The sequence below is a fragment of the Ornithodoros turicata genome, chromosome 1, assembly GCF_037126465.1.
Source record: "Ornithodoros turicata isolate Travis chromosome 1, ASM3712646v1, whole genome shotgun sequence".
NCBI classification, from domain to species: domain Eukaryota; kingdom Metazoa; phylum Arthropoda; class Arachnida; order Ixodida; family Argasidae; genus Ornithodoros; species Ornithodoros turicata.
The window spans coordinates 144,504,507-144,792,864 of NC_088201.1; the positions used below are offsets into that span (position 1 = coordinate 144,504,507).

The following is a 288,358-nucleotide window of genomic DNA, read 5'->3' on the forward strand; positions in this document are numbered from 1 at the left end:
TGGCAATCGATATACCAATGTGCGTTAGGAATTCAGGGTTTTAAAGAAACAGAGTCGAATGACTGACTCCAATTGTGCTATCTCACATTTCCACGAATGCATCTAATTGAAACGTTAATTAAATTATATCTGCTAATTAGGTACCTCACTCATCAAGCAACTTTAAAATCCTAATCGCTGCCAAGTCGCGACAAAATGGAAAGTATTCTAATGCAGTTACTTTCTTCTTTTTTGAAAGTTTATTGGTCCAGCTACAAAAAGCACCCTGCAGACGACGAGCCACAGATCAAGGAGTTTGAGAGCCACTCAACCTTTGAGCAACCTGTGAATGGTTCCCTAAATATAACCGTGCAGCAAACGCCGCTGACGACACAAGAGGAGCACTACACCAGCGCTGACCAGCAAGTACAGGTTTATTAGAAAGAAGTATGCTTAAATACCAAGCCTGTGAAAGGCATGTGAAAAAAAAAAAAAAAAACACGTCGCACTCCGACACGTCACGGTCCCACGTCTCCTCTAGACTGTCAAATAATCGTGAGGTCGACATGGCGAATTTTGGAGATCACTTGGGAAACTTAAATTGCTGAGTCGTCATGGCAAAATCTCCCCCGAGATCATATAGCGTTCACTCCATATTGTTGAGGTAAGTAGATTTTCTAATACAACTTTTTTCACGTTAGGGAAAACATCCTTTATAAACTCACCAATCATAATCATAAAGCACAGTTGTTGCTGTTACTGGAATGTACGGTAAGGTGTCCCGAAGCCATGGCTTACGAATATACAAACTTCTACCTGAGTCAAGTATTCATACATCGTCCAGTCTGCCCTATACAGGGTGTCCCAAAAAACGTGTCATTGAATTATTATAATAAGAACAACTACGCCACCTAGAATCATGCGGTTTACGGCATTTGTTCTTATTAGGTTTTTGCTGCCTCCTGAAGTGAATATCGTGTATCGTAAGTTTAATTATCTAAATATTTGCGAACTGAACTCGGACATTTGCAAGTAAAGGTCACTTTTTTAGCACACCAATATGAAGGGCGTGCCGCATTCACTCAAATCCATGATAATTGACAGCGATATTCACGACCTATCCCATCGGAAAAAATAACCGGACATCATGGTTTTGGGAGCACCAGACCATAACTCGCAATGACTTTCTGAGCGCAACCGCGCTCAGTCCGACGAGGGAAGGTTCAAAACCCAGCCCACAGAGTGATAGTAGAAAAAGTAACAGTTTCTAAAATTGAGAGAGGGAAAGCATTACCCTAGCGAAAGTCGGACCGGATAAGCCATGCCTGTGGTTTCTCTTTCTGTGATGCCGGGGTGGGCTGGGTTTCCAACCTCCTTTCGTCGGACTGAAAAAGATCGCGCTGAAAAATTCATCGCGCGCTATCCTGTGGGAGCTCCGCAAAGCATGATGTCCGACTATTACGATGGGATCCCTCTCAATTATTGCTAATTTGAGTAAATTAGACACGCTCTTCACATTGGTGGGGTAAGAAGTGACCTTTACTTGGCAAATTTCCGACTTTAGTTTGCAAAAATTTACATAATTAAACTTACGTTACACGACATTAGTGAGTTTTATTATACCGTTGATAAGGTTATCGTGCCTATCGGAACCAATCGCAGTGGTGCGTGACTCAGAATCTTATCGACTGATTGGTTCCGGTTTATACGGTTCGACGCAAGCCACGTTATCAACGGTCTGCTAAAACTCTCTATTTACATCAGGAGGTGGCAAAAACCCAGTAAGTACAATGTCGTTGACCGCATGACTCTAGGCTGTATAGTTTTTTTATTATAATTCAATGACACCTTTTTCTGGGACACCCTGTATACAGGGTGTTTCACTTAAGAGTGACCCCTAATTATTTAAAAAAATTACTTGAGATAAAAATAAAAATCTTCTGCGTCATACTTGTCAAGGTTTCTGCCACCCAATCAGGTGGTTTCCATCAGTGTACCTCATTAATTTGTCTAATTAGCTTAATTAAACTAAAAAGTTCCCAAGGAAAGATAACGTTTTTTGCGCTAATTTCTTGTAATTGTGACTGAAATGGGTTGTTGTGGCCATGGGCTTTATAATTAGCGCAAAAAAAAACGTTACATTTCCTTGGGAATTTTTTCACAAGTTTTTTTCACAAGAAACATAACATAATTTTTATTGGAAGTACATTTATTTATTAACTAGTGCTCACTCTTAAGTGAAACACCCTGTATATATTGCCGCAGGTCATAGAAATCCCATACAAAACATTGCATTTACAGTCAATGAACTTCTTTTTGTGTTCACTGCTTTGTGCTTACAAATGCGTTTTGTGCTTGGTGGTGCGAAAACCTCAGTTACGTTCCCCTATGATACTAGATAAGGCCGCCACACGCGATACTAGAGAAATAATTGAGGCATACCTTATCAAGGAGTCTAGACTTCTATAAACCTGTTTGACGAGGAAGTCAATTTCTTCGAACACACTTGCCTCTAGGATCCAGGCTCTTAATCATACTACCTCTTAGTCGTTAGTCGTTGTCTGTGAGTCGTCGTCGTCTTAGTCTTAGTCGTTAGCATTGGTGTCGTGCTCGTCTTCACTCATCCCTGTTCTTTGCTTCGCGCTTGTCGCTCATGGTCGCGTTGTCTCGCGAAGTAAAGTCCCGCATTGTTATTGTTATGTTGCGTACCAACCCTTTCGGCTCAGTACCATTATGAAGTCTCAAATATTCCCCATTCGAAAATCTCACAATGGAAGGTACAGTATCAGTTTAGATAAAAGTCTGTTTAGGTTACGGCACAAGCTATTACTAGTGCAATACAGCATAGCTGCGATAACTCGTTTGGGACAGAAACATGCGAGCCACAGCCTCCTAATGGTGATAAAATATTTTATTTACCGACAGCAGTCAATATCGCACTAACGGAAGAATGTTGCACGATACCATCGTGCCATTGCCAACGCAACATCTGGGGTGTCCGGGATAAGGTCGTGCTCTCGAAAGCAACGCTGAAAGAAACAATCAGAAATAAGGAAACAATTAGGAATAGAAGAAATATTTACTGGCAAGTACATTTTTATGTGATGACACCCCTGTATCAACGTGAGTTTCTCCCCATCTCCCTTTTTTCGCAACTCTTCTCTCACGCAACTTTTCTCAACTTATGATCGGTGCAAATAATTCATAGCAAGAAGAAAGGTAGCAGATTTTCTAAGTTCTCACGACCCAAGGCGTCATTGGGCGTTTCGTCCCTCAGTCTGGGATGTTGTTAGTAAGAACCTCGGAAGCTAACAGCAGCGTGCCGCGTGCGCTAGACAAACAGGCATAATGCACGGTTCACACTGCAACATCTCCGCGTTGCACAGCGGGTTGTCTTACGACATACTGTTCAGACACGTGCGTTCTTGATACGGAAAACGAGTGTGTTTGACCGATAACGCCTCCTCCCCAGCACGCGCCATTCGACAGACCGCCATGAGCGGGCAGCAGTGATGAGGTCGGCATGCGAAACATATTGCGGGGCATGTTGAAGCGCATCTGCCGCATACAGAGCACTTGTTTCGCTACCATGCTTTCAACAAAGGCATCCATGATGGAAAAGCAACGGCGGCAGCCCAGCAGTGATGCGCTTGCGCTCGTTGGTCAACTGCATAGCCGGAGGCAACCCGTACCGTATAAAGTTCGGTTGAGCTCAACTTTTTTGGTGCGTGTGCTTTTTGGTTCGCAGTGCTTCGTTGCCATGACAACCGTGCCGCGCCTCATCCATAACGTATGAAAATGCAACAGCGTGAACCAGACATTATTGATCTACGGTAACGAACACCACTTCCACCAAAAGGTTCCTTAGGATACTGTGAATCACATATGTTGCGACCAGCTCCCGTGGCATATTGATTAGGATGATCGCTTTCCAGGGAGGAGGAGACTGGGAGGATGCGCGGGTTCGAATCCCCGCACCGAGTGTGCTGTCTGGGGTTTTTCGGCAGACGAATGTTGGCCCACGACGCATACTAACCCCCTGTCCCCCAGTCCTTCCTGCTGTCATCTGCCCATGGTTGTATCGCGCTCAGAGCCATATTTGCTTCACTGCGCTTATGCGGAATTAAAAAAAAAGATATGTTACGGAGGGTTGTTTACCGGGTTAGTGACGACCCGTTCTTCTGGGGCACCGCTCGCCAACGTGCGCTGAGAAATGAATAAGTGTGCTCCTTCTTCAGTTTTTCTTTTTGTGTGTGCGTGCGTGTACATGTATCTGTTCTGTTGTTGTTTCACTGGTCTTGGGCATGCGTTAAAAATAACGAATGATCATGTCAAGAGTCATCAGCCAAAAAAACTGACTTTGGTGACTGACTTTCAGGTGGACAATATTAAAGCTCAGCTACGCCGATTTTCGAGTGTTACAGAATGGAATGGTACTCACACGATGTGTTCATAAGGGAACACTGATTATGTATGCAAAATAGTTATCCCAAACTCCTCGTGGTTTTCCGAAAACGTGAATTTTTAGTTTCACTGACATCCCCTCTTGTGGCCCGCAAACCCTGTGTCGACGACACATTCGTGGTCTGCCCGCGCTCCGGCTTGGCATGACTTTTGGCTTGGTTTCTTCCGCCAAGCCGGCCAGTTTCTTCTGCCGAGCCGTCTGCTGCGCAGATTCACATTGGGGAAGTGATAAACAGTTCGCTATTAGGGAGTCAATATATTTCTGGACTTCACTAAACCCACGAGGAACGTGAGTTTTGCTTCCTTCGACTGCAAAGCATTTGCTAGGCCAGTACAGACTTCCTGGTGTCATTCGTGTTTTGCGCTGCGTGCCGAGAATGCGTGAGCGTTTTGCTGCCGTCTGCAAGAACACTTCAGCATGCAGTTCCAATGTTTCAAATCACAATTTTCCGAAAGGCGAAAGAGAAATCTATTGACTGCAACAATCGGTTACAACTCCGACTGGGTGTCACCTTCGAAAGCAGTGATTTGATCTGTTCATTTGGCTCATACGAATGTTACGGAAGCAATGCGCAACTTGTTTCACAAGAAGCTGAAGCTGAAGATGTATCGTCCGGGATGCTGTGCCAACCTTATCTGCAGCAGGAGATTGCAGGGGCAGGACTAGGCAGCAGATAACGGTAAGACGCGTAATGTTAGACAAGTCAGTCATGCGGTGTAAATTGCATCGCGTAGAAGAGAAAAATACGCTATCTGTCAGTTACTGCTTCATCCTTTACAGATTACGCCCCAGCGGGTGTATTCTCAGTACAGATTTGGAATTGCCTTATGCCTTATTTGTTAAATAATTTCGCAGGCATTCTGGCACCACCGAAAAGCTTGCACTCCACGTCTCAACTATCACCGTCTGGGTTTCAAGCTGAAGGCTTTCACCAGTGCCAGCCAGACGCCCCTTCAAAGTTCATATGTTTTTGTTGACGGAACAGTGACACCTGGTACTGAGACATTTCATTTTCTGATTAATCAAGTGCATTCCATCACTTGTGCTCGACTTCTTGTGTTCGTATACCCTTGCTATTGCTCGCTAGCTTAGAGCAACCATGCCTGAGGTGCCAGCGCTTTCAGAGTACATTTAAGCAGCATCATCGTATCATATGCACGGCAGCACATCTTGTGTATTTTGAGTAAGGTATAAATTCAATGTTGACTCAGCTGTTGTATTTTGGACACCAATAAGGTGTTCTTCCAGAGCGCTCAAGGGCAGTTCAAGCAGTTTCATGTGTGCAACAGCACATACTTTTTCTCAGTTTTGACTAAGGTAAATCGAAATCTTCCAGTTGATGTCTTTCGGTCATAAATTATGTGTTTCGAGACATTCAAACAGCATCATGTGTGCAACAGTACATACGTTTTCTCAGGTGAAGTAAGGTAAATCTGTCCGCCGTGGTGTTCTGGCAGTGCAGCAGAACCTTTTGTTGCATTCAAGTGGTATCATGTATACAAAAACTTGTTTTATGCCTTTCTGTAGCTGCTGTACTAATATTGTGAGTACAGAGACATTCCTGCAGAACATATCGGATCATCTTGTGTGCTATTGTTTGTATCATCTACAGCAGTATATTGATACTGTTAATTATTCAATGACTTCAGCTAACATTTACATTCTTACTTCCAGGTAAACCTGTCACGCAGATGCCCTACCCCTTGGTATGCATAGTTCAAGATTGTACCGAAACAATCCACCTGGAGCATTATTCTTCAATTGGCAGTGGCATTACTATCACAACACACCACATACTGCATGTCTATGGTGCGTGTACAATGCATCAAACCTATTTTCAGGTACAGGCCAGCTGGTACGCAATTACAACATGAAACAACTGACACAGAGACCGTAAAGTCATGCCTTTTCCTCCGCGCCTCGGGTTTCATGTTATTATCCTCACATGCAGCTCAATTCGCCTTGCTGTGCAGCATGAGCAAAAGCATATATTGTTTGTGGTCACATGACACGGAACATAAATACAGCGAAACCTTCCTATGTTGGACACCCGCGGTGCAGCCGAAGCGTCTCCTACTTATAGAGGTGTCCGAGTTACAGAATATGACGGCAACAAAAAATGGAAGAGATCACAGCTGTGAGAAATGTCCCCCTTCTTCAATTTAAGGTCCTTAGTGGTACCTGGTGGTGGTGCCTGGTGGTGGTGCCTGGTAGTGGTACCTCTACCCACTCTTCACTGATAATTATTACTGATTTTAGTATATTCAATTCTGTTCGGATTCTACTCAATGGCATTACCTCTGGAGCTTTTCGAGCAGCAAGGACTTGTCTCTGAAGCGTCAGCCCACTTCTCATAGCTTTGGTGCAGTGCTCGTTCAAAGGCTCTAGACAAACTGAAGACAAGTGCTCACATAAAGAATTACAATGTAGACTGACAGCACTTGTTTTTGGACTCTAAAAACTAAAGCAACAAAATGCTGAGACCAGTATAGGGGGAAAAAAGGGGAAAAAGTCAAGGCCACGGGCTCGTTTTGGGTCTTTTTGGTGCAAAGATGGGCCGATATTGAGGTAATTTGGTCAGGGTTTTGTCCGACTTTGCAGGGAAAACCCTATCCTACTTCCAAGATAGCGATGTGTCCGACCAAGAGAATTTCGTCCCCATGTAGTTTCAATAGGAGCCTGCCCGTGCAACGAAATCATGGGGAGTTGTCCGAGGTAGGGGGGTGTCCGACTTTGGAGGTTTTACTGTACTATAGAGCATTCTACATCATGTAATCTAACAGTTGTTCACGTTTGGATATTTTAACCATGGAATTTACCCTGCATGCACCATACCATGTCCAAACACAAACAACTGCTAGACAGCAGCATGTACTGTTGCCGTATAGCACTTATGGCTTGCGTCCTGTGATCGGAAACAGTGGTATCTTTTTCTGCTACAATCGGTAAACTACAGTAAAGATTTAGAAATGCTGTGTCATACCATAAAGCACTATGGGAAATGGCAGTTTGAAAAACTGTAGAAGACTGTCATTAGAATGGGGGACATAAATTTTTTGCAGTATGTGCTGTACCACATAATGCACTGCAGGCCCACCACAGTATGGTAACGCTCTGAATACTGATTTGCTCAAAAAAGGAACGTGTGCGTTTCTTGTACTAACTTCCCCGTATGCAAAGTAAAAGAAAAATGTTTTCAGCCAATGGGGAGGGAGAGGACATCTTTCTGGAGTCTCGTTGACCTACAGTGTGTCGTGTGTGAAGGTCATTTTGAAGAGTGTAGGTTGTACAAGACTGTGTTCCCACATTCTTGGCAGTGTTGACTAATAACCATAATAAAGTAGAGGGTACATTTGTTGCTTCATATATTTGTGTCATGGCAAAGTATGTAGAGATACATCTGTCTCAACATGCAGGTGCCAAAACTGCTTTTTGTGCCTAAAATATGACAAATCGTTGTCTGCTCAACACCACTAATCATGTGCCGGCCTCCATGACATGTCTGTGACATTGCAAAGTGATTAACATGTACCATAGATGTGTGCAATGCTGAAGATGACTGTGCACCTTCTATGGATTCTTGTTTCAAGAAAAGTACTGTGTGATTTGTACCTTCACAATTGTACATAAAAAGTTTCCGGAAGGAAACATCATGAAGGTCCATAGCGAAAAACCCTGAGACGAGGGATAGGAAGGGACATACACAATGTCTCAACATAGCGTGTTTATGTCCCTTCTTGTATCTCCTCGTCAGGTCTCGCCATCATGGACACTATCACCAGCTCGCGTGCTGTTGAACCGTTCTTTCAACGATAATGGTCACTTTCATGGACTGGATGGCAGCCAACATGCTGTCAATAAAAAGAATAATGGAAGGAGCTCAATATGATCCTTAGGCTGTGTGTGGTCATTGCTTTCTGACAAATGGTGACTTAGAATTTCAGGACAGTGCCTGCAGTTGATGGTGACTTAGAATTTCAGGACAGTGCCTGCAGTGGTAGTATTCTTGTGTTCTCACCCTTGACGCCCATTCTGTGTCATCGGTCACCTGTAATCTGCTAATATGCACATAGCTAACACAAAGTATATCTGTATTTCTTTGAATACAGTTGGTACAGCACATTGTTTTTTACATGTTCTTTGGAAAATATAAATAAAAAAAATATCTACTCTGCAAGTCTCCTGTCAGCTCTACTGAGCAGCTTCGAATTTCACTAGAAGCCACGTGTGAAACCAAACTAGTGGTGAAAGTCCATATAGGTCATAGATAGATACTATTATTATTATTAGATCATGGGTCAGGCTTAGGTCCTGGTTGGTAGCAACGCATTTGAATCTTATTAAAAATTGGTGCAGGAGGTGACCAACATAACTAAATACACCAACTGACCCTCACAAATTTTGTGGTGTTATACTTTTGAAACAACATTAATACGCTGCAGTGGTCTTTTCTCCTTTGTTCCTTTTAACCTAGAAATATTAGGTCTTCGGCATCACCAGCCTTAGTTGCTGAGCATGCAGTTATTTACGCTGAGCACTGCAGTTTCATATTTGTTTCTCTCGACAAGCAAGGCCGCTTCCCCATTTTGATAAGAGTCTTTCAGCTTTGACAGGGCATTTGTGAACAAGGAAAACATTTGGACTATTGCGTATTTTGCTATGAAGTGCACCGTACAAGGCAGAGGACACCATCAACCATTTCCACCAAGGTTATTAAATTTGTGATAAAGTACATATACCTTTTGTCACTGACTAATTTGGTGGCAAAGTTACTTGCGTGACAGTTGTGCAATTTTAAGCACATGTTTAAAAAAAATAGGATATGGGAAGTGCTGACTGGTTGAACATGTGGAGTACCCAATATAATAATTGGGGGTTTACGTCGCCAGACAACTGAGTGTGGAATACACAGCACAGTGTAATGTTCCTTATTCTGGCAATGTTAGCATGGTTCAAGAAGTGGGAAAATGTTGCACTACCCTTAATAACATCTGTTGGGCCCAGCAAACAGGATACACATACCCTGATCTGAAGACAGCATGCCTAACTCAAAAGCAATATGAGATCGACCCGTACGTGTTTATTTGCGAAACTATTATGGATGAAATATGACCTGTGTGGTATAGAACAATGCGCACACTCAAGTAAACATGCAAAAAATACGTATAAGGGCTCTCGACCTACATGCCGCGATGCGCTCTACGTGATAAACAACACACTACAAAACTACATCCAACACTTTTTGTGCGGGGCAACACTAATGAGCACTTTCATATAACCGACGAATGATTCAACGAATGCAGTTCGAGTGGTCACGATACATTCCTACGTCGTTCATTGCAGTCGCGCTATGATGCTGCACAATATATGTATCTCGTGTAACAAGCCTGGCAATCGCACGATGTGCATGGGCAAAAATACGGCCTTCTTTCTTTGAAGACCAGTCCTCTGCCCAGGTATATGCTCAAACAATCACCAAGTCTCACGTTGTTGCTCAATCGCTCCCATTCCTGCACTTGTAGTAAAAGCAGCAAACGGGTTGACGTGAATGGCAGCTGAACGGTTGAACTGCTAAGTGTACGAGCACATAATCACAATTTCACGCCGAAAATGATGTTGAGGTGAGTTCGCGGTTGTTGTTTCCATCGTTCAATAGTTCTCGGGATTACCTCGGACGAAACATTCATCGTAGCCGGCGGCCATAACTGGATTTCCTCGCAAACGGGAGAAGACGCCAGGGAAGTCAGAGAAAGCCTCAGCTTTCATCCAATCAGACGCACGATTCTCTATCTACGTAGATGGAGCAGGTTTATCCCATCTACGTCACAAAAATGGCTGCGCCCATGGCTTGTTTTGGTTTCTTTGATTAATTAATTTTCGTAATAGGAAGACAAAATTGACAAACGAAGGTGCGTTTCGGGGGCAGTTGGATGTGCTCGTTCTGAATATCACAACCGTTTCAACATATCGGGAAATCGGCGTAGCTGACCTTTAAGCTGATATATTTCTATCTTAAAGTATTTCATAGGAGGCATTAACGGTTCTCCGTTCCTGTCAGCCATACGAAGTTTCCACAGACAGTACAAGGCTATAAGCATGACAATGTCGTACCTGACTGTTTCCCTCGCGTGTAATGGGAGAAAACGTATGGTGTCTGGGTTAAGCCGAAGTCGAGTTTTGAAAACTTTATATTGGAGATCGACCCAGAAAAACTGGGCTTCTGTGCAGTCTAAGAAAAGGTGATCATGCGTTTCAGGAACTTTGCAGGATCTGCAGTCTGCAGACCAGGGCACGTATATGCCCTTCTGCACGAGGGATGCCTTGACAGGTAGTGTTGACGTATGAAGTTTGTAAAAGAATGCCTTCATGTTTGGTTTGATTGGCATCCTTTGGACTGGAGCCATACCATCCCTGCTGGCCAAGTGGGTAGAATATCTCGATAGACAGGCACAGGGAACAATGTATCGATCAAGTGGGCCACCAACGTTTTCTTGTTGACAGACAAGAGGTATTCAAGGGTAAACCTGGCTTTCAAAAACAGCATGCACTCAACGACCTCCTTGAAAAAGCCTGTTAACCGCATCGTTCCCTCTGTGAACGTGACGTGTAATTCCGGGATGTAATTATGTGTAAGAATGTGTTTTACTCCCTCGAGAACTGGATGCGGCTCCTCACGAATAAACCAGAGTCTCATGACCACTTGTTTTACAAAGAGGCGCTGTAGGCCGAGACATCCATCACGAAGTTTTCGAAAAAGATAACCGCGACGCATCCTCTCCAATGTAGAGCACCAGAATGTGGTGGCAAAAATCCTGTGACAGGCGTGCGCTACTTTGCGTGGGCATTGCAAGACTTGCAAAAGGTGAACCAGTTTAGCGGCTAGAAACACGTTGCATACAGTCGCTCGCTGAAAAATTGAAAGATCTTTCTTCCTCCAGATGAAAGCTTGTTTCCTTATGTTGTCGAGCCTCTGAGACCACATTCTACTCTGGTTCCTGATTTCTTGCAACGGGACACCAAGATAAGCCTCAAGTTGCCTAAGAAATTAACGATGGAAGATGAAAGCCACTGAAAATGTTAGCCAGCTGTAGGACTCGAACCCACATCTTCTGAATTACCGGTCCACTGCTCTACCAATTGAGCTAAGGTAACACACCTCCTCTGTGACTTCCAAGGGTGCGTCATCCGAAAGGGACAAACCAGCTATACTCTCTCACTCATCGTCCTTTCACTCTTACATTTTTGCTCACTCACACACACATTGAAACGACGGGATCGACACAAGCGCCGAGTGTTGAACATGAGAGAACTGATGTTCTGAGGCTGGACCAATATAGAAGGGACAAGTACATACAAAGTACTTGTATCTAACGTTACCTAAGAAATTAACGATGAAAGAAGAAAGCCACTGAAAGGGTTAGCCAGCTGCAGGACTCGAACCCACATCTTCTGGATTACCGGTCCAGTGCTCTACCAATTGAACTAAGTCACTGGGGAGGCGTGTTGGCTTAGCTCAATTGGTAGAGCACTGGACCGGTAATCCTGAAGATCCAGGGTTCGAGTCCTACAACTGGCTAACCTTTTCAGTGTCTTTAATCTTTCATCGTTAATTTCTTAGACAAAATCGTGCTTTGTATGTATTTGTCCCTTCTATATTGTTCCAGCCTCAGAACATCAGTTCTCTCACAGTTACCAATGTTTTGCGCAAAGACTCGACTAGTGAAATATTTAGTCAGATGGGATTCCTTCGACCAACTTTTAATTAAGGTGAGCCACACACTCCTTCAGAAGGACTTGCTGTCGTCTGGTTTATCACGTAGCTCGTCTGATTCATTCCAAGTGACTGGACGATGACATTCACGGCTTCTGCGTCGCTCTTGTACCATTCTAAATTGACTTCAGACGTAGAGATTTGTTGAGGAGATGTCGAGGAGGTTGTGGGTTGTTGAGGAGGATTATCCGTGAACACATGCCATAGCCATTTGGCCTTCAAGTATGCCGTAACGTTATATGGCCAAGTCGGATAATTATATTTCTCTAATTTCTCCAATTGACTTACTTCCTGCGTCATCATTTCTGATGCGTCGGACACTAAGGCCGCTAACTGGTAGATAATTCCCGTTACAGGGTTCCTCGGCCCATAACCATTGATAGCAGAGTCTCCGGAGCCAACATGGAATCGAGGAACGACTGCCCGTGTTGAACGGTCAGCACAAAGTGCCTCGTGAACGTTGCTTGACGGGTCCTTTATTTTCGTCAATACAGCAAAGCAAAATAGAACAAAGTGATGATCAGTAAAACTGTGAATTGATACAATGAATGCGTAGAACAAAACTCACTGATGACTTCTTAAATACGAATATGTGATGTGTTGACGTTCACCTACAAGACCCAAGCTGCCTTTTTTTTAGGATGACCTCAGGCGCTGTTCACCACGGCGAGCTCCTCTCCGTCATGCATATTGGTACACGCTGTCAATTACATGTAAACACGCAATTTATTGTCTGCATCCTTTCATATATATGCGTATATATATATACGTACTGTTTGAGTCTTCATGCAGTCATTTGCGTGGTGAGGGTGACGCACCTGAATGTTTTGTCAGAACTTATCAATCATCAGGAAATCAGGTATTCTATTATCTGATGGTTTCACTATTGTCTGTTATCAATTAATTCAGCCTATATTGACGTTTTGTCGCATTAGTGAAACATTGTTCTAGTTCCTAAATATAGCTTCATCGCAATACCGTGTCGTTTGTCGAATTATAGCATGAGCAGTTTCTCATATCACCGTTTATTGATCAATATTTATTTCAGTTTTCAAAACTGAAACGTCTTTGTCCTTGGTGGTGGTGGTGATGTTGAAAGGGCTTGCCGTTGTCGGCCTCACGTATGTGGGCAACGTCACGACTGACGCCCTGGGGAAATGTGCGTCCTGGGCCGACTTCTAGGGGAACTGTGCCGACATATGTCTGAAAGCGTCTGAGGAAAACCCAGGAAAAACCCCAGACAGCACAGCCGCTCTTTGTCCTTGCGTACCGCTTGGGGGCAGGATAGCCCAATCATAATGCTTCCACAACGTCTGGATGTTTAATAAAAAGGAAAAGGAAAGGCAACACCGGCAAACTTGGATAGCTAGCGTCGACTGTAGTGGCAATGGCCAGGTACCGAAGGCGTGATTGCGTTGATGTTTTCAGTAACATTCTATTCCTGACATGGAGTTGTTTATGATGTGATCAAGCTTGCACTTGTCCCATCCTACAGTTGGCAATACGAGGTTCTTTCCCTGCGCCGTAGATGCTAGACCACAGGTAGTTCTTCCTCATCTTTTGGACGGCATAAACGCAGTTCGTCGTATGCGTGGTGCGTTCTCTGATGCGGACATTTCGCTTTGGGACGTAAAGGGCTTCCAGACGGCACTTCGTGAAATTAGCAGAGCTCCCGGAGGACGAGTCATTTCTCAGAGTCCCTCTATGTCTCGCGGTCGGAGGATCACAGCCGTTCTCCAGTGGAAGTTCGTTCACGGCGTGCTTCCAGTGTGCTCGCGCTCATCGCGCTTTAACATCTGCCGCTCTGACCGCTGCCCGGCATGCCTTGCTTCTGAATCGGCGGCGCTTTTCTTTTTGCGATGTCGCACCCCACTACACATTTGGTGCAGGGTACGGGAACTGTATGGCCTGCCTTCCATTGACTGGACCACTGTGAAGCTCCTAGACCCTCTACCCATATCAAGTAACGAACGGAAGAAGTTCGCTTTACTAGTGACGGAAATTAACCACCAAGTGTAGATTAACCGGTGCCACTTAGCGTTCGGTGGCCCAGACTCCTGAAGCGCAGGGTGCCATCAACCTATTCATGCAGATTGAACGTAAGCGGGGCTTTTATGGCGCCCAGGAGTGTCCTCGACGGTGGTTGTCATCCACACGACATTTCCACCATATTCAAAGTGAGTGGGATGTTGTACTCTAGGTGCAGAGCTAGAACCGCATTAGCCACCGAAGCAGACTCTTATGAAGGCTTACGAGCTTTCGTCTTTCGTCGGGACTGTAGTTCGCAAAAGTGATCGCAATTCATAGGAAATTATCCATAACAGACACTAGAAATTACCGCCGTGTTTCTCTGTTAACGACCGTTAGCAAAATTATGAAACAGCTTATTCTGGTGAGGTTAGAAAGCTTCTTTGAGTCAAAAAGGGTTTTTAATGATCCTGAATTTGGTTTCCGGAAAAGTAAGTCTGGCACTTTCATGCTTGTTCACGCCACAGGAATAATTGCAGATTTCTCCGAAGCTTCTGACACGATTCATCTTGACATTCTTATCAGGAAACTGGAAAGATACGGTGTCGCGGGCGTCTCGCATTAATCAAGAGTTACTTGCTCGACAGGGAACAATTTGTATTGCTCCCGTTGTTGTTAACGAAGATACGTTTTGCAAAACACGTTTTTCAAAACGTATCTTCGTCAACCATGGAGGTTGGAAGCCCATTGTAGTATTGGCTAGCTGACGTTTTGTACGTTCTTCTAAAGCATTCTTTTACTCGGTCATGATCATCCCCAAGCAGCAAAATGCACTGAAAGTCGAGTGCAATAGGGGTGGACGGGTAGATGAAAGGCCTTGAACAGATTCATGAAACTAGAGAACATTGATAAGACACATACCGTCCACCCCTAATGCACTCGACTTCCAGTACATTGTGCTGCTTGGGTCGTTCACTATACTTTTGAAAATGTCGATAAACAGAAGGAGTAAATCGTTAGCCTTGGTTCATATTCTCCTGGCTGTTTCGTCGGTGTTTTGTTTGTTGAAAATCCGGATCATGCTAGCAAATGTGTAAGTTCGCGGCTTAAAGCATGACTAAAGTGCAAAAATTTATCTTTAGGTTTGAGAGATCCAGTCACCTTGACAGTAACGCGAAAGCAACTTGATTCATCCGTCACGTCGTTCATGATTTATAGGAGGATAAAACCGAAATTTACGCTTTCCTTTTTCTCTTCTTCTAAGAAGCATACGGGACATTGCCGGGCAGCGTCCTATTGGTCTCCTCAAACGACTTGTCCAGTCATCGCGGGAGATCATTTGAGGAAACAGTCGCTTCGCATTGCACAGATAACAGCTTCACGAAAGAATCCCGTTCTTTTTGTATTTCTGTTCAGATAATGCCATCTTATCTTCCACGAGGACAAATGCTTGCACTTCACTGCCCCTGAATCAACAGTTTCAAAATCCGAAACCTACTGGGTTCGATCAGTCCGAAATAGGCAATTGAGTCATAATCATCGACTACTGAAAGAGTTTAGATTGTTGGCCTGAGTGTCAGACGTAGAAGTCACGCATAGTACGCATTCGCCATGGATACAGAATAAAGTAGTCTAACAATACGCGAGCACTACTAAACAAACAAAAAAATCCCTACAACGTAATGCAATCTGTCTGTTCTCAAAATATTCATAAGTGAAACAAACGATTACATACTCGCTTGTCGAAAATTCGAATACCATCCATTGCGCAATCTCTGGGTACAAAGGGCATAAAGTTGCCTTCCAGCTTATCGTAATGCGGCGTACAGGTTATTAGTGCAACAAAACTGAAAATCTTCAATTGCAAACCATCCTTCATTTATGCAACTGTATGCAAAGACACAAATTACGCGTATCGTGTATTGTCCTCCAAGCAGGCAGATTACCACTACGGTTATCGTAGTCATGTGTGACGTTAAGCACCCCATCCAGTCGTAAACGCAGAGCATAGAACGACGAAATCTAGCCGGTGTCACAGTAACGAAAGTGACATCCCATTGAGTCTGATGTTCAACGGAACGACGAGAAAGCAGAAATGTGTTGACAGGAATTGAAGAGGAGAGGTCTGATTCAAAATTGGCCATGGTACTTTACTTGGACGAACGCAAAGTATCTTAGGGTGAGGTGTGGTGCGAGAGTACCCGGGACGCAGGGCCGACAGATGTACATCAGCAGTCAGACGGTCCGTTGCTGTGGCAGTGCTGGCGCACGTACGTTACAGGTGTGAGTTATTCACCGACTTGTTGTGGACTCCCGTACCGGTCAGCAAAGGAATTGACACCACTTCTTATTGCGTCATTAACTCACCTATAGCTCGAGTCGGAGTACATCTACCACCTGTCCTTACCGCAGATGCGCTGAGCGCAGCCCTTGATGTGCGCCTGTGGGTGTAACCTATTTGAAACCGTTAAAAATAAACGCTGAAGAATAGTCGCGTAAGTATCCACCGTTAAAAATAAAACGCCCAGAATATACGCTTATGAATCCACCATTAAAAATAAACCACGTAACTATTGACATGTAACAATAAATTCTCCAAAATATACGGTTAACAATATATCATTAAAAATGAACTGTTTTGTCGCTGTAGTCAAGTGGTATAGCAGCAAACGGAGGTGTCGTTGTCCGCTCTGAAGTGCTCAACTTCCATTCGTTGTGGCTTGGCCGAACCCGGATGACCCTTGTGACAGCGCCACACCCGCGGCAAATAATAGTTCCAAATGTCTTGTGAATTTTGTGTCGACGGAACAGACGCTTTTTGGTAGAAAATATGGTTCTTACCATGAAACAACTGCACGGATACGAAGTTATTTTGAGTGTGCTTGTCATCATGCAAGAAAGCTGATATGATGTTATTTGTGTGTGCGTCGATAAAGCCGTGTGCCACATTGTCAAATGTGTAGGTGTTTACCTGTTCTGTTATTGGTGAATCTCATCATATATCATCTTTCAAGGAAGGAGCAAGGTAGGCATCGCTGTGCCCGATCGGATTCGGATATCGTGTGATTGTGTACCTGCGCTGCTGCGTGAACCCGAAGTGTGCAACAGCACCTCGGAAAACGCCGAAGTTACGCGGAGATTTCATGTTATGCTGCCTGCGCTGGTGCCGGTTCAGGAGAGAGTTGGGTTACCGCGCCGCGATCTTTATTTTGAATGAGTATTTTCAAGAAGCAACAAACACATGCCGTTCACTTGTTTAGTCTCATGATCGGATTTGTGCAGAGTTTGATGCAGTGTGGTGTGTGGTCTGCTTAGTTACACAAACTGTAGCCGTTCTGACACGCAGACACAATGGCATTGGATGATCATATGCCATCATTCCCTGCTCCGAGCGCAGGTGGTGCACAACATCTGTCTGATTTCTTTTTGAGCGCTCCCAAGTCATTTTACACTTTGTAGAGGCTTTCAAAACGCATGGTTGTCGAGCGCCAAGACGTGGGCGCTTGCAATAAGTTCCTATATTAAAATATTAAACGTAGGTGGTCCACTTGTTGTTTGGAAAAAGCGGATGCAATACAAGGGAGTGAGCACTCTGGCACAATTTCAATCGCAAGTATTCCTGCACTATATCTGCATTACATCAGGTCACGCGATGCATTTGTGCTATGAGGCATCTTACTTGTTTTGCGCTCAACACTATGACATGTACACACAGTACGCAGCCACATCATGTGCAACAGTAGGAAGAGAGCAAAAATATAAAAAATGAACATGGAAAAATGCAAACGTTTAACCATACACACAGGCAATACATATATGAAGTTAAATAGCAGTAGAAATAGCAGACAGCAGCAGTGAAGGGAGAGACAGGTTTACTACAAAATACTCAAGAAATTTAAATCTTTGAAGCACAGAAAATTTTATGTTGAATTGACTGAGTCGTTTAATGATATAATTGTTTATTGTGTCCTGTAGAACATAAAAACTCAGTTGCGGTATATGTGGTAAATATGTGGTATACTGGTTACAGTATACAGGGTAGTCAATGGTGTTTACCACCGTGCAGCAATCTCTAGACTCGCTCGTTTGTGTTCGTTTGTTAAAGTGTTTGTTTATCAATCAACCTGTTCGACGGCACTGTCTGTCTGAGACTGATGCGTCTGCTAAATGGTTTCCGGATGCAGACGAGCTGTCGTCCAGTCTATAAGACTGTAGGTGGGATCCTTGTCACTGTTAGCACCGTCCGAACAGCTTCCTGGGCCTTCGGGGAGGTTCTGAATTATATGGAGACACGGTGCCTTCGTGCGCACTGACGCACCTGCGAAAAGTAACAACACCCGTTCCGCGTGTTAGTGACCCGTTCCAGCACGGTGGTTCCACCAGTTGACCACCCGTTTTTTTCAAGATGCACCAAAAGTCCGAGCTGGATCAGGCCCATAGCATATTCAACGGATCGTAGACATGTGATGAAAGAAATGAACGGTGTGCCACGAGATTCTTACCTCGTTTTCTGTAAGAAGATGACGACGAGAATGGAGCCCCCGCAATGACGCACTTCACAAAAACGAAGCAGCAGCTCTTGCGTCGCGCGCTCTGATGTAGCGACACCTTATGCCGACGCTAATGACTATTGCGAAGCAGCGAGCATGTGGTCGACGAACAGAACCACCATGCAGCAATGAGAAAAATAGTTTTCTGGGTGGTCAACTGGGTTGACCACCATGCTTGAAAGATTTAAAGGACACCTATGTGGGATGCAAGGTAATAGAATCGATGTGTTGAACTGATTGTTGCACGAAGCAGACACTTCTTCATGTTAATACGTATACTTCCCGCAAAGTGTTAAATACGGCATTCTATGGAATGCCCTCACCCCCAGGCATTTTATAAACTATTCTATTTATCAACTATTAGCCGGCAAAGTGTGAAGTGAAACGCATTTCGTACATTGTCTTGGCATTCTATAGATTATGTACAAATCGATCGACGGGTCGATAGACCAGAGATGGTCGTTCAGTCGGAGAGCGTCCTCTTGAAACTGCCGAGTGCCGTAATGACGGAGTCGCTGTGTCTGTAACCGACACGATGAGGCTGAAAGTGGTAGGAGACATTTATTGGAGGTGCTGTCCCGATGTGCCCGACGTGCTAAGGCGTCTGCGCGGGTGTTTCCGTGCAGGCCGGTGTGACTGGGTGCCCATTTGGAAACACAGGCTATGACCAAAGGATAGAAGTCGGTTGTATATTGATTCAAAGCTTAACCTTTACTTTGCCTTTCTCACCATGCAACACAGATATAGGTCGCGGTGCATCTATTTCTACGTCCTGCATGGGAAGATTTGGCACAAAACGTACACCCTCGCATGCGTTTTCTAGGTCGAATTATATCGGACTCTCTCTGGGACAAGCTCTCAGAAATAAGTAATATATAATAAGAAATAAGCAATAATAACGCGATCAACTTTGGATGCGATGGTTCTGTTGCTTTACAACTATGATTAGCGGTGTTGAAAGTGCTTCTGTTGAACTATATCTCTTGGTCATACACTTCCCTTCAAAGTAAAGGGAAAGAGTTCAAGACGTTTCAGCTAATATATACTTGCCGCGTAGTCCTCCTAGTGGGGGAGGGGGGATGTTTATATATAAAAGAGGCGACTAATCTGTTCGAATAAAATTTCCTGCGACTTACCTGTTCATTTTTACCCGTTTGTACTTGTACCTCATTTTGCGACAGCCACACGGCCTGAAGATACACCCTATAGAGAAAAACAAAAAAGTACCGGTTCAACTGGTTTGTTACCGGTAACCGCAAGGATTAAAACGTCGAACCTCGTAAATGACAGCGAAACCGCTTTCAGAGTTCTGACACCCCTTACAAAAATGAAAATTTACTTTGCATGGACAATAGACTCCCTTTTTATTGACCGTATTGACTTCCTACTTTCTTTGCTTTTTATTGACTTTAGTCAATCAAAAGCCAATTGACAAATAGTTGACACAAATTGACTGCATTTTAGTTGCCATGAGTCGAGTGGGAGCAAATTCAATTTGGCTTTATTTTTTTACCACAGGAAATGCAGCCGGTACACAGCGATAAGGGTTATCAAGCAGCAAGCACAGCGATCCCCATCGGCAAATTTCAGCAGGTTCGAAGCCATCACGTCGGTACGAAACGGCTTTGTGCCCGCTGAATAATATGTGTGCCTCCTGAACCGTGTACTCGTGTGCTTGTAGCAGCTGAATATGTGTGCCTTCGTTGGAGCCTACTACGCTCCTCCGCGCTCCGCCGGTGAGGAGTGACATGGTTCCGCGTATTCTTCCGCTGTGCATTCCTTCCCTTCCCGCTTCCCACGTTCTTGCTGGTTGTCTGCGCTGCAACCTCGCCTTTGAGAAGGATGACACCCTTGCTTTTTAAGTACAGGTTTAATGTTCGCTTAAGGTAAGTCAACCTAGCTGTGATGCGTCGTACGACACCTGCGTTTTACTCGTGTTTAACCATCGAAGTATACATTCAGTTGCAGACGGCCGGTGGACGTATTGCAAATTGCAGCAGGAGAGGATCGGCTACATCGGTGAAGGGACGATGTACGCTACAAGCGAAATTAATCGTATTCTTCCGTTATAGGTGACCGTAGGACTGTTGCATGGACGTGAGTTAGAAAATGGTGTACTATGCCAGCATTCACGTTGGAACAATACCAGCGTGATATTCGCTTCGGTTTCTTTACAGGTTGTTTCCTGTCTCAACGGTCACGCATACGCGTGCAAAATTGCAACTGCTTCTCACATCGAAGCGTGTCTGAGTGCCACTTGCCTGGACAATTGTTCGTGATCTTGATTGAGCTTTACAGTGCCAGCCAGTTGGAGTTTCGAGGATTGTGTGTTCGACGTTTGGAGGACTGCCTGGTGCATTGGATTGGTTGTGTGTCCGTGCAACGTGTGCTCCATGTGTGTGTGTTGGGATTAGTGAATCGTGTATGATTTCCATTTCGGCAAACCATGATGGGTATGTCCAGTAGGATGCAATTTAAAGGTACATGCAAGCCAATAAATTTTTGTGATTCATGTTCGATGTCATTGGATCATTTTCTTCCTTTCATTTTCTTTTTTGCGAAGCCTGGAGGTCATTTTTGTGTATTTTCTGTGCAGGAACTCGGGAGGTACAATGTATCTCGCGTATTAGTGGGTACAAGTAACCCTTCAATACATCCTGAACACTGTGGCTCCTGGCGTTCGCAGGGGTGTCGTACCAGTTGTTTCAGGGGCCACGGGGCACCTGCAGCTTTCGCAAACACCGCGGAACACAGTACCCATTCTCAATGAATACAGTGCCTAATCTCAATCGAAAATAGTCAATCACCAGTCAATATAAAGACACCGGCCAATTATCAATAAGAAAACAATAAGAATCTATCACCCATAGGTTAAATGTAAATTGACATTTCACTGGCATGCGATGACTTTAGTCAATTGAAAGGAGGCGTTTATTTTCGTACGGGACTGAACTGTAACCACGATCCCTTGACCGTAACCGAACTGATATTCGCTTCGGTTTCAGCCCTTGAGTGATGGAGGTGATGGACTATGGTCCGGTTTCAGCAACACCAATTCACATTCGAACCTAGACAGGAAGTTATTGTCACTGGAATATTCATCAGATCATCACGCAACCCTGGATATTAGTCCAAAGCTAGGCACCGTTGGTGAAAGCGTGCCATAGGCAAACAGCAGTTCTTCTTGCTCTTCCTGTGGCGATACGCTTCTATAAGCCCCCTATTTAAATTTAAAATGAATTTAAAGTTGGTGCCATCACTGAACCAGTGGGTCTGACTCGTCGTCACCAAAGTGGATTGTTGTTGAAAATATTTTCAACTTGCTCAAAACGAAAAGGAAATAAAGTTAACAATATTTTAAGGGGTAACATAAAAGTCACCGCAGTTGAACTGTAAGCTTTTAGAGAAATATCTCAGATGACATTATACTTATTCGCTTTTCGCGCGACGAGGCATCTTGCCTTGCAAAAAGGGCACTACGGAAGAAGCATGCCCATGTGAATGGACGGCCTTCGTGACAGCTTGGAGCGTAAAGATTACGACATGTTTGTCGAAAAAAGGGACAAATAGCTGCCCCCCCCCCCCTCGAGACAAAAGTCCTGTGAATATCCCAGAATTATTTACTGTCGTGAAGCGGTTTGTTCGGGACCTTTCTGTCGCCTTTTTGGATCTGTGGCCGTTTGTAATTACAGGATGACATTGGGTAGCACTTACGTGCGCCACCATTTTCAAAACACCACTACACCGCTAAAAACGTGCCATCCCCTGGATAGGCAGACCTCGCTCGCTTCACTACGTCACTCCACACGACACCGCTTTGCACGGGGGTAACATCGGAGAGCACTATGATGGCTTTGCAAAATGCTCGTGCTTTACAGGAAATCATGCTAGATTCGAGACTGATTTTTCAGTGCATGGTGCGGCTGCACGACTGCACAATCGTAAACTTTTCTGGTGGTGTCACTCCCTCCACTAATTCTAAGAGAGCCACTCCATTACTGGCAAGATGCTTTTTATCAGTTTTGCATCAGTCCATCTGGTTGCGCAGGGTTTTTATTAATGCCTGTTACATCATCTAATGACACGAAACTAAGCCCGATGAGGTTCAAGGGGTTTATTGCAAGTACGTACAGCGTTGGTGTACACTCTGGCTGCGGTAACATAGAGCGTACTTTTGCTTATTAAGATTTTGGTGAAATATTTGGTAATATTTTGGTGACAAGCCAAGGGATATGCACAGTCACGGCGCAACGGATAAACCGTTTATTGTTGAAATGAGGCAGCTATTCCAAAAGACAGCGGCAGACTTTTGACAATGGAAACCGTTTATGACAAGCGCACACATAGTGAGCTATATGTGGTAGTTGCTTCGAAACCGTTAAAATAAACGGTCAAGAAAACGATTTTGTTCCCGTACGTGACTAGCTACATTCATATTTCGGTGATCGACACAGGTGACCTACGAGGCACGTAAATTTCACTGAGTAGCACTAGGAAGAGCTCCGCTTCTACAGTTGACCCACTTCGGGTTTCAATACAATACTTCCACACCACTCTTTTCCTCCTCCAAGCGAAGCTATGAGGAAACTAGCACAGATGGAGGAACAAAAACAAGCGACGCAAACTAACGGCCATTAAACACAATACGGGTATCCCGTGACGATACGATGTAGCTATCATACTTATCCCCTCCGTAGCGGTACATTCCCGTATTAACCCGCCGCAGTGCTAGATTATGGGGGGATTTTGATACAGTTTATTTTTAATGCTATATTGTTAACCGGTGATATTTAGGCGGATATTTTAACCGGTTTATTCTTAAATGTTTTATTTTTAAGCTGTTTATTTTTAATGGTGGAGTTTAGGTACCTCCCCAATTCGCGCCGGGTTAGTGATGTGATGTGATGTGAATAAAGAAAAAAATGGGGATGTGAGTTAGATCAGGTTATGTTAGGTTAGTTTAATTCGATTTCGGTTAGTTTCAACTTCAACTTCAATTCTTCTTTATTGAAAGTCAGGAGATAGTGAAACATAGAAATCGGAACCGCAGGGCAAGCCCGTGAAGTGGTTCCCCTTCAATGATAACAAAGACTTAAGGGAGCGCCATAAAACAAACAATGTCACAAGCAGCGATAAATAACAGCAAGCGAAATAATAAAGTAAGTCTAAGAACGATAGTAAGATTAAAGCAACAGATCACCAACATAGTATTAAACAACATGTTGTGTAGCTCCAATGTACAGCTGTAGGGCAGGAGCATAGCTGCAAAAATGAAAAAAAAAAAACCATCCAAATTCACTTAAGATGTAAAATAATCTTATTTCGAAACACATAAAGCGATGGGGAGTCACGGACGTCATAGGGTAGACAATTCCAGAGCTTCCCAGAATAATAAGAAAATAAAAACATACCGTAGTTAGAACGAGGATTGGGAAGACCTACTGTTGGATTATCAGTTCTAAGATTACACACATTCCTATTGAACTGATCGAGAACTGAGCATGAGTAAACCATACCATGGATGATTTTGTAAAACAATATAAGGCACTTATATTTAACGAGGTCTCACAACGGTCTAACGCGCAAGAGTGTAAAAGCGAGTGAAACCGATTCTCGAAACACATAATCTAACACATACAAGTCATGGAGGCGAGTGCCATAAGAGATACCTCCACCACCATAAGGCTTCAAGCCTCCAAAGCTATAAGCCTCAAAGACGCCTCCAATGCGTAAGAGAGATGACTGGGGAACAATATACGTAGTAGACTGCTAGCAGCACCTTCAGAGGAAGGAGATACTTTAAACGAGAAATAGGGCATACAACCCTTTCTTAGCCTTTTTACTCACATGTTCTCTGTAAATTGACCAAGATAAATAAGAATCTATGTATACGCCAAGAAATTTCGTGTTGTCAACCAGCGGCAGCCGCATACCCCTAAATAATAATTCCCAGCTACCAACGTCATTATTTTGGGAGAGTTTAGGCTAGTTTGGTCCTGTGAGGTTAGTTTAAGCCCCTTGCTTGCGGTTTACCTTGATTTGGGCCATACCACATGACTCTAGCAACTGTAGGGTGGATTTGGGGGATTCTGAAACGATTTGTTTTTAACGATATATTCTTAACCGTGGATTCCTTACGGTTTTTATTTAAACAGGGATATTTCGGCGATTATTTTTGTGCGTTGATTTTTCAGAGTATATTCTGGGAGATATATTTTTGACAGTAGGTACTTACGCGTTTATTTTCGAAATATTATTTTTAATGGTTTCAAACGGGATACACCCATACCGGCTCACTGCAGTCACAACAAAAATTGATACAGGTCGACGGGTACCCCAATATGAACATCTTTCCTGATACATTCACAGCCTAGTGGCTCTTCTGCAGGGTACTGTTGTCACGCTGTATTCAGACTCAGTCGGACTCTCGCTGTGTGACCGAGTGGAAATCGGTAGCACCATCTGTTGACTGCGCACAAAATATTATTCGTGCTTCCTTTGCATGCGGACAGACGGTCAGAACAGAAATACATATTTTCTCGTGCATTACGTGGTGTACACCACAGCGCTGGAGTGAGAAGGCATTATTACCTATGAACTAAAATTTCCGCTTCACTGTGCTGCTTAAGAACATTCGAGTTTTCCCTGACTGTCACACAAGCGCATCCGTAATCTCTTAGAATAAAGAACATCGGGAACGTGGGCTTGTCACCGTCTAGGATTCGAATCTACGCCATTCAGATTGCGAGCCGGATACTTTACTGAGAGGACATATCATGCTATAGCATGGTTCATCATACTGTATGATGTACGGGAATATTAAACATTCTTCACTGCCTTGAGGCGACCCCTCGTAGGAAACACTGGCAGCGGCAGTAGCTCCACGGAACAGATTGTATGACCCCAACCCTGTGATACTAGGCGGGAGCCACACGTCGCACCAGGGTGAGACTTTTTGCCGGCTGTCGTCCTTCTCACCTGACTCTCCTCACGTTACCAGAAACTACCTTCCGCGCGTTTGGGTCGTTGCAACATCGCCGTGATAGTTCCGACTCGATCACTATCGGCATCGGTAGTTGGTATCGAGTCCACCCACTGGCCCACGTTATATGCTTGTCACTTTATGCATGACGTCATACGCTTGTAGAATCGGTCAATGATGTTTAGTCAATGCTCGAAGGGCACTATGCATTACAGAATATGTAACGGCGAGGCTCAGCCGGGGGTGAAGCGCCGGTGAAGGTCAATATGCCCCAAGAACTCGCGGAGGATGACATATTAAGAGTCTGGGATTGACTTGGAATCTCCTGCTGGATACCATAAAGCTTGCGGGGTCAAATACTCACGAGGCAATCAGTCACGTTGGGGACACCAAACGCTCTGTACTTCTGTCTGCCTCAAATAATCCAGCAGCAACGTGGAAGACTCGTGTGTAATCGAGCTGAAGAAATTCAGTCAACAACGAATTTGGATCAGTGGCGCTGCTGTGCTTGAAGGGAAATCCCCGCTGACTGTTTAGCTCGAGGCATGACCGTCAACGCCCTTCGGAATGCTATACTGTGTTGGGAAGGACCACCATGGCTGAGTTGGGAGGAATCAACCCACGCAGCACACAATAGTGGGCCCATATTGGCTGGGCGTTGGCGATACGGGTCCTACATGAGACCCGTGTTACAAGGATTATCCCCGTATTGGTTCAAACGTGGCAATATCGGACACCTGTTGCCAAGTTTGAGCCAGTGATGGGGAAAATGTCGGCAATATGGTCCCATATTGCAAAGTTTTAAATAATAAGGGGGAATGTCGTCAATTTGGGCCCCATATTGCCCATGTGCACCCCATATTGACTGAAAATGCGGAAAATTGTCCCATCCTACTGTTGGCAATACGTCTACCCGGGCACTATTCCTGTTCTTCGTTTTTAGGGTGAGGTAGTTTTGTTTTTGCAACGCGGTGCAACGTGGATCAATTAGAAGATCTAGAGAAAAAAACACTAAAAGAAAGACGAAATACGTAATCTCACTTCTAGTGGTGGATATGTATATATGTTTGTACCGAAGCAGCACGCCAATATTGGACCCATATGGGCTGCCAAGATTGTCAATATTGGTGCAATACGGGCTGCCCATATTAGCAAGCATTTTGCGCCAATATTGCGAATATTTCTGTGATAACACCAACGGGGAGTCCGTGTAATAATAAAACATCTGGTTTAATATCCACCACTGATATTACTCCTCTCTTCTTTTTGCTTTTTCATTTCTGCAGATCTCATTGATCCACGGTGCACACAATTACAAAAACAACATTGCATTGCCCCAAAAACGAACGGGTGCTACGCCCGTCTTGCTGAAGGACACAGGCAGTCCCACTGAACTGCGAATGCCAAACATCCCTCAGAAGCCTTCATTGTCATCGCAACACTCTATAAACCAAAAATTTGAAACCCGCTCCGAGAGTACAAAGGAGAGAAACACTTTCGTGACGGTGACGGACATACGCCAGAGCAACTCACACTGCTTTCAGTAACTTGAAAGCACCTAACTTTACCGTAAGAGATATCCCTTCCCATCAAATACTGCGTTTTTTACTTGACCTGCAGCAATTCCGTTATCATTAGAGGAACTAGCAACATTTTAGCCTGTATGAAACGTCCGATCCGACTGTCGCGCATGCGCATTAGTTGGAGGACGCGTGATTTCGCTCAAACGACCACGGTCCTGTCAGCCGGTGCCACCGAGTGGCATTGGCATCGCGAAGCAAGACCGCGGCTGCTTCCAGAAAGTCGAAAGTTGAGTTGTAGAGTTCCAGTGAATGTTACAATGGGATTGCCACGTACGTTGACAGTTTCGAACAATGTGTATCATCTGCGGGAATTTGTTGGATGTAACGACGTACTGAATTGGGTATTTCACACGCTTCACCAATCTTGCCGTGCTGCTTGGGCATTCGTGCAACACGTGTACGTATCATTTTCACTATTTTCAGTAAATATGGGGTGTCCACGGGCAATATGGGGCCCATATTGCCAGGATTTTCCCCATATTGGCTCAAACTGGGCAATATGGGGCCCATATTCCCCAGTTTCAGCCAATATGGGAGAAATCTTGGCGAAACGGGCCCCATATTGGAGCCGTACGGCCAATGACCAGCCAATATTGGCCCAATATTGTGTGCTGCTTGGGTATGTATTAATGTATGTAGGCATGTACATGCATTATTCATGTATGTATGCATGCATGCATTCCTTTATTTCATTTCCATTGGAAACGAGGATCAGGTGCAAAAGAGAGAAACCCAGTATGCTTAATAAGTCGGGTATTGATACATCTAACACAACTTTATTTTGTGATTGCGATAGGGGATTCCATTATAATGGATCTATTCCTTTCTCTATGTTTTTTTTTTCACATGTTACTGGAATGCTATACACAACACCCACGGCATTCAGTGGCTTTTATTTGTTGTCGAATGTAACATGTTTCCACTTTTTCGTTGCCTATTCATTAGCCGGCTCTCGAAGAGTGCGCCTTGTCCGGCTGATCTGCACAGTGACCCCAGTCATCCGGAGACTTACCGCTCATTGTAGCACTTCGTTTCCTCGCCCTCACTCACCCCTCGGTAAGCCCTCAGATTGCTTACTCATGCTCCTTCATTCCATGCTCAGCGCTCCGGTTGCTCACTCATGCTGAGCTCATTCACCAAACTGAGCATGAGGGAACACGAGTGAGCGTGCTCATGAGCGAGTTTGTCGAGTTCGACGAGTGGGTACCATCTCACCAATGTATTTTTTTTTTCAATTACGTAGGCGTAATTATTTCAAAACATCTCAATCAGGGGTGCCGAAGTGGCCTGGTGTTATCACGCGGTCCGTGTTGCCCCTCAGCAAAAAATAAATAAGAAATATTCGGCCGAAGCTTCATGAACGGTCATTCATAAGTTAAAGTTACGCTCACAACTAACAAACGAACACCTCGGCGCAGTCATTAAGATTGCAATTGCGCAATCATTCACACGATGTTAACGCGATAGTTAAAAACAAGAGGTGCCAAGTTTCCCCATGACACAGCAAATAAAAAGGATAGCTGAACCTGCGATTGATGGACGCTATGTAATACGTTTTATGTCGTTTTAAGTTATGTGTTGTGTCGTCTGCATCAGAAACAGGCTACTCCAAGCCCTAGTATGTGGCCCGCGTGGTTTCACCATGGCTGAATGCGGCAGGCGGACGGAATGTGTTCGGCACCCCTGATTTAAATGAACCGTTTTTGCTATTTTGCTGTATGGGAAGTTTTGCGCCCTTCTCAATCTTCGTTCGATTTCGAAACTTTGATTGCATGAATCGTAGCGACAGGACACAGGAAAAGCAGCCGCATGTGTATATGTAGATATGTAGCAGCCAGCCCAACACCTGTTATTGTTAATCGTAGTGACAACACGCATTTTTGGAGCCTTGAATTTCTTTTTTTTTTATTAATAGATTTAAGCTGCTTGCAGATGATATAGGTAATCTCTAACTGCACTGCGACAAGTGAGCCGCATGGCTGCAAAAACCATCCTGTGTCCAGCACACTAAGAGCTCAACGTCATTACACATGGAACTCCTAAAAGGGTGCCCCTTCGCTTTAACCTTTGTTACCATTAAGAACATCATAGGAAGAGAGCGTAGAAGACATTATCGTGTTCTGCAGTAACACAAATATTTCGTGATTATATGGGTTACATGATGCTGCCTAGAAAATTTGGCCCATAAAGCTACAGGCGAAGCCTCCGACAACAGCCTTTCGTGATAAACACATTTTGCTATAACAGATATTCCGATGTTCTAAGTGTGATTTGGCAGCTCATATGTTAGTTTATGCCGAGCGATTGATATTGCCTATAGCACAGTATGTGTATAATTCAAGCACCTGTCAGTTCTACGTCAACTACAGTAGCGGCTTTTTTTTTTTTTCAAAGATGAACGGAGAAAATTCAATTTCTCGGGAATTAGTTCGATAAAAGTGCTCGGAAGTCATCGCAAAATCTCCCCAGTCATAAACAGCGCACACACCATAGTGTTCTGACAAGTAGATTTTTTTTAAACGATTTGTTTTCCCGTTAGGTGAAACACCCCGTATGCTGCGGGTTGATTATTTACATGACTGCTAATGATTTGCAGCTATCAAAGGAAACCATAACGAGAAATCTGAGAGATACAGGGTGGGTGCACCGGAGTTAACTGAGGGCGGCTTTCCCTTCACGTAATGCATGTAGCTTTAAGTCCCGTATGCATGCAAGACTCAATGTCCCAGTCTCCAATGTCAAATACACAGAGTTATACAGCAGCAGGATACCTAACGCCACGCACACGAGCAATAGGTGTAGCAGTGACACACATTCGTTTTGTGTCTTAGTTTGCTGTCTGTTAGGAAAGCATTCTCTATTCAGACTATGGCGGCGGTTGAGCCGAAAGAGAATCCGAAGTCGAAATTCCCATTTTCCCACAGTGATGCCTATAATAATGTGAAACAGAAGCCATAGTGAACCCATTTAATAGAAGCTTTAGTCAAACATTTTCCTGTAGGTCATGCTGTGCTAGCGACAGAGAAAGTGCGACGAGAGTTAAAACAGAGAATGTGCGCCGCAATATTTCACTCAATTTTAATTAGGAAAACAACAAGAATGAAAAACAACGGCACAAAGCTTGCAGGTCGTACGTACTTACATTGCAGCTCGCAATTGTACAAAGAAAGAAAATGGAGGTACCGAATAAAAGTGGCTTTACTACGATGCATTATTCACGTGACTGTGGAGATGGCGTCTAAGGCTGCCCTTGTTGCAAAGTGTTGTTGAACAGTAACCGCACCTGTAAGGGCGTTCACCTGTGTGTTGCATCATGTGTTCCACTAGATAATTATACCTCGAGAACGACCGAAAACAAATCACACAACGAGTGTCTCCACGGTGAACAGCCTTGTGCCGGTACAGTGCCGTCGTGCAGTTGAATGCCTTGCCACAGATACTGCACGCATGAGGTTTAATGTTGCCGTGTGTATTCATGTGGTTTAACATTTCCTCTTTTCGCGTGAACGACCTTGAGCAGTGCTGACACTTGTGAGGTTTCTCTCCTGTGTGACGACGTAAGTGAATAACGAGGTTGTACTTCTCTACAAAGCCTCTCTTGCAGACGTCACATGTAAACGGCTTGGCTCCTGTGTGCGTCTTTTCGTGTCTACGCAGATTGGACATCCGCCTCGAAGCATAAGGACAGAAGGAACAGTTGAATTCCCCATTCAATCTTGATATTGGATGCATCGTTCCTGGACCAGAATTACAAAATAACTACACGTTACCAGTCACACATACGTAGTTCACGTTAGACACATAAGACCCTTACTAGAAATACATAGAGAAATACAAGGTGTCCCAGCTAAATGCGAACATATTTTTTTAAAACTATATAAATCATTTTTTCCGAGATGAAATCAATTGCAATATAGCATACGCTGAAGGGCACTCCCTAGGGGGGCATTAGCAGACTCCCAAGGCAATGCCTTCATTAACTTTCAATAATTCACTTTTTAATTATAAAAGCTACGAAGTTGTTCCAATGAGAACATCTGATCTCTTCGGTCACCTGATACCGGAGCCGTTTTCAGAACAAAAATCCGTCCGATAGATCGTCCGCAAAAATTCGTGAAGCAACACCAGTGTTTTCTTTATTCTGTTCATTGCGCATCTTCGGAGACGCGTCTTTCCTTCTCCCCCAATGTGAGAGGGTGAAGGAGCACAGTGCCGCCTCATGCGTCGAAGATGAGCTTAAACTTGCGGAAACAAAACAAAAACAAATGGACCGGGTGACTCTATCGGAACTGCCCTTATCTTGGGTTGCATTTTCTGTTTTCTTTTAATCTTTTTCCACGACGCAAGAGGCGACAGTGTGCCCTTTCATCCTCTTATATTGGGGGTGAAGGAAACAGCGTCTCTAGAGGCGCGCAATGAACAAAATAAACAAAAAAATAGTTTTCTTCCACGAATTTTTTGCGGACGATCTATCGAACGCTTTCTTTTTTTTTCTGATAACTGACTCCGGTAACAGGTGACCGAAGAGATTAGATGTTCTCATTGGAACAACTTCGTACCATTTATAATTATAAAGTTAATTATTGAAAGTTAATTACGACATTGCCTTAGGAGACTGCTAATGCCTTTCGCCGTGTTGTATCCGGGCACCGTGAAACCTATCTGCAACCGAGGGACTGGACTAATAATAATTCAGGGCTTTACGTCGCGAGACGACTGCGATCATGAGCGATGCCACAGTGGTCGGGTCGGTGGATTAATTTTGCCCACCTGAGGGTTCTTTAACGTGCGCCGAAATCTCGACAGACGGCACGCCACATATAACGTCCCTCGCCGAGGGACGGCGTGCCTGACCGACTTGTACCTTTCCACCAAGTTGCCACTGTTCTCGACCGGGTTTGAACCCGCTATCATAGGATCAGCAGGCGGACACGCTACCGACTGAACCACCGAGGGCGGCCCAGGGGCTAGACCAGCGATTGCAGAGTATAATAATGAACTGAGTGAATAATGGCAATTTCGAGATATAATGTACAGTAAATAAACACGTGCAGCGTATCCCCATTGCCTGTAGAAACTTGCTTTCTTGTGCCTGGAATAAAATATTTCCAATTAATCCAAAGCTCTCTTAATTCGTTCGATTAATTGTGAGTTCTTATTGAGCCGCGATTGATGACCCATATATAGGAATCGCTTAAGATGGCATTAGGAACAAACATATTAATCCATCGTCTGGAACCTATCTAAATGTACAAAAATCGAGTGTTTTAACCTGCGGCAATCATTTGTTTGTTTCGAGTTCAAACACAGAGTATACAAACTATACGAGAGGCAAAAGCACGCGGACAGGCAGCTAAAATAAGTTACTCTATAAAGGTGAAATGTGACAGCTATTGGCAAAGCCGTAATTATTTCACTCAAATGTCTATGCTATCAAGATGTCACAGTCACTGGATATCATTATAGGGGTGTTTTCTGTCAGGGGTGGAAGACAGCGAAAAAAGCCACTTGATTCTTATACTTTAAAATTCTAGTTCCGTCATTCCCAGGATTCTCGAAAACTTGACAAGTCCAGGGAGTACATGCAAAATGAAATGAAATGCAATGAAGTACAACACATTCATTTGCAGCCCCTGGACGAATATATCCGTAAATTCGATGGTACGATATACCCTTGCATAACGAGAAGAAAATGAAAGCATTAGGTGGCCGAATATGGAACAAACAAGCACAAATGCCTTGAATGTAAACACTGAGAAGACAGCAGCCGACATCCTCCTGGTTTCTTCTGGAGATGATACAATATACAACCCCGAGGGCCGGCACAATGAAGTCACACCATTAGTCAATGCGGATCATAATGAGCAACGACAAGAAATGACGCCTGCTGCACTGATGGGCATATTCGCAACTCGAAGTAGGACTTCATTCGTGACAGGACATTCACCAAGCAGTTGTTTCACTTTGTTGACGGGCATTCTCTGAAACACAAAACACAACAATGAGCACGACGCATTAGGTGGGATTACAGTGCCTAGCGGCGGTAGACAACCTAAAATTATGTGAGTCAACGAATGTATGTGGAACATGCAGAAATGATGCCCGCAACATAAATTAGAATACATATTCCATAACACTCTGCAGACAGCATGCCACCAAAGCCTACATTTTTTACACTTTCGTGCAGATATACAACGATTGTCCTTCTTTAATAATTGAGAGGCGGTTCTGGAGCAGGTGTTGAAGAGGACAAGCACCTACAGCTCCATTTCCTTTTGTGGTGGCCATGAACACTGGTCCGTTTCAACATGCATGGGGCGATCTGTCATAGATCTGTCTTTAGCCTCGTAAAAGATCCAGTCAGGGGTGGATCCAGGATTTATTTGAGGGGGTCCAGCCATGAACAGCACGCTAGGTACGCGACCTATGGTCAAATAAACACTATGTGAAAACACAAAATGAGGAGGGAGTAAGGACATCCGGAACCCCCCCCCCCCCTCTGCAGCCGCCTGTGGGTCCAGTTAGGGACATCCGAGAAAACAAAAAGGCAACCGACGTAACAGGGACAGTGTGCGTACCATTTCATATTCAAATTCCCCAAAGCAACAAATGAAGCACATAATCCAAGCGAGAAATCATTAATCATCCCGTTGTAGTGGACAAACACAAACTAGCAATATCCCAGCACAAACAAGGATCCTATAATGTTGACGGTTTGTGAGCTGCTCTTCTACGTAAGCTAGCCATTGGTGGCTGGTTTCCATTATATATGCGCAGAATACAACACAATTTGATAATTCCATTATTCGTGGTTTTACGTCCCGGGACAACAATCATCGTAAGCTACGCAACAATAGTCGGTGACCGGATTAATTCTGTAGAACTGAACGATCTTTCACGTACATCGAAATCTCAGCACACCGTATTCAACATCCCTCGCGGAAGACTGCATGTCTAACTAATTAGTACTGTGCCACCAAGTCGCTGAGTCATTTCCGAGCTTGAAACACAACATTGGAATACAATTAATCGTGCACATATGTGAACTCGCACTCATGTGAACGAAAACAGCACTGAATCACACTAGGTAAGTATCGGAATACGCATGACAAAAAGATAACATAAATCCACGAAGACAACACACTAGCGTTCCGAAAACATTCCAGGGACAAAAGAAGCAACTACACTAACGTTCGACACATGTAAGTTAGAGACGTCCAGTATATATCACCACAGCCTAGCTCAGTTCATCTGCAACAGTTCCCCGCTGTAACACACACAGTATTCCAACTCGGAAGAAGCCAGAAGGAAAATATAAAACATTCAAACGAAAACGAGGTCCCGCCAGTGTTGCCACACCCATCGGAGGAACAGTATGGACATCACTGGTTAAAAAGTATGGAGATTTCCGTAAAAATCTGCAGATTGCAATAAAGCATACAATTTGCTTAATTTTTTTTTAGATAGATATTATTTTATTCAGGTTCTCATTTACACAGTGCCCAAATTTTACATGGGATATGGTCAAGAGCAATAAACCTCTATCCGAGAAACGTCATGACGTTGGTAGACAGACTGAAACCGAAACAGATAGGAAGGGGGGACAAATCCTGGTGCCGGTTGTACTGTCTGGGAAGAACTGAGCAACAAGCTATCATAAAAACCGCTCTGAATTAGCACATCACAACCACCTGATTGTCGGTGCCATGGTCGGTGTATCAAGAATAAGAAAAAATCAAGTATCATCATCACACAAATCAATACATAAGCGACCTAACCATGCTGATTAGTAGCTACATCGTATAATTGAGTGCTAACAGCCTCCGTGCCACGAGTGATACGAAATATCAAAGATTACATACTGACGCACCACAAAGCAAGCAATAAATTAAAAATTCGTTGTATATATATATATATATATATATATATATATATATATTTTTTTCACCCGAGAGTGGAGCATCGTGAATCGGGTTCTCGTCACAACTTTTTTTAACGATTGTTCGAAGATCTGACAACATAGCGCAAACGCAGGCTGGCTGGTGCATCAAATCCATGAAGCAAGTCTGAGCATGGTAACAAACTTTGTGTATGTTCGTGTATTTTGTGTATCCCATCCTCAGGCTTGTTTCATCATGGAGTCAAAAAATCAGTATATTTCAGAAATAATTTGTAGATCTGTAGATGTTGCCAGAAATCTGTAGATCTCCATACAAATCTGTAGATGTGGCAACACTGGGTCCCGCAAGGCACATGAGGTGTGCGCCGTGGGCATTTTTTTCGGCGGCGGCGTAGGGCAGGTTGAAGGCCCGGCGGCGGCGGCGTCAGCGGCGTCACGCCGATGCTGTCATATCGGCGTGCGCCCCGTGGGATGTCAATATGTTCTCTTGGGTGTTGTTTCCAATGCAGCCCCCAATAGACGGATTATCTCCGATGAATAGAAGGATTAGCCATTGTGTAGGGTACACCACTAGAGGGCGCTACGATCAACGCCTCACCACTAGGGGCCGCTGCTGTCGCATTCCGCGGATGACGTCATTGCTCCTTCGGGGAGCATGGTGAGAGATAGCGGAAGGCATTGGATGGCGATGCGAAATAGAGCGCCCCCTTGTGCAAGGCTGTGGTGGCGCTGCGGGCGACATGACAGACGCTCTCGGTGGCGGCTCTCCACGGCGGTGTCATGGTCTCGTGACCGCGATACGCGGCGTCGGCGGCAAAGGGGTTTTGGGTCCAGCGTTGTGTACGAGTCTTTGAGCGAGTTTATATTAATCTCACTCCGTTTATTGTTCAACTGATGGTTGTTGTTTGAGAGCTCAATTGCTATGCTGTGAGATTGGGGTGTACGGCACGCATACGGCATACGACAATATAAATAAATAAATATAAACAAAAGGACGTGCACGATAAATTACGCCACATTATTATGGCTTCCCGTGTTGCTACACTTTGCATTATAAAGGCGCTTTCGCTAACCAGTCCGTTCACAAACAGCCGTGTGCATCCCTTGGTGTATTTATTAGACTTGGATACTTTCCTTTTAATTGCCTAATAACGCTTTTGTGACTCGAGCGCGTATATTAGAAGGCTCCAGACTCGCGCAATATTATTTTGGTGATGGCGCATATGTTCAGACAAGAGCGGAGGAAAGTTGTTCCCCCCCATTTGCTTTATGTATTTATTCACCTCAGTATGTCATTCTCACATACTAGTTTAAATTTAATTAGCGATTAGTAATACTGCAGTATATGCAATTTAGCACACTACAGTGCTGTAAGATATATTGTACAAGCGCCTTGGCTGCAGAATCACTGGGTGGATATCTGTAAAATTTTAGTGCCTTCTTTTCTGTGGTGGTCACTGTCACTAATAGGGATTCAGTTAAGTGTTGTGGCAATTCCAATGTAAACAGTCATCTGCTATATTGGAAAGTGAGTGATTATGGTCAAACAAGTCAATTAACATGATACCTTCTACAATACCATCTGTGATTCCTAAATGTCAGTATACAACAAGTCAGTATATGACAAGGTATGAAGAAATGTTAACGTAGTGCATGCTATTCAAAGCAAGTTCTTCCACCCCCCCCCATCTACAAACACCCAGAAAACAAAAACAAAAAAAACTGGTCTTGGGTTTGCCTCTGGAAACATAATTTAACTACACAAATGCAGATATGTGCAGCCAAACACATTTGCCATAAGGAAAGCGTGAAGATTATTGCAGTTGCAACGGTCATGTCAGTAGGTCATGTACATCTTGGTATTTTCGAAATTTCCCAAACGTTTCCATGTCTTTTATATTCAACATGCTGGACATCTAGTGTGCAACACCTGATATCGAATCAAAATCTGAGCCAGTATTCTCTATTGGGTCATGAACACACCGGTGTAACATGAGCAACAAAAAGGCAGACCACATGTCAACAAGTTGCAAACCGTGGTTTCATCTTGCACATTTGTCATGCTCATCTAGGTATTTTTGAAATTTCTCAAACATTTCCATATCTTTTATATTCAACGTGCTGGGCATCTAGTGTGCAACACCTGATATCGAATCAAAATCTGAGCCAGTATGGGGTCATGAACACACCGGTGTATCCTGAGCAACAATAAGGTAGACGGCATGTCAACAAGTTGCAAACCGCTGTTCCATGTTGCACATTTGTCATGCTCATCTAGGTATAAAAGATACGGAAATGTTTGAGAAATTTTAAAAATACCTAGATGAGCATGACAAATGTGCAACATGGAACAGCGGTTTGCAACTTGTTGACATGCCGTCTACCTTATTGTTGCTCAGGATACACCGGTGTGTTCATGACCCCATACTGGCTCAGATTTTGATTCGATATCAGGTGTAGCACACTAGATGTCCAGCACGTTGAATATAAAAGATATGGAAATGTATGAGAAATTTTAAAAATACCTAGATGAGCATGACAAATGTGCAACATGGAACAGCGGTTTGCAACTTGTTGACATGTGGTCTGCCTTTTTGTTGCTCATGTTACACCGGTGTGTTCATGACCCAATACTGGCTCAGATTTTGATTCGATATCAGGTGTTGCACACTAGATGTCCAGCACGTTGAATATAAAAGATATGGAAATGTTTGAGAAATTTCAAAAATACCTAGATGAGCATGACAAATGTGCAAGATGAAACCACGGTTTGCAACTTGTTGACATGTGGTCTGCCTTTTTGTTGCTCATGTTACACCAGTGTGTTCATGACCCAATAGAGAATACTGGCTCAGATTTTGATTCGATATCAGGTGTTGCACACTAGATGTCCAGCATGTTGAATATAAAAGACATGGAAACGTTTGGGAAATTTCGAAAATACCAAGATGTACATGACCTACTGACATGACCGTTGCAACTGCAATAATCTTCACGCTTTCCTTATGGCAAATGTGTTTGGCTGCACATATCTGCATTTGTGTAGTTAAATTATGTTTCCAGAGGCAAACCCAAGACCAGTTTTTTTGTTTTTGTTTTCTGGGTGTTTGTAGATGGGGGGGGGGGTGGAAGAACTTGCTTTGAATAGCATGCACTACGTTAACATTTCTTCATACCTTGTCATATACTGACTTGTTGTATACTGACATTTAGGAATCACAGATGGTATTGTAGAAGGTATCATGTTAATTGACTTGTTTGACCATAATCACTCACTTTCCAATATAGCAGATGACTGTTTACATTGGAATTGCCACAACACTTAACTGAATCCCTATTAGTGACAGTGACCACCACAGAAAAGAAGGCACTAAAATTTTACAGATATCCACCCAGTGATTCTGCAGCCAAGGCGCTTGTACAATATATCTTACAGCACTGTAGTGTGCTAAATTGCATATACTGCAGTATTACTAATCGCTAATTAAATTTAAACTAGTATGTGAGAATGACATACTGAGGTGAATAAATACATAAAGCAAATGGGGGGGAACAACTTTCCTCCGCTCTTGTCTGAACATATGCGCCATCACCAAAATAATATTGCGCGAGTCTGGAGCCTTCTAATATACGCGCTCGAGTCACAAAAGCGTTATTAGGCAATTAAAAGGAAAGTATCCAAGTCTAATAAATACACCAAGGGATGCACACGGCTGTTTGTGAACGGACTGGTTAGCGAAAGCGCCTTTATAATGCAAAGTGTAGCAACACGGGAAGCCATAATAATGTGGCGTAATTTATCGTGCACGTCCTTTTGTTTATATTTATTTATTTATATTGTCGTATGCCGTATGCGTGCCGTACACCCCAATCTCACAGCATAGCAATTGAGCTCTCAAACAACAACCATCAGTTGAACAATAAACGGAGTGAGATTAATATAAACTCGCTCAAAGACTCGTACACAACGCTGGACCCAAAACCCTTTTGCCGCCGACGCCGCGTATCGCGGTCACGAGACCATGACACCGCCGTGGAGAGCCGCCACCGAGAGCGTCTGTCATGTCGCCCGCAGCGCCACCACAGCCTTGCACAAGGGGGCGCTCTATTTCGCATCGCCATCCAATGCCTCCCGCTATCTCTCACCATGCTCCCCGAAGGAGCAATGACGTCATCCGCGGAATGCGACAGCAGCGGCCCCTAGTGGTGAGGCGTTGATCGTAGCGCCCTCTAGTGGTGTACCCTACACAATGGCTAATCCTTCTATTCATCGGAGATAATCCGTCTATTGGGGGCTGCATTGGAAACAACACCCGTTCTCTTCTCCAACGGGGACGCACGAACACCTCAGAACGAGGGTATTTTCTCCATCATAGACACCGCGACGGTGGCAGTATTTACTGTACCTTGCACCAAACAAGTGCATCAGCACTGATTAGTATTATGAAAGAAACCCGAACACACAAAGGAACATTAGGAGAAGTAAAGCACTTCAAGAAGGTCGTCGCCCAAGAACTTCGACTGGGCGCGTTAAGCGCTGGAGAGAACGACATAGCTAGATAATCAGAACGACGAGCCATCGCTTTAATGGCAACTACACATAACAGTTATAGCGAGTGCCGAACGTCCAAAGGACGGCGACGCGTGAAAGCTCTGTCCACTGATCCAGTGGCTTTTTTTTTTTTTTGGAAACCATATAAATATGCGAACGTTAGCAAACGATATGACATAAGGCGCACCCACAACGTCATTGAACAGTATTTTGCAGAGGCTGTAGTTATCATGAATAAATACTGTAAAATCAATTACTTTCGCAGCCCTAAATTTTCGCGAATCGAGTAGGGATATATTCGCAACAACTAAATTTCGCCCGCTCCTCGAGTTCCTCGAATTTTCTCGATTCGCAAAATTCGCGAAAATTAAGGTCTCGCGAAATTAAATAGTTTTACAGTATAAACTTGTCCAGAACGAGTGGGTTGGGTCTGCCATGCTTCGCGCGCATTATAAGCCCCGCAATTCCGCGATTGAAAACACCCTCTCTGACTGGGTGCTTTTCGTCGGCACACACAAAATGCACTATTTGCTACGCACTTTTCGAGCGCAGAAAGAGCGACGGTCAATCCACGTGAGAAGACCAAGTGCTTTGGAGCGATCGAGCGGATTGGTGTAGGCGCTAATCTGTTGGCCAGATAGATCGCTTTCCAATCCAGATAAGGCGAAGCTCGCGTCATTTCTGCGCTCGGAAATTGCGTACTTCTTGTTTCGGCTCATTTGCAATAGCGACATTCAGCGTCGGATATTTCAACACACGTGCGCGTTAAGAATTTCCTAAACATGGAATGGCTTTCAACGATGAATATCTTCCGTTCTGCTATCCCGTTTTTACGCGAAATCCCTTAATTAAAAAATTAATGTATTTGAGGTAATTAATGATCTTATAGTTACATACTTTCTTCGAGATAATATTCGCCTGACCAACTCAAAAGCGGCATCTATTTCGTTCCGCTATTTTTTAAACAAAAATTATGTGACGAATAAAAAACAAAACACCCTGTATATGGGTAATGACCCGTGCTATGGTGTTGGTGGATGACTGACAAACAACCTGCAAGAATTGAATGACAAGTTTTCCTGGAGTTGTGCCTCCAGGGTCGGCTGTGAAACAAAACTCTAAAGCATAAACAGCATATCAGGAGATGAAATTGTTACTGCTAAAAACATCACAAATGAAGCCTGGAACCTAAGATAAAAGAAAAACAAACAAAATATTTGGTATGGGAAATATTCGTTTATAGAAAGTGGATCAAAATGGGCACATTACAAAGCCGCGCCGATTTTTCAACATCGGCGGCGGCGGCGGCGGCGCGCCGACAGTTTTGGTACGGCGGCGACGGCGAGGCCCCGACCTCCGGCGGCGGCGCTTCGGCGCGGCGGCGCACACCTCTAACATCATGCGTTCCGCCATCTTGGCCGATGCTGTCGATGTCACTCCGATTTTCTCAGCCGGATTAGCGAGGCAGCGAAAACCAAAACTAACTGGTGTGCAGATCTCGCCTTGATAACTCCTGGCTGTTTGGTGCACTGATCTGTACGTATAAAGGCTGGATAGCGGATGGGTGAGGGTACCGCGGGAAAGGGTACGCCAACCAGCCGCCATATTGCGGTGCTCAAAAGAGCCATTACAGCCCATTGGAATGCATGTAAGCTGTGACAAGTTTTGCTGTTTGTGAGCTCTTCCCTTGCTGCTTCGCTAAAATTTTGCCACGGATCGCTGCAGAAATCCCTCATGATTGGATTCCTTACGCTTTTTGTGTGAAATCCCGTCACATACATGTTATTTCCTGTCTATTTTGTACTCGTGTGAGGTCGTGTCGTTCCAATTTTGTACTTTGAACTTCGATTGTGTGATTTGCTGGTTTTGTGTGGTGTTGTATTTGTTGTGTTACGTTTCCTTTGTCGTCTGTCAGCGTGTGCAGCGTGTTGCTTCTCGTGTTTCTCCCATTTCCTTTCTGCTCGGGGGTGTGGAATGCCAAGGAATGTTTAGCACGTTTGTTTATGTAACCACCTTAATATGCTTGTGTATAAACATGATGCTTTGCACAGGAAGTTTGGATATGACTAGTTATGACACGAAATGCCGTACGGCACTAAAGCACTTCCAAAAGACTAGAATGATATTACGTGATATAAAGGCTATATGACGGTAAGAACATACCGACTAGAAATGTGTGCACTGGGGAAGTAAATGGCGGTAAAGACAGGTCAAAATGACTAGAGGTAGAGTGAATAAGTCATAAAAAGGCTAAGTAGCAAGGTCTTGTGGTGAAAGCTCCAACATCAAAGTATCACAAGTCCAGTTGCAACAGCAAGTTTGAAGCAGTCAACCAGGTAAGTGGGCAGAGTGCATTAATGGTTGTTGAATATGATCAACCTTGACAATTTCTTTCGCAGTGAGGCCTGGCTGTCACCTTCTCTGTATATTCCTTGGCAAGGTGGTACAGTCCGATACTGCTGTAGCACTGGGAAACTTCTTTGATCAGACGGATCACATTGTTTTCATTTGGGCTGCATTCAAACATATATTGTCGCAAACTTAAGCAGGGAGAATAAAGAGTAGACATTCGAGGTTGAGAAATTATTTATTGTCTCTAAGTAAAGTAAACATGCTGGAACGCACCAAAGAGACATGTGGCTGGTGTGTTTGTATGTCCCACTAATACGAGTTTGTACGTTAGGCAAAATTTTCTTGCAATACTTTTTTCTTTATATGCTTTTGCCCATCTTAGTATTGTCCTATCCAATATGGAGTGCCTTTTACTGCATATGAGTGCATAATTCAGGAGTGTTTTCATATATTGGACTAGCTGCAGCTTTAAGGTTCCCTTCGTGCAGTACTGATTCCAATCATCAGCCATCGCTTGAAACTCTTAACTAGGGAACATGATTCTAGAGGCTAGATTTTCATGCAAATACACACTTTCAACCAGAGTTCGAGGTAACTCGTTACTGTTTCTTTTCTTGGTAACTATATAACTTAACTCGCTACTTTTGCACCGTGGTAACTTTCAGAGGAACTCCTTTTTCAGGTAACTTTGCCAAAGTAACTCAAGCTAAGTTCCAAGTTACTTTTAATTCGCTTTTCACTCACGTCCACTTATTTCCTTGCTTTCTCTATGGTTCTTCCACGGCATTTTATGTCATAAAACGTGATGTCCAATCAATGACAGTATTCTGTTCAGGAAGTAAGAACTGCTGCTATTGAAATGAAGCTGAACCATCGTGTGCCCACAGGGAATAAGATGTAAATCGTTCGAATTGTTGGACATAAACGAAAACTCAACGCAGGCACCTCAGGGTCGAACTCAACTGCACCTGTGTAATGCTATTTTGTGTCCGAACTAACTTGGGAGTAACTCGTTCTTTTTTTAAGTAACTCTGTAACTGCGAAGTAGTGGTATATATAAGATCTTATAACAATGGGCCGCTCAGGTTACATGCGACACGCACACGCACGATAAGATATATCAGAAAACAATGGAAATCATGTATCGATAGTGTGAACAATGGGCTCCCAGGTTTCAATAACATGCGCCGCCAGGATAAGGTAACGGTTAACTGAGGTAAACAATGGGAACTCACGTGTCGATAGTGTTTGATGGGCACCTGGATGCACGTTTAATGACATTTAATAACACACAATGACATGTAATAACGCGCAATGACATGTAATAACACGCAAATGACATGTAATAACACACAAATGACATTTAATAACAAGCAATAACATCCGATGACATTTAATAGTATTTTTCCGATCGGGTTGACGTCAGTCCGTCACCTGGTTTGGTTGCCGCGTCAGAGCGCCAGGTAGTTTCGGTGCCCACCAAGCGCCCTCTAGTTTTCAAGCTTTGGCCGTCTGTAGTTTCGGTTTCGGGTTTAAATGAATGGACGCCAAGCTTGGTTGCTCCACGTGTAGTTCTGGTTTCAGTTTCGAATTCCTAGGTGTTGCCAGATGCCCTCTGGTTTCAAGCTATTGACCGACTGTAATTTCGGTTTCAAACCGCAGCACGCTAGTTTCGCTGTGACAACGTCAACGCAGGTTTTTGAATGGTTACCAGATGTCCCTCTAGTTTCAAGCTTTTGACCGCCTGTACTTTCGGTTTCATTTGACAAAAAATAAATGCCGCGTCACAGCATGATTTTCCCCCATTTGATAAGTACCCTCAAATAAATGTATATCAGAGACCAGACAACACTGTATATATTCCTTTTTTATTTCAGCACATTATTTTACTACTCTTTTATTCAACTAACGAAAGATATGTTACAAATTACCAGTCTTGCTTGACTTCATCCTTGTACAGAAGCAATCTGCAAAAACAAAGGGAAAACGAAACATCCTGTGAATGCTCTTCTCAATCAGGACAAAGTCTAGGATGACTCAAATCTCCATCAGGTGTCACGCAACAACAACAAGCAGCATTATCAAAGAATCGGTTAACGTTTTCCACTTTCCGATATGTCTCTGATACTGTGTCATGCATTTGCATTGGAGTACGACGTTTGGAAGTAAATAACCAGTGACAACAATCACAATAAAATAGAGGTGTTCTATACACACGCATTTCCAAACTTGTATTGCGCATTGCGGCAACAGCATACAACGAATCGAGAAGGATTGCATGACTACGTATTGCGGTTACCAGCTGTGATGGTTTCGAAATAAAAATAACAAAAAAAAAAGGCATAAAGACAAGAGGTATACTCACATCCTTTCAAAGTTGCGTCGTCGATGAAGGTCTGATCGGTCTCAGTCGTCGACAGCTAGCTTATAAGACCCTTCATTTTTGTTTTATTTCAAGGGAAGGAAGGATCACGTGAACGCATCGTGGACAGCTTCTCCTTTCGCAGGAGCAGCATGTGAAATGCGATACCTCTTGCCGACGCGCTCTTTTTTCTTCTTCTTTTGGTATGATAACACAACCGCGAAACACCCGTCTGGCTTTTTCCAAACGCTCTTTGGGAACACCAACCACACACACACAAAAAAGAAACCGTTATCGCCCTCGCAAGATGCATTTTCGACTGGTGGTATACGCTGTCTGCCACGTACGAGCTTCCAGCAGTGAGTGTGGCACGTAAGAGCCAAGTGATGTGAGTATTTCAAACCATTCTTGTGTTACAGTGTATCTTATAGCTAAATGAAATGCGGGCATGTATTTGTTTTAAATTCTGTTTATTGTTTCGCTCAGATGAGACAGCAGAGACATGGTAGCCGATTTCGAAAGAGTGATACCGTAACCGCTGTGCTTTCCATTCCCAATGAGTCTTGCAATATTGTACACATTGCCGGGACATCGTTCTATTACTTGCCTGGGTTCAAAGCTTATTTCACATAGCTTCGAGCACTCGAAGTTATAATAATTGTGCGCGACATTTGCTTCTTTCAAGCAATGCCATAGTTGACGTGTATCATTTTGCGACAGATTTACTCCGTATCTCGTCGGATGACCATTGCTGAGCCAAAGGCGTACGGCAGTTACTGCAGCTGGACATCGATGGACGTAGATGTTATGGTCAATCTGAGTCACGGTAGTGCATTTTCCCTGTTTCAGTGTTGGTTTTGTAAATTCTGTTGTAGCTACGAAAACGAACAGGGAAACAGCACTCAGAAAGGACAAGGTGTAGCAGAACATCTCCGGACATCTATTTACCATGACGACCTACAGTAAAATGAGACAACTCGTCATGGATTTCAATATTTATTGGTAAGCGTCTTTGGGTGACAACCTATTTTGCAACAGGTCAATTGTCATGTCGTTTATGTACACAGCCAGGTAATGGTAGCCGGTCTTCATTGCGTAGTACATGATACATAGACTTTCGGCCACCAGTTGCATTACGTCGACGTCACGATCACCGTAATAGCTGAATATGGAGCTAATCTGTTTTCCCCATTCGGAGACCAGGTCGAACGGGTGGTCGGATAGGTGCTCACACTTCCTGTGTACCCTGGCATACATTGTTTTTGAAGACTCCCACACAGTCTTTTTCGCGGGAAGGTTCAGAGGCAGGGACTGGAACAGGAAAATGTCTCTGGTTATCTTAAATGCTGCGACAAGCACTGTGTCGTCCGTTGACTTCGATGAACCACATTCTAACATGTCATTCCAACAGGTATGAGGACGGCGACATTTTCCTTGGAGTTGATGATCCTGGGTAACGTCCCGCATGCCGCACACATCATCACCCGATTGGGACCAGGAATCGCCAGCTTTGGCTGGCTGTTCGACATCGGACCAGTGATCGCCAGTCATTTCGTCGTCGGTGGTGGCAGGTAGTTCTCCGGAACCCAAGTCCTTCTACGACTTCCAGAGGGTTGCAACAGGTACTGCACCTTTCCGTTCCGAACGCGTCTTTTTATAATGCGGTGGCCCTTTCCAGGCTGCACACGTGTTAATTCGCTTGCATAAAATCGACCTTCAATAGGTTCTTCCTGCTGGTCACGTAAGAGATAGGTATTCGGGTAACTAATCTTGACTGCTCTCACCACAAAAATTTCACGCGTAAACGAACCAAGATAACTTTTGACTAACTGGTGTCTAGACTTTGCTATTCTGACAAGCTGGCCAACGCGAAAACGTGGCTTCTCTGGGGGTTTGCTCGGAGTAGGATAGAGCTTTTGCCTAAATAAATGTTCATTTTCTTTGTTGACATCCACAGGTCGTGCCGACAGAGTTCTATGAACACGATGATTATATGCTTTGACCAGAGGTTGTAAAATTTTCAAGTACGATTTATGTCCCTGATATTCAAAAGCACGATAAAGTGGCGTCATAAGACTTCGAATAGATCGTTCTGCAATACTTGCTTTCGTATTTGAATTAGAGTGGAAGAGAGATATCCCTTTTGATTTTAAAAATGCTCGGACTGACTTATTGGTGAACTCTGTACCCCTGTCTGAATGAATCAGTCTCGGAGTCCCAATACGTCTAAAAGTGAGTCTCAGTCCACGTATAATTTCCGCTGCTCGTTTATTCTGCACAGGCACTACAGCAAGCATACGAGAAAATGCGTCGATACAAAACAAAAGATAGCGAAAACCCTTGTTGTATCTCGACAGTTTCTGAAGGTCTTTCAAATCTATTTGGAATACATCCTTCACACCCAAAACGATGGTCTTCCGGAACTGACGTGGTCGCTTAAGTTCTCTGAAGAGAGAGTACACATCACTGGTTTCCAGGAACTTGGCAACCTTCGCCGGCTTTTCACCGATCGCTCGTGCGAGTCGTTGAACACCACCTAGAGCACCAGGATGGTATACGTCCACGTAAGCAGCCATTAGCACAATTTTCTTCCACGAACACGAAGTCCGTCGAATGATAAGTAGGCATTTATAACGGCTGCAACGTCACCTTTGTACCAAGAGGGCGATCGATTGTGCAGTTCGTATTTTATAAGCTCGATGACGGAACTACTTGGAACAACACGAGAATGACAGATAATCCTTCCCTCTTCATCTATCGCAAATACGGTCTTTAGCATCTGCAGAATGGCGAGGGCCTTCTTCCTGTGTCGTGCGGGAAAATGCGCCAGAATGTTTTCGTCCCGAAGGTAACCACAGTATTCCTGTTGCGGTTCCAACGTGCTCGATACTGGTTCCATTCTCGAAGTCTCTTAGCCGCTCTTGTGATAACCGGAGAAATGCGGCGACGAGGTGTCTCAGGTGTGAACGTAGGACTACTGGCTGATGGCTCTGCAGTCTCCTTTTCAAGTCGAGATGGATGGTTGGTTGGTTGGTGGTGGTGATAGGGCTTGCCGTTGTCGGCCTCACGTATGTGGGCAACGTCACGACTCACGCCCTGGGGGAATGTGCGTCCTGGGCCGACTTCTAAGGGAACTGTGCCGACATATGTCTGAAAGCGTCTGAGGAAAACTCAGGAAAAACCCCAGACAGCACAGCCGGCACCGGGATTCGAACCCGGGTACCTCCCAGTCTCGACGTGACATGGAGATGGATGTACGATAAGTGTCGGTATATTTAGCTTGACCAATAGTGGTAGGATCCTCTCGAGATACGCGGGTCGCCACACATTTCGCGCTCTTGTGACCAAATAATAAACAAGGTCTACAACGTTGGTATTTGGTATTTGTTGACCATTGACAATGAGCTCAAACGTTTTACTATTCCAGCTGAGCATGGGTTTTAGTAAACGCAGTAATTGGCTTGCTCTCATCTTGTAGCCGCCGCTCATAAAATTAACGATGGCATCTTCCTCCTCGTCCGCTTGAATCTGTGTCTGCTCTCTTGTCGACGCCACAGGATTTGTCTCCTCACCTGCTGCACTAGACTGCCTTAATGTGTTCGCGGGAGGATGCAATAGCTTGTGCAAGTACTGGATGATCTCCTTGGCCTTGATATCATCAGGCTCCTGTTTATTCAATATCGACGGAATAGTGCTCTCCCGATAGGGAACAAGCTCGTATTTCTGCATTATTTAAATGCCGATTGCTTTTGCGATGCTTTTGCCCGCTAAACTTGAAACGAGACCTAACAAGGGTGGCAACAAAAATTGCAAAAACCCGCCGGACTGATGAAGAATCTGTTTAACTTTCTTCACATCTGCATGGTCTTGCCTGGAAGCCAGTGTCCTAATGGGTGTTGCAAAAGGCTGCAATTGCTTTTTAACTTTCGGCGGTACGTCGATGTTTCCTTTGCAGAGGTTCATACAAATCTCCCTGATTGTTCGTAGCTGTTCCCTGCTGGCATGTTGAATCAGGTTGAATCAGGTTGAATCAATGTTGTCAGGTAGTAACGATCTTCCCCTGTCTTTGCTTCAGCGATCATACGAAGGAAACGAATGTGTTTATTAAGCCTTTTCATGACCTGTATACGATCTGTCTGTGATCATCCGGGAAAATGTTGGTCCACACCTTATAGTGATCGTTGCTCTGTTGGGACAAGTCGATAACTAAGTATGAGTATGGTTTCTGACAGGCATCTTTATATATCGTGGGCAACAAATCATTTCGCCCGAAAATCTGCCTGGACAGCATACGCAGCTGGTCTGTATAGTGCGTGGTGAACGAAATAAAACGAGAGCCGTGCTATTGAATTGTATTGTGCGATACAAAGGGTCGTTGACGAACAGGTATTGCGAGATGAACACAGCCGTGATTGACAGGTGGTGACACCCAGCGATATAAAATTTGCAGATTTCTTTGAGTCTTTGCCGGTCGGCTAAACAGTCGTCAAATATAAATAATGAGTGGCTATAATTCTCCGGATCTGCAGGGATGTCTTGACTGAAATTTACTTCAGGAAGGGTATCGAATACCGGCTGCTTATAAAGATAGATATACCATATTTGCTTGAACGGTTTGTCAAAGAGGACAGCTCTGTGTTTAATTAGTCGTGCCACGAAGGTGGATTTCCCACTTTGACTAGCCCCTGAAATTGACACCGAGGCGGGCGTCACGAACCTAAAAGGTGCTATCACTGTCATTTCGTGCAAGGGAATGAAGTCTGGTCAAGATACGTTTCGTTAGATAAACAAGTCCGTGCTTGCAAAGTGCAGGAAAAAAAGCAAACTGCAAAGGTAGGTTCGACTGCAGAGTTGACGATGTAAAAAAAAGAAGACTCCTCAAGGTTGCCATGCTGGCAACTTCTTATATAAGAACTGTCTGACGCTCAGCTCCTTCACTCTCGAACCTCCTTCTGAGGAGGTATGGTGTTCAGAATGATGAAATATTTTGCAGTGTTCTAACATGTGCTCCTTTTGTTTTCAGTCGGTCCAACGTGTCCGAAGGATCATCGTCGTCATCATTGCATCAGTGTACAAGTAAGCATCATGTCTTCGTCGATCTTGCATAAACTTGACAAGCTAAAGAAATGTGGAGAGTTTCAAAAAATGGCGACAATTCCTAAAAACATCAAGTATGATGTGGTTGATGTTAACAAAATTGAAACGAGGTATGGCGAGGCGGTCTACGTAGAAATTATGAAGGATCACGAGCACGTAAAGGTGTTCCTTCCAGCTTGGTTTCATAAACTAAGCACTCAAGACATCGAAGACATGAGGAACACGAGCGGACTCTGGATGGAGAAGAAAGAGAGAGTTGGAAAAGATGGGAAACGTCTTCTTTCGCCAGACATCGTGTTCGGTCAATCCGAGTAAAAAATAAAAAGAAATGGTGACATGCCACCTTTGTCCTCCGGCCGATCGGCAGCACTACACAACAGCGCTGGGACTTCAAATTCATCTGGCTAACGTTCATAACCTTGCAACACCATGTATCCTATTTTGTGAGACACTCTGTACGCTCCGCAACTATACCAACCGCTATGAGCTTCATCTACATGACAGAGACGACGACGGGCAGGATGTCAGCACATTCTTTCATGAAAACGGACGCTACCTTGCCAGTGTACTTCGACATTTCGGATTTCCGTTACGCTTTTATGTTTTGCTGAAGGCGGAACTCGGTCGACATACGCCTGAGGATGAGATCATATTTGTCACTCAATTTATTCCTTCGAGTGTGCATACGCTGTGGTCGGAACGAGACGTAGAACGTGCTGTCATTGAAGTAGGCACTGAAGTCACCAACAATTTAGAAAAGCTTGAAATGCAAGGATCGGGATTTTTCTTATTTCGAATTCACGCCTGCATTCTTCATGTCGGTCGTCTCGCACCACAGCTCATTGGATGTACCGACTTTGAATTGCCAAACGAATTGAAAAAAAAGTGTTGGTGTCTTCTGAGTGTCGACCTTCGCGAGAATAGTGAACAGAACATGTGTTTCGCATTTTGCGTACTTGCCGGTCTACATCCTGCAAAGGGTTCTTACAGACGCAGGGCTTCATCCTACAGGTCATACCTGTCTCAATATGTATTTCCAGAGACATTTCCTGTAGTGTTCCCGAAAGATGTAGAAATGTTTGAGAAGCAGAACGACGTGAGCATTAACGTGTACGGTTATGACAAAGATGAAAAATATGTTTACCCGATTAAGGTTGTCGACGACCAGTGCAAGAAGCATGTCGACCTACTGCTGATTGACTTCCATTTTGTACTCATTACTAATTTCAATGCTTTGTTCACACCACCTGGTTATTTTCACTGCAAACGGTGTACGATGGGTTTCAGCACCCCGTGTGTACTCGCCGATCATCTACTAATGTGTAAACAACAAAAAGTGTCCAAGACTATTTTTCCAAAGAAGGGTGAGACACTGTCGTTTGCCGGAGAGCATTTGATGTCGGAAGTTCCCTTCTACTGTGTATACGACTTTGAGAGTGTACTATCACCGTGTTCGGGAGGCGGGAATGTCTACGAGGAACACATCCCTTCATCCTTCTGTCTCCTCGTCATACGCTCGTGCGATTCGTATGTCTTGAAGAAACATATTTACCGTGGTGCAGACTGCGTTTCCGTTTTCATGGAACTATTGCGTAATTTGCATGATGAGCTGTATGCGATGTTGCACAAGACTGTGCCCTTGCAAATGACCCCAGGAGACGAACTCGAACATTCTGAAGCCACTCACTGTAACATCTGTAAAGAACCATTCACTAAGAAGCAGAAAGTGCGAGACCATGATCACGTAAGTGGAGAATTTCGCCAATCATTGTGTCAGGGATGTAATCTGAAACTGCGGATACCACGGAAAGTGCCCATCATTGCGCATAATGCCAATTATGACCTCGGATTCATAGTAGCTCATCTGCACCTGCTTCGGAAGACAGACATCAGAGTGATAGCCTCCAGTTGTCAAAAGTTTAAGGCTATAGACATTGGTGTGTTCCGCTTCATAGACTCGTTAAGCTTCCTCAATGCTAGCCTCGACACGTTGACGAAAAATCTATGCGACAAAGGTGAATCTAACTTCAGGTGTCTGCGTCAGTTTTTCGCAGAGGAGGACTACTTCAAGTTAGTTGTACGTAAAGGGGTTTTCTGTTATAACTACGTTACCTCTTTTGAACGTTATGACGAGCCCTGTTTGCCATCCCGTGACCAGTTCTTTAACCAACTGAACGGATCAGAAGTGAGCGAGGAAGATTACCGCCATGCGCAAAACGTGTTTGAAAAATTTCAACTGAAGAGCCTGGGCGAGTACTCAGATTTGTACCTTCTGACGGACGCATTGCTTCTGGCAGACGTGTTTCAAAACTTCCGAATATGGGCGTTGGAGACACACAAAATTGAACCACTTCATTTCATGTCACTCCCGGGACTAAGCATGTCTTGCGCACTAAAAATGAGCCGGATTAATCTGGATTTAATCCACGATCCCGATGCCTATCTGTTAATTGAACGGGGTCTGCGTGGTGGTATGACCCAGTGTTCAACGCGAATGGCCACTGCAAATGTCCCAGGGACAGAGCAGTACGATCCCGAAAAACCAAAGACCATAATTCATTACATGGACATAAATGGACTCTATGGCACAGTGATGCGTGAACCACTCCCATTCGGAGGCTTTGAATGGCTGTCACCCGAAGAGGTTGCAGGTTTAGATGTAACCCTTGTTGCAGATTATGCAGACGTTGGTTATTTTTTAGTGGTAGACCTGGCCTACGTACAAGAGCTCCACGAACGACATAAAGATTTACCGCTCGCGCCCGAAAAAATGAGCGTCCCGTACGAGTTGCTTTCGGAGTATCAGAAAGACCTGATGAAAAAATTTGACCTCCCACGGCATGATATAGAACCGAAATTACTCCTTACACTACTTGACAAGAAGAAGTATTTTCTTCATTATCGCAGTCTAAAGTTGTACCTACAGTTGGGTCTTCGGCTCGAGAACATTCACCGGGTGCTCAGGTTCAAACAAAAACCATTCCTGCGATCCTATGTTGACTTCCATCATGAACTACGCAAGCAGGCAACCAATACCTTCGAACGTAACCTGTACAAGTGTTTAATTAACTCCGTATATGGGAAAACATGTATGAATGTACGAAAGTTCGTCGACTGCCGCTTAGCAACTTCCGAGGAGCAAGTGTTGAGATTCTTGCGTAAACCGAACCTCAAACAATTCAGGGCTCTAAGCTCTAACGTAGTCTTGTTTCAGTTCGCTCAATCGATAGTCCGTATGCGACAGCCTCTGTACCTGGGGTTCATTATTCTCGAGCTGTCTAAAGTCATGATGTATGACTTTTATTATAACAACTTGCTTCGGGTAGCCCCGGATACAAGGCTCTTGTATATGGACACAGATTCTTATATCGTGATGCTGAGCGATGAGAAGGCCCTTGCGGAGCTCGCCGATACCCACCTTGATACATCTGGTCATTCTTGTGATGACTCGATGTACTCTACGAAAAACAAGATGGTGCTAGGAAAATTTAAGAACGAAATGCCCCACGACCACATCCTAGGGTTCTGTTGCCTGAAACCAAAGCTCTATGCACTAGACCTCCATAGTAAAAGACGATACAATCGTGCTAAGGGGGTGAAACAATGTGAAGCCCAGAAGTTGCATTATTCAATGTACATAGACTCTCTTAAGCTTGGTGAAGTGTACAAAGTTTGTCAGAACCTCATTGTGCGCAAGGAAAATATAAATAAAAGTGTATGTGTTACGAAAGTAGCTTTAAATCCCCTAGACACAAAGCGTTTCATTTGTGAGGATGGTATCCACACGTTACCCTTTGGGTACGCATCCAATGGAAAGATGTAGACAGTTTTTATGCATATGTTGCCCTACCTGGCTGTTGTTGTTGTAATGCTGTTTTTTTATATATATATAAGATTGTGCCTGTAACGACATGGAAATAAATACAATTTTATTGTGTCAAAGTACACTGCAACATGACATGTTGTCTGTCTTTCTTGGGAATTGCTTCCGTACAAGGACGGGTACCAGCTTGTCGTTCAGTGTGAAGTTTGTTGACGAAAATCTCTGAGTGCACTCTCGGAGCGAGAATCCACAAGCCAGCATGCTGCCTACATACAGGCAGTAGAGGCCACATGTAGCTGATCCATAGCCCTGAAGTCTTTTCTTGTTATAGTAAAATGACCTGGTAGGATGAATGAATTGGTAGAATTCTTTGTAGACGGGCTGAATGCCGTAACTATCAAAATACGTAACCACATTGTCACCGGAAACATAAGTCATGGTCCAGTGTTCACCGTTACTGCTCCTTGGAGCTGTGTTAATCACATAAATCCCGGGTATGGCTTCCTGTCTTGCGATTTCATTGCAAGCAAAGGTTCCCCAAAACAGTTCTCTGGTGCAGTAGTGTCTACTGAATGCTGCATAGAACTGCCACTCCTCCATGTTTATTTTTCAGACAAATTTCACTCGTCTGTCTTTGTTGATTTCTAGCACACGAGGTGTTTCGGATACAAACAACACCGTAACTGCTTCTGTTAGATTGGCAGCAAACGTTAGGGTCAGACGAACGTTGGCTTGAACAACCGGACAAAGAGCATTCACTTCTGCATCTGGAGTCAGATGGTAATAAAGCATAAATCTCTTTTGCATACGCAGCTGGAGCTATTGGTATATCCTTGCGTTTTAGTTTGTGAAGCAGGTGTATATAGGCTTTGGAATAGATGTCTCGTTGGAAGTCGAACTCATCCGTGTACTGTTGTCCACCAACGTCCAGTAGTGCTCGTTTTAGTTTGAAGTTCTCAAGCTTGAATGGGTTTCGTGGTCTGCTACCTTGGTAGGCATCGCTCCTGACCATCAATACTGTTAACTTGGAGGGAACTCGCTCGCTGTACAAGTCGTCAAATATCACCTGAGATTGGTTAGGGGCGATGGTTCTGTACTTAATTTCCAGTCCTCGTAGAAGGTATACTGCAGGTGTTGTTTGAAGTCTTCGTTCTATACCAACAAGTATACTCGGCGATAACTGAACACGTCGGAGATAGAGCACGATACGTGAAAATTCCACAGTGTGCTTTTCTGTTGAACCATCAGCTTGCAAGAGACGAAAATCATCCGACGCCTGACGTAGCACAACTCTTATGTCGGTTCCGTTAAGAATGAGCTTCTGTTGTTGACATATGTCGCTGAAGATTGGGCTGTACATGCCACACAGTGCCGATCCTTTGGTTCGCTTGTAACGAGCGAAAACTCCTTTTGAATCAGATGTGGGAGCATATACCTCACTCGTACCTAAAGGGTCTGGCTCGTATAACATTGCTGAAAGGGTGTGTGTCTGAGTTACATTGTTGGCATTCGTAATGATGTCCAAGTACGAACGGTAACCATAATGTTCGAAACTCGAAACCAAGGTTGAATTCAGGTAGATATGTACGTGTTGAAACAACGATGAACCAAACGCTTGGACAGGTATGACTGCATCAGGTGTTGTTGAAGTGCTTGTTGTAGTTACCGCTGGATCTCCATTCTTTCGAATGATCTTGTACTGAATATGCAAAAAGCTGGATTGAAGATCGAAGAAGCCCCCACCGAGTCCCGGAACATTGTACTCTGCTTGATGTCGGAGCAGATGCTGGGAAAAACTCGACGTATTCAGACTTCTCCAAAGCAAAGTTTGTAGGTGGAAGAGAGAAGAGTTCCAGCTGGTTTGTAGTACACAGACAGGAATCTTTATACACTACTGCAATAGACTTTTCTTTTTTTTTTTTTCGGTCAAGTAAAGAAGTCAGATTTCCTCCGCTTCTCCGCAGGTCGAGCTTTTTTAACGGCCTTGCGTTTTCTTCCTTTCCCTGTGAGTCTCTGAAGTAACTCGTCACGAGTTTTATGCACTGTGCGGTCTACTCCTTTCTTGACGGCTTCTCGAAATGATGCTCCTTGCTGGACTTCCTCGGCTATATGTCTTCCAGTATCAAGGAGCTTTCTTCCAACGTATGGCGCTACCTTCTTGGTCAGTATGGGCAAGAAACCCCTCAATACGTCACCAAATATGCCTCCTCCAATCTGATAAAGCTCGGGAGCAGTATAGTGTGGTAGATGCTCTCGCTTTCCTGCACCAAAATGTGCTATGCAACATGGTGGGTTTGTTATATACATTTACGTAGGTGGATCGTCAACCCGACACGTCCAGAGCCAGAAATGAATGAAATGAAATCACCTATCTCGTTTGCCAACTCGATTTGAATGGTTGTCAATTCCTTCGCAGATACATATTTATAGTAGAGGTTTGTGAATAAATAAGACATCACATCATTCCTACCCTGGACTCTGAACGGTATCGATCGAAGAAGTGGTGCTGTCACGTCACCCACAAATTCGTTCTCGATGACATCGCAGTATATGAAAATATAGTTTTGAGCAGGGAATAGACAAACGTCTCGTTCGGCGACTGCATAACTTGAGAAAGTTGTCCTCTTTCCGAAGCCCAACATCAAAGCCAAATAAGGATGAAAGGTCACATAGCCATCGTTCATGCGTTCCAGGTGACAAATTCCGTTGTATGGGTTACATACGAGGAGACGAGCATCTTGCGACAAATGAAGTTTTGTTCGATAGGCATGGTTAATGGAATTAACGAGGTCCTTCCCCGATTCATAGTAGCCTTCTGGAACTTCATACTTTACCGTTCGTGAACGATAGGTAACTATGTTAATTGTTTCTTCCGTATCCACCTGGTATTTGAGTAGCTTCACGGGTGACCCTCTGTCCAACTCTCCACAGCCGATTATCTTTTCAGCCATGCCAAGCTTATCGGCAAGAGTTGCGCTAATTTCCAACCCATAGTTCAGAGGAAGTTGTATCTCATAATGACCGGTACCACGTATAATTCTTGTCTTATACTGCAAATGTTTTGCTAAAAATTGTCTCAAAGGCAAGAGAATGTTTTCATTAGCGTTGAACTTAACCTTCTCTGTTGCTTCAATCGTAGAACCAAGGAATGTCGTTTCCGATATACTATTGACTATGTCAGTTACATTTTTAATCGCAAAAGGGATGTTGATTTCTGTTAAAGCGGCCTCCCACCTACCCTCCAACGTCTGTGGATGGGCTAGCTTTACTCGGAACTTGCTCATTGTGTTGTCGGGAAACACATCCAAAGATCCATTTGAGAGCAGGTTCACATAGAACTGGTCAACCATGTTTTTTTTTTCTTTTTCTGATGAAATTTCTACGCGTACGCTTAATTTATATCGCCAGAAAATGCGTTGACGTTGTCACAGCGAAACTAGCGTGCTGCGGTTTGAAACCGAAATTACAGTCGGTCAATAGCTTGAAACCAGAGGGCATCTGGCAACACCTAGGAATTCGAAACTGAAACCAGAACTACACGTGGAGCAACCAAGCTTGGCGTTCATTCATTTAAAACCGAAACCGAAACTACAGACGGCCAAAGCTTGAAAACTAGAGGGCGCTTGGTGGGAACCGAAACTACCTGGCGCTCTGACGCGGCAACCAAACCAGGTGACGGACTGACGTCAACCCGATCGGAAAAATACTATTAAATGTCATCGGATGTTATTGCTTGCTATTAAATGTCATTTGTGTGTTATTACATGTCATTTGCGTGTTATTACATGTCATTGCGCGTTATTACATGTCATTGCGTGTTATTAAATGTCATTAAACGTGCATCCAAGTGCCCATCAAACACTATCGACACGTGAGTTCCCATTGTTTACCTCAGTTAACCGTTACCTTATCCTGGCGGCGCATGTTATTGAAACCTGGGAGCCCATTGTTCACACTATCGATACATGATTTCCATTGTTTTCTGATATATCTTATCGTGCGTGTGCGTGTCGCATGTAACCTGAGCGGCCCATTGTTATAAGATCTTATATATACCACTACTCTGCGAGCTACGTTTCGGGCTGAATAACTTAGTTATTAACTTAGTTACATTTTTCACACAATAACTTTGTAACGAGTTCCTTTTGACAGGCAACTTCTCGATCTATGCTTTCAACTGTGCATGCTTTTTGTACACTACATAAAGTAAGATACTTTTGCCCCTGTGAATTTGTTGCGTGTTTTAAATGCATGCAAGTGAATTCCTAGAGGTGCATATTTTGAGCAAGATTAATGAATTTTTCATGCATGTGTGTTCAACCAGCTTTTAGTGCATACAAATACGGCCTCTACATATGACGCATGCATTATGGTATGGTATGACGCATGGAGGTGTTCTGGGAAGTCGAACTTGTTGGGCACAGCGTCAGGCCTCAGTCGAACGGTTTGGCCCGTTCTGTCGAAGCATTTGTTTTTAAAATGTTTGCTGCAGACCAGTGATGTCGTCGACGGCGTCCAGTCAACCTGCATTGAACAATTTATGCCATCAATTACGGAAGGGATGACAAGGCTAATCCAAGCACGCAATCGTCGATACCGTGACCAACAAACTGAGCCGTAGATACCACACCTGACAACCGCACTTCAACGCCTGCTGCGTGCCGAGACCATACCCGTGAACTGCAGGAAGTCTAGACTATCACAATGACTCTATCCAGATAACTAGATAAACGTACGGCTTAAAGTTTAACGTTTAGATCTTGAGATACGATTCACAAAGTGCCGCGCACATGCTTCAACAGCAACGTTTTGTCACCCCGCTCATGAACTAATAAATCACATTAATTTGTAAAACCAAGTCACTTGTGAAATGTCGTCCCCGGTGCCTTGCCAGTACGGTCAGCACACCCATAACCGCAGCAGGCGGGCATGACACCACAAAAATGCTACGCAACGGCGCATGTAGATAATGCAGCTGAATCGCGGACGGCAATGTTTTGAGCTTCCCAAGATGGCGGCCGGTGACCGTACGGTTGCACCCTCAATCCGCTATCCAGCCTATTACTATAGAGATCAGTGGTTTGGTGTAATCTTGCTACGGATTTGACTGCCACTGTAGATGTCTGACTTTTTACTTATCCGACATACCCTGTTTATGAGCTGAAGTACTTGCCAAAGGAAACGGAATGGCACCTCCACAATTGGCATGAAGGGAGACTTGACACAAATTCAGTATTTTTTATATCTCAATCAACCAATCACTCCAGTATTTAAAAAAGACAATTGATTTCCCCAATCCGATTTCATGGCAGTCACGTGGAAATAATCTATCAGGGCTAACTGCTAGGTACATATAACCTTGTTGAACCTTTAATCCGCTTCTGAGACAGGGAATGTTTTCGTGTTTTGTCTGTATTTCTGCAATGTGTTGGTTTTCCTCTTGCGGCATCTTCATTTTCGGTTCCCCAGCTACAGCATCTGGGAACGCCTTTCTTTCAAGCAGCTTATCTGTGGGGTTTGCAAATTTTCTTTGACAATGTTTTGTGCTGACAAAATACAGGTGCCGCAGTACAAGATGGAACTACGACGCAGCCCATTGGAGCATCCCAACTAACGCGTCCCGTAGGCGATCGATGGATGTTCAGACTAGGCTGCCGATGCCCGGGCCCTTGTTGGCTGTCCCCGGGCAATGGTTGTGTGGGGTAGTTAAGCTTTAACGTTGCTCAAACCAGTGCAGGCACTTCCTCTTGTGTACACATGTGTGTGCGCAAAAAGTTGTTGACACTTTCTAGCGCATTTTGCTTAGCAAGTCTAGGGTAGTTAGCTTTAGCTTGTTGTACAGTCTTCATTTCACCCTGCCTTGCAAAGGAACAAACTTCGTTGCAACATGCATAGCATTTCTGGGAGTATATGAGGTATTGCTGGAACTTTTTAATCCACAGAGTCAGTCGACTCGCTGTTGTCTTGTGAATACCCGGGATAGCTAATGAGGACAGACGCGTCCGAAGAAACCTGTTGTAATGAGTATACACTCTAAAAAATAAGGGAGCCAGCGTGACTCCCCTTGGAGGAGTCAAACCCTGCCACATATATAACCCCCTTCCTGGAGTCACTATGACACCATCAAGGCAGGAAGGTCAGTTGATGCCATCGAGATGAGTTATTTGACTCCCACTGGCATGGATCTGTTTTGACTCCTACCGGGATCAAGTGACCCCATGGGGGAGTCACTTGATAGCCTCGGTACTGGGGGGGGTCCTACCACCCCCACACAAAGAATGCGCCAAAACGAGTTGCAACAAATTCTGTTTTCGTGCAGTACTCGCTCAATGCACCAGCTCTTGACCAGAACGTACAAGTATGAATTCCGTTCGGTCACTTACATCAAGGTGTACTGGCAGTTAGAACATACAGCAGAAAGACATAATTTGTTGCAAACGGTATTCTTCATTTTTGACAAGGTACTGAATGACTCCAGACTATAGGCTTAAGATGAGAGATTTTTATTGCTTTGACAATTCGAACTCCTTTGAGACAAGATACCAGCAATAGGCTGCATTGACTAGGTTACGCACCCATTGCTCATTAAATTTAAATACCTGAACCACCCGCTCAACTTTGACGTTGTTCACAGCCATGCACAAATCTGATGATCCACATCGATTAAGAACTAGCACTTGCGGAGCGTAGTGGCTATTGACTGTCCTACACTTCTTAAAACCAGTTTCATCCAGTTTGAGTGAACAACTGGATTATTAAATTTTTGACCAGGATGAATGTTTTTGTTATTGTTTTGTCATCATTTTGTCACAAAATGTCATCTACATGGTGGTGCCTTGAAAAACCCACCAGTCTGATAGTTCCTGCACTGCAGATACGGAAATGGTACCTGTGGGTTTCCGAACTGACAGAAAACAAATTCTCATTACGAGAGAGAACAATTGCAACGTGATTCGATATAAAAAGCTGCCTAAAAAATGCGCAAAATGGAATGAAAAAGGTTTCTGGCAACAGCACAAACGTCTTGCTGATGATGCCGCCACCCAGAATTCAAGTAACACTTGCATACTTTCCGTTGATGCTGTCATTGTTACTGTATAAGAAGTTTGCTAGTAACACTTACGCGCTGTCTTCAAAATCTTCCTGTATACTGTTTCATACATTCGAGTAACGTTTTGCTGCTATTCCAAATTAATTCCCAGTTTCCCCCCCCCCCCCCCGATAACAAGAATAGGTGATGTGTACTGGCCACCTCAGAGGCTTTTGTCACACAGCTGTAGCACGCAAAATACTGAATAGGGGCAGGCTTTCCGAGGCAACCCCCTCTACGATGGAGCATTACATGGAAATTAATGAAGCACAGCAACTAGTTATGGCAACTAGTAGTACTTAATCGATGTACATTATGAGATTTGTACAAAGCTTCAATATTGTATAAGCTCCCAACAGATATTCCACCGTTAATGTAACAGTTAATTAGTTAAGCTCCAGGACTGTACACAACGTTAACGGTAAAGAAGGTAGCGACCAGCAATGCCGATGCAGGATGCCGGACCATGAACCCTTCGGTCAAAACAGAGAATGATGCAGAAATCTGCTGTGCGATGGATGATGGTAGGATACACATGGTCCTCTCCCGGCTTCTGCAAGTAAAGTATTTTAAGAGTGAAATTATGAAGAGTGCCACGAAAACAATACCACATTATCAGATAATAATATAATTTCATAAGTTCTATCTCTTCCGCGGAAAATGCACACGATAATTCAGGGGTTAAAATTGAGTTGTATTTGCTGTTGGTATATGAATGAAATACGGTAAGATGAGGATGTTTCTCATCAGCACTGCAGTGATATGATTGACCCAAGCCATTTCAGAGAAAATTCTGCAGCAGCAGAAAAAAAGAAAAAAAAAAGAAAAAGACCCTTTTCAAGCAAAAAACGGTGTTTTTGAGCAATATGCTACATCATCACGCGCACACTATATACTTAATTTGTACTTTCTAAAGAGAGACGTACATGTGGTCATCGAACCCGAAGCCCATCTCCTTGTAGCGATTGTCATGTACTGGACTCAGTTGAAGTAGGTTACCTGTAATGACAAAAATTAGCCCAGTGTTCGTAACAGTGGCAGAGCGGTGTCAAAATTCGAAAATTCCAGGTGAAGTACAGTAAACAATAGAATATAGATAACTGCCAATAATTTCTCATTAGTCATTTTCTGCCGATATGCTGCAGCCACAATGCCAAATATAAACGAAACAGTCAAAGAAAAATGCTAAAGCTAGCTTACTGGTGAAAAAGTACTATGTGTGCTTTACACACTATGACATCTTTTTTAGTTATTTTCGCATTCAATTTGTGCAGTGTGCTTTCACGTAGGGCTAGAATCACATAGGCTGAACATGACCAATTTTTATTTCAAGCTTCTCGTACCACAACACCAATTAATTGATCGCCTATTACAAGCGTTCTCGCAAATCTTTTGCGTTATCGCGTTAGAGACGCCATGTGACATCTGCGATAAGTTGTGGAAACACAGCACGCAAACAGCAATGACATCAAAAATGAAAGAAAGGGTGATGGTGCTCTTATATCTATCAGTTTACTATTGCCTGGCCCAAACAGGTAGGAGACAAGCTCCTACGCAGTTTTTCCCTTTAAACAACATGTGTCAGGAAAGGGTTTCCTACCGGCAGGATACCGGACTACCGTCTGCAAAACAGAAGCGAAACTGTACAAATAGGACACGCGACTTCTGTGCCGCGATGACTTACGCTACCTGGTGATAGGTACGCGCTAAACAAGCAGTGGGCCTCAGCAGGAGGCTTCCCTTCGCTTTTAACAGCGCAAGTGGATGTTTGGGCAGGTCTTGCGCGGATTCCTGATATTGTGCGACAATGTAGTAGGATGTAGTAGGATTGGCTGTAAGGCGCAATTGGTGGAGCAATCACATCACTGGGCTGCAGCCCGCCGCAGCCACGTAGTCGCCGGATGATTGTGCTAATTTCATAAATTACCTTCTGGAAACCTCTGCCACCATTCAGGAAGGCTTTGAAAAATGTGTAGTTGTGGGAAACTTTGAACTTTCAATTGAACTTTGAGAATTGCCAAGCCAATCTCACTGTTTTTATTTGTACAACAGTATTGCAACAGAACTAGCCCCCCCCCCCCCCGTAATTTTTAAGTTAATTTTTAGCGTAAGCGTAATTTTTAGTTGTTTTTGACGATTTTGAGTTGTGATACTGTGCATAGTTTTTGTTGGGTCTGTTGGGCGCTTATCCGTGGAGGACTTCGTATTTCTGTAAAAAAGAAAGTGAGGCTCGTGTGGCAATTTTCGAAGTTCACTTGACTAAAAATAAATTTCCTGCAATTAAAAATTGACCAAAGCCTTCCTCTATGGTGGCAAAAGTTTCCAGAACTGGTAATTACTGAAAGTCCCGCAACACCCTGTAGTGCTCTGAATATTAAAACATGAATGTGTACTGTCGCACAAACAAGCTTGTTACATCCCAAAGGGCATGTTAACTGCAGTGAGCCCAGTTGGGCGCTCCAACTCTAGCCCAACATTAGCTACTTATGAATAATTCAAACATTTAGCTAATTGGCTAACTCCGATATCGTACAGCTCCAGTTGTAGGGTCCAGTGCCCGTAACCTAGGGGCAGTGATAGAATCAATCTAGAATAAATAATTTTAACTGTATCTTTATCTGCAAATAAATACGTATCTGTATTCAGTAAAAACCCTCTATATTAACCTAATGTATGCATGTTTGCGCATAATCTTTGTGTGCGCCTTCATGTTCATTATGACACAGATTGCGCAATGGCTCAGATAGGTGTATAAATATTCCACATATCTTGGAGACCCACCCACCCCTACTCAACAAAATAGACTCTACAGCACAAAGAACACTGCTTACCAACTTCTTGATGTATCCATCTGTCTTCTCTCTTAGCAGTGGTGGCAGGAGGCGGAATATAGCACTGACCAGGGCACCTAATGCGATGGGCAAATTATAATGGCCAATAAATATTCTGAAGTTACACACCTGTAATTTACACAATAAACTGAGATTGTGCAGTGTCATACCTTCAACACAGAACCACTGCATTCTGACCAGCAAACAACTTCATAAATAACCACAGCAGAAGGTGTACCACTGGGGAGAAGCAGGCATTCACATGGTTCTGGTGTACCGAAGAATTATCTTAACAGCTTGAGTAGAAGGGTGATAAGGTGAGGATTACATATGCATCAAAGTTCTTCAAAGTGAGTGTAAAGGTCAACAGCAACGAAACCATGGCTCCAGCTCCCTCCTCCCATGTATGGGTGTTGGCACACGCTAGCTGCGCTTCCATTCCAATGGCATGGAGCTGGAAAAAGACAGAGATGCTTAATGCATGAAGATATAATACGCAATCTCAGCTGATGCGGTGTTCTGAAATACAGCTCACATGAAGCTGTATACTGAACAGACATGCATGCTTCACACACAAAAAAGAAACTTTCCATAAGAACAAAACGTGCACAAAATCATAACATAGCTGTATCCACTGCCATGAGGGTGTGACGCCACATTATGCAAAGGCCAAATACAATAATAAAAAACATAACACAGTCAAAAAAAAAAAGAACGACAGGAATTCCTGTCGTACAACATAAATTCCTGTCGTACGACACGCGGTGCTGTCGTCGCAACAGAAATTCTGTCGTACAACACGCGGTTCTGTCGTGAACTCTTGTTGTACAAGAGTAGCTCTCTTGTCGCAACAGAAATTCCTGACGTTTCCACGCTGTTCTGTAGCAGCAACAGACGGTTCTATCGTCGACTCTTGTTGTACAAGCACTCTGTTGTAGCACAGAAATTCCTATTGCGGACATACAATACGCGTGGGTGTTGTGGCGTTCATTCTTGTAATATGAACACCGGTGCAACATAAATTCATTTAGTACAACACGCAGTTCTGTTGTGATCAAAAGGGGATCTTAATTGTTGCACAACGTGAGGGCGACGAAACATGAATTCGGCTCTCGTACAAACGCGCGGTAATTCTTTTGTGATCAACGGGGATGCATAGTGTTCTGTCGCAGTGTTCTCCTAGATCTACAGCGCAACTAAGAAATGAAAAAAAAAATCACCGATATAAGATTCGAACGTTCACTTTACCGCGAACCTTCCCTGCACAAAGAGCTGTGCGTTGTGCCACCAGGCCAGCAGCACGACACGTAACAGGGTGCGGATGAAGTGGGAGTGAAGAAGAGTTGCTAAAAGTGTAATTTCGGTCAAGTCTTTGCACTGTGGTTGCTTTAGCCGCATCCCGGAATGCCCGCGGTCATACGCTGCATTAAATTCTGCTCGTATATAACGTGGCATTCAGTACGACGGGCGTTAACAGCAAGGACCGTCCGCTGGCCAGAATCGCAACATATTCAAGCCGCGCTGCAGAGCGCTAGAGATATTTCCTTGGGAAAATTGTACTTCTTTGTCTCTCATCTCGAGGGAAGAATGACCGATGCATTTACCTTATATTCTAAAGTAGTACCTCAAATAGATGACAAATCAGCAGAGTTTTGTTTCCCTTGTGTTATAAGTACGGAACAAATCGTGAATCGGATTACGCCTCTTTTCACATGCCACATATGCCGCCGATTATGCGCCATGCATTTTGTTCTGCTTTTGCCATTTTCGGAGGTATCATCCATGTAAACTGTTCAATTTGGAATAGCGGCAGCCGTCTGCGACGGTCAACCCACCGTGGTTGAAACGGCATGTCAACAAACACCCTTGCGGCACGGAAAAAAACGTTTTGTTAAACAAACACACACGTTTAGTGTCACTGCATCTGTTGTGCGATAATGACAAGAGTTGTGACGACATGGTGGTCAGTGCTTACTACTCATGATAGCTGCTGTAAAGCAGCTCCCAAGGTATGAGAAGGCATGTTTTGCTCATACACTTTGCTTATCAAACTCTGATGCCCTTGCAGGAATGCAAAGTGTGACTGCAGTGTGCAGGAATGTCAAGTGCGATTATGGGACGCTATAAAGTCTAGCTGTAACGTCAGTCTCACAAGCTGTGTTTCCAGATAGTTGTGGTCAGTGCTTACTACTCTTATGTAGGGGCCACTGTCAGTAATCAGAGTGTCGAACTGAACTGAAAACTGAAACCGGAAAAAGCGCTATTTTTAAGTGAACCGAACCCGAACCGAACCATAGTTGTGGTTGTCGTGCTGGCACTGAACTTGGTGCGAACCGAAAAATGAGGACACGGTTACCGGTTCAAATAACGGTTCACAAACATTGGAGTGCTCTGCCGCTGTGTGCAAAATTCAGTGTATAACAACTTTTCTTTCACAACTTTGGGAATGTTCGGCAACCTCTAGTGAGCGACAAAAAAGCCAGAAAGGTACACTTCTTGCTCCTTGCTTCTCTTTGCAGAAGAGATCTCGCAAAATTGATGAAGAAGCGCACACTCTAGTCTATAGTTTCACTTTATCATCGGGATCCCATTGTGGCATCGTTGGTGCAGTAGTAGTTCTCCGTGCTACTTCTGTAAGTGACCTTTCGTACACTGTGATGAGTCATGAGGGCACTGGTATTGTGAAGCAGGCAACACTTCCTTGAGCATACGAGACAAACAAACGAGGTGGACTGCGGGAAAACACCAACACTCTTGTCCGTTCCCCCCTCAAACTAAAGAAATGTCCGCTTCAAGTACCCACCAGCCCACTTCTTTTGTTCTGTTCTTTGACAGCGCTTGTGTTGCTCTGATGCGTATCATAAGAGGTCAACGTATGCAAAGTGTATTTTAATTTGCCTGTCGGTAGTGTAGGGCAGTGTGACGAGCGCTGTAGTTTCCCATATTGGGCGTCGCACAACCACTTACACTTGAGCCAAAAGTTTCAGTCATCCAAAATATAAAAAATTTTTCTCGTCATGTCAAAACGGATCTACCCAAATGCGCTTTCAAGTTTCAACTATATTCAGCCCCACCGTAGGAGACGAGGAAGATAATATAATTTCATAAATTACTGCACTTAAAATTTCTGTTATGTCACTGCAGGTACAAAGGAGATGCGAAGACATGAAAAAAATCCAGTTCGGAATTTCTTCAACTACAATAGCACAGCGCGTCGGTCAACATGCCAGTTAGGCAGTTGTGGTTTCTCCCACGCTAGTGATCACGCAGCGAACCTCGAACGACATGTACAGAGGCACCATAAAAAACAGTACCACAACCAGGAACAAAAGCGTTTGAATGATCAGCGCACCGAAGACGATGCTCCTGGTAACCCACTGAATAAGCGAGCTGGTCAGATGATGCTCAAGCAAATGCTGCTGCGACCAGCTGTTTCTATGCGAATAGATGATAAAACAGTCTTGGAAGCCTGTATAGAAATTGTCACAAAAAATGGAGGGCCATCATAGCCGTTGAGGACTAGGGCTTTCGAAAAATTCTGGACCCTATACTTGACAGGATTTCTGGCAAGCTGAAATGCAGAAAAGATCGTGCGCTGCGTCAATGAGAAAGCAAGTGCCACAAGGATAATGATCTCTGGCATTTTGTGCAATCGTTTGATACCACTAAAAGTAGACTGCGCAGGTTGCATGGACCGTGTGGTATTGGGTGTGAACGTTCCGTATATCTAAGATAAGAAGCTGGTACTGCAGACCTTGCCCCGCAGGGAGCTTTATCAGTGTTGTACTGGTGAATACCTGAAGTCTTGAGATTTTGAGTGTGCTCTCTATGTACGAGGTTCGTGTCGATTCAGATCTACAGCGTAATGACTGAAAACTGGGCCAACATGCTCAAGGCAGTGGAACTTATGAAGGAACAAGTGAGTGAAGCAACAGATGAAGACGACTCCGGTTTTCCATACAAGGTGGATATCAGCCTTTGATGATCTCCTAGCTGGCTGGAGGAAACAACAAATAGCCTAGAAAATGGAAAGTCACTCGTGCAAGGCTTCCAGTGTGCAGCGCACACGCTGCAGCTTGCTGTGCATAATGCAATGAGAGATAATGACGTCCAGGAAATAATAGCAAAGTGCCGCGCCTTAACCAAGAAGCTCCGGACACGACAATGATGTCTTTAATCAGAAAGCTGAAGCTCAAGAAGCTGCTCATCGATACGTCAACTAGATGGATGTCATCCTCGCGGATGATACGGCAGCTTCTTCACTTGAGGGATTTATGTGATGACGTGTTCTCTGATGACAGCAGTATTGGTTTTTCGCGAGAAGATTGGAGCAATGCAGAAAACATCGTGATTACGTTGTGTCCAGCTGAAGAAGCAAAAAAACGACTTCAGAGTGAGCAACTGCTTATGGGCGATTTTCTTAGTGTATGGCTCAGATGCCGCTTGGAGACAGAAAACGTGGGAACTTCGTTTTCCAGCACGCAGGTACGTTCGATGGACAGCCGTCAGAAAGCTCTGTTCGAGAACAACATCTTCTGCGCTGCCATCTCCTTGACCCTAGATTTCGTGTTCTTCTGTCCGACGAGGATAAAATATGTGATGAGCAGCACCTACAAACGCATGGATCAAACTCGCACAGATGAAGAACGATCAAGAGAATCCTTTCGATGCTCCTGTGGACATGCCCGCGCAGGAAATGCAGTCGCACATGAATGTCGAAGAAAATGATCTCGACGTCCTTTCAAATGAGCGAGACTAGTCAAGCAGTGCTAATCTGCCTTCGCAACCAGACGACACTGAAAGAGTATCACAAGCCCTCGAGTTGTATGGCTATGAGCTGCGGCTTAAAAAAAAACATTGATCTTCTCGAGTACTGGAACACAAAACAGATATGGAGGCCAGAACCTTTCGAGCTGTCGCGAATAGCGCTAGCAGTGCCAGCCACACAGGTGAGAGTGGAACGTGCCTCTTCTGGACTGAGGTACATCCTCTCACCCCAAAGGGCCTACATGAGCCCAGACATGCTAGAAAATGTCATGCTGTTGTGCTCATTCTCCAAGTAGTCATAAGTCAGCAAATAGATTTTACGGCTTGTTGCATTGCCTGTATTCAAAACTTTGAAATTGTTCATAAGCATTGAGAAAGTTTAGAAATAAAAGCTGTATTCATTCCAACTTGTGCTTGTGAGGTTTGTGGTATACTAATGAATTTACTTGGGCAACTGAAGTGCATCAAACCGATTTACTAACTGGTTTATGTTAATTCGAACTGGTTTGAACCGATAAAAATGTAAGCTGGAGCTGTACCGGAACGAAACCTTTATCTGCAAATGTTCGTGAACCTGAACCAAACCGATAAACATTTCGGTTCGACACTCTGTCAGTAACAATGTACACTGTTACGGTTTCTGGCACGCTCCACTCTCTGTGAAGTTCATCAAGTGTGGTTGCTGTGTTTGAGGCAGTGTGGCTCTCTCAGCAGCATCGTTTTCAAATTGAAGGAAGATGGTAGAAAATGACATGTCGAACTTACAAAACTGCGGTTGCTCGCAACGTCGACATGTCGGCCGTAAATGCTACTGCGCTGGTCTCATCATCACATGCCTTCTTCAACTCGCCCTCGACTTGCTCTCTTGTGTCATGGTAGAGGCACTGCACGACCCTTCTTGAACAACGTCCTGGATGGCAATTCATAGCCTGGAGCAGCATCTTTCATAAGGCCCTGGAATCCTTCGTCTTCAACAATGCTGAATGGATGCAAGTCGAGCACTACTCTATCAGCAATCTTCGTTGTGAAAGCCGCGGCTCTCGCACGCGGCACATGTTGTTTTCATTTTATGATGTCGGAAAACGTCAGCTGCAACGCCCGCCTCTGAAAGTTGTTACTTTTAAGGAACTCCCTTAACTGCGATGCAGTTTCAGGTCGTCATGTGGTGTCGCCGTAGTACTTCCTGTTGTTTGTAGCACCCGATTACAAGCGTTGTGTTCTGCAGTAGCCACACTGGCAGCACATGATAGCCATCCCAATCTGTTCCAACCTAAGACTTTAGGGATCAACCTAAATGTAGACATTTAATAGACATCTATAATTCTTGCCATTATTTATATGTAACAAAATGGTGACCTACAAGACGCCTGGCAGACTTCTGAAAATAGACGTCTAATTTTAGGCGTTGTGTAGATGGCCTGAAGTTCAATTGCACCAAATACCTGCAGGAAACTGAATTAAATGACGGCAGACTATGAAATAGTATTGCATAAAGGTATTACTCAAGTCTTCCATGTTCAATAAGGTATCCACTAGAGTCACCATAAGGAAACTGAAATATGTAGGCAAAGGGAGAAAGTGGAATAAAATAATGAGGGTCATCTAATAAGCAAGTTTCCCCATTTTTGTTCCTCAAAAGAAATAGCACCAGGAGGAACTCAAGGGTTGGGGTAATTTGGTGTGATACTTTGGCACCACAGGCAATGGTTAATGCAGTAATGTTCACTTCTGTGTCAAGACGCAGCATTCAAACATGAGTGTACTATTTCCTATCATGTCCGACTGTGAGGTAAGAGCTGTGGTACATTTTGTTACAGTAAAAACCTAAACTGCTGTGAGTACTCATGAACACTTAACGTGTGATTATGGAAAATACTTTATGAGCATGGAAATCGTGTGTCCTTCATACAGGGTCGTGAAAATGTGCATAATGAACAGTGCAGCGCAGTGGGAGATCAGCTATGGTATCAAGACACAATGCTTTTTCTGCAATTCCGAGAATTGTTAACGGAGACAGGGTCATTGAGGGTCGTCTGATGGTGTTAGTCTTTCCAAGATCATTTAAATAATGTCCATACATATGTATTGAATCCACAACTAAAAAACATTGACACCTACCTCAGTTATAACTGAGGGAGTGTGTTACACAGGTAGTACTGAGGTAGTATGTGTTATGTAGCGTGTTACGTCACATATATGTTTACATGCGGGTGATAGAGGGGGTGCCTGGCTTATGTCAGATACTCACTCCTGGGCAGGTATCGATGAACGCCTTACATGCAGAGTACAAGGCGTTATCCGTGATAAGCTGGTTCGGGAATCCAAACCGAGGAAAGCCATCCAGCAGTCGGTCCCAGGTCAGAACTGACACCAACTTCAGCTCAGGATAGAGCTCGACCCACTTTGATATCGACCCACAACAGATATCAGTTACTGCCGGGGCTTCTGGGTGGTTCTCCACCCCTTGGTTTCGCCTTCTGAAACACTGAACACCTGCTCGCAAACCGCAAAACATCCTCTCTATGCCTGGCCAAGTAGCAATACGACAGAAGTTTGTATAAGTCTTGCTGTCACTACCGCAACCTGCCAAGGCAGAGACATGGAAATACCTGGAAATACCATAGAAAGTTACTTACATAACTTTTAACACAAAGGTGTTCTGGTTGTCAGACAAGGTAGACTGTTCTTTCGAGAGCCCAGAATGACAACATGTACAGCTCTCCAAGGTGAAAGTTGCAAGACAAGAAAGAGGACATGGGAGATAGCATTCTGACATAGCCGTGAGGAAGAGGTGAGGCCCTAGAAGCTGACCTGCAGAGCGTCCAGCCACTAGAAACACACCTAGGAAGAAGCCTGAGGGCGTCTGATGACCTGGACCCAGGACTGTGGGCCATCACAGAGGAGATGGAGCTCAGAGGCCGCAAGATTAAGATTGGGATAACACATACAGACACATACAGCTCCCCAAGGTGAAAGTAGCGTAACAGGAAAGAGGCTAGGGGAGATAGCATCTGAACGCAGCCCTGAGGAACAGGTGCGACGCAGGAGGCCTTAGAGGCTCACTTCTAGAATGGCCAGACACAGGACACTGTCCCACGCAGGAGCCTGAAGGCTTCATACTGCCTGGAGGCAGTACTGAAGGGACATCAGCAGCTGGTGCTCAGAGGCTACAATTAAGATTAGAAAAACACATACAGCTTACCAATCTGAAAGTTGCATGGGAAGAAAAAGGCTAGAGAAGATATTATTCGAAAGCTGCCGCGAGGAAGAGGTGCGACCCAGAAGGCCTTAGAAGCTGTCCTGTGGAGGGGGCCTGCCAAGAGAAAGGGCCGAGGGAGGAGCTTGAGAGCATCGGACACCCTGGAACCAGGATCCAGGAGATGTCATGGAGGAGATGGAGCTCGTAGTCTGCAAGGTTAAAATTAGGATTATACATACAGCTCTCCAAGGTTAAAGTTCCATGACAAGAAAGAGGCTAAAGGAGACAGCAGTCAAACACAGCTGCGAGGAAGTCGTGCGACCCAAGACGCCTTAGAAGCTGACCTGTGGACGGGCCAGCCACGGCAAACAAACCCAGAGAGGAGCATGAGGGCGCTAACGCCCTGGGACGAGGACTATGCGGCTGACACAGAGAAGCTGAAGCTGGGAGGCTGCAAGATTAAAATTAGGATGGCATGTATAGTGATCTGTTAAGCACCATCTGTATGACAGCGGGCGTATCTTGTGTAATTAGTAGGGGTGTGTGAATCCGAATATTTTAAGTCGAATGGAATGTCGAATTGAATGGGGAAAAAATTCTGAATACCAAACGGAATATCGAATATTCGTGCTAAATTTACACTACAAGACTTTCGCACTAAAAGTTTCCATTTTGTGGCCCATGGCTTTAGTGTAATTTTTCTGGCATTAACTGTCACAAGAGAGACATGCAATTCTTCTGTTTAAAGCCCCTACTCTTTAATTTTACATCAGAGTGCTTCCTGCTTTTCAGGTGAGCATACACTTATTGGAGTACTGGAGTGGTTACCTTCATTTCAAAATTTTATGTCAGGCAATAGCATGTTATATGGATGAGGCTGTAGTTGTTTTAGACAACCACAGGCCATTTGTGAAACAAACGAATTGGCATCCTGCCTCAGCTTTGCCATGAACACCCTTTAGTTTCTTGGCTCTCACTCGAGGAAGTTGCACTGCCGAAATTTTAGACATAAGTGTCATGGACATGGTGAAGCCCACTTTCGAGTTGTGTAGTTCATATCATAGAATAGTCGAATATTCGAAAAATCGAATAGTGGATATTCGATTCGCAAATCGAATAGTTCGAGCGTTTGATATTCGATTCGAATTCGAGAACTCGAATATTCGCACACCCCTAGTAATTAGACATGCTGTCGATATGCAGCTGTGCCGCAATACCTGAGCTCGAGCTCACTGGATTTTTTGGCTCTGCAGTTTGGCACGAGAATAAACGTAACTTATGCTCTAGTTGGTCACACCAGCTAGACGGTTCTTTTGAGTGCGCGACATGGTGTAACAAGTGCGATACATTCTTTGAGGCCCGCTATGTCAAGTGAAAACACGAAGCCTTCATGGAACTCTGGTGGCTCTGGTCTTCAAGCCCTCCCAAAGTTCTACTTCTAGGTCCCTAGATCGTGGAAAGAATAGCTATTGCAATTCGATGAATACCGCTTTCTGTCCGGCCTGTTGCAAGCGCCAGGGAACATGCAAGTCAGGATGCTCTTGTACTCCGTGGGTTCACCGAGAAGCTCTTCAGGTCTTCGACACCTTGGCCTTAACGACAGAAGATTGGTCCTTGTTGGAGGCGGTGAAGAAGAAGCTGATCAATGACTTCATTCCTCCACCAACGGGGTCTACGAACACGTTCGATTCTACCGGCGCATGCAAGAAGCGGCCGAGACTTTTGATGCTTTCTACATGACACTTCGAACACTGGTTAAGAAATGCAACTATGCATTGGCTGACGTCGAAGAAGGCATGGTCCATGACAGGTTTGTTGTCGGACTCTTGGATACTGTTCTGGTGGACAAGTTGTGTCGCACACCCAAGCTGTCTCTTGAATTCGCGAACCTGCTGTTAAAGCACGTGCCGGAGTTCTGCAGATGGATCGTATCCTGCTCAAGTTATTGCGGAAGCCGAAGTTTCCAAGCAGTCAATTAAGCCGCGGAGTGCCCAAAGTTCATCCCGTTGGTTTGCGAAGGCCGCATCCAAGACACAAACCATCAGGACACAGAAAAACTGCAGGTACTGCGGACGGTCCAGTGACATACGTACTGATTGCCCGGCAAAGCAAGCAAGTTGCAACTCGTGCAAAAAGGTAGTGCAGTTTGAAAAGGTATGCGAACGGAAAACCACAGGCTCTTTGCATCTTCACTTAATCGCCTCAAGTGCCCGAGCAAAGTTTACAAGAGTGAATATCAATGAATATGACATAAATTTCAAGATAGACTTCGGAGCAGAGGTCACCGTAGTCAAAAGTACATTTCTGGGAATATCGAAATGTCTTCAGAAGCTAGAGGGAGCACTCACGGGTCCGGGGAACTGCCCATTAAAAGTCTTTGGTACGTTTCGAGCAACCCTCCTCTGGAAAGCAGCACAGCAAACGGTGTATGCTATGCCGGTACAAGACCCACCTCTTTTCGGCTTCCCAGCCATCCAAGAACTCGGCATCATACACTGTGTCAACAGCCTGTTGGAATCAAAGGTAGCTCTGACAGAAAAGCTCTTCGATGGCCTTGGAGAGATGGAGCAGTATGTTATCCGCCTTCAGTTATATGTTCTGTTATATGTTATCGCTCTTCTCGAAACTTGATGCTACAGCAGGTTTTCATACAGTTACAGAGCTTACGACCTTCATAAACCCTAGGGGAAGGTGTTGCTTTAAAAGACTCCCTTTCGGCATATGCTCAGCACTAGAGTTCTTCGAGCGTCAGATGAGGAGTGTGCTGGAAGGGCTGGATGAAGTCGTCAGTATGATCGACGACATCCTTGTATTTCGAGCTTTTTGTGTATTTGGAGCTTCTCAGGACGAATGTGATCAGCGCCTTCAACAAGTTCTGTCGCGCCTTGAGCAGGAAGGCGTAAAGCTCAATAAGGAGAAATGCATCTGTGTGTCTCAAGTCATGTTCCTTGGCGGCGGCGTGGGCGAGCGCAGAATAAGTCCAGATCCAGACAAAATTGCAGCATTAGCGAACTTGGCGGCCCCTGGGGATATCAGCAGAGTACGGCGCCTGCTGGGAATGGCAAATCACGTAGAGCGTTCCATCGCTCACCTTTCCGACCTAACAGCACCCATTAGAGGTCTCTTACAAAAGAAAAACGTCTGGGTGTGGGGCCCTCACCAGCAAGCTGCTTTCAACAAACTCAACAGCCTACTCAGCTCTGAAGTCAAAAATGGCAAAATACCACCCTTGCTACCACACTATAGACTCGGCCGATGCAAGCTCTTACAGCCTACGAGCGGTACAGCTTCAAGATCAGCCGTCTGAAGGGTGGCAGGTTACCGTTTATGCATCTAGGTCTCTTACTGCCATGGAAGGTCGCTCTAGCCAAACGGAAAATGAAACCCTCTGTTCCACTTGGGCTATCGAAAGATTTGACCAGCTCGTCATAGGCATCGGATTTGGAGTTGAGACTGATCATCGCCCTCTAGCCGCCTTGCTGGGATCTATGAAGCTTCACAGGATCCCCCACCCCGTATTCAACGTTTCAGGATCTGTTCGATGCACTACCAGTTCAAGGTCCTCTACGTCCCTGGTAAATTGTTGGCAACCGCCGACGCCCTTTCGAGGGCACCACTCTAGTGTCCCGACCAAGACTTTCACGACCAACGTGCACATTCTGTTGAGCTGTTTGTGGGCCAAGTAGTGTTACCAACCAGGGAAATGACCTTGACCACACTAGAGAAGCTTTGGACATACCAGGTTGAAGATGGAGTATGTTCCGGTCTGTTTCGCTCCTGACAGACATGATGGCCCGAGAAAGACACAAAGGTATCTCTCCATCTGAAAGAATTCTGGAAGGAACGGGGCAACATTACTGTGTGCGATGGTATTCCCGCTTAACGGCCGAAGAATAATAGTTCTGAGCATCATGCGACAGTAAATGCTTACGAGCTCATTCATGAGGGCCATCAAGGAATCGGAAGATGTAAAGCAAGAGGCAATGATGCGGTTTGGCGGCCCACTCTAAACAAAGAGATCGAGCAACTCGCTACCAGCTGTGAGAGATGTGCACAGAGTGCAGCGTCACAAAGCCCTCATCAGTACTTAGAGCCTTATGTTTTAGGGTTGAACGAGATTCTTCCCCGAATGTGCACCCCACTGACTCGTTAGGGTAAAAAACGATTTTTACCTTGCAAATTACCCTCACTGAAACACCTGCATGAACGCACCCCAACTTGTTTGACAGCAAATGCAGTCACATCACCGTTGGTGTACCTAACCAGTACAGTTAGTTTGAGTAACGGAGCCTGATTTCTCTTCAAATTTAGCGTACTGGAAGTTTTTCCACCCAAATTCGCTTGAATTTAGAGCACACGTTTATTTACCCGATTTTCACCTCCTGAATTTCGAAATAAATATTTCTGGAAAACTTCAGGCTTTATAAATACTCCTACTCCAAGTTCTCCATGGCAGCATGTGGCTTGCTCAAGCTGGAAGGAACATTACGTCCTGATTGTAGACTACTACTCTCGTTTCCGGGAAGTTCTCAGGATAACGACGACGATGGCAGCGATGAGTGTACAAGCCATCAAGAGCATGTTCGCTAGGTTTGGCACTCCTGATGTGCTCGTTTGTGACAACGGTATGCAATTCTCATCCTGGTTATTCGCAGAGTTTGTTCAGTAACAGGGCTTTTCCTATATCGCGAGCAGTCCCGCATACCCTCGAGCAAACGGCGACGCCGAACGCATGGTGTGGACGATCAAAGATATCTTCTTCAAGTCAAGGCGCCCGCATTTAGTACTTCTCGCTTACCGAGACACTCCCTGAGGTAAGCAGATTCAGTCCATCACAACTGCCCATGGGTTGTCGCCTTTAAATGAAGTTGCCAAAAATAGAAGAATATGTGCAACCGGAATGACCATCGACACACGACTGCCGGAAAAGAGACGCCGCTGCTCGTGCCCAACAACGTAAAGACTACAACATTAGACATGCAACACTGCACCTTCGCCCACAACTCCAGGGGGAAGGCGTGAGGGTGCAGGACATCCCCTGCAAAGAAAAAGTATTGAGTCCAGCAAAAACACCGCACACATACGTTACCGAGACTCAGACAGGCATCATTCAGTGAAATTGTAGACACCTGGTACCATTCGATGCCCTTCCAGACTGAAACTTCCAGGAGTCTAGTGGTGATTCCTCTGGGCAGTATACAACGTTGTCGAGTCCCGGATCATCACAACGACAAGGAGAATCTGCCTGAACTACCTCAACACTCTTAAGGCCGGGTCATCACATGGCCTAGTCAGAAGATTCAGCAGTGTCGGAGTAGACTTCCACGGCAGAGTCTGTGCCCTCAAGAGTGAGTGAGACACACGATCCACACATGCTCGAGTTGGCCGACATGTGAAGCCAGACTAGTTTTGCAACTTCAATCCCGTTTGAAGAGAGATGTAGTGATTGGTTAAGCACCATCTGCATGACAGAGCGTATCTTGTGTAATTATTAGTCATGCCATCGATATGCGGGGCTTTTTGGCTGTGTGGTTTGGCATGAGAATAAAGGTCACTTGTGTTCTGGTTATCAGACGAGCTAGATGGTTCTTTCGAGCGCCAAGCACGACAACGTGTACAGCTCTGCAAGATGAAAGTTGCAAGGCAATAAAGAGGGCATGGGAGATAGCATTCTAACATAGCTGTGAGGAAGAGGTGCGACCAAGGAGGCCTTAGAGGCTTACCTGTAGAGGGGCCAACAATGGGAAACAGGAGCCTGAGGCCTGAACACAAGAAGCCTAAAGGCACTGTATTCCCTGAAGCCAGGACCCAGGAGATATCATGGAGGCTCGGAGGCTGCAAGATTAAAATTATGATGACCATACCGCTCTCCAAAGTGAAAGTTACATGACAAGAAAGAGGCTATGGGAGATAAGATTTAAACGCAATTGCAAGGAAGAGGTGCAATGCAGGAGGCCCTAGAGGCTCACCTGTGGAGGGGCCACCCACAGGAAACAGAGCCAGGGAGAAGACTGGCGCCACCCGACTCCCTGGAGCCAGGACCAGAGGTGGGCACCCTCACGAGGGCATGCGAGGGTGAGGGTTTCCTCACCCTCACCTCATCGTTACCTCACGATATTTGAGGTGAGGTGAGGGCCAATTTTTCTGGTGATGTTTGAGGTGAGGAAAATTTTCAAGAAACATTTTGAGGTGAGGTGAGGAAAATTCTCAACAAAAAATTGAGGTGAGGTGAGGTGAGGAAAATTCTCAAAAAAACCTTTGAGGTGAGGTGAGGAAAAATTTCAAAACGTTTTTTGAGGTGAAGTCAGGAAAAATTTTCAAAAAACTTTTGAGGTGAGGTGAGGAAAATTTTTTCCAAAATTTTTTTAGGTGAGGTGGGGAAAATTTTTCTCCCAGAAAATTGAGGTGAGGGCGAGGCTCGTGAGGACAAACGCTCAGCTCTGGCCAGGACTGAGGGGCTGCCATCAAGGAGCTCGAGCTCGAGGTCTGCAACATTAAAATTATGATAAAAAATACAGCTGAAATATAGTGAAAGCTACATGACAAAAAGAGGCTATGGCATATAGCATCCGAACGCAGCCGTGAGAAGGTGGTGTGACACAGGAGGCCTTAGAAGTTCACATGTGGAGGGCCCGGCCACGGAAAACAGACCAATGTAAGAGCATGAAAGCTTCGCAGTCCCTGGACGCAAGGCTGAGGGGGTATCATGGAACAGCTCCAGCTCGGAGGCTGGAAATTAAAATTAGGATGACACATACAGGTCGCCAATGTGAAAGTTAACCAGAAAGATAACCAGAAAGGAGCTAGGGAGGCAGAATGCGAAGGCTGCTTCAAGGAAGAGGTGCACCATGGCAGGCCTTACAAGCTAATCTGTGGAGAGGCCAACCACGGGACACACACCAAGGGAGGAGCCTCAGGTTGTCGGACTCCCTGGAGTCACAACAGAGGCATGGAGCAGCTGGAGCTCGGAGTCTGCAAGATTAAAATTAGGATCACACAAACCTCTCCCATGTGAAAGTTGCATGACGAGAAAGAGGCTAGGAGATAACATTTGAACGCAGCTGCTAGGAAGAGTTGCGATGCAGGAGGCTTTAGAAGCTAACCTGCAGAGTGGCCAGGCTCGGGGAACAGACCCAGGGAGTAGCCTGAGGGCGTCAGACTCCCTGGACCCTAGACTGAGGGGCTCTCACATGCTGGACCTTGGAGGCTGCAAGATTAAAATTAGGATGTCATATACAGATTGCCAAGGTGAGGTTTGCATGACAATATGTAGGGCATGGGAGAATAGCATTCGAGGATAGCCGTGAGAAAGAGGTACGGCGAAAGGGGCCTTAGAGGCTCACCTCATGAAAGGACGGCCCAGGAAACTGTCCCACCGAGGAGCCTGAAGGCTTCATACTCTCTCGAGGCTGAACTGAGGGGATATCATGGAGCAGCTGGAGCACAGAGGCTGCAAGATTAAGATTGAACTTACACCTACAGCTCACCAAGGTGAAAGCTTACGAGAAGAAAGAGGCTAAGGGAGATAGCATTTGAACACTGCTGCGAGGAAGAGGTGAAGCCTTAGAAGCTGTCCTGTGGAGGAGCCAACCACGAGTAAGGAACTCGGGGAGGAGCCTGAGGGCATCGGACTCCCTGGAGACAGGACCCAGGGGATGTCACGGAGGAGGTAGAGCTTGGCGTCTGCAAAATTAAAATTAGGATCACATGTACAGCTGTTCAAGGTTAAGGTTGCATGACACGAGGCTAGGGGAGATATCACTCGAATACAGCCGTGAGTAAGAGACGTGACTCGGGAGGCCTTAGAGGCTCACCTGTGCAGGGGCCAGCCACAGGAAACAAACCCACAGAGGAACCTGAAGCTTCGTATTCCTTGGAGGCAGGACCCAGGGGATATCATGAAACAGCTTTAGCACAGAGGCTGCAAGATTAAAACTAGAATTGCACATACGGCTCTCCAAAGTGAAAGTTGCTGGAGAAGAAAGAGGCCAGGGGAGATAACATCTGAACGCAGCTGCTAGGAAGAGATGCGATGATGGAGGCCTTGGAAGCTGACCTGTAGATGGGCAAGCCTCAGGAAACCGACCCACGGAGAAGCCTGAGGGCATCGGACTCCTTGGACAGAGGGGCTGTTACGGAGGAGCTGGAGCTTCGAGGCTGCAACCTTAAAATTAGGATGACATATGCAGCTCTCCAAGGTGAAGGTTTCATGACAATACAGAGGGCATGGAAGATAGCATTCAAACATAGCCGTGAGTAAGAGGTGAGACACAGTAGGTCTTAGAGGCTTACGTCTGGAATGGTCAGCCCCAGGAAACCGTCCCCCGGAAGAGCCTGAAGGCTTCGTACTCCTTGGAAGCAGGACCCAGGGGTATCATGAAGCAGCTTTAGCCCGGAGGCTGCAAGGTTAAAAGTAGGATTACACATACAGCTCACCAAGGTGAAAGTTGCATGAGAATAAAGTTACTAATGGAAACAGCATTCCAACGCAGCCGCGACGAGGTGTATCCGAAGAGCTGTATCCCAAGGTGCATCCCAATTGCGAGGAAGAGGTGCAATGCAGGAGGCCTTATAAGCTGAGCCGTGGAGGGGCTACCCACGGGCATCAGAGCAAGGGAGAAGCATAAGGGTGTGGGACTCCCTGGAGGCTGGAATGAGGTGATATCACGAAGCAGCTGGAGCTCGAAGCCTGCAAGATTAAAATTAGAATGACACATACGGTTCACCAATGCCAAAGTTGCATAACAAGAAAGAGACTAGGGAGGGAGCATGTCAACGCTGCCACGAGGAAGTGGTGCACCGTGGGAGGCCTTACAAGGTCACCTGTTGAGGCGCCAGCCAAAGGGAACGTACCTAGGGAGGAGCCTCAGGTTGTCTGACTCCCTGGAGCCAGAACAGAGGTGTGGAGCAGCTGGAGCTCGGAGGGTACAAGATTAAACTTAGGGTCACACATACAGCTCTCCAAGGTGAACGTTGCATGAGAACAATGATGTTACGGGGCATAGCATTCAAACGCAGCTGCTGGGAAGAGGTGCGACCCAGGGGGCCTTAGAAGCTGTTCTATGGAGGGGCGTGCCACGAGAAAGGACTCAGGGAGGAGCCTGAGAGCATCAGACTCCCTGGATCCAGGATTCAGGAGATGTCACGGAGGAAGTGGAGCTCGAAGTCTGCAAGGTTAAAATTAGGATCACACATGCAGCTCTCCAAGGTTAAACTGGCGTAACAAGAAGGAGGCTAGGTGAGATAGCAGTTGAACACAGCTGCGAGGAAGTAGTGCAATCCAGGAGGCCAAGCAACAGACCAAGGTTAGGCCAAGCTTGGCAATAGTTGAGCTGGCCTACCTGGCCGTGGTTGATACATGATTGGCCAACACGCATGTTTATTGATATGGATCTGTACCCTGGCCAATGACCTGCCAAGCACTGGTCAGCCTACATTTTTATTTATTTATATACCTCAAATTACAAGAGACATTACATGAGGGGGGGTTAACAGACAAAAGAGGGAACAAATAGTAACAGAAAGGAACATGAGACAAATAGCACGCAAACAGTTAAGAAACAAATCATAACAAATACAACATTTCGCACTGCTTCACAAAATGTTCATGAGATGCTGGAGCTACAACATTCGCAGGGAGGGCATTCCACTCACGAATGGATGTTTGCATTGGGGAGTAATAAAAGTAATTAGTGTAACCAAAAGCTGCTTGCAGTTTACATAAATGATCAACTCGGCTTGAGGAGTGATGAGCCATTTGCAAATAATGAGAACCATGATGGAAAAGTTTATACATGAATGACATTGTGACAAGACACAGACCAAAGCATTCCTGCGGCATCGATCATATGCATACTCCATTGTCCCACCGTGTAATGGTAATCATTTATCACTCTTTGTTTGTTGCTCGTATTTCCCACAACGCATAGTGAGGACAGCCTTTCAAAGCAAAAATAAAAAGAAATTAAAATTGAGAGGCAGAATCATAAAAGCTTGCATGACCGAGACAACTAGGCCCAAACACCCAACAAAGAAAAGCAACTGCATTTCTTTCCGGAGGAAGAACAGATACCATACATAGGTTGTCTCAGGAGCTTCCACAAATTTGAGAGTCCTGTTTGCCTGTTAGTCACACTGAAGGGTGAGGTGTCTATGTTTAATTCGATGCATGCACAAGCAACACTGAAATGATGAATTGCTTGTCGTATTAACTGACCATGAAGATAACCTCTGGTTCTTACTGCTTTTGGTTTTAGACATTCACTTGGTCCATCGAAAGTCGAACTTATGCACTGCTACACCATTGCGCGTGACCCTCTTCCCAAGGCAACATACCGAGGTTAGACCAAGCTTGGCAAGTGCTCGGAGGGGCAAGGAGGAGCCTGAAGGCTCTGTATTCCCTGGAGCCAGGACCCAGAAGATATCATGGAGCAGCTGGAGCTCTGAGGCTTCAAGATTAAAATTAGGATCACACATACAGCTTTCCAAAGTAAAACTTACATGACAAGAAAGAAGCTAGGGGAGATAACACTCTAACGAAATTGCGAAAAACAGGTGCAATGCAGCAGGCCTTGCGTGCTGACCTGTGGGGGGCTTGCCACGGGTAACAGACCCAGGGAGAAGCGTGAGGGCGTGGGGCTCTCTGGAGGCGCGAATCAGGGAATATCACGGAGCAGCTGGAGCTCAAGATTAAAATTAGGATGACATAGACAACTCTCCAAGGTGAAGGCTGCATTACAAGAAAGAGGAGATGGAAGATATCTAGGGCCTTTCGTTTTCCGCAATTCCGCGAAATGTCATGGAATTCGGAATTTATCGTGGAATCATTCATTTGGCACAGAATTTCACAGAATCCTTTATTTTTAGGGGTGTGCGGATATTTCAGTTCGCGAATTCGAATCGAATATCAATCACTCGAAGTATTCTATTCGCGAATCGAATACCCAATAATAGGGTTTCCGGATATTCACCTATTCTCTGAATACGCACGACACCCCTCAAAAGTGGGCTTCACCTGACGCTTCCCTACATGAGGTGAAGAAGGCTGCTTTACGAAATTGTTTATGCTGCAGGACAAACACAGACAGATTGTAGTTTAGCTTAAGATAATTTTAGCCCAAGTTTATTGTGTATGCTTCGCCTGAGGAAGGGGTGGCGTCCCTCCTGTATTGAGTTTAGCAGTGGCAGTGGGGATTTTGATTTGATATCTGGGAGGTTGCCTTCAAAAAGTTGACTTTTAAATAATGCCTACAGCCCAGGAAAAAAAACGGATGTTATAAAGATGTAACTTCCCCAGGGCATGTATTGTAAACTCCTTCATGTAAAGTTCCTATAAACTCTGTAGATGCTGAAAGATCTTTCAGCAAGTATAAAACGATTGCAGGCGACAGACCGCACCAGATGAAGACACAGGATATCATGTGTGTAATGCAGAGCCACAACATTGCTTTGAATCTGTAATTTTATAACATATTTTTTGTCCTCACATGACCCAAGAAAATAAGGTGTTTCCCATTTCACGCAACCGTTGACTGCTCGCTGCGGAAATCACAGAATTTACAAGTCAGTGCCGCGGAATTTCGAATTTGCTGCAGCAGTAAACCGAGGTCCCTAGAGTTTGAATACATTTGAATACGACAGCGAGGAAGAGGTGCGACCCGGGAGGCATTAGGAGCTCACCTGTGGACGGGCCAGCCACAGGAAACACAACCAGAGAGGAGTATAAAGGCTTCATAGTCCCCGAAGGCAGGATAGAGCGTACATCATGGAGCACCTGGCACTGGGAATCTGCAAATAAAAATTAGGATGACACGTACAGCTCTCCAATCTGAAAGCTGCATGACAAGACAGAAGCTATGGGTGATAGCATTCCAACACATCTTCTAGGAAGAGGTGTGACCAAGCAGGCCTTAGAAGCTCACCTGTGGAGGGTCCAGCCACGAGGAGCAGACCCAGGGAGCCTGAAGACATCGAACTCCCTGAAACCAGGACCTAGGGGACATCACGGAGGAGCTGGAGCTTGGAGGCTGCAAGTTTAAAATTAGGACCACGTATAAATTAGGACACATAGTCATCCAAGGTCAAGGCTGTATGGCAATAAAGAGATAATCGGAGAGAGCATTTGAATACAGCCACGAGGAAGCGGTCTTAGACGCTCGAAGGAACACTAGACGAGGAAGAGGAGGCCTTAGACGCTCACCTCTGGAACGGTCAGGCACAGGAAACAGTCTCACAGAGGAGCGTGAAGGCTTCATACTTCGTTGAGGCAGGACTGAGGGGATATGAAGCAGCTGGAGCTCAGAGGCTGCGAGATTAAGATTAGTATAACACACAGTGCTCGCCAAGGTGAAAGTTGCATGACAAGAAAGAGATAACTTCTGAACACAGCTGGTAGGAAGAGATGCGATGCAGCAGGCTCACCAAGATGTAACAGCTTACCAAGATGAAAGTTGCATAAGAAAAAAGAGGCTAGGGGAGGTACGACATAGGAGGCCTTAGAAGCTGTCCTGCTGAGGTGTCAGCCACTAGAAACTGACCCAGAGAGGAGCCTGACGGCGTCGAACTCGCTGGAGCCACGACTGAGGAGATATCATGAAGCAGCTGGAGCTCGGAGGCTGATAGATTAAGTTTATGATCACACGTACAGCTCCCCAAGGAGAGAGCTGCAAGAGAAGGAAGAGGCTAGGGGTGAGAGCATTCAAACGCAGGTGCGAAGAAGAGATGTGACACAGGAGTCCTTAGAAGGTCACCTGAGGAGGGGCCAGCCATGGGAGACAGACGTTAGGAGGGGCGTGACAGCATCGGACTCCCTGAAGCCAGGACCCACGGCATGTCGCGAAGTAGCCGGAGGTCGGAGTCTGCAAGATGAAATTAGGATCACACATACAGCTCTCCAAGGTGAAAGTTGCATGACAAGAAGCTAGATGAGATAACATTCGAACATTCAAACGCAGCTGCCAAGAAGAGATGCGAGGCGGGAGGTCTTAGAAGCTGGCCTGTGGAGAGGCCAGCCAAGGGAAACATATCTGTTGGTTGCCAGCCAGGTTGGAGGCCAGGCAAGGGCTACATGTTGGTTCGTGGCATCAAAATAAGACAGTAGGACGGACACACCTTCAGCTGCATTTGCAACCTGGTACTTCATTCAAATTCTGAATTCACAAAATTCCAATTCCTTCGAGCGTTTTTATGATTATTATTATTTTACATTCATCGCTGATCGTACACGAATGTGCATTTAGTGCAACAGACTACAGACTACACAACTAAAATATTCGGCAAACATATCAATACAAGAGGAGGTACGTAGATCTGACTCACCTTACGTGTAAATCTACTCTTAATTATATTATAATTAGGACAATACATAAAAAATAGAACCATACATAGCTGAACCAACGCAGGTACAAATGCTGCTACACAAAAATTGTCTATATATTCATGTGACGTAATGAAACATCGACATTATTACACTGTGCATGGTAGTAAGACAGTCAGGGGCTTCGTTTTCCAGACAAATAGCTAGACACGGTCTGTTGAAATTCTTGTCAGTCTTGAAGTCAGATAATGTAGTGTGGGTGATCATTCGAATGCTTAGCCACGCGACAGAAAATTGAATAAAGAAAACAATCGTGACTCCAGTGATTTAGATGGACTTTACAACTATTGTCGAGCCTTGGAAAAAGTAAATGCGACTGTTGTTGACATATCTCTTAACATTAAAAGAGCATTGTCATGTGACAGACTAGAGACCTTCCTATACAAATCCAAATGAGCAAAGGAAAGGTGGTCTTTCATGGCGGAGATACATCAATCGGTACTACATTGTTTCGGATATAGCGGGCACTCGATTCTTAAGTACTTCTAAAGCCAGTTACAAGGTGACTGGGTTGTGATCCACCATCGAGGAGCCATATTCCAGTTTCGGCCTAATGAGCGTAATATATAAGCCACTTTTTTAATTTGATCGAACAATTACGAAGTTTACGACTCAGGAAACCAAGGGTACGGTTTGCACTGCAGATAACGTGGGAAATATGTTTACTCCACGACATACTCGAATGGTGTAATTCAAGATACTTGTAAGAAAAGATATATTGAAAGTCACAGGGTCCAAGATGATGTGTGCTCCAATGTGTGAACGCATGTGAAGGGCATGACCTTGCTCTTGTTGATGTGAACTCGCAAATGACATGTTGTGCACCATGCGGAAATCTTATCTAGATCAGTCTGAAGTGCCAGGCAATCCAAATTACTTTGTGCCGTGCAGTAGACGACACAACCGTCGGCAAATACACGAACGCGGGAAGCTAGGCCAGTGGTAAGTTAAGAACGGGGCAAGCCTCTCAAGCAGGGAAGGGTAACGGACGTACTTTCGTTACTGTTTCCATTTTCGTTACTGCTATATTTTCGTTTCTGTTAACCGTTTCTGACACCAGCCTTTCAATTTCGTTTCCGTTACGTTTCTGTTACTGTTTCCGGTAATGGAACGACTGTTACACAGCTGCGGGAGGGCACCCCGTCCTGCTTTCTCAGCACCCTGTTTTGTCCAAGTGCTACTTCAGTGTGACGCGCACATCTTGCAGGATTTAAAAAATGTAGGAACATGTCTTCAGTATTAAATCAACCTTCTGTCTTCAGTCACTCTGAGTACAGCAACTCAAGATGGGCAAGATGAGCAACTCAACCTTCATCCAATGTGGCATTCTTAGGCGGACGCTCTCGGTAGTCAACAATACTGCCATAGCCACGGTGAAATGAAAAAACAAAAGGAAAAACGAACAAATAAAAAATCGCAGGCTTTCATCCTCGTGCTGTGGTGGCGTAGAGTGCGTGGAGTCTATGTTGTGTAAGTCCCATGTGTTGATGTCATGCAGTTATGAGGACTGGGACGAGTAGGTAAGCGAGCGATGCACCCTCGAGATCTAATAATGCGCTTTGTTTCCATGCTTTCGTGTAGTATTTAGAGCATTACAGGGAATGGAGCCATCAAAACACAAAAATACAATGAAAAGTCACTCATGTCATCGCACAACAGTAATAGTCATTACTCGAATTCAATACCGGACTATCATTTTCGTTTCCATTTCTGTTTCCGGTAATGGAGGACCGTGGTATGAGTATTCGTTGTTACCATCTCCAATTTCGGTAATATACTGTTTCTGTTTCCGTTACTATCAGTACCGTTCCCTGCTCTAAAGGATCCCTGAGAGCACAGCCGGCCCGAGGCGAATCAATGCCTAGGGGCAGGACAAGTGTGAAGCGCACCTCCCCCCTCCGCTATCCAGGGTCGCGTTCTAAAAATCTTGCAACAGTACCCCCACAAAGAAGTTCTCTTCAGGGCTCTAAAAATCCATTGGAGCTTACTGTATTGTCCACCTTGGTACCTGGGATAGGGGGTCCAGCGTCCCCTCTGGGGGAGGCGCCCGGGGCAGCTGCCCTCTCGCCCCTCCCTCGGAACGGCTCTGCATAAGGAGTTCCATGCTGATGGGAACTATGGGAGCTGATGTGTTGTCCATCCTTCAAAACTGCATTGAAACGTTTCAACCAGTTACAGAAGAGGAAGCAGGGGCACGAAACTTTTTTCCTAAGTATCGAGCATCTCCCGATATCGCAGCTGGATGTTCACCTTCGGAGTTGCTGAATAAGCGGAGGTTACGAACAGAACTGGATTTAGTACGTCCGCAACGCATACAAGCACCAGTAAATGAGGAGGGTTTTACAAAATCCTCAAGGAATTTTGCTACTGCCGACAATGTGTGGACTAAGGATCCTACACGAAAGCAACATTGGGTAAAAGGTGTTGCGCGGGGAAGGATTGGTAGAGTTATTTACGATGTGGAGCTGGAAGACGGGAAAGATCGTCGCGTCCACGCAGGTCACTTGAAGGCAAGGGTGTCCTCACCGCCTGTTCCTAATTTTTCCAGACAGCAGTTGCAAGTAAAGACGCGACCATGCCACTATAGGTCCCTGTGATCAAACGTCATGCCACCATCGAACCATCGCAGGAACCATCGCTGCCAGCTTCCGCCATCGAACCATCCCGATACCCTCAACGACGTAGGCGGCCTCCCGTACGGTATCCACAACGTGAGGTGGATAAGTGTAGTAGCTGAAGGATGAAAATCATACCCTGAGCGTGGGAGCGAGCTTCACTGAGCGAGCGTCAGAACTGACGTTCTACTATCAAGATACTAGTGCCACTGAACATTATCTCGAAATAGTAGCACTCTCCATCAAATGATCTGACCACCACTGGTGTACTGCTCGAGTGTTTCTGCAGGAACTGTTGGCGCTACGAAACAATTGGGAGAGAATGCTGACGTCGGCCGAGGCACTGACTAACAGTTGGGGCGTCAACTGCGAGGTTCGTGCCCTTAAAAGGATCTCATACGTCAAGAAGTTCCATGATGAGCTAGCACGGGATTCCAGATTAGAGACTGCTGAAAAACACCACGAAGTCCAAGTGTTCAACACAGTAATCGATTTCGCAACCCGCCCATTGAAAACCCGTTTTCTGTCACTGCAAGAGACTGACGCACTATTCGTGTGTATGAAACTAACAATTATACTCGAAAAGGGGGGGGGGGGGGAAGATGAATTGCTGCAGATGTCAACGAGTCTCACAAAAGAGTATTCCGAGGGCATTACTGATGATTTTTCCGGCCAGCTAAAGCTGTTAAAACGTCCACTTAGGGTGAAGCTCACCAGTGTCAAATCCATCAGAACGTTAGCGGAATTTCTTTTGGTTCGGCATCCTGAGCTATCTTCCGCTTTTCATAAGCCTTCTGAAGATGATGATTACAGCATTCCTGCAGTATTTGGCCCTTCCCGTTACAGCTGCAAGTGCAGAAAGAAGTTTCTCAGAGCTAAACTTGATTAAGATCTTCTTGCACAGCATGATGTCCCAGGTTCGGCTCAGTACTCTAGCAATTTTATCAATCGAGAGCCAGCGCCTGAATAACCTAGATACAGATCCAATCACTGATGCATTTGCGAACGCAAAGACCCATAGAAAGCATTTTTTAGTTTTAACTGAGTCTCAATTTATCATATGGCCCTAGGCATGAGAATTTTGACCTGGACCATGTGCAAGCCACGGGTACTAGTTCATGGTATTGAGGCATTAAAGGATGCGAATGTTCAGAACCAAATACGAAATAAAAAGGAATGATGTGTGGGGTGGTAGTTACAGCTTACCTCTGGGTGTGCGCAACATTTACATCTTGTCTTGGGTGGGGCCATTTACATCTCGCTGACCGGGTGCTGCAGGTGAAGTTACGCCACTGGTCAGAAATATTACATATAGCTCGATTTCTTTTGTGGGGGCCTTCGACGGTAGTCAGGTTCACATGGCGTTGTACCAGATACCGAAATGCGGTATCGTGATACGGATACTCGGTACTTGAGTAAAAAGTAACGAAATACCGATATCGACATATCTTTTTAACCGATAACGTGGTAAGGCACTACCGCTACCAGAAACGCTACAGTTGCCGTTACTAAGAAACACTAATGTGATACTCTGCCGGATACCTTTTGTGAAAGTACGAAGTTGCAGGAAATCCACAAGCTCAAGACCTCGCCTACGTGAGAACTCCAGTTGTATAATGGCGAATTAGGCAAAGACAGTTTTGCACCAAGAAAGTAGAATGCCTTATTTATACAGCTTACACACTTTGGTTGACTTAAGCAGTAGCTGGCGCTCAAATTTTTCATCTGTACGGGCTACGCTGACCAGTCACCATGAGCAAAAATAAGCGATATGACCCGAAAACCCGGGGACACAACAGAAGTACCGGTATCGATACATAAATCGCGTTACCATAAATCTGTAACAGAAATCCATTCCCAATCCCGATGTATAAAAGTATCGCGATCCACGCTTCGAAACGGCAAAAAGTGTCGCATACACAATCTCTCATGCAGCTCGTAAAACGTCCTTGTGGGAGCGTCCAAGCCGTCGAAAGGCAAGCGACATAATAGGGTAGTATACGTATAACTTCAGATTAAATTTCCCGAAATTAACCAATGAAGAATATAAAATCCAAGGGCACAATAATTGATTTACTTTGTAGTTGACAGCGATAAAGTTGTAATATAATAACTTTGTAGTTGACTGCACGAAAAGGGCCCAGATCTCTGAGGAGCACGCACTAGTAAGTGAGCTAGCGTGTTGACAACTAGATTATAGTCACGATATACGAGCGTTGGACACAACACACTGTTGATAATTCGAGCATTCGTGGTATTACATTGCGGTACAAATGTGAGCGCGAGCGACGCCGCAACGCTCGGTGTGTGAATTAATTCTTCCCAGCTGAAGGATCTTAAAACGTGTGTCGACACCTCAGGACATTGCGCACCGTATTTAACGTCCCTCGCGCAAGACTGCGTGTCTGAGCAGCTTGTACCCTACCACCAAGTTGCTGGCGTCCTCGGCCGGGCTTGAATCGCACCCTCTTGATATACCACATTGTGCACATACCATATTTGCTCTCCTCATGTAAACGAAAATGGCACTACACCACACTGTGCATGTACGTGAATTAGAATGACAAGCAGACAAAACAAACCTACGAAGACATAACGCACTATCGTTCCGAAAACATTCCAAGGACAAAAGGAGCACCTGCACTACGATTCGACACACGCAAGGTCTGCACGTCCAGTATACCTGACCGTAGCCTTTCTCACCTGTAGCAGGTCGAGGTCGTAACGCGCACAGTATTCCAACTCGGAAGAGCCAGAAGCAAAATATAAAACATTCTAATAACGGAAACGAAGCCACGCTAAGCAAACTGCACATTCCGCCATCTTGATCGATGCTGTCGATGCCACTCCGCCTCTCTTACGGCGAATTCGGGTGGTTATTTCATGGCAAAACGGCCTAGCGCTCAGAAATTGCCCGCTCAGGGTCAAGTGACCGTTGTCACCTCAACATGAGTGCCAGGAAACTAGGGGTTTTAGCAGCGTAGATCACGCGAGGGGTATCGCGGTCGCTCGATCGAATTCGGATTTCGTTGTCTGCTGACCCATGGCGACGTGCGCACTAATGCGGGACTGGCGAAAAAGTGCCAGCTGGCAAATTCCGGGTGCTCGGAAACATGACTGCGGTGCGAACATGACTGCTCGGGATGGAGAAAAGTTGCCACGAAATGACCACACGAATTCTCCATTCGTGCAGCGCAGCCTGGTTCGGGTGCTATCCACGTTAGCTGCGGAATCAGAAACCACCTGACGCAAAGATGGTGACATGACAATCTCCCCGCATATCCGAGTGAGTCTCCCACAGACGTGGATGGTGCTGGATATGTCAGACTTTTTTAAGGGCACATATCCTTTCTATGAGCAGAAGTACGTGTCAAATGAAACAGAATGGTATGTAGAGTGACACGACGGATCCAGGAGACAAATCCAGCTGTTACTACTACGCCGAAGATACTTCCTGCGCGTCATGTGCAACATGTCGACTCACATATGTAGGCTAACTCACCCTACATTTAAATTTACACGAAATTAAGTTAAACCGTGCGGACGCAAGTTTATTCATAGGGCAACGATTACTCATGACCAAACGATGAAACCATTTCAGCCGAAATTTCATTTTCGACATGCAAGCAGTTTTTTTCCGGGAGATATTTTAAACGGAGCAATGAAGACAATACACTTGGCGCCACACCGTGGCAAGCTGCAGAGCGGAGAAACTGCGAGCAACTTTGCGTAACTGGGATACAGGAACGATAGACGTCATTCGTGACGTCTTGTCTTCGTGACGGAAATCTCCATGTCGTCATTGCCGTGCCAGGTCGTGTCGTATAGTCCATGCAAACCTGGCGAATCCATCAAATGCGGTTGCGGTTCTTCATGGTGCGGTGCCCTTTATTGCGGTCACTTTGGATGGCCGTGGTATAGATGAAAGTATTTTTTCTCAATGTTTAATCAACTCGGCCTTTTGCATAACCTCGGCTTCTGCTGGCCTGCGCATGACTGCGGTCCGAGGGTAACCACGACTCTTGCCGGGTTCTGTCGGCCTGGACTCAGATCACGAAGAAGCTTCCGGAACAGCTAAGCTTTTCTTTTTTCGCTAGCCTGGTTCAGCCAGCTTAGTCACTTCGTTTGCTTGGTGCAGCGGTTTCGTGGTCTGTATCGTGGCTTATCGTACTTGTGGTTCTGTGTGTGCCTTTCGCCGACATGTCGGGGGGATGTTGGGTGGTTGGTTGCTCCGATTGAAATCAGTATTCGCGGGGCATCCAACGTCATGTGCTTCCGAACAAGGAAACAAACCGTTTTCGGTGGTACGAAGCAACCGGACTGCCGAAATGGAAAGGTGGTGCTGTGCCATCGACTGATCGTGTTTTTGTGTATCGTCGACATTTCTAGGCAAGGGTGGATCTAGTGGGGGGTCAGGATGTCCTAACCGCCTCCTTAATTTCTGTTTTCACACAGTGTTTAATTCACCTATATCGTGTATCTGATATGATTGCCAAAGTTATTGGATCCCCCCTTTTTCTAGGTATCATGTCTAAACTAGCGACTATTTAGGGGGCCGTGAAAATCTTCAGCTTGCCAGATACAGAGCTCCGCGTCCTGTAAAGATCAGCTCTACCGATTTCTCAGTGCGCTCAAACGGCTGTGATATGCTGAAAGCCCACATCGAACTGTCCCCAAATCGTACGTGCCTTCACTTCCCCGGTGCCGCTTTGTTTCCCAGGAAAGAATTGATCATTCAAACCGAAACACATGGGCTCAGCCAATTTCATGACTTAGATACGTAAGGGCATTAGTTATGGAATTGACACTCCTTTGTACTTCCCAGGGGTTGCGCCTTGGGCGTTCCGTGGCTTCGCGTTTTCGTGACAAACTCAAGTCGAAGTCCAGCCTCCCAGCTAACAGCAATTCGCCCAGAAAACAGGTTATTATCGCGAACTTCAATAGCTCTAAACTCGCTCGTGGTTCGGGTTTCCTGTAAGACAGTTTTTGACGAAATGGGCAACAAGTGCCGGCACCGACTTCGTTGCACCGTGTGGGTGAAAAAGTGTATGCGTCGTATGTGAGATGTGAACATCGACGATATTGTGGAGGGTAAAGGTTTCTGTGAAGACACACGATCCAATGTCGTGTGGTTGTGTATCCTGTCTCTACGTGCGTACAGGTGTGATAAAGGATGATTATGTCTACGAACCATGAAGACAAAAGAAAGAATACCAGTGCACTTATTCCCAGTTGAAATGCTTACATATGAATATTCGAGCAGGGCCTTGGAATGCAATAAGGGGATAAGTCGACTTATCCCCTTTTTGCTGCACTGACATCTACATACCTGGCATGTACCTGCCAAAGAAAATTTAGGACCATATTGCAATTTATTGGCCTGCCACAGGAGGGTAAGAAATGGGAAATGCATATGTGTCAATGGGACGGACAATCAGATCAGGCCTCTTTTCTCGATTTGGGATTTTTCAGCTTATTGCATTATTCCCTTGCATTGCTTATTCCCTTATTTCATACAGAGGTTCAACTGGACGTGACGAAAAAGTTTGCTCGCGTGTAAATGACACCGCGCTCTGTTTGGTGAGCCTATATGTAATGATGAGGGTCCCAACAGTACCTATTTTATGCCACAGCACGTCTGCAACCATAGGTCACAGCGATGTTCTATTCGTTAATTTTGTTTGTGTGGCTGACAAAACTTACCTAGTAACCCGTGTCTGCGAACCTAAGTAATTTTATAGACACAACCTGATCCAATGTCATCAATTCCATGTGAACCTTGGGCTTGATATGAGATGTGATAGACCACTTCAAATTCTAATCAGCATTTGTTGTGACCCATCTGCGGGTCTTGTTACCTCATTGCCGACGTACTTTCCACACACTGATACTCATCGTATGACGAGGAATTAAAAGCTACTTAAATCTGCAGAACAAAATTATTCGTTTGATATGCGCTGTACTTTTCTTGCTGTGTATAACCATGCCATCATACACAGATATAACTGTGCACGCAGCACAAATGTGCCATGCTGCACAATCCAGGTATAGCCTCGCATTATAGTTTAGTTGTTTCAACATTCAGTACTATGGAGAAACTGGTTTCGCGACGTAATGTCCCGAATTATGATCTTAGGAAAACTGTACTCACTGTACAAAATACAGTAATATGAAATGTGCAACTTAGATTTCAGCGAACAAACATGAGGCACAGATACATGAAGGACCCCAGTACATGGTGGTACATGGGACATATAATTTAACTGTGACTGAAAAACTTCTCTTGTAGTTTAGCAACAGAGGTGTCACAATATGGCAGTTTCTTTTCTCTCCTTGCTTCATGGACCAGTCATGCAAGCCTAAACAGGTGCTCCATAGTGTGATTTTCCATGATATTGCATATACGTTTATTGTGAAGAACCCGGTTATTGTAAATAATAATTATTCGTTGCTTTACGCCGCGACACAACTGTCCTGATATAGTAAACCACAATAACTGAAGATACCGGTTCTAGTAAAAATTATTTGAGTCGTGGTCGCTGCCATAAGAGATATGGGAGCGCGAGAAAGAGACCAAAAAGAGTCGTGGGGACTTGTGATATCAAGCAAACTTCTATAACAGAAAGGCAACCAGTCGAGACGAGATCCATCTAGGGATAAACACAACACATAGTACCTCCAAGGGCCTGAAGGACAAGGGCCTGAACGGGGTGAACTACAAGTTCAACAAGTAGTTCACGCACGCACGCGCGCGCACATGCACACACAACGAACTGGTACTATTGCTTTTTTTTCATTAGTCTACAACCATCTTTTTAGTCCCATATAAGTGATATTTCCAGCATTGCTGTTCTTGTTCAACGCTTTCAATAATTTTATATGCATTTAGTACCCTTTATGTCGATTTTGAATTATCTTTAGGATGCTCCTGATTTAACAGAACTCCTGATATAGTAAATATATGACTTCATCCTGAGCAGTTTATTATAAATGTGTACTACTATATTTGCAGAGCAAACTCAAGCATTTCATATTTGTACATTGTTCATTCGTTCTGGTTTCCTTAGTGAACTAAAGAAAAATACCTAATACAGATAATATCTATTGCACTGCAAACATATTATGTCATTTCACTTATATAGACAGTGACATTGAGGTGGATTGCCAGCTGGGCTAATAATGCTGGCTGACTAGAGTATGACCAAGATATGGTCACATACAGATTGGCGGTTCCGAAACTTAACTCGGGTTATAATCACAAGTACTCCGCACTCACAACCTCAGAAGTTTCATACAGAGGCGGAAGCCTTTCCTAATAAAATAAAATAAATAAATACAGAAAGATAAATGCTATATACTCTGCTAGCAGACAATGGAAGTTATTAGCATGATTATGCTCCGATTGGTTTCAAAGGGACGTGCGACTTGACCGACGTCAATTTCACCGGGGCAATGGAATGCCGCCACCGCTTTAGGGCCATGGTAGGCATTTTGCTGCGTTTAATCGGAGTTTTATGCGTCTACGCAAAAATAGGTGCAAGCGCCAGAATAGGCATTTATGGGCACTATCAAATCTGTACAGGAGGTTTCTCGGCCCCCAGTTCGTGCTCCTGTACTGAAGATGCACTATTAGAACCACACGAAAAAATAGGCACTTGCCTAGGAATCCGGAGTCTAGTAATCAGAAATTGGAGGGATCGGATTATTTGACTACAGACGTCGGCTTTCTTATGAACTAAGGCATGTGCTGAGGCCTATGTGCATGAAATGTGAGGCTCTCCAGTCTTTTAATGCTAACGACACTGAATTTTTGACGTGGCTGACCACTCGCATCGAGCAATCTAGCACAGCTGGGCAACAATGATCATGTTCAGAAGAAACAGAAGCTGTGATCCCAGCAAACGCATCTTGTATCTCAGTTTGCTGTTTGTGGGCAAAGCATGTGGTACTGAAATTATCGCACTGGTTTCGCCCCCCAAGACGAAATTGCCGCTTCTCATGGTGGTCCCTACTAAGACGAACAATGTGTATAAAAACACTATAACGACCACAGTTAATAGAAACCTTGATCAAAAGATTTCCCGTGTGTCACTCTGTACGGTGGAGCGGTGGTCACACAACGTTAGGAACAATTTTGAATTGGAATGTAATTAGGAAAATAAGAAGGATACACAGCCCATAGGCCGCAATGTTACATTGCAGCTCATAGGAAAAAAATCAACATGGAGAGGAGAAGTAGCATAACTATGATGCATTCTTCACGCGACGGTGGAAATGATTTCTCAGGTTGGCTTTTCTGCAAAATGTTTTCGAACAGACACCACACTTGTAAGGGCGTTCACCTGTGTGTTGCATCATATGTTCCACCAGACAAATGAAGCTCGAGAACGGCCGAGAACAAATCACAGAACGAGTGTCCCCACTGTGAACAACCTTGTGCAGGGAGAGTGCCGTCGTAGCATTGAATGATTTCCCACAGATGTGGTTTGATACTGCCCTGTGTCATGTGGTCTAACATTGTCACTTTTCGTGTGAGCGACCTTGAGCAGAGGGGACACTTGTAAGGCTTCTCTCCAGCATGACTATGTAAGTGCCTCACGAGGCTGCTCTTTTGGAAAAAGTCTTTCTTGCAGATGTCACATGTAAACGGCTTGTCCCCTGTGTGCGTCCTTTCATGTCGACGCACACGTGATATCTTCTTCGAAGCATAAAGACACAAGGAACAGACGAACTCCCCATTCCGTCTTCATATAGGGTGCATAGTTCCTGCACCAGAATCACAAAACAGCTGCACGTTACTACGCTATCAGTCACAACAGCAGACGTTAGACACATCAGTGGGACCTCTTTCTATAACTACACAAGGAAGGGGGTAAGGGATAGGGATCGCTGGGACCTGCGTGATTTCAGTGATCTTCCGCAACTTAGTATTAGAACTATATCCGATTACAGGGGGCTACACATCTGTGGGCGATTGTATTTGGACAGAGTGAACTGGACGGCTGCTGGAACTGAGGAACCGAAGCAGCGATAGCAGACTATGATAATGAACTGAGGCAATTTTTTGAGAGAATGCACAGCGAGTAAACACGAGCAGCGCCTTCCTTTCGCCTGTAGAAACTTGTTGCCCTCTTGTTTCTCGAAGGAAAAAGAATTCAGTTAATCAGACTCTGTAATTCATTCACTTAATTATGAGTACAAATCAAGGCGCGACTGATGATCCCATATATAGGAATTACTTGTGCTCGTATTAAGAACAAAACTGCTAATGAACACTCTAGAGCCTATGAGCACATATGCACCTATTTGCTACATTGCGGACACTTTATGCACGAACAATGCGAGAGGGCAAGACACACGTCAAGGCAGCTCAAATAAGTTATAGTTATTAAGGTAAAATATAACGTCCGCTGAAAAAGATGGTAATTCTTCCACTCGAATGCCCATGTCATCAAGATACCACAGTCACTGAAGATCATTCCAGGGGTAATAATGTTTTCCTTAGAATACAGAAAAAATAGGCCACGTCATTCTTCGAGCCGACGTTGTACTTCCACCCTTGGAAATCTTCTCGAAGACATGAAAGTCCAGCGAGTACATGCAAAATGAAATCAACATGGTTTACTTTGAATTGAGGAAATGCATCTTAAAAGAACAGTGAGGAAGAGCATGGTGCGAGGAAAAGCAAGCTGTACACAGAATACGTTGTACAATGTGTATACAATATGTGTTGTATACAAAGTATACAACACAGTCGTGGGATGAATATATCCGTAAATTTCGATGGTGCGAAGTACCCGTGGGTAGCGAAAGGAAAAAAAATGCATTACGTCACCAGATAGGGAACAAACAAGTACAAAGGCCTTGAATATTAACAACGACAAGATGAGAGCCGAAATTCTCCTGCTTCCTCCTCGCGATAAGTACAATCAGCGTTTCACGCAGAATTTTCGACTTAGCTAATGCTGGAACACGATAGGGGAACGATATAACACACACACACACACACACACACATATACATGTTGCTACTGCCGTGCACATTGACACAAATGACAAGTTTGGGAAGCGTTGTACTAACATTCGTGTAATATTAGGGGTTACGGTAGTGCTGGGAAAATGTCTACAGAATCATCATTTCCTCGAAGGAATTTGAATTTGTAACATGCAAGACACACACGCATCTGTATGATAGGGAAACAATGTCTATTCTGCACTCGCACACTTCTCACGAAGGAAAGCAGGAGAGTATAAGAAACAAAGCTAGGGTGCAAATGTTGCCGCACGCGTATAGCGCCGGTCAACCTTAATAATAACATGGGGAAAAATGTGGTCTTGTTCCCGAGCGCGATTACAGTAACCCTTGGGAGGGTGTGGAAATCTTAATTGAACAAAATTATTCTGCTAGTTTGACACAAAGACTTTGTTCGCTTAACATTATCCCAGTGCCCCACGCTGGGAAGTGAGACCGATTCTTTTCCAGTGTTATTATTAAGGTTGACCGGAGCTGTACGGAACGTTCCTCATTAATGGGGAGGGGGCGTGATCTTCAGCTCGTTCGTTTCTAAGAGAGGGGCGACACGTCATCGCTGTGTAACCTTTCATTATTTATTTATTTATTTATTTCATTATTTCATTACCCGCATCGCCACCAGCAATGGGGTAGAGTATCGCCCCCGGCGATGAAATTCCCCAGCCATCATCCCGTAATAAAGTTGTTGTTGTTCAACGATGATAGCCGGCATGAAGGCACACCATTAGTCGATGTGGAGCATGACGAGAAACGACAAAAGTTACGCATTACGTCTGCAGCCTTAATTTTCGTGAAGATGGGAAAATTCCTAACTCGAGGCGCGACGTCGTTAGTCACGGACACCATTCGAGCAATTGCTCGATACTTGGATAGCGGACATCCTCCGAAACAAAAAAGATTTAAAAAGAAACGCAACAGTGAGCACGGCACATTTGATAACAGCCCTACTGGAAAATTCTGGTATGACTGCGCCAGTATAGCTTCATCTCGTAAATTGGTACTGGTATGTCTCGCCATACCTGCTACACTGGCACACCTGCTACACCGGCATACCTGCTACACCGGCACACCTGCTACACCGGCACACCTGCTACACCGGCATACCTGCTACACCAGCATACCTGCTACACCAGCACACCTGCTACAGCAGAATGTGTGCCATACATGAATGCTGTATACCAGCTAAAAAGGGATTGATACTGACGTGTCTGAATTGAATATGTCTGTATGTATCTTATTTTCAGTCCCCTTGATGTGTAGAGCCATGCACATAGAATCACAAAATCACATCTGGACCATTTTCCTACTTTATTTTTTCCTGTTGATGTCAGAGAGGAGGTTACGCAGATGCGTTGTCATTGTGCCGAAGCGTTCTTCACCTGACTGATCAGTGTCCCGATTTCTTTTCAAGTATTCCCAGTAGGCATCTGAAACACATTGCAAGATTGTAGAACGGCACAACAAAAAGAAGGGTGCTCAATTACGAACCAACGTGCAGTTGTTATGGTATCTTATTTGAAAGTGATTAAAATGAGACTGGCCCGATGTTCAACTTGGCGTTAAATGCATCACTTCGCCCACACAGCGAGCCTACCACAGCGGCTTTGGAGCGCGCCAAATTTAAATATAATGATAGTCCAGCCTCAGGGCCATGTTGTGCAGGTACAAGGAGAAACCTGAGGGTTTGTGCAAACGGCTGACCAGCGTATTGTGAAGTAGGCTTATAATTCTGCTCTTTGTATTGTATTCCTTCAGTGTGCATTCCCGATATCCCATCTTCCCGACGCACCATATCGTAACTCCCTAAACATACATGTGTGAGCCTGTACAACTTCTCCTGCACGTGACGAAGTGTGGTCCACCGCGTGAAAGCTTGTACAGTAGACTTCCGATAATTCGTTTTTTCGCTTAGTTCGATCGAATTCGGACGTCCCGTCAAATGCCTATATGTTTCTATTGATAAAAGAGTGTATTATTTCAAACGTGAAAGCAGTGCACATCATATAATTCAATCCATGCATCCACGAACCAGGCACCTGCTTCGCCCTCACCACACATAGCAACAGAAAGTTTGCCCTAAAGCTCAGGTGGCAGATGGCGACTGAACAGTACCGATGCATTCTGATAAACGCAAGATTTTGTGCACCATACGCTATTGTATTTGCGTACGTAAGCGACAGTGTTTGTGGTTGGCAGAACATAGAGCTTCGCGCACTGTGCAGAACCATCACGCATCCCTTGTGTACGCATCCGATGGCGCACGATGCAATAAAACTCAATCCATTTGGTGGTGGTTCGCAGTTCTGACGAGTGCCAGGTGACGAGGAAACATCTTTCTCATTTTTCTCTCAATTTTTTGTTGCACGTTTCACCGGGCTTTTGTTCGGAAACTGTTGGTTCAACAAAAGTCCGATACACAACGTGCGCTTGGTGAGTTTCGATGATTCTGTGGAGGTGGACAACATCGTTGTCGGACGTGTCCTGCTTGGACGAGATAGTGGAAGCGAAACTGAAGACGATTCGCCGAGAGCATTCACTGTGTGCGTGCGTGCATGCACACTGCGAGGTCCCCGTGAAATCATCTTCAGTTTTGTTTCCGCCGTATTGCACAGGCAGGACACATCCGACAACGATGTTGTAGCGCGCGCGTAAGCTCTATGTTCAATGTTTCCACCGTTTCAAGTGCGAGCAACAGCAGAGGAATGCACAAAGGTGTCATTGACCTCTATAATTTTTCCGCCTATTCTTTAATTCAACCTTCAGATAATTCGATCAAATTTCGTGTTCCCGTCAGGGTAGAATTAACTGACGTTTACTGTACATATTAAACCGAAACACGCACAGTATTGTTTTGGAATGTTCTGTATTTCAAGTAAAAGCTCAACTCTCCTTGTACATTAACATCTGATACCAGTAAAGAGAACGAAGTAAGAGAACATACACTCACTTCCCAGAGCATCTACCTTCTTTGGTGTCAGGCGCTTCTTCCCCTGTACTCCGTCCTTCGCCAAGCGCCTGCAAGCCTCGCCGGTCACGCTCCGCTCTGATAGTTCTTCTGTGCTCCACAATGTCCTCGCCATATCACGGCAAAAGAGAGAATCCTTTGTCGCACCAAGAACCCACTCCAGCTTTTCTGTTCTAATGGTGATGCCATCCTCGAGAGTCACCTATCAAAAGAGAGCGGAACATAGAAATCACTCCTGAGAAGCATCAGGAAAGCAGCGCAGTGGAGAAGCAAGAGGGAGCTTCAACTGAATATCGATGAATGTCCCAATTTTCTTCCAATTTTCCTCTGTGAACTGCATTTCAAATATAACTGAGGCTTCAGAAACAAAAACAAACAAGAGAAGCAAAGCACACAGCAAAATAAAAATGTTTGCGTACCTCACTGCCAGCAATATCTAAGTTTGGCCGAGTTGGGGTACTCTTGGCACAGGACCGCCCCAAAAATGGTCGCGGGGTGCGACTATTGACCTTGGCACGCCTTGCCTGTAAACACAAAGATGCAGAATGTTTTGGTTGACAGGTACCACGTTAAAGTAATGCAAAGGCACACAAAGAAGACCGAGAGACACGGACACAGAAGACGACACACGTAAGTTCTGTTTCAATAAATCAGCTGCTTCTGTAATGCACCCATGTGTATCTGTTCTCTTCCCTTCGTGTTACTTTCACGTGGTGCCTTACATGTATTTTGGGGCTATCCTTTCATTTCTTGACAAAGAGCGAGGGGGACTCCGCCTCCTGGATGCGGAGGGCGGGCACATCCCCGGCCTCTGCTCTTGCCTATGAGATCGAGCTCCAGCGTTAATGCTTTAGGTGTGCGTGTGTGACCAGCAGTCAACTTCTTGTGGCGGCGCCTCCGGATATCACACAAATTCAACATTGAACATGCTCACTGGGAACGAGCCTTAGACAAAAGTGCAGCTACCATTGTTTTGCCTGCTACAGGGCTTCTGCCATGCCGCACCAATCTAACCTACGGCTTTGCCGTCCGTTAACCTGGGAACGAGGCCAACTGGAAGGAACGTGCGTACTCTGGTTAATAGAGTGCGAAGCAGCTGGTTACACTGGTGCCCCATGGCAGAAGCCTTACAGCAGGCAAAACAACGGTAGCTGCACTTGTGTCACACACCGGCAAAGCCGTTAGTTACGTTGGTGAGCCATGCAGAAGCCTTGCCGCACGAAAAGCAGTGCCAGCTGCACTTCTGTCACGCACACCCCAAGTACTAACGCTGCGGCATTTCAGGCAAGAGCAGAGGTTGGGAAGTGCCTGCCCTCCATGTCCTCCTATTGGCCCGCATCCAGGAGGCAGAGCCTCCCTCGCTCTTGGTCAACAAACAAAAGGATAGTCGATAAATGGAAGGAAATATCTCAATGAAACAGCAATATTAATATGTACAAGGACCAGGGTGTGGAACCGGAATTGAAGCAATGTTCTACTGACATTTTGGAATTGAACATACAGTAATGAAAAGTACTGTTCCAAAGCAGCTCTGCAAATGGTTCAGCATTTTTGTGCTTTTGGTGAGGCACTTAGACAAGGATGATATGGGCGGTGTGAAGGCGGACACCTTATACCAGGGCTACCAGTGCGCAAACGTAGCAAGGGGTATGGTAAGAGGAAAAATGGGGCGAGGTTTTCTACACGGCTTCAGAAAACCACCAGGTGGCCACCATTTTCCAACTGGGGGGGGGGGGGGGGGGGGTTCTAAGGCTAACACACTGATAGGGCTAAGATTTTGTGCAAAAGTTTCTCAAACAGGTCCCTTTTGGTCTCATAAATTTGTCGGTTCGACACCCTGCCCAGGAATGACTAATTATGATGAAATCCCTATACCTCACGATTGACAGGCCGCGATTGGTGCTCTGTCGAACAGCCTTGAGCACCCTCATCTGGTACTTGCCCAGCAGTGTTATCAGTCCTGGTCACCTGCATTGAAAGCCAGATATTTATTTATGTATTGTCAATACTGTTAGTCCCTACGGGACTGTTTTAGGGGGGTTAGTAATACAGAAGTTGAAAGTAACACAACGCATGTGAACCTAGGCATCAAAATATTTTTTTGCAGAGGCCACGTTTTACAAAGTATGTTCAACGGATTCCACAATAAGAATAAAAAGTAGAAATGTCATCTCTACTTACTACTGACTGGGTCAATGAGTTCCAAATTCTAGCAATGTGCGGAAAATACAAATATTTAAACACATCTACTGTAGCATCATATGGCTTTTCAGGCTTACTATGCAATCCTTAAAGTGACCACGATAACAGAGGTTGTATACAGGGCGCCTTTTTTTTTTCGATACAGATTTTTCATTAAAAAAAACAATAAGGGCTATGACATCCTGTTTTCACTTCTATCATCTCTGGACCATCTGTTGCTCAACGATTGAATGACTAATTACCAAAAATCGTTAGTTAAGTTGTTAATTACAAAAGCTATGAAGTTGTCCCAATGAGAACATTTCTTCCTTCCGGTCACCTGATATCCTTGCCATTTTCAGAACAAAAATCAGTTTGGTATAGATCGTCCACAAAAAATTCATGAAGGAACACGTTTTCCTTCATTTTGTTGACTGTGCATCTTCAGACACAAGTCTTTCCTTCTCCCCTAATGTGAGACAGTGAAGGAGCACAGTGCCGCCTCATGCGTTGAAGAAACGAAACAAAGACATGTATTGGGTGACGCTATCGGAACTGCCCTTATCTTGGGTTGGGTTTTCTGTTTTCTTTTAATCTTTTTCCAGGGTGCAAGAGGCGATAGTGTGCTCTTTCATCCGCTCACATTGGGGGTGAAGGAAAGATGGGTCTCCGAAAATGCGCAATGAAGAAGATAAAGAAAAAAAAAAATTTTCACGCTGGTCTGCCATGCTTCACGTATTTTTTGTGCATGATCTACGATTGGATTTTCGTTCTAAGAACGGCTACGATATCAGGTGACCGAAAGGATCAGATGTTCTCATTGGGACAACTTCGTAGCTTTTATGATTAAAAATTTAATTAGCGATTCCAGTTAATTAGTCACTGGACGGTTGAGCAAGAGATGGTCAACATGTTGCCCGGTAACATATTGCAGTGCGATAGAGAAAAGGTTTTTAACTTCACCATTCTCCATCTGTGTGCAAGGCTTTTAGTACCAAGACTTCTAGAATGCGAGTCACAAAAGCAGTTCTTTTTGAAATTACCCACTATAAAAGGAGCTGCCATTCTCTGAATCTGTTCAATTTGACTTATCAATTGTAAATGGGTCCCACACAATACTGCTGCATTCTTATAGGGCGAACCATAGTTTTGTATGCCGTTAGTGACCGCCTCTAGTAGACAAGTTCAATTTCTTTTCGCCTTGGAACACACTTTGCCAATATGGCTGTCCCACATTTAAGGTAGATGCTACAGTGATGCCTAAATATTTAGGAGTCCACCTTCTTTAATATGTGACATTGTACAGAGTGATAAAAAAATGCAATGTATAATACAGCTAGGTATGATTTCCAGTAGTGAGTCGGAAGCATGATAAGCACCACTAACTATAAAGTAGAGCAATACAGCTACCTGACTATTCAAAACTGAGTGTGGTACACTTAAAAGGCGTGGTTCAATAGGCCCCTGGCAGCTCCCAGGGTCAGCAGTGGGATGTGAAGATGCCCGAAGAAGCCCGTCTGAAGTGCCCGTGCTCTGAGAGTGCGCAGCCAGCTGTTCCTGAAGAATGTGTAACATATGCAACTGCAGTGAAGACTGAAAGCAACAAATCAACGTAGCTATACACAAAGCAAACTGTTAATGATGGTATGAGCGTCCCTCAAACTACTAAGAATACCAGTAATAGCAGTCACCCAATCCTGTATACAACATGCCTCATGCTCTTCCCTCGAGACTATTCAAAGACTGCACGTGAGGAGACATAGAGCGGAGTTGAATTCTATCATACCTGCAATGTTATGCTGGTCATATGCACAGGTGATGTAAGCGGCTGCTCTGGCTCTTGACTCTGTTCAACAGAGTGGCTAACTGTTCCAGGACTAGGTTCCCTATACTAAAAAATCAGTTCAGCATTTTAAAAGATGATGAAACTAATCACGACTGCTGCATAACTTACCATTAACTCACAGTCTTCGTAAGGTAACGAGTATGATGAGGATGCGCCACTTGGTGCACTCTCGATCCTGGCTACTGAAAGAAATAATTGAGCAGCATCTCATGCATACAGTAGTGTAGGTAGCACATGAGACAACTACCAGACGAGGTGCCTGCAGTAAGCACGGTCGAATATGACACATCACGCTTTTCCAGCAGTGCCTCTTGGAGCTTCCTGCAGAGCTTTCGCTCTGCGTCAAGTTCCTTTCTGAGAGCTCTGTTGTCTTCTTCCAGCTGTTTCCTCTTCTCCTTCTCGAGAAGCAGCTTCTTCCTTGGTACAAGATCGTTGTGTTCATCACTGCTTTCAGACGAGTCTTTCAGGGTCTGCCTTTTCTTCACTAATTCCTTCAGCTGTCTCTTTTGTGCTTCTTTTTTGTTCTCCTTTTGAAGCTTGGGGTCTTTCGAAGGCATCTGCATTGTTATAGAGTTCAAAACGCAATAGAGACTGTTAAAAGCTTGAACGCTGACATGTTGCAGACACAGAATGTTCCAAGTGCTCGAAACATGGGACAAGATGACACGTTGCTCTCAAAGGGACGGTCTATAACACCCTGCCCCTCTCAGAAAGTGTACCATTTGATTGCCCTTTCTTAAAAATAGAATACCACAAATTTACCCGACGATAAGCACGTCACGGTTATTAAATAACCGAATTAAATTGAGAAAGATTGCAGAGTATGCTGCGATCTGTGTTGGCAACAATAAGAATGGCTACGTCGCCCTGCGGGAAAGTCCGTGATAGGATATAGAGAAATTGTCAGCTTTTGCACGCGCTAGTGCACCAGCGTGAGCAGACAACTTTCAGCAGTGGCCGGGGACTGTGGCAACTCTCGTACATTTTCTTTCAGTTCTCAAGTGAAAGACGCACATTCTAAGACATGGCCCACATGGTGGTTTAGAACAACTGTGATGGTCCTCCGAGACAAGTTAAAAGTCGCAGGACAACCCCACCCACAATTATAAATCTGAAGTTGCCAGCCATTGCCGTGCTGTCGAATTACGGCTCCAAAAACATATTATGCGCGCTTCCATTAGACTTGTAGTAGAGTAGCAAAAAAAAAAAAGACACAGAAGAACACAAACTAGCGCCTTCTTTAAACATTTTTTTAAGTGTCCATGTTTTTCGTGCTACTCACCTACAAGCATGTTCCACCACGCCTAACATCTCACCTAGTTTAAGTCCATTACACACCCTGTTGTTTCATGTCGAGGACGTACATGGAGAAGTGCGTGTTTTGTATAAAAACGGTATTAAATACTCGCGGAAAGAAAACATGTGAGCTAGCTTCCATGTGTCTAATTGCGCGCCACATTATCAGAGACCCCACGGTCAATGCACAGCATACATTCTTCGCTCGCGGAGATGAATGTGAGTGGTTAAGGAAGCAGCCTCGGGGGAGTATCGCATGAGGATATGTTACATATGTCCAATACAGCATACATTGGTTCAGCCCCATCGGGATTATCAAGAGCGTGTGCGCTCGTTCGATGTTCTTGTTCTGTTCCCCAGGAATAAACGACGTTGGCATAGTCCTATGTCTCCATGTTGCCCTCGAGGTCTACGGCGACTTAACACAATATATATTCGCCACATGCAGAGAGAGGCTTGATACGACTTGGTCATGTGCAACAGGAAATCGCATAAATGTTACAATGCCTCAACCTCAAGCTACATGTGTACTGTTATAACTTAAAAAAATCGCTGTATTATACGAGGAAGGGCATGCAGTGGTGCCATGATTTGTCTGCCACGTGATTTAATAAGGACACCCATTTGTTGCGTTTAAAAGCAATGTTCTGCGTGCACATTGTGTTTCATGCTGTCCGCGTCTTTTGAGCATTCACCTTCACTAACCGCTGCTTGCCCGTACAGTATTGCCGACAAACAAACTCTAACACGAAAGGCAAAAACATACTTCTTTAATGGGTGACATGAGAGAGGAACAGCCTACATACCTCTGCAACCACTTCGTCATTTGTAGTCGGCTCCGAACTTTCTATGATATCAGGAATAGCCATCCTCTTACTTGCCATCTCCACTATGAGGTCATTCTTGCATTCTGTGACAAAAGAGTAAGCAATGTGAGAACACGCTTCATTGAGAAGCTGCGTACTGCAGGAACGCTTGCTGCAACCTGCTGCCCCGTCGTGTCCGCCATGCTGATCCAAACATCCGATCAAATGTGGCTTTCGTTCACGAATTCGATTTGAGCAGACATCCAATACACGTGAACTTGAGCGACTGTCGCGTTTTAGGATGGGCAGTGTTTGAACCGAGATGACATACGAAGAATAGAGGAAACGTACGGCGTCTGTACCGACGCGTCGGCTACCTAGTTTCGTTTGGCAAAGTAAATGTACTGACATTCCATTGACAGACACAAATCGTGCAGGGCTACTGTGTACATTGAAGATACTACTTACTTCCAAGCAGTAGAACCTTGGCATCGTAATAGTTCATGACGTCGCCGTTCTTCGATCGCCAGAACGCCTTTCTGACGGTTGATCTGTCATAATCTTCACAACTTTTGGGGTTAAAACTCCTGATGAGAGACACGGGCAAAATTGCCTTCACCTCGTCCTCTATGTATCGCACGTATGCGTACATGTCGCTTTGATGATGCTGCAGAAGCAACAATTCACCGCGTTCAACGAAACGAAACGCAATTCAGCAGACAAAAAACGCAGTGGCTAACGTTACATCAACGGTAACGGCAACAGCCAGTTAGAGTTACATCAACGGTAACGGCAACAACCAGTTAGAGTTACATCAACGGTAACGGCAACAGCCAGTTAGAGTTACATCAACGGTAACGCCCAACAGCCAGTTAGAGTTACATCAACGGTAATGCCAATAGCCAGTTAGATTTACAACAGCCGTGACGGTACAGTTTGTAGAGGTATAGCAAGTTGCAACAGTAGCTGATCAACAACACGCTCAACAAGAAACGGACAATATTACAGAGTACAACATACGAAAGTATATGCTATTTTGCTGTTTTCTGCCCTGTTAGTGTCTAAACAAAGATAATATTCTTAAAATGTAATTCAAAATACAACGGTATACGGTACCCCTAACGACAGAAGTTGCAACAACGTGTTTTGGATGTCTACCACCCATCAATGGATATCTACCACCAGCTCGCTTGCTTTCCAACCCTTCTGTCAGTAATATCTAGCTGAGGAGTTGCTCACAGATGTTAACAAACTCGCGGGTCGATTAGGTCACATGACAGAGTTGTACTACCACGTGACCTCTTTCTAGGGTAAACATGGCGGTGGTCAGTCGGGTCGTGGTGTTTGGGCGCTGCAGCTCTTTGACAGTAATAATGATCACTGGGTGTTGTCCCATGAATATGTAATATATGAAAGTCGCTAGGTTTGATTCCAGTACTCGCACTTTTTTTTTGTTCTGTTTCATTTATTTTTGTTAACTTCATTTTAGTTTTCGTGTGGGTGAGGATAAGTTGGGTTAGGTGTGTTAACATTTCTCATTCGAGTGAGCGTAAGTAGTGATAATAATATGTAAAGTAATTTGTTGTTGTTGACCCTCTGTGTCTCTCGGTACCCCTTCATTACGAGAGTATGCTTCACGCTAGGCAGAGGTTGAAAGAGGAGTTGCAAAATGGCATAAATGCAGACAAGCTGGAGGATCATACCCATGATAGGTAAAGTCTGAGCTTGGGCAAACAAAAGTTTTAAATCTCGTCCTTGATGTACATGACAGTTATGGTACAGCTGTCATCAGCTGCATCAACAGTCATGTACCACGGGGTAACTTCCATAGCGCAACCCTGAAACTGCGGCACGAAAAGATGCTGCAGATATAAATCTCGTGGTCCGCTACAAATGTTCATTTCCACCAGCTCGCCTGTTTACTCGCTATTCTGTCCATAGCTACCACATTGATAGCCTGCATTTAGAAAAACTAGACGTCCCTTCAGTGTCACCACAACATTTCTGTTCTGGCAGCCCATATCTTCTAGCTCTGATACACAATGAAAGCAGAATAAGTGTGCTCAAACAAGTGTTTAATATTCACACATCACAATGATTATCACAGTGCACAAGAAACTCGCGTTAGTCATGCATTTATTATGTACACCTACTTGTAACAAGCTACTTTTTTTTTATTTAGAAAATACTGCCAGCAGACTGCAAAGACAGAGAAATGCGAACAGCAAGAACCAAATATACAACTATATACAGCTATACAACACCTGAAATTGCTATGTACACACATAATGACAATGAGAACTTAAGTTCAACAGCACTTTTTGCAGAACCATGGGGTTTTGCTTGAGCGCCTTGACTTTGGCACACGTGCACAGATGATGTCATACCAAAGAAGACACCCTTCACAGGCCACAGACTCATCTCCTAAAATTTCCCTGCATGAATTACCATTTCCAAGTCATATTTTCCTTCTTTGTTTGAACTACACTGCATACCGCAGCCCATGCATCAGGTGTGAAGAACTCAGAGATAATTTTGAGGTCTATGGTGTTGTCTAGTGCTGCCTCAGAGACCCTGCAGGGAAACACCTCGACATCAGCCTCCTCTGAAAAAGACGGTAAAAAAGAAAGATTATGGGAGTATAAACTTTACTAATATGATATAGTGCTTTGATTTTCAAAACCCTAATCTTTTCTGGTATTGTTCACATGCACTCAACAGGATTGAAGAAAGCATGTACTAACCCAACAAAGTATTTTCAAATAATGCCAGTCTTGCCTTAGATTCTGAGACAAACCATTTCAGCATTTTCAACTGTTTCGCTGTTGTCGTCAAGTCAACAAATCTTGCAGGAGAGGGCTTCTTCCTTTTTGGTTCACTGCCATCTCTTCCATTAGTCGTCATTTGGTGATCTGACACTGCCACTGCATCGGTCCCTGAAAATGAAAAAGGAGCCTTGTCATGGCATTTCCGTCTTTTTGCTGGGATTCCGATGACCGTCTTCGAAGCCCCTTTTGGCCGGCCTCGGACTTTAATTGTTTGGGGCATCTTTATCCGCTGAAGGTTCATCAAACTGAAATCCTCTGCGGTGGTCCCGTCCTGGTGGCTTCCGTGAGGTCTGCAATGGACAATCGAAACTGATTACACACCCGTTGGCAGCAGCCTACACCTTGCTGTTGAAAATGTTACTTACCCTGGTGCTTCCTCTGGTGCGGGCACCTCTGTGTCCTCCGCGGTGGTCCTGTCCTGGTGGCTTCCGTGAGGTCTGCAATGGACAATCGAAACTGATTACACACCCGTTGGCAGCAGCCTACACCTTGCTGTTGAAAATGTTACTTACCCTGGTGCTTCCTCTGGTGCGGGCACCTCTGTGTCCTCCGCGGTGGTCCTGTCCTGGTGGCTTCCGTGAGGTCTGCAATTGACAATCGAAACTGATTACACACCCGTTGGCAGCAGCATACACCTTGCTGTTGAAAATGTTACTTACCCTGGTGCGGGCACCTCTGTGTCCTCTGCGGTGGTCCTGTCCTGGTGGCTTCCGTGAGGTCTGCAATGGACAATCGAAACTGATTACACACCCGTTGGCAGCAGCATACACCTTGCTGTTGAAAATGTTACTTACCCTGGTGCGGGCACCTCTGTGTCCTCTGCGGTGGTCCTGTCCTGGTGGCTTCCGTGAGGTCTGCAATGGACAATCGAAACTGATTACACACCCGTTGGCAGCAGCATACAGCTTGCTGTTGAAAATGTTACTTACCCTGGTGCTTCCTCTGGTGCGGGCACCTCTGTGTCCTCTGCGGTGGTCCTGTCCTGGTGGCTTCCGTGAGGTCTGCAATGGACAATCGAAACTGATTACACACCCGTTGGCAGCAGGATACACCTTGCTGTTGAAAATGTTACTTACCCTGGTGCGGGCACCTCTGTGTCCTCTGCGGTGGTCCTGTCCTGGTGGCTTCCGTGAGGTCTGCAATGGACAATCGAAACTGATTACACACCCGTTGGCAGCAGCATACAGCTTGCTGTTGAAAATGTTACTTACCCTGGTGCTTCCTCTGGTGCGGGCACCTCTGTGTCCTCCGCGGTGGTCCTGTCCTGGTGGCTTCCGTGAGGTCTGCAATGGACAATCGAAACTGATTACACACCCGTTGGCAGCAGCATACACCTTGCTGTTGAAAATGTTACTTACCCTGGTGCGGGCACCTCTGTGTCCTCTGCGGTGGTCCTGTCCTGGTGGCTTCCGTGAGGTCTGCAATGGACAATCGAAACTGATTACACACCCGTTGGCAGCAGCATACAGCTTGCTGTTGAAAATGTTACTTACCCTGGTGCTTCCTCTGGTGCGGGCACCTCTGTGTCCTCTGCGGTGGTCCTGTCCTGGTGGCTTCCGTGAGGTCTGCAATGGACAATCGAAACTGATTACACACCCGTTGGCAGCAGCATACACCTTGCTGTTGAAAATTTTGCTTACCCTGGTGGTAAAACTTCAACGAGCTCCACCTTTTGATGCCTTTCCCAGAGGTTGATCAATGATGTCAACACATAAAGACGATCTAGAAAGTTCTCTCCTGTCTCATCTGAGGCTAATTCTGCGAGGCGCTTGCTGTAGTGGAATGCCTTGCGGTACTTTTCTTGTTGCGACATCACTCTCTTCTTATTTCGGACCTTGGAGACAGTGAGTGGTGGATGTTCTGCATCATCATTTTCAGTGCTTGAATGCCCAAGCTGCTCTAAGTAGTAGTCACGTGTCCATCTTTGCGGTACTAAGCACGGGTTATATAAATCCAGCTCTTGATCACGGCGGACAGCGAAAATGTGTTTGCATGGGAGGTGCATGGAGAGGTAGTCCGTACACTGGCAGACTTCAGGGGACACGAGGAGACTTGATCCTGTGCTACTCTCATAGGTGTATATGCCACCTGTTGGCTTTGGAAGCTCAACATCTTCTGAGAGCCTGTGTTGCTTCTCAAGGTGACCGAATGCAAAAGGTGTAACTGTCTCGTGGTACATTTGAAGGCAAGCATCCCATTCTTTCAAATTAGTGGGTCGCTTGGACAGTGCATAATAGTACTTGTGTTTGTGCTCTTGCTTGAGACCACCAATCAACTTGAAGATGTGGACGAAGAAATCCTTTAAGCAGTTCTTCGTCCCCATGATGTTCTTGACCTGCCCCTTGAGGTTCTCGAGTCTGTTGTTTGTAGTATTATTGAACGTACCCTCCATAAATCGAGGTCCTCTGAACCATTCGTGCTTGATTGGACTCCAGTTTTTACTGTAGTAGTCCCTCACTTTGCAGGGAGCAAGAGCAAAGAAGCTCTCCTCTAGGTCGTCAAACCTCTCTTCGGACTTGGCCATCACCATACCCTGTAGTACTTCCAAGAGGTCCTCTCTTAGCTTGCTGGTGATTCCCATCTTTTGAGTGGTGATCTCCCTGTTGAAGGTGCGTAGGGTATGGTAGGTGCAGATAAGGACATTTGCTTCTTGGAAGTGCTCTTTAAGTAGTTGTCTTTCTAGCAAATCTTTATCTGCCATGACACACCGTGTCTTACAGGCAGCGGGGTTGATCTCCTTGAATTTGGACAGCATCCAGTTCATCGTCTCTGCGTCTTCATGTACAACAAGGGCGATGCACACCGTTTCCGTGTTGCCGTTACCGTCGACATTATGTATTATGAACAGTGGTGTACGTATATCCAACAACTTGTAGGTCCCGTCAATGCCAATATATTCAGGATAATATTCCATGGACTGCCTCATGCCAGGTGTTGAAATCAGGAGGCCGCGGAACTCCTCTCCGTCAGTCAAGAGGTGGCAGTCTGACTCTAAAAAAAATTTAAACAGTGCTTTAGGTGGTGCTCAGCAAACTGTCTCACTAACGTGCACATTGAAATTGCAATACTTACTGTATGTCGACTGAAGAAAATCTACCGTGGCCTTCAGGTCATGCCTTTCTGGGTTTTTGCTTGCTGTGACAAGGTTTGATAGGTCTTTTGACAGTACTACCTGACCAGTTTGCTCTTGGAGTGCATGGGCAACGCGCTTTTTATTCGACCCAAGGTCGAGAAGCCTCCTCGCATCCTTTTGCACTTCTTCCGTGAGTTTTCTGTTGTGTGGCAGGTGAGAGAAGAGATCCTGAAATGCAATGATCAGCAAGACCGTCAAATTGTGCACGCCACGACTCTAGTAAGTGCATCTTACCTCAGAGATTTCGTGGTTGATATGACTACCCATGGCTGCAACTTCCAGATACTCTCCATCACTCGACACGCGGCAGTCAATGTAGAATTCACATTCCTTGACGTATGTGCTGTAACGAGATATCAGGAGTTACTCATTTTTGTGGATACATCCTCGACACACCATGGTGATCAAGAGCGCACAAAGCTCCGCACGGCTACGAATTCGTGCGAACGACGGATTATGCTAACAGATTCATCTGATGTAATGCGTTTGAACTATACAAGGAAAATTGTCCTACCTTGTTGTGCGACTCCTTTTCCACGGGTCTTGTGTTTTCTCCCACCGTGGATACAGCAATATTTCACTTGATACTGTGATATGTTTTCGCTCACATGCCTTTTTAGTCCCTTTTTACGGGCAGCCTGTACCGAGGTGGAACTCCGGATGTAAAGCTGCATGAACGTCCGCTTCGAGTACGCTTTTACGGAGTCGTTCAGCTCTTCAAAGGTCCTAAACTTGTCACCGGGTTTCATCACGGTGGGTAACACAACACGTCTCACGCAGACGGCAGATGTAAACACAGCACGTGGTGCGCCACGCGGAGACAACCGACCGGAAGTACTGTGTGCGAACTAGTCGAGCAAGGTCGAGCCAAACAGCCAAACCAATGGCCAAACGGAACAACCAGCCAGTAGATGGCGCTAACGGCCAGGTGCTTTTTTAACTTTTGTCTCTGACATCGCGGTATATTTATATTTTTCTATATATATATTTATATTATTTCGGTATATTTATTATTTATATGTATATTTATCGCGGGTTACCGTTGATGTAACTCTAACTGGCTGTTGCCGTTACCGTTGATGTAACGCTAGCCACTGCGGACAAAAAAAGCGCGCACATGCAGAGCAAAAACTGCAAGTGAATCACGGCTAGAGTGTACTAGAAAGGGAGAGTGCGCCGACCGAGGCCGTCAGCCGACGCGCTGGATGTGGACGGGGCAGGGGGCGCTGCGCACGAAGTGGATTGGACCAACCCAACGGAGTCCAGTGCGCTTTCTGCAGATAGTTCGTCGGATTGCAGCAACAGGTTTGAGTTGAGCGATCGCGCAAGCAGAATTGCAAACAGCAGTACGTTACTATCAAAAGAGCACGTTAAAAAAAAGAAAAGAAATAGCAGGAGCGTGGAGGATTCCGTGAACGACGCATTCGCGCGTGATTACGCTTTGATCAACTGAATGGACGAATATCGTTGATTGATATCGTATCGATATCGAATTGATTGACGTAAGTAACGTCCGGCTAGTTACGCAGGAAATGTGTAAACACAGGCCATCTTGTGCGTTCTGGCACACAACACAGATCGCAGGATACTCGCTCATTTTTTTAATTGAACAATGATTTCTTTACATATTAACACAAACGATGCCTATATACATTTATACACTACAATTATATACAGTTTGGTACATATACGAGGTGCACAATTATGTGCATCTACGGACTTTCAAGTGCTGCAGCATTTTACGCCTTTCTTGTTTGTCTTTGTTTAAAGCTTTCACCAAGAAGTGAAGACGTGTGAGGACATAGAACTTCAATATGTATGACCTCACTTCATCTTTGTGGTCGATGCAGCCGAGCGTCCGGCCTTCAACCCTGACTAGTGACAGTACATCCAGGATACTGTTCACATGCAACTGATTTGTGCTGAAACATCCTGTAAACACACCCTCTAAGTAGTTCACAAAGTCAAACAGTTCTTTCGAAGGGTACATGAGACCACCTCTGTCAGAGAAAACCGTAAAAGCAGAGCACGCATCAGTCTTCCCTTCAGTGGCAGGAACAAGCAGTAGGGCACGACATGTGTGGCATGCAGACTTTTGCAGGCATTTTCTAGCAACATACCCAGCCATGTAGTAAACTAGACGAGCATCACTGTTTCTCTTGACAAGGCTAGAATGCTCTTCAGTGCAGCACGCGGTTTCAGTGCTGACAGCATCCTCCAAAGCATCAAGATTACCTTTCGAAATACACTTATCAATGGTGAGCTGTAATTTTGCAGACTGAGTTAAGTCTGCATCTCCTGTGTCAAGTAGGGCAGTAAGCACTAGCGGTTCAACACTGCTGCCACGGACTGGTTTTGCAAGGCTATAATAACTCAAACAGTTGACAGTTATTAAGAACTGTTCTGGAGTCGGGTGATCATTACAACCTGATGACTGGCGTACAATTCCAAAGAGGTTTTCAATAGGGTCTTGACTTAGCCGAGATGTCATGAGGTACTGGTAGCCAAGCTCTTTGGTGATGTAGCTAAGCAAGGAAAGCACGCTGCTAATCGTGACTCTGAATCCAGTTGCAGTTGACTTGCTTAGGAAGCCCATACCATTCTTTGCATGATGTTCCCATTTTGTGAGATAGTCAAGAAACCCTGTGAGTGCAGCAGTGCCACTCGAGTTGGGACGCAATGCTTCCGACTTGTAGCGGGATGTCATTACTTTGATGAGCTGATTGATCATTCTGCAATAACAAAAAAGATGGCGCAATCAGTGGCAGTCCCAGAGCACTGTCGCTCCTCAATCAAAATAATGAACGCTACCTGAAAAATGACTCCGTGCCATCGATTGCTCCCACTTTGTATCTCGACTCGATGATGTCCTTGTAGTGGTTCAAGCCACGCAGCACACGGTCGCCAAAGAGCTGGAATGCGAGGGAAACTCGCATTTTTTCAAAGCCATTGGGTTCCAGATGGCTAAGCGTTAGCCCAGGCATTGCTTTTAAGGTGATGTTGTCCTTGTCAAGGTTGAAGGCCTCGCGAACAAAATATGTCGAGACCTGAAAGAGTGCAAGTAACTGGTAAGAAGCTGCACAAATTTGTAGCATGGCAGTGTGCAGTAGAAAAATTCATACTCGTCCATCTGGCGTGTCGAAGCCACTCTTCAAAAGGGAGTTTCGTAGGCACTTGACCAAATGCGGGAAATCCGACAGAAAGTGAAGCTTGCGCTTGCAGTCAACAGGATGAGCTACGCAGCACGTAATTTTGCTTGCTGTTCCCTGAACACCCATCAAGCTCCACATTCTCCTGTTCCAGGAAGCACCATCACATGTCAAGAAGTCCACAAAGAGTCCGGATTTCTCTGCCAGAATTGTAGCCTCAACTAGTATTCTGCACAACAGTTCTCCTTTAACATTTCCATGAGTGGCAAACACTCCGATTATCTGCGAAAATGACCCACTGAATGGGATGAACATGACGACCATCCCATGGTCACATGGTAGGCTAGCGTCTTCTGGTTGTGTGAAAGGACCCAGGTCCACAAATCCGCGCAAGCTTCCACAGGCTTCAACCGACATGTGTTCAGAGAGCTTCATTTCGTCAACAAGAAGTCCCCCATGCCGCATGAAAGTGTCCATTCCTTGTGCCTTCTCCTTCAGGGTCTCGAGCATTTTATTGTTGAATCCAAAACTGCCCTTGTACGCAGCTGTGTACTTCTTCAGAGTCGTGTTGCTAGGAAGAACAAGAATTCTGTGCTTCCTGATATGCCTGTAAAGCTTCGGACTCTTCATCTTCATTAGGATGCATTCAAGCATCCACTCATCTGTGAACCGCATGCCCCTGGTGCTTTTCCTTTTTGATGCGGCAAAGCAGTGACGAACGCTTTCTTGTTGCTTTGGCGGCAGCATTGCAATTTTTTCCTTGAGAGTGTCTTCATTCACGGCAGCATTCCGAGCCTGCATTGCTTCAATATGCCCTTTCAAGCTCACAAACCGTTTGCAGAGGCGCCTGTGCTTCTGAAGCGTCGTCCTTAGCTTTTGGGAAGCAGTCAACATCCGTTTCCGATGACGACACTTCACTCTGGACGCTCTTGTAAGAAGTGCTCTGCGTAGGTATCGGCAGGAAACACACGGAGTGGCTACAAATGAAGAAACGAGAAAACATGTAAGGTTAGGAAAGAAAATGAAGCTGGTGTCTACAAATGCTAGTGGTGTTATACTCACCATTTGTTGTCAGTACTCCCAGGCATCTCTTGCTGTAGACAGAGCTTCGATTGATTTGTATTTGACCCCGCAGACTGTCTGTTAGGTCATTCGTCAATATGGCAGGTAAGGACATAGCACCGGGACATTTCTGCAATTCAGAGGCAGTCGCAAGCACCGCCTCTGCTTCTGACACAGTGCAAACATTTCCCTCGGTCACAAGTTTCTCATTCACAAACGTCCTGAAGGTGACCTTTCCAGGTGCATGGAGACTGAACAGCACTGCTCTTTCTGAAGTTATCGTTCCTGTACATTCTTGGAGTTCAGAAACTGCATAGACAGTCCCCTGAAATGTTGGAAACTGATGTTTCACCCAACAGTTTGATGGTGTTGTGAGCTCTTAATTGTAGCCTCCTTGTAGTTAGTTCAATGAATTCACGGCTTTCCTTTTCATTTTCAACGTTTCTTGCAACGTCCAGGTTGCCGCTGAAGGTGTTCTCGTCGTTCGCGAGTCTTCTCCTTTTGGGGTCCTGGGTGTTCAACTTTTCTGATAGGACCCGCTTTCGTGGCGCACGTCGTGACGGGGCTTTTGTAGTCAGGTATTTAGGTGTATTAGGAAGGATAGTAGGCACTGCGTCATGCGCAAGGGCCGGCACTCCACGTGCTATTCTTATCTCCTGGCCGTTCACGACATGCACATAATCACGAAGAATGTACCTATCTTCAAAGTGCAGCTCACAAACTGCGCAGCTATCGTCAAGCGGCATGTCGCTGCGGTGAAGGTTTCTTTCCCACAGCTTTCTTCGTACTTCGTCTTTGGGTACACTGAACAACGACAGTTTCTGTCCGGTCGACACACCTGCATATCCAGTACGGCACCCTGGAGCGTAACAGTGTCGATTTCGCCGCTTGGTCATGGTGGTTTATGAGTCGGGACACTATATTATTTCATAGTAAACTCACACCTGGCTGAAATGACAAGGAAACCGCACGAGCACGACAAAAACTCGGTGTGACTCACTACAGCCAGCGAAACCTCCCCAATCCACCTCGATCACAGCGCCCTCACTCCAACTTTCCACACTTTGCGCTTCACGGGAAAGCACGGGAGGATACAGCCGGTCGGCGCACTCTCCCTTTCTAGTACACTCTATCACGGCGGGGCTGGCGGTGTTGCCAGTGTTGCTAAACGCGGATGCTATACAAACGTAACGGCACCCATCGTGTCGATAACATAGTGTCTGCCGCTGACGATAAGAAAAATAAGCACTAATTATTTTTATGACAAAATATTTTGCCCTGAAACTTTACAAAGACAGTAATTATTCCCGTCCCGTACATACGTATTTAGTTGGAGGAGTATGACATGTGCTACGTTGCCTGGTTTCCGTGTCAATAGCAAACCGACACGAAAATCAAGCAACATTGTGGTCACTGTTCCCTCGCAAAATGCAGACGACGCAGATGTTATGAAAGTCGTGTTATTAGTTATTACTGCTTACACTCGCATTTTGCTAAGTTATCTTTCCGGATGACTGCGTGAAGCGGCTGTTGTTAGTGGTTGTGAGTATGCCTCCAAGGCGCCGTAGCAAGCAATATTTGCACAAAGATGCTGAGTTTAAGGTTCCGAGACTGACACGCTACAACAGGCGAAGGCAGACCAACGATAATGCTTCGGACGACTCAGTAAATCATGAAGCCTCTTCGATGCATCCCGGCGGCGCTACAAGTTCAACACATGAATCCTTCCGGGCTGAATCTGTGCCAACATATGATGAAAACGACGTGTGCTTTCAAGCTGTTAGTGACAGGGATCAGGCAGTTACAAAAAGCAATGCAGAGAGCGAAGCGTACGGCACAACACAGGTCGTTGCTGAACTCCCTCAAAATAGTCATGATAATAGTCTGGATGGGACTGCACGAAATGTAACCTGCGAACCTGCCACATTCACCCCTTGCGAGCTCGATGACGGTGTCATATTAGACGACGAGAATGAAATGATGGGCGCCGCAACGTCAACACTACAAGCTGCAACATCAGATAATGACACCGATAGTGCATCCACTGCGGAAGATGACCCGATTTGGTTTCTGTCGAGTGACAGTGACGATGATATTGATGTGAGCAGTACTGACGGCGCTCAACCAGGATCTGCACGTCCATCCGATGAAACTAATTGTACGACAGATGAGGACCCACACTCTGAACTTCCAAACTCCAAACTACCAGGACCGCATACCACTGTAGCAGCAGCTGTTATAATGGTGATGGCATTTGTCATTGGACATGGCTTGACTTGGGTAGCTCTGCAGGACTTATTGACTATGATCAATACAATGTTTGGCTCAACTGTGCTCCCACCAACATTGTACTTGTTCCGAAAACTGTGGTCTAAGAAAAATGCAGCACTGGTAACTTACCATTATTACTGCGATTCTTGTGAAGCAACCCTTGGCGTACACCTACAGTGTGACACTTGCGGAGTTACATATGACGTTCGACAACTCAGGGCTAATGGGTGCTTCTTTGTAATCACTAAAATAGCCAGTCAAATCAAACACCAGATTGAAGTGTCAAAGACTGACTTAGTGAACAACTTGCAAAAGTTGTCATCTGGGTTTCAAGCTCGAAATGATACCTCCGACATCACAAGCGCTGCTGCATATTGCAAACTGAGACAGAGTGGAACTCTAAGCAACACTAACCTTACAATAACATTCAACACAGATGGTAGTCCGCTTTATAAATCATCCAAAACGTCCATCTGGCCTATTCAGTTCATCATAAATGAACTGTCACCTAAAACTCGTCTGAAGAATCCCATCCTAGCTGGCCTGTGGTTTGGGAAGAAACACCCAAACATGACCCTCTTCCTGAGTAAATTTGTGGACGAGCTCAACAGCATGCAACCAGTGACATGGACCTGTGGTGTAAACATCTATGTCTCCAAAGTTTACGCACTTTGCTGCTGTGTTGACGCTCCTGCACGAGCAGCAGTCCAGAACTATGTTCTGTTTAACGGCTACTTTGGATGCCCATGGTGCCTTACACGGGGAACATATAACCAAGGTGAGTGGACTTAATGTCATGTAGCATGAACTCACATAAATGTAACAATGATTCGTTTCTCAGGAGTCACCTCCCTGCATTGCTGTTTTACATGGAGTAATGCCTGTGACAACTTGTTTGAATTCTAGGGAGCATGCGGTACTTGTACGAGGACACTGGACCTGAAAGAACAGCAGAGGGAGTAGCGAGAGACATGGAGCTTGCTCTCCAAATTGAAACTCCAATAAACGGCATCAAGGGACTTTCACCGCTGCTTGGCTTACGCACCTTTGATCTGGTGTGGGGGTTCACAGTCGATTATATGCATTGTGTCCTCCAGGGTGTCACTAAGCAGTTTGCAGAGCTGTGGTTCGCATCATGTCACTCGGAAGAGCGATTTTACATAGGTAGGCATATATTGTCACTTTGTACTCTGACCGCTGCAGTCCAAAGCTGAGGTCTCTGGTTCACTGAAGGCTTAAGGTGACAGCCTTGTTCAGATTAACTCACCTCCCGTTAAGTTATCTTTAGTGGTTCTGAACTTCAGAAGGAAAAGGAATCTAGTCTATCAGGAATGTGATTCATCAGCTCTCAAAATATGACAGTGCTGCGGATAGGATGGCTGCACACAAAGAGTTAATGCTCCCTCCTTCAACATATGCCGCTGAAGATGAGATGCAAAAGCATGTCAGGAAAAATACTAAATACCATGCGCCTTCAGTATAGGAGAGTGGCAGGGAGAGCTCATGTAATGTCATGCAGCCAGGCTTAACAGCCAGTACAGAAGCAGAGCAAATGTGGTGGATTGCCTTTTCTATGAAAGGGGGAGCATTACCTCTGTGTACCGCCATCCTATCCGCCGCACAGCCACATTTTGGGAGCTCACAGACCACATTTCTTTTACTTCATAAATTGAACACTACTATAGATACTGTGCTATTTCGTCAACCAGCACAAGGACATATTTCACTTCGTGGGATTTTCATTAATATTCTTGTTTGACATGTGCCAATGTGTGTCTCAGGAAAATCCCAAAGAATATCATTGACTAATCCTGTCTTGTGTCCATATGCTTCAAAAAGTTCATAGCAACATGGCAAAACAGTAGGGATAAAGATGTCTAGCTTTGTTGCTCATGCTTATGACTAGGATTTTTGTTTTTTTCCGATAAGCACACACACTCGCCCGTCGGATGAGTGCAACGAAGCACAGGAAGTAGATCAAGGCACTTTGGGCGTGCTGAAGAGTATTGCTGAAATAATTTGGTGCAAATGATAGAGATTTTCCCATGTCCCCCATATAAACACAACTTTCTTTGACAGCTCATGCTCCAAAGTCTCACTTACCTGAATTCCCCACTATCCAGACATTTTCGTTTGGCCAGAGGGATAGACTGTGCTTTTTTTAACAACTACCATACGTCGCAGCTGGATCATTCCATGCCAAATGTCCCAGAGGCGATGCGCGACCCTCCTCGATTTTGTTACAAAAATTCATATAGATTCATTACTTGGAAAACCATTAAAACAAATGTTTTTGCTGCCACCGAATTATAGCTGTCCCTAAGAGTCTGTTTAAGGTTACGGGGCTAACCCTTGACCACCACTGCAGTTTGCGCATTTCGCTGCCAAAATTATGAAGTATTGCAACTGTTTTTGTGCCGCAGTAAGGGAGAAGTGTTCATCTACCTATCTGAGGGTCGCAAATATTCTGGCTACTCGCCATATCTATCCCAAAAGGAGGTGCGAAAAATGGTTCGAGAAGCAAAGTTTCACATTTTTTGTACATTACATCACTAGAAGTGAAGAGACAAAACCATTTTTAACATTGAAATACGTAAGGGTACTACAAGTAAAAAAAAGTTTCGTTGAGAGACTAAACACAATAATATGATGAAAAAGTATGCAAAGATACGACTCTGGCAAAAATACAGCAACTTTAACCTGAAATAATATTTTTTAACATTGTCTAATTTATACATATATATATATATAATATTAGTGGTTTTCTCCAAGTAATAATTTCGTATGAATTCCTATAACAAAACTGACCAGGCTCGAGCATCACATATGGGACGTTTGGGATGGAATCACCCAGCTGTGAAAGCCCAATTTAGAATAAAGGAAAATGTTTTGCAGCTAATTTTCATGGTGGGAATCATTCCACAGGAAGCCCAGCCACCTTGAGCGTGGTAAACAGACGCCTTCTCAGCATCAGGCCACCTCACTGCTTCACTCGTCTGCCCAGATCCACCACAGAGCGTAGCTTTTGGAAGGCCAGCGAGTGGCGCCTGTGGGTGTTGTTTTACGGTCTACCTTGCACTCTTGGCCTGCTGCCAGACAAGTATTGGAAGCATTTTTCCAAGCTGTCAGATGCACTCCACATCTTGCTCTCAGAAACACTGACTGCTCGAATGATCGACCAAGCTGGTAAGAAGAATACTGCTGTGGTTCCATGTTACGAATAATACAATTCACCCCATTTTTCTGGTCATCACGTATCTGGATCCTTCGGTATCTGGACAAAAATCGTGGGGAGAAATTTCAGTTCATGCATTTTAAATTTTTTTTTAAATTTAGATCCGTTTCGATCTACAAAAGATCGCGATGGCCACGAATACAAAGCTGCTACTTTGCAGCATTGATGAATGCAGCAAATGAAGCATTTAGCTTCATTTATCCAGGCTTCAGCTTCCAGAGCTGGACAATAATTTTCAGTAACCACTTTAGGAAAGTATCTAATTACATGCTTTACTTATCCGGTTTTGGGTGAGAGCCAGTGTGCGACCTACATTTTCTCCAGCGGGGGCAATAACTTTGAGGGGAGAGGGAACTACCCTATGCTCTGCCTCAATGGTTTCTCCCTGTCCCATTTGCCCATGAGGGATTTCCATTCCACTCATTTGAAGTAGTCGAAGCTGTAGATGAAGGAGGAAGGTCCTAACGTCCGTCAGAAAATCATCCACGAAATCTGGAGTAGCTCGATGTGGGTGGACATGCGTGGACGCACACGGAAACGTGTGCCATCGTTGCTGATGAAGACGTCGTGATATTGCTTGTCTGTTGCTATGACGACAGTCCTGAATCGGACGCCAATGCTGAAGAACGATGTGTGGCGACACTTCAAGGGTCTCGAAATGCACTCAGAACTACTTTGATGTTGTTTTCGAATAATTTTCTCCAAGTTAGTGACAGAAGCAAGAGCTCAGGAGAATTCGGTCCTTATAGCAATCTCAACACAAATGAATATGGACAGTTCCCTAGCATTACAAACTAAATACAGGCCCTTTTGACAGCTCTAAATATATTATTATGTTTCAATTATCGCAATGACCTGCTATGTGGACATTTTTGCTGGGAACGTTCAAGTCCATATAAGCAGGGGTTGGCTCTATCTTTATATATATGAATATACTATTACACTGTATTGCTGTTACTTTTATGCAACATATGTCGATTTCTCAACTGAATAATTTAGAAATAGTTGACGGAGTCAGAGGGTTTTTGTTTGTACATGGGTCTCTAAAACATCTATTATTAGACAATATCTTACGTTACCTTCCTTACTTCCGTCTACATCTTATTTCTTTCAGAGCTGTACGTGTAACGTTGTACTATAATATGGCTTCTTTCCTTATCATGCAGGGCATCTTCTGGAGCAGTTCGTATCAAGTGCGGCATCCCTGTATGGAGAAAGCTGTATGAAATTTAATGTACACCAGCTCATCCACCTCCCTAAAGCTGCGCAACAGATGGGACCCCTGTGGGCCCATTCCGCATTTATATTTGAAAGTGGTAATGGCTCATTAGTTAAACTGGTGACAGCGTCAAAAGGCATTCCTCAACAAATAGTTGAGAGAGTTGCTCTCTCTCAGAAGCTGAACTTCTTTCTGGCAGCAGATCTGGTTTCTGGGCGTACGAAGGTCCTTTGCTTGGGTATGCTGGGTGAGAAGAGGCTACAGAGTGCATGCTACGTTGGGAACATTTGCATGTTGGGCAAAGCGAAAACTATATGCTCCACGCCCTCAGAAAGAAGTGAAGTAGCGAAAGTTTGTGGTGCCTGCCCAAATGTTAGTAGCGAGTACACTAGGGCTGTGCATCAAGACCAAGTGTATCACAGTCAAGCTTATTCACGTGCCACGAAGCGCAACTCCTCTGCAGTAAGGACAGCGGCAGGGCGGTACTACATTGTATGACGCATAATTGTTGTGAATGTAAACAATGAAGGACAGAGGTGCTTGCTGTTGTGCAAGGAAATGGTAACAGTGGACAGTGCCCTGCCTGCACACATAAAAGAGTGTTTTGTTTACCCAGTATCAACAGTCTCTGCTATTGATATGCTGGATGTCGAAAGCCCATGTCTGTTTATCAGGTTTGATTCTGAAGAGAAGTGTTATATTTGTGACCTCCCTAATGTGATTGAGCGTGATTGATGCCACCTGTGGTGTATATATAAGGTTGTTCGTTTTCGGGTTAACCCTGATTTTTCATGATAGTCCCCCCCTATGATAGACATGTTTTCAAGAATTTGGGTAAAACCCTATATCTACTCGAAATCCTCGTGGTCCTTCAACTTGTCATTCTAGGTAAACCGTCGGAAAAGTGAATCATAATATCAGCAAAGAGAGCTATGTGTCACAACCTATTTTTCCTGCCTTTATAATCTTCTCTGCAGGAGAACAAAGAGAATTTTTTTTGGAGCTTGGGTAAGTGTTTTAATACCGCAGTCATTCACTGCCCCAGTTCTGAGCAGAAATATAAAGATTCTTGTTTCTCATCCCAGTGGCTTGTTTCATGTGACTTTGGTTCCACCCGATTTCTCCCAGAGTTCCCGCGTGTACATAGCACCTGATTCCTCCCCCTAAACCGCAAATTTAAAAAATCATAAAACCCCAAAACCAAGAACCCTATGTATATAAAGTCTACTCATATTTATCCGGACTGGACTCCGTTCCCTGCAAAAATGTTTGGATATAGCAGGGCATCCGGACAATATTTTGAGTCTGTCCATTGCACCTATACATATTTTGTAAAATATATGAAATTCTTCATGCTCATTTGTGCAAAATCACTATAAGCATCAGGTTCCTTGAGCTCTTAGTTGATTGAATCTTAAACATTAGTATTTCCATGTGAATGTATTTTATTCTGCTTTTTGTAATATGACTCTATCTGATTAATTCATTGTTTTTATTCCCTGTTTCTTCACTGTTTTGCGAACTGTTCCATATTGATCTTTACATACATGCATGTACAGTGTCTGACAAAAGTTTACGGAACACGCTCCAGCACATTTCTTCCTCAGAATGACACATTAATAGCGAATGAGTCCATATGGACTTACCCTAAGTACCCCAGCCACCTGTTTGGAAGTCCTTACAGTACCATTCGGCGCTATAGTGTGTCACGCTGAGGAAGGAATACGCCAGAGCGCATTCCGTACATTTTTGTCCAGCACTGTACCTTGTGTATGTGCACATAAGTACAGTGGTGTACATTTTTACCCAACACTTTATAAACTAAAGTAGAAGCAAACTGAATAAACAGTGATAAAATAACTGAACAAAAATTCTTCAGCTGTATGCCTGACCTGAAGCCACGCAATTGAATTTCTCACGAACACACATTTCGTTTTGTCAGTTTTTCTTCTTACTGTGATTACTCATTCGCAGTACAGTCACAAATTACACTTGAATACAGCTGAATACACCCTGGAACAATTGTTTGACTTCCTCATTTTTAAGGTTATTGAGTGATAATCACGAAGTATTGTGGTGGCAATAGGATATTATTTGCAAAATATAACTTTATTAATCGGTGAGGGAATAGAGCATATGACCAGTTAAATGATAAATTGGCAGACATATCTTCAGTTGTAGTTTCTATATGACAAAACAGTATTCCTGACATTGTGAATTGCCGTGCACAAATCACATGTGATACCACAACTTATATAAAATAATCTCGTATGAAGTACTGGTATGGCCCTTGTACTGTCTATACCAGCTACTCCATTCCAAAAAGGGCCAGTATGTGAAGCAGCCATGTGCGCCATCAGTCATACCTGGAAATATCTACCCCTATACTAGCCATATATGTAACAAGTATGTTTCATGTCTGCTACACTAGGTACCGGTATATTTGTATTAGGACCTGATATGCTGCATATAAGGCCAGTATGTGGAGCAGGCATGTGCGCCACTAGTCATACCTGGAAACATCTACCCCTATACTAGCCATATATGTAACGAGTATGTTTCATGCCTGCTACACTAGGTACTGGTATATTTGTATTAGGACCTGAAATGCTGCATATCAGGCATACATGCTTCTGGAGGAAATTCATATCGGATTTTCCAGTAGGGAGTACATTGTCTAGCGGCGAGAAACACCCCAAAATTATGTGCGTCAACTAGGGCACGTAGAACATGCAGTAATTTTACCAACAACATAAAATAGAACACAGATTTCAAAACACTGGGCAAGAATGCATGAATCCGGAGAATATTTTTTACAGTTTCATGCAGAGATATACGCTTGTCCCTCTTAATAATTCAGGCGCGTTTCGTTGGTAGGTGTTAGACAGGACGAGCACCTACAGCTCCATTTCTTCCGTGGCGGTCATGCACGGTATTCAGGTTCATAATGCATGACCGCTCTGTCATGCAGTCTCGTAAAACGTCCAGTCGGGGGCATCCGAACCGACGCAAAAGGTAAGCGACGTAACAGGGGTAGTGTGCGTACCCTTCAAATTCCCAAAAGCAACAAATTGCGCATAGAATCCAAGCGAGAAATCATTCATCATCGCTTTGTAGTAGACAACCAGAAACTAGAAACGCTCCGACAAAGAAACCGCCCCCCCCCCCCCCAGAACCGGGTTGTCAAAAGAGAAGGCTATAGTTGTCCCGTATTATTTGCGTTTGATCAACCGCATGTTGTGAAAGTAAATTTCACGTTTACCGGTTGCGAGGCCGAAATAGCAAGCAGCGAGTGTCCTGCGCTGCAGGAATGTGAGAGACATGCAAGCACACGCTGAAGTTCTCTTACAGCTAACATCTAAGCCGGTAGCGCGTGTACGAATGTAGTTTATAAGTTACACGGTAACGTTGCGACATCCGTGTGTCACTGGTGCACATGCTTTTGAGAAACCTTAACGAAACGTCGCATCCTTTCTGCATTCTTTCCCAAGTTATTTGACAAGCTGATTCAAATGCAGAGTTACAAAACTGACTTTTGGTATACGTTTTCACGCTATGTCTTGCGCTTTCTTACACATAATGGCTATTCAAGTTTGAAACAAACTTGTTCTGTTTTGTCCAGACACATTTTGCTTCCCTTCCTGACGTGAGTTGCGCAGAAGTGTGCCTCAGAAGAAAAAAAAAGAAAAGAAAAGAAGGAGCGTTCATCAGATATGTAGGCAGTACAGCTCCAAGAGCTCTCCCAGACACAGACAGGCATTGCTGATGTAACAGATTTGCTGATTTTGAGTCGCTCAACATTTCTTACGAGGAAGTGTCGAAGTAGGCGGTATTCTATGTGTGGAAAGAAGAAAACGCCGAAAGACAAACTGGCTATCCCCTCGGCGCGCAGAGTCGCATTGTGACAGAGAACAAAACTAGTTTGGTTTAGTTTGCTGGTCGTTGTCTGCAATGTTTACTTCATCCATGATTGATCCAACAGCAAAATACGGGTGCAGGTCAGAGATTCATGCGAAAAGCAGCAACTTCTCCGCAAGTTTACGCTGGGTCGGCTGGCTGTGCCTGGTTTGGCTTGTCCTGAGTCTCACCGCTGTGCGGCGCCGATTTGGTGAAAAACGCGAATAATGTTGACGCTCTGTCAGCAGCACTTCTGCGTGAGTAGCCATCTGTCACTGGTTTCCTCACTACGATATACGTACCGTACATGATACAGCACAATTCGATAATTACTGGCGTTACGTCGCGGCACAACTATGGTTGTGGGCAACGCCACGAATGCCGGTGTGGGCAAAATTAATTCAGTTATTCAAATCTCAACGCGCGGCACACCGTATTTACCGTCCTACGCGGAAGACTGCGTGTCTCAGCAACTTCTACTCTGCCCCGAGGCGCGGCCAGCCTTGGCCGGTCTTGAAATGCAACCTTGGAATACAATACACCGTGCTCATACCATATGTGCACTTATGTGAACGAAAATAGCATTACGTCACATAGACTAAGTACGAGAACACGCATGATAAAAAGATAACACAAATCTACGACGTTAACACGCTAGCGCTCCGAAGCCATTCAAGGGACAAAAGAACCAACTACAGGAACGTTCAACACATGTAAGTTGCAGATATCCAATATTTGTGACCACAGCCTTTCGCTCACTTCATCTGTTGCACTTTCCGGTCGTAACACATACAGTATTGCAACTCAGAAGAAGTTGCCAAACAAAGGCATTCCTTTGATAGGCGTCACCATTTGAAAGTTGGCTTCACCTAACACTGCCGTGTATTGCGGGCAAGCCCACTTCAACGAATGCTCAGCGTTGCTGAGCTCTTTGTTTCCTTGCTGTTTACCGTGGTTTTGCTGATTTTTTCTCCATTTCTGGTACTAACCAAGTTGATGATGTCTTGGGTTAGTTTAGTGAAGTTAGGTTAGATTAATAAGGCCATGGCAGCTTGCTTTGCCCCCAAATCCGCTTCGATAATGAAGTCGGCAGGACGAGGCAAGCTGCCATAGCCGCACTAATCTAACCTAACTGATCACTAAACAAAATCTATGTTGAGAGGATAGAGAGGTTGCAAGCGAGCTGGTGGTATAGATCCATAACTTAAAAACCCGAGACTAGGGGACAAAAAAACGACAATACAGACAAGGTCTCAATTGAGACCCTGTCTGTATTGTCATTGTCAAACTGATCAAGTCTCAATTGAGACCTTGTCTGTGTTCTCGGCTATTTGTCCCCTAGTCTCGGGTTTTTAAGTTATGAATGTCCATGATGTCTTAGGTTAGTTTAGTGGAGTTAGGTTAGATTAATAGGGCCATGGCTGCTTGCTTTGCCCCCAAAGCCGCTTCGATAATGCAGTTGGGAGGGCGAGGCAAGCTGCCATAGCCGCAGTAATCTAACCTAGCTGGTCACTGAACAAAGTCCATGAAATCTTAGGCTAGTTTAGTGAAGTTAGGTTAGATTAATAGGGCCATGGCAGCTTGCTTTGCCCCCAAAGTTGCTTCAATAATGAGGTTGAGAGGGAGATTCAATCTGCCACTGCCGCGCTAATCTGACCTAATTTATTACTAAACAGTGTCTATGATGCCAGGTTGAAGTTGGCTTTCCCGCAGCACAAGTAAATGAATCGAAACGTTCCGCAAAATTTACAAACCTACTGCTTGCGACATACTTGTTTGATATCTCCAGCCCCCGTAAAAGCGGGTTACCGAACCAAGTTGCTGTGCTACCGTCGCCTTCACCACACTTCCGTTCCCCTGGTGGCGACGGGGCTGCGCAGCGCCACCAGACGGGAGAGATGGCGATCCGATAACCGCTCGTCGTCTGCTAGCTCCAAATGCGTCGACGAAAACGAGGTCACTCCAGGTACATCATGCGGATGCGTTCTGCCATCTTGGTCGATGTTGTCGATGTCGCTCCGCTTCTCTCGGTCGGATCAGCGTGGCGCTATCTGCGGAAACCGAAACAGACGTGTGTAATGATATCGGCTTGACGACATCCTCATTCTTTTGAGTGATCTAGGTTTAGATGTGATTGGTGCTGGGCATGTTGGACGTTTTGACATATCCTGTGTATCAGCTGAAGTAATCGCCAGATAAAACAGAATGGTGTCTGCAAGGTATATATAGACAGATAGCGAAACTCCCATAGGGGCCTGCGTCTTCAGATGACGCCATGATAGAGAGTGTCAGCGCCGTCCATCCTTTGCGCGGGCTACTACTTTTGTAAATAAATAACCAAAGAGTGATATTAAACGGTAGGAACAACTTATTTATTTACACATGGTAAACAAGACTTTCGTGCACGAGTCTGTACTTCTTCAGGTTACAAAAATATATGGTATTTAAAAAAAGATATATTTTTGTAACCTGAAGAAGTGCAGACTCGTGCACGAAAGTCTTGTTTACCATGTGTAAATGAATAAGTTGTTCCTACCGTTTAATATCACTCTTTGATTTTCTCACCACCGGCAACTTGACATCGCCTATTTTTTCTGCCTTCGTATCTAAATAAATAACGTCAGATATGACGTCAGCAGCATGAATAATAAGCAGTGCATAATGAGCCATGGCGCGTTTGCATTCGCGTACTTCGTTTCCGTTGTATTCCCTTCCCCTTTTCCTGACCGAACCATGCTAATCACCCAGGGCAGCAATACCCGACGTGAACAGAGAAAAATAAATCTTATCAAGTTTAATGATACATATCAGTTCGAAATGCATAAAGCTATCACATGCTTTGACGAAGTGTTCGTGATAACTACAAATAAACAGGAAGTTTCACTTAATGTACATTCCTCACATACACCTAAACGTACACGTAGCAATTAGGCGTTTGTATTTCATCAGTAGTGGTCATATTGAGTCCGTTGCAAAAAACATGGCATAGTTGGTGCACAGCTGATACGCTAACACTCACGCTATCATGGCCGGTCTTGATATGACGAAACCTTTGTTTTTTTTTCGCGGGGCCAGCAACACGGGATGCATAGCACTCATCTGTTCACTCGTGTTTATCTTGGTCTATGGCTTCGAGATGTGAACTTTGCTTCTTGTTTAATCCAAAAAAATGTACGAACTCCGCGTTACAATTCACGAGCACACGGCACGGATACAATAATGCACGTACAAACGAGCCTCTGCTACAGATGAGCAGTGGAGCAGGATACGGAAACGTACTCAGGTGGTAGATGATTTCGTATGTGTGTACTAGTGAGGCAACCGATATCTTTTCCTATACTTGAATTATGAATAAACTATTAGTATATAAAAGACTCATGTACGCGTCGTAAACATTTTTTGTTTACAACCGTACCTGTGCTACCAACACCCAGGATCGCTCGCGTCACGGAGATGACAGTGTTTCCGGATCAGATTTGTTTTTTTTTTTTCGCTGTTATGAGCACACCCGTCATGACGTCATTGCTGGTCGCTACCTTCTTTACCATTAACGTCGTGTACAGCCCTGGAGCTTAACTGACTGACTGTTACATTAACGTGGAATCACCGTATATATTCTACAGATTGAAACTTTGCACAAATCTCATAATGTACATCGATTAAGAACTACTAGTTGCCATAACTGGTTGCTGTGCTTCATTAACTTCCAGGTAATGCACCATCGTAGAGGGGGTTGCCTCGGAAAGCCCGCCCCCCTTCGGTTTTTTGCGTGCTACAGCTGTGTGACGGACACCTCTGAGGTTGCAAGAACACGGCATCTATTCTTGTTATCAGGGAGGGTGGGGGAGGACTGGGAATTCATTTGGAATAGCAGCAAAATGTTACTGGAAGACATGAAACAGCATACAGAAGACAGCGCGTAAGTGTTATTGGTAAACTTCTTATATAGTAACAATGGCAGCATCAACGGAAACTATGCAAGTGTTACTTGAATTCTGCAGCAGCATCACCAACCAGCACATCAGCAAGGCGTTCATGCTGTTGTCAGAAACCTTTTTCATTTGTTAGAAAGCTTTTCATATCGAATCACATTCCAATTTTTCTCCCCGGTAATGAAAATTCGTTCTCTGCCAGTTCGGATATTCACAGGTACCATTCCGTATCTGCGGTACATGAAATATCAGACGGGTGGGTTTTTTAAGGCACCACCTTGTAGATGACATTTCGTCTGACCGCAAAGGAAAAAAAACAAAACAAAAACATTCACCCTGGTCAAAAATTCAATAAGTCAGCTGTTCACTCGAACTGGATGAAACTGGTTTCAAGAAGTATAGGACAGCAATAGCCACTACGCTCAGAGTTCCTAATCGGTGTGGATCATCAGATTAGTGCAGGGCTGTGAACAACGTCAAAGTTGAGCAGGTGGTTCAAGTGTTTGAATTTGAGGCAGGCAACGCGGAGGGAGAAGGAAGGACTACCGCAGCCTGTGAAGGTTTGGAAACAACTGAAGGTTTATTGTCGCTCCTCGCGCTCGCCTTAGCTGAGCGCTCGTCGTCATCTTTTGATAGCTGCGCTACAGGGCTCCCCCCCTAGACACTGGTGCGTGACCAGTGGAGAGCGCCAGGAGACAGCGTTTTGTCGAGGACGGTTAGGCGGACGGCCCTTGTGTCGTGTCGGCAGAACGGGGAGCTGCGCCGGATAGGTGATAGCTTCGACATATGCGGGTTTGAGCCGGTCCTGGGAAACAGTTGTACGATGGCCGTTGATGTCGACCGTGACAGTCTTGTCGTTGCGGGAGAGGACCTGATACGGGCCTGTGTAGACTGGAGTAAGCGGGGGCTTCACGTGGTCCGCATGGATGAAAACGTGGGAAGACTTGTTCAGGTCGGGGTGGACGAATATCTTTCTGTACAAAGGTTGCCGAGGCGGAGCCGGTTGGATGATGCGGAAGTGATCCCTGAGTTGTCTGGCGAAGTCGTCACCTGCGGGAGGGTGCCTGGAAGGGTGCTCAAGGAATCGCCAGGTAACCGTAATGGACAGCCGAAGACTAATTCAGCGGAGCTGCACTTAAGGTCCTGCTTGAGGGAGGACCTGAGGCCAAGGAGGACCCAAGGGAGGTGGTCGACCCAGTTGGTGGGGTCGGGGCGCGCGCAGATGGCGGCTTTCAGTTGCCTGTGTAGCCGCTCAACCATCCCATTTGCCGCAGGGTGGTAAGCGGTGGTCGTGATGTGCTGTGCACCAATAGCAGCAAGGAGGGATGAGAAGCTGCGTGAGGTGAATTGCCTGCCGTTGTCGGTAGTGACGATTGCAGGGCAGCCGAAACGAGCGACCCAGGCAAGAAGGGAGGCGCGACCGACGGTGTCAGCGGTTATGTCGGGGATGGGGACGACCTCTGGCCAGCGCGTAAATGTGTTGATTCCCGGCCAAACGTAACGATCGGCGATGGCCTTATGCGTCGCGCGCACGCCGGGATGAGCAATGTCGTGGTATTCGGTGAATATCTTGCGTCGCAAAGGCTCGGGTACGAATGGTCGAGGTCGGGGCGTGGACACATCACACAAAAGGGGATCGTCCAAGCCGGGTAGGTAGACGAGCTTGAGCTGCAGAGACGATGCGCCGGCTAGGTGGTCCTTTACTTCTGCGTCCTGTGCTTGGGCTTTCAAAAGCTGGGCGGCATTCCCAGGAGAGGGCAGAAACGGGATGGCGTGGATGCGCGAAAGGGCATCAGCTGCCGAATTGTCGACACCTGGAATGTGGCGAACGTCCGTGGAGTACTCAGAGATGAACGCCAGCTGGAGGGTTTCGCGTTCGGAGTAGCCGGAATGGTTGCCGATGAATGCGAACGTCAGCGGCTTGTGATCAGTGAGTACATGGAATGCACATCCAGCCAGTAGGTAACGGTAGTGCTTCACAGCAGCGTAGACGGCAAGAAACTCGCGGCCGAACGTGCTGTAGGGTGCCTCAGCGGGCTTGAGGCGGCGGGAGAAGAAACCGAGCGGCCGCCACTCGCCGTCAGCAAACTGTTGCAGAACAGCACCAACGGCTGTGGTCGAAGCGTCCGTCATCAGGCGTATTGGGGCAGATGGAATCGGATGAACGAGCAAAGTTGCGCTCACCAAAGCTTGTTTTGCCGCCTGAAAGGAACTCTCTGCTTCCGGAGACCAGGATAACGGGGAAGTGAATGGTGTCGGTGCCCTTAGGAGGTCGGTGAGGGGATGTAGGACGAATGCGCAGCGGGGAACGAAACGACGGTGGAAATTGAGCAAGCCCAAGAACTGGCGGAGCTGTCGGACTGTTTGCGGGCGCGGGAATTCGCGGATGGCTTGAACTTTCGACTCCAGCGGGCGTATGCCGTGCTGGTCGATGTGATGGCCAAGGAACTGGGCTTCGCTTAGTCCGAAACTACACTTCGTTATGTTGATCACTATGCCATGCTCTTGAAGGCGTGTGAACACTTGGCGGAGATGAGAGACGTGTTCTTGCTGGGAGGGGCTTGCAATAAGGAGATCGTCTTTGGACGATAGACTGCGCTGCAGCGCACATACACGTTTGTGAAGTTACATTCAATTAAAAAATATTATTTGAGTTTAACAAAAAGTGCCTCTGAGATTTTTTTGCTACGTCGTGCTAGGAAGCCGGTGCATTGCATGAGAGCTTGATCACGCTTCCAAACCCGTACTAAGTGAGAGACCATGGGGATAGGGGTCCATTCAGGCTTCAAATTTTGAAGACGAAAATATAAAATTTTATATTGCAAAAAGATTGGTAAACTTGCACAAACTTTGCAAATTTCGTGCACACCACAAGCGTAAAGCCCGTCGAGTGCGATGGTGAAAACTGCTTACATACAGTGAAATGAACACTTTTTAACATGCTCCGTGTCTTACGTGAGCCATAGTACCTGCTTAAAATGACTTAGATTCTCGACAAGCACTGCATCTTTGAGGGGCATTGCACCCTATTAATTTCAATTTCGCTAGAAAATACCAATGATCTGTTGCTTTTGGAGGCATAAAGAACCACCAGAAAAGTTCACATAAAATTCTGGCGGGGGGGGGGGGGTCGAGCAGCACCTCTGGATCACTTAGCGTGGAATGGCCCTATTGCACATTTGAATTGCTAATTGTGATGCGTGGAACCCACTACAGTGACAGCATATGGCTACATAATGCACCACATAATCCAATTCCATGCATGAAACAGTGTGTACTCAGTTACAAAGGTCATTGATAGAGTGTGTGTGCAAAAAAACGTGGCCCGCATTTTTATATGTAACTCGTCTACTTACCTGAGGAAGTTCAGGAGGTGCACGATTGCATTGCGTATTTATGCGTGCGAAAGCTAGAAAAAAATCCTGGAAGCCGTACTCAGCGTAAAAGAATAAACAGAGCACGAAAACATCCGCTTCCATGCTTTAGAATAGGGCGGTCATGACAGTACACCTGCAGGCACCGCTGCGGGCACTACCGATGAGCATCCATGTGGGAATGTGGGACATCGTTTCGACTTCTGTATCGATAGCACCCTAGCGGTACCTGAACACAACTCTCCTGCGCCCGCCATGTTGCCCTATTCTGATGAACGGATGCCAACGTTTTCGTTGCTCTGCTGTTTTTTTAGGCTAAGTATGGCATCCATAATTTTTCTGCACGTTTCGCACGCATAAATGCGCCATCGTGCACCACCGGAAGTTCGTTAGTTGGGTAGACAACGAGCTAAGTGCCTAAATGTGGGTCACGTTTTTCTGCACACATGCTGTAGAATGGCATACATGCAGACTACCTGGTGAATAAACTCCATGATATGCAAGCCTGAGCGATGGGCAAGACATGTAAATAACATAACACGAAGGCTCAAAAAAGCCTTCGTGTGGTGTTGTTTGTGTGTCTTGCCCATCGCTTAGATTTGCCTATCATGGAGTTTGTAAAAGTCATATCTGCAACAAACTACGTTCAGTGAGATTGTCGCCCACAACAGAATTTGCAAACTTGGAAATGCATAAACATATCTAGATTGCTTTGGCCTCAGCTACTGAGTAGCATGATGCTTTCCACATTGATATTCCTACTATCTATTTCAATATATTCCATTCTAGAACTCCAACTAGAAAGTTTTACTCGAAAGTGGTGTCCATGTTTCTCCAACAGTATCCCTTTCTCGCAGGTATAATTGGATCAGGAGACGTAAGTATTTCAGCTCAAGAGCTAAATTTAATAAGCAAATGTTATAATGCTGCATGTCACATTTATGTTATGTCTTGCAATAAGGATATCGTCGGCTTTGCGCTGCATTGCGCAGGCCAAATGGCATTCTCACGAATTCATATAGCCCAAAGGGTGTAATAACGGCGGTCTTCCGGATGTCGGGCGGGTGCACAGGGATCTGGTGATAAGCCTTAACCAAATCCAGGGTGGTAAATACTGTGCAGCCCGCAGCCGTGAGATCGTGAATATGGGGCAGCGGGTACCAGTCCGGTATTGTCTTGGTGTTAAGGGCTCTATAATCCCCGCACGGCCTCCAGTCACCTGGGTCTTTCTTCGGTACCATGTGTAATGGTGATGCCCAACTACTGGAGGACGGGCGGATGATGCCCAGGTCCAACATATGCTCAAACTCTCGTTTTGCTATGGCGAGACGATCACCGTGGAGCCGACGGTAGCGAGAAGAGACGGGAGGGCCGGTGGTAGCGATGTGGTGTGTGACGTTGTGTTTGACTTGGGCCTTCACATTACAGGGCTTCGTAATGTCCGGGAACTCGTCCAGGAGCGCGGCGTATGGCGAAGGAGGACGAAGCGCGCGGATACCGGTCGGAGCTTGCGGGGACGAGGCACCTGTCACCTGAAGCGTAGTGGTGCTGTCACATAAGCGGCTATAGCGGACATTAACGGCAAGGTTGAAGAATGCCAAGAAATCGGCGCGTAGTATGGGTTGCGTGACGTCGGCGATAACGAACACCCTGCGGAAAGTTCGCCTCAGTCCAAGGTCGAGCGTTAAGGAGCGTAGCCCATACGTCCTGATCGCTGTGCCGTTTGCGGCTTGAAGGTTGGAGCCGGAGTGGGAACGGCGACGATCAGCAGCAGACGCTGGAATTACACTAAACTCAGCGCCAGTGTCAACCAGAAGACGATAGCCCGCGATGCGGTCGCGTACAGTGAAGGCCGGGATCGCCTGCCGCCATCAGTGAACGGCCCGTTGGTTTTCCTGCCAAGCGCAGGGTGGGACGCAACGTTGAGCTCTGTGCCGAAAACGATGATGGTACCAGCAAAGCCGGTTGCGGCCTGGGGTTCTTGAGAAGGAGTCGGTGATGAGCGGCGGCGGGATCGGGGAGCGGAACGGCTACGGCTCCGAGGACCGGCAGCCGTAAGAGACTGCAAGGCATCAGTGAGCTGTTGAAGCTGGAGCTCAATGCGGTCCAAGCGCGGAGACTGCTCCGAGGTTGCTGCGGCCATGATGGACGGCTTAGGGGGCTCTGAGTGATCCGCAATCCGGTCAGCCAACGTGGCCAGTCGGTCGAGGGATAAATCTTCCGACCCTGCCAAAACCACACGCACCGCTTGCGGAAGTCTTTGAAAGAACAGCTCTCTCAAGATGGGTTGCTGCGCTTCGGTAGCGGAATCGCAGAGGAGTTGTTTCATGCGATGGAGCATCTGCGATGGCTTTCGGTCGCCGAAGTCCTCGTCAGACAGTAGCTGCTGGAGTTTAGCGCGTGCGGAAACTTCCATTCTATCCAAGATGGCGGTCTCCAGAACGTCGTATGCCTGATCGAGCTGAACTGCGGCCAGGATGTCGCCCAGTTCTGCCTCAACTTCCGCAGGAAGACCAGCCAGAACGTGAAATGACTTTTGGGACTGGATATGTCGAAGCTGAAATTGGGCCTCGACCCGTCTGAACCAAGACCGCGGGTTCTGGCGCCAAAAGGGGGGCAACCGCAGCGTAGTGGACGTCGAAATAGGCGGATCATCGACGCTGGAGGAATGATTGCCTGAGGGTGATGCCATCGACACAGGCAAAGGCTGCGTATGTTCGACGCGGGTCACCAAATGAGGCAGGCAACGCGGAGGGAGAAGGAAGGACTACCGCAGTCTGCGAAGGTTTGGAAACAACTGAAGGTTTATTGTCGCTCCTCGCGCTCGCCTTAGCTGAGCGCTCGTCGTCATCTTTTGATAGCTGCGCTACAAATTTAAAGAGCAAAGCGTCTGTAACCTAGTCGCCGCAGCCTATTGCTGCTATCTTGTCTCAAAGGAGTGCTAAGTGTCAAAGCAATAAAAATCTCTTATCTTAAGCCTATAGTCTAGAACCATTCAGTAACTTGTCAAAAAGCAAACTACCATCGCAGTAAATTATGTCTCTCTGCTGTATGTACTAACTCCCAGTACACCTTAAAGGAACTGTAACCCAGAGTTATTTTATGATTTTATGTAAGCCTTGGAAGAGTACATCTCCGTTACGAAATATTTCTTTTTGAATCCCTTTTTTCTTTGAATAATAGAATTTCAAAGATTGCATTCGAGCGCAAAGCTCAGTACTCCCTCAGCAACAACACCGGGTTGGCTCGTGTCGGCTAAGGCTAATGTCGCCTTTCTAATCCGCCTCCCGGTCTGTGTCGAAGGCGTAATGTTGCTTTGAGGTCCACATCGTGTGATGTCGATTTTTCCAAACTTGAATGCCCTGGAGCTTGCGATAGTCCAGCAGTCACGCCCGCAAAACTATTGTTCTTACGAGTGCACGCGGGAGACGCAGCATGACACGATACCATCCGCAGAATCGTCGACGGAGGATGAATTACCGTCATTGCCGTCAACTGGCCGCCGTGGGAAGCACTCTTCATGTGTAATGAAAATGTTAAGAACCTCGCAGCGGAAATATGGCATTGCTCTTTCGGTTCAGGTGTCCTTGCGGCAAATGCGTGCCGATGCAGACACAGAAGAATGCCTTTGTTGCCGCGAAATGAGACGTTACTGAAGCAGCGCAACAGTTGCATTTCAAAAAATCTGTACTTTGAAGTACTGTGGCTGAAGACTGAGTTGCTCCAGGTACCCTACTGCTACGTGAGAGAAAGCGACGAGTACGCTATTACCAGGACAGCAAAGTGAACAAGTGAGTTCATTCATGTGTGCCTTCGGTTTGTTATTAGTAAAGTTACATATCATAATTTTACGCTGCCCATGGTACATGCAGGAAGTTTCGTTACGTTGCCTACAAACAGTTTACCAGGTGGCTCTGGGGACCATTAGGAAAGCACTGCAGAAAAGTCCTCAAAGCATGTGCTGTACATGCCATAAGGGAAAACTTTCCTTCTGAAGCATACAAAGGTTTTTGCCTTTTTGACGTGTGATGCTGTAGGTGCTGTCTGACCATGTGTATGTTAATTCGCTTTCACTGAGATGAAGCTCTCACTTTTCTTTTAGGTGCTTGTAGGCAGCGTTGAATGCCCTCATCTTGACAGGGGTACACTGGAGGGTTTGGTCGTGAACACTGCTTGATCACAACAGCATCCCTTTCATGCACAATAGAGGTCTCTCATATACCCTTCTGTAATAACCTGACAGTCAGACGTTTTCTGTGCACATCCATCTTCGTAACCCTTTCTAAATTTCTCATTGTAAATTTTTCATGTTTTCCGTCATACCAGTCCAATTGCAGTCATTGGTACGGGCTCAGGCCTTTTACAGACCGCTACTATTTCCCTGTAGCTCACATCTTTGCAAGTTGTTGGTGTTTCACTCCGGAGATGATCTACATCCTCTGCCAAGAAAAGATATATGGTCATGGCTAAGTGTCTCCCCTATGTTCTTTATATCGAAACATGGTCCCGCATGGCTGTCATGGATGTTGAAAGTGTTCCGCGTCAAATCTAGACACATTATCTGGAAGCTTGTGTACATTGTTTCCTGAATGACAGCTCATTTGTATATGTAAGCTCATACTTGTCCACATACTAAGCAGAAGCCCTGCATTTCCCTCAGAATTGGAACTACACCTGTAAAGGTGGTTTCAAGTATGCTGCGTCCACGGGTTTAGCTCAGCACATGCTGGGACCGCAGCTTCAAGCATTTGCTTAACCCTGTGTTACAAGATCATCTTGTGGACTACATGGGCACTAAGCATTCCCAAGCATGCGTGGCAATTGCATATTGCAATTGTACAAGCTTGTTCTTTTTACCTTTTACTACATGTACCTTTTATGCCCGGAAAGCTTGTGTGCCTTGCTTTGTATTATTTTTTCGTGAATTCAATGCTTTCTACCAAGAATTTGGATTACCTCCTCTGTACCATTTAGGTTCCCTTTCTCTAATGTACATCAGTATAAATATCCGTACCATGTGTGTCTGTATCATGCCTAAAGATGGACGGACTCTATTCGAAAGCTTGTGTTTCAGTAAGATTATTGAAATGTTTCAGTCTCTTATGGCCGTGAGTTCTCATAATCCTACCTGTGTCGCGAAAGGGAGCCTGCAACCGTTCTGGTAGGTTTTGTAGGTGAGGTCTGTTTGAGGTGACTTTAATATTAATCAGCTCGACTAACCAGGGGCAATAGCAAATACTACAAGGTGTCATTTGAATAGGCGCTATGAATTCAGACCTTGGCTGCACTGGCCCCATTGAAAAGGATTGTGCCAGACAGCAAGACGTTCCCCGCAGCGACCTTGTTCACTTCTGGCTGACGTTTCCAACGTAAATTGTGTTCACTTGGGCACTCGGCTTTTGTGGTGAGAAGCGTGACGCGAACATCAGTGCCCACTTTGTTAGATGCACGGGAAGTTCTGAATTTGATGCACATTTGATGTACGTCTTCTGGTCTGGTGGAGCAGATGGCACAACACTGCAAAGTAGAAGAGCGTTTAGTATCTGCAAACTTTCAAACTTTTCAGCAGGCCGTTCAAAACGGTTGTCTTTAGATTTCCAGAATGACTCAACAGCTGACTCAACAGAGGTGCAGATGTTGTCATATCATGCACCAACAAGGAATGCAGAAGTTAAAATGTTAAACAGAACAGGAGATTGACCCACCTGTGAGCATGAGGGTGTATGGACAATAGGTGTTGAATTCATCACTGGATAAAGGTTGAGAGGTGTTGACGATAAATCATGCCTTTGCACGCTTTTGCTTCCGAGTTTCACATTTTTGTCAGTCACGATGGAAGCCTGTGTCGCTGATATAAATGAGGAATACGGTCAGTATCTATAGCGCATAATTTATTTAACACTCATGTTCTCCTGCGAGAGCTCAGGACTCCCCAGGGGAAGGGGGATATTGCGTTTGGTACATTACGCAGCGTAGGCATCGCACAAATCGATTTGAACTTGAAGTGAACCACATATATGTATTATTCCTGTGTATCGGTAAGTACATACCTCGTGTGCAGTGGTGTTCGCATAGTCAGACGTCACGAGGAGAAACACTAGTGTCGGCACTGCAGTCCGTTTGAGAAGGTTTCACCCGTCCTCTGCTACCATTTCGTACGACTCGTCAGAGAAATGGGTTGAGCAAATACGGCGTGGCTCACGAATGTCTTGACCAAGCGCTTACAACAAATTTCGGTCCGTGCATTTTCCGTTGGAATCTTGTTGTACACAACGTCCCTCGTCGAAAGAGCACACTTGGTGTATCCCCGAACATTACAGTAGATACCCGGCATCGCTGTCAGGTGAAGCTCTTTTCAATTTCGGCAGGAAATGAACTTTTCTGCGTACACAAACCTCGCAAGGCCGTGTGATATGGTTGGGAGGAGAGCAAACAGAGGGCGCTGACCGCGCTGACAGTATTTTGGGATACTGTTTCTTCGATATTTTGAAGAACTGTCCCAGTAATTCCTGTGATTCTAAAAGTAGTGTTTATTGGAGATTAGTTGCTGGTCATAAGTTGATTGTGTATTACTTAGGTATTACGTGACGGGAGTACTCCCATCATGACTTTTTTAGCTGTTGCGGGGCGCAACCTACCGTCCGATTTATTTTTTCTAATTTATGCTGTGTAATAACTAACGCGCTTTGAGTGCTTAGGCTCTATGTGAGGCATAACACAGGCAAACACTACCAGGTCACACATAGAAACAGGGGGGTCAACTTTCGCTTTACAGTTCCTTTAACCTAAGTGATCAAACGGAATTTATATTTGTACGTTCTGGTCAAGAACTGGTGCAGTTAGCGAGTACTGCAGGGAAACATAATTTATTGCAACGGTGCTTCGTTTTGGTGCATTTTTGGTGTGGGGGTGGAAGGTCCCCTCACTCCCTGGGGCATCAAGTGACTCCCTCCATGGGGTCACTTGATGCCGAACCTGTCGCCTTGCAGATGTGACCCTTGCGTCATTCTGGTAGAGCACGAGATCGTTGTACAAGTACTCTTTAGGTACAACAACAATCTTGCCCATATTTCCTGCGTAGGGTTGATGTATTGATGGTAACACAGGGATTCCAGCCTCCATATCCATAACCTGTTGGGCAAGCAGGCGTATCTCGCTAACGACTGCATTAGGATTGACCTGCCAGAAGGAGTAGTGACTAGATGCTGGCCGAAACAATACGGGAACACCACCGGCTCGGTTCGTTCTCTAGGTGACAGTGGTGAACGGGTCATAAAGGAGAAGTGGCACTGTTGGCGCCGTTCATCTCATCTGTCTGTTGGGGAGTTGCCGGTACCGAAGTGTCCATGACGTTATCAGTCTGAACATTCACGTCTTGTCTATAACAAGCACCTATCGTAGGAATAGCCCTTGGAACAACTTTGAAAGAAATAGGTATGCCAGATTTCTACAGCTTTCTTTTCTGTGCAACTTATTTGTCATGATTATCAAAACATGATATTTTAAGCCATGCAATAATAGCAATTTGTGGTTCTTGTTGGACCAAAAAAGCATGAGGCCACGTGGGCCGCATGACAGCTGCCGGAGGGCAACACGCAGCCCGCTGGCCGCCACTTCGGTACCCCTGCTACACATAGTACACGTGCTACACGAGGACCCATACAAGCGAGACACCGGAACACATGTTTCAGAGCCCGCACACTTCCACAGAAAGTGTTTGTCTGCATAAATAAAAGCGTTAAAACCCACAGTGCCGGGGGGCTAAAATAAACGACACAACCACATACCACTGTTCTTGTGTCGCTTATTTTAGCTCCCCGGCACTGGGTGTTTTCGTGATTTTTGTTATGGACTACCGAACCGCCTAAGTTTTAACCCTCTTTGAAAGCATTCGTTCGTAGGTCTTGAAGCGATGAAACTCCCCAGCATCATCATTAAATAGTCGGTTTGGGTCTTGAGCTTTCCTTCGCCCTGAAAATAAAATTGTAGCCGTGCAATGTAATTTAATTTGGCGTACATTTACACGTAATGTCAGTCAGCCTGCATGTGTGTGGCGACATGCTGCACGTGCCGCACAGGCATTAGCAACGTTTCTTGGGAGTACTAGTAACACCTAGATTTGTCTGTGTTCGTGTTTATATGTCAGTTTTACAGGAACCATTCTGTTTCATTTGGCGATTACTTCAGCTCATAAACAGGACATGTCCGATATATGAAACTCCGATATGCCCAGCACCGATCCTATCTGACGCGAGCATACGAAGGTCGTCAAGCCGAGATCACTACAGCAGTTAGTTTCGGTTCTCTAGGCTAACGCCACGCTGATCCGAGTCAGAGAGACAGTGTGACATCGACAGCATCGGCTAAAATGGCGGAACCCATGTAGTTTGCTTGGAGTGGCCTCGTTTTCGTTGGAATATTTTTTGCTTCGTGGCTTCTTCGGAGTTGGAATACTGTGTGTGTTACAACTGCAAACTGCTAGAGATGAAGTGTGAAGGGCCGTAGTAACAACCACTGTACATCTGTACCTTACGTGTGTTGAACGACTGTGCAGTTGCTGCTTTTGACCCCATGAAAGTTTTCGGAGCACTAACGTGTTTACTTTGTACATTTGTGCTATCTTTTTGTCAGGCGTGCTCCCCTGTGATGTAGTGCTAGTTTCGTTTGTGAGTGCAATGATATGTGCACGACGTGTTGTATTCAAAAGTTGTGTTTCAAGGCCTGCCGAGGACGCCGGCGACTTGGAGGCAGGGTACACGTTGATTAGGCCCGGTTTCACCGGCGCCGATTAACATTTGAACCGAGATCAACGGCCCCTTAACTTGAATTTAACGCTTAACTCTGCTTCACAAAAGGGAGTTATTGTTACTGAAACATTCATCACGTCACCAACTAACGTTTACAAAAAAGAATTGAGCGTTAAATTCAAGTTTTAACAACGCTTGATCTCGGTTCAAAGTTAACCAGATTTGGTGAAACCGGGCCTTAGACACGCAGTCGTCAACGAGGGACGTTAAGTGCGGTGTTCAGTTGTTCAGATCTGGATGCACGTTACAGATCCTCTAGCTGGACATAATTAATCCACACCAATCACTAGGCGTTGCTCACGAGTCACGACCAAAATGTTCCGTGTCGTAAACGCACCAATCATGGAGTTATCAAATTGTATTGCATCCTACGCACGTATAACTTGAATAGGAAACCCGTCACCAGTGTCTGGCTAGAGTAGAAGTGATGCGGACAGAGGGTCAACATTATATGGGTCTTGTTTGTGCAGTGATATTGATAGTTTCTGGTTTTCTACTACAACGGCATGATCAGCCATTCTTCACTATTGCGATGATGTACTTCATTTCCTGTTTTCGGAAATTTGAATTTGAAGTGGCACGCACACTATCCGTGTCACGTCACTTGCTGTTCCGGGACGTCACCGTACGTTGTCAACCGTACGTACGCTGTCACCGGACATTTTACGGGACTACGTGACAGATCGCACCATGCATTGTGAATCTGACCTTCACCACCACAAAATAAATGCCCGTCCTGCTAGACAATGTACTGTTATCTAATGCGTTGCTGCTCACTGTTTCGTTTCACATTTCAGAGGACATCCGCGTTACAGGTTCCAAGCAACTGCTCAAATAGTGTCTGACGAAGTCGTGCTTCCAGCTGCAAATATTCCCATCTTCAGAGACAAGATCCCTGCCTCATGCCGTTGTACACATGATTTTATGGAAGCACTTATGTAGAACAGAATCGTTTCTCATACCATTAATGATTGTACAGAGAAGTTTGAAACGGTGTTGCGTTGAGAAAGAGTTATTTTTGTCTTCTAATTTGGAAATATTCTTGAAGAATTCCTTCAATTTTGAACACGCGTTAGGATAGAGGCAACATGTGGCCTGCTCCATACAAACGCACGATCCGAAGGTTATACTCCCCCTAAGGTGACTGGAATGCCGCGTAGACGTGGGGCAACATTTCCACACTAGCATCGTTTTTTAATATCTCCTGCCCTCCTTTGTGATTGAACGAAAGAAGTGTGCGAGTGCAGCATACACATTAGTGAGTGTTAGTATACCGCCGATAAGGTTATCGTGCCTATTGGAACCAATCGCAGTGGTGCGTGACTCAGAATCTTATCCACTGATTGGTTCCGGTTGATACGGTTCGATGCAAGCCACATTATCAATGGTCTGCTAAAAGTCTCTATTGTTTGCCTATCATACATTTGCGTTTTGCGTGCGTCTTCATGTTACAAATACAAATTCCTGCGAAGAAAGGATTCTGTGCAGACATTTCACCAGAACTACATCAGACCCGCTAATGCTACATGATCGCTGTTGCAAGACTTCCTTAGAATTTCAGAGATGAATGTATTTTATATGAATATGTACGGCAGGTAGCCATATCATACGAGTGTCATACAGCCGTCCCGTTCCTGAGTTCGATCATCAGCTAAGACGGAAATCCTGCTTGAAACCCTGAATCGTTAAGACGAACCATGAGGCTTTCGGCTGTCATTTTGTCTGTGTTTACGTCCACGACATTAGTGTTTCAATTTCACTATCCACTATCCAGTAGCTTGCTTTCAATTTCTTCTGGCTACCCAAACGTAGCTTGCACCATGGAATATACAGACATCTTCCTCCCAGGATGCAACGCAAATCATGTTGTATTTCACTTTGCATGTACTCGCTTGGCGTATGAAGTCTTCGAGCTCATTTCCAAGGATTGAACCAGAAGTCTGGATAGAAGCGTGAAGTGGCCGACTTCCCTGCATCTTGTAGAAAACATGACTACCCTTCGAATCACCTTCAGCAACTTGTGATATATTGATACAGACATTTGCGTGGAATAATTGTATTTTTCAGCAGGACATCATGTTTTACCTTGTAATCTATTTTGGCTGCCTTGATGTGTGTTGGCCTCTCATATAGTTTGTGTACTCTGTGTCTGTCCTCTAAACAAAAAAAATATTGCGGAAGGTGAGAACGCTCCGTTTTGTAGGCTTAGTAAGAGCGCTTCGTTGCCAGTTATGTTGTTAATACGAACGTAAGTGGAAACATAAATGGGATCACCAACTTCGCCCCAATTACAACACCTAATTAAACGAACGAATTGCACAGATTCGGATTAATTGGAAATATTTTGTTCAAGAAACAAGAGAGGCAACAAGTTTCATCAGGCGGTGGAATTACTCTTCTCGTGTTTACTCGCTGGGCATTCACTCTCGAAATTGCCCAGTTCAATATCATAATCTTCTATCGTTGGCTCGGTCCCTCGGTTCAAGCTGTCTGTGTTTAACGCTGCCCAAATACAACACGTTGACAAGTGGGTACGTTAGGTTGCGGTGGATCAATGAAACGACAGATGCCTCGCGCTTAATGTGTTTCTAGAAAGAGATCCCAGTGTCGTGTCTAACGTCAACTGTTCTGACTGATAACATGGTAACGTGTAGTCATTTTGTAATTCTGCTGCAGGAACTATGAAGCCAATATCAAGACGAATTGGTGTATTCGAGTGTTCGTTCTGTCCTTATGCTTCGAAGTGGATGTCATGTATTCGTAGACCATGAAAGGACGCACACAGGGTCCAGGCCATTCACGTGTGACATCTGCAAGAAAGGGTTTTCCCGAAAGTGCAGCCTCGTTATTCACTTACGTCGTCATACAGGAGAGAAGCCTCACAAGTGTCAGCTCTTCTCAAGGTCATTCACGCACAAAGGGGCAATGTTATACCATATGAATACACATAGCAACATCAAACCACATGCTTGTAGTATCTGTGGCAAGGCATTCAACGCCACGACGTCACTGTACCGGCACAAGGCTGTTCACCGTGGAGATACTCGTTGTGTGATTTGTTCTCGGTCGTTCTCAAGCTATAATCTTCTCGTGGAAAACATGATGCAAAATACAGATGAACGTCCTTACAAGTGTGGCCTCTGTTTGATAAAATTTTTCAGAAAGGGCAGCCATCTTCACCGTCACGCGAAGAATGCATCATAATTACGCTACTCTTCAGCATCTTCAATTTACTTCTTGTACGCTGCGAGTTGCAATGAAAGTTATTACGATCTATACGTTTTGTGTTCTTGTCATCTTCCTAATTAAAATTGAACGAAAAAGTGCACGGGACTTTCTCTGTTCTAACCATCACTTGCACAGCATGACCTGCAGGAAAACGTTTCTATAACGCTTGCATTAAATGAGGCCGGTTTGGCTTCGGCTTTCACACTATTGTTGACATATCATTAATTCTGTCTTCGAATTCTCTACTGACAGTCTCCAGTGCCATAGTTTCAAACGCGAATGCTCTCCTGACTGGCAGCAAACTGCGAAACAGAAAGAAGGGTGTGCTGCTATTACAACTTCCATAACTTCTATGCATGAGGTTAGGCGGGCGGCTGCTGTAAAACCCAATGTGTTTGGCATTGTAGGCTGGGACAAATGGCCTTCCATACGTACAGGCCTTAAAGCTACATGACTTAGTTGAAAGGAAAGTCGACGTCTCTACGCTCCGGTGCTCAAATCCGTATATATATAACTCAGGTTTCTCGTTATGGCTTTCTTTTCATTGTTGCATATATGGAGCTGTCGTGTAAGTCACCCACCCGCAATAGATAAGAAACATTAAGTTTCCAAGGTCCCTTATCATTTGCAGCTTTTTGTTGATTTCTTTATATATTTATTCGTACTTTTATTTAGTATTATCACAAAGTGGTGGTGTCAGGGACAGAAAGCTCTCGTAGAGCTCGGCAAAGGCCCCTGGCATATACAGTAGTGAAGGCATACACAATTCACAAAGCACTGTGAGGAATACCTACTGGTATTTCTAGCTACTCACAAAAGAGAAATAAGAGAAATTCATCTTGTAAAATATCGGACATTAGAAATGTGCAAATCTGGCTGAAAAGCATGATAAGAAAAACAGTAAATTAGCGGCCTTTTTCCGACTATCTATTTCTGTGGTTACCAAAATTCCATTCTAAGGCTCTAGGCCTAAGGTCATTCGGCGGTACATGGGCATTAGCGAGCAATGCAAATTCATTTAGAAAGCAGGGAATTAGCACATAAATGCTTTGTTCACTGTACCACGTTGGCATTGGGCAATACCACATAGCGTCTTTTGTATATAGATGAAACAGAAAACAGAACAGTACATTTATCGAAACACAGGATTATGACACACTAACATCATTCACAGTCATGGAACGGCAACAAATACCCGCCTTTGTCATTGAAGCATGCTGCATATGTGTCACGAACCTCTGCAGCCGACTTTGCGTGGAGACGTCTGACAATGTTTCAGGAAGGCCTCCTGCTCGCCCTCTCTCGGCATTGATGTTACCAGCTTTACTAAGGTTGTCCACAAATAGACTAGGGCAATAACCGCCTTGCAAGTGTCCGTCTTGTATCGCGCAGTTGCGAAGGCAACAGCAGATTACTAACAAAGGCTCTGCGTTATCTGGCAGCAACATCATTCGCTCATGTATACTCCGCCTTGCATACATGATGTTAGGTATGACCGCTATCGTAGATTTTCCTACCCCCCAAAAAAAGCGATGAACTCCCGAATGATTTCCCGCTAGCGAGGGACCTACAAATGACAGGAACCATATTCAGTTACCGTCTGCACATTATCAGTTATGAGTTCGCCAACGCCGGTAAATATGATCTTACCTGAGACAAATAGCAACTCGTTCAGCTGGAGAGATGGCCTTCCTCATGCGATTGTCTTGCTTGCGCAGATGTGGTTCGACTACTTGTACGAGAAAGTCGAACCGCTGTGGTGACAGCTTGGTGAAATTCCTGAACAGAGTGACATTTCCAAGCCGTCAATGTGACGGTCTCTGTGAATTTGCTAGACCCACGTGCGCCGCTTTCGTCGTTCGAGTCGCCTTTGATGCAAACATACAGTGATATAAGCTCTTTTTCGGCTTCCAAGAGTCGAATCTCACGAAAATTTTGCATCAGGCGGCTAGACGCTATCTTTTTTCAACGACATGCCCAGACTGAATGCCGTTAGTGCTGATTGGTGCTCATTACCTGGCGTTCACGGCGTTCAATTTACAGTGTAGACGAGAGGGTAGCCAAAGCCGTGGAAGCCACGAGCGCGTTCCTGGCATTCACGCCTTTGAAGGCGTAGTGTTGACATAACATTAGGTATCTGCTGGCCTCGGTATTATCTAAACACAACGGCATCATTTGAATAGAAATGATATCGATGCTAGTATTTCAAACGCTGGTATGTATAGCAGCCGTTGTTCACTTTTAAAGGCCTCGCGAATGTTGTCACGGATAATGCCTGTACTCACCGGTTCTTCTTCCTGCACGGGTACTCGAATTTTACGACCCTGTAGATCCGCCATCATCGTCAACGCCACTACGCCTGTCTCGCGGAGAATAAACTGTGTCGCGCAAGCCCTTCATCAGTCTCCATTGGCTGTCACGGTAAATTGTTGTCTCTGTCACTTGCTTACCCATTAGCCGCATTCTGGTGACCCGAACGTCTCCTCAAACGCTCCGACCGCTCTCGGCTTCAACAACTTCTCTCAGACGAGGAACTCGGAGACCGACGCCACCCAGCTGTTACGCCGCATGAAGCAGCTTCTTGGCGACATTTTTTCCTTCCTGGCGACACACTCCTCCGGGAACTCTTTCTACAACGCCTTCCCCGACATGTACAAATGGTTTTGGCCACTGCTTCAAACCTCTTCAAGGACGAGCTAGCTGGTCTTGCCTATGCCGTAATAAAGGTTGCGGCACCTACATCCTTGGCTTTGGACGCCGTTCATACCACTGTGGATGCTACTCCAGACCGCGTACCTCATGAAGACCCTCCCTCCCCCAGCCATCGATGCTCTGACGCTGCGCGTCTCTCAGCTCACAGAAGTTGTTGCCGCGCTCGCTACCCGAAGTCGTCCACGTTAATCCCGCCCACGCCCAAGCTCCCGTCACTCCACTCGGCAACCACGTTCCCGCAGTGTGCAGTGTGATGGGGTCTGCTGGTACCACAGTCGCGTCGGCCCGACGCGGTGAAAAATTGAGCAGTTCGTTGCAGTAATTCTATCAATTTATTTTTAGCATTCTGGGAAATACATAGTGATGGCATTAACCAGCGTTATACTGCCTGACCATCTGTTAGGTTATTACCCTGTTCCTTCTAACGTGAAAGACGTTCGAAGCTTTCTTGGCCGTTGCGCCTACTACCGACGGTTCATTCCGAACTTTTCAAGAATTGCATCACCCCTGAATGCCCTCACGAAGGACGGATCCACGTTTATCTGAAGTGAAGCCCAGCAACAGGCGTTTGATGAATTGAAGACGCGTTTACAGACCACACCCGTGCTTGCCCACTTCGATCCAAACGCCGAAACAGAAATACACACCGACGCAAGCAACGATGGTCTAGGAGCGGTGCTCGTTCAACTTCACGACGACGTCGAACATGTCATCGCTTACGCAAGCAGAACGCTAACCAAGGCAGAGAAGAACTACTCGACGACCGAAAAAGAGTGCCTTGTACTCATATGGGCCATCACAAAGTTGCGTCCCTACCTGTACGGACGGCCGTTCAAGGTGGTAACGGACCACCATTCTCTGCTGGCTGGCTGGTTTAAAGGACTCCTCAGGACGCCTAGCGAGATGGAGCCTCCGATTACAGGAGTATGACGTAACCATCACTTACAAGTCAGGAAGAAAACACAACGCCGCCGACTGCCTCTCCCGAGCACCGCTCCAGCGACAGGACAACGGTCTCGAGGACGACGACGCCTTCCTCGGTCTAATGAGCGCGACTACCAAGTCTATCAAGCAGCACAACGACCCCGAATTGAAGACACTCGTCGACTATCTGCAGGGCCGCGCCGATAATGTTCCTTCCATCTTCAGAAGATCACTCCCAAGTTTTTCCCTACGTAATGGCGTCGTCTACAAAGAAAATCACGCACCACAATGCGCTACGTGGCTTCTCGTTGTGCCTGGAGACATGCGCCTCGAGATTCTTGAATCCTGCCACGACGAACCGTCATCAGGTCACTTGGGATGCAGCCGGACACTTGCCCGTATAAGGGGAAAGTACTACAAGCCAAAACTGGCCAAGACCGTCCACCACTACGTAAGGACGTGCCGGGAATGCCAACGACGAAAAACGCCGCAGGTACGACCTTCTGGGTACCTTCAGCCAATCGCACCGCCGTCGACGCCGTGCGAGCAGATTGGGATGCATCTACTCGGGCCCCTCCCACGTTCGTCTTCCGGAAATCGTTGGATAATATAGCCACCGACTACCTGACACGCTATGCCGAGACTAAGGCACTTCCACAGGGCACAGCAACAGAAGTGGCGAAGTTCTTCATCGAGAACATCGTACTACAGCACGGAGCTCCGACGGCCTCAATTACCGATAGGGGAACGGCATTTACAAGCAGGCTAACACAAGAAATCCTTCGACTCGGGCTTCGACTTCAGACTTTGACTCGACCGCCAGGGCAGGCCAAGCTGTCTTCTGCTTTGTCGCAGTTGGTCTTCCAGGCCCTTGAACAAGGGATGCCCCGCACCTCCACCAGAAATGTCACGAGGCGAACTGGGCCGGCGAGTCGCCGAATAAACACCGAACGGTTTATTAGACTACTTGGTAGCAAAGACACAAGAGTGATAGCTCTCTGAACACAACTGAGTCCAAAGAATGAATGATCTGGCCTGGAGCGCACAAGCATTTAAGCGTCGCGCCGAAAAGTCTAGAAACTGCACGTGCGTTTGCCAGAGAGCATGCGATGTGTGTGGAATCTTCATGCTCTTCTTCAGCACGCGCCGGGATGAGATGTACAGTTTCGTGCCTGCCCTGGAAGTTTCTCGAAGATGATTCGTGACAATATTTATTATGCAGGTCTTGTGCCTGTGAGTTCCTGCAAATTGCTCTGCAGTGATCATACTGGACAGAGAGTTATGCCTGTAACAGTAACTGATGTTCTTCTGCCCATAAAACGTGACTGTCACTGAGCAAGCAGAGGGCAGCATACAGGGGGTTGCTGAAGAGAGCTCAAGTGAATTTTGAACTCGAATAAAAGAACTTCATGATAAAAGAACGAAATCTCTGAAAAGGTTAGCCAGCTGTAGGACTCGAGCCCACTTCTTCTGGATAACAGATCCAGGGCTTTTACCAAATGAGCTAAGCTAACACGCCTCTCGAGTGACTTCCAAGGCTGCGTCATCTGAAGGCGATGTCATCCTTCAGATGACACACCCTTGGAAGCCACTGGAGTTTTAGCTCTTATTGGTAAGAGCCCTGGACCGGTAATCCAGAAGATGTGGGTTCGAGTCCTACAGATGGCTATCCTTTTCAGTGGCTTCCTTCTTTCATCATTCATATATGCACTTGGGACTTTGTATGCATTTGTCCTTTCTATGTGTTCCAGCCTCAGAACATCAATTGCCATCCTGTTCAAAAGAACTTCGTCATGCTTTCATAGTTGGAGCATTTTTTATGCATATTATTCTAAAACAATTCAAGTTTATTTAGGTTAGGTTAGGTTTATTCAGGTTGTTATAGCGTTTATATAATAAACCTGAAGAGGACCCAGATGGCTGCGAAAAACGTGTCAGACACAGTTACCAAAGCTGTCGTCTGTCTCAGGTGAAACATGATTTTTCCCAGAAGCCTAATAATGTATGACGCTGCGTCACATATGCTATTTTGGAACAATCTCTGCAGACATATTACGAAGATATTATCTGAGTGCCACCATAAACTATATGAAACATCATCTTTGACTACAACATTCATATTTGAGTATTTGAGCAGCCCAAGATACAAAGCTTGGTTCCTCAAGGTCTACATGTTACTCGCACTGAGCGCACATTTTGCGCATACAAGGAATAAGGTTTTGGATAGTTAACTTGTGTAGTGAGCACTTCTGGAGGACTGAGAGCGGGAACCGTAGGTCATACACAGGGTAACCTGACAGTCTGATTTACTTGCACATAACGATAATTGAAAAACTTGAGGTGTTTAAACAATACTATTTAGGTGCCATCAGACAGTAGGAGTTTGAACAACACTTACGACGTGCTGAGTGAATTGGTGGACAAAAGGATGCGTCAGAACAGGATTGGATTTGTGTGGGCGGTGGAACTGGGAGCCCGATGTAACTCTTACCAGGCGGAGCAGGCTGATGAGATGATGCTTTGTCTCATGGATCAGCAGCGATGAGTTGCACAACACATAGTACATTCGACCCTTGGTGACAGACAGTTTCACACTCCCTTGACCTGATCTCAACAAACATCTATTTTCTTGATCTACTTGTTTCCACTCCCCCTGGTGTCTGCAGTCTTCCTGCAATTTTCCGTTTGCCGCACTTCCCAATTCTGAGAAACATTGTCATAAACAATTCACAACACGCTTCTTACTAAGAAATGGAGCATCCCTAAAACCAATTAATGTGCACACCCAGTGACACAACTAGGGTATGCTTCATCCGGTGCGGGAGCTCCGTCACCCCCGGCAATAATGTGTCCCTTTCTATCAGAGGCGATACACGATAAATAACAGTATCATATCGTGCGTAGAAAAGAATCGCATGCTCGCCGAGGGCTTCTAGGCGTCACCTCGCTACAGAAAAAGACAGGACGTGGCGATACTGGGGCAGCACGTCACCCCCTTCGGTCGCATCACCCGGTGCGCACCGCACCCCCCTAGTGATGATACTGTGCACACCGGGCAACATCCTGAGGCTACAGCTGTGCTCCTGTTCGCCCATTGCCTCTCGAAGGAGGCCACGCACAGAAGCAGTTCTATAAAGGGACACTGATTGTAAAAAAAGAGAAAAAAAAGTCTTCTACCTATAAGTACTGAGGTCATCTTTGTCTGTGAACCATACATGAGCTGTGGGACAATGTTAGTAATGCATGTTTGACCAAATACGTACAGGGCTAGACAAAAGTTTGAAAAACACCAAAGCAATACCTTATACAGCACTGAACAGGAGTGAGTACACCTAATGTGAGGTGCCTATACACAGTCAGGGGTGGATTTAAGGGGTCAGTCCATATTCTGACCCCTTCCTCAATTTCAGTCGTTACACAGAGTTTCAATTGACTTTGGTGGTGTAATAGCGTGCTGTTACAGGACTGCCGTAAATAGTGGATTCTAGTGGATTCCGTCTAGTGGATTCCTTCTCACAAAGGAACTCGGGCAAAGAGGGAGCCAACCGTGTCGCCAACAGCTGGCATAATCCTTCCCCAGACATACCTTCACTCAACGGTCCGGAACACAAGTGGAAACAGTTTTCCGGGTTCGTTCGTGAAATTCATCTTGCTGCATATCTAGAATTGCTTCATTTCACATAATCTTACCATGTCAACGACCTCAGCCACAACCAGGCTACCCTGCTTCACAGACTGAGATGCAAGGCTGTACTAATACCTGTCTTAGGTTACAAGATTGGCCTCACTCCATCCCCTGCTGCGAGCCTTATTCCACCCACATCGTTATGAACTGCCCTGAGCAACAGGTTGCATAAGAAGAAGCGATGGCGCAGCAGGGAGCTCGTCCGATTCCCTGTGTCACATTGGAAGACATCCTGTATTTGCAAGGTCCTGCTCACATCCGTTGGAGAGCACGGGATGCGTTGCTTGCCTTCGCCTCGTCCATAGCACACCTCCCATATAGAAGCGCGTTTTGTTCCGCAAAAAGCAGTGAAATTCCATTCAGTTAAGGGAAAAAATTATGATACTCCTACCGAAGAAGAGCATGTAAAGCGAGCACAAGCGAGGAAATAAATTTTATCGATTCCATAGAGCCAATGACAACGAAAACAATCACATATTTCATGCCGCCTCTCGATATCTTCAGTCTTTCCCGCGATAGTTCTTATGGCAATTGCCTCCATAACATCCGCCAGGATATGCCGTAGCCGGGTCCTGAAATATCAAAGAATATCCATATGTTGTCGCATTAGTGCCTATATATACAGGGTGTCCACGCTAAGTGTGAACAGATTTGTCAAAAATATATCAATCACTTTTTCCGAGATGAAATCAATTGCAATATAGCATATGCTGAAGGGCACTCCGTAGGGGGGCATTAACAGACTCCTAAGGCAATGTCTTAATTAACTTTCAATAATTAACTTTTTAATTATAAAAGATACGAAGTTGTCCCAGTGAGAACATCTGGTCTCCTCGGTCACCTGAGACCGGAGCCGTTTTCAGAACAAAAATCCGTTCGACAGATCGTCCGCAAAAATTAGTGAAGGAACACCGTTGCTTTCTTTATTTTGTTCATGGCGCATCTTCGGAGACGCGACACAGGGAACCAGATGTACTCATTGGGACAACTTCGTAGCTGTTATAATTAAAAGTTAATTATTGAAAGTTAACTAAGACATTGCCTTAGGGGTTTGCTAAAATCCTCCTAAGGAGTGCCCTTCAGCATATGCTATCTTGCAATTGATTTCATCTCGGAAAAAGTGATACATATATTTTGTTTAAATATATTCGCATGTAGTTGGGTCTCAGTTAAACGCCCGCGAACGGGTGCACCAATAGAAGAACTTTCTTTTTTACAAGTATCTGTCCGGTACCACCTACAGGCTGCGCAGTGTGTGAATGTGTGGGGGTCGCTCATTATTTAAATAAAAATTCAAATGAGTTTACTGAAAAACCAGAAAAAATCCAGAAGATGTGGGTTCGATCCCTACAGCTGGCTAACCTTTTCAGTGACTTTCATCCTTCATCGTAATTTTTAAAGCAGGGCGCCGTCAGCGTTAAAATGGGTACTACGCCTTTTTGGGACCTCCAGTGGACACCTTTTGAGAAAAATCTGCCACCGAAGCGGGTCATTTGTTGGAGTAATTAATTGGTTTCGGTTTAGATAATTTTGTCGCGTCTGGTACCGGTGAAGCACAAAAACACGCTCCTCCACATCGGTATCCACCAATGAATTACGTGTTCTTGAGCTTACTTTGCAACGGGGAGTGCTGAAGAAAAAGTAACAGCGTCAGACAGGCTACGCCAGTCCCCACCCGGCTTCTCTGACTGATATGCGCCCTTTCTCTGTTATGATCGCACGGACGAAACACAGTTAATCACACAGTGCCTTGATATCACATGCTTTCCATTTTTTCTTCAGCACTTCACAGTGCGAAGTGAGCTCGAGCACACGCAATTCATTGGTGGATAAGGTTGTGGAAGAGCGTCCTTTTGCGCTTAACCGCGACCAGCCGCTACAAAAATTTGTAAATCGAAACCAGTTGGTTACTGGAACAAATGACCCGCTTCGGAGGGAGGTTTTCCTTTAAAAGGTGTCCACCGATGGTCCCAAAAGGGGTAGTACCCATTTTAATGCCGACGGCACCCTGCTTTAGAAGTCATGTTTTTCACAAAACTTATTTGATTTTTTTTTAAATAACGATCCCCTCGCACTCATTTACACAGTATGCGGCCTGTAGGTGGTATCTGACATATACTTGTAAAAAAGAAAGTTATTCGATTGGTATGCCCGGCGATTTAACTGAGACACCCGGTATATGCATTGTCATGTAGTTCTTGCAAACTTTTTGAACACGTATTAGGCAATTTCATTGTTAACTTTCTCGACGAAAACAGCGTCTTATCATCATGACAACATCGTTTTCGTAAAGGGATCTCCCCAGTCACCTCAACTGCTTAGTGTTGTCCATGACTTTGCTTCAGTTATTGATAAGATCGCTTCAGGCTTGATTTAAGCAAGGCGTTTAATAGGGTACCCTATAACAAACTGATTGCTGAGTTTCTTAATATAGGTTTACTTCAGTAGCTTGTTAACGGGATTCATGCCTTCTTGTCAAACCGGTCCCAGATAGTATAGGTATTTATGGCATCCGCTCTCATAGTTTATCTGTTACTTCGGTACTTCCACAAGGCAGTCCTGTTGGAACTTTATTATTTTTTATTTATAGCAATGATATTCTTGATGTTGTCAGCACCGGAGTACAAATGCGTTTGTTTCCAGATGACTGTGTTATATTTTCCTGTTCTTCATATTGTTTCTCAACACTAGCTGATGACATCTAAAGCACGGACAATACATTGAACGGAAATATTTAGGCATCGGTTATACTGAGGTCTAATTTCGTGTCCTTGCACTGAAGAAACATTGATTTTTCTGAGTTTCTATTCCACTGCTTATGGGCGCATTTGGACTATCTAAGCTTTTGTGTCTTCCCTAAATTGAGTCCTCAGCTTTCTGTCGCTCGCTACAAACATCGTTTAATGGCAAAAATGGTTTAGAAAACCAAAATGGTTTTGGAGTTTCTGACGAGGCTGTGATGAGTCATCGAACATGCAAGAAAATGCAACGTCCAATGTATTTTGACACCACATTATCATCAAGTTTATTAACTAAACAACAAATGTTTTCCCACTCGCTCTTGATTTGGTTTGCTTTGGCGGTGAGGAAGGGTGGGTGACATGGAGAAAATTAAACAAGAAGGTGCCTATATTTCATGTAAATATATGATGCAGGTTAGGGCATAACAGTGTTGATGTTCCGGAATTTGCGAATCGTGACGAGTTCGAGTAGAGGGCGCTCACGCCGAGCTCTGGTATATTAGACGCGTGCTGTTTTTTCTAGTGTATATTACTTTCAGTCATGTTCGAATGATTGTGTCTATTGTGTTGAGGGAAATAATTTAGATGGCGCTTTTTAGAAACACAATCAGTAAACCAATTGCTTTTCGTACGACGTCTCTCAGGAATCCAGCCCCTTCGCACTCCTTCGAGCGTAGCGGTGTCGCGATCGATGATTTCAAGGTCAGCTAATATAAATTATTTGAAATGAAAATGTAAACGTGCGGTGAAGTTACAATTGTATACAGACTACGGTTTTGCGGTAAGATAAACCAACCAAACATAGTTTACCTAATTGTGTCTTCATCACGTGCCTCAGCGGTAATACGCATGGAAAGTGAGAAACCAAAGGCACCATTTTTTGTTTTTTCGGGTGTTCCGATATGGCGTTATGTTCAGCTTTTCAAATATCGGTATATGTGCATATATCAATAATTTATCGATATAAATATAGATATTTTTATCGATTTCATCGACCTTTTTACGATATTGATGTTTATTGATATATGTCATCGACTTCACCAACGGAGTAATTTCCTTAGAGACGCCAGAAGGGGAAGACGACGATAATGCGTGGCTGACGCGTATAAGCCCGGAGAAGCGCACAAATACGCATGTGGCAACTATAGCAAGTCAGCGGGTCAACCTTCCAGTAGTAGTTACTGGACACAGACTGTCCGCAACTCTACAAGGCTTCTGGACACGTTTAATTAGCAATTAGAGCTAATTGGGACCCCCCACATTAATCAGGACCCACCAGGGAGTCATCACACTAATTGGGGAGACCACCCATCACCAGACCACCCTGTGCGTTGCGGACAATCTGTGTCCATAAAAATAAAAAATAGGTAGAAAATAAAATAAAAAGATCGAAATAAAGTGGAGAGAAACAATTTATTCGAAAATCAACGATGCCGCGGCGAAGAAGCCGCTCCGCAACACCCGAGTGACCAGCGCCCGCCATGTTGGTAGTTGGCACCCAACAGTTGCAGAGATCGACGACAGGTGGCCACTTAGTTGCAAGGCATCACACCAGATGGCGTCACCATCATAGCTCTAGACGAGAAAGACAGAACAAGATAAAAAAACACGGCAAACATACGAGGAAAAAGGCTTACGGGGGCGATCGCTTAGGCCTAACCACAACGTCACAACACCACGCAGCTAACACAAGGCGGGAACCACTGGGCACACATCGCTAAACATCCGTCAACACGAACAAAAGGCTTGCTCACCGCAAAACAAGTCTAAACATGCGAGAAAAGGCTTAACACGAGCGCGGTCAAATCACTCCTTGGTCACCGCTAAACACGGCAAACATACGAGAAAAGGAGCGTGTCAAATCATTCACCTTTTCCCCCGCGGCGACTGCTCATCAGCCAGGCAGAAACTCAGCGAGCGCGGGGAACACACGTCTGCTCTCTACGGCAGCCAGCCAGAAACTGAGCGAGCGCGGGGAGCGCACGTCTGGTTTCCACGACAGCCAGAGAGAAACTGACTGAGGCGACGTGCAGCGGCAGCTATGGATGTGCGCGCGCCCTCTGCTCCACCCGTCCGCGCATGCGCGCGCGCGCGCTCCTAGCGCCCTCTGCGCTGCCCGCGGGTGTTTTCGGTTTCGACTCTCTGCTGCGCGCGCGCGCGCTCCTAGCGGCGACGGGTGGCTTCTGAGTTTCGGTTTCACTCTCCTTGCTTTGCGCGCGCGTTTATCTGTATAAAGGCAGCGCGCACCACGCTCGCGTCATCACTATGTGAAGATGTTCAGCTACCACTCTTTACAAAATTGTTCCCGCACCCATGCTTCTTGGGAAGAAGTGGAGAAGGAATGTTTCAACAGCGAAAGTCCCCGCAACGAACTCGTCATCACTGCTTTTCGCTACGTGATAGACATGGTAGGCTTTGGCAATATAGGAGAGATCTCGCCGGGGCCGCTGCACGAGATGGTGCGTCGGATCTACGCCCGTTAGAAGCACGTCAGCATAACGGTTCCGGATGGACCCCTGGGACTGACGAGCGAATTTGTGAGCTTGGCCAACGCAGAATTCAACTACATCGCTGCAGACATCGTGGACCTTCTCGCTCGTGCCATCGCTCATATTAAGCACGCCGTACGGAAGCAGCGACATTTGCAAGCAGTTTACATCGCCAACCTTGTCATTGATTTATTGAAATACCGATTGGTTATTGACATGCAACGCATTAAACAACAACGCATTAAACAAAGGAGTTGGACGATAGATGCCTGCGCCCTCCCTGATTTGTCTGATCTAACGAACAGAACGAGATGATCAGACGTGCCAGAAAAGGGGAATCTTCATCGCAGCGTCGTCATTGTGCGGGTCACGGTACCAGCACGAGGACGGTATGGTCATTCTTTTCGTACACCCATTCCGCTGCCACACTGCCACGATGACCCCTGCTTCTCCTGTCTGCGAGAGAGAGAGAGAGAAGCATATCTCAACTACAACTTTTATTCTCGATTACATGCGCGTGCAGCTCTTTGTTCCGCGGTTACTCGATCCCTGACGACGACGCTCTCGGGCTCTCTTCCGGGTTTTCCGATGCTGCACAAAGAGAGAGCACTATCGTAATCCTATACGCGTCAAAACACTAGGAAAGCTTACCGTATTTGCAGCTTCCATAAGGGAAGGAGTGTACGGCATCCCCGAGATAGCGCTTGCCGTCGTAGGGGACCAAGCTCTTCTTGAGTCTCGAAATGGTGTACATTGTTTGCTTTATACTCTGGATGGTGCACTGCTTCTGAGAGACTGTCTTTTCATTGAACAGAGAATCTCGGTACACTTCGTGCAATAAATGTTTCCTCACCACGTCTTTCTTAACTCCTTTCGCTCTCGCGATCTGTTTGTGTGACCCAGCCAAGAGAATGCTGTACATTTTCGCTCGGATGGCTACGACTTCCTGAATAACACCACCTCCCGTCTCGTCTTTGAAGTACCCCATCTGATTCGCGTGTTCGTCGTTGAAAAGTGGGTGGTCCGGCGGATAGGAAGACAGATCTAACTCACTCTCAATCTTCATCAGCTGCTCTTCCAGGCTTTCACACGTGAGAGAAAAAATTATGCTGTCCGTGTCACTATAGATCAATTGCACTGGACAGGTCAAGCGAGAAAAGAGCGACTCGTAGATGAAGCTGTACATTCGGACTTTGGATATCTCTAGAATGGCAAAGCCCACGTAAAGGGGGTGCGTGCATTTGACCCTCCTATTCTGCATCTCGTATAAGATGCACTTGTCACTCAGAATGTGAAAATGCTGACTGCTGACGGAGCTAGCTTTTCGGAGCGCGCTTTCTTTGTCGTAGGCTATAGCGTACCTTTTCATGCGTCTCACATTTTGTATCGACTTACCGAACGTACTGTTGGACATGGTTTTGTACAAAAGTAGCTCGAATTTCGTGGTGGCGGCATTCCTCAACGTGACGTTTCTGTGCACGAAGGCTCGCAAAAAATTGTCTTGGCGGAACGAAAGAATGCTGTGAACACGCTTTATTTTCCTGCCCAACCTCACGTACAGAGCAAGCAATGCATAATGAACGACGTAGCGTTCTTTATCGTAGCACGTCAGCAAGAGTTTCTTTGTGGGAGGGGCGTTCAGCGCCAACGCGTCTTTCAAGTGTCGCTGGTAGGGGGAGAGTTCGTTCTCGTTCACACAGCTGTGTTCGGGTGCCAGGGGAAAACCCCTGGTGAGTGCGTGCAGTTCTTCGGGATATGTCAAGTTTACCACGTAGACGTAACCCACTTCCGAATCGTGAGGAATGTTGAGAAAATCGATCTCGCTCCACCTCGAAGGATCGACCCACTCAAAACCACCTGTCGGGAGATGGAAAGTCATCGCGTACGGGTACAAACTATTCACGTCAAGGTATTGGATAAAAGTCTTTTCTTGCTGTGGATCGTAATCATCGCACTCCTCGTGATTAGCCCGACAGTATCTAAGGAAGGTGTTACAAATGCCTCCCCTGATTCCTTTCTCGATCGTTTCGTACATCGACTTTAGTGAACTTCAGAGCGCTGCTCCACGCGTAACTGGCAAGGGACACGGTGCGTAAGATATCTATCCTATCCGTTTCTTGCGCAATTCTCCTGAAATATAGCACGACGTGACACAGCTGACAAGTGTCGAGCGTAACGTAGAGACGCGTGTAATCGCCCAGGTCCACACATTCGAACAATTCGAAAATCTCGAGGGCGTACTGATAGTCCTCGTCCGTGATATCTTGGTCGTTCAGGTCGCTTTTGAAAGCTTCCTTTGGCGGTAGCGCGGGCAAATTGTACGCTTCGAAACTGTCGACGAAGGTGTACGGGGAAATGCCCTTCCTGAGGAGGCGTCGGAAACGGTCACCAAACATTTGACGGGTACAATGAAACGCTCTCTCGCCTCTGCTGGCGAGCAGAGTTTCCACCAGGTTTGACAAGAAGAGGTTGAAAAGCTGCGTGGTATCGCGGAAATAGAGATCTCCAATATTGAACCCTCTTATCTTTTCCGAACTCGAAGCTGAGATCCACGGTTCACCCATATTTAGAACGTGCATGTATCGGAGAAGGGAGCTCAAATCGTATTGCAGGTTGTGCACGCACACGACGAGTTCTTTGGTATTACGACACCTAAGGTTACACGTATCACACAGCGTCGCGACAAAATTCGAGGACCCGGGCTCTACGAAGTGGGTGTGGTCGTGTGTGTCGGTTAAATTCGATTCCACAAAATTCGCAGTGCGTCGCGCACTGGTGTCGAAAGCGGTCTTCCACACTCATGACCAACGGTGAGGGAAGACAGTTCAGCCTATGGATTTGTTCGCTAAATCCCTTGAGCGCAAACAAGCATTTTTCTGCCGCGTTGGGTACCAAATAGCCATCTACGCCCATTATTTTCCCGTCACAACTCCGCACTACAACGATGCTGTACGAACTCATCCTGTGCACACTCACGGCGTCCTTAACAAGTGCATCCTTTTCCAAGACGCTCTCCGTGTCTAACACCGCGAAATAGGGGTAGGGATGCATGTACTGTATTTTGTTGAAGGAGACACTCTCCCTCGCTTTTGGCATTTCGAGGATCACTTCGTCTACGTCTCGACACAGACGTTCGTGCTGCTCCAACGCCTGTCTTGTCCCATAGCCGCTCGTACACTTCTCACAATAAAAGTAGTCACCACGACCCATGAAAGTGCTAAATTGTTTAATGCCATAGGAATGCTCCCTAACCTCGAGCAGATAGACTTTATCCTTATAGAGCGTACAGGGAACTCGTCCGGTAGATATCGAACTCGTCTGCTCGTCGAACACGTAGATGTACACGGAGATTTTGTTTTTTCTCTCCCACAGGGTAAGGTCTTCGTAAGTGACTGGGAAGCAGGGGGGCCAGTACGTCACGCGCGTCTCCGGGTTCCGCGGATTCATATATTTGTGATATCTGACATTATGGTTTGCATTCCTCTTTAAAAAGGGACAGTCCGGGAAAACCGGAAGTTGATTTTTTCCAACTGCCACGAAGGCTTACATGCTGGGTGGAAAGTTTCAGCTCACAAAATGGCGTGGTTTTCGAGAAATCGAATAAAAAATACTCCTCTGAAGACATCCGGTTTCGTTTTTCTCCCTCGCATACTCCTTGCCCCAAGGATCCTCTATGTACGTCAGCCGTCACGTGAGCATGACGTTCCCAATGGACAAAGTGGAGCGGAGGACTGCGCTGTTGCTGGGAATGCAGAGAGGTGTTTTTTCTATGAGTGCACTGAACAGAAGGCTACGTCGTGATACCTGTGTTTACATTGACGCTACTGTGCATTTTGGTCTACATAACGCGTGATTGCTACTCAAAGACATCATAATGGACAAATGCTAGCACGCAACAATCAACTATCGCTCAAACAGGCATGCGCAAGTCACGTGCGGCATTGCTCTTATGCACGTCACGCGAGAGCTCGCTGCGGCCTTTACTCAGGACCAACTGCAGCATAGAAAAAAGTCGATTATAAATCGTGCGATACGATTTCTTCTCAAATATTTTGCACAGTTGTTGTGAGGAGTATTAGAAATCATAAGGCGGTGTTTCCCAGACATATGTTTTCGACCGGACTGTCACTTTAACGGATGCAAGAGTGCCAGCACGCTATACTTGAAACACTTGTTTTCGTGATTCGGTGGTAGCTTGACGTTTGTGAGAGTCTTTCGTTTTCTTTTCAGCAGCTCGGGAAGCTCGATCGTGCACCCAATCCGCTTCGGTTTTAAGCGCGTTAGTTTTAAGTCGACACATTGGACGTCGTTCGAGGTGAAACCAGACCCTTCTCTCGAATAGTTTTCTACGCGTTGCGAGGATTCTGCGATGGCAGCATTTATAGCGCCTTCGATTTCTTGGTGGTTATGAACCACTCTCATGTGAAGGTTCACGTGAAGGAGATGAGAAGTCAACCCGTCGGCTCCGTCCTTAATCATGAGCGCTTTCGAGCACAGACAAAATTTGAAAGGCATGGGGTACGCTTCGAGGACGCGCGCGATTACTGGAGCTATGCTCGGTAGATAAAGTCGCAAATCGTCGACGTTGTCGTCGTGCGGGGAGCAGAGAAGCGTGTACCTAGTAGCCGTTCCATCGAATGCCTCGTCTGCGACAAAAAAAGGAAGGAATCGTCTCTCCGTGATGGAGGGATGATTCTCTACGACGTGTTCTCGCAATTCAACGATTCTATGACCCTGGACAGGCTCAGCTTCGTTTTGAAATTCTGGACTTGCATCTGGTGATTCATCTCTAGCCCTACCAGACAGAGGAATGAAATCTGCATACGACTGTTCCCCTTCCCACATGAGCAATTCGTCAGCACTGTCGTGCCCATCTAGGGGTTCGTCGTCGTCATCGTCCGTTTCAGGTATTACAAAAGGCGGACTACTGACTCTGTTGTCGTCATCTGAAAGGACGACTGGGCTGTTACCGAGATTCTCTATTCTAGCTTCGTGCTCTCTTTCTATGGCCACGAGCATGGCATCGATAGGATCGTACTGACATACGAGACAGCGTGGCACTGCGGTCAAACAAAATCAGTACAAGATTCCCCCTCACGAAACAATGCTCACTTTTCCCTTCAGTTGAGGAACGCTTGAGATTGATGATGAGAAAGGATGGGATGAGTCCCTGCGTGTGTTCAGTGTCATGCGGAGACAGCGTCTATTGGTTCCTGAAAAACAATGTCATACATAGAATACACTCTCACAGCAGAGACGGTCAACTTACATTTTGCTCCACGAAACGCCTCGCGTCGTGGATGGATGCCCCTCGTAGGCTTTCGATCAATCGTCGTAGAACCAGCGCACCTTTTATAGTCGCTACACCGCTCTCCTCCTCCTCGCATTGCGACGGTGTCGTCTGTACTTTGACCACCCCGCCTTCCGTCTTTCGCGCCTTTTTGCGATGTCGCATATGACAATGATACCATCGACGTTGAATAAAACATTACACTAATTTCTAGCTAACACTCTGGGCCGACTCGTATACGACGACGAGAAGACCCAGTGTGGCATTTGAACCCAGGATCCTTCTACACTGGGCGCGACACACTAACCACCAGTCTAATTTGTACTGCGTGACGTTTTTCGTATTGCGGGGTTCGTGTCTACACACGTCACAACATGTTCAAACACGTCCAAACATGTTCAGACATGTTCAGTGACGTCACAGCACGTCCAAACATGTTCAAACGCGTGCAATGTCGTCATAGAGAGGGTGAGAGGAACGAGTGTGTCCAGGGACGACTTCGACGGTGCGCCGCCCGTGTCCGAACATGTTCAAACACGTCTTAACATGTCCAAACACGTTCAGTGACGTCATAGAGAGGGAGAGGAAAAGCTTTACTATAAATGACGAAGCGAACGTTCGATTGTCATTCCATCATGATCAGCTTGGTAGATCCTCGTAAGTAATACCCATGACGTCATCATCGTCGAAATGTTTGAAGAGTTTCGTTTCCAGTGTACAACACTTTTGCTGCGCGTGAAGTTTAGTTTTTTCCCGCCTCACATATTTCGGGAGATTGGCAGCGCCCGCTTCTTCTGCACCAATTGCGGTGGATTGTGGTCCAAAGGTACGCTTCCTCGTTATTTTTTTAATGCGTTCTATAATCGTTCACATTTTTTTCAGAGCAAAAGCATTGGACGGACCGATTTATTCGCCCGTTTCTCGGCTGTCGGACGGTACTGTTCGACGTACGTTGCGAAGGACTTCGACTATTGAAGGAAGATGGAGAAGATGGACCATCAGTGTCACTCTGTGACTGAAGAAGATTGTACATGTGATGATATAAAATGATACCAAATATACATGATAGAATACAGATACATGATATAAAAACACGTGTTTCTCACGCTCCTTTCGTTGCAGATTACGAATGGCTACTGACGGGAGATCTACCCCTGGTCCTAACCTTCAAGCCTCCTCCAAAGACCTTCTTTTTGCGAATCGGCGATCAACTGACTACCTGTCGCTGCGGTGGACTCTGGTCGAGAAACCCCAGCCATTGGTTAGACTCGAGCCTTCGTCCGTATTTGGGCTGCCTTCCCGGCTACGAAACCAAAGCTGGAGCCTGATTCATGTGTAACGAGAAATAAAAAAGGTTGTCTGCTCTCATTCCGTCTCAGTCATGACGCCCGAGCAGAGGTTCGCAACCTTTGTGCAAACGCGAATATATCGGGACTTGCTGCGATTACGCGATTATATTCACGGCGATAGCTGCGAGGGAGACTTTCGCTCGATTCTCAAGGCAATACCCTTACGTCTGTTCACCGTCAGTGGGAAGATTGAAAAGAAAATGAAGCGTTTCGTAGATTACAAGCTCGAGCTGTTGGAGAAGTATAGACGAGGAGAGACAGTCGACCCGTGTCTCATCAACGCGGGTTTCAACCGTCCTATCGTCCGTCGCTACTGGCTTCTCCACACATCCCTCGACGTCACGGTGAAGACCGGCGACGACGAGCGTCGGGTCAGCACGTTGGAAGATCGTCTCGCAAGCGTCTTGTGTATGTCGTGAATAAATAGACTATTTTTACGAAACGAGTTCGCTCACGAGGAGACGTTTTATTGTTTCGTCATTCTCTTCGAGGTTACAGGAAAACATGGATACACAACTTTTCAAGCTGTAGCGTTTCGACATGCGCGTGGCTACGTAGATACAAAAAAGCCTGCAGTAAGGCGAAAAAGGCGATTGACTACACTTGTCGTTATACTCGTCCACTACAGGTAAAGTCCTTCGAAGGTTTGCTTCGATGGGGGGAAGTCCGTAGCTGTCGAAAAACACGGCAGACCCGTCGTAGTTTTTCAGGTAGAGCACCCAGTGCTGCCCGCACTTTCTTCACTCTTCCGTATTGATGATTAAATAGCCGGGCTCGCGTAAAACGAAGGCTTCGTCGGAAGCGCAAATGCCTCTCAGCATGGAGGAAGCGAGGGGGTTCAGGGACACGAGTTCCAAGATGTCGCTCTCATACATCTTCTCTTATGGGAAGGTGACCGTACGGTCCTTGTCGACGTACATGAGCTTGGGACACTCGGAAATCAAGAGGACGGTGACCGCTTGTGGAAGGGCTTTAGCGAAGCGTAATTGCAGGCGAACGTTTCCTTTTCGCCACTCGTTCAAATGCGAAGGAGAAGAACACTTGTCCACGTCCAAGTTGAAGTAGAGAAGGAACCTGTTCGTTCGTTTTAAATCGCTCGTAGCTATACTTGGAATGTTTCTCTCCCAGTTCTTGCAAGAAGTTAAAGTAGGGAATTTTGACGAGGTCGTTCTGAAAGTCGTACTCGGCTCGCACTTGCTGGCCGTCCACAGAGAGCATCCAATGAGACAGGTCGTAATGGCGGAATTTGTAGGGGTTCGATTGGATGTCGCCGAGAAAGTCGGGCGTGGCGAGCAGGGCGACGCATAATTTGGAAGGCACCCTTTCGGGGTAAACGTTTTCAAAGTGAGCGTCCAAGCCCCCGGCACTCAAGCTCCGCACCTTGGTTTCCAATCTGCGTAGCCAATAACACGTAGATGGCTGGCGTGGTCTGAAGCCGCCGCTCGTATTCCAAAAATAGGAAAGGTGCCAGCGTCACCTTTTTCAAGTGTAACGTCATTTCTTTAATGTCCACCTCGTAATTGTACGTTTTCTTGTCTTTGGGGACCGATATGTGTTTAAATTCGTTGTTGTTTAATAGGAAAACGACGCGAATTTCGACGGCAGGTACCATCAGGCGCGGCTGTTGAAACAGGTCGGTATTGATCTGACCGACCAGGTTAAAGTATTTTCCACCCTTCGTCGCTTCGTAACGTTGTTTCGGACCGCGAGACGAGACGTCGTAATCGTCCTTTAAATGTTCATCGTCCTCGACATAAAGTCCAGCCGCGTGCACTGTTTCTTGAGCCATGGGCGTGGAATGAAGCACGACGTCCAAAATACTCCTGTAGGCGTACAACTCGTTGGAACTGACAAGCTTGTTGTTCGCATAAACGGTGACCGTCTTAAACATGCCACTCAACAGATGGTTTATTGGGAAAACGACATCTTTCTCGTCCATTTCCTCCCCGTCGTCGCGAACAATGTGCACGGTCAAAGACACGAAACTGCCGTAGAGATCCAAGTGTGCCCTTTGTTAATTTTGAATACAAAACTCGATCACGGAATTATTTACTCCGTTGACAGGATAACAGAGTTGGTACGAAGTATCTTCCACGCCGTATTGAATGGAAGGGGGTTCGAATATCATCACATCACTCGTTAGGCAGATCGGCGTCTGTATTTTTCCTTTCGTTGACGTCATGACGGAGCGCGCGCAGCGGATGTGTGACGTTCACGGCATACCAAAGATATCTGCAGGTGCGTCGTGTGTCGGCGCCTTTTGTTGTCGTTTGCGGCGTTTCTTCCCATTGTTGTTTCCAGAGCCCACCATGGAATCCAGCACGTCTCTCCCCGTTGCTATGGCCGTCTTTTTTACTGCGCGCGATATTCCTTCGCCATTGGCCAAATTCCGCGCCAAGCGCTTCAACGTTCTCTTGGCGATCGGTTTTATTTGCTGCCAGATGGGAACGATAAACTTGGATATGTTGATCAACACACCGCCCCCTCGTTGGAAAAGGGGTCCCGTGTACACGAGAATTATTTTGGGGGAATTACGGTACATATTTGAAATGCAACGTTAGATTGGTTCTGCCTTTGGACCGCAACGGCAAACGTCTTCCCGTTTCGTCCGCGAGAACGATCGTCACTGAGGGAATTTCGAATTGAGACAGGTTAAAATACTGGATGTTATCTAACGTGTAGGTGACGACGTGCTTGTCGTAATAAAAGGGTAGTATTTTTAATATCGTTTTTTTCCTCCTCCCCCGTGAACACGGTACGCGATTCGAAGCCCAAAAACACGGCCAGGTACTCGGAAAGTCTTTGGGTAGAGGTGCCCTCGGAAAGCCGAATTTTACATTTCTGTTCGGTTCCGTCGAAGCTGAAGCGCGCGCGTTCGCCTACGCGCTGATTAATCGCATCCAGAAGTGTTTGCGGCGTCGCATAATAGCCGGGAGGCAGATGTACTTGCAAAGATCGAGGAATTTTCGTCTTGATCGTGAAAGAAAATCGGCGCGCTACGGGGAAAGAGACGAGTAGCGTTTTTCCGTGTCCCTCGATGGGTGTGAGATGTAGCAGCTTGACAAAGGGTTCCGGTACGTGCAACCCTTTCGGCGTTTTCAGAGAGTAGACGTTATCCGCGAATTCTAGCGAGGCGTCCAGCTTGTGCGTCTGGAAATACTTGTTGAGTGTGTTCCGTAGGGACGTGATTTCCGAATTCAGAGTGACGTCGCCGAAAGCGACGGGTGCGGCGTGCTCCAATAAGATGGAGGTGGCTTCGCGTTCGCTCAATTTGGGAGGTTTCACCGCACGACCTGCTTCGCGGGACGCTAGCGAGGCGTCGAGCGACTGCGCGAGCCGAGGGTCCAATCCCACGGCTTTCACGTCCACGGGTAAGACGAAGTCGTATCGCGATTTATTGTACGCGAAAGAAGCGTTAAATTCCGAAAGGGCTTTTCCCAAATCCCTCTCGAGATCCGAGATGACACGAAAAGTTCTCCTGGCTTCCACCGTGTCCTCGAAAGAAACCTCGATTTTCGCATCTTGCCTTTCGTACCCGATAAATCGTTACTTATGCTGAGATCCATCAGACCGACTTGATGCCGATTCGAGAGCTGAAGCGGACTATCGAAAGCTACCGTGAAGGCGTTGAGTTTATTCAAGGGAAACTTATCCATGCTGGCGTTCGAGAGCAGGTGGACGTAGATGTCTGACGTCATTTCCCAATATTGACCACGTCGCTGCTCGGAACCCAACTGCCGTGTTCTTTGTCGTAACCGAACCAGTGAACCAAGGAAAAGCTCTGACCGTTCACTTGCTTCTTTCTCAGCACTTTCGTTACTGGCCAAGGCGAAAAAGTCTTATCATGGCCCTTTTCATTTCGGCGGGGCGCTTCGTCTTTAGCGGGAGGGTGCGCAGAAAGCGGGAGAGGGAATGGATTGCCACGAGAATGTAGCGGTAGCCACCGTTGAATCTCTTGTATTTTGAAAAGTCGGCGAGATCCATTTGCCACACGTCGTTGATCTTGAGCGCGATGATGCGCCTCCTATTAAACTTTCTTCTGACCGGATGGTGTAGCGTGTAGGCATCCAGCTTTCTGAGAATGGCGAGAGCCTTCTTTTTGCTCAAGTGATGCGCTTTTCTATAGCGTTCCACACCCCCCAAACCACCCTCTGGTTTCTCATATCCCTCGATAAGTCGTCCACGCAATGGAGGCCTGCTGCTGCTGCTGCTGTTGAGGCTCGCGAGATTTGGGCAGAGAAATCAGACGCAATAGTTTCGAGACTTTGGGGAACCAGGAAGGTTTCTTTCCCGTCTTACGTTGCAACAAATAATTGACGAGTTCGTAGACGGAGGAGTGTCTGATGGGCTTCCCGACACGGAGACACAACCCTCGCGATCCCAGGAAAGAACCTTCTTTAATTGTGAGACGACCCTTTCCGCTTCCTCTTCGTCCACCTCTGGAGAGAGGAGCGAATAGTCAAAGTCATTTGTAGCGTCGGACGCCTTGTTTTTATTGTCGTGGGGGTCAAATCCGTACTGCTTGAGTATGCGATACAGTGCTTGCACTATGAGTTTCACTTTGACGTCGTCACTCTCCTTCGAGGAAAGAATGTTTCCGATGGAGGAGGAGGTGGTCACTTCAATTCTCTTGGCCATTGGCGAAAAGGTTCAACACAGCGGAAAGCAGGAGAGGAACCACCGACGAAAGAACGCCCTGTCCTCGCTGCTGAGACAGATAGCGCTTCAAACGTTGCGGATTCTTGTGAATCTTTTTGTAGGCGAGCCGTCGTAAAAAGCGTTTGTGCTTCTTCAAACGCGCGAACGTATCTGGAGCTAGAGCCACCTTTCCGTTAATACATTGAGGCAAATTTCGGAGAGGTGTTTCATGTCGGACGAGGACGAATGTCTCAAGACGTCGCGACGGCGCGGAGGGGGTAGAGTGGAGAGTACTTTGAGTAAAGTGAGGTGAGGGCGGAGATTCATTTCGGAGCGTAGATATATTGACGTTCTCCGGGAAAGATATTGCTACGCAACCTGTGATTCTCGTGCGTATAGTTGTGAAGATCCACGAGTAAATATGCGTGGGGCGACGACATTGCTTGTTTATATGCGTCCAGAAAATACTCCAATCTTTTTCTGCCAAATAGCTGTTGGCCGAAATGTTCCATCTGGTGCACGCTGCGCACGGTGCGCCACAGGACGACGTAACTGGCGTTGTAGGATATTGTTCTAAAATGGCTACTGTCGAAAAAGATGTTTTCAACGAGTAAGAAGATCGACGCGTTGGCGTGGTGAGAACCCCGAATGAAAAGGTCGGTCACCTCCTTCAAGGAACCGGCGTCGGTCATGTGATCGTCGACGATGATCAGCGTAGCGCGCGACGTGTCCCACTCTCGCGGTAGCTCCTTGGTAAATTTTACGGAGTCCCCGAATTCGTCCTGCATGCTCGGCGAAGCATATTTCTGCACGTAGAATATTTGTGACGGAGGCTTGTCCACCACGTCATTCAGGTTCCTCAGCACGTTAGCAACGAAAGTAGATTTGCCGCACATGGAGGGGCCGCTTAAGATACAGCGAAAGGGATGACGGAAACGAAAAGGTTCGGGGGAAGACATGTTGCGAGCGTACACGTTGCACGAAGAGAAATGCATCGCTTTTATTTACACGTTGTCGTCGTCGTCCTCTACATCGGAACTGCGTTCCCAATACAGATTATCCAGGCTAAAGTTGGACTTCTTTTTCGCCAGTCTGTCCGCCGCTAAGATGCGGTCGAGCGTCTTCATCTTGTCCTGACACATTTCTTGACGCGCTTGCAACCATTCCAGGCGGTGGACTTGAAAGGCTTCCTCCACGATGCCGCATATAAATTCGCGAAGTTCTTCGTTTTTTGTCTTTTCCTTGCGACGACGAGAAACGCGGGAGAATAAACCACACATGGCGAGCGCGGTGCGCGCTGCCTTTATACAGATAAACGCGCGCGCAAAGAAACGAGAGTGAAACCGAAACTCAGAAGCCACCCGTCGCCGCTAGGAGCGCGCGCGCGCAGCAGAGAGCCGAAACGGAAAACACCCGCGGGCGGCGCAGAGGGCGCTAGGAGCGCGCGCGCATGCGTAGCTGCCGCGGCGCGTCGCCTCAGTCAGTCCAGCTCAGGCTCTCATAGGGAGAAGACGTGCGGCCGGTCGCTCCGTCGCAGCGGGGAAAAAGGTGAGTGATTTACCGATGTTTGCGCGTTGTTTTACCGTGCTCGTGTTAAGCCTTTTCTTGCCGTACGCGAATGTTTAGACTTGTTTAGCGGTGTCCAAGCCTGTTGACGCACGTTTACCATCGTGTGGCTAGTGGTTTCCGCCATGTATTAGCCGCGTAGTGTTGTGACGCTGTGGTTAGGCCTTGTCGATTGCCTTAAGCCTTTTCCCCCGATGTGTAGTGTTTTTCCGTGCTGTTTAGCAGTAGCGGTTATGCCTTTTCCCCGCGCTCTGGCATGGTTAGACTTGTCGAGCAGTGTTGCCATTTTTACGTGTCGCTAGTACTTTCTTGTTCTCTGTCTTTCTCGTATAGAGCTACGATGCTGGCGCCATCTGGTGTGATGCCTTGGAACTAGCGTGCCACCTGCCTCTGCAACCGTCGTGCTCCAGTCGCTCGCACCGGCGTGATGTCTTCAAGATGGCGTCGTTGATTTTCAAATAAATCATTTCTCACTGTCTGCTTCCTTTCTATTTAGTTTTTTATTTCCTACAACCCGAGTTTTACATAGAAAATCCACGACAAGTATTGCACTGAGTCAGATTTTGCCCGATTTAAAAATTTTAAAAATTTACATTTTTTAAAAATTTTAAAATAATTTAAAGTAAAAAGTGCAATACTTGCCGTGGATTTTCTGTGTAAATCTTGGGTTGTAACATTACTACTCCTTCCTCCGTTGTCATCTCGTATTATTACTGCTGTGAGTGACAGAGCCCCGAATGGCTCTCTGTTGGCCGAAGGAAACATTCATCTCCTCCTACAACGCGGCATCCGGATAGCAAGAGGAATTGTGCCTGTCAGAGACGAAAAAATGCAGCTACTGATTACGAACTTTAGCCAGGAACCACACCACCTCACAAGTGGCACAAAAATAGCTGTCCTTGCGGACGATTATATCACCACAAGTATTTGTTTCCTGGACAATGCACGCACCGACTGCGCCACAGAACACCACGACCGCCCGTTCAACGTAAACCCTCAACTAACTGCGGCGCAGAAGCACACCCTTCTGCAAGTACTACAGGCTTTCAGTGACTGTTTTGCCACTTCGTGCAAAGTGCGACAGACGACGGTAGGAAAGCATCGCATCATAGTCGACGAAGACGTCCGGCCGATTCATTGTATGCAGTATCGGGTGTCACCTAAAGAGCGAGAAGCCGTCCAAGGACAACTAGAAGAAATGTTGGACGACGACATTATCCAGCCGTCGATTAGTCCGTGGGCGTCGCCGGTAGTACTCGTGAAGAAAAAAGACGGAACACCCAGGTTCTGCGTCGACTACCGAAAACTCAACGAGGTCACGAAGAAGGACGTTTACCCGTTACCACGCATCGACGACACACTCGATCGTCTCCAAAATGCGAAGTTGTTCTCCTCCATGAACCTCAAGACGGGGTACTGGCAAGTGGAACTCGACGAACGCGATCGTGAGAAAACGGCCTTCGTTACTGTGGATGGGCTTTACGAATTCAAGGTTATGCCATTCGGCTTCTGCACAGCTCCAGCTACGTTTCAACGAGTAATAGACGCCGTACTGGATGGGTTAAAATGGCGAACCTGCCTTGTGTACCTCGACGACGTCGTCGTCTTCGCAAGAACCTTCGAGGAACACATAGAACGACTGAAACAAGTTCTCGAGGCCATCAGAACTGCGGGATTATCACTAAAACCTGAAAAATGTCGGTTCGCCTACCAAGAACTCATGTTTCTCGGCCATCTCGTAAGCGGCGACGGCATACGCCCGGATCCCGAAAAGACAGCGGCTATCGCCAATTACCCTGTTCCTTGTAACGTTAAAGACGTACGAAGCTTCCTTGGTCTCTGCGTCTACTATCGCCGCTTCATCCCAGATTTCTTAAAAACCGCGTCACCGCTCAACGCACTAACAAAGGATTGAGCTTCTTTTGAGTGGCTCGAAGCGCAACAACGGGCCTTCCACGAATTCAAGACACGCCACCAGACTGCACCTGTGCTGGCACACTTCGACCCCAACGCCGAAACGGAAATACACACCGATGCAAGCAATGAAGGTCTCTGGGCAGTGCTGGTTCAACTACAAGACGGCCTCGAACGTGTCATCGATTACGCGAGCAGAACGCTATCCAGGGCCGAGAAAAACTACTCGACTACAGAGAAGGAGTTCCTTGTACTTATATGGGCCATCACGAAGCTGCGTCCCTATTTATACGGACGCCCGTTCAAAGTAGTGACAGACCATCATGCTCTATGCTGGCTCGCCGGCCTGAGAGATCCGTCGGGTCGATTAGCACGGTGGAGTCTTCGGCTACAGGAGTACGGCGTCACCATCACCTACAAGTCGGGAAGAAAGCACAACGACGTAGACTGCTTGTCGAGGGCACCACTCCAGAGAACAGACAGCGGCGACGACATCGACGACAGTTTCCTGGGTCTCGTCAATGCGATCACTATGGCTTCAGAACAGCACAGAGACCCAGAACTACGGCCTCTCTCCATACGTAACGGTGTCCTCTACAAGCAGAATCACGAGCCACAAGGCGCTACATGGCTTCTAGTTGTACCTTCAGGGATGCGTCCGGAAATCCTCGCATCCTGTCATGACGAGCCATCTTCGGGTCACCTCGGGTACAGCAGAACACTGGCAGGCATAAAAGAAAAATACTACTGGCCAAAGCTAGCCAAAGCTATTCAACAGTACGTGAGAACGTATAGGGAATGTCAACGCCGAAAAACGCCACCAGTCCGTCTGTCTGGACACCTTCAGCCGATTCCACCGCCGTCGGCACCGTTTGAGCAGATGGGGATGAACCTACTCGGACCCTTCCTGCGATCGTCTTCCGGATATCGTTGGATAATCGTGGCGACGGACTACCTAACACGCTACGCCGAGACAAAAGCCCTCCCTCAAGGGACTGCCGCTGAAGTGGCGAAGTTCTTCGTTGAATGGATTGTACTTCGGCACGGAGCTCCCACAACCATAGTCACCGACAGAGGAACAGCATTCAGAGCAGACTTACCCAAGAAATTATCCGCCTCAGCCATACCGTCCACCGCAGAACGACGGCGTATCATCCACAAAGAAACAGTCTCACCGAGCAGGTGAACAAAACTCTTGCCGACATGATTTCGATGTACGTCGACGTGCACAAGACGTGGGACGAAATACTGCCGTACATCACGTTCGCTTACAACACGGCAGTCCAAGAAACAACCGGTTTGAAACAACCGAAACAACCAAGTTTCACCTTGTGCACGGACGTGATGCAGCAATGATGCTCGACGCGATACTGCCTCACGAGCCCAGTGAAGAAGAAAGCGATGCCCTGGACTTCACCCAACGAGCCGAAGGAGCTCGTCAGCTCGCTAGGCTACGGATCGGAGAGCAACAACGCGAGGATACGAGAAGGTACAATCTACGTCGACGAAACACACAGTTTAGCCCAGGAGACGTGGTATGGATGTGGACTCCGATCCGACGACGAGGGTTAAGCGAGAAACTTCTCAAACGCTATTTCACCCCTGACAAAATACTCCGACGCATAGGAGAGGTGGACTACGAAGTAGTACCTCAAGACAGCACAGCTTCTCGGCGAACCCTCACCCCTGAAATAGTTCACGTCGTTCGCCTCATGCCGTACTACTCCAGGTAGTTTGGACGATTCCCGGACCCAGAAGAAAATTGGCTATTTCTTTACCTCGAGTACTTCGAGAGCCCGGAACGCCCGCCGAAACTGCTCTAGCGCCCTCGATACAAGTTCCGGGATCGGGACGATGCCACGTCTACGGAGGGGGCAATGCCACGTATCGTCTTTGGGGCGACCACACGCAACAACAACAACAGGCAACGAGGCGTCGAACGACGGGCTGGGGCCCGCGACACGTCGCGCTACATGGCAAGCGATCCTTCTGGAAGCATCTGCTCCTTCGCTCGCATCAGTCTCAAGGACGGACCGACGACCTTGGAGAGGCTTCTGTATTTCCTTCTCTCCACCGACGCGTGTTTTCTACAATGTTCACCGCTGTGTATAAAAGCTTGTGAGCTCCCAGTCGGAGCATTCTTTTACCTTAGTTCTGTCTAAGAGCTACCGCTCTTGTGCTAGCGAGCTAAGCAGCTAGAATAAAGCGTTCGCCGATTATTCGCAGTTTCGCTCGGCTGTTTTCATCCGTGACAATATGAAGATGCTAATGTCTTTTTCTCCAAGCCCATTCAAATGCAGCTTCTTCGAAATGCCCCGACGTATGAAAGTACACAGGATTCCTCCATCTGTCATCATTCGAACCAATACCCTGTCTCGCTCTCCTTCTGCCCATGCCTGTGCCGTCTGTAGCATGATTCGTTGGCTACGCAGGTCGTTCGCTGTTACTTTGAGCGAAGATTGTAACATTGCGCCGCTCGTTAGGCTACCTGCAACTTCTCCGCGAACAGACTAGTCTGATTCGGGTCACACATGGCCGTAACACGCTTGCCGCCGCAGTTTCCGCATCTAATCCACTTGGACTTCCTGAAGAAGCCAGAAGTATGGTTCCGCATCCTGCAGCGAAAACACCGATTTTCTGTTTTCGGAATGTCTTTCTTTTTTCAATTCATAATCATCACGATCATGATCATCATGATCATCAATGATGAGGTCTTTATTGCCAAATATCTGCTTGAGAATATCTACGGCAATGCTGAAATTCTCCTCAGTTATTTGAAGCCCCTCTATGGCTACTTCAGCCTTACCCGTGAAGTAGCTCTTCAAGTATCTAAACTTGTGAATGTTCGATAGACCCATATTTCTATTGATTGTAGAATCAGATTAATTCCAGAACCTTTGCCATGAACGGATCTCGCCGTTGAATTTAGAAATCTCTAGCTTCGGCAGCTTCACTCCGATGGCGCCATGCCATACAGTAGTGACATGTCCACGCGCTGGCGGCATCGCTATATTTCCGACCAGTGATGCCGTAGAACGTAGCTTTCGCATTACCTTCGTCTTCGTTATGCTGGTTCGCTCTTCATACGCTTAAAAGGGCTCTAACTCTGCCTCGAGCGCATCAACTTCAATCATATTCTCAATGGCCCCATCCAGCTTCTGAAACGTTATTTCCTTGAGCGCCAAAAGTTGAAGCTCCTCTTCCAGCTCACCGACTTTTATGATCTCCGTGGCTAGCAGGCTTGCAACCTCGTTCATAATCTTCGTCGCTCATGACCGTACTACGGCTCTTCTCCTCTTCAGTCGATCTACGTTGGCCATAGAACTGGATGCTGCCACTTCGTTTCAAGCCTCCAGTGACATCGTTGCTTTTTTCAGTGTTGCAGCTCAACTCAGAATAGCTTTTTTCCGGGTTTTCCGCAACAAATTATGTTGGAAAAAGCCAAAACTTTACTGACTCCTCAGCATAAAAACGAAGCCCTACCCGTTCAATACTATGGAATACTGTCACGCTTCACGAGTCCTTTTTCTAATCTTCCGTTATCCTCACAACCTCGTTTTTCTTGCTGTGTCCATTGCAAAGGAAATCTAGCACATACATATTCACACACATGGAAATGTTCCAACACACGGCGTACCTACCAACACGTCTCCGCGGCAGAATATATCGCGCATTAAATGGGTCCCCTCCCCCAGGATAACACCCACCCAAACGGTGTAGAAGAGAGAACTGTCTGAACGGTGCATCTCGGTGGAAAGAATTAGTGCTCCAGCTTTTCTATTTTGTCAACAGACGCCGCTGAGCGGAAGGGGGCCGATCAAAGAGGTTACATAGTAAAACTCCTGGAGTGGAAGAGGCGACCGAGCGGTGACACCGGCGCGTCGCCATCTTAGAAGAGTCGAATAGGCGAAAAAAAGCGAATCAATAAAACCATGCTGACTCAGGTAGCTTTAGGATGTGCGCTTTTATGCTAACATGCAAAATAATCACTTTAAAATGCCTTAGAGCTATCTGCCCCATTTAAATGAACAGTGAAATACAATGCCTGCCAAATCTATGTTTAGTGCTGATAGAGACATACGTCAGACGAACTGATTCTTTGTATCGGCTTTCCCGCAAGACGCAACTGCTAAAAAGGGTAAACTTTGCCGGCAACCATACTGGCGTGTCAGTTTTTGCCTCTTCCAATATGGCCGTCGGCTCCACCCGCTCGCAGTCGCTGGGGAACGCCTCTCCAGAGGTTCTGGTGTAAAACCTCCTTTGGGCCGAAGAAACCCGCGAACGCCGCGAAAGTGTTGAAAGCCGCAACACGAGAGTAGAGATTGTTTCTACTTTTTCCGGAAGCGCCGGGAAAGACGCGGGTGTGGACCAATCAGCGCGCTCCGCGAGCGATAATGCTAGGAAGGGAAAGCAGCGGCGTGGGCAACAAACATAGCGGATGCGTAACCTGGTCTACGAAATTATAATGAGGACGCTAAGGTAGCGCGAAATGTTGTACGACAGCAGACGCAAGAGGCGCAGAAACGTAGATACACGTAAACGTGGTAAAGTTCGCATCATAGCAGCTGCTGAGAGAAGACGAGGAAGTAAGTGTGTCATCTGTGGTAAGAAGTGTGTAGATGCATGGCGTGTGCTCCTCGCAGCGGGCGTCGCTAAACGTTGATGTATAAAACGCAATAAATACGCGTTCTGCATCTGTTATCTTGATTTATTACAACGACGTTATACGTATTACAGGTCTGAAACTTGACTACAGTTCGAAGAATCGTCGAACTCAGGCTCATCCGCACCTTTGGTAGTGGATGTCTTAAGGGCTTCCCATCTGGTCTATGAGGCAGGGCACAGGCTGGGTCTCATATGGGTTCCAGACCATTGCGGTGTCGAAGGGACTGAACAGACCGACAGCGCGGCAGAAGGAGCTCTCTCGTCTCGAAGACGGACGCGTATTGCGCTGCTGAGATGAGATCGTCGTTCCGTACTTCGACGACTCGTGACTCCTCTGGCTTCCCGCCACCGAACCGTTGACATTCTCCCCCCAGGCATGCTGAGCAGAGTTGATCCAGCGCTCGCTTTCCGCATGCCTTGTCACACCTCTCGTAAAAATACCGCATTACTTCATGCGCCCCTATGTGGCTTTTACAGCGCAGTGGCTTTACCGCATGAGACAAGTTGACTCTCCCCAATGCAGTCACTACGGTGCTGTAGCAGATCTAGAGCACATTTTTCTCCATTGTCCACACTACCAACCTTCCCGAACCATACTCTCCGGATCCCTTAAAGGTCAGATATGCCGATTTTGAAGTGCCGCAGAACTGACCGATACTCGCGCTGTGTGTTCATTACCGAACACTGAATATGTGTGCGAAATATCTTGCTCCAACTGTTCGTTGTTTTTTAGAAAACAGTTTTTTTAGTTTCCACGCCCGGCCGTCAGACCGTCGGCAAACCCTGCGCACGGGCGCACCGACGTCACTGCTCTCGGTTTATCTGTCTTTGGCTTGGCATGGACTCTTGGCTTGGCCGCTTGGCTTCTTTCGTTTCGTCCTCTGTGCATCGTACATAAGCGAACAGCTGTTATGTTGTTGCTAAGCCGGAAACAAAGCATGTGAATATTTTTTTTTGGCACGGCGTCGTTTGGAAAGTGCCCCAAGCAGCACAATGTACTGGAAGTCGAGTGCATTAAGGGTGGACGGTATGTGTCTTATCAATGTTCTCTAGTTTCATGAATCTGTTCAAGGCCATTCATCTACCCGTCCACCCCTATTGCACTCGACTTTCAGTGCATTTTGCTGCTTGGGGCACTTCCTTGTTCTGACCTTGCCTTTTATGGGCTGGAGCGATATGATACGTGATATGCCACGGCGAAGTTGTCGAAGGTGCGACGGTGCTACACTGTTAGAACAATTCATCGGAGAATTCAAGTGTTACCTATTATAAGCTGCCAAAAGACCAAGCAGTGCAAAGCTCTTGGCTGACAGCGACAGCGGTGCCTGCTAATTTCCACTGCAAGGATTTCGTCCACGAATGTTATCATAGGTTACGCGCGACTCCAGAGGCAATTTGGAATCTCGGCACGAAATCGTCTGATGAAAATCTGAGGTGCCCGACACACAACATTTTGAACGTGCCAAGGAGGATCAAGGCAAAAAACGAGAGCAAAAAAGGTAAGTCGAGGTTGAGATATAAAAAATAGCAAGCATAATGAATCGATTGTGCAGCTGTCCTGCTGCGCTTACTCTGATATAACCACGATTAACAACACAATAGTATTGATAATCTAACTTCTGAATTATCACAGGTGCACGCTGAAGGCGGAAATGAAGCAGGATCTGGCTTGCATCTGGTGCATGAAGAAATTGCTGACACGTTAGTTGCAGTCTACCTCCACCAACAGGTATAACAATGTGATGTTATAATTTGAGTATTCACCTATGTTCAACTTTTCATGTGCGCTCGCATGCAGACATCTTGACACCACTTTTAAATCTGCCCTCAAAGTTACAACCTGTGCTTTCAGGGTGGAAAACAAAGGTCGCCATTCCGATTAGCTGCTATCTCCCAGTTCAAGCACTTTTGCTGTCTGGACACTGGTTCCTGTGGATGGGGTGTTACAAGCTTCACTGTCTGATATAGAATGTACGTTACACTAGTTCAGTTAATTTGTCTTTTGCACATTTTTGTTACTGTTAGCTGGATTACTGTTTGACATACAATTCTTTGACACACAGAAGCTGATGTCGCCTCTGATAACGATTTAGAATTTTCAGTGTCATCAACGTCCATTGAGGAAGGTGCCTTTACTATCTGTGAATCTTTAATTGAAGAATAGCCCAGAATTCGTGTTAACATTGTCTACTCTTATTGATTCACTGTCTGTGTTCTGAGAGCTAAGAAAAATGGAAACTATTTATTTGTCACAACTTGACACTGGATGTGGTACTGGGTTGACATGTAAGCCAAAATACCTGGATTCTACAATAATTGTGTTGAACTTGGTGCATTACCGTGGGCAATGCCACATTCATTACATTTTTAGTGGGTCCGGTGCACAAATACCGTGTGCATACTGCATACATACATACTGTTCGATAGGCAAAAATACCTGAGCAGTGCTGTGTAGTCTTTTTACCCAAAGTCCATACTCTTACTGCAGAGTCACAGTACGTAGAACAGCAATGTGCAGGTATGTCGCGATACAGATTCACAACAGAAAGAAGACTGTTGAGAGCATCTAAATTTTAATGAGACGAGACTTTCGTGCACAAGGCTGCTCTTGACATAAGACATGCTGTAATGTAGATAGCGAGGGTTGGTACAGACATAAAAATAATTATATAATCATATATAATAAAATAAAAAGGGGGTACAACTCCCCCCTCAACTCAACTTGACAACTCAGTAACTCTACTTGTTCTCTACCTTACAACATGTCTTATATATTCTGGAATTTTGTAACTTGATGTTAGACCTCAAGAAGTACAGCCTTCTGTGCGAAAGTCTTCTTTCTGTTGTGCACAATCATTATACAGTAAATACGACTATCCATTTCTTGTCATTAAATGCTTTTTCTTTTCTTTTTTTTTCTGCAGTGATGAGCATCCATAAGGGCACATGCCAGAAAGGGAGTCTCTTTGGGATGACAAACCCTCATCACCTCATGAGGATACAATGGCTGTCGAATGGTTCTCAAGCACATCGAAACTTCAACAAATAATTCATGAAAAAGCCAGTCAGTGCCAGCACCAGGAATTGAACGTGGACCGTCCTGCTACCAGTCAGAGATGTTACATTTCAGGCGCCCATTGACTTTTGGTGAATTACTTGTTGACTTTGTCCCAAGGTGGAGATCGCCACAGCTCATTTGCCTATCTGTTAATGTTATGGCGTGTGTTGCGTTTTTCTCTTTGTGTGTTCCAGACTCAGAACGGTTAATTTCGATCAGGTCAGGTACGTTTCATTTAGACATGGCAAACATAAAGTGGTGCTTCTCAACACAACATAGCAGTTGCCTTCATGCATTACTGCTACGGCCATTAAGCGTGAATGGAAAGCTGCACATTATGCATGATGTAAAACCCCAAGACTAGGGAACACGAAAGGACAGACACAAACACGTCACTTTGTGTTCCCTAGTCTTGGGGGTTTTACATCATCTTCACCAGCTCGCTTGCTTCCTAGCCATTTTTTCTGCACATTATGTTCACTCTACTTTTATCGTGTGCTATATAATCTTGTTCAAGTTCTGTCAAACGACGTGTAATGCTATAAAAACATTCAGTACAGTGTTTATGTGGGTTGAATGGTAGCACATGAATGCAGGAAGGAAACTGTCATGTTATGGCAAGTGTTTACGTATTGTACATTTAACTACTAATTTTATTGGTTAGGTTTCACCGGCGTATCATGTCAAGCCATGTTATATTAATTTGGAACATGTTCTCCTTAGTAGCCAGAGCAGCTGATACACAGTGAGAATATAGCCCGTGTGTGTTTGTCTTTTCCACCGCAGCCCTTGGGTTTCCTCCCTGATGGCTACACATGTCAGGGATAGGTTTCAGAACCGGTAGTTCCGGCCAAGTGTGAATTACTTTTCAGGGGATCATCACGCTGCCAGATGAAACATATGGTTTAAATTGTTTGCAGGACAGGAATTGTGTAGCTTCACGCAAATACTACTACTACGACGTAAGAGTGGTTTCAAATCTAGCATTTTTGTATCCCTGACATTATCGCACAAGATGTAGGATCCACTACGATCCTTTATATGGGGTGTATGTACAGTGCAATCAACAGATGCTATTTACAAATATGTGTTCTCTACTGTGTTGAAATGGGGTAGTTTGTATCTGAGAGCCATAGTGAAACACAGGCAGCCAAGGACAGACTTTTGACGCCCTCGAGAAACATGGCAACACATTGCAGGGACTCTGGATGCTGCCTAAATTTCCAGAACACACAGCTCTAGGCAGCGGTTAAATAACAAGTGGTTAGAGAAATCCAAGACAGTTGCATGCGTAAGCAGTCCGCTGTTGGATTTGCTTCTGTCCGAGATACGTTATCTCAAAGGGAACGCACGGACACACTCAGAATGATACTAGGGCTGTCTGTGAAATAGAATGAGGAGCGGGGAAGATATATAACCCTTTTTTCTTGTCTGTTATTCTATTGGTTAAATTGTCATTTGCTTAGCAGCATATATGTGTATATTCCAGAGTCTGCTAATAAATATATCAGTTTAGAGCTAGCAGTCGCATTGTAGATGTCTGATCCTGTCCTTGGCTGCTTGTGTTTCACTATGGCCATGCTTGCTATGGCAAAAACAGAAAACAAAAAAAAGACAATAGAAAAACATGAAAAGAGCGACCTAAAAAGCTGCCTGTTCTAGTGCTTACATGGAGGCAATGCAATGAGGTAACATGTTCCATTCATGAACTGTGCATAGTAGTACATATTACAACGGCACCCGATTATTCAGATTTTTCTTGAAGTACTTTGTTTTTTGGAGCTTTGTTTGCACAGTCTATTATTGGAGCTTTATGTGATTCCCCTCTTGAGATACTTTAAGATTGCTGATGCTGTGCAGTTTGTTAATTTTGAAACTGTACTGTGCTGAGGTACAAAAAGAGAATTGTCATATCTGCATTTGAGTACATAGGAATAATTTGTAAGTACTTTCCTTGTTAACATTAATATTTGCACCAGGTCACAACATTGTCGATTGATGGAAAATGTAAATAAATATATTTATTTGCTTGCAAAACAATGCACAAATGTCTTCTTTTCTAGTGAGACATTCCCTGTTCACCAGACATAAATGTGGAAAAGTTAAAGGGGCACAATGATGGTAGAGTCAAGCGTTGCTTTTTGCCACTTCACATATATTGTGTTTCACTGTTATATACACTGTTATTCGTGTCCACATGTAGGAATAGGAAGGTAAATGTAGAGCATGCGCATAAAAAATTTCGTATGCAGCCACACATATGGTTCAGAAGATTAATTAGATGATGTCCAAGCTTATATAATTGTGCTTCATGTGCAATGGGTATGCTAACGGATTGCTTCCATGAAGCCTTTTTATTTATTTATTTATAAATTCTTTTTATAAATGTTATTTTTTATTTTATATCAATTTCATATTACATATTGTATACTTATATTTTTATAAATTTTATAAATTAAAAACTCCACGGCCACTGTAAGAGTGCCTTTTGCAAATGGTTTGGTAACGTGTCTCTAACTGTAAAGGTAAGAGGCAATCGAGAATGCTGCAGACAAGGTTGCAACTTACATATTGCTTATCATGTCCTACATACAAAGTGATTTATACAATAATTCCTGAGCACGGAATTAATTCCGAGGCTGGCCAGTGATGTCACCCAGGACGACAAGTCACATAATTGCCTCTAACACTTTTACACCCCATGGACTGAGTTGTGAATTGAAGGAGCACTCTACAGAAGGATAAGGTGCACCTGATTTCTAGGATCTATGCTATGCCCTAACTCTTCAGACACCACATTTCTAAAAACACCATTTCTAAGTGGCAATATATGGTCTGGTACTTCTTTTGCGTCTGCATAGTGTGCAACCACATGGCTACTGGAGCTTTCGTGTGCATGTTTTTGTGCGACGGTGCTCATTACGAAGAATATCCAGATGTTAGACATAAAATGCAGTAGTTTGTAGCGTGCCACACAACGCAGCGTGACATGGGAGTGTGTGATTCAAAGAAAGCTTCTGCAAAATGCACAAAATCCCACAAAAAGTTTAAAATGTGATTTGTATTTCGTTATACGTCTCTCGTCGTTACATACCATCGTCGACGCTGTTGCACATTGATAAATCGTAAGTAAAACTTGTCCCATAGCAGCATGCGGTTTCTCAAATACATAGCACAATTTTTTCCTGCACGAATAAAACGCTGTCGGCATTTTCTTGCTAACACGGCTGTCGAAACGTCAGCCTTTACAATGGGCAAGTGCTGTAAAGGGGCTAACGCAGACGCGACTTGATACAAATTGTACGTTCTCACAAAACACAAACGACGAATTCCAGTCAAAACATCGCACAGAGGTTGGTTCGCGAATGAGTTAGCAGCTGCTGCACTGTTTACTTATCGCGGAACGGTGGAACCCGGCTGGCCGCCATCTTCAAGCACAGATACGTGAAGCCGCGAGAAGCCGTAGCTGAAATCCACTGACAAGTACGAAGGCGCGTACACGTCACAATGCCCGTTCGGGTTCATCTACGTCATAAAAATGGCTGCGCCCATGTGTGTTTCGGAATGAATTGTCTATTTTTTTGACATGGTACTGTACCGAAGTGAGAGAATGAAGGTGCATTTTGAGGAGAGCTGGATGTGGGCTTTCAGAATATCACAACCGTTTCGACTATTTGGGATATCGGCATAGCTGACCTTTAATGAGCTGGACTCTCGACCCCTCTCTCTCACAATACTGTTGGGTCCTTGGCCATATCCAGCCCGCCAACGCTCTGCCCTCAAAGCTCTCTTCACCTTTCAGGATACCAAGGACATCGATCCATATTGTGAAGGGGTTCATTCTTTCATTCCCAGCATCTCCATCAGCAATGGGGTAGAGTATCGCCTCTGGCGATGAAACTCCCCATTCATCATCTCGCAATAAAGTTGTTGTTTGTCGTTGTTGTTCGAAGAACGTAACGGATCAGTTTTTGAAGTGGAGGACGGTAGTGCTGGCATTCCCGGCGTTCGGAGCACAGTGTGAACGAGAGGGTCGCGAAAGCCGTAAAAGCGATGAATGTGTTCCCCTCCTTCGTATCTTTCGATCATGTAATGTGAACGTAGCATAAGGCGAAACGAGAAAAAAATAAATTGGATAATGCCTATTACGCGGGAGAAGCTGATGGTGCTGCGGAGCTAAATCCGGTGACTCCACAGAGGAGGCAGAGAAATAAGTGATGGTCTCCTTTCCTGGTCTACCGCCCTTCTGTAGTCGGTCGGTCGGGCGGTCCGTCCATCGTTCCTTCGTTCGTTCGTTCGGTCGGTCGGTCGTTTATGTATTTATATATGTATTTTTGATTTATTAATTTATTTTCATTACTCTAAAGATGAAAGATGAAAGTCACGGAAAAGGTTAGCCAGCTGTAGGACTCAAACCCACAGCAGACGAACTTTGGGTGGAAAATATCGTATCTATTTGTCCTTTCTGTGTGTTCCAGCTTCAGAACATCAATTGTGTCATGTTCAAAAAAAGAAAAAGAAAGGATTCTTGAAATTGATGTCCGGCAATACGTCTTACCCGCGAATTCACAGATGTGACATGACTTGAAGCCGCATCTTGACATGTGCAAATCAGCGCCAAGACCTGTGTCTGCTCATTACGGTTTGTGTATTTCATGCACCCATCCGCTGGCTTACTTTGTCAAGTTGCAGCCTGCTAACTTGAACTGCCTCTGGGAAGGCGATTTTCGCACAATTTCGCAATTACAAATTGCTTTGCCGTACGAAAACACGACATTTCTTCGTCAGGACTTGTAACATGTGTTACGCCTCTCGTCTGGCACCAGAACCTGAGTAGAGGCCCTGTAAACAAATTGTTCACGCATCAGTTCATGTAAAGCCAAAACATGACAAGATTCTGAGTGTCATGTGGGTTTCCAAGCTGCCGTGCTGGAGCCCTATCCAAATCGGCTTCATGGTAGCCCGAGCGACTTGAAGGTGACTTTAAATTTTCACCACACTTGTCAAGTCGAGCTCGCTGGGTAAGAACGTTTTAAGCCGAGGGCCGCTTCTCAAATGCATTGACATCATCCCAAGGCCGCAGCAAGCAGGGAAGAGTAACAGCAGTATTTTTTCTGAACATCTTCGTTTCCCTTTATTCGTTTCAAGTTCAGGGCCTCGAACTTCAACTTTCATGTAGCGATCGTTATCGTTATATTTAAAGTTTGCGCCTTCCAAAGCCGCTGTGGTAGTCTGGCGCAAGAGCTGGTGGCGAATCACGGGCCGTAAGCATTGCGCCAGCGTGGTTTTAATTTGTAACGTACCAAATGTTATCACACTTCGTTACTGTTGCTACAACGTTCCTTGAAGTATACACTTGCTAAAAGGCGAAAGCACGGTGACCAGAGCACTGGGCACATAGCGTAAATGTCTCTGTCTTTCTCTCTCTCTTTTCCCCGTGTTCCTCTCGGTTCTAAGGCCTTAAAATCCTCACGGCATGTTTCTGCTTATTCGCACAAATCAGTGACATGCTCCCTGACTCATAGACCCAGAAGCACTGTGCAAGAAAGCACGAATGTGAACAGCTAGATAAGAAGAGGTGCCCGGAGGAGGCCTGCGGGACACAGCATGGGGTTCAGAAGGCCTAGGTCACCACTATATGCGAGAAGCTTCAGAATGTGTGTTTGTGGCACATACTGAACGCTCACCTTCCCATCCATCCCATCCAAAAAGGAAACTGAGCGCGGCCTTGGCCAGGGGCAGCTTGTACCCTTCCAGTGGTTTTAATCGTGGGTTTGAACATCGGGCAGGGGGGGTCTTTCGCAACTTCATAGATATCGACACTCCGTCGTGTTGGATGACTCCGCACGAACCGGAGCTCTGTCACCTTCTATCTGGATGAGTGACTCGAGGAGCAAGACGACTGAGGCTCCCGAACGAGATATGCCTGATGATCACGTACTTTCTTTCCCTACTTTATCAGTTCTCACAGCGTACTCGTATTAAGATTACTGTGAAAGGGTATTGACAATTACATCCTCAAATACATGAAAGGAAAGCAGCAAGAAGGTGCCCATGTGCCGAAGGTGCACTTGTGTGACACTTTCTACTTGTGCGATGCCATCTTCCCCTCTTATAGCCGTTCACAGCAACTACCCGACTGCAATACCAATTATAATTTTCAGTAATGGTGGTGCATGATATGCATTTCTGTTTCCTATACCGTTACCGTCCATAATTCCGCTAATATACCGTTTTCTTTGGCGTTATCACTCCCGTTACTGCTCCCTTGCTGCAAGTCAAGTCCAGATCGGGTCGCATCTATGAATTCAGGGGTTAATTTTTAGGGGTGTTCAAAAATTCGGTATACAAAGGTAGACGGTAGTAAACAGTCGTTGCAGGGCATACGTGATTGGTTAAAATAGACATCTCGAACAAAATTAAATCTAGCCTCCATCCTTCGTCTTTGGAGTGAGGTCATCCCAGCATGCGTTTAAATCAGCAGATAGTGTGCAAGATGAGTGCTCGTAATAAGAGTTGGAATGTTTTTTTTTCCTTCTCAAACTCATTAAAAGAGGGTCCCACACTGGGCTAGCATATTCTAAGATTGGGCAGACATAAATGGTGTTTCAGTAAGCACATGAAAAACTTTAGTTAAAACAGTATGTAGCGTATGTGTATGAGATCAACGGTATTTAGTCCTGGTACGTTTTAGCCACATGTTGTTGCAGATGCCACACATGTCAGGGATTGATTTATCGAAGTTTGCTAAATGAACTCATGAATTAGTCAAGTGAAGGTAGTGTTTTTCTCCGGGAATTCGAGAGCCGATGGCCACAAAACACAATCACAACAAATATAAGGAAGTTTTTCATCAGGTTTCTACCAAAATGACGTTGGCGTTTCAGCGCCTACCATTCAGCGCCGCTTGTAGCTGGCTTTAAATAGCATTTGCAAGTGCCTCACGCGACTTAGGATTAGCCTTTCGCACGAAATGTGCGTCGAGCTCCCGTTTGCACGCAAGGCTATGAAAAAGTTTCCTGTGTAGGGCCAATAAGCTTGAGCCTGTACGCTTCCATGGCCTGGTCATGGACTCGGATCAGCGCTGGACTCGCCATATTAAGGACCTTGAACCCAAAGTGCAGCGATGGCTCCCTGCTATTCAACATGTTTCTGACTCAGCATGGGGCTGTGATCCGCGCACCCTTCTTGCAGTTCACACAGGTTTAATGCGGGCGACTGTGCTCTACAGCCTTCCGGTCCTGCACAGGATTTCCTCATCATCATTAAATACCCTACGGAGCCCATTTGCTGGATGCCTTCGTCGTTGCTTTGGTGTTCCAAGAAGGGCTGAGACACGGCAGGTTCTGACTGAAGCTGGTGAACTCCCGCTTGAGGTTCTGCGTGAACGTGAAACAGCGCAACGCTACCTCCGTTTGCGTGCGCACAATAACCGTCACCAGTTCCCCAGGAAAATTCGATTCCGCCCTGAAAGCGACTTTCGTCGAGTGGCGCAGAGGACACGGCCGGTTCTTACTGGAATCGTAGTTATGGACGTAACAACCCAGGAAAACCCTTGGTATCTACCGGTACGGCCCACCTTCGTTAGTCTTCAGAATCTTGAGAACGAAGAGACCAAGTTCTCCCTCAATTCCTGCCTGCCATTTTTACGCTTCAAATTATGAATCACAAACAAGCACAAATCCTCGCTTTATGGACCACCTCTCTTAAAGAAGAAGGTTAAGTACGCTGCATTACTTCATCAGCTGCGACTCAATGTGGCTTTTATATCTCAGTGGCGTACCGAATAGCACAAGGTGAGTCTCGCGGATGCCGTCACTGCGGTCATCTGGAAGATCTCGAGCACATTTTTCTTCATTGCCCACACCGCCAACGTTCCCGAACCTTTTGTCAAGATCTGTAGAATACTGGGTATACTGGTCTCTATACCCAGTAAACAGCCAACGCTGTGTAGATATTTAAATACAGGACCAATATCGAACCAGATTTGTCGACGTCTATAAAATATAGTGCCAAGATTCTGTGCTGGTTGGGCACCGGTGCCCCGTTCTCTGTGTGGTGACACCTGACTCATTATAATGTAAATGAAGTCATTCTTTTTGTTTCCTGTTATTTTGTGTGTTTTTTGTTTTTATTTAGCACAGCATGGATCAAGAAACTCGTTGCGTACATACTGCCGTATGCCTCGCGTAAGGTGCAATCGCGTGGTCTTCTTTCCAAACGTGGCTGCGACATAAAAAGTACGTCGGTCCGAAATTACTTTAAAGCGACAGTCCGGACCTCGGGAGGGTATTCGGATTGCAGCTGCAGTCGACTGTGCTCCACACGTATATCATCCACGTAAAATAGAAAGGGTGGAAGCTTCCCCGTTTTAGAGGAAATGAATTAAATTATACGGTTAACTTGTATCCGGTTTCGGTTTCCCCGTGACGTCGCAGTTGTTCCCGACGTCACAATTGTGCTAGACGACACAACAACAATCGATACTTGGTTGAGGCGGCAAATGAGATTTCAAGGTGAGACTTAACCCAGTTGGGATTGGCGATTCGGTTTAATAACTTATGTTATTCCGAACTATGTAGCGTGTGACATCTGTTATGCAGTGTTAGTGCTGTAACTCAGAGAGACGCGCCTAGCAAATGTTTATGCTGCGTAGGCCAAATCTGTCATGAGAACGTTGTCGACACTTAATAACGCTCACTTGTCTCATCAAATGGCATTGGTACTGCACTGAGCTTTTATCCAGGCTGGTGAATATACTGGCTATCCGCAACTGTTTTAGCGGTTCGGTCTCCGCAAGCCCGAAAAACCACACGCACGTTGTGTTTTCCGTGTTGTTCTCACGATGCACTAAGCAACACATATGCCTCATCGCAAAACAAGAGCGTCACATATGCACTAACCAGTCACTGTTCATATAAAGCAGGAATGCCATGCGTATTGAAAGTATGGGAACCAGGAACGGTGATGCACAACACACAGCCCGCCGAGAGGAGCGGAGCAGACGCCAAAAAGGCCGGAAGAGAACGCTCCTGGCGCCACGACTGTTCGAGTTGCGGCTTTCAGTCGGGGGCAAAAGATGCATTTTGAAAATTGCGTTACAAATTCTCGGAGCCGAAGATAAACGAAATACTTTACATGATGGTTCAGAAAGATTCAAGGAATCATAAGGAATATAAGGACATCTGATAATGCCTATTTACTTCACATCTGGGGTCCAGACTGTTCCTTTAAACAGGTCATAAGGGTGGCTATGAGAAGAGTACTGCCACCCGTTTCTTTGCTTCGGTCAAGCATTAAATCAAGGACGTTGACAATCCCTGGGAAACGAGGCCTCTTCGACGGCTCTGCTCGTAAGACATACACGTACTTTTTTATAATTAATCTTTATATATATGCTTTACAAGTGCGGTGGGCAGCACAGATACAACACAGCCTTGGAAACGAAGTTCTAACTCTTAGTGTTCGCCAGGTAGTACCACATGCTGTGCTACTGGGTTCGAGTAAGCGCAATCCAATAACTAAAGTGTGCATAACCTCCGACTTCTTTGCGAATCGATATACTGCTTTATTTGAGGGTAAGGTAACCTCTCTTTCGAAGCAAACGTAATGTATGTCCGAATATACGTCATGTCCGAATACTGAATACTGTCGAACGGATAACATCGATGCCAATCTTAACCGTCCTTCTTCTTCTTTCTTTTGCTCTTCTGTCTGCTGTTAATTTGCGCGTAGAATGACTGCGTCTGTTGAAACAGGTCCCACAAGGCCCCTTCAGGAGATTTTTATGAGCGAATCTCGCCTGTGATCATAAACCCCGTCAGCAGGAATGCCGACTTGAAGGGGAATTAGCTACATGCTTCACTGTTATTTGCCCGCATATACGTCTGGGCAAGGTGTCACGATATTTCATCAGCAATTTAAAGAGCGAGAACTTGCGGGCTATGAGGTAATCAGTTCCTGGCTCTGTGGTGCTTCAATAATTATCATGCAAGATTCATTCTATCTTACCAGACACTGATGGCCATCAGGACGATCGACAATCCTGTAAGGCTTCGTCTTGCAATAATATTGGCAACCGAAAGCCCCTCTTGAGTTCTGCATGCAAGAGAAGGAGGCATGTTATGCTATGAGGGACATCTGTGCATGTACCATCAACGCTATCCGCGTCCAAGTTGATTCTGAGCAAACACGATATTCTTTCTCTAGCTGCACGCGACAGACTTCAAATATTTCTAGTGTGTTCCAAGCCAAAGTCAACGCGCTCAATGAAAAAGAAATCACAAATAAATTGATCCACATTTCGATAAAAGCGCTTAGTCACATAAAAGCACACCCTTCAGGAAACTCCTCCTCTTTATCTCCATGGCTCGCCGTTATCACGAACAAACAAGGTAACGTTTGTTTATGTAATAATCCAGTCACACCAAATTCGCATCTCATATTTCGCACGTCATGTCGATGTTGAATGGTTTCAGTTGAAGAAAAGGCACCAGCAGTAAGATTCTTGACGATTTCTTCAACAGCGACTATTCAGCTGAAGTATGCAACTGGTCACGCGTTGCCTGCCTTGTGTCTGTCATATGGTTAATTGCCCTATCCACTACTCGCCTGTTATCGAAGGCTGCATACACGACACAAAATCCGCAGAAGTATTTCTACTCATACCCCCTAACTGCTCTATCACTCATTCATGCACTCTTATGTTTCCTAAGGAATGTCACACTGCAAAACAAAACATCAAACAGCAACAAGACACCTACAAGACACAGAGGGCTGTCAATGTCAGTGTTACACTTGGAAGACGGCGCCATATACATTTCACCGAGACACATGTTCACAAAAACATCAAGCAAACATGTGAGATGACGTGCTTTCATTGGTTTATCCAGAATCCGAAGCATGGAGATGTGTTGGAAAAAATGAGGGGGGTGTGATTATTATAGTTACGTCATTACAGATTAACATATATTACCGACATATGTCTAAAGCTGAAATCGCAAGGGCACCCCCTGTAGGGGGTACACAGGTTAAAAAGTTAGGGGGTATCACTGAACATGTGGGAGGTATTAGGGGGTGTAGGGGGGGGGGGTCTGGATAAATCACTGCGTGCTTTCACTGGTAAACGACGTACAGCAAAGAGACAAGGAGACGGGTTAATAAACAAAGTAGACAGGACGACTACGGACTCAGAACTGAAACTTTGACAGACAAGCTCGTGTATGATAAACACTGGAGGATTACTTCACCTACACTCTGAAAAAAAAGGAGTCGTACCGACTCCTTTACGGGGGTAAAACGTCCTAACTCCGGGGTGCAAAATAACACCCCTTTTGAAGAGTATCTGCAACTCCGGGAACTACGGAGTAAAGTTTACTCCTATGGTACAGAGTAAAAGTTACTCCCATACAGCTCCCTATTTACTCCAGCATATTGGGTGTAAAAGTAACTCCGTTCATGAGGCTAGCGTAACTCCACTGGGGAGTTCTTGTTATGCTACATAAGGCATAAAAGTTATGCCCTTCACCTGGAGTGCACATTACTCCAGTCGTCTCCTCACCTTGAAGATCATGCAAATAAGTGTTGCAAAACAGTATATCTAAATAAGAAACATTTATTGTGTCTCTGATACAAAATGGCAAGAACAGAAAAAGGAAGCTTTCAGTGCTTAATATGATCCTATGAAAACAACTGGTAAGATGCCACACGTACAACTACATTCTTGCATTATAAGGTTGCCACACACCCAATGCAACTATCACCTGGCATATACTTCCAACTCCTACAAACAGGAAACAAAACAGTTATTCGAAGTTCATCTGTCACATTACATATACACATATACATTAACATATCAGTGCATAGGAATTTGGCATATCGGCACCCACTTTTCTGCTTTTTCATGAGAAAGCAGGGGGAGACGCGCCTTTTGAAGTGCATCTGGCTGAGGCATAAAGTGCAGTACATGTACTTTAGATTTTTCTTTTTTCTTTGCAGAAGGGTAGTTGCCTTATATGAGAAACTGCTGTCATATGTAATTCGCAATTTGGAGCCTCCAAGAATATCTTGCCTAAAATAGATGTGTGTATACACTTCCCAATATATCTATCGTAAAACACCTGTAATAAGATGAGCACTTACACAAGTGAAAAGGTCAGATGCACCTCCTTCAGCAGATGAGCAAGGGCATGAATTACTCATGCTGGGTAATAATCTGCAACATAAATATAGGTAATGGAGTCCGAGCAGTGGCGATATGTTACGTTATACTAAGTCAAATACTTTCATAACTAACAATTTCTTGTGCCAAACAAACTACGCTAGGAAAATGAATGGTTTGAATCGTGTCTGTGCGTGCAAAAAGTGATTGGTGCTATGTCGGTTACTTACTATCTTGTTCATCAATAATATTCTCATTTATGAGCTGATGATTACTCTAACTAGTCCCTTTCTCTTCCTTGCAATGTGCATCCATCCTTTGTGGAGTTTTTTTTTTCTTTCTTTCTCTGCCCAATGTGCCGTGCAAACGGCTCGTAAATCTGAAACAGTAACAACAGCATTAGAACTCAACACTGATGCAGTGGCGGATCCGGGGGGAGGGACGGTTGGGCGATCGCCCCCCCCCGCTCAAAACAGTAGGTTAGGCAGCGGTGTCCCCCACTCCCCCCCCACTTAGGGGCTTCGACAAACCAACCGCACCCCCCCCCCAAACAACAACAACAAAAGCGACACGGACTGGATCCGCCCCTGCACTGACACCACTTGTCGTCGGCAGGATACTCGTGAATGATAATACAGAACGGCGGTAATACCTATCCCATTGAAACTTACCAGTGCAGGGTACCTCCTTGCCACAACCTGCACAGTTGACTTCTCATTCCAGAGCCATGCCGAGTGATGCTAGCCTTTAGGTAACTTGCCACCTTCGTCATCTGCAGTGCGTTCCATCAAAGCCAGACTATTCTGCAATGCTGTTAACATTAATTAACAAAGCGTCCTATCCAAGATACGATTTCACTTATCGTCAATTTGAAGTTCCTGTTCTTCAAAGAAGTTAGACTTCTTAGGATTCAAAGGTCCACTTACGAAAAGAAACTCTCTTGAAGAAGCGTAACTGTGAACAGCTACCACATTTTCATAATTCGTGTACGTAACACAGGACGCATACTTACCTGAAGTACATACAGGACGACACTCAGACACATGATTTGTAGTTGTGGCATTCATTGCACTTCAGCACGCCGACTTTGTTCTTCGAAGATAATCTTATTCATCTTTGAGAACGTCGTCAATACATACAGTTTCAAGTTCCCGCACGACAACGGCCAACCGCTAAACGACCGCGCGATGTCAGTGTTGCTAGACTACGCAATGAAAAGAACGACAACGGTCCAAGAATATGAAGACGCCTCGCGCTCAACTCTTACCACGGAGTAAAGCGCTGGTTGAATGGAGTTATTAGAGCATGAAAACATAGAAACGCAGAAACAGGGCGTTGCAATGGTGTTTGGTGAGAGTTAAACTGCATCAAGGGGTGTAAAATTGCCTAATACTCTCGTTCGACTCCTTTTTTTCTCAGAGTGTAGAGTGAGCTCCACCAAACCAGTATACGATAAACCCAAATATTTTGCGCGACCCACAACTAGTGCCTTCGGAGATTTTCTTACTAGTCCTTTTCTTTGCTAGTCCTTTCTTACTAGACTTTTCTTAAGAGTTCAAGTGCCTCTGAAAGTGTGCTCCCGACTGAAAGCCGCACTTGGACAGTCGTGACGCCAGGAGCGTTCTCTTCCGGCCTTTGCGGCGTCTGCTCGGCTCCTCTCGGCGGGTTGTGTGTTCTTTGTGCGTCGTGCTTTTTCCCTACTTTCAATACGCATGGCATTCCTGCTTTTTATTAACAGTGACTGGTTACTGGATATGTGATGGTGTTGCTGGGCGATGAAGCATAGGTATTCCTTAGTGCATCGTGAGAACAAGAATGAAAACACAACGTGCGTGGCATTTTTCGGGTTTAGGGAGACCGAACCCCCAAAACAGTTGGGGGTAGCCAGTATTCACCGTCCTAGATGCTCGGTGCAGTACCAATGCCTTTTGAAAAGACAGGTAAGTGTCGTTAACTTTCAACCCCGTTCTCGTCACATATTTGGCCTACAGAGCATAAACATTTATCAGGCGCGTCTCTCTGAGTCACAACACCAACACCTGCATAGAAAATGTTACAAGCTACATCGTTAGGAATAACATAAGTTATTAAACAAATCACCAATCCCAACTCCTCCTTCCCACCCCACACTCACGATTCTCTCCCTTCGCCTCGACAGTGGCGCCGTCTGGATTGCTGCATCGTAGCAGACGACAGCCGTGTTATAGCCGTGTTCAGGCAAGCAAAACATTACTGTTTTCATTGTTTGCGCGTTCTGGACATGTCTTCGTCGAATGTCCCCGTGAAGCCCCGCTATGGAAACTCAAGTGTCAATGAAAAAATAATTAAACAAATGTATGAAACAAAGCGCTCACGAGTGAGGCATCACCACTGATCTCTATGTATAAAGGCTGGATAGCGGATGGGTGAGGGTATCGCGGGAAAGGGTACGACAACCGACCGCCATATTGCGGTGCTCAAAAGAGCCATTACAGCCCATTGGAATGCATGTAAGCTGTGACAAGTTTTGCTGTTTGTCAGCGCTTCCCTTGCTGCTTCGCTAAAATTTTGCCACGGATCGCTGCAGAAATCCCTCGTGATTGGATTCCTTACGTTTTTTGTGTGAAATCCCGTCACATACATGTTATTGCCTGTCTATTTTGTACTCGTGTGAGATCGTGTCGTTCCAATTTTGTACTTTGAACTTCGATTATGTGATTTGCTGGTTTTGTGTGATGTTGTATTTGCTGTGTTACGCTTCCTTTGTCGTCTGTCAGCGTGTTGCTTCTCGTGTTTCTCCCATTTTCTTTCTGCTCGGGGGTGTGGAATGCCAGGGAAGGTTTGGCACGTTTGTTTATGTAACCACATTAATATGCTTGGGTATAAACATTATGACTTTTATCCTTCATCATAAACATTATGCTTTGGACAGGAAGTTTAGATATGACTAGTTATGACACGAAATGCCGAACGGCACTAAAGCACTTCCAAAGGACTAGAATGATATGTGATATAAAGGCTGTATGACGGTAAAAACATATCAACTAGAAATATGTGCACTGGGGAAGTAAATGTCGGTAAAGACAGTTCAAAATTACTAGAGGTAGAGTGATTAAGTCATAAAAAGGCTAAGTAGCAAGGTCTTGTGGTGAAAGCTCCAACATCAAAGTATCACAAGTCCATTTGCAACAGCAAGTTTGAAGCAGTCAACCAGGTAAGTGGGCAGAGTGCATTACTGGTTGTTGAATATGATCAACATTGACAATTTCTTTCGCAGATGAGGCCTGGCTGTCACCTTCTCTGTATATTCCTTGGCAAGGTGGTACAGTCCGATACTGCTGTAGCACTGGGAAACTTCTTTGATCAGACGGATCACATTGTTTTCATTTGGGCTCCATTCAAACATATATTGTCGCAAACTTAAGCAGGGAGAATAAAGAGTAGACATTCGAGGTTGAAAAATTATTTTCTCTAAGGTAAAGTAAACATGCTGGAACGCACCAAAGAGACATGTGGCTGGTGTGTTTGTATGTCCCACTAATACGAGTTTGTACGTTAGGCAAAATTTTCATGCAATACTTTTTCTTTATATGCTTTTGCCCATCTTAGTACTGTCCTATCCAATATAGAGTGGCTTTTAACTGCATATGAATGCCTAATTCAGGAGTGTTTTCATATATTGGACTAGTTGCAGCTTTAAGGTGCCCTTCATGCAGTACTGATTCCAATCATCAATCATCGCTTGAAACTCGTAACTAGGGAACATGATTCATAGAGGCTAGACTTTCATGCAAATACACACTTTCAACCAGAGTTCGAGGCAACTCATTACTGTAACTAAGTTCCTTTTTGTGGTAACTTATAACTTAACTCTCTACTTTTGCGCCGTGGTAACTTTCAGAGGAGCTCATTTCTTTTTCAGGTAACTTTGCCAAAGTAACTTAAGCTAAGTTCAAAGTTACTTTTAATTCGCTTTTCACTCACGTCCACTTGTTTTCTTGCTTTCTCCCCGGTTCTTCCATGGCATTTTATGTCATGAAACGTGATGTTCAGTCAACGACAGTATTCTGTTCAGGAACCCCTGCTATTGAAATGAAGCTGAACCATTGTGTGCCCACAGGGAATAAGATGCAAAGCGTTTGCATTGTTGGACATAAACGAAAACTCAACGCAGGCAACTCAGGGTCGAACTCAACTGCTCACACGCGCTGCACCTGTGTAGTGCTATTTTTGTGTTCGTAGTAACTTGGGAGTAACTCGTTCTTTTTTTTAAGTAACTCCGTAACTGCGAGTTACGTTTCGGGCTGAATAACTTCGATATTAACTTAGTTACATTTTTCACGCGGTAACTTCGTAGGGAGTTCCTTTTGACTGGTAACTTCTCGATCTATGCTTTCAACTCTGCATGATTTTTGTACACTGCATAAAGTAAGGTACTTTTGCCCCAGTGTATTTGTTGCCCGTTTTAAATGCATGCAAGTGAATTTCTAGAGGTGCATATTTTGAGCAAGATTAATGAATTTGTCATGCATGTGTGCTCAACCAGCTTTTAGTGCATATAAATCCGGCCTCTACATATGACATATGCATTATTACTTTCTTTTGGTTGTTCTGGGAAGTCGAACTTGTTGGGCACAGCGTCAGGCTTCAGTCGAACGGTTTGCCCTGTTCTGTCGAAGCACCTGTCTTTAAAATGTTTGCTGCAGACCAGTGATGTCCTCGACGGCGTCCAGTCCTTTCGCCTGACATTCATCACACACTTTTTTGAATGTTGTGGGTGGCTGTGAGGGAACCTGCATTGAACAATTTATGCCATCAGTTACGGCAGGGATGACAAGGCTGATCCAAGCAAGCAATCATCGATACCGTGACCAACAAACTGAGCCGTAGATCCCACACCTGACAAGCGCACTTCAACGCCTGCTACGTGCCGAGACCGTACCCGTGAACTGCAGGAAGTCTGGACTATCACAATGACTCTATCCAGATAACGTACTGCTTAAAGTTTAACGTTTAGATCTTGAGATGCGAGTCACAAAGTGCCGCGCACATGCTTCAACAGCAACGTTTTGTCACCCCGCTCGTGGACTAATAAATCACATTTATTAGTAAAACTAAGTCACTTACTTGTGAAATCTCGTCCCCGGTATCTTGCCAGTACGGGCAGTACACCCATAACCACAGCAGGCAGGCATGACACCACAAAAATGCTACGCAAAGGCGCATGCAGAATATGCAGCTGAGTCGCGGACGGCAATGTTTTGAGCTTCGCAAGATGGCGGCCGGTGACCGTACGGTTGCACCCTCAATCCGCTATCCAGCCTCTTACTATACTATAGAGATCAGTGGGCATCACGCGTTGTGGGTGATGACCGCTGGACGGATTATTATTTATCTATTTTTACTAACTCCTCATTGAAGAATATGGTTGGAAGGACGCCCTAATACTCGTTTGCTTCTTCTATTTTGCTTCTCAGTTGTTTCTCGTTGCAGAAAGCATATACTGTGTCAAAAAAAAAAAAAACCTAAAAGAAGAAAACGTCACTTTCCCATAGTAGAGACATATCGATGGGAGTAGCTGTCGTAGGGCATTGCTTAAGTAATTAGGCTGACCTTTATTAAAACCCCGATAAACTATACTTACTTCAGGTTACTTCGAACGATCTTGAAATTTTGAACGGCTTGTCATGTTTTTACCGTATTAAAAAGCCGCTCGATTCAAACAGCACCCTTGCTTGGTTCAATAAACTGAAGTGGTTGGGGACAAAAAAAGTAGCTATCGAAAATGTATCACACGTCAACAGGGATTTCAACAAAAGACACTGTTCTGTGAGGTACGTCGATTTAGACACAGGAGAACGGTATACTGTACGGTTTAATACTCCGCACTGTTTTACGTTCTCAAGAATGCATGCAATGTTCACTGAACGCATAAGCGTGACCCATTCGTGAAATGGTCCTGAACACAAACACAAATTCAATACAACTGGACGCAAAACGTTGCTGCGCGTTGACAATGAAAGCTTTGCACGGCGACAGCATGGGTAAGCCCACGTAAAAGCGATAAGGGTGTGTGCTTGAAAAAACTGAAAGGCCTGCAAGGCCTTTCTTTCGCAAAGCTGAGATGGTGGAGTTCCCTTATAAATGTCCTTGCAATGAAAGGCAACGCAGAAAGTTCTTGCCTTCGCCATACCCTGTATGGCACGCGAACGCACCGCAACTAATTTTTGCATAAAACACTGACAGCGAGACCCAGAAACAAGCGCAGTCGTATAGTGTGCCATTGTCACTCCCTGCGTCTTGCTGCTTTCTGCAGCGGGAATGGCGGTTACGAAACAGGCACCGCACCACGTGGCAGCGAAAGCCCCAGTGAAAGAGACAAGACGCCGTAGACCACGGGACAGAGGAGGAAACCGGCAATCCTCAAAGATTCGCGCTACTTTTACGAAGTATAGGGGCTTTAGCCACGCCCGCGCTAGAGCGCCACCTAGGTTTTGAATGGTTGCCCTCTAGTTTCTGACCACCTGTAGTTTTGATTTCAGTTTGAAATTCCGGCGCCACCTAGGTTTTGAATGGTTGCCAAGTGCTCTCTAATTTCAAGCTTTGACCGTCTGTAGTTTTGGTTTCGGTTTAAAAAATGAATGTCGCGTCTCAGCATGAATTTTTTTCCATGCCACTTTGATAAGTATACTCACTGAAGTAATGGCGTTTGTCAGAGGCGAGACAACACTGTATATATTGATTTTTATTTGAGCACATCTTATTTTCTGCTCTTTCATTTAACTAACCACGGATATGTTACAATTTATCATGGGAGTCTTGCCTGACATCATCATTGTACAAAAGCAACATGAAAAAAAAAAACGATCATCCTGTGTATGTTTTTCTCAATCAGAACAAATCTAGGACGGCTCAAATCTTGAAATATGCCTATCGTGTGCCACGCAACAAGAACAAGCAGCATTATCAAAGAATCGGTTAACGTTTTCGCTTCCGATATCTCTCTCATACTGTGTCGTGCATTTGTGTTAGAGTCCAGCTTTTGAAGCCCGAAATGCCACAAGGTAAAGTAAATAACCCGGTGACGATACTCTCAACAATCACTATAAATTAGGCGGCTCTTGTCCTGAGGCAACTTACTTCGTATTTCTCTACCGGTTCGCTGGATTTCTACCAGTCTACTATAAATCAGAGGTGTTCCATACACACGCATTTCCAAACTTGTGTTGCACGTTACGACAACCACAAACAACGAATCGAGAAACAGCGCAGATACTATACAGGGTGTCCCAGCTAAATGCGAACATATTTGTATTAAAATATATATATATCTCTTTTTCCGAGGTGAAATCAATTGTAATATAGCATATGTTGAAGGGCATTCCTTAGGAGGGCATTAGCAAACGCCTAAGACAATGTCTTAATTAACTTTCAATAACTAACTTTTTAATTACAAAAGCTCTGAAGTTGTCCCAATGAGACCATCTGGTCCCTTGGGTCACCTGCTACCGGAGCCGTTTTCAGAATAAAAATCCGTTGAATAGTTCGCCCGCAAAAACCTCGTGAAGGAATACTATTTTTTTAGTTATTTTGTCCATTGCGCACCTTCGGAGACGCGTCTTTCCTTCACCCGTAATGTGAGAGGATGAACGAGCACAGTGCTGCCTCATGCGTCGAGGATGAGCTTTAACTTGCGGAAACAAAAGAAAAACAAATGTATCGGGTAACTCTATCGAAACTGCCCTTATCTTGGGTTGCATCTTCTGTTTCCTGTTAATCTTTTCCCAGGACTCAACTGGTGATAATGTGCTCTTTCACCCTCTCACATTGCGGGTGAAGGGAAGACGCGTCTCCGAAGATGCGCAATGAACAAAATAAAGAACAAAATGGTGTTCCTTCACGAATTTTTTGCGGACAATCTATGGAACGGATTTTTGTTCTGAAAACGGCTCCGGTACCAGGTGACCGAAAGGACCAGATGTTCTCATTGGGACAGCTTCGTAGTTTTTATAATTAAAAAGTTAATTATTGAAAGTTAGTTAAGACATTGCCTCAGGAGTTTGTTAATGCCCTCCTAAGGAGTGCCCTTCATCATATGTTATATTGCAATTGATTTCATCTCGGAAAAGGCTATATATACAGGGTGTCCACGCTAAGTGTGAACAGATTTTTTAAAAATATATCAATCACTTTTTCCGAGATGAAATCAATTGCAATATAGCATATGCTGAAGGGCACTCCCTAGGGGGGCATTAACAGACTCCTAAGGCAATGTCTTAATTAACTTTCAATAATTAACCTTTTAATTATAAAAGCTACGAAGTTGCTCCAATGAGAACATCTGATCTCTTCGGTCACCAGATACCAAAATCGTTTTCAGAACAAAAATCCGTTGGGTAGGTCGTCCACAAAAAATTCGTGAAGGAACGCAATTTTTTTCTTTATTTGGGTTATTGCGCATCTTCGAAGAAGCGGCTTTCCTCTACCCCCAGTGTGAGAGAGTGAGAGAGCACAGTGCCGCCTCATGCGTCGAAGATTAGCTTTAACTTACGGAAACAAAACAAAAACACAAATCTATCGGGTGACTCTATCGCGACTGCCCTTATCTTGGGCTGCATTTTCTGTTTTCTTTTAATCTTTTTTCAGGACGCAAGAGGCGATAGTGTGCTCTTTCATCCTCTCGTATTGGGGGCGAAGGAAACACGCGTCTCTAGAGATGCGCAATGAATAAAATAAAGGAAAAAATGGCGTTCCTTCACGAATTTTTTGCGGACAATCTATGGAACGGATTTTTGTTCTGAAAACGGCTTTGATATCTGGTGACCGAAGACATCAGATGTTCTTATTGGAGCAACTTCGTAGCGTTTATAATTAAAAAGTTAATTATTGAAAGTTAATTGAGACATTGCCTTAGGAGTCTGTTAATGCCCCCTAGGGAGTGCCCTTCAGCATATGCTATATTGCAATTGATTTCATCTCGGAAAAAGTGATTGATATATTTTTAAAAAATCTGTTCACACTTAGCGTGGACACCCTGTATATATTTATTTAAATAATATGTTTGCATTTAGCTGAGACACCCTGTATATTGCTTGTCTCGCGAGATTGCACGAGTTCGAGAGTCCTGTTTGCCTGCAAGTAGTTTGCCTCAAAGTAAAGGGTGATGCGCTTAAGTTTAATGCGATTGAGCACACCTATACTGGACCGAAGAACTGCTTTGCGTATTAACTCACTGTGACGATAACGTATGTGTTTCTTCCTGCTTTTGGTTTGATTCATTCAGTTGGTTCATCGAAGTGCGAACTCACGCCGCAACGCACCTTGCCATGTTTCATCACCACGTGACATCCCGTCAGGGACCCTATTCAGACAATTCTTCAAACAGCCGTTAGTGCTCATCCAGCGGATGTACGGCCAGGGACGTCCATCCATGTACCTCCCAGAGGTGTCCACATGACATCCATTTCAGGATATGGACGTTGGGATCTATTTCGGATGTCCGCAGGAGATAATGTTCTGTCTGGGGTCCAGCGACCACCTGCCGCACACATCATCACACGATTGGGACCAGGAATCGCCAGCGCCGAAGTGGCTGTTTGGCATCCGACAAGTGATCGCCTGTCATTTCGTTGTCGGTGGCGGCTGGTAGTTCTCTGCAACCCAAGTCCTCCAACGACTTCCAGCAGGTTGCAACAGGTACTGCACCTTTCCATTCCGAACGTGTATTTCTATCATGCGGTGCCCCTTCCCGGGCTGCACACATGTTAGTTCGCTTGCATAAAACTGACATTCAATAGGTTCTGCCTCTGCCTGCTGGTCACGTAAGAGTCAGGTATTCGGGTAACCAATCTTGTCTGCTTTCACCACAAAAAATTCACGCGTAGACTTTGTCTCGACTTTGCTATTCCAATAAGGTCTTCAACACGCGAACGTGGCTTCCCTGGGGGTTTGCTCGCAGTAGGATAGAGCTTTTGCCTAAATAAATGTTCATATTATTTTTTAACATCCACAGGTCGTGTCGATAGAGTTCTATCAACACGATGATGATATGCTTTGACCAGAGGCTGTAAAACTTTCAAGCACGATTTATGTCACTGGTATTCGAAGGCACGGTAAAGTGGTGTCAAAAGACTTCTCATCACGCGTTTCCACCCATGAAGCTTTAATTATTCCGTTAGTGTCAAACAAATATATCCCATTTGACTTTAAAAAGCTCCGACCGATTTATTGGTGAACTCTGTACTTGGATACTTTGGGTACTCTGTCTGAATGATTCAACCTCGGAGTGCCAATACGTGAAAAATCCAGTCTCAGTCCACGTATAATTTCCGCGGCTCGTTTATTCTGCACAGGCATCAAGCATACGAGAAAATGTGTCTATACAAAACAAAATATAGCGAAAACCCTTGATGTATCTCGAGAGTTTCTGAACATCTTCCAAATCCACTTGGAATGTGTCCTTCACACCCAAAACGATAGTCTTCCGGAACTGACGTGGTCGCTTAAGTTCTCTGAAGAGAGAGTGCACATCACTGGTTTCCGGGAACTTCGCCGGCTTTTCACCACTGCCTCGTGCGAGTCGTTGAACCAGATCGTTGAACCCAGAGCACCAGGATCGTGTACGTCCACGTAAGCAGTCATTAGCACGGTTTTCGCCCGCGAACACGAAGCCGTCGAATGATAGGTAGGCGTTTATAACGGCTGCAACGTCACCTTTGTGCCAAGAGAGTGATCGATTGTGCAGTTCGTATTTTACAAGCTCGATGATGGAACTACTTGGAACAATGCGAGAATGACCGATAATCCTTCCATATTCATCTGTCGCAAACACGATCTTTAACAACTGCAGAATGTCGAGCGCCTTGTTCCTGTGTCGTGCGGGGAAATGCGCCAGAATGTTTTCGTCCCGAAGGTAACCACACTATTCCTACTGCGGTTCCACCGTGCTCAACACTGTTTCCATTCTTGAAGTTTCTTTGCTGCTTTGCATTCTCGAAGTTTCTTTGCCGCTCTTGTGATAACCGCGGTTATCACAAGAGCGGCAAAGAGACTTCGAAGTTCAGGAGGTTTGAGTGTTCAGGATGATGAAATAATTTGCAGCTTTGTAACATGTGCTCCATTTGTTTTCAGTCAGACCAAGCTACCCGAAGGATCTTCATCGTCATTGCATCAGTGTACAAATAAGCATCATGTCTTCGTCGACCTTGCATAAACTTGACAAGCTAAAGAAATGTTGACAGTTTCAAAAAAATGGCGACAATTCCTAAAAACATCATTTTTAAAAGCGATAAACCCACAGAGATGGTTGAGAACCCACAGTGCAGCGGACACGAAGGGACGACACAAACACGAAGCACTGACTGAGAAACACCCTTGAATGCATCAGACACACGCTTATGTACATTACTGCTCACAACGCCCCTAGTGGAAGCCAAGGCCGACAAAATAAAAAAAAAACCTTACCACACAAGAGCAACCAAGCAACCCCCCCCCCCCCCCCAAGAACCTGTGCTCCTGTTTACCTTATACCTCTGTTGCAGCTTTCTTTGTGTGCATCGTAAGACGACTACGAAGCAACTGAGAGCGCGTGTAAGCGCGTGTGTGAGCCTTTTGGGGGACTTTTCTTAATATTTTTTTTCCACCTTGTGCTCGTGTTACGAGCTGACACGCTTTTTGCTGTACCTCTGTACTCGGACATGGTTGAAGCTGGTCGCTGAAATTAAACGTATTTGAAGTGGCAAGTACAGTTCCTTTGTTCTCGGACTGGATATTCCACAACACATTCTGGTGCCGAAACCCGGGAACTGCCTTGGCTGTACAAGATACTGAACGTTTCGAAGACTGATCATGGACCGGCTTAAGCCTAAAAGAGCAGGAAGGCGTGGACAAATTACTCGACTCGTGAACGAGGTCACGGATCTTCGGCAGGACGTCGGTGTCAGTAAGACCGCTTTGAATGGACTTCTAGCTCGCATAGAAGAAAGTTACAAGGAGCTACAAGCGGTGAACGCAGAAATCGAGCCCTTCATAAAGGACGAGGATTTACCCGCGGAGTACGAAGCAGTATTCCGACATGAAGAGCAAACTGCTAATGCGACAGCGGAACTACGGACACGGCTAACTGATTTTCAGCTTTTGGAACAGCAAATGGCTTCTCCTCAGTCGGAGCCAGTGTCGCCTCGCATGCCATAGATCAACCAACAAGTCCAAGCGGGGAAGAAGCCACCTAAGTTGCAGTTGATGACCTTCACCGGTGAGCTCACAGAATGGCGATCATTTTGGGAGCAGTTCAAGACGGCAGTACATGAAAACCAGCGGCTGAATAACGACAGAGAAGTTCCAGTACCTAAACGCGTCGTTGAAAGTACGAGCAGCTGCTTCCCTTCGTGGACTGCGATCAACAGAGTCCTCCTACGACGACGCGATTGGGATACTATCGCAGCGTTTCGGAGACACCTCTCTTATACAACGGGAGTATCTCGCGAGGCTACGGGATTTACCAGCTGTGAAATCACAGAGAGACGTACATGGACTACGGTCTTTGTATGACCATCTACAAGCCAACGTACGAGATCTCAAGGTGCTGGGAGTGTCAACAAGTAGTTAATCGTGGATGATGGTCGACTGCCGAGATTCTTTTGCAGACCTTCAGACTATGGGCGTCATCTGACACTGCGTGTACCCAACTTCGTGGCATCATCGATGGAGGTAGTCAGCTGACCTTCATCCGTGACGACATTGCGCAGAAGCTGAAACTGAAAGTGGTAGGTGAGAGCAAGTTGCGGTTGAACACTTTTGCCAGTTCGTCTACCGCTAAGAAGACCCACTTAGGGAAGGTGGTTGAACTTCACGTGCGGAGTGAGTATCGCCCTGTGGGCTATGTCATACGCCCAACCACTATTCCGTTCATTTGCAAGCATCTTGCGAAAATTCCAGCTAATCAGGAGTTCGTCGAAAGGCTTCGTCGACAAGGACACCAGATAGCCGACGACTCCTTGTTCTCCAATGTTCAGTGTGAAGCTGCATTGGACTGCTAATAGGCAGTGACGAAATGTGGCAGCTCTTGACAGGAGAAGTGAAGAGGCATGCAGACGATGACAAGTTGGTAGCAATTGGAACGGTGCTCGGGTGGACGTTTCAAGGGCCTTCACAGATCACACATCGCTATGCTGAAACTTCAGCAGCCACGACGATATGAGTCTTAAGAACTGGAGTTAGTGTGGATCCAGATGATGTGCTGGAGAAATTCTCGAAATTAGAAAGTACTGGAATCTCAGCGACAAGCAACAACGAGCATGACACAGCGGTGCTTGAAGAATTTCAAAGAAGCATTCGTTATGTGGACGGCCGGTATGAGGTGGCCTTACCCTGGAAACCTCGTACAGAAGAATTGGAAGACAACTTCGAGGAAGCCAACCGGCGACTGAGAGGACTTACGAGACGGTTACTCCAAAATGACTGCTTGACGAGGTATGACGAGGTTATAAGGAGTTACCTTGAAAATAGGCACGGCGAGAAGCCCAACGAAGACACAGCCATGACTGGTTTGCATTCCTACATGCCTCACAGGGCTGTAGTACGTAGCGAATCCACGACAACGAAGATACGTGTGGTGTTTGACGCCTCATCACACGCATATGGAGCTACATCGCTGAATGGCCACTTGGAGAAGGGGCCTAAGTTGGGAGCAGATTTGGTGCCTTTCCTGTTGCGTTTCAGACTACTCAGAATAGCAATCACACCGGATAACCGAAAGGCATTTCTGCAAATCGTCATTCGAGAGAACGACAGAGATGGTCTCCGTTTCTTGTGGTTTAACCATTGTCCAACATGGGACGATCCCCAGCCTGAAGTGGAGTGTTGGAGAATGACGAGCCTTTCGCCTTTCGGGACATGTGCGAGTCATTTCCTGCTGACTGCAACTCTACAGTATCATGTGAGATCAGTAGAGGGGTCGAACAAAGATCTGACCAAGGCACTAATACATTATTTCTATGTCGACGATCTGCTTGTGGGCGTAGCCAACGTTTTGGAAGGGAAACATCTGGTCCAAAAAGCGGAAGACATCTTTCAGAGGGCAGGGATGAAACTAAGCAAATGGGCGTTCAACTCTGCTGAGCTACAGACTATGTTCCTGCAGTCCGACACCGGCGGAGCTAGCGAAGAACAATAATTCGTCGACACTGCACATACTAAGGTACTCGGGGTGGTGTGGGACCGATCTAGTGACAGACTGAGGTTCTCAGCACAGCACCTGCTGTATGTCATTGCCGACACGAAAGACAGCAAGAGGTCCATACTGCAGGCTTCCGTCAGGCTGTTCGATCCTCTGGGGTTGCTGTCACCGTATACCATTCGAGTCAAGATGCTCTTCCAGGAACTCTGGAAGGCGAAGATAGATTGGGACTCCAAACTTCCAGAGGAGATATCGAAAACATGGAACATCTGGCTTTAGGAGCTGCCCGATCTACATATGATCTCAGTGGAAAGATGCGTGCTTCCAACCGCAGGGTCATCTTCACGGATGCTAGTCCGCAGGCATATGGACCATGCGCCCTCCTACGGCGCACGAGTGAGATTGGAGAAACAAAGGTATCCCTGCTGTTTGCAAAGTCACGAGTTGCACCACTCGAGAAATCACTTTGCCCAGGCTGGAACTAATGGGGGCCCTGATAGGAGCGCGAATAGCCAAGAGTCTGAGTCAAGCGCTGTCTTTCTCGAACCTTGAGACGACATTCTGGACCGACTCCACCATTACGCTGAGGTGGATCCGAGGTGACTCAACGAGGTGGAAACACTTCGTGAGGAACAGAGCGGCAGAGATCCAGGAGAATAGCCGTCAGCAGCAGTGGAGGCATTGCCCTAGCTGCGATAACCCAGTGGACACCTTAACAAGGGGACTCACCATCAGGTCATTAAGTCAGAACACACAGCGGTTTGAAGGAACAGGGTGGCTTTCCCATCCACGCACAGTTTGGCCAAAGCCTTGCGGTGAGGGAGATGCGGACTTAGAGAGCGTCGAGGAAGAAAAGCTGAGAGCCGCACTACTGATTGCAGGTGATTTAAAGGGGCCTTCTCCTATGTTCGAGCATTCTAAGCACAGCAGTTACAACCGCGTTGTGCGGGTTGCCGCATGGGTAAGTAGATTAGTGTGGAATTTCCGCACTAATGTAAAAAACAAAGGGGCGCTTACGGCATCTGAAGTGGCGGAGTCCGAGATGTTATGGGTGAGACATGTGCAACGTGAAGTCTACCCCGAAGAGACGTTCGCACTCACTCGCAACGAGCAAATCGGCAAATCATCCAAGCTTCTGAGGCTGAATCCGTTCCTCGATGAAAATGGAGTGATGCGGGTTACGGACAGACTACAGTGCTCGGACAACCCTGAAGATATCAAGCATCCCATTTTGCTGCCAAAGAAGCACACGCTATCCAAGTTGATTCTTCAGAACGCACATGAGCTAACGCTGCATGGAGGGGTATAACGGACATTGTCGACCTTGCGAGAGAAGTGGTGGATAGTCCAGGCCAGGAAGATTGTGAAGTCGATCATACATGACTGCACCGTATGCGTAAGGTTTCGTGCTACTCGAGTCACAGCGCCAACTGCGCCTTTGCCAGATGTTCGGACAAACCCGACTCACCCCTTTGAGACCACAGGTGTCGACTTTGCGGGACCGTTGTACATCAAAGCTAGTAAAGGTTACGAATCCTCCTCTAAGTCATATATCCTCCTCTTCACATGTGCCACGACGAGATCGATTCATCTCGAGTTTGTGACCGATACGACGGCGAAAGCGTTCCTCATGGCGTTCCGACGATTTATATCAAGAAGGGGAACTCCTTCTATCATATACAGCGACAATGGCCTTTCTTACAAGAACGCGTCGAGGGATATTTAAGACTTGTGGAAGATAATGCGTAGCACCGAATCACAAGACTATGTCTGCAAGACGTATTAACTGGAGGTTCATCGTCGACCGGGCTGCATGGTGGGGCGGGATGTGGGAACGGCTGGTACGGACGGTCAAGAGCTGCTTGCGGCGAATTCTGGGAAGACAGTGCCTCACATTCGAAGAGAATGAAACTCTTCTTCATGAGGTGAACGCAGTTGTTAACTCCAGACCTCTCACCTTTCTTCATTCCACTCCCGACGAACCTGCCGCGCTGACTCCAGCTCATCTACTAATAGGCAGAACCTTAACGGCACTACCCGAGAAACCTTAGCATGAAGTTCAATCCTCGATAGCCCAGTCAAGCATGCGAAGATGGCGACACAAACAGAAGATTGCAGAAATGTTTTTGAGAAGATGGAAGCAGGAGTATCTACTCGAGGTCAGGTCAGCTCATCAAGCTCATCGAACTCCCGAATGGGAAGTGAGTGCTTTGCTGCGGGCGCGCGAGCGTTGTAGGAAACGAGTGCCTGAGACTGCGAGAAATCAGACATTTCAGGCTGCGATTTCCAGACGTGTGGTTCATGACTGCTAAGCCACACAAACTGTATAAAAGAGCATACATTCCGAGCTACGCTGTAAAGTAGTGTAGGCTTTACCAGTTACTCATCGGTTCGTTTTTATGGGGCTAATTCCGAGCAGCGCTGTGAACTTCTAAAAGCTTCCACGCCTTCTAACATCTGGGGGTCAGTCGGGCGAAACACCTCGAATTCGTTACAAAACTAAGTATAGTAACACAGGTGAGAACTGGGCATTACAGTAATAAGTCTGGTAAAGTGATATTTCGGCATCACATCACGTACGTACCTGTAGAGATGTATGGGGATGTTTGAGGATGCAACAGGCCACCAAATCGAGCAATGGCAAAAAATCACTTCGCTTACCGAACTTGAAAATAATCCGTTTACTGAATTGGACTTTTACTGCAGGTTTGTCCCTGCTATGGTCTTGCTGGCGTATGTCCCATCTGACACTACAGGAGCATTCAACCATCGCACCTAAATCCTTAGCCTCACAGAGACGGAACGGTCTAGAAGTTTTCAAAAATATTTGGGTGCTCACTGCATGAAATGTCTGGCAGGGTGACGTTCCCACAAATGATTTCTTTGAGCTTCTTCATAGGCCTGTTTAGGCAACTGACATTTTCAGTCTCAGGGAAGTACGCGAAAGCACTTTCACATTGAAACATGATACTAAGGACTTCCTGACTTGCATATATATCAAATTAGTGCCGTTCAGTACGTACTCTTTTAGCTGAACCAGTCTATGCGCCTCGCCAGGCTGTTTTGATAACAACATTTGAATACACACTGAACAGTGTTTCACAGTGGAAACTATGGGCTTAATGAAAAAGCCTGCCAAATGCGTTAAAATATCTACATCAGTAGAGGGCACTGGTTCTAGATTGATAATGTCTTCGTAGTCATCCTCAGTATTATCTGTCTCAAACACACTTTCAACTTGTTGAATCTCTGTAGACAAAAAATCAACCGAGTAGTGGCTATCATCAATTTCATAGCCAGATGACTTTGACACCTTTAAGAACTGGCTGACCGACACAATCATGAGTGCACCCTTCAGTTCGTAAGCGTTTGGCACAGGAGCCTTCGTTCGGACTACGGAGAACAGGTTCTCAAGACAGTTCAGTACTACTCTTCCGGGAAGCACAAATTTGTAGCCATATTCATTTAGGAGAAAATAATGCAGTCATTACAACAGTAGTGGACATAGGAAAATCTCACTGGCATGGTTCAAGGTTGAAAGTGCTGCCTCGTATTTGCTTTATCCGTCTAACTTCAGGCAACTACCGAGTGTCGAGCAGTACGTGTAGCATCAATGTATACCAGTGGAACACAAGTTCAAAGAACCATGCTGTTGTTTCAGCCTGCGGTGAAAGCCTTTTAATTTGTATCAAGTACCTGATAGCTGCCGGTGCTTCTCGGAATAGCTGCACTACTATACCAACTTTCATTTTCGTAAAGTGGCCATCAGACACATACACCTCATTGAGGTTTGGAGCCACCACAAGTCGCTCAGAACTTTGGCCTTGGATCTTACCGTAAATACGCTGTATCGAAACATCGGCGCTTGGGAAGTTGAATTTCGAAACAATCACTGAGTTGCGAACGTACTTTCGAGCTAGATGTCCCCGAATATTTTTTTTAGTACATGGGCAGGGTCCGGCATAAAGTACAGCAGTTTCTCTTCATCACTTGGGTGTGGAACGCTGCACACAGTGTCCGAGTTACGACAGCTCGATAAGCCTAAGCACCTCAACATGGCATGGTTGGAGCAGCCCATGTCACATGTAACGCACATAACACGGAGAGAGATTTCTGTGCAGAGCCTAATTAATTCAAACGCAAAGTCTCTCAACACATCACAAGGCACGTAGGCTCCCGTAAAATGATAGACAATTACTTGTTTCCAACGGCTCTTGACACCGCCTACCATGAAGACAAGTGCATCATTTGCAGGCTGGTCAGTTTCTGGAAGTTCGTTTCGTTGTCGCGGTCAAGCTCGACTCCACATCGTATTTCCATTTCATCCTGAAGCAACACGCAGTCCTTATCAATATCGTTCATTGTGGCAACCTTCACTTTCATGATTTCAAATATTTCTGGCAGCACACGTGGCTGAAATGATGAGTGCTAAAGCCTTCTGCAAAGTGTTCTTTTTGATGGAAGAGGCATTGCTTGCTCGAGCAGCAAATCAAAGCCTGCTGATCCACAAGCAAAGTTCAACTGAACAGTTTTCCCTCTTTGCAAGGCTGTTTTTGGTCCTCGTTCAGGAACTTAAGACTCGAAGTTAAGATTCACATACATTTTTCAAGACGCTTGGATTTTTTTGACTCACTTTTCAGTTTCTTTCTGGTTACTGATAACATTTCCTGCAGTGCTGTATGCTTCGTTTGGTGGTCTTTCAAGGATTTTCGTACCCCACTCGCCGACAGAGAAGCGGGATTGATTGAATCTGCTACATTATTTCCCATGGATTCTCCAACCTCATCATCATCAGCTGTGTCACACTCGCTGCCACTTGAACAAATGACTTGCGCTTCAGATGTCGAGCTCTGTGAACTGTCATCAACACGGGCTATAGGCAGCATCCGTTTAAAAGGGGGCTGCGTTTGGCTAAGTCGAGCTGAAAACGATATGCAAAAGAAACTGGAATTCTGCTCTAAATCTTTAGCGCGCCAACCCATGAACAAAATACGGTTTACTTACGCCTGAAATGAAACAGCGTTGGCAGTCGACTGCAATAGCCGCCGTCCATCTTGGCGGTTTGTTTCAAATTGGTTTTCATCGACGTGAAGCTCAGGTTAACATACACATTATGATTACGTTGGGCATCCCCGCGAAACAGATGGTTTCAGAACCATGAATGGTTTCATCTCTATCACTGTTTAGCAGTGTAGCAGAGACCACACTACTTTTAGGAACGCTTTAACAGTAGCTGGACCCCCACCAAGCCATCGTGTTTCATTTAGTTTATCTGTCTACTAAAGGCATGAAGGCGTCACATGAAACAATGTATCGCAAGCAATTCTACCACTGTCAATTTAAATCCAGCCAATAGAGTAGAAAATAGGAACCGATAGAGATACAGATATACATACAATAGATATCATTTAGTGACTGTTGAAAACACGAATGACCCGTAATCATCGAAGTTCTGTGTTTGCTGTTATTGATATTCACTACTTATGTAAAACTTTGGGACGCAACACTTATTGTGGCTGCATGTACCCAACAAATAGCGCGGGAGGTCATGAAAACAGTGAACGAATTTGAATCACTAGAGGAAACAATGCTCTCTCACGCCTTACCTCGCATATCTTCGAGTTGTCCGTCGCTTTCCAGCAGTCTCGCTTGACTTGGGCTTCCCATTTCTTTCTCCGTTCCTTGTCACGTGGAAAACGAAACAGCCGCTGTCCTTTAGCGTTCGAACCAGTGCACAGCGGAGCACAGCAGCGCATGATATTGTGCTCAGACCACACACGTCGCACAAGCCGCCAGCGAAATGTTTCGTTCACTTAAAATCCGCACTCCTGTTATCACAACTGTTCGGCGTGCTCGACCCAATATGGCGCGGACCAAACGGCGGCATGGACTCGGTCAAAGGTGTCTCCACCCTGAGAGCGGCGCCAGTGCCGTGTATGCCAAAGGGAGTCTGGCCATTAGGAGGAGCCTAAAAAAGGGGCTCGACCTGTCAATCAAATTGAGCGTTTTTCATTGGCTGCTGTTTTCTATGCGGGCCGCCATGACACCAAAATTTTCCCGAAAATGGCGGCGTAGCTTGGAACGGCGAAGCGAGGATTTCATGACAATTTTTTTTTCACAAATTACGTCAATTTTATTCCGTAAGTGTACATTCTGTTGCAATTATCTTGCAAATCACCTTTAAATTACGCTCCAGTGTCGATGTTTACCTGAAAATAATATGTTTCGTCGTCCTTGTTAGGCCTAGTAACGGCAGCGATCACAGGCAAATAGCGAGAAAAACGCTACAAATGGCCAAAAATTTTCATTTTATGACATACTTTTATTCATATACACACCTTTGCCCGTTCTTGGTTCAGTCTTGTTATGTTTCATAGTTAAAATACGTATAATACCGGCAGTCTGTTCCAACTAGCGGTTCTGCCGGCCAATCAGTTCTGCTAGCAAGCACTTCTGCTTCTGCTACTTCTGCTGCTTCTGCCTTCTGCTATTCTGCGTCTTCCCGGCGTGCCCCTCACCATCCAGATGGCGCCGTTAAAAGTGGACGCAAAATCCATTATGTTGCTAGGTCGTCAGGGAATATCCTATTCAATCTAATCCAATCCAGTTTCCCGAAAATGTCGGCACCCAGTTAATACAGGTAATATATAGCTTGGATAGCCTGGGGTTAATAGCGAACTGTATTTTGGCTCGTGATTGGCCAGAGAGCTCAAAAAGTGGGTGGAGCTCCAGGTATAGGCATGTTCCATTAATGGCCAGACTCCCTTTGGCATACACGGCTCTGAGCGGCGCTGGCATCGAGACACCCTAACGACAGAAGTCGGAACCAGTGGGGAGATCGTTGGTCCCACTCAGGACCGGTTTTGGTAGTTTGTGCTACCCACGTGGATTTGTTTTGAGGCGCTCCGAGCGTGGTTCGCTGGAGAGCTGCTATGACACGACGCATATGTGAAAAAGGTCTATTCAAAGGAATACGTACCACTTTGAGTAAATTTGAAAGAGATGTGTCACATCTCTACAGCTTTGTTTTCTGTGGAACTTAATTATCTTGATTGTCAAAACATTATACTGTCTGCCATGCAACAATAGCAATTTCTTCTTCGAGCCAGAGGCATAGTGGTTAAGATGATCGCTTTCCACGCTGAGACTTGGAGGTGACACGGGTTTAAATCCTGTCACCGGCTGTGCTGTCTGACGTTTTCCCTGGGTTTTCCGAAGACTTTCTAGACGAATGTCGGCACAGTTCTCCTGAAGTGGGCCCAGGACGCATACTAACCCCCTGTCCCCCACTACTTCCTGCTGTCCTTTCTCAATCTGTCCACGTGTGTACGCCGCTCATATCCACAGTTGCTTCGCGGTGCTAACACGAAATTAAAAAAAAAGTTTGAGCCAGACTCTTTTCCCTCTCAGCAACTGAAGGCAGCTAGTCTGTCTCGACCATAACATTTGAATCACATTTATTCACATGTGGCAGCACAGCACGGGCACTATCGAGGTTGTGAAATTCCAAGGGGACTGGACTCTTGCCTCATTTGTTTATTGCCATTCACGGCGACATCAGACTCTGTGGGGAGGTGCTGCAAATGATTACGGCACTGCAAGAAGAACCTGCCAAAACCTGTGGGGTTCATTAGTTTAGTTTTGTGCCTCTCTGTCACCCTTTCTCTTTGATGCATGCTTCATTTTTTTACGGCGGCAGTGAAAGTAGTTGCATCTGTGATATTACGCTTGATCCAGCCCAAGATCGTAGCTCTAGAAATATCTCTTACATCCTAGGTGATGCTTTGTGATTTCAGAATACATAAATTTTCCAACAGCTCAAATGTAATGCGAATAGAGATTCGAGACGTTATATCCAAGGGAGCTAAATATCAAACGATAACCTCGGAAAAAGGTGCTTACGCTAAAATTCGAACATGGATCCTCCAGATTTCCTTTTTTCATTTCCTGCTGATATCTTACTTGTTTGTGTTGTCTATGTTTGTGGCCTGCTTCGACTAATTCTCGTTATTTACGTCGTGTACATTAGCTAAGTATGCCCTTCAAAACATGGGGATATGCGAACTACAATTCGGTTGGGGTACGTTCGCATACTGCTAGGTGTTCGTTCGCTAGGTGACTGCAACAGGAATTTACAGCAGGCCAGGAGTCAGACTTCAACTGTAGTAATGCGCATTGTGTAACGTACTGTTATATATGACTGTTGTTGAACAAGAAAGCACACATACCTGTTTGCTTCATAATGCGCGCTGTATGATCGGTGTCTTCATCCGTCAAATGTGGGCACACTCCGTGAGCGAAGCGACCAGTTTACAAAAGGTTAGCTGACAAATTGTTAAAACTGTGTGCTAGTCCTGTTGCTGTTGAGCTATAACTGGACGCGCTAAGATAAATACACAGAGATAACCACAAAAGATTATTCAAGCGACGTACTTCCTCTTTGCCGCTGAATCGGCGTGTGTTCGTGTCTCCGTACGCGTTTAACTCTGCGCTTCCATTTACGAACTATTCCAAGCGTCAGCAAATGGTACGTCGATCTTGCATAATACTTTATGCACCACGGCACGAAGGAGATTCCACAATTCTTCCCGGCAAAACATGGACACAGTGTGAACCTCGGTGCAAAGCGGAAGCGATCGTCTTCCTTGTCCGGCGATTGGTTCCTCCACAGGGATTCTGTGTGACGTTTTGACCGTTTTTTGGATGAGGGACTCCCGTTTCAGCATCGTCTGCCCTCGCTGCATGTTTGTTCAAATTGCGTACAAAGTATGACGTTGTCTGAAGTGAAATTTTCGCCGTCGTGAATATTGCCGGCCGTGTGATACACCCACACCAAACTTTCGGTTTGCCTGCCGCTGCATGCGACAGTAGCTTTAAGCGCTGCACCCCAGACCTGCAGCTCGCAGTAGAACGCTCAGGGGATAACTGCCTGCTGTTCCTAGATATTGAGGTGTGCGCCACACGGGATCATAACTGCTGGGAATTCGCCCTTGCAAAAAAGGGTTTGCTCCCATTTGGTTCTGCCCATTCTAGAGTTGTAAAGGGGGCCGTCACAAAATCTGCCATGAAATCCGCTATCATAAGGTCGCCCCCCCCCCTTCCGCAATGACAGCATATGTTCACAGCTAGTCAAACTGGGGGAACTGGGATACCCGTTAGCCATTCTTGTCGTTGGAGCGGAAGTCGTTTTCAGGAACCAAAAGAAAAGTTTCTCCATCAGGACTAGGGATCCGGCTCGGCGTAGACCGATCTGCATCCCCTACATCCATTGCTTTTCTGATTACTTGGAAAAAGTAGGCTCCAGGTTAGAAGCCATTGTCGTATTCTCGGCCTCCCTTAGGCTACATGAACTTTGCGCAGGACCAACCATAAGACAGCACCCGTTTCCTGCGAGGTTCAGCACAGGTGCCCCTGTGTTGACCGTACTTTGCACGCGTTTTATCGGATTCCCCCCTCTTGTGAGTATACTGGGATGAGTCCGGGAAATGCATTCACGTTAGATTGCAAGAGCATGCGTCTTCTTTAGGTAGGACCCCTCTCGGCGTTTAGCACTGCACTGTTCAGATTGCGGCACGTACTCTCCCACATTCGAGTATACTACTATCATTCTTAGGCGCAGAGAACAATCTGTCCGTGAAATCACTGACGCACAAAACATTCTCGCTCATGGGGAACCCTGTATCAGTTCACTTTCTATCGCGCTAAATAACTTGGAAGTAGATAATCTTGGCCCACTTTGACACACACGCCGCAGGGACTATGTAAGGAAACCTTCCAAGGTACGAGTTCTAGGTCACGCGAATTCTTTGTTTTTATTGCATTCCGGTTTTGTGGAGCTCACTCCAGTAGTCCAACAGTGTTTATCATGTAAGCGTGCTCGCCTGAAAATTTCAGTTGCGAGTCTGCAGTCGTCCTGCCTACATTGCTTATTAACCGTTGTCCTTGTCTTTTTCCTGCAGTTATTTCGCCACGTGCATGTACCAACTCCCCCTTCTACAATCCGGTGAGCGTTTTCACTGCTTTGACGGCAGACCAAGTTTCGAGTGGCAAACATCACATAGTCTTGCAGGGTTCTGGCAATCCATTTGCCATCCATCCATTTACAGGGCCACAAGGCCATACGATCTTACATCTTGGCGTACCACATACGTACATCTGTGACCTACTTCCCTTATACGACATTCAGAAACCAGGCATTCGAATATTGACCTTCAGCCCCTCTACTGCCCAGTCTTTACCGTTGACCTGCCCCTTTTAGGACTAACATACGTCACAGGCCATTGCCGCTTCAAGGGTACAACTCCAAAACAATTTTTTGAGAGTTTATAATCTGTAAAATATGCTACCTAATTAGGCAGAAGTTGCTTTCGTAACAGGCATATCCTTCTTTCTGCGCAATATTTATTTTTCAGAACTACGAAACAAAAGTTTCGTGGCTCTCAAGAGAGCCTGTAATTTTTTAGGCATTCATTCTGCATGCACTGTTACGTTTCGCCTAGTTTAAATGGGTGGCCATTCGGCTGGAGGACACTTGTTCTGAAAAAAAAAAATCTGGGAAGCCAATACTTACGAACAGATAATCATGCGCTCCTCCACATGGTGCTGCAGTGTTAAGCCCTGTAAAATAGAACACTGGTCAATTGGAAATTTGGATACCACATGTTTCGGCAAGGGATCGTGGCATCCCAAATGTACGTACACCATATGGTCAAGTTTTTTAGGGGACCAATGGTTGTGTTAGCGCTCTTTGGGTATTCGGGTGGTAATGCAAATAATATGCCACGTAACTGAAAAATGAATCGTGCTCTCTCGTATTCCTGCGATGTCATGCAGTTGATTCTCACGGTCATTGAATCTGTGCGGGCTTATTTTAGTTGGAATAGTGCATGTGGTGTGAAAAATTGGAAACCCGTTTGCAGCCCTCGTTGTCCGCAGAATATGCTACATTCTCCTGGCAAGAGATGGAGATGGTTTGTGGAGGCAAGCTAGATTGTTAGAACATATGACACTCATTCGTGTCCGCGGGCCACATTAAGCCACGGAAGAACTACGCGGGCCGCATACCACGGCTTTGGAGTAGCCTGTTTTTCATAATAGATGACACAATAGAGAACTTCAAACGGCATGAAAGGTATTACTTAGCGGTGTCCCAATCACCAATCCTTTTTGTTTGTTGTGTCATGAGGAAACTTGGCACCTCTTGTTTTTAACCGTTGCGTCAACATCGTGTGAATGTGATTGCGCAATTGCAATCTTAAGCACTGCGCTGGGGTGTTCGTTTGTTAGTTGTGAGCGTAGCTTTGACTTATTCAGATCTATGAGAGAAAACGCCTACTCGCAGATGTATGTTGACACAGTTGCCCCGCGTAGCAAAGCCACGGATTAGTATTTTAGACGTAAGTGTAATCGAAAATGGAGACGATTGTCCGCAACAACATCATATCTTCAGATACTTTCGTCCAACGCAAGAATAAAACAAAGCCGCACCAACTCCATCCAACTTATTCTTATCGGTGCGTCGCACAGCAGCACAGGCAGTTCCATTTTTTATTTATCAGGAAAGTTGTCCACAAGAGCGGAAGATGGCGAGCTAGAAAGCTTCGTATCAAGTTACCTGCAATACAATACCCTAGTCAGACGGCAAACCTAAAGTCCGTTAGCGGAACGGCAGTTACTTCGCCTGTAGTCCATCATTTCGAATGACACCGTTCGCTGCCCTGATTTGTTGAAAGCAGGAGGCGTACTCTTTTTCGTGGCAACTATAAACTGCATAACTGCAACAAAAAAAAAAAAAAAAAAGAAAGAAAGAAAGAAAGAAGAGATGCACGCTTCCCATTTTCAACAAATCGGGGCAGAGAACGATGTCATTCGAAATGATGGTTGGACGACAGGCGAAGTAACGGCCGTTCCGCTAATGGACTTACATTCTTCAAAATAAACTTCGCCGCATAGCACGCTCCTCGACAACCATAGGTCGAATTATATCGTTATCTGCCCTGATTTGTTGAAAACGTGAAGCTTACGCCTTTTTGGTGCCAATTATGAACAGCATCGGTGCAACAAAAAGGGCGTACGCCTCCCGTTTTCAACGCATCGGTGCTGATAACGATACTACCCAAGATGATGGTTGGCGAGGAGCGTGCTATGCGATGAAGTTCATTTATAATAGTATAGGTTTGCCGTCTGACTAGGGTATAAGAATATTTGCTCGAATTCACTCGGGAAATCACCAAGCCTGCGACTGCGACTGAACCGGCCCGTTTCTGAATGAATTGAATACACCAATATTTTGGAATTTGGGAGAACTAGGAATGCACTAGTCATTTTTTTAGCGTTTGTTTCAACTTTGTAGTTTCAATTGTTTCTGACTTGAAGCATATGTATCCTTTGTAGGGACTGTTTTACAGGGTACGCCATAACAGTCCCGCCCTGTACTTTGCCTTGTACATAATTGCAAATAAAAATCCTTGAAATCCTTGAATCCTCGAAATCCTAATATCAATCAAGTAAAAATGAGACGCAGGGACAGGTCTAGAGAGTCATCAGCGAAGACGACGAAAGTAACACAGAAACAGACAGGGAACGTCAAACTTTTTGATCAAAGCTTAGAGGTTCGACGTTCCCTGACTGTCCTTATGTTACTTTTGTCATCTTCAGTGTTGTCATGTGCCTACCGGCTCGGTCGTCTCTTCGTTAGAGAGTCATCGGATCTTGCAGGTGAGTGGCAACAGTTTTCTATCACCAATTAACGTAAGATAAACTGCACGTACAGTGTACAATGATAATACCACGAGCTTTCATGAAGCTTGGGCCCAATATTTATTTTATTTTATTCCGCTGAGGGCCCACGTGGGCCGCATATCAACGTCAGGCGGGTCGCATGCGTCCCACGGGCCGCCACCCACTTCAGCCCCCCTGACATCGGGTATCATTGCGTGAAAGAGAACGGTGATGTTTGTGGAATATAAAAACAGTTCCGCACATTAATATTGTCAGGAATTAACTGATGTCGAAGCTCGTCGCTCTACCTACTTTTCGCTCCTATATTCTCACCGATGCGATTAACTGCGCTGGACAGTCGTTTGACCTAACCTGAATATCAACTACTTCCCAAGTCAACTGGGTCTCCATCAACTTTACACTACGAGCTTTGCGTTTGTATGGGAACAATGATGACTCGTCGTGAAGAAGCAGCCGGTGTTTGCCTGATCTGCCGTGTACAGCAGAGTGACCAGGACCACCGGAAGTCTGTCCGTATCCGATAGCAGCAGGAACGTCGTGGAGTTGTCTAGTGCAAACTTAATTCTACTACAAAGCAGCTCACCCGTTGCGCTCTCTCCCTGCAGTGCACAGGGAGAGAGCTGGGGTCATATTCGCGTGCCCGACCTCGATTACTTTGTGTCTCGCCTGTCTTTGGTCGTTACGTGAGGATGAAGTGAAGAACAGAGATGAATATCACGAGCCGTCAACCAATAGTCGATCCTGAACTCTTCACGCTTTATCTACTTTATCACGAAAATTGCAGGATCAAGCGCGTGACATTCGTTTCTGTTCTTCACCCCTTCTTCGCGTAACGACCAATGACAGACGAGACACAAAGTGGTCGAGGACGATTACTTTGACGAGAATAGGGCACCTACTGCCTTACTAAACTGACGGTAGGATATTTGCAACGTCCCATGGATGCGGCATCTGCGTGCGTCCGCGCGGGTGAGGCATAGATAGAATGGCGTAGATGCAGGCTAGCTGATGGATGAACGCCATGACAGGGAAGCCAGAGCTATAGGCAACACATGAGAAGACAAGACACATGTCTAGCCCATCGCTAAGGCTTGCCTATCATGTGTGAGGCATCATCATCAAAATCTTTAGGTCCAATCATGATCATGCCCCTTGTCTTTCAGAGAATAATCATATCTCATGATATGAATCAGCCACTCCCTCTCGTTAGTCTTGTTTAATGACATATTTTGGACGTGTGATGGGAAATTGCACTACTCATTACTGCTGCTGCTTGTCCACGCACTGTATAGCGCTAACAGGAAATGTGGCAGGTACAGCCAACACGAATGCAGTTTCCAAGTGGATCCAAAATGCCCCGTAGCCTGTGTCGTGGAGTCTATATAAGCCCTTCCTAACTTTGACGAAGACACCTGTGGTGTAGAACACAACTGTTCTATCGTCATCCACGACTGAACGAGCATTCCTCATAGCCATAACGTCAGGACCAAGGCTAGCGGACGGGAACTTTGAGCATAAGTTTATTTCATTCTGCGATAAACCTTACACGTGATTGCTGATTTAGATTATGTCCACACTTCCAAAAGTGTGGTGGCCTGTGTGCGCTTCATCAGGTATTAGGCTAGTCGATGTGCTGTATCTGCAACTATACAGCAAGTATACGCGTGTGATACGTGACTTGAGTCTGCAGAGGAGATTGTGTTCCCGTAGATGAACCCTGATCGGCGATGATGGAATGTCCCAGATGTGCTGGGGAGCTTCTCAACTCGTGGATAAACTCCTGCACGTTGACGAGAAAATTCGAGCTGCTGGTGGTAGCGCGTGTCCGTGACAAAGCTGACAACGTGTGCGGGGAAGATGCGGAGACGTGGTAGAAGACGTGGCTTGTGCCGGCACTGGAGCGTATGATCGTAGGGTCCGAGGGAGGTTGCGTCAGCCGTGATGAGGGCCGAGACCCAGGCCGAGATGAGGACCGTAGCGTCGGCTGGCGCCACGTACCGCCAGCGGTAGGCGAGCTCGAAGCTCTAATCACCGCTTGATCACCGGGCATGGAACGCGATGCTCTCGAGGCGGCGAACTAGCCTTATCTGTAGTAGGCTTATCTGGGCTAGAAAGCGGTTTATCACATCGGTACCTACTCCAATCATCTCCATCACTCCAAACCGCGCGTGGCCGTCTGACGTGAAATCGGCGTTGTGCCCCCGGCCTTCTCGGTCGACGCAGTTTCAGGGATGGATATTTTAAAGCACTGCATGTTTCAGGATTTGTTAGACGTGGAATGGAACGAGGATAGTCTCTTAAGGCCAGTTCCCACATATAGCGCTTTGCTACATAGCGCTAGAAAATTGCGCTAAATTTTCCTCCTCGCATTGCTACGAACCGCTATAAAACCACTCTTGTCGAAGTAGAGCCCCGGTCAACTTTCTAGCGCTATTTTGAGCGGTGAGTCTGCGTTAACCAATCGTGAGCTGCTTTCAGTCGTGACGTCACGGAAGCTGGGGTTTGTTTTGCTTCCGATCACTCGAAGCAGCAAGGCGGGAAGGCGACGACGACGACGACGTGAAAATGGCCACGAGTTTCGTGTGCCCCTGCATCTGCCAATTCATGGCTGTTTGGTTGCTATAGTTCGGTATCGCGATCACAGCATCGAAAGTGTCATCCGCGTTCATGCTACGGATATCCGGCGCGGACAGTAAACGATCACGGTGGTAGCGGTGCATCACGTCGCAACGAGATATCCCGTGACTGCAGAAGGATAGCGCTCTGTGCTCGGTAGCATGTGAGAACGGCAACCAGAAAAACAGCGCCAGATTTTGAGCGCTATTTTCCAGCGCTATAAAGCGAAGCACTGTATGTGAGAACTGCTATCTCGCTTTTCATGATATCCCTAATTAAGGAAATGGTTAATTAATTATAGGTAATTAATCATCTTGTAATTGCACGCTTTTTCCGAGACAATGTCCGCCTCGCAGTATAACTCAATTTGAAAAAACAAAACAGCATCCATGCTGCTCTCAGTTTTTTTAAATGACAGTTCTGTAAAGGATAAAAGTAAATACACTGTAAAAAGAAATATGGTCGTTTCCACTGCTGTCTGCCAGTTTATCTTGATGGTATAACACAGTAATTGCAAATACGGCTGAATGAACGTAAAACAAAGGAAGATTGGGCGCCACCGTGTGGCGATTCCGTGAAGCGCGGTCGCCGAGTTCAAGATACTGCAAGTCGCCGTCGGCGTCATGTTGGCATTACGACAAACCGGTGGGAGCAAAATCACAATAATTTACGGTAAGGCTTATTGATATCTTTAAACGTAGTCAGTTTGCGAAAGAGATCGACAAACGACGCAGTGTGGACATGAACGAAGCCGAATTGCTTCCAGTTGCAGTACAAAACCAACAAGGGCTATGGGCGCAACAGAAGACGCCGGTGAAGACATGAAGGAGACGCCGGGAACCAGAAGGTGAAACCATTCTTTCTGATTACGGGCTTAATGAATATCCCGAAATTAGTGTACTACAGGCGGAAAATTATAATGGAAACTTTTTTGCCCGGTTGTTACTCCTTGTCGCAGTGCCCGCTGTCGTTTGTAATTGGTTTCTGTTGTCCGTTTGTTGACTTCACATTGCTTGCGTCTTCGTACTCGTACTTCCTTTGTGAGCACAAGATCCATTAGTGATGTCGAGGTGCATTATTTATTCTCATCTCAATTTGGTGGATTGATAACCTCGTGCATTACCGATGTTTTCGTGTCGGAACTGCTCATCTGTCTCCCGATCTGTTGCGAGTTACGTTAAGCATTACAATGAAGCACATCAGACGACGAGGATACCATGCTGCCACGGCTCATGCTCGTACGAAACTGTGACATGTCTGTCTTTAAGGTGCCACATCTTAAGGTGTCACAGGACTTCGGCAGCCATGACTTGATTTGCAATCAGACACTAGCAACGTCTGTCACGTACGGTATACATGCTTCTCCTCTTCCTGTGTTTCTTTTTCAAACTGCTTCATGAGTGACGGGGCACACGTAGGGCACATAGCCACTCTCACGCTGCTGTCTCATACTAACCTCTGTGAAGTGAGGTAGGATCCTGTGGCTACCATGGGGACACATTCCAAGTCATCATCACTTCTCCGTCATTTATTGTTGTCGTTCTGTGTGTGCACTTGTTTCTTCTTCGTGTCCCGTCTCAGCGCTGTTTTCTACCTAGTCGTTTTCCTGTCTGAGGGATCTACGCACACATGCTGCTTCTCTTCCAGTATTTTCCATCTGTTTCATTAGTGACGGGGCAAATAAAGGGCACACGGCCACTTTCATGTTGAGTTTTTGAAGGCACGTGCTTCTGTTGTCCCGTCCGAGGGGTCATGACGCATACATGCTGCTTCTGTTGCAGTATTTCCATCTGTTTCATGAGTGACGGGGCAAATAAAGGGTACACGGCCACTCTCATTCTAAGTTTTTGAAGGTACGTGCTTCTGTTTTCCTGTCCGAGGGGTCATGACGCATACATGCTGCTTCTCTTCCAGTATTTTTCATCTGTTTCATGAGTGACGGGGCAAATAAAGGGCACACGGCCACTCTCATTTTGAGTTTTTGAAGGTACGTGCTTCTGCTGTCCCGTCCGACGGGTCACGACGCATACATGCTGCTTCTCTTCCAGTATTTTCCATCTGTTTAATGAGTGACGGGGCAAATAAAGGGCACACGGCCACTCTCATGCTGAGTTTTTGAAGGTACGTGCTTCTGTTGTCCTGTCCGAGGGGTCACGACGCATACATGCTGCTTCTCTTCCAGTATTTTTCATCTGTTTCATGAGTGACGGGATAAATAAACGGCACACGGCCACTCTCATGCTGAGTTTTTGAAGGTACGTGCTTCTATTGTCCTGTCCCAGGGGTCACGACGCATACATGCTGCTTCTCTTCCAGTATTTTTCATCTGTTTCATGAGTGACGGGGCAAATAAAGGGCACATGGCCACTATCACGCTGAGTTTTTGAAGGTACGTGCTTCTGCTGTCCCATTCGAGGGGTCATGACGCATACATGCTGCTTCTCTTCCAGTATTTTTCATCTGTTTCATGAGTGAGGGGGCAAATAAAGGGCACACGCCCACTCTCATTTTGAGTTTTTGAAGGTACGTGCGTCTGTTGTCCCGTCCGAGGGGTCACGACGCATACATGCTGCTTCTCTTCCAGTATTTTCCATCTGTTTAATGAGTGACGGGGCAAATAAAGGGCACACGGCCACTATCACGCTGAGTTTTTGAAGGTACGTGCTTCTCTTGTCCTGTCCGAGGTGTCATGACGCATACATGCTGCTTCTCTTCCAGTATTTTTCATCTGTTTCATGAGTGACGTGGCAAATAAAGGGTACACGGCAACTCTGATTTTGAGTTTTTGAAGGTACGTACTCCTTTTGTCCCGTCCGAGGGGTCATGACGCATACATGCTGCTTCTCTTCGAGTATTTTTCATCTGTTTCATGAGTGACGGGGCAAATAAAGGGTACACGGCCACTCTCATTCTGAGTTTTTGAAGCTTCCAGAAAACGTACATAATGTTCATTGCACTCAATAAATATTTAAAACAGTAAGTCCGTCTGCTTCATTACTTACATTGCACAGAGACACGTCGCCATGTCTCTGGTATTACACTTTGCTAATGCTGCTCGCTTGTAGCATGCATTAACATGACCACATACAGACTTCATATGTTTGAGATGACGCTTCGTCACGATTCGTGGTATGTGTATTGCACCATTTTTACTACAGCTGGTAACCTGCAGTAAACGTTAATTATGAACGGTATCTTGCCGTAAAATATCACGGTAGATGACAGTTTAAAAAAACTGTCAAACACCGTTACGAAAAAACGGGCAAAATGGAATACGGGCCACCGATCGGTGGCCCGTATTCCATTTTGCCCATAGGAGCCCTTACAAAAATGAAAATTGACTTCTAATTGACAATTAATTGATTTCATATTGACCGTATTGACTTTCTACCTTCGTTGACTTCTAAATGACATTGGCCGCTTAAAGTCAATTGACATGTTATTGATAATATTTTGACAGAGCTCCTATTGACACTGGCGACTTAAAGTCAATTGACATGTTACTTGCTATATTTTGACAGAATTTCTATTGACAAAGGGCAATACGCAGTCAATTGAGGTGTTCCTAAATATATCATTTTTAATTAAGTGATCCTATTTCATTTGAAACAGATTCTTTCGTATTTTTGTGTCTACCTGCTTAGTGGTGTACCAATACAATAGTCATATGATTTTATTCGTTCGCATGCATCAAAGAATTAAACATGTGCAATGCATTGCACACATAAACAGGATGGATTTTGTTTCAGTTATCAGGTCCACGTGCTCCCGACAACTGGGAGAGCTATAGCCACTTCCGGACGAAAAAACATTGCCGATTGAATTCGCTGGTGAGCTCCAGGAGTCGAGCACGTGTCGCATTTATCAGCACAATTTTGAGAGCGCTGTAGCATTGTACATCGGGAATTCCATTTAATGCGACCATTCGTCCTTCGTGGCATTTGAAGTGAAGAACAAAAACCGTTTGGTTTAGATTAGAGAACCACTGCTTGTGCGGTTTATGTTATTAGCGAGTACCAACAGCCTAACCTAGAATGACAACGCACGACTGCGACGCGTACGGGAGCCAATGAAACGCAAACATGTGAGCAATAATTTGGCACACTAACAACACACTGAATTAAAGAAATTTTCGCCTTATGTATTCTGCCAGACATATATGCTTCATGCGACACCATATGTCTGAATGAATCATGAAGTGTGCACATGGCGACAACGAAACCGAAACCAGTTAAGTTTTTGAACATTCGAAGGTTTCAAAGCGAGGAAAACGAGATTAAAATTAAGAACTATTTTCCTTTGACAGCTTACGGTCCCCTTGTACATGTAATTATATCGCACATGTAATTATACCATATTGTGAAGCGACAGTCAAAATAGCAATGTATGTATTTTTCTTTTTTTCAACAACTCGCATCGTATAGCAAATGAAGTCTGGCAACACTGTTGCCCAAAGCGAGCCGGTCGGGCGGCGGCACTGATCTCTATGTATAAAGGCTGGATCGCGTATGGGAGAGGGGCTCGTGGGAGAGAGGCACGCATTCGGGCCGCCATGTTGGTGGGCCCTAAAACGCTGCGTGTGCCCATTGGAAACAATGGGAGGCAACAGAGATTGTGAGTATTTATTGCGCTGCAGGCGTTGATCATTGTTTGTCGTCACGCGATTTTGTAAGGTGCCAGTATACTGATGTATCCTAACAGTGTTTCGCAGGTGCCCTGCATTTCGATTCTTAATAACGTTATGTTTTGCATTCCGAAACTAGACCGTCACTGCAGTGCAGCGCTGGGAATTGTACTACAGCACGTTTCCCAGCCAATATTTCAATAAGAAACGATGTGAGGTTAACAACAACCATGTATATAATATCCCGTGCTGCGTTCTGGACAAGGGATACCCGCATGGTAGAAAGAAATCGCCCCGTAGAATCACAGCCGTTGTTTCAAACAGGCGTATGCGTTTAATTTGATTGATATCAAGCAAGAAAGGGTCTTTTAGTGAACGACAGTGGTGTCTTCGATGTAATGCCTCGCAAATATGAAAACACCGAAGCATCCCAAACAATTACTGCACGCAATTAGATTACGCTTAGGCCAGTTAATCTAGGTGTTGATGTAAACTTAATAAAGTTATTTAGTAAGTGGTAACACCTCCTTGAGACGCAAAACTTATATCCTTTTGAAGTACAGCACTTCTTTTTTTTCTTCCTTCATTTTTTCTGATTATTTGCAGGTGAAATTGAATGTCCTTCTCGCGTACTCACATGCTTTTGCTGAATAGAACTGCAGCGTGAACAAAGCTGCGTAAGGATGGGGGCCTGCCATCCACTGCTGACTTTGTCATGCTAGTTATGTGGAGCACGTTGCAAAAAATGCAGCTGCACATCTGAAACTCCAATCATTATCATCGTCACCTAAAGGGAATGTGGTAGCACTGCTGTGAAACCAGGCACGATTTCTGAAAACCCTCTATGGCACTTTCCGCAGTTTGCACACTTTTCTTCAGCGTCAGTCTCTCTCATAGGAGTCACTTTGCATTAACAGTGACTCCCATCTTACATTTTCATGTGCGAGGGCTCTCTTGCACTACACATGTACGGTTTCCCAACTGCAACATGACGATTTGGAGCTTGAAACTGGAGCCCTGGTGTTCCCTGTGTATGAAATGATACCAACTGAATCTTGTCAAACGTGATGTTTAGTGGAAGATGGCTTTCTTGGTTGTGCATTCTGAGTGACAAAGATTAACACGATATGCTTTTGTAAAGATAAGTGATGTTATACTCTATGAATAAAGAAAATATACATTTTTCAAGTTCAACATTTATTCTGGCATATACGCATTTCAAGATACAATGAATGCGCAGGGAAGTGACAAAACAATACATTTATTGTTTTGTGACCTCCCTGCAATGACAATATATATCACAGAAATGACAACGTACAGGTACACTATGTAAATTTGTTGCACCCAATTTTCATACATGCTGAATTTTAAATTTTTGTTTTGCTGCCTATGTGTTCAGTGTATTACAAATTGCGTAATGCAAACAACACTTTGTTAATTTCAAGCTTTTTGCTCCCATCCAAGATATTCCTGTCCTGAAGGAACCGCCCCTTCGACACCATAAATATTCAGTAGGTTTCACTCTGGCAGGCCCTGCCACTGCAAATTTCCTGAATTGAAACCCTTCAATCTGTGTCATAACCTTAAATACGTCAATATTTTTGCAAGTAGTTTACATGCTGGAGGACACTCCTCCTGCAGCTAAGGCAACAACAGAGAGTTCCAAGAGCCCGAAGGTAAACCTACAGCTGCATGAGTTTGATCAACAGTAGTGCATTCTCAAGAAATAATTTTCTTCTTATAGCATATATGTGCATGCCCAGTAACTGAAACAATGACCACAGTTCCGCAACGAGTTTTAATTCCTGAGGGTGTACACTGTAGAGGTGGGTTAGATCTACAACAGTTAATACAAGGTATTATATACTATGAATCAGTGATGGCCACTAAGTACTTCTACTATAACTACTAACTACTTTGCAGTGGAGTAGTTTAACTAGTAGTTCAACTACTTTTCAGGCAGGGTAGTTAAAACTACTTCTTTAACTACTGCAGTGTAGTTTAACTATACATCTATAACTACTTAATGTTGTCCATCAACACCAATCCCATTCTATAACGTTCTAAGACCCCTAAATATGAATCACAAGCAGTGATAAAAGTGAAAATTTAGTACACATGCACGGCACAATTGCTCTGCACCTCCGTTCTCATCAAACAAGTAGCTCAAGGTAAAAATCGGAAGCACAGCCATGCCGTAAAGCTTGCGGCAAAATCGGAAGTAGTTGGCGCCTGCAGTAACCTAACTACTGTAGCCAACTACTCGAAATAGTAGTTTAACTAGTAGTTGCACACTACATTTCTGCAAGTAGTTGATAACTACTTTTAACTACAATCAGGTAGTTTAACTACATGTAGTTAACTACTGGCCATCACTGCTATGAATACCTTTAAAAATCTCATGTGACACATATGCTTTTACTTTTTGGAGGTGCTGCGGTGATCGAAGTTTGTGGGCACTGCTCAGGTTTTGCACTGCTCAGGTTTTGCACCCATTTCTTGCGTATGTCGAGGCAGCTGTGAAGGAGAGAACATTTGTTAGGTTGCAATTAGTTAAAAATACATATGTTGTTTAGTAAAAGCATCGCATAAATGTTTAAAACATCAGTTTAAAACAGGGTTTACAATCTTGATATCTTTTAAAAATTTCAACGTTTAAACGCTGTTGTAAAAGAAATTATAGCTTCATCGCTAAGACACAATGCTGGGTGAAGGGGTCTAAGGTGTATATAAAGCTCTTTGAAGTGATGTGTTCCATGATGTGAACATGTAAAGAGAATGTACAAAATTGAGAGAGGATCACCGCAGTGCGTGCACTGGGGTGGTTCCTCCTCGTACAGTAGGAACCCGTGAATGAGGAACATGATACTTATCTGTAAGCTCGATCGCATCAGACGATGACACAGGTGATGCTCGATGACACAGACGATCCTCCGGGTAGCCCCCGTGAGGAAACCTGTATTGAGGGACCACACTGCTGCAAATAACACGACAAGATACAAATTATTATTATCGCAACAAGCTGACAACATAGCTCAGACACAAAGGCGGTATCCAAGTCACACCACACCACCGTTACGTAGGATTCTTTGTCACAAATCAAACCAAGGCAAAAAATAATACCAATACAAGAAAAAGGGTGACTATCTTGGTCTTATTATGACGTAATACTGAACTTATACGCGAAGGTGGTTCAAAGAAATGACTGTGCACTTGCTTCCGTAGAGAACACTTGGTACCGTGCTAGCAATGCATGCAGAAAAGCGCTCGGGTGCTCGCACATATTGATGACACCACTATCAGTGTTGTGTAACATGTTATCTCCAGCATGTTATGCACTCAAACTGTATTTGCCGGCGGGTAAAATGCAAGTGGGTTCGATTGAACCTCGGAAGAGCGATCAAACAACTTGCACCCAGTGCTGGTTTTGGACAAAAAAACACTTCATAATTGTCAAATAACTGTACAGAATGGACGCCTATTTATACCTTGATAAAGAATGACTCACCTGTAGAAATTTCGGCCCGGTATCATTGCCGGTACGGTTGGTACGACCGTAATTGCAAGAAGTTGCCATGATCGCTGCGGCGACTGTTTTGGGTAGTGTAAGATGGCGGCCGGTTGCCGCACGATCGCGCTCCCTATCCGCGATCCAGCCTTTTACAATCGAGATCAGTGGGCGGCGGGAAGGTGGTCTTGTTTGGTCATGTTACGTCGTCCATCTTTGGTTTGGTGTGTTTATCGTGGTTTTCGTCAAGGTCGACATATCGACGACGTTCCGTTTGCGTGGTTTTGTCGTGCGTACATGAGGCCGCGTACGCGATTAACACGTGAGAACTGAAAAGCAAGTGACGAAGAAGAGGAACAGTGCCAATGCACATGGATCGAGGTCGACCCCGTAAAGATCGTAAGTAATTCCTAAGTTGCTTTCTTAAGCGTACTTTGTTCTTTCGTAGCAGCTGAAGTAATTGTTGCGTAGATGTCGTTGTACGCTATACTTTTCCTCTCGCTGTTTGTTGCGTGATTGCTGTTCAACAACTCAGCAACTCCACGCACAGCTTACGGAGGCTTGTAATGTGCGGTATGTGTCTTATCTATGGGGTATATACCATGACACCGTCAAGTGTTGTGACATGTTCTTTTAACCGATTGACTCCACTGTTGCGCAGTGACAGCTTCTTTTCATTCATGAACTAACTTTACTGTTTTATATGTTACGTGCGATTTCTTTTGTTTTTCTTTACTTTATGTGTGTGCTCTACGTTGACTGCAAAGATATCAACAGGTCACAGTTTTGTAAGTGTGGGCTGCTTTACCATGTGCTTGCTTGCACTTGTTTTTGAGTTCACTTCAGTTATTTTGACTGACAAATGACTGACTGATTGGCTGACAAAAATGTGTCTTTCGCGTCTTATACCTTTTCATCTTCCTGTTAATGTTACAGATGCTACATGGGTGGTGCTGCGGCTGAGAAGATTATGTGTTGTGAACAAGATTGCATGTGCTGCAGCTCCATGCAGAGTTGTCCTGCAGTGGCACAGGTAGACAAGGTAATGCATGTGGTGTTCTCCAATTTTATACCATATCATGTGAGCGGAGATAGGTGCCGCCCCATTTATTAGGATAAGAGGTGGTTTTCCCGTGAGGGTGCTGTGGGAATTAATTTCCACTCTGTTGTGCAGAAACTGTATGTAGATAAAGTTCAATTTGTCACCCGGCTGGCTCAATCGAAGCAAACGTCCATCGAAAAAGTGGTGGAAGCATAGAAATTATGAGCCACAAATCCCTCATTTTCTACTGTTGCTTTTCGGTCAAACGTATTAAAAATGCAGCAGTGCTACAGATCACCAGTGGGATAAAACGGGGAAGTTGGTTATAGTTCATAGTTCAGTTCAGCACTCAGATGGGCAACATATAAAACCAGCAGCAGTAGACATCACGTCTCTACTTCACACCCACAATTTTTCGACCCTGACCACTCGCAAAATTGGTTTTGTTTGTTTTTCTTTGCCTAACTTCTTCTTGGTATGAATTGCATATAGTGATGTCTGTTATGTTTGTTTCAGGGTATATCTGTGCAATGTTCGCTGTGCCAGCTGAAAGCGCAGGTGCAAAGTCAGCGACACCCAAGGGTTCTCCAGCGTATGGGTCACGTCATGAATTCAACAACAAGCTCATTATGAAATCTAGTTTAACTGGGCTGCCAAATAAAAATGTGTACAACCAGATTTTGCTTTTGATGTGCTTCATTCAGCACCCTCGAGTGAGCATAATACCTGAAGGTGCGTTCAGTTCAAAAAAAGTCAATAGAAATGCAATTAAAAAGCACTGGCCAAACATTTCAACAGGAGCACGGAAGAGTCAATAAGATGAGTGCCCAAAGTCAATTGATAAAAGTCAATTGACATGCAATTAAAAAACACTGGCCAATTATCAATAGGAAGTGAGTGAAAAGTCAATCACATTTCTATTGACAGTCAATTGACATTTGGAAGACCAAGGTTGACTTTGGTAAATTACCTCTATATTGAAAGTAAATACGTATTTTTGTAACCGGCAAAAATTGGCAGCATTGCTGCCAGGTATTTGCCCGTTTTTCTTACGGTGAATTTTTTTACAGTGTACCCCTCGACTAACATACCCCATATACAGCTCTCTTTCACAGCGAGATAGTGTCTCGTTTCCCCGAGATCCTTGCGGCGTCCACATCAGGTAGTCACATACACACCTTGCGATTTTCAGCTGTCGCCGCAATTCGAGCTACGCGGCTGTAACCGTCATGTGATTTTTTTTTTCTGCTGCATCTTTTCTTTTTGAGTCTGTCAGATCAGTATTGACACCGTTTTTGCTCTTATATGGCCAGGTAGGCATCCCGTGAAATAGTGTGTGTAGCCAACAAACGAACTAGCTAGAACTATAAGGTTACATAAGGCTTTGTGGCATGTTTTGTTCTATTTTCTGGCCACAGTGAGTCATTGGAGGAAGCGCTGCAGTAACAACAATCACACATCGGAAGGAAGATAATGTGGGTGTCGACAGCCGACTGGCTAATCCAACGTTCGTCGTTCAAAACACAAGATGAGCAGCGAAGTCAATCCCTTTATACTGTAGACTTGGTGGATGGTTTACTGTCAATACATGTTGATGCTGAGATTCACGTTTGCTACCTGAATTATGCGTGTAAGGATTTCAAACCCATCACATTTTGCATGAATGCATGCGAGGACGGTAGCATGACTAGTCATGGTCTAAAGTACGCCTAAGAGTGACTAAAGTAAGGTACAAGAAAGATATAATCCTAGACCAGTTCCCTGAATGGAGGGATAAAATTGGTCTAGTCGCAGACTTTACGTATAATACATCGTTAGGTGTCTGACCAGGTTCTAGATATTTGGTCAGAAACATGTCTAAATCTCGGCTAGGTGCATAGACATTGGAAGACTAAGGCTAGATGGCTAGGTGGCGCAACGTTAGTCGTGTTATTTCACGTCTTTTTGACGGTAATTGACATTTGGTCTAGGCTTAGACATTCCATAGACATCCATAGTCATTGGAGGAAGCGCTGCAGTAACAACAATCACACATCGGAACGAAGATAATGTGGCTGTCGACAGCCGACTGGCTAATCCAACGCTCGTCGTTCAAAACACAAGATGCCTGATGAGCCGTCTGATGAGCTGGTATTACACTTTGCTAATGCATTAACATGACCACATACAGACTTCATATGTTTGAGATGACGCTTCGTCACGATTCGTGGTATGTGACACGGAGCCTATTATCCCATCTATTATCCCATCATGTGCATTCTTGTTGTCACCACTTCAGCATTTCTTCACTAAAACTTCATTTCGCCCTCCCGAGTCCGGGTTTCCTTCTTTTGCTCTATTTGCTCCATTTGCTCTATTTTTAGACGTCATTTAGACGTCTATTATCCCATCATGTGCTGCCTGGGGTTGTTTGTCCCTGTGTGCTACACCGCTTTCGTTCTACAGCGGCGTGCCGAGTCCTCTACTGCCTATCTGAAGACGCCGTACACACCCTTGGTAATCGTCACATAACGTATTATACACGAACAGCGCTTGTACTACCCCGCACGGGTGCCGTTTTTTAGCACAGACGCAACTTTTGTCAACGACGCAGCGTGGCTCCTGGCGTATTTTCATGTGCTCTCCGATTTGCTGCTGCGCCAGCGAATGGCACGCCGTGTCAGATGTCAGGACCTATGCCACACTCTTAAAAACGAACTTCACCACATAGCACGCTCCTAGCCAACCATCATCCCGAATGACAACGTTCTCGCCCCCTATTTGTTGAAAACGAGAGGCGGAGCCTATTTTGTGCCCATTATGTACGGCACAAAATAGGCTCCGCCTCTCGTTTTCAACAAATCGGGGGCGAGAACGTTGTCATTCGGGATGATGGTTGGCTAGGAGCATGCTATGTGGTGAAGTTCATTTTTAAGAGTCCATCCTTGACAAACAACTGCCGTCATACAGCCGTCGCTGTAATAAAGAAAATATACAGAAATTCCACGTCTAGAAGTTCGCAGAAAAGGTCGTAACTTCGTAGTTCGTAGTAAAAGTTCGTGCACATGCATAAAATATTTCAATGTGGTTCAAATTACGTTCATTCTACCGGCAAACATCACCCCATCATGTCATTCCTCAAGTCATGTTGATCATTGTTTTAAGCTACAGACAACTTTTGGCACGTCTGATTATTTGTAGAACTCCCCAATGCAGGTGAGGGATATTATAACTCCTTATCAACTAATGTTGTACCATTAAATATGCTTGTTCATTTCGCCAAGGCCTGCGGGCAATTATATTTGTTGTGATATCTTTTATGTGCATCTGTCCATCCCTCCATATGTAATGAATTCTTAGGCATTTAGGGTATGTGAATAAAAAATAAACTTCAAGTAAGTGGTCGTCACTGAGACCTTCGAGACACTCACGTCACAGCGTACCCCAGGCATCCATCACCGCAGATGCAATGGAGCCTGAGGACCGTGGCTATATCACCCTGAAAACGCTCATCAAAAAGAACAAAGAAAAAAACTACCAATACAGAGAAGAGGCCTCACAGCTCCGAAAACAAAGACAGTCGAACCGAACCATCGCTGTCGTGGAAGCCCTGCCTTTTACAGCACGCCTGTTAATTAAGATCATACTATTTAGCATTCTTGTTGTCACTACTTCAGCGTTTCTTCACTAAAACTTCATTTCGTCCTCCCGAGTCTGGGTTTCCTTCTTCGTTACTTCCTTTATTTATTTCTGAAAGTCTTTGTGGGTGACGACGCGTCTCGCCAGTAAATATTTTTGTTTGCCGCCGAGAGACAATACGTTGAGATGATATAAATTAACATGACATCCACTCACGCTGATGTTTTGTCAGGCTGTTGTACGTTTGCTTGTTGTAACATTTCCCTCTGAAGCACTTGCCGTCTTCAGCACGCCCCATGTCCTGCGCAGTTAGTGATATGAACACAATAGCAACACAATGATGTGCACAATGCAAATAGAGAGAATGGTGGGGGGGGGGGGGGTGCACAACAGAGCAGGAATGAAGTGCCACGGGAGTCCTTCTATTTGAGACCATAGAAGTGTCACATCGTTTTGCAGTACACGCCTTAGAAATATGCACCGAGTCGCAATTAGTGACCGGAGCCGCAATCTAAGTCAGTTCGGAGTGGTGCGCCAGCCCCTTTTGTTGCCCTGCCGCCCCAATGTTGGGGGTACCCATGTCAAGTGTAATCAGCGAGCGACTTGCGAACGATAATGTAACGTAATGAATGTTTAACGTAATGATTTGAATGGGGAGGCGATTGTCCAACCCCCCCCCCCCCCCCCCTGATCCGACATTGCTTGGGGTAAACGCAGCCAGCTGTATACAACATTGCAAAGCTTCCCCGTGCCATGCACGGGGCACACGACGTCTTTGCAGTTTGATGGGTTAAAACACTATCTCTATATTTTGTTTGTCAATACACACATAGTGGCTTCCGAGGATGATCGGGCAACCGTCCATGCATGCAACTACACCAAATACGGCTTTTATGAGAATGTGGATGTTAGTGGAGTGACACAACTCTGCTGCAACAAATACAGCGCGTTACCTTTATTCTCGCGAAGACACTAGATCTGGGCCACAATCTTGGAAGCCTCATCTTTAAAGTTTGCACGCTCCAGATGTCACGCGATTGCACATGAAAACCGTCTCGGTAGGACGCAGTTTCACATAAATGTTGCGATTGGGTTTCACCCTGCAGCTCCTTGCAAATCACGGGGAACCTTTTCACCATCACCACCACTACCATCACGGACGAAGTGGTGCGTTACGGGGTAACGAACGACGCGTGCCCCTGTTGTGAGATATGACCAAAGTTCGGTAGCTGCTTTACTCCTGTCACTATCTAAGACCTGTGAAATATATTTGACGTACCTTCATCTAATCGAAATACGCAATAGAATACAGAATACAGCCGTGTAAAAGATGCCATGTTTTTCCCGGTATCTTCATACACAACGTTACGTGCAACAGATGACAATCACATCTAGCTTTATTATATAGTTTCGAACGATATTTTATTACATTTCAACATGTCCTTTTGCTAAGGGTTTCGACAACGAGACCAAGGTCTGGGGCTGCACTAATGTGATAGTCGTCATATATCTAATACTAACCACACATGTATCTGTTGCTAACTCTGTACTCCAGGCAAAAGGTACAATGTGCACAACGGGATTGTGCTCTATTGCGGGCTCTATATTAGAAAGCTAGATAACATAGCATTAGTGCGCAGTAATTCACGAAACACTCTGGACGCTTACGTGTACTTCAAGCGCGCAAAACTGTCCCTGCCTGCATTTTCAGAGAGTAGCAACAAATAAACATACCCAACACTGATCCCCGTTGTTCTCTGTAAGCCAGCACGGACAATCCCGACCAGGTTTGGCAAAGTAGCTGCAGGTGAGCAAACGATCGTTGTACTGTAAAATGAACAAAACGATGGCTAAAGCGTTTTTCTTGCTCTGTAACACGTAGCAAGAATGTCAATATGCCGAAAGGCGTGAGACATGTGTCCGGTGGCGTGTACGCCTCCCTGTATCGATGATTGAGCGGCAACTCGATGTTGCATCGACTCATAAGTGGACGAAGAAAGTTGAAGGAAAGCTACCAGCAGTAGGATTCAAACCCATATGCTCCGATTTACGGGCAGGGATGCTGGCAGCACGAAAGACCGCAAATGGAAGGGTTTCAGTTTGATCCCCACTGCTGTTGCCTTTTCCTATACTGCCATCATCCAATTGCAGTATGCAGCTAGGTGTTGTGGGGCTTGGGTTGTGTTCGTCCTTCTATGTTAATAGCATCTTGCACTACCACCTTACATGAGAAAGATGGCACCTTCCACTAGTGTGTTCTTCTGTGTGAATGTGGAAGCGATTTGCAAGAGTATAGGAAAGAATGTGATGAGTGCGTCTCCCCGTGTTTCCTTGCTGGCTTGGTATGTTGACTAGAGGGTCGATGGCATAATGTAATTGGTAGCATCTGTGACGGGAAATCGTTGGTTTCAATCCCGCCTCTGGTGCCTCTTCTTCAACTGCCATTATCCAATTGAAGTATGCAAATGGGCGTTGTGAGGCTTGCGTCGTGTTCGTCCTTCTGTGTTTTATTGCCTCAGTTACAACTACGTTGGACGACACGCTTCTGGAAATACGTTGACCCCCCATTTAAATAGCTGGCCTAATAATTATACAATTATTTTATTTCTCAAGTGTTCACCAATAGCCAATGCCTTTTTGGTGGAGCATACAACCGCCACAAAAGATAGAGAAAGAAAAAAAGATAAACAAGCACTGTCACACATTATACCCAATAAGAGGAAAAAACATTAAAGTATAAGTTGTTCAAAGTACCACTCATACGAGTTATGAAGCACAGTATACGATATGCAAGTCTACCGCCACCTGTCGGCGCCCAACCAAGTTAGTGCAATGTTTGGTGCTCTCAGTCAATGATGTGCAGTGCGTCCTACTGCTAAACATATTGTGAAACCGCCCACACGCCATGTGTCCGGACTTAGAATTGGTGACAGATATTACCGAACTCCCCCTGATAACCAACGAGCACATGAAAACATTTTGAGACAGCAAGATGTCATCAGGAAGGCATCTAAAAGGGTCCTAGAAATTCCACATGGAGTCGTATGTTGGCATTTCTGCACTTCGGACGAAGAAATATCGAGGCAGTTTGGTACCACTGTTCCCCACACATTTCATGACGTGCTGGCATGTACATTTTGCTCGTGAATGCAAACTACACGTGTCGCCGAAAACAAAATATGTGGTCATATCAGCGTGTGATTGCGTCAAACTGGGGAACCAACTGGAGATGGGAGGCCCCTTCTGTGCACTTTGAAATGAGCAGCTACACACGTCCACCAAAGGAACTGTTGCCTACAGGAACTTCCCCAGTCCTGGAATAGACCACAGCGTGTTCTTGGTGCAGAAAGTATATTGAATGTAAACAGGATAAAAATATCCGAGGGAAGTGCTACAAACCCTCTACCGTTCAAGTTATATGACTTACGCAAAAGGAAAAACGAGTATGAGCAAAGGGAGGCTCTAAGGAATGTTGCATCTCGACTACGTGACTCCGGTGGGACAGTCAACAGCATTATTGAAACATTGGAAGGTACTTGTACATTTACACAGACGAAGTTTGGCCCAGCTGCAGTGCGATCAGCCATGCATGTCCAACTCCCAGCCAAAAGCTTCACGACTCTTCTAAATATCCCAACTGCGTACACAGCTGGTACTATTTCGCCATGTCCAGACTTGGGTTGCTAGTGGTTCAGACCCCACGTCATTCGTGAGCACATGTGTATGACTGCTTAATGGCAAAGTGTTTTGTCTCAAGTGAACCCACCGGCAACACAATCGCATCACCTCAGCTGTTACGGCTTAGGTAATGTGCATATCAAAATGCATACCTTCAAGTACCTTATGCTCTCGCAGGAAGTTGTGGTTTCTGGTGAGGAAGCCCGTCAGCTAGAAAGAAGTACCCTTCAACAAGCGGCCAATCCATTGTGGAAGGATGCCAGAAAGAAGCGCGTCACAGTCTCTCAGTTAGGAAACTTGTAACAGGCACTAGAAATGGACATCAAATGAGATAGCATTGTTGCAGCAAGAGACATCTCGAAGCTGTTGTCAGTCAGGTACGGAATCGAAAACAAAGAGCGTGCAGTGCTCAGGTTTGAAGATATCATGAAAGAACAAAGGCACAATGTGAAAACCTTGCAGTGTAGCGTTCGTAGCGTCATGACGCGGTCAGGGCACATTGTTACAACTAACGTAACGAAGCCAGAACAGCGACATTTTAACGCCGCTGGGATGCCAGCCAAAGTGTCAAGAGGACGTGCGCGAGATAGCGCGTACCTCTCTTTGCCGCCGAGATGATTTTCTACGTTTTAATTTTTCTTGAGCGGTCCCGCTTGCTCGGTAGATGCACAGAACCCCACAGTGCAATGCGCTGCGGTGAGCGGGGCGTGCCAATGATTTAGCAGTCTTGCGTTTATAGATACTAATTTATGGTTTTCCAGAACAGCAGTTGCGGACGCGCATTTTCTACTAGATGCGTCAATGTGAGTAGTGACGTTTCGACCATTTCGTGTAATGGACTGAAACTTGGCAGAAAATGGGAAAACCAGCTGGCGCTGCAAGAGAAGAGGAGAGTTAGCAGGCTTCTGGAACGGGATCGCATAGTACGGCATTCCGAGCCTGGAAACTCACGATTACAATGGTCTGATAAGGCGTGAGTCCAGCCGCGGCTACGAACTCACGAGAAGGTCGATATCGCGTATCGTTGCGCTTGATCATGCCGCATATTAGTGCACTCACTGGATACCGTCAAACTTCAAAGAGAACAGGCGTGATGTTATCTGCTATGCGGCGCGATTGAACCCACCGATACGCAGTGTCGACCTTCACGTGATTTCGTAGCAGCGGCTGAACTCACGCCTTATCACATTATTGTGATCGTGAGTTTCGAGGCCCGGAATGCCGAGCTATGCCGGGGCGCAGTGTGCTCTGGAAGTCAGCCTTCTGTGTGCCTCATGAAACGCAACGAATATAACTGTAAATTAAGAGAATTTTTACTATCCGTTCTGCAGGTTACAAACAAATTCCGGCATTAATCGCTGTGGGTACGGAACAGAAAGACACTATGCGTGCAAGAGGAAGGTGGGGTGAATACGCGCGAACAGGAATTTTCGCAGACAGTCGTAGCAAACCTTTCGAAGGCATTTTCTTGATGCCAAACGCGAGGATAAGATTCGCAGCGTTCGCATTCGCACCGTATACGCGTATGTGAGACCCGCAACAGCGCCGCTTGAAATAGCAGTAACTGCATCCGTGTAGACATAGAGTATACCAAGCATTCGCGGCTATTGCATTTCTAGGAAGCCACCTCTATGACGGAAATGATTGGCACAGAACGACATTCCTCGAGAATGAGGATCGACAACTGACGAACATGAAGCAACGGGACACGTCTGAAGAAATATCACTGCGCCCAGGTGATCACCAGTTACTTCCACCCATTCCTGGGCTGCCCATGCTTGGTTAGCCCAGCATTGCAGCTCGCGGTGGCTGTTAGCCAGTGTTCAAAAGTTGGTCTGTCAGTAAAAGAAAAAAAGAAAAACTGATGACCTAGAGAAATAACAAGGCAGAGAAGATATTGAACTTCGGATACGCGTTTGTTCCTCTGCATTTGGTCCGATAAGGAACTGGAATTGATGTTTGGTTGAGCCCGAACTTGAGCGCAACAACAGTGAACACAAGACCAGTTGCACAAGACAACACAACAAGTTGCACCAGACCAGTTGCACAAGACAACGCAACACAAGACCTGTTGCAACGAAGTTTATGGTAACATTTACTTGAGCTTGAGGACGACGGAACACAACGCATGCACATAGACGTGGACAGGACGCACAACCCCAGGCAAATCCGCTGACAAGGATGTCTGTTATCTGCAGTCACATAGTTCAATTTTTCGTAATCCTATGTAAAAAAATACAGCCATTAATCGGACTGGCCCTTCCAGTATAGACGTGAATACATTTTTGGGGCAGCTGCAGATCTGGAGCACAAGTTAAAGTACTTTTTGAGCAGTCGCTTCACTTCTTTAGGCTTCTTGTCTTCCTGCCTTCTGATAATAAGCATTTTGAATCTCTCTTGTGGGCTGCGTAATCGAAAAGTGAATTTATGTGTGTCACTAAAACCATGTTTGCTTTATATGCGCTGTTCATTGTTTAAATTGTCACTACTCTACCACAAAGGGCAAGCAAAGGGCAAAGGGTTCCGTCGGGGAAACGACGGCAGCGGATATTGGGAATCCTGGCCGGCCTTTGTCTTGCCGGTGTTGCAAAACGTAAATGGGACAGGTTGCGGCAGACAACGAGCTCCTGATTAGATTGCGTTGCTTCCCGTCATCGGTCCGCTCGGCTCACGACACGCTGTGCTGCTTAGGGCTGTACAGTCATACAAATCTTTGGTTCTGATAACCCACAGCTCGTGTAAAAATATTTCGCGTTGTACTCCTGACTGTCCCTATGATTTCCTGCTGAGACACACAACAACAACTTTATTTCGAGATTATGAATGGGGAGTTTCATCGCCAGGGGCGACACTCTACCCTATTGCTGGTGGTGATGTGGGGAATGAAATAATGGGCCCCCTCACGATAAGGATCGAAGTCGTATGGTATCCAATCCAGAAAGGTGAAGCGAGCTTTGAGGGCAGAGCGTTGGCAGGCTCGATGTTGCCAGAGACCAAGCAATTTTGTGAGGGAGAGTGGGCGAGAGTCCAGCTCATTAAGGGATCCAGAGAGTACGGCTCGGGAAGGTTGATAGTTTGGGCAATGGAGAAGAATGTGCTCTACAGCACCGCAGTGACTGCATTGGGCAGAGTCAACTTGCCTCAAGCGGTAACGCCACTGCGCTGTAAAAGCCACACTGAGGCGCATTCGATGAACAAATGCGGCATCTTGACGAGACGTACGTCGAGGCATTCAAAGAGCCAGCGCTGGATCAACTCTGCTCAGCATGGCTAGGGGAGAATGTCGGCTGTCCGTTGGCGGGAAGCCAGAGGAGTCACGAGGCGTCTAAGGCCTGAACGACGATCTCCTCTCAGCAGCGCGATACACGTCCGTCTCCGAGACGAGAGTGCTGCTTCTGCAGCGCTGTCGGCCTGTTGAACCAATTGGACAACCAGCCTGTGCTCTGCTTCGTAGATAAGGTTGTAAGCCATTAAGGCTGCGGTCCCGCTCATCTGGTCAAAACGGCCATTTTCCGCGCAGGATATCTCCGTATCTGTGTGACTGTTTGTTAAGATATTGGTATCATTGGAGAACTGGTTCCTTTGGCTAGTGTGAACAAGAGCCCTTTTGCGATAGGACTCTCGACAGGGGACCTACAGGACCGAGAGTAAGACAATGTCCTCGAAAATTGCTGTTTATCACAGCAAGATATTCGGAAAACAAAAGAAGGTAGCACTGCCCAACCATTTGCAGCGTGTTCTTTTTTCCTATTTGAAGGATGCTGAAGGGCGATATTTTTGACGTGTGGTAATAATAATTTGTAATGGCTTCGGGAAGACTATGAATAATGGCATTTTTTCAACTGGTCGCTTTTGAACGTTCTGCTATACGGCGGCAGGCAAGAAGAACACCAGAGGCGTAGAAATACGCGTACAATAAGTTCTAGAAATTTCACAATAATCGACACATTTACAGTTGGGATATGACGCACGGAATACACGCGCTGACGACCAATGAAACCGAAACTGGTATACACCGTCTTCCGCCATCTAATGATTTGCAACCACTCGTGGTTGCAGTTCCAGAGGTTCGTGGGCGATGGCGCTGTACAACCAGTACAACCGTAAACCATTCCACGCACTGGAAACGGGCATCAGGTCGGGTTCTGGTGGACCTGTGGCGTTTTCATGCCTTCACCGCGTGTTCGGCGTATGTACGTTGATCGCGCCCCTTTGCGTTGAGAACTTTGTGTCGGTAGACTTGGTAGCCTTCCTAGCTCTGCTTCTGATGACGTTTATCCAGGATGCGGGTGTATTGCGGGGCGTGGTGATGTAATTTGACGTGAGCGCGGCATTGCATCGGCACGTCGGAAAGGAAGAAGTAACTAAATTTCAACGAAAAAGCGTACTATTTTGTTCAATATTCAGTTTTTTTCTTTTTCTGGAAACAGTGTGCATCACCAAAAAAAGCGCTAGAAGGAAACAGAGACTCTTCCTGGTCTGCAGCACTTTAGTTTCAAACAGGTGCTACAAAAGTTGCCCCTGCTTGCGACTCAAGTCGCAGCAAAGTAGCTTTCGCTTTCCAAAAAATAAAAAGCACCCTTTGTTTACACTTCATGCCAGGTATATCCATTTCATGCTTTTCGTTTGGGCACGGAGAACCAGAACTTCCTAAAATTTAAGGTGCAAGTATGTAATTCGAACGTCAGCAGAAGAGCAGTACTTGTGTTCCACGAGCTGCCTGGTGCCAATTTTTCCATGTTCCACAATTTATAATGCCGTTCGAAGCGAATTTCGCTAGTGTTTCATCGACAGTTCGAGAAGCGACGTGAGCAACGCGGCAGACACCGTGTTCAATATTCGGTATCAATAGAGAACTAACAAAAGGACTGCCTGTTGCAGTTGACACCTCGTCATGTTGCACCCATGTTTATTTGTCATGTCAACGTATATAGTCGGCCTGCACTGCGCCAGGGAGCAGCTCCATCGCTGCCACATGCGCGACGCCTTGCGGTCACATGGGTCAGAAGTGGGTAGGTGGTAGCAGGTGGCAGTGGGCGTTTTCCGCACTGAGGATGGCGGTTGTCCTTCGCTGCCGGTTCGAAAAAATTGAAATTCTATGCGAATTCTTTAGGAGTTCAAATCTGAGGAAAGCTCTATGAGAGTAATCACGCATATAGCGTGCAAGGGACCCTGGACGCGATCAACAGTGGGCCAGTCATTACAGCCAAATATGTTGCGCAAACAGGAAAGCATGCTTACGACGTCGAGGTGGAGGTAAGTTTACTTTTCACGTTTGTTTGTTCTTTATATTATTTTTCTCACGCTGTCATGCTGGGCGCCCCGCTGGGTTCGATGTTAACTAAGTGTCGTTTCACACGATGCATCTTTTGTTGCACGAAACTTGGTTTCACGAAACAGATGCTCCGTGTGGAATGGTCAAACAAAGATGCGCAACTCAGTTGCGCATCTTCGTTTGGGAACCGCTTCTCGTGCAATTCACCGGCATCTCCGACGAGCATCCTGTCAATCATCGACATACGTCAGCGAAGTTTGTCCAATGACTGTACACGTCGCACCCACGTGACGTTGAGGCGTGACATGAGACGCGGAGAGACAAATTTGTCAAGAAAAAGAAAACGGCGGAAGGAGTAGCCGGCGAAGAAAACGCGGTGTAAACGCAGGTAAGCGCTTGTCAATTACCCGTTGCGAGGTTGTCCTTATAACTTTATTAGTACTGTACATGCTAGAACGTGTTTGCATTTGGAAAGCAGAACCTGCTACAACCTGCTGCTCCGGGGAAAGAAAGTCGTGCATTGTTGACGGTAATTTAATTGCTTTCAGTTTCACTGGACAACCAGCGAACTGACAACCAGCGAATAATGTTGGAGTTCTACAAACAGCATCAGTTCCTATTCCAGCCGAAACATCCTGACTACAAGAAAAAGAGTCTGCGTAGCGACACATTAGCTGTATTGAGCGAGACGCTTAGCTGTCCGGGTGAGTCTGGTGCGTAGTTGAGACGCATTTTGTGTCATGAGTTTTTTACGCAGTACCGGAAATAAAGTCCAAATTCCACGCGCTACGAACGTATTTCAATAAGGAGCACGCAAAAGCTCTATGCGGATATGCAGTTTGTGAAAGGCGTTGGCGATCCGGGGCCATCTGTAGACTCACTCGACTGCACTGCACTGCACCCAATATGGTAGGCCCCGTGTTAGAAAATACACTGTCATGTATATAATGGAAATAGGTAGGGAACGAACAACTAAAATTGTATTAGTGCCCTTTTTGAATGCGCCGGACTATTACGTATGTGCTTATGTCAGATGTTATCATAAATAGTTGCACTTGCAGGATTTCTATTCACAGGAGGGGGCAGAGGGCGAAAGCTCGCAGCAGAGAGACAGTGCAAGTGACAGTGATGTGCAGAAAAGCTCACCACCATAACCGCCACGACTAAAAAGAAGGCAGAGTCACAACCAATTAGGGAGCAAGTATTCCTGAGAGCATTGCAGATTCTGAAGGATGGTGCCGACGTGACTTCGGAAAGTGCATTTGGTGCTACTGTAGTGGATGCCATGCAAGGCATCGACGAGGTGAGAAGGGACCTGCTAAAGTTGAAAATAATGGAACTGATCTTCCAGTTTAAGTATAACGCACAAGTCATACACAGCACTGACACCACGTAACATTTGTCTTTTGCTTCAAGTTTAATACTACACATGTAGAAAAATGGTAAACTAATCTTGAAAAAAGCAATTGTCAGGCTTCCTTATTGCGTACAGTCAGCGTGTACTTAGGCGGTCGTCCTGCCATTCTGTGGCACCCGCTGCAGAAAAGTAGGCACGGAACGCTTCTTGTACCCTGCTGGCTGCGGCAGATGCGTGATAGCCCCTTTGTCTGAGCTGCATCATGGTACCAGGTGCCCTACATTCACTTTCAGCTCTGACATCCCTGTGAGCCCCTCCACGCCTCAAGAAGTAGTCGAGAGCACAGCACGCGAGTACGATTGTTGTAGCATTATTTGGTGCTGCCTGTATTGGCTGGAGCAGGACCCTGAATCGCTGGGCAAGCACACCAAAGAAGCTCTCCACAAACCTGCGAGCCCGAAAGTGTCTGCAAAACGTGAAGAAACAGTATGAAGCTTGGAAACTTTAGCAATACCTGGTACATGCAATAACCTGAACCATGAATGATGGTATAAAAACTGTGTTTCAGAATCTCTACAGTTAATACCCATAATATTTAAATCAAGCAGCAGTGAGATATGAACCTGCTGCTTTCTATTGACATGTCGGGGCCTGGATACGGTCGCATGACATTTTCCTCCAATGAAAAGGCAGCGTCACCAATAAACACATCCGGCTGGAGCCGTACCCTACCGATCAGTTCACATGTTACACATCCAAAATTAGAAACTGTGTCGTCACAAAGAATGTTTAGTCTGAATACCTGGCAGTGGCTCAGGTGGGGGAAGGCTGAGCTCCCCTGCCTTAAATTTCTTATAAAATTTTGTTTGTTTGAAAACTGTCGAATCATGTACACGTCAATTCGTGCCTGCATTTACGTACAAGGCCTAGAAAGGAGAACATATTTATGGAACTGTAAGTATTGCACGAATGTATAAGGGTTTAACTAAGCATGCAAGCATGATACAACGATGTATATATAGGTACATACGTTCAGGTCAGCATCAACCACAGCGAATAGCACAATGCTGTGCTTCCCCTTATAGTTGAAATATAGCGAGCCGCTGTTTGATGGATAGAACAACTCTACATGCTTCCCATCCATGGCTCGAAGGCAGGGTGGATATTGCCAGAGCGTATCGAAGCGGTCCGCAACCTCATTCCATTCTTCTGGACAGGCCGGGAGTTTGACATAACTGAAGCACAAGGGTTATATCTTCTAATTATGTCCATGACAAATAATTTGTGGAGCGGGCCATACCTGGTAGTGAGGCATTCAATAATTGCAGCACACGTTCTATACATAATGTTGTGTGCAGTGCTCACTCCAACCCTATATTGGAAGTGGAGGGACGACAGGGATTCACCAACATGTGAAAAGTGTATTGATTGCCAAGTCATCATGCTCATGGAGATACCACATAAATGAAGGCGCTAACCTGTGACAAGGCGTCGTAATGTTATGTCCGACTGTTCCTCCACAGTAATAGCATCCCTGATGATGGTATCCTGCCTTTGTAGCTTGGCAGTAACTACTTGTACAGGCAAAAACATCAGGTGTCATGCGCAATGCGCAAGTAGCGTCGGTGGGCGGTGGTGTCCGTGAGGAGGTCGTTAGTAGTAAAGGAATAATACAACTTAACGAGCAACTTGACACCTTCCTCCTCTCTCACCCCCCTGTTACCCCCAATTTTGCAATTTCCACTCCCACCCGATTTTATTTTTTTTGTTATTTTCGATTTTCCGCTTAAAATCGCTGATACACGCATAAGAATGCGATAATAGAGCGTATAATATAATTTTCAATCAATAAATTCAATTACTATTCATTCCAACAAGAGAGAGAGAGGAGGAAAATATCAAATTATTGTTAAGTTGTATTTTTTCTATAATGAGATTCTAGAGATATGAGAAGCGCACATATGCATAAATACACTTTCTAAACTCATATCATAATTCAAGTCATTACTATACATATTCAATTCATTACTGTGTCAGTCCAGGTTCGGTAACAGCATCAGCCCATGGGCGCCGTCATTTGCAAAGCGTCACACCATGCAGGTCGGAAAGCATCACGTCAGGTGGCAGCACCGCTGTCATCATGGTGACTTCCGTGGAATGCAGAAAAAAACGAACCAAAAAAGTGCTAACGAGGGGAAAACACGCGCGAAAACAGGCACACACAAGATTTTCACCATCGCGAACATGTGCGGGCATGCACCGACAATAGCAACAAGGGAACTGCGAACATGTTTGGGCATGCACGGACAAGAATAGCAAAAACAACAAGGGGAAGACTTTCTACTAATCGCAACAAGGTAAATCGCCAAACATACACTACTCCAATACACGCTGACAAGTAATCGCAGTTAGGGGGTAGGTAAACGCGACAACAGAAGAAGTATTAAAACGACAACTCACCGACATCGAAGCATATCTGTATGCACACACCGCCCTCCATCTTCTTTACATGACTAAAGAGTTCACCATCACATCAACGGTCACGATACGAGCGACGCGCCAGACGTCCGCACCCGACGAGAGGCAAACAGAAAACTGAATCTGGCGCCCTCTTCGCGGAGCATACGTCACACGCGCGCGCGCGCGCTCGCAGCGCCACCACGTCTGCCGTCGGACGTTTCGGTTTTGGTCTCGTCGCCCATCACGTCTCGCGCATGCGCTTCGAGCACGGTGGTGGTGGTGCTGATGGATTCGCTTTCGTTCTGACGCCCATTTCTTAACGTTTTTTATTTGGAAGCGCCGTATAAAGGGAGAGCGCGCTATCCGCGCGTTATCATTCAGACCAATACTTGGAAATGTTCAGTTACCGCGCTTTGCAAACTTGCCCCCGTATCCACGCTTCTTGGGAAGAGGTGGAGAATGACTGTTTCAGCAAGGAGAGTCCCCGAAACGAGCTTGTCATCACTGCTTTTCGCTACGTCATAGACATGGTGGCTTTTGGCAATATAGGAAAGATATGCCAAGGTCCCCTACAGGAGATGGTGCGTCGGATATACGCCCATTACAAGAACGTCTCTATAAGCGTTCAGGATGGACCCTTCGGAGTGATCAGTGAATTTTTGAAGTCGACGAACACCGAATTCAACTACGTGTCTGCAGACATCGTGGACCTCCTCGCTCGCGCCGTTGCTCATATTAAGTATTCACTGCGGAACCAACATCACCTGCAAGCAGTCTACATTGTGAATTTTGTCACTGATTTATTGAAATACCGTTTAGTCATCGAAATGTAGCGCATTAAACAGCGTGAATAACTTTGACGAGACTCTGTGTTTTTTTCATGGAAACATCTTTATTGAATAGAAACATATAGTCTTCCCTTGAGCATCCCCTGTTGAAAAAAAGCCAAATAGGTTGTATGCGATCCTATTTATCCTATACAAATTGATGTAGGATCCTTTATGTCCTATTTTGTATCATGTGGGAAAGTTGTGGGATCCTACATGTCCTATATTCATTCACATATAGGTGAGTCATACGATCCTACATGTCTCATATTAGGCTATGTAGGAGAGTTGTGGTGTCCTACTTGTCCCATATGCGGCAATATAGGAGAGTTGTAGGACACTACATTGCCTATATCCGGCTACGAGGAGACTTGTAGGATCCTACAAGGCATCAAAAAGGAGCTATAGCAGATCTTACGTGACCTGTTTGGTTTCATGTGGGGAGGACGTGGGGAATTATTTTGAGATATGGAAGTGATATATTAATACAGCAACAAACGTTATTTGATTGCATATATATATATCCTTCAAAACTGGGGCCCAGAACGAACTAGTCATATTCAATCATGTTTGCCATGATATATTTTTTTCGGGTGAAAACAACTGAATGGACTGGTTGCATTCATTTATGGAACATGCATAGAGTATGTCCATTACCAGTCGACGAAATATCAAGCATACAATGATGCGTGCATCCCTTTCAGTGCTATTTAAGCACAGACTTCGACAGCAATGCGCAACCGGTCGAGGTGGCGGGTGAACCCCATCGAGCGACATTGCGGTGTCGATGGGGTTCTCGGTCTAATATCTAGGACTAAACCTGTTCTAGCAGGACGCGGTTTGTTGTGACGGATTCCCCAATCCTTCCCCTTCACGTGCACGCTCACGGCTGGCAGGAAATCCTAAAAGTAGTCGAGATACTTGGAAATTCCAGGCCTCCGTCTGCACTTCCGATAATTCGGAGCTCCGTAACATCCGCCCCGCTAGTCAGGTCGACGCCAGAATTTCCGTCCTAGTAGGACTTGAGTCACTCTACGATCGGTCAAATGGAACCATGGATCGGTCTTTAGCGGTTCGGGGGTTGTGGGCAGAGACGCCTTCGTAACTCTGTTTTTCTAAACTTTGGGGCCCTTTTTCGGAAGGAAGCCCGCGTCGGACAGTTTTCATCTTTCTGGAGTGTACTCGCCTCAACTCGGTGAACGTGGCAAAATTTACTACAGCTGTCAAAGTCTTCTGGTTCTCGTGCTACCGGTTTCCGTGTTTACACTCCTCCCAATACATGGGTCTGCCGGCCGTTTTTGTCCTAAAAACGTTTCCATTGCACCTACAGAGTCGTGTTTGACATAGTTTTGAAGCTCTCGACGTGCTCTTACTAACCGCTTTAATGCCGTAAGCGCGCGACTTTCCGTTCCCCAGATATGGGCTTTGGAGTTGGAGGGTCATGGCGCTGGCGCCAGCAAGTCTAGCTGACGCCCGCTCGGAGACGCTTCCGTGTGTGCCGTTCCTTTAGTGCCGTAATCTCGCTTACCTAATGTCCAATTTACTGGAAATTTTGGATGCGCGTTCTCCGTTCTTTGCTCTACAACTTTTCAATTCGCACCCCCCGTCTATTTACTACAGGTTATGGCGCTATTCCCGAAATTCCTTAGGCTGACTCTCCTTCTGCAACCTTCGTCCCTGTTTTTAGGTTTGAACCCTGCGGGAGATGTGAATCACCTATTAACGGATTCGTGCACTCCGAACACCGAACGGCTACAAACTTGCGGGATCTTTCTATCTCTCTCCATTCTCGAGTGAGGACAACATGACAACAGCGGCTCGTTATACATGGGGCTGGGGGCATTTTTTTCGATATCGGTTGTTTGTTGGCGTAGAAATATGATTGAAGACTTATTTTGACAGGGAAAACGTCCTCTTTCCAATGGCGCTGGTCGCCCGTACGCGCGACTTTCTGCTTTCTGGATGTAGCGCGAGGAGAGCATGGAGGAGACGAGGAGAGCCGTTACAGGCGGCGCGGCCTTGGAGCTTGGAATGCCTCCAGCTCATTTGAAAGGGAAATCTTAGAAGCGTTCGGACGTGTGTCCAGAGAGCTCTCGTTCGGGAAGCGTCTTTCGTCGTAGTTTTGGTGGTTTTGGTGCCCCGCAGTGCTGTGACAGTATTTCATGCCTTACTAGTGGTATCTGGACCTGTTTCTGTGTGTGTACCTTGGAAGACCGCAAGCCGTTGGATTTCGTGAATTGAAGGTTAGTTGTGTGCATGTAATGCCATGTTTCGTGCACCTTTTGCTTGGTATTCTTCCTAGCGTGTGGGTTCCTACAACTTTATCCGCTCAGTGCGATTATTACCCTATTGTTACCTATTGCCTTATCCTCCATTTGTAATCTTGTGCTCTTACCCTGTTGGTTAACCTGTATCATTAATTAACATCAGGTTGAAGATATCATGTGTGATGCTTCAGCGGCCCTGCTACAGGGTACCGGTGCTCTAAAGATACAGATCTTCCATTTTTGGTTATTAATTCATAATAACTCAGCTTGAGCCATGCATATTTTCCCTGAGTGTGGAAGAAATATGCACAGAATATAAATAATCGCGGATATTATAACTCAATGTGCATTGTTTTCACCCTGTTCAGGTAATGCCTTACTGACACCCTTGCTGTAGCCCCAGTTGTCATAGTTAATTGATCTTGCTGCTAACAAACAAAACAATTGTCTTCGGACCTCAAGTAACAGCATATGTGGGAAGTCTGGTTAACCTGTGCACGGGTTTTGGCACATTTTATGTTACACATAATGTATTATCCCTTGTTAAATCTAGCTTCCTAATTCGCTTTATTGTTTCAGGTGCCTCCAAGAAATATATCTTAGAGCTATCATCTAGCATGATCTGTAAAGGTGTTGAAGACGCTGTACATCAGGCAAGAGTGTGATTGTTCAACAGACATGTGAGAGGGATGATGAACGATATCAATAAAAAAAAAAAAGAAAGAAGCTGCATGATTTGTTATTTCCTAATATACACAGCACAATAGGGTGCACAAATTATACGGGATCACCACGAGAGACTTGGTATTCCGCCATTTTAGCGTATATGTAGGAACCTATTTGCATGTAGGACCCAACGTAGGTCCCGCAATCAAATAGGATCCTGTTTATATGTAGGATCGCATTTGCATGTAGGTCCCACAACCAAATAGGATCCTGTTTATATGTAGGATCGCATTTGCATGTAGGACCCACAATTAAACAGGATCCTATTTGCATGTAGGTTCCTGCTTCATGTACGACCTGGTGTCATAATACCATATGGAGTCAAGTAGGAATTTCCAACAGGGTGTCGATAGATGCTCGCACTCTCCCTGACTTGCTCGATCTCATACGAACAGAACATTACGAGAAGATCGGACATGCCAAAAAAGGTACGGGCAATCTTCATCGCAGCGACGTCATTGCGCGGGTCACTGCACCAGCGCGATGTCGGAATGGTCATTCTTTTTATCCATCAATTCCGCCACCACACTGCCACGATGATCCGTGCTCCTCCTGTTTTCGTCTTTTTATCGCAGTGTCGACTTTATGCTTGACTACCGGGCTAGAGTGATGGTGCAATAGACAGTCTTTTATACGTCGATTTCACCAAGGCGCGCGAAGGACTTGGTCTTCTGTGTTACTCAATCCCCGATAACGTTCGAGGGCTCTCTTCCGGGTTTTCCGGTGCTGCAAAAACGAGAGTTTTTGTTACAATGCATTGAGACACAAAGAGCGGAATTTACCCTCGTATTCGAAGCTGCCGTAAGAAAAGGAACGTACGGCGTCGACCACATAGCGCTTGTCATCGTAGGGGACCAAGCTCTTCTTGACTCTCGAAATGGTGTAGATTGTTTGCTTTATGCTCTGGATGGTGCACTGCTTCTGACAGACTGTCCTTTCATTGAATAGAGAATCTCGGTACACTTCGTGTAACAAGTGTCTCCTCCTCCCGTTTCGTCTTTGAAGTACCCAATCTGGTTCGCGTGCTCGGCGTTGAAAAGTGGATGGTCAGGTGGATAGGAGGAGAGATCTAGCTCGTGCTGAATTTCCATCAGCTGCTCTACGAGGCTCTCGCACGTGAGAGCAAAAATTATACTGTCCGTATCTCCATAGATCAACTGCACTGAACAGGATAAGTGAGAAAAGAGTGACTCGTAAATGGAGCTGTACATTCGGACTTTGGATATCTCTAAAATGGCAAAGCCCACGTAAATTGGGTGCGTGCATTTGATACGACGCTGTTTCATCTCGTACAAGATGCACTTGTCACTCAGGATGTGGAAATGCTGGAAGTCGACGGCACTAGCTTTTTTGAGCGCACTTTCTTTGTCGTAGGCTATGGTGTACCTCTTCATGCGTCTCACATTTTGAATCGTTTTCCCGAACGTGCTATTTGTTATGGTCTTATACAGTAAACGCTCGAATTTTGTGGTTGAGACATTCCTCAATGCGAGGTTTCTATGCACGAAGACGGACAAAAAATTGTCTTGGCGGAATGAGAGGATGGCGTGAATGTGTTTTATTTTCATGCCCAACCTCACGTAGAGAGCGTGCAGATAATAGTGCACGACATAACTTTCTTTGTCGTAACATATCAGTAACAATTTCCTCCTGGGTGGCGCGTTCAGTGCCAATGCCTCCTTCAAGTTCCTTTGGTAGGGGGATAGTTCACCCTCGTCCACGGTTCTGTGTTCGGGTGCCAGAGGGAAATTCCTCATGAGCGCGTGCAGTTCTTCGGGATTGGACAGGTCTACCACGTACACGTAGCCCACTTCTGAATCGTGAGGAATTTTGAGAAAATCGATATCGCCCAAGCTGGAAGGATCGACCCACTTAAAACCACCTGTCGGAAGATGGAAAGTCATGGCATAAGCGTACAAACTGTTTACATCTAAGTACTGAATCAATTTTTTCTCTTGTTGAGGGTCGTAATCGTCGCATCCCTCGTGATTAGGCCGACAATATCTGTGGAAGCTGTTACAAATGCCTCCCCTGATTCCCTTCTCGATCGTTTCGTACATCTCACGATCGCTCATCAGCTCGAGTTTGACTTTGGTGAGCTTCAGTGCGCTGCTCCACGCGTAACTGGCGAGGGATACGGTGCGTAAGATATCTATCGCATTCGTCTCTAGCGTAATCTTCCTGAAATACAGCACGACGTCGCAGAGCTGACAGGTGTCGAGCGTGACGTAGAGACGCGTGTGATCGCCAGGGTTGCTACATTCAAAATATTCAAAAATATCACGGGCGTACTGATAGTCCTCGTCCGAGATATCTTCATTGTTCAGGTCATTTTTGAAAGCTTCCTTTGGCGGTAGCGCGGGCAAATCGTACGCTTCAAAACTGTCGACGAAGGTGTACGGATAAACGCCTTTCTTTAGGAGACAGCGGAAACGGTCATCAAACATTTGGCGCGTACAAAGGAAGGCGCTTTCGCCACCGCTGGTAAGTAGCGTTTCCACCAGGTTCGACAAGGAGAGGTTGAAAAACTGTGTGGTATCGCGAAAATGGAGGTCGTCAATGTTCAGCCCTCTTATCTTTTCCGAACTCGAAGCTAAGATCCACGGTTCACCCAGATTTAGAACGTGCATGTGGCGGAGAAGGGAGCTCAAATCGTATTGCAGGTTGTGCACGAACACGACGAGTTTTTGGTGTTACGACACGTAAGGTTACACGTATCACACAGCGTCGCGACAAAATTCGAGGATCCGGGCTCTACGAAGCGGGTGTGGTCGTGATGCGAGACCTTCCGCGTGTGACTGTTAAATTCTACCCCACAATATTTACAGTGTGTTGCGCATTGGTGACAAAGGTGGTCTTTCGGACTCATGACCAACGGAGAGGGGAGGCGGTTCAACCTATCGATTTGTTCGCTAAATCCCTTGAGCGCGAGCAAGCATTTTGCTGCCGCGTTAGGTCCCAAATACCCATCTGCGTCCATTATTTTTCCATCGCAACTTCTTACTAGAACGATGCAGTACGAGCTCATCCTGTGCACACTCACGGCGTCCTTAACGAACGCGTTTTTTTTCCAAAACGCTTTCTGTGTCCAGTACCGTGAAATAGGGGTAGGGATGCATGTACTGCATCTTGGTGAAGGAGATGCTTTCTCCCGCTTTTGGCATTTCCAAAATCGTTTCATTTACGTCTCCGCATAGGCGTTCGTGTTGCTCCAACGCGTCTCTCGTTAGGTGCCCCTTGGTGCATTTCTCGCAATAAAAATAGTCATTTCGTCCCATGAAAGTGGTAAAACTCCTGATTCCATAGAAATGACCCCTAACCACGAGCAAATGTACTTTATTCGTATACAGCATAGAGGGAACCCTCCCCGTGCTCACCGTCGACGTTTGCTCGTCGAACACGTAGATGTACACGGAGGTTTTGTTTTTTCCCTCCCACAGGGAAATGTCTTCGTAAGCGACTGGGAAGCAGGGCAGCCAGTACGTTACGCGCGTCTCCGGATTCGTAGGATCCATGTATTTTCTGTATCTGACGCAATCGTTGGGGTTATTTTTTAGTGGATGTAAGAGCGCCAGCACGCTATACTTGAAACACTCATTTTCGTGGTTCCACGGCAGCTTGACGTATGTCAGGATCCTTCTTTTTTTCTTTAAGGACGCGGGAAGTTGGATAGTGCACCCAATCCGCTTCGGTTTCAAACGTATTATCTTTAGGTCGACACATTGAACGTCTTTGGAAGTGAAGCCCGACCCTTCTCTCGAATAGTTTTTGACGCGTTGCGAGGACTCTGCGATGGCAGCATTTCACGCGCCTTCGATTTCTTGACGGTTATGAACCACTCTCATGTGAAGGTTCACGTGAAGGAGGTGCGAAGTTAACCCGTCGGCTCCGTCCTTAACCATGAGCGCCTTCGAGCACAGACATGGGATAAGCACTCATGGGATCATGGGAGCACTTCATGGGATAAGCTTCCAGGACGCGCATGATTACAGGAACTATGCTCGGTAGATAGAGTCGCAAATCGTCAACGTTGTCGTCGTGCGGGGAACAGAGAAGCGTGTACCTAGTAGCCGTTCCGTCGAATGCCTCATCTGTCACAAAAAAGGAAGGAATCGTCTCTCCGTGACGGAGGGATGGTTCTCTACGACGTGTTCTCGTAATTCTACGATTCTGAGACCCTCCACGGGGTCATCTTCCCCTCGAAATTCTGGGCTTGCATCTGGTGTCTCAACTCTAACCCACCCAGACAGAGGAATGAAATCTGCATACGACTGATCCCCTTCCCACATGAGTAGTTCGTCGTGCCCATCTAGGGGCTCGTCGTCGTCGTCGTCGTTGTCATCATCTGTTTGATTTATTACAAAAGACGGACTGATAACTGTTTCGTCGTCGTCATCATCATCATCTGAAATGACTATCGGGCTGTTACCGAGATTCTCTATTCTAGCCTCGTGTTCTCTTTCTACGGCCACGAGCATGGCGTCGATGGGGCCGTACTGGCATACGAGGCAGCGTGGCACTGCGACCAAACAAAATCAATACGAGATTCCCCTCTAAAGAAAAAAAAAGAACACTCACTCTTCCTTCTTGATAAGAAACACTTGAGGTAGTAGTTGTTTTTGTTGATGTTCCTTTTTTCATCACGTTGCTTGTGTTTGTTGTAACCGTTGTTTCGAAGCACGTTACCACGTGCAAAAAAAATAAAAATAAAAAAAAATAAAAAAATAAAGGAGGGTCCAGGACGAAATCAAAAGCACCGTTAGGAAGACAACTTTTCTTTAAAAAGTATCCTAACCTAGCGTCCTTGTCCTACGTCCTCCGCATCATCCTCCGAGCCGTGGACCATCAACCTGCTGATATAGAATCACGAGAGTGATTCTCTTGCCAAAAATAAAATAAATAAAGAGCTTACTGAATTACGAATTGGGATCCGCTTCGCCTGTGCGCGTAGAGATTCTACTGGGAGATCAGTTCGTGCATAATCCCCTCGATCATTCCAGTAGTTAGGAGGATGCCCTCATCGACATCAAGGTCGGTGTGGTCATCCAACAGGCTTCTGGACACTGCGAAAAGCTCCTGATCTGCAGGGTGACGATGCAGACCCCTGCTCTCCCATTCCGCATTGTAGTAGGCGAGGAGGATGGTGTTGAGGGCCTCCTCAATGACGTTGTCCAAGGTGAAAACCAGAAACTCTAAAAAGTCCTCGAAGACCGCCCTCGGAACGTCGTTGTTATCCATAAGTTGGAAAAAAGCGACAGGATACTCAGGATGGTGTACCCTATGCAAATGTTAAATAAATAAATAAATAAGCAAAACTTTCTATGATGAGCACTCACCAGTCGACGGCTCCATATCCCTCAACAACTGTGTTACATTTTCAAAGCGCCTCATCGTGAATTTCGGATCAACGTTGAGGGTTGAGCTTTAGAAGGTAGACTAAATGGCTGACTGACTGAGTGACTGGATGTTGTGGGTTGGACCCCCATATTCACTTGTCATGCTCAGGTTGCACGGCTTCGTATTCGTCTATTGAGCTAGGTTCTCACGAACGATCAGCGGGCGCGCGCGCGCGAGAGAGAGAGAGAAGACAAAGAAGGACAGGGAAACTTTTTCTTCAGCATATACATTTAGTTGACCTGGTCGACGTCTCCTCCTTCCTCCCCCTCATGTTCTTCGAGGATCCAGGGGTCGTGCCTATAGAAATAAACAAAAAGAATGAACATCGAACAAAAAAGATCTCTCGGAAAACTTACGGGATTTGTGTGCGCATCCACCGATCGAGGATGTCTCTCCATCCCGCACAGCTCACTTGGTTCCACTGAGTGATGAGGGACCAGAGGAGGTGCTCTGCTGCCCCAAAACTTAGGGGAAGAGTATCTTCAAAACAGAGCTCTGCCTCTAAGTTTCGGAGGAGTCTAAAAAATAGCTCTCCGTCCAGTTCGCGATGCATAGCAATCTGCGTCCACTCAGTCACGTAATACCCCATGAACGCAGCCACCGTTGCGTCCTGAATTTCGACGTCCTCACTGAACGTGAAGCACTGAAAGAAGGTCTCCACGTCCATGTGGGGGACGTCGCACCCCGGTATCAGTTGGAAAAACACTTCTACCACTGCCATTACTGTAAGTAGTATAGATCTAAGCGGTATAATAACCGAGCTAAACAACGACATCCTTTTCTAATCCAAGATGGCCGAATCTAATCCAATTCTAAGCCAAAATCCAGCTCTAAGCCAACAGAATCCAGTTCTAAGCCAACACAATCCACTTGTAATCCAACACAAGCCAAATCCAAAGCCATCTGATTGGCCGCCATTAGCCCCGCCCACTTCACGTTGATTGGCAACCACGCCCCCCACTGATAATTGATTGGTCAATCGTTGCTGTGATCTTTTATGCTAATTAGTTGGCTTGGCTCTGCCCAGATCACGCTGAATGGCCCGTCCTAAGCCTACTGATCATTGAATGGTTGACTGTAGCTCCGCCCCTTTATGCTAATTACTCGGCGCTGCCCTCTTCACGCTGATTGGTGCATGCGTATCGCTGAGCACAGCTCCGCCCCTTTATGCTAATTAACCGGCTCCGCTGATTGGTCCATTCTAAGCCTACTAATCACTCTCCCACACTTTCTAAGCCCTCTGATTGGCCGTCCCCCGTTTAAGCCTACCGATTGGCCCGTTCTAAGCCCGCTGATTTGCGCCCGCTGAACATAGCCTTCATTAGTGCCCGTCGGATGGCGGCGACCCCGCTGCGGCTTTATCTCAGATGTTCAAACTTACCTATCTCTTCATGCCGATTGGCCCGCGCCACAACGGCTAGCGTGTGGCCTACTGAACATAGCCTTCACCGGCGCCCGCCAGATGGTGCGCGGATCGCTCGGCGGTGGCTTCAGATGGTTCTAACCCAATTGGGTGTCTCTATCTCATACGTCCAAACTTACCTTGTGCCACCAGATGGCGCGACTCAGGTGCATCAACTCCGCGCGATTCCGCTTCGAGGAGAGAACTTCGTCGAGATGTGCTGCCACATATTGTGCTCCCGTATCACCGCAAACAAATTGCGGGAAATCATACGTGAAATCTTGGACGAGTACCTGTCAGCTTACAGGGAGCAATCACTGCGCGAGCTTCAGGAACTATGTCAGGAAGAAATAAGAGTCCTGGAGACGATCATCAATTGCGCTAGGAGCTTAGGATGAAAATAAAGATGCATCACACCTCGCTACACAGCCTGCTCGAGTTATTCCACGATGCGCATGCAGTTCCAGCACCCCGCTCGAATCCTGATCTCCGGCGCGTCCATGTGTCGGAAGACGGTGCTCACGCAGAGTATAATGAGACACCCCGAGTTATTTAGCGTTCCACCGCAGAAGATACTCTACGTACGAAAGTATGCAGCCGGCTAGGAAAAGGATTTCGACGGTGTGAAGTTTATGGACAGGATACCCGCAGACTGGGATGAGCGATATCCCACTCTCATAGTTATTGACGATCAAATCACGGAAAAGGGGGTTCTATCGGAGGTAGAGTCGCTGTTTGTGCGTGGTAGCCACCATAAGAATGCGTCCGTGATCCTGATCACACAAGCCTTGTTCTATCACAACGCCGCTTTTCGAACGATATCGCTGAATGCCAGTTATATCGTATTGTTCCGGAACGCTCGGTCCGTACAACAGATCGAAACCTTCGGACGTCAGGTGTTCGGGAAACAGGGGCTCTCCTATTTTCTCGACGCATATAACCAGTCGACGGAGAAGGCACACGGTTATTTAGTTGTGGATCTGCACGCGCAAACACCTCCCTCTCGTAGCCTGCGAACGGGTATTTTACCGCACGAACGGCAGTTCGTGTTTACGCCCGCGAAATGACGACCGATCTTAGAAGACATCTCACGCTCCTCAAAGTATTGGCCGCCAGCAAACCGACGCACCGCGCAGAGTTACTTAAAGAGCTCAGCTGCGACGACATTCGAATCCTTTCGGAAATCTGTCTGAACATTCTACGCGGAAATATTCCACTTTGGACGGAGCTTCATAAAAACCTGAAGAAACACAAAAAAATCCTCCACTTCCTCGCTTACAAGTCACTTCATAAGTGCTCCCGGCAGTTGAAGAAATATATTAGGGGACAACGAGGTGGTCTCATTCCCATACTTCCAGTGCTCCTCTCAGGGCTATCAAGACTCCTGGCGGGAGTCGCCGGGCGAGCGATATCCAAAGCCATCGGTCATGGCTCATAGAATAGAAATAGGTGAAGTTCTGAAATCTAACGATTCGGACGATGTAAAAGTGGGCAAAATACTGGAAGCCCTCTATTACTTGCTGAAGCGTGCTCACTATCATCCTCCTCCTCCTCCCCCGGAACCTGTTCATTCGGAGCCCGAACCGGAACCCAATCAATTCGTTTTTAATCTTCTACCCTCCGGCGTTGATAAAGCACGCGCGAAATCTGTGCTAAAAGAATTGAAGAAAGTTTTCACCTGGCAGGCGGATAATGTGCTAGTATATAGAGGGAAGCGAATCAATCGCTCAAACATTGGGCTCTCGTGAGCTACTTAGCACGTCGTAGCGCGCTCATCAAGAAACCCAGTTGGTACAAAAAAGTATTGAAAATTATAAGCACTCTGAAAATACACCGCGTTGCTCGCTGGAGCAAATATGGGGCCCTATAGAAAGATCAACGAGACAGGGTTAGGTGGAGTGGATCGGTACCGACGTTATCACAAGCTCACGCGCGCAGAAGCCGTCGAACAGCTGAAAAAAGAAGATGCTTACACCCTTCACAAGCCAGTGAAGAAAAAATTTAAGCGACGCTCCATCATCGCAACTCACGTGCGGGATTTGTATCAGGCAGACCTTCTGGACATGCGCAAATATCAGAAATTTAACAAGGTCTTCAGGTACATCCTAACGGTCATAGATACGCTATCGAGGTACCTGTACATGGTCCCCATTCGCACAAAGCGCCCGCAAGACGTAAAGAAAGCTTTCCAACGAGTTTTCTGTCACGGAATTCCGAAGAATTTGCTCACGAATCGCGGAAGCGAATTTTGGGGTTCGCCCGTTCGTCAGGATTTTCAGTCGCTACTAAATCACTATAGCACGCAAAGCGGAATGAAAGCGGCCTCCTGTGAACGCGTGCAGAGAACGATTAGAGAAAGAATAGCCAGGCATTTCACTAGTACGGGGAAGTTTAAATATATCAACGCGCTGCCGAAGATAGTGGCCGACTATAACGACTTGGTACACTCCGTCACGGGCGAAAAGCCGAAAAACGTGAGCGCCGGAAATGAAGTAGCTCTGTTGAACAGATTGAATCGTAAGACGACCCTGCGCGAGAGCAAATATGAAGCAGGGGACCAGGTGAGGCTCGCGTTAGATCGCGGTGTGTTCGCCAAAGCCTACAATCAAAGGTGGACGGCTGAAGTGTTCGAGGTGTCGCGAACGAGAAAGACCGATCCGCCCGTAGTGTACGTGAAAGATTCGACGGGAAAAGAAATACTGGGATCATTCTACGAGCAGGAGCTGCAGCCCGTCCACCATCTTTCCTCGTACGATAAGCGACTCATATCCGCGGTGATTAGAAAAAAGAAAATTAACAGGGTATTGCACTACTTGGTTCGTTGGTTCAGATACGCCAAAGATCACGATTCTTGGGTGCCCGCCAGCGATGTCAGAAAATGAATTTTACGTGTATCTGCTCTCGAACGCCAGCATGGACCTGTACCCGTCCAACGCGCTGAATGACTTCACGTTCGCATTAGATAAGCCGCTACACCTGGATGATTCGTACGTCGTCAGTCTAGAGGGATTTTCCATTCCCAACAGCTTCCTGAACGTGAACCAAGCGCCCGATAACCTGATAACGCTATCAACGAAGAAGTGGCAAACAAAACAGCTCACGTTCGAAGACACGGACACGCTATTGAATAAAATATTCCCCGAATATGGGATAGAGTGGGCTTACGAGGAAGATCACTACGTGTTTAAGCTACCGTCGCGCGTGCGCTCGGCGAAATTAATCGACAGACCACTGCATCTCGCCTTTGGAATCGTCAACATCGATGGAGATCACCCGGAGGGCGGTAGAGTACGCGCTTTCCCAAACGTGTTACCGCTCGCGGAAGAAAAAGCCGTTATGATGCGAGTTCGCTGGGTGATAGTGATCAATAACGATCTAATTTTAGAACCCCGATCGCTAATTACCTCTTACTCGCTAACACTCGCTCTAACACTTACTCGCTCTCTCTCCCGGCGAATTTCAACTTGGCGACCGAGTTCCTGGACCTCATTCAGGTGAAGCACATCCATGTTGAAGGATCCCGAAAGCGCATCACGTATAATCCCATAGTGAAGACGTACCGCATCCACATAAACACCCGAGAGACGGAAAGTCGGCACATTTCACTTCCACCCAATTACTACGAAACACCCGAAGCTCTCGTGAGCGCCATCCATGAGCGTCTGCAGCCGGAGGCTTCCCTCACGTACGATGCATGGGCGAGGAAGTGTTCGTTGAGCTTGTGGGAAAACGTGTCGCTTACATTATCCAATTACTTTGCGTACCTACTGGGTTTCGGCGCGAAAACCGTATTTACCGAAATTGATACGGGCGTCGACGAAGTGACCATAGATCTTCCCATTAACTGTATTATGATATACACGGATCTCGTCACGCCCTCCGTTGTGGGAAACGGGCGGCATCCGATACTGAAATTTATTCCATTCGTATACGATAGAACGAAAGAACAACTGAGTTTCAGCTTTCTACCCGTTCAGTATTTTAAGTTAGTGCAGCGCGAAATTTCCTCAATCACCGTCTCTATACGCGACAACACGGGTCGCAAGCTACCGCTACAAAATCGCGGTAGATCGACGCTGACGCTGCACTTTAAGCATGTACACTAAAGCGGTACCAATCTACGGATTTGGCGTTCCGACGGTATACAGGTCGCACCTGTACCAGAGGGGAGGCAATTTCTTTTCTCAGCTCGGGCGTTTCGCTATTCCACTCTTTAAACGGAGGGAGACTCTGTCGGAGGGAGACTCTTTCCGAAGTGCGCATCAAAGATCGGCGAAAGATACGGGCCGTGAAATTCTCCGAGACCTCGGAGGGGCTGGCGGGCGAAGAAAGAGGAGAAAACCGGACGTCTTCGATAAATCCCGCTGGTTGCGCGGCCACAATTTAGGTGCGAGATGGACACGATTAACGTCGTACATCCCGACACTCCTCTGTTGGATAAGTCAGAAACACAGTTATTTTCCGTGCCGGGAACGCAGTGGCATATACTGAAGGGGGAATATGGGGTATTCTACCCGGTCGCTGACATATCCTTCATCATAGAGTTCCAGCTTTCCAATTTGGGGCACCACTATCTCGATTTGAACTCCGCGTACATAGTGACGAAAGTCCGCATCGTACGTGACGATGGTTCGCTACCGGAAACATAGGCTGGCGATCGGACAACGTACGACGAGGTCTACCCCGTCAACGCGTTCGCCAGCTCGCTTTTCAAGAACGTAGCAGTCTTCTTGAATCAGACCATGATTACGAATAATGATTTGTATAGCTATAGAAGCTACCTGGATATTTTGCTTCACGCCAGCACCACGGAGCAAAATACCGTGCATAAAGCAGGTCTGTACACGCAAGAAGAAGCGCGTCAATCGGAAAACAACATTCGCGCTCGTGGACCGACCGAACGATACAACCTCACACGTGGCGGCAAGACCATCGACCTGGTTTCCAAGATCAACTCGGACATTTTCCTGCAGCCTAAGCTACTCATATCGGAGTGGAAATTAGGCTTGTTTTTTATCAAGGCTCCGACGCGTTCCGCATTATGAAGACCGATCAGGAGCAGCACACGCATAAAGTGGAAATCATGAGTGCCACCTTCTACATAAAGAAAATCACCGTGTCTCCCAGCCTATTCCTCGGACACGAAACGGAATTGCAGCAGCGCAAGGCTCTCTACACACTGGCCGGAAGTGAATCGCGTATTCGTTTACTACCAGTTGGCAACCTGGATGCATGCCCGGAATATTTATTTCCAGAGGAGATACCGTCTAAGGTGGTGGTTGCATTCGTGCCCACCCTAGCCTACCAGGGAGCATTCAATCGGGACCCGTATTGGTTTGTGAACTGCGACATTGAGTCGGCGACGCTCACTCTGAACGGGACGCAGCGAATAGACACGTTCGACTTCAACAATAACCTGAACCACCGAAGCTACTTCAACCTCCTGGAGCAGCTGTGTGAGAAGCACGTCTCCTACGAATACGACCACTACGTTGGAAACAAGTTCCTACTGTACTACGACCTGGATCCCGATCAATCCTCCATCCACCTGTCACCGATCAGGCGTGGAAACGTTCGTCTGCAACTCAAGTTCCGACGTGCCTTGGCCGAACCCACGACCGTATTGATACTGTCCGAGAGTGTGCGAATTATGTCCATCGATAAGAACAGGAACGTCACACTGGATTAGCGATGTTCGAGCAAGATATCGAGAGACTCCTGAAGTACAACTATTACACTTCGGCACTCTTTCGCGGTGTATACGCTCGAGACGACCGTCTGCCCGCGCTGGATAGACCGGGTATAATCGTGGTGAACACCGATCGGCGACAGCAAGCTGGGGAGCACTGGATTCTGTACGCGAAAATGAAGGATGACCTCATCTACTTTGATTCCTTCGGATTGCCACCCATCGAACCCGAGTTGAAAGGCCTCACCGTCGACGAATATAATGATGTCTGAATCCAAAGCCTGTATTCTCCAATGTGTGGTGTGTACTGTTGTATCGTGGCGACATTGTTGGCAAAAGGGAAATCACTGAAGAGCATTGTATCCCTGTTTTCCGATAATCTCGCCGCTAATGACCTAAAATCAATAAAGCTCCTAGAAAAGTTGTTTGTCGCTTAAAAAAGTGTGGTGTCCTTTATTCTCTATAGCTCCCCACAAACTATACTTGCTTGGTTAATGAATACGCGCTATAGCTCCCTATCATATCATTCTATCAATAGAGCTTCCCATCATAGCAGCCTATCTTCCTAATCCATCACAACAACGCAACATTTTTTTCTCTTAAAATCAGAAATACATGTATTTTTATTTTACTGCTGATTACATATGGGACGCGGACTTTCGCTGGTCTCGCGGTCACTTCTCCGCGTGAGTAAAGATGATGTCGGGCGATGCGACTCTTTTACCATCCCTGAATCTCTCCTTCTTCTCTAGTTTCAGATCTGGTAATTCTCGCATTTCTTGCAAATCTTCATCTGTGAGTCGCTTAAAACGACTGGGTAAGTACACCTTTATGCGTTTATCATTGTCCATCAGGAGTTCCACGTACACGGACTCCCCGTACATAGTCTATGTCCACTTTGCGTAAGTCCAACACTTCGAGCTTTTCGTTGTTCGGAACAATGCTCATTTTCTGAATGTCCCCATCACCGGGTTTCTTTAGTTTATCCAGCTTCTCGAAAATAGATGATGTATCTCTCAGTGCAAGTTTCTACGCACGCCAAATGAACTGAAAATGAGGACAACTATTACCTAACTTTCCTGATCTTGAAGACAATAGTGAAACATACCTTTCTCGTTGTGCGCTTCACCGGGAGTCGACCGACGGAAGTAGCTTCACAGACCTCAAATGAGTTGTATACATCGCAACTTTTATATAAAGCACCCCTGGAGGAGCGCAAGGGTGGTTGCGATTCTGTTTACACAATCACGCAGGAACAGCATCTGATATATGATGCGCGCGCGAAGGACATTTGGAACTTCTTGGAAACTGCATAAGCGAACCCTTTGTTTTTGGTTACAGAAAGCTTGTTTCGGCAATGAGCAGGTGGTGCCGTGGGCTCATGGGCATATTTTCGTGGCCAACGTGGCCTCATCCTCGAGGTGACACATGATTTACGACCGTGTGAAAACAAGCGAGCCCCGACGTGTTGGCGCATGTAGCGTGGATGCTGGTTTATAAGCCGCGCGATCGCCTCAGGGGGGGAACAGTCCGCTTTCACTCGCTTCACAAGTAAGTTATTCCCTTTACTTGTTGCACGTTTCTTACGGATCCGTGTATTTTCAGTGCCTCGGTGTGTGTTCTGCTTTTTTGATCCTCACGATATCGAGGATGAATCGGACGACGATTCTCGGGACGGCGCACCTCCTACACTGTCTGCTCACGTGATGTGATCGCACCCAGACGTGGATACGTCCTCCCTGCCCTTCTTCCAGACTGACACTGCATTTAGAGGTATCGTCAAAAGATTCATGCTATTGGCATCTGTTCACGATCAGAGAGTAGAGGATTTGCGACAATATTTAATGAGTCACTTTCACGATATGCTCGCTATATTGAGAGCGCAACGAATACCCTTTAGGTTTTGCATTTGTTCCGATGTTTTAATGGTGAGGGAAACTCGGGGGAGATAACCGCGCACATAGCCCACTTTATGGCGTTTGCTCGCGAAGTCCACAGCGACGGAGCCATCGCGAATACCCTGATGGACGTGATTCAGGAGTCCACGGGACGCGTCGAAAATTATCAGCGGGAAGGGAGTTGGTTCGTGTCCACCAACGTCCAAAACGTTCAAATATGTATTTCCGCGGTGAAAACTAAAAAATTCGGATGCAATGGGGCACTTCCCGATCATTTAGCTAAGCGCGGGAACGTGCTAACGAATATTCATTTACCGGCGCGTAAGGAGGGTGAGTGCTTTAAATACAATACGCTTGCCCTCCTGCACCCGCAGGAAAGGAATTCGTGGAAAAAATGTGAAAACTACACAGCGGAGTACTGGTGACCTAGTCGCTTCCCCGTTTCCTACTCTGATCTGGACGAATTCGAAGACAAAAACAAGATATCCGTGTACGTATACCAGTACGTCGATCAGGGAGTGCACGTGTCGCGACCCCCAAAACTCGAGTATGAAAAGAAAATTCACTTATTGGCTATAGATGAACATTTTGCAGAATCAAGTCTCTTGAGCGGTTACAGATCATAGACAACAGGCGTTTCGTATGCGAGCGTTGCACGCGCTCTTTTAACAAGGAAGAGAGCATGGCGAAACATCGTCGCCTGTGCGCGGACGTAAACGAAATCATATTGGAAATTTGCGAACCGAGCAAAAACTTTATAGAATTTACTAAAATACAGTACAAGCAGCAGTACAACTACGTCGTCGTGTTGGACACGGAGAGCGTACTCGCGCCCAGTGTGTTGGCATGCAGCGTCACGTCACCTCGAGCTTCTGTGCCGTGCTCGTGCGCACCCACGACTCGAAGGTGATGCGCATCAGGACGCACCACGGTGAAGATTCCGCAAGGCAGTGCGTCAGAGCTTTGATGGAAATGCGGGACGAGATGATCGCCCTGAACGCCTGCCCCGCGGAAATGGTGCTGAATGATGAGCAACGAGCGCGGCACGGAGCTGCCACCCACTGCGCGTACTGCGGGCGGGAGTTCGCGCAAGATCTACCCCGTGTCCGGCACCACGACCATTCTAAGCGTTGTACTGCCGGCGAGACAAATTACATCGCGACGCTGTGCAACCCCTGTAACTTGGCGTGCACGACGCGGGAAAAACTGCCCATCATGGTGCACAATCTGGCCTATGATTTGGCCGGACTGTTGTGGGAATTTCACCTCCTCGAGTGGAAGCGAGCTCCCTTCATCGTGGCCAGTTCCATCGAAAAAAATCCGTTCGTTCGAAATTGGCACCTTCCTGTTCATAGATACCATGCAGTACCTAAATTCGTCGCTGGGAGAGCTTGTGGAAACCGTCAAATCCATGGGGGGCGCAGAGGCGTTCCAATGCCTGAAGCAGGTATTTGGAGACGACTACGAAATTTTGCTTCGTAAAGGTGTATTCCCGTACAGCCACGTTAGCTCGTTCGCGGTCTACGACGAAGTAGCTCTGCCGACAAAATCCGCCTTCTGAAACGATCTGACGGGGGAGGATATAAGCGACGAAGACTATCAGTACGCGCTGCACGTATTCGAACGTTTTGGATGCTCGAATCTGAGGGATTATAATGCATTGTACCTGAAAACGGATGCCCTGTTACATGCTTACGTAATGCAGCACTTCTGGCTCCTGTGCTACGACGCGCGCGGTTTGGAATTGCTTCATTGCGTTTCTCTGGCATCCTATTCATGGCAATGCGCTCTAAATTACACGAGGGCAAAATTGGAGCTGATCATTGACAAGGACATGTACCGGACCATCGAATCGGGTGTTAGAGGCGGACTCTGTCAGGCGAGCAGGCGTCATTTACGGGCTAACAACCCGCTGAGCAGTGGCTACGATCCCGATAGAGAGGAAGTGTACATATCGTACATAGATTGCAACAATCTTTACGGATTCAGTATGATAAAGCACCTCCCCGTCGGCGATTTCTAATGGGTCGAGGATTTTAGCTCCGTGGATTTTATGCATCACCCCACGGATTCGGACGTGGGATACGTGTACGTGTGCGACTTGGAGTATCCAAAATCTATCCACGCGCTGGCGCGGTATTTCCCCCTGGCTCCTGAGAAGGCGGTCGTCCCTAAGGAATGGATCTCACCATTTCAGTGGGGGCTCCTCGAAGAGTTAATGTATCAGCCGGCGAACAGCAAAAAGCTGCTGCTCACGTGCAAGGACAAGGTCGAGTACGTCGTTCACTACGCGTTGCTCGCTCTCTATTGTAGATTGGGCATGCGGGTGACGAAAATTCACCGAATTCTAAAATTTTGTCAGGCACCATTCCTGCATCCCTATATCGAGGACAATGTTGCCAGACGCGTCGCCTCGAGCACGACGTTCGAGAAAAATTTCTATAAAATCTCAAATAATGCGGTCTTCGGACGTACGTTGCTAAATAAATTTAATATGCGAGACATTCGAGTAGCCTTCGATGAGGAGACGGCGAGTCGCCTCGGGAGTCAGGCGGAATGCGTGCGAATGGAAATTTTGTCCCCCGATTGTGTCATGTACGAAATGCGCAAGAGAAAAGTGCGATGCGGTTTCCCCCTGCAGATTGGCTTCACGATTTTGGAACTGAGTAAGTTAACCATGTACTCGTTCTACTATGAAACCCTGTTGAGTAAGCTCACTTGTCCGGTGATTACCTGCTACTTTGACACGGATTCTCTGATCCTCGGCCTATTCTGCGAGGACTACGAAGATCAGTTACGCGCGAGCGCCGACGACCATTTAGACTTGTCTTCCTTCGATCGTGATCATCCACTGTACAGCGAGAGGAATCGCGGTAGGCTTGGCGCGTTCAAAAGTGAAACGGGTAGCATACCCATCGAGGAAGTAATATGCTTGAAAGCCAAAATGTATTCCATCAAATTAGCCGGGGGAAAACAAATTGCAAGAGCTAAAGGGTCAAAAACAACATTGTTCGCAAACACCTCCTCCATGATACATACCGTGATACCCTATTCAAGCACGCTAGCGTATCGCACGAACAGGTGTCAATAGTGGGAAAGAAACAGTGCATGTACACCATCAGAAATGTGAAAAGAAGTCTGATGGCGTACGACGACAAACGCTACCTCTATAATGACGTGGACTCCTACCCGTACGGAAGCTGCGAACATGGTAAGCTCGAGTGGATGACATAGATAGCGGGATTTCACCTGGCGTTCTTTCCCCCCGCCGCACAGTTAATGCAGTGGATGAGTAGGAGTAGCGTCATTTGGCCTGCGTCACTGGAAGGATGTGGTACCTCGTTCTCTTCTCGCTCGGCTCGTGCGCGCTGGCGCTGGACGCCGGCAACTGTACGGCGAGCATCAAGCTAGAGAAGGATAAGCACACGTATGCGCACGAATGCCCTGGCGATATCTTGGCCATCAGGGAGTGGCACGTGGTACCTATGCGGTCCGGAATTAACCTGGACAGGAACGCTACTGGATCGTTGCGTATGTGCCTTCACTCGCTGGACGTGAGCGACAGCTACAAAGATATCCAGTGCACGCGGAAGTGCCAACTCACGGAGGACGAAATTTTTCTCAGCCGCTGTCCCGGAGACGTCTACATGATCCGTCACTTCCGTGGAACCACGCACAGCATCAAAGGAATGAACCTTTCCAAGACCGCCATGCTTTTCCTCAAACATGTACTCAATAAACGTTGAAAGGTTCGATCTCGTCGAGCTATCTGAGATAGAGACACCCAATTGGGTTAGAACCATTTGAAGCCACCTCCGAGCGATCCGCGCACCATCTGGCGGGCGCCGGTAAAGGCTATGTTCAGTAGGCCACCCGCTAGCCATTATGGCGCGGGCCAATCGGCATGAAGAGATGGGGAAGTTTGAACATCTGAGATAAAGCCGCAGCGGGGTCGCCGCCATCCGGCGGGCGCTAATGAAGGCTATGTTCAGCGGGCCCCAATCAGTGGGCTTTGAACGGGCCAATCGGTAGGCTTAAACGGGGAACGGCCAATCAGAGGGCTTAGAAAGTGTGGGAGAGTGATCAGTAGGCTTAGAATGGACCAATCAGTGGAGCCGAGTAATTAGCATAAAAGGGCGGAGCTACAGTCAACCATTCAATGATCAGTTGGCTTAGCACAGGCCATTCAGCGTGATCTGGGCAGAGCGAAGCCAACTAATTAGCATAAACGACGACCAATCAATGATCAGTGGGGGCGTGGGGGCAAATCAACGTGAAGTGGGCGGGGCTAATGGCGGCCAATCAGATGGCTTTGGATTTGGCTTGTGTTGGATTACAAGTGGATTGTGTTGGCTTAGAACTGGATTCTGTTGGCTTAGAGCTGGATTAGATTCGGCTATCTTGGATTAGAAAAAGGGTGTCGTTGTTTAGCTCGGTTATTATACCGCTTAGATCTATACTACTACTGTAAACCTTACAGAAATGCATGAAACAAAATAAAATAAATAAATAAATAAGACCCTATACAATGGCGAACACAGTTACCGTAGAGGGGACGGATGTTGACCAGGAGGTCCAAGATGGACTTGAAACGACAAGGCATATCGCTTGGTTGGTTGGTGGAAGGCAGGGAATAGAGGATGAGGTGACAAGAGGAACGGTCCATCTTATAACCGTGCTTGAATGAAGCACGACGTCCAAAATACTCCTGTAGGCGTACAACTCGTTGGAACTGACGAGCTTGTTGTTCGCATAAACAGTGACCGTCCTAAACATGCCGCTCAACAGATGGTTTATTGGGAAAACGACATCTTTCTCGTCCATTTCTTCCCCGTCGTCGCGAACAATGCGCGCGGTCAAAGACACGAAGCTACCGTAGAGATCCAAGTGTGGCCTTTGTAAATTTTGAATACAAAACTCGATCACGGAATTATTTACTCCGTTGACCGGATAAAAAAGTTGGTACGAAGTATCATCCACTCCGTATTGAACAGAAGGGGGTTCGAATATCATCACCAAATCCCTCTCGAGATCCGAGGTGACGCGAAAAGTTCTCCCGGCTTCGACCGTGTCCTCGAAAGAAACCTCGATTTTCGCATCTTGCCTTTCGTATCCGATATTTAAAAACTCGTTGCTTATGCTGGGATCCATCAGGCCGACTTTATAGCGATCCGAGAGCTGAAGGGGAGTATCGAAAGCTACCGTGAAGGCATTGAGTTTATTCGAAGGAAACTTATCCATGCTGGCGTTCGAGAGGAGGTGGACGTAGATGTCTGGCGTCATTTCCCAATCTTGACCACGTCACTGCTCGGAACCCAACTGTCGTATTCTTTGTCGTAACCGAACCAGCGAACCAAGGAGAAGCTCCGACCGTTCAGTTTCTTCTTTCTCAGCACTTTCGTTACAAGCCAAGGTTGGTTGGCGTCGCGGGTTACGACGAATACCTCCTCCGGGTAAAAAGATCTGTCTACTTCCTTACCCCGGTAATCTTCCAGGTGCACGACGGGAGGGGAGGTGTCTCTCAGGCGGGAGAGGGTGAAAATCTGAGGCGACCAACTCCCTTCCGAGCTCTTTTGAAAACCTTTTCTGTGCAGTAGGACCCTCACTTTATCCCCGACTTTCAGCTTCTTTTTAACGGAGGGTACAACGGGCTTCCCATTTATTTTATTGAACAGTTCCAATTCGTTTTCGGGCGTGACTTCGGACGGGCTGATGCCCAACGTCCTCTGTTTGGTGTTGTTGTAGTCGTACACGATCTTGAGAAGCGCAGAAACGAAGTGGTATTTTCCGGTTACTCTAAAATAACGCAATATTCTGTCGCGTAAAGTCCGTATGACCCGTTCTGCATGTGATGCTTTGATTACTGGAGAGAAGGTGGAATACATGTGGAATTTCTTTCGTGCCAGGTTCTCCTTGACGGTCTTGTTGTAGAATTCCCCTCCTCTGTCGCAAAAGATGTGTGTAGGCACGTTACCGCCCCGAAAAAGTCGCATCATGGGCTTTTTCATTTCGGCGGGGCGTTTCGTCTTTAACGGGAGGGTGCGCAGAAAATGGGAGAGGGAATCAATCGCCACGAGAATGTAGCGGTAGCCACCGTTGAACCTCTTGTATATTGAAAAGTCGGCGAGATTCATTTGCCACACGTCGTTGATCTTGAGCGCGATGATGCGTCTGCTATTAAACTTTCTTCTCATCGAATGATGAAGCGTGTAGGCATCCAGCTTTCTGAGAATGGCAAGAGCCTTCCTTTTGCTGAAGTGATGCGCTTTTCTATAGCGGTCCACGCCCCCCAAACCACCCTCTGGTTTCTCATATCCCTCCATAAGTCATCCACGCAATTGAGGCTTGCTGCTGCTGCTGCTGCTGAGACTCGCGAGGTTCGGGCAGGGAAATCAGGCGCAATAGTTTCGAGACTTTGGGAAACCAGCAAGGTTTCTTCCCCGTCTTACATTGTAACAAATAATTAACGAGTTCGTAAACGGAGGAGTGCCTGATGGGCTTGCCTGACACGGAGGCACAACCCTTGCGATCCCAGGAAATAATTTTTTTTAAATTCCGAGACGACCCTTTCCGCTTCCTCTTCGTCAACCTCTGGAGAGAGGAGCGAATAGTCAAAGTCATTTGTAGCGTCGGGCGTCTTGTTTTTATTGTCGTAGGGATCGAATCCATACTGCTTGAGTATGCGGTACAGTGCATGCAGTATGAGTTTCACTTTGACGTCGTCACTCTCCTTCGAAGAAAGAATATTTCCGATGGAACTGGTCACTGGTCACTGGTCGAAAAGGTTCAACACGGCGGAAAGCAGGAGAGGAACCACCGACGAAAGATCGCCCTGCCCTAGCTGCTGAGACAGATAGCGCTTCAAACGTTGCGGATTCTTGTGAATCTTTTTGTATGCGAGCCGGCGTAAGAAGCGTTTGTGCTTCTTCAAACGCGCGAACGTATCTGGAGCCAACGACACTTTTCCGTTCAATACACTGAGACAAATTTCGGAGAGGTGTTTCATGTGGGAGGAGGAAGAACGTCTTAAGACGTGGCGACGGCGCGGATGGGGTAAAGTGGAAAGTACTTTGACTAAAGTGATATGAGGACGGATATTCATTTCGGAGCGTAGATATATTGACGTTCACCCGGAAAGATATTGCTACGCAACCTGTGGTCCTCGTGCGTATAGTTGTGAAGATCCACGAGTAAATAAGCGTGGGGTGACGACATCGCGTGTTTATATGCGTCCAGAAAATACTCTAATCTTTTTCTACCAAATAGCTGTTGTCCGAAATGTTCCATCTGGTGGATGCTGCGCACGGTGCGCCACAAGACGACGTAACTGGCGTTGTAGGATATAGTTCTAACATGGCTAGTGTTGAAAAAGATGTTTTGTACGAGTAAGAAGATCGACGCGTTGGCGTGGTGAGAACCCCGAATGAAAAGATCGGTCACCTCCTTCAAGGAATTGGCGTCGGTCCTATGATCGTCGATGACGATGAGCGTGGCGTGCGACGTATCCCACTCGCGAGGTAGCTCCTTGGTAAGTTTTACGGAGTCCCCAAATTCGTCCTGCATGCTCGGCGAAGCATATTTCTGCACGTAGAATATTTGCGACGGAGGCTTGTCCACAACGTTGTTCAGGTTCCTCAACACGTTCGTTACCAATGTGGATTTACCGCACATGGAGGGGCCACTTAAAATACAACGAAAACGATGGCGGAAACGAAAAGGTTCGGGGGTAGACATGACGCGTGTGCACACGTTGCAAGGAGAAAAAGAAGAGACTGAGACTCGTAGTGAAATACATGTCTTTTATTTACACATCGACGTCGTCCTCTAGGTCCGAACTGCGTTCCCAATACAGATTATCCAGACTAAAGGTGGACTTCTTTCTCGTCAGTCTGTCCACCGCTAAGATGCGGTCCAGCGTCTTCATCTTGTCCCAACACATTTCTTGACGTGCTTGCAACATTCCAGGCGGTGGACTTGAAAGGCTTCCTCAACGATGCCGCGAATAAATTCGCGAAGTTCTTTGTTTTTTGTCTTTTCCTGGCGACGACGAGAAACGCAGGAGAATAAACCACACATGGTGTTTTCCAAGTATTGGTCTGAATGATAACGCGCGGATAGCGCTCTCTCCCTTTATAAGGCGCTTCCAAATAAAAAACGTACAGTAATGGGCGTCAGAACGAAAGCGAATCCACCAGCACCACCACCACCTTGCTCGAAGCGCATGCGCGAGACGTGAAGGGCGACGAGACCAAAACCGAAACGTCCGACGGCTGACGTGGTGGCGCTGCGAGCGCGCGCGCGTGCGTGTGACGTATGCTTTGCGAAGAGGGCACCAGATTCAGTTTTCTGTTTGCCTCTCGTCGGGTGCGGACGTCTGGTCGCGTCGCTCGTATCGTGACCGTTGATGTGATGGTGAACTCTTTAGTCATGTAAAGAAGATGGAGGGTGGTGTGTGCATACAGATATGCTACGATGTCGGTGAGTTGTCGTTTTAATACTTCTTCTGTTGTCGCGTTTACCTACCCCCTAACTGCGAATACTTGTCAGCGTGTATTGGAGTAGTGTATGTTTAGCGATTTACCTTGTTGCGATTAGCAGAAAGTCTTCCCCTTGTTGTTGTTGTTATTCTTGTCCGTGCATGCCCAAACATGTTCGCAATTCCCTTGTTGCTATTCTCGTCGGTACATGCCCGCACATGTTCGCGATGGTGAAAATCTTGTGTGTGCCTGTTTTCGCGCGTGTTTTCTCGTCGTTAGCACTTTTTTCTTTTGTTTTTTTTTCTGCATTCCACGGAAGTCACCATGATGACAGCGGTGTTGCCACCTGACGTGATGCTTTCCAACCTGCATGGTGTGACGCTTTGCAAATGGCGGCGCCCATGGGCTGATGCTGTTACGGAACCTGGACTGACACATTAGTGAATTGAATAGGTATAGTAATGACTTGAATTATTAAATGAGTTTAGAAAGTGTATTTATGCGTATGTGTGCTTCTTTTCATGTGTCTCATTATAGAAAAAATACAACTAAACGATAATTTGATATTTTCCTCCTGTCTCTCTCTCTCGCTGGAATGAATGGTAATTCAATTTATTAATTGAAAATTATATTCTACGCTCTATTATCGCATTCTTATGCGTGTATCACCGATTTTAAGCGAAAAAATCGAAAATAAAAAAAACTGGGTGGGGGTGGAAATTGCAAAATGGGGGTAACAGGGGGGTGAGAGAGGAGGAAGGTTTCAAGTTGCTCGTTAAGTTGTATTATTCCTTTACTACTGTCGTTAACCAGTGTAATCAATGTAATCTTTCACCCACACACTACGTTTTTTTTTTTTTTTTTTGCTGGAGGGACGTCTTCAGCAGGCAACAAAATTATCAGCGCAGCCGCCGAGGGTTTCCTCCGCTGTTCTTCAAGTTTGCCGCCGCTTTCGCGGTTGCTACGGCAACTAGGGACGCCCAATGACACGGCTGATTGGTTAACTCGCTGTCACCGCGCCCTCCTTTGTGCATCTTGTGAGGCTGCATCCGGGGGCTTTCTGCCCTTCAGTTTCATAGTGTGAATGCACGAGGTTGCCAGCAACTTGAGTTGCGTGAAACTGTTTCATGTAAGAAAGATGCGTCGTGTGAAACGACCCTAAAACACCTGTGTCTATCATTGCAGCTGCTGTCACAGCAACGCAAGATAGGACGTGCCTCCTGCTCCTGCAAAGGTGGTGTTCTTGGTGGATGCAAGCATGCCGCGGCCGTAGCGGCTTTCATTAATAAAAGGGCTGTAGATTCCTGTACCTCCCGTCCGCAGGCATAGAGACTACCAAAGGGGAAACCAATACTCGACGACAAGCGAAGTATTGTGGATCTATTTGGAGGTAAGTGTATCGATCGTCGCACCCACTGAGTTGCACGAATTTACAGCGATGGAGAATGTACTGAAGATCGCATTCCGATGATGTGATTACAAGTGGTATGCAGTGTTTAAATGGTCACGAGTGGTAATGCAGCAGCACAATCACGGAAATGTTTTTTTCTTCCTTTTAGTCGGACGAAGAAATCCATCAATAATGAAAACCGTTGCACCAGTACCACTTTCTCAAGTAGTCCCAAAGTTTCAAGGCATAGACAGCATGGTCACAAAAGCTATTGAAATGGAATCTGTAAATTAGGTCGAAAGGACATGCAGAATAGTAATGCACCGTCTTGTTGAAGACGCTGCTGCTCAAGCCGACAGGGAGAGCATAAGAGATGCCATACGTGGACACGAAGAACAGATATTTCATTGTATGACTGTACTCCCTGACATCCCGGTGATGAAATTGGTGAAGTGGTGAAGGTGAAGTGGGAAGACAATGTGCCCCCTGTGCAAATGGAGTTCTACAGAAAATATGTTTTGAATTGCGATGTCAAGAGCATTGTATTTGCCACTCGTGGACAGAACAGTAATGAAAGGTATGCTGCTGTATGTGGAATCTTTAATGTACAAAACTAGATCGGATACAGTGATATGCCAAATTTATGATTTTTTTTTTTTCATTCACAGTTGGCACCAAGAGAGGAAGCTGAGAATCTCAGTCTCGAGGGCACATGCAGTGTGGACAAGGCAAGACAGTTTTCAGAAGCTGGCAAAAAGTCTTCTGTGTTGCAAAAACATACAAACATCAGGCATTGCGTATGGTAAAGATAGCCTCATTAGTGACAAGATTGCACACGTGCGGGCATGCTGGTGGACGAAATCCATGGTGACAAGAAGCCTGAGCTTGGTCGCGTCGCTTTTCTTTTTGTCCAAGCTCAGGCTTCTTGTCACCATGGATAGCCTCAATACGTGACCACTTGTTATCTTACACTTCATGTGCTTATAGAGTTCTTTTCTTAATAGGTACAGCGACTGAGGCAGTAGCCCGGAGGTGTCTACAAACAGAGATGAGGGTGCTGGTACTGCAGGTAACATAATCTGCTGTTGTGGAATTTGCATGCACCCAATTATACCTTCAGAAATTAGATGGATTAACAGCTTGGTACCCTCTCTGCTTCGTGGGGATGTACTGCATTCATCCTCCATGTGCTGGTCCGTCAACATGCAAACTAATGCCACGTATCGACGTGCGTCTGCATCGTTGAGTGCAGGAGCTGTCTAAAATATACGTTAAGGTCATGTTGCTCTGTGGCTTTCAGTTTCCTAAACTCAAGCTCTTTACTTCTCTCTCAGACAGGATTAATAGTAGACAGACAGCAACCATGGTTGTCTGGCAGCCCAGACGGTCTCATGAAGGTTGATGGCGAGACTGTACTTGTTGAAATCAAGTGACCTCATAGCAGGAGGAGCAAGCCCATCGTGGACCACACGCAGGAAATGAGCTAACTGCAGTATCTCACCTGTGATCATGGACGCCTCTGCCTCAAACAGTCGCATGCCTACTGATGCATTCCTTCCCCCGAATGGACGAAACAGAGAGGTCCAGAATCTGGATTTTAGTGAAAGCCGTAAACTCTGACAGACGTCAAGAGGGCCCAGAATAGCCAAGAGGACCATAAGCTCTCGTGCTCCCCAGTTTTGTTGGCTTTCGTGCACGAGCCGGATGACGTTTGTCCGTGCCCGACGATCACAGTGCCGATTAGCAGTAGAGCGGGGCCGACGGTAGCGACACAGTCGTGAGACTACTTCGCACAGGTGCAAGTAAAGATGTATATCCGCAATGTAACAAAAACATTGTTTTACGTGTATTCACGAAAGCAACAGGTAACTGTGATTGTGACCCGAAATGATAGTTTTTGTCACAGCTGGTTCCTAAGCTAGAGCACTTCTATTTCAAGTACCTTTTGAAGGAGTTGTGTTGTATTCAGAGTTGATGTGTGCATTTCCATGAGAAATGAAATGATGCAGGTTACTGTCAACATGTTCCTGTACAATGACAGAGGGAAGGAAAGTTTCATTTATTGCATGCCGCATAAGTTCAATGGCGGAAACAGAAGCATGAAAGGAAACTGACCTTAACATATATATCACGAACACATGACAAAATTGTGAGCAAACTATCAAGTACACATCCTACTTCTTAATGATAAGCAACTGAAAGTTAGCAAGTACACAGCAGACATGGAAGATATCTGACATCCTGGGAATAAGTGATACAGGCACTCTGTTATTCAATATGTTATACACCTTTATCCGTTGTATCGCCCTTTCCACATGGATGCGAACACTAGCTATACAGTATGTTTCCTCGACCTCCTGTGCTGAAAACTGAATGTTTCCTGATGCAAATGGCGGCATAACCAGGATAGCATTTTTGCCCTCAACACTTGATCTAATAGATGGGAACCCCTTGTCGCTGAGGACACGGTCACCATGCTCTATCATGTCCAAAAATTTGGACTTCACAGTTATATCTGAATCGCTACTCCGTCCTCCGTATGCAGATGATACAAATGCAACCTGGCCGCTGGGTACAATCCCCACTAGAAACTTTAAAGTAAATGTTCCTTTGTACCTTGAAAACAGAGCACGCTGTTGTTCGACTGTTGGCGGTGCTTCAGTTTTGATTTCGGTACAATCAATTACATATTTGCACTTTGGATAGTGAAGCCTGAAACACTCAGGCTGTAGGTTAAAAAGCGATAAAAACCGGGCTGTTTGGTGGTACATTCTAAAAGCGATAAAACCCCAGTTCGTCAGTTAGTGCTTCGTCTGTGCTTCGTCTGACCGTGTCCCCTGCATTGGGGTTTTATCGCTTTTAGAACACTTAGGCTTTCATTGCAAGTATTACATCTGGTGGTGGAGTGTAAATCCAATCCCTAGTCGAAATGGCTAGCACGTCGAGCACTCGATAAAAGATTCTTGATGCTGTTGTGCTGATGAATGCTGAACAGTGCTGCTAAAGAACATAAAGATAACCCAAACTTAATCTTCATCAAGAACAGGACCAATCAATTCTGCGGGGTGACATCACAGCTGCGGATCTCAGAACGGATAGCAGGCTCAGCAGCAAGGCAAATACAATTGCTGATACACTCGGGGTCTTCAAGCACATCAGGATCATTTTTTTATCGAGTCATACCCACTAAACACACACTTTCGCTCTCCCTCCATGGCACCGTCTTCTTTTGGGGATGGGCACTGTGTGTCGCTGCTGACCATGGCTCGATGGCAGACTTGCGTTTCCGCGTGGTCTTGGCAGACAGATGCAAACAGGACAGAAAAGTGGCTCTCTGCATCCTCCGTGTGCTACGTCTGGGTGTCGGTGTTTGTGAGTACCACATCCTCTGTGACCAAGTCCTGCACATACGACATACATTAGACAACGTACACGATGCAATAATACGTATCCAAAAGCTCCTAATACTGGCTGTTACAAGTGATCCTTACCGTGTTGAGTTCCTCACGTCTTTCCGAATGCTGTAGCAAATTAAGTTCAGCAATGCCGCTCCAGTCCTCCTGGGGTTGATGGTCAGCACCTGTGCATTTTTGTGAAGATGCCTGCAGTGGAGGTCTCATTTTCTCTTTTTCTTCTTCTTTCTTACTCTGAAGTTTACAGTAAGGTTTAGACAATTATAAGAACCCAGTATCAAGGAAAACATTAGTGCAGTTCGTGAAAACATAGTTCGTGTAGCCGTTTAATGCTCAGCCCATCTCGCGTATCTCGCAGCCATTGCTTCAGTGTCTCTTGCGCATTTCTTGTATACCTGGGGCAATATGGATGGCACGTATGATGGGCTACCCGCTTCGTGAGCTTTCGCACCGCCCACAAAGTGCGCCGAACAAACCCGTGTGTTGCTGTTCGGTGACCACTGTTCACCGTCAGGCCTGCAGGATAACATACACTATGAAGCAAGACCTACTATATGTAGCACATGCGACCACCCTATAAAGGAAACGCTGGGTTCCTTACCTGGACCGACTGGAATGACTGTAATCCAGCGTTGTCGCCGGTCCGCTTCTATACGTTTCGGCCGGGGAAGCGGTAAAACTGCAGTCGCTGCCCGGTTTCCTCGTCAAAATCGCCTTCACGGTGATGGCACTTCACCACGCAGCAATACCGCCTATTGTAGCGATATCCCCGCTGCTGGAATTGAGAATCCGGTGTCGTATTCTCCATTTCGCACAAGCTCGCACGAACGACGAATGACGACCACCTACCCAGTTAGGATGGCCGCTACGGAAGAGGGCGCCTCCCGTACCCCGAAACTTTATTGCAGGGGGCCTAGAATTTCATGTAACATACGTTTCATACATAACAGTGAGTCAGCTGGTCACGAAGGGATCCTACTGGCCGTTTCTTTTGCAGAACCGTGGCCGCCTGACGTGGAACACAGTTTCACGAGAGAGTGTATTGGCATCAAATGGAAGGTCGGCCACAGGGGCAGGCTTCCTGTAGCATCGCAAACATACTCGTTCACAGACAGTATCACAGTTCACAGACAGTTCACAGACATTTTCACGTTTCGTGCACGCTGATCCCCGCTCGCGGGAAGGAACAAAGGGATTACGGGGAGGATGCAGGCCAAAAAGATGCTCCTAGACGAAGAAGAAGAAGACAAGTCGTCAAGCCTTTTCGCCCCGAAGGAGGTCATTTACGAGAGGCGGGACGTCGTATGCTGAGAAGCACAGTATTCGCGTATCCATACGGCTTGATTCAATAGTTATTCGGTATCCACCCATTCCACCGACGCCGTTTTATCGAACACCGTTTCGTTGAACGAGTTTGCATCGACGCCAATTCGTTGAACGGCATTTCATCGAATGCCTCTTCACTCAACACGTACAAGATATGCAGATATGTTTCATGATCGTTAGGGATTCTACATATTAAAAAAAATACTTATCATATTTATCGTTAGGGAACGAAAAATGTTATATTTTATCACAAAATAAGAACTGTTCGTGATGTATTTTGCTGCTGAGTTTTTTACTCTAAGTTCAGAGACATGTTCACAACGTCATGATGCACCAACAAGCTTGCATATTACTTCTGTGTTTGACTAATCATCTTCTGTTCGCCGGGACATAAGCCATGTTTTCATTTTCGTCAAACCTTACGTGTAACGTCAGTGTACCATTACCCTTATTATATCTTTTCATTTGTTTGTTTCGTACACAATGACGAGAACGATGAGAAGCAGCTTATCCGGGAAAACGCTTACGTGAGCATCATGGGTTCTGCCTTGGGGACAAGAAGTCAAAATTTTACCGGTGGTTGAACTTGTAATTGAACTCCTGAAAAACATTCCGGGGTTCCTTTCATGTCCCTGGGAGATCTTGCGCATTGTGGATGCAAAGTAGAGTGCTCTTTGTCAGATTGGGGGATGTTTGTTCTCGTTCTGTGTTGTTTAGAGCGTGATAGCCCTCCTAAATGAAGCATGGACACAACTACAAAAGGCGAGATGGGGAAAACCAAAGCATTTTCGTGAACAGTTACGGATACGTCAAGATTGCTAAAATTGAGTGGACTCTCCTGCGTGAGCATACGTCGGCGAAAAGAAAATTAAAACAGGGGAGGGGGGGGGGGCGAAAGCGTGTGCTGATATACCACACGGCCCAGCATTGTTGAGGGTTGCTTGCGCCACATTATCCTTTTGAGTTCAACGCCTTTCAATTTCTAGACGATGAATTTGACCATATTTGGTGAAGTAAAAACAGGAAAGAAAGGCAGAAAGTGGTTATAAAAGGGCATGGAGTGATTTCATCCCATTGGCATCCCTTCGCTTGGCCGGCCGCAGTCGTCTTCACCACTTCACGCACCTGAGCGGACCACGACCATGGAAATGGTAAGAATTTGATTTGTTCCTCACAAGTAGACCCTGGATATTTAGGCACGTAAAAGGTCTGAGGTGCCCCCGATAAAAAGCAGGAAAGAAATCCCGGTAAACAAAGTTGTATTATTAGTTAGATCCAATTCTCGTAAGACAGTAGTGTTTCCTTTCGTTCTTGGAATAATACATAACTTCCACAAGAGATCGCTTCAAATACGGATACCGAGCAATAAACTGGTGCGAAAGAGTGTGAAACCCCCGAGTGTTGATTCCACCGGCGGAGCAACCTTACCTATGGTAGAAAAAGCCTATTATAAGCACTATTATATATAGGCAACTGAATATTGAAACTTTTGTTTACAGCATCAAGCAATCAATCAAATTATTCCACACCAGATGTTGTGTCTTGTATTCAGAAGCCACCATTAGGACGACAAAGAACGAAAAATAATGTTTTTTCTTTCTCTTTTTGGGGGGAGGAGGGGGGCTCCATTTATTCCAAAGAGTACTGAGTCGACGAATAAGTTAACTTGCCATTGCAAGGTGAACAACTGTGGAATGATTACAACCATTGTTTATTTGTCGTACAGAATGAAGGAAACTTGAAGTTTTTGGAAAGTGCCTCCCGCCAAGAATTTCTGGGGGCGGTCGAAAACTTCATCTGGAGGCACTGGAGGCCTGACGAACAAATAGACCTTCCGGCAGGTACCGTGGACGTTCGCGAGGCCGGCGATTGTGGACGGTCGAGTGGACGTCTTGGCCAGAGCACGGAACCTGCCGGGAGTGACGGCCTGCGATAGAGCCCTCCGGATCACCGAGGGCTCTCTTATGGCGGCCATCAATCCGCTTGCTGCGCTCCTCAGAGAAATGAGCGATCGGCAGCTATCCGCGGGTGATATCGCCAACCACATTGATGACGCTGTCGACCACATTGGTCTGGCCGCGGCAAAACTTGCCTCTCAGCGCCGCGTGAGGGTCCGTGCTGCCTTGGCACCGGGGATGGAGCCCACAGAAACCCATTTCCGTGGTAGCCAAGCAGAAGGGAGCCTCTTCGGTGGCCGCTTCGAGGAGATCCTCGGATCGTCTGGCGCCCAGGCTTTTCCGCTGAACCGCGGCCACAAAAGAAGACGCGGCACGACCCGTGATCGCCAGCCTGCCAGGAGGCAGTACACCCGCATCAGTACCAGAGCAGGAACATTGCAAATATCTTACATAATTGTACATACTGTATATAATTGTAAATAATGTATATAACTGTAAATAGCATTTCATTTGTGTTTTTTTATTGTCATAGTGTTGTAAATAGTATTTCCTGTGCCGTATTATTATTATTCCTGTATCGTGTTGTACGGTGCTGGACAAAAGTTTACGGAACGCGCGACCGATGTATTTTCTCCGCGGTGCGACAGCCTGGCGGCGGGCGGAAGCGGGCTCGTTCATTCGTTCAGGGGGAAGAAAGGAGTGCGCCGGTAGTGACACCTATCCAAAACACTTTGCCGGCACATTCAAGCGATTCCGAAACTACCGCAGTGTGTCGCAACCAGTGAACTCGCCCATCCCTCTGAACGAGTGAACTGACCCGCTTCAGCTCGCCGCTAGGGTGTCGCACGGAGGAGAAAATACAGCGCTCGCGCGTTCCGTAAACTTTTGTCCAGCACTGTACATAGGTGTTACGAATAAATATATTCACGGATGACTTCCTGTTCTTGTGAACTTATTTGAGGTTGATGCAGCTACAGAAAGGATACGCTCATACTGTATTTTCTTTTCTATTTTCATCCATCAAAGTGTCAGCGAGTTGAGAGAAAGCACTTTCCCGCATTCATTCTTTCTTTGCAGATACTGTAACATTTTTCCTATTCATTTTCCCAGGTCATTTCAGTACACACACAGTGTGCAGGAGATGTCCCTGAGAAATACTTTTACTTGGAGCAGTTCACTCTTTAGTTTGTGATTGGCATTGTCTCTCAGTCGTCCGTAACACTGATTCTTTTCTACAGTATTTCTCAGTATTCGCGTATTCATGCCAGTGGCGTAGCCCGAGAGTTGAGGTGCTCACCCTCCCCCCTTGAAACCGTACCTTTGGCAGTTCATTTGGGAGAAGGCAGCGGAGGCGAAATCCTCCTACCCCATGTAAATCCCCATCGACCCCCCCCCCCCCCGATTTTATCTTTTTTCTGGCTACTTTTCTGATCCATACGGCACAATTCTATACTGTATTCATTCATAGATTACAAATCCCATCCTTGGTTGGACCTCGACAGCAAACGCCTCGTTAAGAATGTATTATATTTCATATCATATATCATTATATATTACACTACCTTTATTGTCGCAGGAACATGCATATCAATAGGTGACCGGTAATTTCTAAGCACGATGGGAAGGCCAGACTTCCGGTTCAGAGCGAGCAGTCGACGCCTACACGATGGCTATGGCGAGGGACGCAAGCACACGAAAAATTTTTTTAAAAGAATGCCAAGACAAACGATGTTCTTCAGATTATTATTGCTAGTTAACTTTCACGCAACAATGACTATAATTTGAGCTTTGTGAGACTGATATCATGCGAGACTTTTGTCTATACGTGCGTGATATACGAGTACACATCCTGAAACAAAGGAGAACGAAAGTGGTTCCCCTTGCCTAAACGGGAGTTTTCTTTTTTAATTAATTACGTAAGTAAAGAAATTGCACGGTGCACTTCAATAAGGTGACAGGTGTAACAGCGACGCATTTGAACGAGAATCGTTTGTGCACGAACACACAGTACGCTAGATAACTGCCCAAGTGTCAGTATAGGGCACATGCGACAGTTGGTGTTAGATGTACTGCGGTATTAAACACGTTTCAATGTGTTTACTCGATCATATGTTGCGGAGAGAACGTATTACTTGAAGAGATACGCGCTCACTTGTTATATTGCCTGTTTTTTTTGTTGTTTTTTTTGCATTGTTACCGGATTATTCCTTTGTCGTTCTTTTTTTTCCCGACCTTTAGCAAAACATACGCGCCACATCGTTGGCGAGAATTGTGTTTCACATACTGATGCACGTTTTACTGTTTATTTTCAGATATTACAAGGGAGTGTTATCATGACACCAAGGCACTTGACCACTCGAAGGCCTATTTATTCAATCTACGATATAGAAAAGCTATATGGAAGCACACAACTGTTTGGAAACCTATTTTTATGTTAAAGCAGGTATCATGACAACCGCCCATTTTATGCAGTATGCTGCGGGAATACATACGTCAGTTTGGTTTCATCAACAGGATTGTTTTTCAGGCAGTGCACACTATTGCAGTGACAAGTACAAGAATCATCGTCACGAAAGGTGAAGTGAGCCCGTCTCAGCGGATTTTGTGATGATTTTGTGGTGATATTACACTGCAAGACTCCGCTGCAATTGAATTTGCCACACAAGCGAAGGCTGAACTGTGGTATCCTCACTGAAGGTGCATGACCACGGCATCTGTGAAGGATCTATGCAAGAATTTGACCCTGTGGACTAATGACCTTTCCAGACTTACCCCTACGGTGTTCCGCCAAAGCGTTCAAGCACACTCTCTATTCCTTCGTGTGGACCAATATGGTCTCATCCTTGACATCACAAATGATGCTAATTTTCTGAAAGCAAACTTGCAATATGTTTCTAAGCAAATTTTACCCTGTGTAATATTCAGTGGATAACGAAGAACACCAAAGAACACAAAGTGAACATTTTAATATTACAACAGTTTGTAGAATGTGCAATCGTGCTGATGACGATGGAGACAGCCAATTGTAAACTTGTTCCTAAACATTGTAACTATCAAACTGAGAACCTTTGATTTTTCACACATGATGCCTGATGTCACTGCTGACCTCACTCTAGTACACATATTAGAGCTGTTGTGAAACCTTGCTCAACACACACTGGAAGGCATTAGTTAATCAAGGGCAGGAATCTGCCGATGTGTTGGTCTGTTGGCACTGTGTAAAGCCGCAGCTTCATCACGAATATGAGCATCTGGAAAGGAAACGTGGCAGGACTGCAACAACGGTGGTCAGAAGCACAAGAAAAATTGAATTTGCCACACCTGAGGAGAGTAAATGGGGAGTGAAGGCAATGGAGGAATGCTTCTTTTTCCTCCACTGCAGGGAAAAGAAACTTCTCTTTCATTCTGCCGATGTCATTACAATCAGACAGTTTGCTTTCCAGGGATGAGTTTTATTGCAGCTCCGTGAGAAGGGTGTTTTCTGATGCCATATTGCTGGTACAGCTGCAATGATCAGAATACAAGACAGGGTAAAGGATGGAGCTAGAGGCTAAAGTCTGAGTTAGGTCTTACCAGTACCACACTTTTGGCTCACTGCTACACTTGCATAATCCCGTGTTCTTCCTATATCTGAGCGGACGGCAACGGTGGCTGCAACCCATTGCTCGTACTCTGTGCGCGTGTCCTGTGTAGGTACAACATTCTTCGCTTTTCAGTCTTCGTCTTCATACCGTTGATACCGGCTACAAGTGATATCCGCAACTAAACTCCAATAAAAGAAAGCAAAGGCCTTTCATGTCGAAATAGGCGCCGTAACACGACACTCACCTTGCCAGTTTTGACCTTAGTTTCGTGATCGTTTAGTGAACCATTTAGTCAACGTGAGCAAGTTCATTTAAAGGAGAGCCTGCAAAATGTAACTCTATATAGTATATTTTCACAAAGGAGCAGCAGACAATGCGGTGTTACCTGTAACAAAAGTGCTCTTCACACATCTTGTACGACGGGCGGCATCCAAAGCATTCTCGTCATTCGTGTTTGTTGCCACAGCTCACTGTAGCAGTCTGCTTGGGTTCCAAGGTACCAGAGAAACGTGAACCCCCTTTTGTGTGAAATTGGAGCACCGAAACACAGAAAAATCAACCATTGCGGCACACAACGCAAGCGTTCGCTTATGCTGGATTCTGCTAAGATTAGAACCGGAACCGCAAAGCATCATGGCGGTTCTTCGCGTCTGACGTCACTACCGTCTCATTTTACCGGTCACCTATTCGTACGCATATAGCAACACACAGTCTTGTCTAAACACGTATGCGCATGCTGTTGTACCTTTCGCACATTTTATTGCAATAACAGTTTTAAGGCTAGTTCCATCTCAAATCGAACAATCCAGTACACTTGATGTCTCGAATGAACGGGAAAAAAATATATGTTGAAGCCATCGGTGAGTTAGGAGAAATAAACGCTTTCCGAGTTATCTGCGCTGCGCGGTTCGGGAAGTAGGAGAGGAGGAAAAAACTGCCTCTCATAGGACGATGTCGTCGCGCGCGGGTTTGAGCGTTCGCTACAAGGCTATTTCTTGTCGCATTATAGAAATTTCTTGATCTGGCTTTAGACCACTTAGGGCACAATATGATCCTGCGTTGGCAGTGCTGTGTCCGTTTTTGTTTGTCAACAAAACAATATCAAAGTTGACTCAAAGTGCCGAAAAGCACCATATTTACTGCAACTTTGCGGACGATGTACAAAACGGATAAGATTGAGCTTTATGCCGTTTAATTTGTCATTCATGTGGCTATCGAATGATGTATAATTTGTTGCTGTACTCTGTCAGGAACGTAAGCGATACCTCTTTCAGTAA

The 288,358-nt window shown here is 45.8% G+C and overlaps 5 protein-coding genes and 3 long non-coding RNA genes across 9 annotated transcripts; 2 read left to right on the forward strand and 6 right to left on the reverse strand.

Annotated features, from left to right (window-relative positions):
* The first annotated feature begins 44,842 nt into the window (after positions 1-44,842).
* Positions 44,843-233,077, forward strand: LOC135370463 (uncharacterized). Its single transcript, XR_010415345.1, has 5 exons — positions 44,843-45,466; positions 45,876-46,086; positions 49,488-49,540; positions 232,294-232,399; positions 232,916-233,077. It is a non-coding gene; the product is annotated as an uncharacterized LOC135370463 (long non-coding RNA).
* On the reverse strand, positions 60,992-72,327 carry LOC135370434 (uncharacterized). The gene is made up of 8 exons (XR_010415341.1): positions 71,616-72,327; positions 70,709-71,480; positions 69,433-70,557; positions 68,838-69,362; positions 63,476-63,759; positions 63,306-63,382; positions 61,401-61,473; positions 60,992-61,027 (listed from the first exon to the last, which is right to left on the reverse strand). It is a non-coding gene; the product is annotated as an uncharacterized LOC135370434 (long non-coding RNA).
* On the reverse strand, positions 76,303-79,383 carry LOC135370440 (uncharacterized). Its single transcript, XR_010415342.1, has 8 exons — positions 79,223-79,383; positions 79,086-79,143; positions 78,775-78,954; positions 78,615-78,721; positions 78,375-78,478; positions 78,134-78,243; positions 77,241-78,000; positions 76,303-77,106 (listed from the first exon to the last, which is right to left on the reverse strand). It is a non-coding gene; the product is annotated as an uncharacterized LOC135370440 (long non-coding RNA).
* LOC135370446 (uncharacterized) lies at positions 80,232-88,098 on the reverse strand. 2 transcript variants are annotated; one of them, XM_064604191.1, is made up of 9 exons: positions 87,976-88,098; positions 86,635-86,795; positions 84,021-84,128; positions 83,808-83,933; positions 83,471-83,575; positions 83,193-83,297; positions 82,951-83,058; positions 81,607-81,719; positions 80,232-80,438 (listed from the first exon to the last, which is right to left on the reverse strand). In XM_064604191.1, exons 6-9 carry the CDS (start codon positions 83,239-83,241, stop codon positions 80,382-80,384), a joined length of 327 nt encoding a protein of 108 aa, XP_064460261.1. In that variant the 5' UTR covers positions 83,242-83,297; positions 83,471-83,575; positions 83,808-83,933; positions 84,021-84,128; positions 86,635-86,795; positions 87,976-88,098; the 3' UTR covers positions 80,232-80,381. The 2 variants fall into 2 exon arrangements, 1 of the variants encoding a protein (XP_064460261.1); XR_010415344.1 differs by lacking the exons at positions 81,607-81,719; positions 86,635-86,795.
* On the reverse strand, positions 98,602-107,058 carry LOC135379127 (uncharacterized). Its single transcript, XM_064612381.1, has 5 exons — positions 106,856-107,058; positions 101,277-101,311; positions 100,678-100,782; positions 100,241-100,460; positions 98,602-98,720 (listed from the first exon to the last, which is right to left on the reverse strand). The coding sequence occupies exons 1-5, from the start codon at positions 107,037-107,039 to the stop codon at positions 98,602-98,604; spliced, it is 663 nt and encodes a 220-aa protein (XP_064468451.1). The 5' UTR covers positions 107,040-107,058.
* Positions 100,682-106,837, reverse strand: LOC135370455 (uncharacterized). The gene is made up of 7 exons (XM_064604202.1): positions 106,388-106,837; positions 104,533-104,842; positions 104,226-104,467; positions 103,850-103,996; positions 102,440-102,467; positions 102,134-102,226; positions 100,682-100,782 (listed from the first exon to the last, which is right to left on the reverse strand). The coding sequence occupies exons 1-3, from the start codon at positions 106,796-106,798 to the stop codon at positions 104,352-104,354; spliced, it is 837 nt and encodes a 278-aa protein (XP_064460272.1). The 5' UTR covers positions 106,799-106,837; the 3' UTR covers positions 100,682-100,782; positions 102,134-102,226; positions 102,440-102,467; positions 103,850-103,996; positions 104,226-104,351.
* On the forward strand, positions 119,701-123,782 carry LOC135379128 (uncharacterized). Its single transcript, XM_064612382.1, has 3 exons — positions 119,701-119,994; positions 121,756-122,016; positions 123,232-123,782. The coding sequence occupies exons 1-3, from the start codon at positions 119,742-119,744 to the stop codon at positions 123,780-123,782; spliced, it is 1,065 nt and encodes a 354-aa protein (XP_064468452.1). The 5' UTR covers positions 119,701-119,741.
* A 20,426-nt stretch (positions 233,078-253,503) lies between the features above and the next one.
* On the reverse strand, positions 253,504-255,237 carry LOC135386401 (uncharacterized). The gene has a single exon (XM_064616319.1). The coding sequence runs from the start codon at positions 255,235-255,237 to the stop codon at positions 253,504-253,506; it is 1,734 nt and encodes a 577-aa protein (XP_064472389.1).
* Between the last annotated feature and the right edge of the window lie 33,121 nt (positions 255,238-288,358).

What these genes read in the sequence shown, in the direction of transcription:
- LOC135370446 (XM_064604191.1), bottom strand. Translation starts at nt 83,241, where the DNA reads ATGTCTTCAGGCTCCCTGGGTCTGCTCCTCGTGGCTGGACCCTCCACA. An exon ending in CGTGGCTGGACCCTCCACAG is followed by an intron (nt 83,059 to 83,192) that starts GTGAGCTTCTAA and finishes TTTTATTTGCAG; the next exon opens with ATTCCCAGTGCCAGGTGCTC. An exon ending in TGTGGCTGGCCCGTCCACAG is followed by an intron (nt 81,720 to 82,950) that starts GTGAGCTCCTAA and finishes TTAATCTTGAAG; the next exon opens with CCTCAGAGCTCCAGCTGCTC.
- LOC135370455 (XM_064604202.1), bottom strand. Translation starts at nt 106,798, where the DNA reads ATGTCAGTACATTTACTTTGCCAAACGAAACTAGGTAGCCGACGCGTC. An exon ending in ATGACGAAGTGGTTGCAGAG is followed by an intron (nt 104,843 to 106,387) that starts GTATGTAGGCTG and finishes ATAACAATGCAG; the next exon opens with ATGCCTTCGAAAGACCCCAA. An exon ending in TACTGCAGGCACCTCGTCTG is followed by an intron (nt 104,468 to 104,532) that starts GTAGTTGTCTCA and finishes TATTTCTTTCAG; the next exon opens with TAGCCAGGATCGAGAGTGCA.
- LOC135379127 (XM_064612381.1), bottom strand. Translation starts at nt 107,039, where the DNA reads ATGTACGCATACGTGCGATACATAGAGGACGAGGTGAAGGCAATTTTG. An exon ending in GGTTAACGGACGGCAAAGCC is followed by an intron (nt 100,783 to 101,276) that starts GTAGGTTAGATT and finishes TTGTGTTTACAG; the next exon opens with GCAAGGCGTGCCAAGGTCAA. An exon ending in GAAGGTAGATGCTCTGGGAA is followed by an intron (nt 98,721 to 100,240) that starts GTGAGTGTATGT and finishes AATGTGTTTCAG; the next exon opens with ATGCCTACTGGGAATACTTG.
- LOC135379128 (XM_064612382.1), top strand. Translation starts at nt 119,742, where the DNA reads ATGCGGTACTTGTACGAGGACACTGGACCTGAAAGAACAGCAGAGGGA. An exon ending in GGAAGAGCGATTTTACATAG is followed by an intron (nt 119,995 to 121,755) that starts GTAGGCATATAT and finishes ATCATTCCACAG; the next exon opens with GAAGCCCAGCCACCTTGAGC. An exon ending in TCGAATGATCGACCAAGCTG is followed by an intron (nt 122,017 to 123,231) that starts GTAAGAAGAATA and finishes CTTATCATGCAG; the next exon opens with GGCATCTTCTGGAGCAGTTC.
- LOC135386401 (XM_064616319.1), bottom strand. Translation starts at nt 255,237, where the DNA reads ATGCACGTTCTAAATCTGGGTGAACCGTGGATCTTAGCTTCGAGTTCG.